Source organism: Hesperophylax consimilis, chromosome 7 (assembly GCF_061612785.1).
Source record: "Hesperophylax consimilis isolate HC1 chromosome 7, BYU_Hcon_1.0, whole genome shotgun sequence".
Taxonomy (NCBI): Eukaryota; Metazoa; Arthropoda; class Insecta; order Trichoptera; family Limnephilidae; genus Hesperophylax; species Hesperophylax consimilis.
The window spans coordinates 5,749,051-6,019,936 of NC_142842.1; the positions used below are offsets into that span (position 1 = coordinate 5,749,051).

Genomic DNA, 270,886 nt, shown 5'->3' on the forward strand with positions numbered 1-270,886 from the left:
CCAGTCCATCCTCTCTGCCTACCCCCGCGGACAAGGCGGGATGTTTAGTTAGTTGCAAAATTTATTGACACCACTAGCAGAAGTAGCTGATGACAAAGTACATATTATCATATAGGTCGCGCAATTAAGAGTTGATGTACACACTTCCGACAAGCTGTTTTATGCAAGCACTTGTGTAAGTACTGTGTTTGCATCAAAATTCACTACATTATATCTGGAATACAATGTGCTTATAGGACGTTTCCAAAATGTGTTATTATTTCAACTTAATAAGTCATCTTGTGTATTTTATACCTATTATCAAATTTTGTACATTTTCAACAAGGTTATTATTTTTGTGTTTTAAAACGAAGATGAAAAGTTTGTTGTTGTGAAAAAATTGTTTAACATTACTTCTTAGTATGTATGCAGTTTTATCAAAAAATCTAATTCTAATAAACAATTAATAAATCTGTGTCCACTCTACATAAGAGGTGAGGGAACTCTTAAAATATTTTTTGTTTATTCAAGCATTTTTTTTTTACAAAACATAATTTGAACTTGCTACACCAATAAAAAATATTTCTTTGCAAAAACATTATCCACAAGAAGTGATCTTTGTAAATATAATTATTTTATAACATTTTTTAAATGTAAGCCACAGTTATTAGCTTCTTAGCGTTGCCCTAATAATTGTATCGGAAAACAAAAATACATCTTTTGATATTTTCCATTGCAATTTTTAGTAGGTCATTCATATAATACAATTTTTTTTTTAATCTATCATTCAGGTTTTTCTTGGCATAAAAATTATTAACATTACAAAGAAAAAATTATTGGATTTCAAAATATACTGACCACAAAGCTTCAATAGGTACCTTTTTGTTTGAATATATGTACAATAATTAACCACTGAATAAATGAACCAATAGAAGTGTATTGTGGGAGTGTCCAAGTGTCTAAAGTAAGCTCAATTTTCCCATACTTCTGGTGAAATTGATTAAACATTTTCAAATACCTACTGAAATTCTTTCTTTAACAGTTAATCAAATACCTGTTTGAACCGAAGAGTTGAAAAGTTTTTAACCCCCCGCACCAGAGAGCAGTGGCGGCTCGTGACTTTTGGGTGTACTAGAGTGTTAATATTATAAAAAATGGCATTATTGATGTTGTTGTAGCTGAAAACGATTTTTTTTTTTGAAAATTCGATTTTTTGTATGAAGATTTTCAGTTTGGCCGTGCGCCGCACGGATTTCCTGTAAATCTTCAAACAAAAAATCAAATTTTCAAAAAAAACTAAAAAATCGTTTTCAGCTACAACATCAAAAATGCCATTTTTGAAATATTATCACTCATTAATATTATTAGTACAGCCGCCATTGCCAGAGAGGGATAGTAGACATCCCCCAAACGAGAGTTTTGTGCGATATTTAAGTTGTTTTTTTACATTACATACTCGATAATATAGCCAATCCCAGAAAAAGTATTTGGTAATAGATCGATAACATTAAAAAAATATCCTGTTAGTATTTTTTCAGATGTTAAATAATATTTATCCAATTCCTGAAATGAAAAATGAAATTTCTGTCCCTCCTCTTCAGGATTCCCATAAAAAAAAATTATCCCTTTAAAGTGAGTTTTACTGGAAAGGGCTGAAATAATATGTTTTTGAGTTACGCTCGAATCACTTTTACCATTTTGCATTACTTAACCCGTAAGCTGTTCAATTAATTCCGTCATAATTTCATAATGTACATACCACCACGCTGGATTATTTTTGTCGACAACTTAGTCAATTGATAAAAATGTTTTTTTACCTATTTCTGTAGAGGAATCTCCTGAAAGTCATCCAATATTCCATTGTGGATGTTTAAAAATACCTACTCACTTCACATGTTTAGTTTTTACACAATAAACTAACAAAACAACAATCCATACAATCAGTAGCTTGCGTGTTAATGATTTTCTCCTGGGCAAAGACGGGCAAAAATGACACTAATAACTGAGTTTTACTGGAAAGAGCAAAAGAAATATTAAGAGACACGATCATTCCGCGATATATGGGGGACACTAGTGACCCCCTTCAGGTGATATGTGGTATTTTTTACATTAAGGTACGAAAATGTTGAAAATAGAATTGATACTTGATAATTGATTAATCACACTTCTATTGAGCTATCTGTTCAGTGGTTGTAGTTGATACAATATATAATTAAGATTCGGAAGTCAAACACAACCTCACATTTAAATGTAATATAATTTGTTTTAAAATAGGTGTTGCCCACAGACATATGAATATATAGACTAGAAATTAAAGGTGAGGGGTAAAATCAACTGTTGAAGAACGAAGGGGGTAAAGCTGACTGTGATTCGTCAATAAATCAATCTGACAGTATATAGGCATCTCGCATTATAATATCACCATTTAGTTCTTAAAAGTAAAATCTGCTTTTGAATGAATAGACATTTTTACATGGGAGCTCAAATTACTCGCCACGTTATGAACAAATTTGCGAAGTCCAAATTCGGCAAAAAAAAAATTCTTCTATTTTCAGAGTCGAATATTTTGTTTACGTATTTAGTTAAGACACTTTTATAAGTGTTCATAATTTACTTCCCAGTAACAACAATGCGCACACTTGAGAATCGCTACATTCGACCAATGTTGGCTCGATGTGATAGTATATGTTTCTACAACTGATTCATATTATACGACGTGAATAAGCTTAAAATGATATTTACATATGGAATGTAATACGACAATTGGGTTTATTCTCTTTTTCGCGTCTATTTTTACAAGTTTTCATATCACAAGCCACTATTTTGCCGTGTTATTTCATAAAATGCCTCGACCATAGCTTGACGCTAGTTCGAACAAGAATGATGACGTCACATTCTCAAGATTCACGGGAAGCCATACGCGAGCCCAGCCGGCTCCAATGGAACTGGTATGGGGAGTGGGGAATAATACGCTTTTAATCACTTAGGGCAGGTCTACTAATATTCATATGTCTATGGTGTTGCCATTATTGTAATGAAATTTTGTTTATCCGTTTTATTAAATTTCTAGACTTTGTAGACCGACTACCTATTTGTTTTACTGCTTTAAATCATTTTGAAATACATAACAGAACACATTATTTAAGCATGTGCCTTTTTGTGGGTTATTACATTTCTGCAGTGACCTCCTTTTATGTCACAGTACACATTACCATAAAAATATTAATTTGTGGTATTGAAACTTTGGTGTCATTATAAATATTTTTTACAAAGTACAGTTTTTTTTAAGTATTTCAGTATTGTGATCAATCGATTTAAAACTATTTTGATGTGCTTAACAATTTATTACATACATTCATTTATGAAAAAATCTTATTTTGTGTTTGTGCAACTGTAAATTGTAAAATCAACACCAAAAAATAAACCGTAATAATTATTAAACTCATCAACACCAAACAACATTTAAAAGTACAAAAACTAGGGATTATTTTCTTTTATAATTTACAATATTACCATAGGAATAGTGAAACAATCATAATAATTTAAAAAATAATTATCTATGTTTCTTTATGTGCACAATTGGACAGGTGATATTCATGGACTGTAGGTAAAAAATATTTATTTTCTAACCCACTTTGAATTTTATTCTGTTCCCAAATATCCCAAAATTCCCAATTTATATGGGCCAGCCAAAATGCATCGCATCTTTGGGGAAAATGTCAAATGACATTACTAATCTATTCTTTGCACAGCGGCAACATTATGTTTAATGATAAAATTTTTAAACATCGCAAATATAATATTTAAAACAAAATTAAATTTTCTTACAGTTTACAGGCCCATTTAAATTGGGCATTATCAAAACTTTCCATCAAATTAGAAGCATTCAGTTTGTCTTCCCGCGTAACTTAAATAATAAGGAAATCACTCTGAAGACTGCTCTCTTACTGAAGGGAAAATTGCTTCTCTGGACTGTCCAGCTATCAAAATATTTTTCGCCCCCTCAAACATCAATATTATAGTATTTTCTTCAACCGTGACCTTTATCATAAAGCTTTCCTCAATGTATTATTGCATTTCAATCATTATATCCACCATATTAATTTCACCTAATTAATTACAAACATTTCTCATCTACATTGCAATTCGTCTTATAAAATTACTATTTCAAATAGTTGATTTTACTCTCCTCGCATCAATGTGTTCACACATTAGTATTACAAAAGACAGATTAAGTATAGAATAATATAATATTACGATTAGAATGTGGAATAAAACCTAGACTGGTGAGCCTTTTCACATAAAGAAAAAGCTACAAGAAAAGCATCTTTTCATGTTTTGTGAAACAGTTTTACTTCTTCTCTTTTATCACTAACCTTTCTATTGAAATATAGATTAAATTTGACAATTCATAGTTATTGCAAATATGTATACATGATATCATTTCGATTCCTAACGCCAGACTTTAAACTGATGTTCACCACCACTGAAAATTATACAACAGAGACGAGTTCAGAAACTATTGCAATGAATTTGGGGTACTGATTTAGATTAATTATATTAATTTGAGGAAAGTGTTCCATTTTTAAACAAAAGCAACAGAATTGATTTTGACAGATGAGGGGAAAATTGGAAAAAAGAGTTTTAAGAGGGTGTTTGATTGGAGATTAGAATAATGCATTATAGAAATTAATAATTGGAACAGTTACAATACTTATAAAGTGGTCTCTTAAATAAGTCCTAAGGAGAAGATGTTATAGGAATAAAAATTAATAATAACCCAGGTGGAAAAGCCATTAATTATATTCAAAATAACTTTCATCTGGTCGGTGAAACCGCAATGTGACAATTTCGCAACAATGAATTTCAAAATACGGTAAAATCGCTTTGGTGGAATACAAGTTACTTTGTGGTTGGAAGTTACAAGTGGTTTCGCAGTCAATGTTGTATGTTGAATTAATCGACGTAAGTTTGAATCAATGTAAATACAAATCTGTATAAGTAGGCGTGAAAAACTTAAGTACAAATCGACATGAGTATGAATTGATTGATGTAAACAAAAATCAAAGTAAGGATGAATCTGCGTTAGTACAAATTCAATATAAGTATGTATCGTCGCAAGTCCTGGAGGTGCATGTGTCGTCACAAGCGCCGCCGCCATTGGTACAACGATAAGAACAGAAAATCAAATCAAGTCCATACATTCAGAATCTCCAATCAATCAAACTCCGCATCAATTTTTAAAAAATTGTATTACGTCAAACACGGTAGTCTCTTTTATAGTGGTTCATTGAGTGGTCGTTGTCTCATTTGTAACAATTTTTTTCTTCAAAAGTTTCGCTATTTTAGAATATTGTTGTATTTAATGTTTTTACATGAAAATTGAAGCATATTTTGTGCCCCAAAATTTCTAAATTTCATTCTTAAAAACCCCACAAAACTGTTGTTATGTTTTCAAGCAAATCAAATAATACAGAACTATTAATTTGAGTGTTTTTAAATTCTCTGTGTAAATTCTTTTTTTATGATTTTTTACCAGAAATTTGTCCACATTTTTTAGCGATGTTTGTAGTAATTTGTTATTTTTTACTATTTATTCATTTCCCATTCCCATTTGTTTATACGTGGCCAGTAATATAAGACGAGGAAGGGTTTACGGTTGCCATGCCAACGGGACTTCCGCTTATTATTCGAGAAAAAAAAACATGCAACCGAACTGCTAATATCGTCAACTTGTGTTTGGATCATGAATAAACAGTAATATATAGACTATTATTTGACATTCTCATGCAAAATAAGATACTAAGTATCACACTATATTTGATTTGTTATTTTTTTTGCTTGAAAAAACATGTACCTTTTATATGTACATGAAGGCTATTGTGTTTGTTCAAATAAAAAAAAAAAAACCCTTTTGCATAATTATTTTGATGTTTTAAGAAATGTGAAACATTTGGACCACAATAAGTATGAAACAATATATAAAGACGTGTACGTCGAGGTATTCCCATTGACATTAATCGTCTCTCCTGAAAAAGTACAATGTTGTCACTGTCACATTGAAATTTTTAACAGCCCAGGGATGATAGTATACCTTCAATGATAACAAATCTGCAGCAGAAGGCAGATGCAACAGATCGCCACACATTACCATCCTGACACGTTAACTTAACACGTTACTGATTCCAAATACATGCACGCTCTTAGCACAGCACGTTATATAAAGTATACATGATCTAAGCGTCACTAACATATTGATATGACTACCACTACAGAATAATTTGAGCGAAATAGAAGTGAATACATTATCAATAGTGAGGAAATTCAAAAGCTGGGAGAATAAGATTACAAGGTATTATTATAATTAATTAATTTGGCACCATTTAGGGGGGACCGCTTGGGACCATTCCTTTGCAGCTTTAAAAATACATTTTATATTTATATGTATATTATTTCAAATTACTCGCCGTACTTCAAATCTGCTTTTATATATGTAGCTACTATTACACTTTTTTCTATAACTTCCTCATTGACCACGACACGTTATGAGATAAGTAAGGGCACAATTTGCAGACGTGGTGAGACAAAAATCAATGAAAATTTTTTTTTTTTTGTGAAATGGTCGAATGCAATAGTGTTTCTACTGGATATTTTATATAAATTTATTTTTAATAGTCAGAAGGAAAGAAGTGGAAAAAAGATTATTAAAATAATTTAATCATAATTCATAACAATAATAAAATATTTAATCAATTAGTGTGATGTTTCTGCAATAGAAGAAACTCATAATTATTTTTTAATTTACTTATTTGATATAAATATAGCTCTTTTTTACAGTGGGTATGAAATAGACTCGTTATAGAATATTTCGTTTTGTTTAACGTGATATGAATAGACTCGTACGATATAAACCGTCGGAGCGTCAATCTATCGGCGTACCTAGACTACGCCAAACACCTCAAAGCGACAATCTCTTGGCGTAGACTTTGGTGTACGTATCATGTAAAAAACAATGACATAGAAAATACCGGTCCAAAACGAATCTTTTGTTGCCCAAAATAAATTCAATTGCGAAACATCATTCACCTTTAGGTTTTTTTAAAGTTGATAAATGGTTGAGACTAATAAATGTGTGGTTCTTATACAAAGACATTTAATCATGCGTCGTATGTAATGTCACATTCTCACCTGATATCTCTTCTATGAGTCTTTATGGTTAATTTATAGAACGAAAGTTGAAATCCATCAAACGTTGGGTTCTATTTCGTAGAAAAGCCCGTTCTTAAAAATTTATTTCATGGATTTTGTGAAGCAGATCAATGATTAGATCAGATGTGAACCCAGCATTAGAAAAACAATTATTCAATAATTTTAAATCACGAAATAACATTAGAATATCTGCTGGTTAAATAAAATTGAGAGTATAATTCATACTTAAATATATATATAAAATCAGTACCATATGATAAGTTTGATAACACAACCATTAAAAATATATATTTTATATGTAGAAATTTCATTATTTTACATGCCGCTTACAAGAAAAAGTGCATTATATATTTTTTTCATCAAAATGTAGAAAGGTGATTGAATCTCTAAGAAAGAAGTGAAATTTCCTTAATTAGTTGTAGCGCACATTAATATAAATGCATCAGGTGCTTAGTGGCTGAATGCTTGCCTGCGAACCCTTGGTCAAGGGTTTAAATCCAATTAATGCAGTTTTATCATAGCACACTTAAGCTTATATCAAAAGCCATTATAAAGTGAGTTTTAGAATCTGAATTATGTTATTTTCATTTCTAAATATCTTAAATCTCTGATTTGTGTGAGTACATATTTTGTGTAATGAATCGATATAATAATAATATTCTTGTTAAAACAACATTGTTTAAATGTTTAATAATATATTATGATAAAAATAAAATTCTATCTCTTTCACTATGTAACAAAATAACATTTTTTGTTGGATATCTATAAAATTGATTGTCCCATAAAAAAATCATCTTAAAAACAATATTTTCATAACACATATATATTATTTAAATATATATTGTGATAGTTTCTCTCGCCAATGGGAATAATTTTTTTTTCCTTCAAATTTCGTTTTCTTCTCAATTAAACATTTATATTATTACGTTCTATCAGCTAGCCGCTGTCACATAATATGTCAAAAATAATTAACACATTTTTCAGTTTCCCAAATAAAAAATATTCAAACATTCCAAATGTGTATTACCTATTACCTATTTTACCAACCCGTGAGCCTAAAACAGTTTGTCAAAAATTGATATAGAAATATAATGCGACCGAATGAAATTGGTTCCACCGATTAAGTAATCCAACTACATATTAAATTATTTACACTGTACAGTGAAACCCACAAATAAGGTTCTCCACAAAAAGATTTGTTTATCGGTTTCTTGAAATTTCATACAATAGTTTTCTTATAATATAAAAAGTTTTTATGCAAAACTGCTACAAAATTTGATAGTTTACTTTTGACGCGAATTTATGGAGTCATTCTTCCATATTCTACAAATAATGACATTTGTATGCGCAATATATGTTCAACTGATGAAAAAATTACAAGACCATATAATCTATGGCCGAACATCTTTATTATGTCTTTATGTAACTCTGTTTATTGTATGTTTTCGTTGAATTCGCATTGAAGATATTATGAAAGATCTATACAAATGATTATTGGAAAAAAAAATATGGAAGATTTTCAAATTAATAATTCAATTAATTTTCAATAGATGTCTCTGTTGTAACTGTGATTTATCAATAGAGAGATATAAGTGACTAACTGTTTTACCATTGTAGAAACCATTTCCCGTTGTTTCAGTACATAATCAGATTTTCTCTGTTCAAGTTCGAACTACAGCTTGAGACTAGGGCGTCCTACTAGAATTGTTATATTGGACTTGGTTGAAATAAATAATAGTGATTAATAACATGTTATAATAGAATTTACCAAAATTTTTCAATCCCTTCAAAAACCTTATAAAAGAGTTTCACTGTATGTACCAATTTTGCTTCCATATCAATTTCGACAGGCTGTTTTATTTCTTCAAAGGGTAAATAAACGCAGGTAACCCTAAGGCACAATTCGTACCTATATTTTGTTTTAGGTCAAGAATGTACGTCTTCCTGAATCCATTCACATCAAAGTCACGTTGAAAATGTTAGTCATTTATTGACACCTTATAACTGCTGTGCTTGTACCAGCATCAAATTCAAGTCAATTACAATTAATTCATCAGTATAACTCAATTACTTGACAATAGATGCAGAAAAAGTATTTGAAATGATGTAATGTACCTCAAAAGTGAACTTTTCAGTTGTAAGCAGTAAAAGCCACGTAATGCTCTAAGAATGTACATTTTTTTGCTTATATCCAGTGCTATCTCCAGTGCACGTTTTGTAGCATTGCTCACTTGTTCGCATGCTTGTAGAGCTAAGTCACCTACAATATCATACAAGTAGGTAGTGAAAAAATGACAATAGTAATTTGTCTTTTTATCAGCACCGCAGGCAAATTGTTTATTTTAAATAAATGCCAATGCCTCTAATCATTTAGCTGAAAAACGTTTAACTTTGTTGCACTGCTGGTCAGGATTCCATTTCCTGTGCACCGAGACTGATGTAACATAGTTCTGACTGACTTAAGTCTCACACCAGAGTTATCTTGCATCAGAAAATTAAGCAGTAGACTTTCCATATATCGCATAGTAGATAAATGGTGTAAGGCTGCTTTGGATTAAGACACCTCTCATAACTGTGACATCAAAAATGCAGTGAGTAGACTGATGATGCCCTACGGAGTAGATCAATGATGCAATATAGTCAACACACCTTACAACTGAGACATCTAGCATCATACAAATAGTCAGTAGACTATTCATGATACTCGGATTAAACAGATAGTGTAACGTGGTTATGACTCAAGATAACTCAAAGCTAAGCTATTAGAAGAACGAAACTAAAGATATTAGAAGAACGAGATGTGCTATGCGCAGTTCGTACTGAGTGGAATTGTTTTGCCGAGTGTCGCCGGTTTTGTTCACCAATACTACTGCACACCTTCGCTTGCGCTAAGGTATCCGCACTAATACATAGAACAGATTTCTGTGCGTACACGTCCCGATACCGTTCAAAGTACCCTAATTAGGTAGTACTCCGGCTACGGTCCGGCGGCCAACATAGCATATCTCGTTCTTCTAATATCTTTGGAGTAGACCAATGATGTAATGTGTTCCTGGCTTAATACACCTCACAACTAAGTCAACTGTCAACAGAGGTGTAGTGATTAGACTGTTGATGCAGCAAAAAGTATTCTGTTGATACATCACTGAGCAGACCATTGATGAAATGTGGCCGTGGCTTAATACATCTCACAACTGAGACAACTGCCAACAGAAACTTAGGTAGTCATTAGACGGTCGATGCATCTTTGAGTAGACTATTGATGCAATGTGGTTCCACATAATTACATATCAAAACTGCCAATCAAAACACAGTCAGTAGACTGCTGATACAATGACAGAGTAGACTTTCGATGCACGCCAGAGTAGACTATTGATACACAACACTCCTGGGCTTAAAACACCTCATATCTGAGACAACCACCATAAGAAGTGTAGTCGGTAGACTGCTGATGCACCGAGAGTAGACTGTCGATGCACCCCAGAATAGACTATTGATGCACAACGGTCCTGGGCTGAAAGTGCCAACGGTAGAAGAGAGGCAGGTGGGGGTAGAGGTCACCGGGGAACACTGCTCCCCGGGACACAGGCTATGTCCGCCTTTGAACACTGGTCCTGAAATGTGACAAGATAATTAACAAAGGATTGTTATATGTAACTCCAGACTACGTAATCATTTTCTTGTAATGGCATCTCCTAGCAGAGGTTAGAGACAAACATTCTTAATCTCTAAATTCTTTTCGGGAGATAATTTACCCAGCCTGACACGGACTCATAAAAGTCATGCTATCTCATGTTGGATTATGGTGAGATATATGATTTAAACAGTGTTAGAAATAGAGAACATCACACTTTGAGTTTTGATTTAAAAGTTTACCATAGACAATTCCAAAACTTTTTAAATCTTTCTATAAAACAACATTTACCATTTGAAAAATATTTGTTTGCTAATTTTATAATATATATATATTTTGATGTAAAACTAAAAAAATGTAAAGTTTGACTAATTAAATATGTTTTTTTTAGTTTAATGTAAAGTGGTAATTACAGTTTACGTGATAAAAATCATCGGTAAGCGACTTTAAAAACTTTATCGATAAGTACTTAAGTTCAAAATTTTAATAGTAAAATCTGAATGACTCTTTCATCTGCGTTCAAAAACAGTATTTTATTTTGAAATACGTTCATAAACAGCAAATCTATTTGAAACTGAATGACGGGCGAGAATATTTGATGGTATGATATTATTTTGTCAAGACCTTGGCGTTCAAAGTACCAAAGTAAATACCTTGGTCACAACCTCAGAAATCCCTGAAAATACCATTGACTGAAATAAACTGAAAGACGGAAGAACTATTATTATTTTTTTTTTTGTACATACATATGAGTCGTGTAATTTCTATACCCGCTATATCAACTTTCATTAATTTGGAGAAAACCGCAAAAAACTGTCACATCTCTAGCGTACATAAGTAATTGCATTACAATTTTTTATATAATGAATTGGAGTAATAAAATTTCGAAAAGCATTTATTTTTCTATATATGTCTAGCAATAATTAAGTAATTTCGATAAATAAAATGGATAAAGCGGATTTTGATACTCACTTCGTGATTTTGAAAGTCAACTGAGCCGATATGGCGGGTTTAGAAACACACGCGTAGATTATTTTGACACACGAGCGTGGCGTCAGAGCGGCGGCCATGTTGTATTTTGGCAAAATAACTGCTTGTGATTGGTTGAATCCGATATAGCGGGTTTTGATAGTAACTTTCTGTATGATATAGCGGATTTGGTTTCTCACTCGCAGTTTTAACATGGTTTTTGGTCAGGATAAGGAGGGTTTTGAAACTCAATTTTAAGCTCCTCTTGTTGCTCGCAAAAATGTGAACAAGATGTCATACTCAGATCATTTTGTCAAAAAATCGGATATAGCGGGTATGGAAATTATAGGATTCATATATGTATTTTAAGTCAGAAAATAATTCCCTAATGGCCAATCTCATCTTTGGGGATGCTGTGTGGAGGATCTTTCAAGGAAAAGGAGAAGTGAAACTGTTGTAGGAGGGAGGAAACAGCAAATTATTCCAGTCGAGCTGTTGAACACAAGAACGGGTCGTAGAAGCGAATATTAACTGTAGACAAATGTTTTATACAGTTTAACTTTACTGTGGATGGATGTCCCATCTTGATTATGTGCAGAGATGTGCTTTATTTCAAATAAATCCATTTCAAATGGAAATGCAAAATGGGTATTTCCCATTTTGCATTTTAAATGCTTTTCTAAAAACCATTTTGCATTTTGCATTTTAAATGCTTTTCTCAATGCATTTTCCATTTTAAATGCTTTTTTGCAACATTCTTCCTACTATCTCCACTCATCTTTTTTTCATAAGCCCCAAATATCAGTCGGTCCTCAAACTCGCTATGAGAGATAATTTACATTTGTCAAGTTGCTCCCTGGTAGGAGCCCTGGCAATTGAGTGATACCATTACAAAAATACTCATTCAAATACTGAACGTGGGGCCATGAAGCTGTAATATTAAATGTTAGATAGCAGTTTCTATGTTTTTACGTTGGCAACATTAGTCCGCGCAAACTTTTTGTGGTTTTTTAATCTGTAGTCGTGGTGTTTTTGGATTTACCATCATGTAATATGTTTGTTCTACATTGATGTCCATTATTAAATGAAAAAATTCTATAATTATTTTAATTGTTTGACTTGAGAAACCATTTTGCATTTTCAATGCATTTTGAAAATAGGTATTTTGCATTTTGCATTTGAAATGCTTTTCTAAAAACCATTTTGCATTTTGCATTTTCAAATGGAAAAGTTTTGACCCATTTCCATTTTGCATTTCAAATGGTTTTGGGTACCCATTTTGCACATCTCTGCTGATGTGCTGCTGTTTTAACATATATATAATTGTACAAAGATCATCGTCAACCTCAACTAAGACGTAGCACAACAGACGTAGAAGAAGGTGGATTCTTAGATTAGGGGATGTTTGTGATACTTTATGAATTACATAATAATGGGTAAGTATCATCTTTGATGAAGCAAGCACTGGAAATGCATTTTGCATAGTTTTCAAAGCAAAGAACATGTATTAACAATAAATTTACAAAACATGCATTTATTAACTGGGAACTAAACTTGCATTACAATAATGTATAAACAAATTCTATAAATCAAAACGTAGTTATGCCAAATTAAAACTTCAAACAGCTGTCTATGCAAAATATGAACATTGTCAAGAAAATTTATAATATAAGCTTTGTACCTGCCTTCTAGTTAAACACGTAATAATTAAGTTCAAATTAATAATACATTATGTACTATTTTGTTTGTTAAGCCATTCACAATTTAAGCTTTTTTGGAAAATTAAACAATACATATTTTCAGTGGCGTTGCAAATTATTTAATTCTTATATTTTCAGTAGATATATATTACAATGAATTCATACCAACAGTTTTACAATAGCTGGCTTCCAGCCAGTTGATAGGGCTTCGATTATCGCCGTGGTCATTTTTTTATCAAAAATGTTTTATATATATTTTTTATTTTATATCCTGTGATTTTACAACTGTCTGCGCCATTTCATAATAAAAAGGGACCCAAAGTTAACATAATCTTTTAAATTAAATACACATGATTTTAACATTTAGGTTTCCCAGAGATTTATCCAATTTCAAGGTTAGCCCGCACTTTCCCTTACTCGCTTGATAATATAATGATCTGTAAAATGACTGGGATAAAAGATATGATGGATGATTGAAAAGGCTTACAGTATGAACAAGTACAATAACTTCACAGGGGAGTATCCATCCACTTAACGGAGGGGATGATCCATGCTTCACTAGAATGAGAAAACAACATGGCTGGTGAATAATTACTCAACAAACCAACAGCAAAAAATAAAATTAATTTACATATTATGGCTATCTATGGCATCCGGCATTCAATGGTATCAGCGGCAAAGCTAGATTGGTTACAAGTATATATACAGCCAGAACGACCAAAGTAATGTTAGGAACACCCGCAAACAACATCTTTCTGACACATGTGTGGAGCAGGTCAATTCTGCATAAATGTATAATACATAATTCTTGTCAACTTTCATCTATAGACTGTCAATTAGATTGACACATTTTTTCACGATAATTTTAGAACACGAAAACAACAATTTGTTCACCATCAGAAGTATATTGCTTGTGGGGTCCTAAAATCATGCTTTATCTGCTTTGAATATGCATATTAAAGCTGGATCGATCAATTATTTTACATGACCCGGGTCGCTCACGACCCGCTGGCAAAGTGATCGGGTCAAGAGTATCCATTCTTTGATCGGATACTTTTACATATGAAAAAAATGGCAGAGAGAAGAGAAGAGAGATCGATGAGACTTGAGTACCCGTCACCCGATCTTTGATCGGGTATTTCCGTTTGACGCAGGCAGGTAGTAGGTAAGTAATAACCTATTTTAGATTTTAGGTATCTACTAGCTCTATTTTTCTGTCGCGAGAACAGGATTTGAGATGCCCAGTCTACAAAATTCATACATCTATGGTCGCTCACCACACCGGCTCCCATCACAGGACACGGGTGCTGATAATCGAATTTATTTTTGAAAAATTAACCCTATCACTTATTATTGTTTTATCGCGTAGTTTTGTATATCGCTTGCAGAATTTTACGAAAACGTTTGCATATTCTGCTAACAGTCGAAAGGGTAGGTTCATATATTGCTTTGTAAATTTTACCATAACACGATCGGCACTCGGTTTGTGTGATATTTTTGTCCATATTGTATCTCCAATTTAACATCCACTCTTTTCCAGGCAATGTTAATAGAACTTCTTTAAATGTTCCTAATATTCAATTTACTGACACGGTGAACCCACACTTATTTGGACCTCCATCTTTAGGTTTTTTAGATTTCACTTGTGCAACAGGCTCAGGTATTTTATGCTAATATTTCTACATCCTCTGCCAAATCAAACCTTCCTCGCGCTTCTTATTCTTCCGGTCAAGCTTAGATGAATTAATAGAGTGAAGATAACGTTACTGAGACAAGGCGAGTGGTTTCAGTGAACTTGATTCCAGTTTACCAGAAGCGACCAACCCATTGATGTACAGCCATAGAAAAATAAGATAAGCCACGCATTAAAATATACAGAAATCGAGAAAAGAAATACACCAAATTAAGCAAAAAAAATCTTAAAAACAATACGATTTAATAAAAAGAATATCTGAAAACAACCCACACATGCAAGTCTTCACAAGGATTGGTCTTTGCCTTATAATCTCTTTTAACAAAATATGGTCTTAGAGAGGTGTTTATTAATGTCTTTCAGCGTGGCCCAGAAAAAAATAAAAATGGATTAAAAAGTTTGGTAGACCTTACAAAAAATTACTTTATAACTTGACTGTGATAACTAACATAATTTATTTATTTAATCATTTTTTTCTCATAAAAATCAACCTCACTAGGACTAGGCCTGTATTGAGGTTAACAATTTACATTTGAGTAAAGCAAACATAAGAGTAATCACAAACATAAAGTAATACTACATACAAACACAAAATATTTCAAAAATAAATAAAAATGATGTATTTGAATTTAACAAATAAATACCCATTAAACATTAAATAATTCACCATCCTCATGATAAAATGCATGTTTTCGATATGATTAATTAAACACTTGAAAAATCAGCCAAGCTCAACATACATACACATATTACATATAAACATCATTGACTTTTGGGAAGCATTTTCCTGAAAAAAGGGCGTTTTGTAACCAGTGAACCTACATTTTCACAGATATGTCATCTTCAGAATCATAAGGTCATATTGATCCAAAAAGCCTTTGTTTCATTCTAAGCATTATCTACAAAACACACAAAGATTACCACATCAAGTTACATGTATACCGCTGATAGCTCCATTGTAACCTTCCAAATGGAAAACTTATCTGCACAGTTTGTAATGTTGATATTTTAGACACAGGGATTTTCCAGTGCAAAAAAAATCGGTTGGTCATTTGTTAATTCGTCTTTTGGCCAATTCGTTCATTCACTAGTTCCTCTGCGTGTTTGTTTCGTTCTTTTTCTCTACTTTTTAATCTTTCATTTAATGGGGGGTCAGAGGGAGAAGACTAGGTTTGCGAGCCAATAAGTTGCCCTGTGGACGTAGGGTATAATTACTATCTATGGACCTATATCGAGACAGTCGCGGGTTCAAATCCTATCAGGCGAAAGATCAATTTATATTATTTCATAAATAACACGTTCCATAGTGGAAGATAATCTCAGTATCGCCCTGGTGTAAGACCACCATTCATAATTGAAACGTTGCTTGAAATGACTTTGACCATGTTTGGTGACAAGATCTGAATTGCCAGGTATGTCCCCACCTTCCTCTTCCCATCTCCTCTCCCTCTCCACTACCTTCAGCCTCACAACATAACCCAATTGGCGATGCCTTAGTCTCACTGGCCTCCAGATGGTTGGGAGCAGTTGGTTAATCTTGTCCCGTTTCACAACCTAAAATTCTTTTTAATTCGTTGTCCACAAGTTTGGTGGCATTCATACATCGCCAATTCTTTGTGGATCATGTGATAAATTGATGGAGGACCAGAGTATACAAGGCAGTGAGAACCCAGACTGTATCTCAGTGGGGTTATGCACGAGATGGGCATTTCGCCACTCGAGTTTCCACCTATTTCTGGAGTGAGAGCTAACCGGAGAAGCTACTCTCCTTCCATCCATCAATTCAATATTTTTCTACTTTCTGTGCTTTTGTATGTATTTTGTCTCTCCTCTGGCCTAAAAACCAATCAATCTGTTTTTAATCTTGTTTTGGGCAGGGACAGTCTGAAGGGTTTCCTTAACCGTCTGATTGCCAATCGTCGACTTTCGTCGATTCGTGTTTTAACGAAGATTGCCGATCGTCGATTTCCGTCAATTGCGTCAGTCGTGTTCTGATTCGCGCGTACGTCGAGTGTGGTGCTGCGGCGTTGGTAAATATTATTCTAATATTATCTTAATAGTTGTAAGATCGTAGTAAACCGTTTAAATTTCAGATTCATTTATTATTTTTTTTATTTTAGTTAATTGAAAAAATATAACGTCGAGGGCGTCCTCTGAAATGTCTGACAGCGGGAGCGACAATTTCCACTCCTCTAATTCAAGTTCGAGTAAGAGTAGCTCTGATGAGAGTGATATCAGTGATGTCATACCTGTGTTTCCCAACCGCAGGATGCGAATTTCCAGTAATTCTTCGGATCGTGACCAAGAAATGGAGAGTAACACCGGAAATTACTCATTTTCAAATGTACCTCCCGGAACCAATTTTTCTACCGAAAATTCTCATTTTTTCGAAACGCCTGGACTTCGGGATCCTCCTCCGCGTGATTCTAAACTAATATCATATTTTGATTTATCGAAATCCTTGAAAATTCAAAGAATTTATGGGGTTTTAAAAAGTATATAGTTTCATAAAAAATAATGTTTTTTTGGTGGCATTTTACAAGCAAATGTATGAATTTTTTGGCACTCAAACGGTTAAACACTAGCTTCGTTTTTAAAAAAAAAGTAGTCTTGACGTAAGAATGGGTAGAGGGACTCATCTGGTCACTCAAACGTTGAAAGTTCTTCTGCGTAGACAAGTTTGTGGGTCTATAACAGGTTACAATGGAGCATTTAGCGGCAGCACCGCATTAAGATTATTCAGACTACGAGCCGAACTGGCTTTGGATAGAGGGTACCTCCTGGGCCAGTGGTGCGGGGTCATGGGGGGACTGGGCAGGGGCGTGGAGGGGGCGGATACGGCCCGGTGGCGTGCCCACGCATTACCGCCCACCACCACTGCAGAGCCCACGCACTCAGCGGCTGCACGCACGTCCGCACGGGAGCCGGAGCGGGATGGCGGTGCGGAACCTGGAATGTTATGAATGTAAAATGATTAATAGGACCTACGATTAAATCAACAGCTAGCAGATTTTGATTTCGAATGATTCATCAATATTTATTTCGAATCGCCGATCATGCTCCAAAGTAATTTTTTTGCAACTGTAATCACCGATAGGTCACCGGGAACCGTTCTAATATCATCCGTGCTAGAATTTTTTGAGATGCGATTTTAACCTTCATGGTTTGACAAACTGTGTAGAGGACAAAATCAAAATCGCTTGCGCTAAAAACACTGATTTTATTTCATGAATGTTGCTTCTCTGGCTATCCAAAAATAATTTATATTTATTTATTTACTTTTTATTTATTTATTACAAAATAATACATTACAAAATAATAAGTTATAATGTATTATTCCCAGTGAGTTTACAAAACTCATTTCGGGAAATACAACATTATATTAAAGACAAGACAACATATATTTTGAAGTTCCAAAGAAAGAATGTGACAGTCATTAACAAAACTGCTGAGAAAACAGCTTTTAAGAGCTTTTGCCAATGTTTTTTTGTTCATTGCGGGAAATTTTAGATTACTAGGTAATGCGTTGTATTGCTTCTGTGCAATGTATTGTAAGGAGTTAATTCCAAATTTAGTCGTGTAAGTAGATGACGATAAGTGTATTTGATTTTGTGATCGTGTTTTGTGCTGGTGTATGTCGGAATTAAAGACTGGTTTAGTGTTGGTGTGTGAGGAGTGTTGAATTATTTGTAGAATGGCAGTTGTGATGTTATACTTTGGCAAAATCGTAAAAGGAAGTATTTGTGTCAGTGAGTATATATCTTTGACATGTGTATCCCATGGCAGATTATATATATTCCGTACGGCTCTATTTTGAATAACTTGTGTTTTTTTGGTAATGGTGCCCCAGATAATAACTAGATAACTCAGGTGGGAGTGGATCATAGCATAATATGTGGCACGCAGTAGAGATGTGGGGAGCACACCTTGGAGTTTTATCTGTGCATGTTAGAATTCGTTTTCGTTTAAAGGCGTCCCAAAAATGAATATATATTTGAATTTTTAAAGGAATATCAAGTTTATCGCAAACATATCAGCTCGGTTTTGGATAGACACCACCTCATTTCACTAGCTTGTCCCGAGGCGATGCAACGTCACGATGCTGAGTTTTTCTGAACAGCTCGAGCTGAGGCAATACCAGTACTGGTGCCGGGGTGAAATGTTGTGATAACTTTAAAGGTAATTATTTCTTTGAAAATACCTTTTGATTACAGTTTTTCGTGTAGGGTATATATTCAGGTCTGTGTAGAAATAATAGAACCGGTTAATACATTCCGTCTCCTTTCATTCCAAGAGGAATCGGCTATCAATAGAATTATGCACTATACCAAAACTAAGTATTGCAAGAAATTACCAGCTGCAGGATTTGGATTCATCTATTTTTACCTGTGTAGGAGAAGAGACCGGCGGGCGAGGAGCGTGGGCGGTAGCTGGACATGGAGGAGACGGTGGAGTCGCTGCGCACCATGCCGCCTCCGCCGCCCCCACCCACGGCCGGCATGGAGGGCGAAGGAGAGGGGGATCGCACCCCGCGGCGACCACGCGGCGAGGCGGGCGGGGTGGCGCGCGTGCTGGCACGCCGCAAGAGCCGTTTGCTCGAGTTGTTGCGACACACACCTGAAGTAGAATAAAATGAAATTTATTTATTTACATACAACTAAAAAGACTTTTACATACAATGAAAAATATTAAAATTAAATAAAAACTTAATAGAAATATAAAAAATAATATACTAGGTTTATATTAAGAGTTCGTTCATTTCAACTTTGTATTTCAGTTATCCGGAATTAAATATATTTATTTCAATTTGGAAGGAGGGTACGGATACTGCTTCCACGGGAACCATTTATTGTATAACCAACACCTCTGCCATAGGACTCTGAATTCCTGTCTTAAAAAAAATACATTTTAAGTCTCGCAGAATCATATTTTATGTGAAATATATGAAAACGCGTCAATCAACTGCCTCGCCTGGAGAGTCGAAAATTTACGTACCACCCATAAAAAACCTTAACAAATCCTCATGAAGGTCTAACCTTCCCAAATTGCAGCCACGTTCCTTTTGCGAATAAATTTTAACAAACCTGTATTATTTATTTAGAAAACGGCATATACATGATATTATTGACAGTCAATATAGAAGGATGAAAGAAAAGAAAGAAAAAAAAGATAAAAATTATTAAAAGATTTTATAAGTAAACAAGACTTTTTAAAAAAAGAGATAAGAATTAGTACAAAGTTAATGAAAGAAACAAAGAAAAAACCTTTTGTGCAGTGACCTCGTTAAAATATGCACTGCTAAAATGTTTAGTCCAGCTTTATACTTCAATAGAGGCATATTAAAAACATCAGCTAACATAGCATAAGAGTTACCAATGGCTTGTAATCTATTTATAACAGTATTGTACTCTGAAACCGTAGTATAATTGTGACAATAATACAAACTAGGGAACCTTGATCTAATGGTAGGAAAATAAAAGCATATCAACATTTATATATCAGGGCTATACGACTGATAATTTACAACTTGTAAATATATAAAAAAAATCAGCCAGCGTATGTTTGTGGATGCAAAACCCGAAAAGTAATCGACCGATAATGCTGAAAATTTCAAAGTTTGTTATTAATAAAACTGCTGAAGAAATAGCTTTTAAGAGCTTTTGCCAATGTTTTTTTGTTCGTTGCCGGAAGTTTTAGATTACTAGGTAATGCGTTATATTGCTTATGTGCAATGTATTGTAAGAAACCGTAGTATAATTGTGAAAGTTTTTGATAGAAAATTTCAAAGTTTGTTCTTATTAATGCCAGGAGTGTTTAGAGAATGCTTTGAATGGTAGAAGTAGTGGAGGACGACTGAGGAATACTTAACGCAATATCTCTGCACCGGAATGAGATACGGAGTCAAATTAAATTCAAAGTAATGTAGTTTTTTAACAGAAACGTTTTAGTATACAGTAGTGAATGGTGGAAGAAGTCGGAGACATCCGAGAAAGACATTAGCAATAGCGAAGCATTTTTCAATTCAATTCAATTCAATTCAATTACTTTATTCCTTTAAAAACATTACAAAATTACATTTTCTTTCGTTTTTAAGTACATTGCGGGGTCCACTTCTTTTATATAAAAATATTAGATCAAAAATAATTAAATCATCTATTTCCAACACTAAAATTATTACTCAACGCAGTATGCAAGAGAATGAGGTCTTTTTGGCCCAGAGTAAGTACGCTATTATTTTAAAAGACCTAAGTAATATTTTATGCGAACAGAGTATGTCGCTAACAACTCAATTGTTGGATATGTTTTTAGTTTAAGAACACTTGTCTGTGTGTTTACCCGTGGGACAGGTCTGCCCCAAGGCGCAGCGACCCTCGCAGATGTCCCTGGAGGAGAGCATGGCCTGGTAGCTGGCCAATGCCACCAGGCAGTCGCGGTCATCATTGTTCACCAGCAGCAGGGAGGGGTAGCGCTCCTTCAGTCGCCTCCTTTCCTGGAATCACAAAACCATATACAATACTAGGTGGACATTGTCACATCACATCAACACAATCCCAAATCCAAGCATAAATACAATCTATCACTGTCGACACAAAACATCGATGGTACAGTACTCCGTAAGGCTCTCGTAGGGCAATCCGGAGGTCGCGGGTTCAAATCCCAGCAAGCGCAAGTCAATTTTATTTGATTAATATGTGTTATTTCTCGATAATTTTTTAAAAATAATACCCATAAGGAATATTTGCAGCACGTTCCAGATTGGAAGATACTCATAATATCGTCCTGGTGTAGGACCACCACTGGTGTGGAGAAAAGTGTGGCACTATAGGTCAGCAGATTGGTTCGGTATGCGGGCCCATTTCAACGCTTTTCCGTGGTCAGCTGTTTGTTTTCGGACTTCGGACCCTTCAAGATGTGCCCAGGAGATTGGTGAAGTCATCAAATCGGCGATGGATGGCTTCATACAATCGACTACTAAAGAAACTGGTGTGGGCTCAAAGCCGTGGTTCAGTCGACAATGCTCCGAAGCAGTTCGACGAAAAAACGCGGCTTACCGAGCCTACAACACATCTCGAACGCCCGAAAGCAGATCAGCATAGGCAACAAATCGGCAAAGGAATGCAAGAGAATCATTAATAGGTCAAAATTCGAACACGACCTGCAGATCAGCAAAAAGCTGGCTGCCTGCCCGCATGGCAGCAGAGCATTCTGGTCGCTTGCGGGCTCAATAGGTCGGAATTTTTGCAAACCCAGTTTGCCACCTCTTACTAGACCTGACGGCTCACTAGCAAACACCGCCACCGAAAAGGCTAACTTATTAGGGAAAATGTTTGCGGAAAACTCGACCCTCGATGACGAAGGTGCTGTTCCGCCGTCGGTTCCTCACTGCGGCTTCTATATGAAAAAGCTGAGGATCCGGCATCGGGATGTACTCCACGTTATACGGGGGCTCGATGTTAACAAAGCTAGTGGACCTGATGGAATACCTGCCCTGGTATTGCAGAGGTGTGCTGCGGAAATAGTTCCAGTTTTGACAAAGCTCTTCAAAATGTCCCTGAAGTGTGGCACTGTGCCCTCTGGTTGAAAAAAAGCGGTCATTCACCCTATTCCCAAGAAAGGTGACCGCTCCAACCCGGCCAACTACCGCCCCATAGCGATCACATCAGTTCTGTCCAAAGTGATGGAACGTGTGATCAACGACAAACTGCTCACATACCTCGAGAAGAACAAAATTATCAACGACCGTCAATACGGATTCCGGCGGAACCGCTCGTGCAGTGATCTTCTCGCGTATGTGTCGCATGTTTGGGGGCGGTGCCTGGAACGTCACGGTGAGACCCAAACGGTCGCACTAGACATATCCAAGGCCTTTGACCGGGTCTGGCACCGAGGACTTGTCAACAAATTGCCTTCTTACGGACTTCCCGCATCCCTGTGTACGTGGATTGCTGACTTTTTAAGGGATAGGTCGATTCAGGCAGTTGCTGACGGTTTCACCTCTTCCTCACGCTTTATAAATCTTCGGTCGGTTCTGTCTCCGACTTTGTTTTTGTTGCACATCAATGACCTTTTGACATGTGCACCGATTCATTGTCACGCGGATGACAGTACAGGTCATGATAGCTTTTTGTTTGACAAGCCCCCAAAGGGCACACAAACTCCAACGGCTCGGAGGGCTTTGAAGCAGAGAATGGACGGTTATCTCGAGAGTATTTCCTCCTGGGGTAAAAATAATCTCGTCGAATTTAATGTTTCAAAGACCCAATCCTGTCTGATTACGTCTAAAAGGGATCCAAATGATAATCTAGTCTCCTTCAACGGAAGCAATCTTCCGAACAGGCCTTCCATTGATATGCTTGGTGTAACTATAAGTGACCAGCTCAGGTACGGGGGCTCCATCAAAGCCAGAGTAAAGTTGGCCTCTCAGAAGCTGGGCGTACTGTACAGGGCCCGCAGATACTTTAATAGTACACAACTGCTCACCCTGTACAAATCGCAAGTGCGCCCTACTGTAGAATTTGGCAGCCATCTCTGGTCTGGAGCCCCAAAATACCTGAAAAAAACCCTTGACTCTGTGCAGAAATGGGCGGTCCGTTTGATAGATTCCCCAATCTTAACAAACGGACTGCAATCTTTAGAGCACAGGCGTCAGGTAGGTATGCTGTCCTTGTTCTATCGGTATTACAATGGAAGATGCTCTGAGGAACTAGCGTCATTGATCCCTTCGGCACCGGTGCGTAGTCGGGATACACGCCAAACGCGCGCCCAACATTTGTACACAGTTGACACTTGTCACATGAGAACGGGTCGCTTCTACGATTCGTTCTTAAGTTCAACAGCTCGGCTGTGGAACGAACTGCCTGCCTCTGTGTTTCCTCCCTCCTACAACATGGGACTCTTCAAGACCCATGTTCACTCCTTCCTCTCCAAAAAAAGACCCTCCACACAGCATCCCCAAAGATGACATAGGCCCCGAGGGAAATTATTTTCTTCAGGGCCTCCTGTGTGGAGTAAATAAAAAAAAAAAAAAAAAAAAACCATTCAGTTTTGAAACATTGCTTGAAATGGTTTGGTGCCTAGATTTGAATAGCCAGATACTTCCCCACCTTCCTCCTCCCCATCTCCTTCCCCTCCCTACTACCTTGCCTTACAAAATACACCAATTGGGGATACCATAATCTCAGTGGCTCCAGACGGTTGGGATCAGTTTGGGACGCTTGTATTCACATAAAAAAACGACAAACCATCAACAATAACCAATATAAACTCCCGCTGTTTAGAGATCTAGAATCTGTAAAATCACTACTAAGACATAAAACGTGAGTTATAAGAGTATGCAAATACGAGCCGTCAAATATCAATACAATAATTTTTCAAGCAATAATTATTCGCCTGAAACACTCATCCACATTGAAAAATCTCCTGATAAAAGATACATGACGCCAACGGGACTCGAACCCGTGTCCCTTCGATTTCCGGTCCACAGCTCTGACCACTGAGCTATGGCGGCTTATCTCTTATCCGCGAAATAATTCAATATATACTAGTGTTTCATTCAACAATTACTGCTTGTTACATTTTTTCACCTGAAAACAACCAACTTTATTTTATATGAGAAAGGCATTGTAAGTGCTTACTCTCTCACTAGATGGCGTCGAGACAAATTGTCTACATTTTTAGGTGAAATACTTGAACTTGTCAAACATTAATTATTATATAATCCCTCTGTGCATAGACTGTAATTGCGCGGTGAGTGAGTGCGTGCGTACCTCGACTAGCTTGTAGGTCTCGAAGTCCTGGAGCTGCTTCTGGAAGCCGAGGTTAGGGTTGGCCACGGCCCTGCCGGCCCGGACCACCTTCAGAGCCTCCTTCCAGTTCAGGTTGGTCACGCTCATGATGTAAGCCACGGCCACGGTGACGCTGCGTGACATACCCGCCAGACTGGAAAAAAAACATAAACCAAAATTAGAATCATGGAAACAGAAGACACGGTATCCAAAGCTGGGTCCAGACATGTTCTTTTGTCCGTACCGTACCTCCGTTTCGTACCAGCGTCGCGATCCAAAAACTCTGGACGCATCATCTTTTGTCCGTACCGTACCTCCGTTTCGTATCCGCGTCGCGATCAAGAGCCCGTATCTCCGTAACGTCGCTGCGATCATCGCGTGTCCATTTCCTCCCACCATGTCGTCGACTGCGGAAGTGTTTGAGAATTTGACGATTGCTTGCGCGTCCTTCATTGTTATTCACAATAATATAACGAAAAAAAAACAAAAAAGGCGACGTTGGTGGGAGTTAGAATTGTTCAAAAACAGAGAAAGATGTAAGACGCCGCGAACACGTCCAGACTGGCGCAGACCCGTACCGTATCGCCTTTGAACGGGCCGAAAAACCGACTCGCGATGGATCGGAGCGTACCTCTATCCGTATCGAGATGCCGTACCACCGTACCGTACCGAACGGGCGTCCAAACTAGCGTTCTTGATCGCGACGCTGGTACGAAACGGAGGTACGGTACGGACAAAAGAACATGTCTGGACCGAGCTTAAAGTGGTATTTTTTTACGATCGGAAATATCTTTATAATGGTATAGTCTATATCCGGTATTAGACTACACCAAAACTAAAGCAGAAAACCACATTCAGGGGATTAATGCTTGCAACACCGTATCGCTTCTAAATACATAAACACCTTCACCACAATCTACTCATTTCGTGAATACAGCCTTGTTTTATACTGACGAAGGGCCATCTCCTTCTGAATAAGGTTTTCTATGGTTTCCCTTATTTCCAAAGGCAAATGAGGAGGCATTACTAAAAAAAAACCATAGTCACAGGCCAGCAGGTCACTACTAACACATTGCCGTAATTTCCTGGTGCTGGTGATGATGAAATATTTCTTTGGCTACCGAGAAAATAAGACTAGTAGAAAAGAGAGTAAATAGAGAAAAGAATCAGTATAGGCAGTATAGTATAGGCCTACTGATAGACAGAACGGTTGATCATATGATTTGAGATTTTCACGGTCAAAAGTATGACAGTGGCTTATTTCTGTGGTATAATGCTGGGTTGCGCTACCTCCTTCTTTATCCAACGTTACACACAACATTACAGTGATCATAATCAGGGCAAACGTGTAATCATCTGTTCACTGCCTGATGATGGACCCTGTAATGCTTTCCGAAACGTTGGCTAGTGCAACACGGCATAATACCCCAAAAATAAACCACTATAAATGGTTACCCTTTTAAAGCGCACTACTTGTTTCACTCCTTTACTCCTTTAATGTGAAAACTAATCTTATCATCAAGTGAGCTTGCACAGCAGGGATTAGTAACATGGTATATGTGGATGTTGATTTAGAATGGGTTATTTCTAAGAATTTGAACAATTCTGCAGATTTCATTTGCGAGTACTGGGAATGTCCCATTCAAGTTTTGTTATTATATCATTATAGGTCAGTTACTTGACAGTACTGCAATAATGACATAACTTAAAAAGAACTTTCACAAAACTTGGAAATTAACATATAACTTTAAAGAATTGTTCAAATTCTCTGAAAGAACCCGCCCTTAGTATTTATACAAATGAACAGTAATGAAATTTCAGCAGAAAACAAACATTAACTTTGAACAAAATCACATCAATAGTTGGAATAATAATAATGGTACAAAACAAAATCATCAATATTCAATAAATTTCAAATGAAACATAACGATGATCAAAAGTCGTCTGTGTCGGTTAACTTTGAAATTTGAAGAATTGTTCAAATTCTCTGAAACAACCCGTCCATAAGTTCTGTTATTATTTTAATTCGGTCAAGCAACTAGCCTATAATTATATAACAACAGAACTTGAATATGACTTTCACAGAACCCGAAAATGAACGTTGAAATTTGATGAATTGTTAAAATTTTGCGAAACAACCCATCCTTAGTAATTTTTGGTTCTAGCCCTCTTGCACGCCCTCTGTCTCTCTTACTTGCCTAACATCTTAAAACTCGGTGAAACACAGTTTTGTATTGAAAATTTAAGGCCCGATTAGTTACATTTTTAGATCACGAAACACAATCACATAGAATTTCTTGCGTTTTTTTTATTCCATGGGCGCAAAGAACGCCGTTCTAATTAAAGGAGAAACAAATATCCGTTAAATTCAGTATAATCAAATGATTCACTTCATGGAAATAAGAATCTAGTAAATGTTGGCGATTAACGGCTTTAACCGTGTTTAGTGACCAGATCAAAATAGCCAGGTACTTCCCAACCTTCCTATCCCCATCTCCATCGCTTTCTCTTCAGCCGCTTAACGTACCTCAATCGGGAAACCCATAGCCCCATTGGCTACGAGATGACCATAAGTAACATAAGAGATTAACTTATATGTCCCAGACAAGTATACTCGTGGAAGGTCCCATACCCTTTTTTATGCTCCAAAAGCGAGGACTTCTGCCTATCAGAACGCCCCAGTCAACAGAGCGACTGAACTGCTCAACGAGTCTGCATTGACCATCGACATTTTTAACGTAACCTACAGGCAGTTTAACAATTATCTTTTGACGTATGTCACAAAGTAGTGAAACTGACCTTTTTATGTGTTTTGCTATACTTTTTGTCTAATTTGTAATCTTCTCCATAATGTATTGGTGAATAACCGTTTTACGGAGAACATGAAAAATAAATAAATAAATAAATATTAACTTTGTATAATATGCATTTATATGTATATACATGCATATTATACTTATAGAAAGTAGAGAAAAGTCTATGTTTTGCAATGAAGTCGCAAAAGTAATATTTTCGGGCGCTTTCATTACTAACGCTGGCTAAACCTTACGAGATACATCAAAATAATTTTCCACGGAATTGAATATCTTGAAAAGGCCTACAGAAAAGTGAGCTGAAGTATATGTCTATCTCCTAAGTATAATTCCCAGCAACGCTGGTTATACGTCAGCTATTATTCATATAACAAAAATAAACAGTACAATATTCACAAAGTAATTCTTAGTTCTTATACAGATAAAAGAAATAATTATATTTATGTACGAGACATCATTTCATATTACATAAACTACACGTACTTTAATCCTTTCCGTAAAAAGGTGGTCATAAAAAATGGGAGATATTATATTTCCTACCGCAAAAGCGCCTGATTAATGCTTGTTGTAAAAACACGTTATTTCACTTTAGCAAACGGAACGCAAATTTAAAATGCTGCCTTAATAATTAGTAAAACTTTCTGCAAAATAAGAAGATATCTGTGCCTTGCTTCTGAATGACAGTCGTGATAAGAAAATATTATTTTCTATAAAAAATAATTGAATAACGAAGTTTTTTTATTATATTTGAATCAAGGTAGATTATTATCCTGTGGGAATAATAAAAAAAAAACTTTTAAGCAGACATAAATTCATTAGGTCTTTTTATGATTTCGGCTCGTGGAAACTACCCACCGTATCGCAAAAATGCGTATTTTGAAGTAAATAAGGATCTCCAGCGAAAAATATTATGGCATATTCATGTAGATCAATAAACGCTGATATAGTTTTATTATACAGGGTTTTCCAATAAGAGGTGTTATTTTGAATAGCCCGCTATTTCGGTATATGTTTGAAGCTGTCATTTTTTGACATTTGACAAGTACGCCATTAATAAAAATGGAACGATACACGCTTCAACAACGCATTGAAATTATTAAAATTCACTTGAGTGAATCAAATTCAAATCATCTTGAGTGATGAGGCCCATTTCCACCTCGGTGGCTTCGTCAACAAGCAAAATTGTAGCATCTGGGGCTCGGAAAACCCAAGAGTTATTGTTGAAAAGCCTCTATATCCTCAACGTGTGACTGTTTGGTGCGGTTTATGGTCTGGCGGAGTCATTGGACCATACTTTTTTCGAAAATGAGGCTGCAGCAACAGTTACGGTGAATGGATTGCGCTATTGAGAGATGATTAATGATTTTTTATGGCCGGAATTAGATGGTATTGATCTGGACAACATTTACTTTCAACAAGACGGTGCTACGTGCCACATAAGCAACGAAACCATTGATCTTTTACGGTTGAATATCAAAATAACACCTCTTATTGGAAAACCCTGTGTATTATTAAACGTAGAAATTATAAATCGTCATTTAAAGTTGAACAAAACACCATCACATTAAAACACGCCGTTTGGTTGGTACGACTGGGGCTGTTGATTCTGACACGTTCTGACATCACAAGCAGTCTACGTGAGTAATATATCTATTTTCTAAAACGTATTTTTCTTTTGTAGTAATGCAGGTTTTTAAACACCGGTAAATTGTTTATCAGGTGCGCTCATGGATGTATTTTTGCACTTTGGTTCAATACAATAACATTAGTGACTAGATGCTAACATTTTGGCTCTTTGAGACTGGTGACTGGTGATATCACACGTCATGTTCGTGGATTTGATGTGATTATGGGAGACCAGAAAAAGTAAAACTTTGAAAATTATTTTAACTATTAAAACTAACAATAACAGTAAAAAATATACTGTTATTTAAGTTATAAGTTCATTGTTGTTGATTAAAAGGGGACTGGAGTTCCTTCTTAAGAAATAGCATTATATTAAAATGATTTCGAAGGGTTTTGAACAAAATTGGAGATTCATGCGATTTTTAGGCTTCTTACCATATAACTTTTGTTTAGGTACGGTACAACTTTATTTAACATGTTTTAAAGAAGCCTCTGGTAATATTAACTTCCAATAAAGATGATCTATCAATAATCAAAACCCGAGAATCATATTTTCTAATAATGTTTAGTAATTGAGCATCCAATAACCTGAATATGTTATAATATTATTTACCAGTAAAATCGATTCTCCAATAGTATGAAACTCCAGTACCTACCTAACTGAACATACATACTTAAGTAAGTACATATGAACATCCAGTAATCTGAACTTCCACTAATTTGTACTTATAATAATCTAAACCTCTAGTAACGTTAACCCCCACTACCTGAACATATAGCAATCTAAATTTCCAGTACTCTGAACTTTCACTAATTGCAGTTACAATAATCTAAACCTCTAGTAATGTGAACCCCCACTACCTGAACATATAGTAATCTAATCTGCCAATACTCTGAACTTTCACTAATTGAAATTACAATAATCTAAACCTCTAGTAACGTGAACCCCCACTGAACCACGTGAACCCCAACCTGAACATATAGTAATCTAAACATCCAGTAATTTGAACTTCTACTAATCGAACTTACAATAATCTAAACCTCTAGTAACTTGAACCCCCAATACCTGAACACATAGTAATCTAAACATCCAGTAATTTGAACTTCCACTAATTGAACTTACAATAATCTAAACCTCTAGTAACGTGAATCCCCAATACCTGAACATATAGTAATCTAAACATCCAGTAATTTGAACTTCTACTAATCGAACTTACAATAATCTAAACCTCTAGTAACTTGAACCCCCAATACCTGAACATATAGTAATCTAAACATCCAGTAATTTGAACTTCCACTAATTGAACTTACAATAATCTAAACCTCTAGTAACGTGAATCCCCAATACCTGAACATATAGTAATCTAAACATCCAGTAATTTGAACTTCTACTAATCGAACTTATAATAATCTAAACCTCTAGTAACGTTAACCCCCACTACCTGAACATATAGCAATCTAAATTTCCAGTACTCTGAACTTTCACTAATTGCAGTTACAATAATCTAAACCTCTAGTAATGTGAACCCCCACTACCTGAACATATAGTAATCTAATCTGCCAATACTCTGAACTTTCACTAATTGAAATTACAATAATCTAAACCTCTAGTAACGTGAACCCCCACTGAACCACGTGAACCCCAACCTGAACATATAGTAATCTAAACATCCAGTAATTTGAACTTCTACTAATCGAACTTACAATAATCTAAACCTCTAGTAACTTGAACCCCCAATACCTGAACACATAGTAATCTAAACATCCAGTAATTTGAACTTCCACTAATTGAACTTACAATAATCTAAACCTCTAGTAACGTGAATCCCCAATACCTGAACATATAGTAATCTAAACATCCAGTAATTTGAACTTCTACTAATCGAACTTACAATAATCTAAACCTCTAGTAACTTGAACCCCCAATACCTGAACATATAGTAATCTAAACATCCAGTAATTTGAACTTCCACTAATTGAACTTACAATAATCTAAACCTCTAGTAACGTGAATCCCCAATACCTGAACATATAGTAATCTAAACATCCAGTAATTTGAACTTCTACTAATCGAACTTACAATAATCTAAACCTCTAGTAACTTGAACCCCCAATACCTGAACATATAGTAATCTAAACATCCAGTAATTTGAACTTCCACTAATTGAACTTACAATAATCTAAACCTCTAGTAACGTGAATCCCCAATACCTGAACATATAGTAATCTAAACATCCAGTAATTTGAACTTCCACTAATTGAACTTACAATAATCTAAACCTCTAGTAACGTGAATCCCCAATACCTGAACATATAGTAATCTAAACATCCAGTAATTTGAACTTCTACTAATCGAACTTACAATAATCTAAACCTCTAGTAACTTGAACCCCCAATACCTGAACACATTGTAATCTAAACATCCAGTAATTTGAACTACCACTAATTGAACTTACAATAATCTAAACCTCTAGTAACGTGAATCCCCACTACCTGAACATATAGTAATCTAAACATCCAGTAATCTGAACTTCCACTAATTGAACTTACAATAATAAAAACCTCCAGTAACGTGAACCCCCATTACCTGAACATATAGTAATCTGAACTTCCACTAATTGAACATCTATTAATATGAACTCCCAGTAACTGAACCTACAATAATTTGAACCTTCAGTAATCCGAGCCTCAAGTAATTTGGGTTTCCAGTACAGAAGCGGCGCTCAGTCGGGAAACGCGTACATATTCGTACACGCTTGACATTTTCCACAAGAGAACGGTTCATTTTTACGACTCGTTATTGATCACAACAATTAGGATTACATTTGTAGTTAATACCCACTACAACACGAGTCTCTTTAAGACTTAATAATTCCATCCTGTCCTGAAAATACCCCATCGCCAAAAAACATTCAAAGGTACTGATATATTCTCAACTTATTTTATTGAGATTTCCATTTTCCTACACGCACAAATATTTTTTTATATTCATGTTTTTCCCATGCCAACTCTCTGTAGGAAAACATCATTTAATATTCTGCATCAACTATAACAAAAAAATATTAACGTCCAAATGTACCACCAAACTTTTAAAGGGTTTTTGCCGGCCACCCGGTACGACATTAATAACATAAAGGGCGACTTTTTGTTAAATAAACTTAATTTCCAACCTTGACAGTAAATCATAACTGTATTTTCTACACTTTAGAGGATAGGATTATGGCATTAAGTATGAAAAAAGAGTACAAAGGCAGTGATTTCAAATAAATGTACTTTGTTCAAAGAGAGGGAATAGTTTTCAAATGTGAAAATTAATGCACGTGAAAAACAATGAAAACATTTCGATATTGGTTTGTATTTATACTGTTGGTCAATACATCATTTTGGATTTACGAAGATTGTACAAATAATAAATTGTAAACTACAATGAGGGATGGACAGTAAAATGAAAAGTGCTAAGTACTTGGCCAGACAATAGTCAAAATAGCATGGGTAAAAGACTCCAGAAGTTATATTCACTAAATATATTCTATTGTTTTGAAAATAACAGATAATTTAGTGATGACAACACACTAAAAACATCTTGATAGTGTAGCATTTTAATCGAGTTTGAAACAATCGACACGAAATCTTTCTTTTCAATTTTTTTAAATTGTAATTTTTTTAAATATGGGTCATACTTATACATACATATTTTACAAAATATATAATATTTTTAATGTCAAGAAGAACTCAACGATAAGGGAGCAACGATTCTTACTTTGATAGTATGTTATAGTAAATATGTTTTGTATTAAATATATATATATATATATATATATATATATATATATATATATATATATATATATATATATATATATATATTTTAATGTAACTAATTAACTTTTTTTTTAATTATGTGATACCTTTTTTATATGTGAGTCCGCACAACAATCCCAACTGCTTCCAACCATCTGGAGCCAGGTAGACTATGGCATCCCCAATAGGGTATGTTGTGGGGTGAAGGTGGGGGGTAAGGAGGAAGGTGGGGAAGAACCTGGCTATTTAGATCTGGTCACCAAACACCGGCAAAGGCATTGCAAGCAACGTTTCAATTCTGGTCTTACACCAGGGCGATACTGAGAGTATCTTCCACTGTGTCGCAAATATACTTTACATTTTTATTATTATTATTAATGGTAACTTATGTATTTGCGCAGGAATACGTCTTTTCGTACGAAATCGAGTTGAAAATATTTCCCGAGTAAAAATAAATGCCGCCGACGGGAGTAGAACCCGCACCTTCTAATGTCCGGTCAAGTGCTCTGGACCACTGAGCTACGTCGGCTTATTCCCAACCCGCCAAATAATACAATATGTACAAGTACTTCAATCGACAATTACTGCTTATTATTTTTTTTTCCTGTAAACAACCAAATTTATTCAATTCAATTCTCATCGGCGGCATTTATTTTTAGTAAATAATGCTAATAATAATTTGTTATCCTCTGTGCTATGCATAAAAACTTTGTCTTATAAACTTTATTTTATCATTAAAAAATAACATATCTACATGTTTTTGAGTTCCACTTCCAAACATAAATTATTTATCCCGTTTGTCACAAATTTATCAGACTAACAAAAACATAGTATGCCCAAACGATAAAGCTCCGTCCCACAATTAACAATACCTGCGAACGATACGCAATAATTTTATTTTAAACGAACGCACATTTCTAAATTCCAGTAAAATTTACAGATAAAAATTTGACCTTTTCACTCGACAGAATAAACAAAAGAATATTCTTTTTTTCGAAATTGGAAAGCTTTCCTGAATATTCTTTTTTAAATGGAAAGGCGCACAAAACAATTGAAGCTTTGCAGTTGGAAATTGAATTTTGTAACGATTTTTAATGAACAATTGAAGACAATGTTGAACGGTTTGCAAATCACAACTAACAACGTATTTATATGTGTGAATAAATTACAAAATAATAACGATAATATATTCGTATTGGGTCCGTCAAAGAATTTATATAATAATGCAAAAATCAGTCATTTTAAATACGTAGGATTACGAAAGATTTTTAAATATTTATATTGAGGGATCAGTAGGATTTATGCGTCCAGTTAGGAGTTCTACCGAGCCAAACCCTCTGATACGAGTATGAAAATATCTAGAGTTGGTGAATTATTTTCCCATTTGATCTGTTGTGAGTTAACGTGTTGTTCTTGCATTGTTTTGTATTTATTATGTTAATATAATGCACTTGCATAATGTGGATTGACATTTCATTATCATTTGTGGAAAAGTGTGTGGAAGGGCTTAGTTTTTCGTGTGGCGAAGATTTAACCCGGACATAAAGTCGGAAAAAATTTAAAAAATACATTATTCCCAATAATATTCATTTCAGGAAAGACAACAATACAATTAAAAAAATAAATTATTATTACATAAGAATACGAATTTAAAGGGGACTTCAATGAAGAGTGTAACTAACTAAATAAGTAACCATCACGCCGTTTCCCCGCCGGGGTAGGCAAATAGGACGGACCGCCAACATTACCAACGCTACTATAATTTATAGGATTTAACAAATCTTAATTCTATAAATGGAATCAATAACAATATCACTAGTACCCCCAAACTTGTTGCCCAGATCATGCATCCATGCGTACTCGTATATGCGACGTATTGTAAGGAGTTAATTCCCAATTTAGTCGTGTGAGTGGATGACGATAATTGATTTGATTTGATGCTGGTGTAAGTCGGGATTGAAGGCTGGTTTGGTGTTGGCGTATGAGCAATGTTGAATTATTTGTAGAGTGGCAGTTGGGATGTTATATTTTGGCAGAATCGTAATAGGAAGTATTTGTATCTGTGAATAAACATCTCAATAAAGTAGACAAATGTTTTCTCAAGTAGCAATTACTCTTTAAAGTCTGGTTTGCACGAAATGAGCACAGTTTTTTCTACCTGGAATATATTGGTAAATCCAAAGTTTTCAACTCCCAACTAAATCTCCATCATGAGCTATAGAGCTTTGAATTTACATTAAAATATTTATAAAAGGATGAGAAAAAAGAAGGAACCGTTTCAGTCTGGAATTTATGGAACCTTTAAAATTTCAAAAAGGATGAACACAAATTAAAAATTCATAATAATTTTAAAATAAGACAGCTTTCGAAAAAAAATGCGTCAGAATTTACTGACATGGTAAATGCACTAGCAAAAGTAGTAGATTTTTTATTATAGCGACTATTTAAACATTGTACATACAAAATATGATATTAAATAGATGCACAGTAAATTGTATTTCTTAGTCCTCCTCACTAGGGTCACCTGTGCTGAGGCGATATAAAGTTATTCATTTCTGTTTTATTAGTTTTCCATGTCGTTTTTAATGTTTTCGCAGTTTTTTCATTAAGGCGATGCCATACGTAGTAATGCAAAATCATGTGTTTTTGGTTTGAAAATTTGGTCGCCTAGAAATGTTTCAGATGCTTTAATTAAATACTGCGAGTAGAATACATCTTGGCCTTTGAAATAATCGAGTATTTTTAGATAAGTCTTTTTATAAGCCCAGAAAAAAATTATGTAAAGGCCTATGAAAACTGCTTTAAAGTTCAAAATATCCTACTTACGAACCCATTTTCGGTTATGATTTTATTGTATAATGTGGCAAATTAAGTTATTTATAAAATAATGGAAAAAAATTTTTTTATATTTATGCCTGAACATCCACAAAATAAAATAAAAGGCACTTTTTGGCCATGTTTTTTTCTTGCATAAATCAAAACAGGCGGATGGTGTTAAGAGGGAATTTAAACCTTATCGCCATCTACGTAAGGGTTGTTATTGATAGCGGCTCAATTAAAAATATTAAACGACGTATTGCACCGCCTTAAACTCTTGCAGCCAGATTTTTATTCTTGCTTTGTAATCAATCAAATTTTCTATTCGCTTTATATCAGGGGAAGGATGTAGTGGAGTTTCGCCGCAAAATTAATATAATTTCTTTGGGTTTTGTTTTTTCGAATATGGTTTTTTGACCTGGAATATTTTTTTTATGTCATTGTGATTTGACCTAGTTTGATGAATACGCGGTATTGTAGAGGATTCAGTATTTTTGAATAGTTTCAATAGTATATTTTTAGAATGAAAAAACTTACAGCCTCCGTGTTACTGTAGAAATTTCAACTATATAATTCATAAATATCCATACGTATCCATAAAAATCCATATAAATCCATATAAATCCATACAAATCCATATAAATCCCTACAAATCCATACAAATCCAAACAATTTCAAAAAAATCCATACAAATCCAAAGAAATCCATACAAATCCATTTTTCGGCCATAAATAAAAATAAATAGTCGAAGTCGAGTCGAGTCGAGTGGTTGAAGAAGAATGTACCAGTAATATAAAGGATGTCAGGATCTCACGTGTCCCGGTAAAACGAGACATCCTGGGTTCGATTCCTACTTCTGACGGTTATCTTTTTCCTGTGCTTTGTTCTTTTTCACGTTTCTTTTAGATTTATTAGCATTATCTTCTTTTTTAATGACAAAAAAATACATTTCATATCCAAATATAATCACGTAAACAAAACTTGACGGATACGAGCGGAACACCCGTTCGCAGTTAACGCTATCATCGTGAGAACGGGTCGTTTCTTCGACTCGTTTTTGCGTAGGTCAGCTTGCATGTGGATCGAGCTACCAGCATCCATTTTTCCACCTTCATAAAATCCGGGCATCTTCAAGACCCGCATTAATAAATCCTTTCCAACAGCCCATACCTTAACCCGCCTCACAACGTTGCCCAACCGGGTGCCGATGTAGTACTTTATAATGTACAGACAGGGGCGCTCTTGTGGAGTGTGAGCAAACCTCCCGCCTTCAGTGCCCCGCCCTTCGTTAAAGTGGGAAAATTGGTGGAAAAATTCGTATCATAAAATTTATAATCGCTGAATAAGGAGAGGTGGAAATAAAATGCCAGCATGCAGAACCCTTCCTGCCAATGGCGGATCGGGCGAACCCTATAATAAAAAATAATGAAGGGAATTTAAACTTCAATGGACAGAAAAAAACAATGAAGGTAATTTAAAATCCTTCGGACCGAAAAAATAATGAACGGAATTTAAAATTTTTATGAAAAATATTTTCGTGAAATCTTTTTGAATGTGGAGATATTTTTGACGGAGCCTGTGTGTCACGTTATCTGTCTGTAAATTTGTATTGTTATGTTACGGTCTCGGTTCAAAATGGTGGCCGTTTTTAGATAGGTATTATCGCCGAAGTAGCAGGTACGCACGATCAAAAAATCATTTCTTCATAATCAATTTTCATAACAAAATATATAAACACATTATCTGGTAAGACAGTACAGTTGTCAAAAACATAATTTTGCTAAATAGAAGTAAGTTATTACGAAAATACAATCAGGTAGCGCACGGCGATAATTTAGCGTTGGTACACAACCGGATTAATAGTTCATTAATGATTATTTTTTCAAATGTTTATTAATTAAGTATGTAGGTATTTAAGTACCTACTTACAAATCTTATTATTTCAGAGGAAATTGTGGTTTTGTTTAGTTATATAAGTCAGTGCTATGGCGTTCCGAATTGGGGTATAATGTGAGGTTGGAGGGAATAGGGAGGGGAATGATATTGGTAAGACGAAGAATGAGAAGTACCTTGCTGTTCAGATATGGTCACCAACACCTAAGCCTGAGCGAACACTTCGATTATGAATGATGACCAGGGCGATACTGAGAGTATCTACTACTAAAAGCTCAACTGTCATTAATCAACTTGAGAATTATCTTATTTCCATCATAAAAACAATGGTCGGAAAATCTTAGTTCAAGCGGGAAACAAGTGAATCTACATAACATTTGGACTTGATGTTGTGATATAACTTTTTTGATTTGAATTTTTTAGGGTTAATCCACTCCAAAGTTGAAATTTTGAAAAAAATTGGCCTCTAGGGGAATAATTTCTGTTGTTTGATGCTTTTTAAAATGCTTCCGGCTCCAAATTTTTTTTTAACCCTTTGTTGCCGAGAATATTAGAAAGGTAAAAAATTGGTCGCTAGGGGGTTAATTTCTACTGTTTAATGTTTTTTAAATTCTTCCAGCTCCAAAATTTTTTAACCCTTTAGTTGCCGAAAATATTCCAAAGGTAAGAAAAAATCAAAACGCTCAGATCGAAAAAAATAATCTTGTGTTGTCTATGTGATGTAGATTTACCAGTATCCCGCTTATACTACGAGTTTCTGGACACTGTGTATCTACTTAAATCTTAGTTTATACATGGGCCTTTCTGAGTAGATAGTAGACAAGGAGACAAAAATCAAAACCACAAGTGGGAACATTGTACAGTTTACAGACAAATAATTTTATAAAGCGCACGATTGAATGTATTTGTGCAGACCGATAGTGGTTCGAACTGGTTCGAACTAGAATATAATATATAAAGAACGATTAATAAATAGCTACACATTTGTTTAGAGGGCTACAATACAACCCCTCAGGTCTCTGACATATTTTGTCAGAAGGCCGGAGTGTTTCCGTTTTCCAATAAAATCCAAATAATTGGAGTATTTCTGAATGTACCCGAAAACTAAAAACTGTTTTAGAAAGGTGGTGAGATCCGCTTTAAAATTTTACTGTTCGAAATAGACATACATTTTTTGAAATATATTTTTTTTATGTAAACATAAAAAAATAAGTTTTAAAAACGGCTTAACCTTGCGTTTTTTCGTCTAAACATTGAACTAAAATAACAGAGAACGAAAAAATATACATCTTATTGGACAAATGTATTATAAAAATTACTGTCACCTCATTTTTTATTAGTTTCATGTAAAAATAATTAATTAAAAAATTACAGAAGTGTCATAAATATTTCTCAAGTTACGCATAACCTTGGTTGTACCGAGAGGCTTGCATTTTAATTATTTTATAGTTAACTTTTAGATTAGAATATAAATCGTGGTGTTTGCTCTTTCTAATATAGTTTAGATCACATTCTAACCAATATGAGCTTTTCCTAAAAACGAACAATTAGCCTAAAAAGATATTCAATCACTAGATGGCGCTATTTGTGTAAAAATGACCTATATAATTGTAAGGAAAATTGAAAATAAATAAACAGACCTCATTTTCATACGTCAGATGAAAGGGTATATATAGTTCAACTTTTGACAAACTGAAATAAATATTACAAATCTATAATTATCTTACCCAGTTCAAAAAAAAATCACAATCCTATCCGAAACATCCGTGCCATATGTCCCTGCTCAAATCCAATTTGTTCAGAATTTTCATTTTGTTTACGCGAACACTCCGAACTCTGCTGACGGGAAAAACAAACAACCCCAAACCCATTCTCCCCAACCATAGCTCCGACACTCGAACAGCGCGGGGTGTTTCGCAACAATATTTGTTTTACCGGGTTAAAGAAAACACTGGGACTGGGCTGAACAAAAGTTATTATTAGCCAGCAGGTAGACAATCTTCAATACATGGTTTTAATTTTAAAATATTTTATTTCATACATATATTCATCGTATTCCTTGCTCATACCGTGAAACTTTGGGGAGTGATTTTTCATGAAAAACTAATATACGATAAATTTCTCATTTTTTAAAATTTTAAAAACACCTACATATCATTTATCCGCGCTTAGTCAGCTGTTCTACAAATTACATTGATTTTTAATTTACACTATTTTATTTGTTTATCTTTTAAACGATAATTGAAACACGTTTCCAAATGAATAACCGATATTTCGATGCATTTACCTAACGACTCGCAAGTTCGAAATTCGACTAAATCGAGTTAATCGAGCAAAAAGTATATAAGTTAGTAATAGAGTTATATTATTATAAATAGTTAATAAGTAAATCGAGTTCGAACTTTAATTTTTTAGGTAAAATTTGAAAAAATCGGTCGCTACGGGGTTAATATCAGCTATTTATTGTATTTTAAAATAAATTGTTACGATCCCCCTCCAATATTTAAAAAAAAATTGAACCCAGGACCTCAGCCTAGCCGGAGCTTTGCTCTACCACTAAGTTTGATTTATTTATTCGACCCTACACCCTTCGGTCATATTTAAGTGTACCAATATTTTTTCAATGCATATTTTTGGCTCATATCTTTATGTATGATTGCAAGATTCTACCCGAATTAAATTGCAATGTAAATAGGGCCTTGAATAAAAAATATATCCACGACATCTCTTGACTTTTTTACAAATCTAGGACAAATATTCAACGAGTTTATAGAAAAATAATAATAAATAATACACTTGAAGTTAAAAATTTAAAATAAAAAATAAAAAATTATAAATCAGTTAATATTGAAAGGCAAGATAGAGGGTCGCAGAGGGCCTGGTAGGAGACAAATGTCTTGGCTGCGAAATATACGAGAGTGGACCGGCATTAGAAGTGTTGAGGAGCTATTCCGGGCAGCGCAAGCAAAGAGACATTTTCTAGAGTGATCGCCAACGTCGGAGGGACCTGATACGGCACATAAAGAAGAAGAAGAAGTTAAAAATAATTGTATTTATCACAAACATATTAAAAACGGCTTAAACTTACGGTTTTTCGTCTAAACATAGCTCACCTAGCTCTCTCATTAAAAATTTAGGCGTATTAGATCTATCAAAAAAATATATATATAAAGATGCAAAAGTCGGTCATTTTGAATACATGTAGGATAACGAAAGAATTTTTAAATATTTATGCTGAGGGATAAGTAGGATTTATAGGCCCAGTTAGGAGTTCTACCGAGCCGAACCCTCTGATATGAAAATATCTGGAGTCGGTGAATTATTTTCCCATTTGATCTCTGGTGAGTTGACGTGTTGTTCTTGTATTGTTTTGTATTTATTTTGCTTATATAATGCACTTGCATAATGTTGATTTACTAGATGATCATTTGTGGAAAAGTGTGTGGAAGGGTTTAGTTTTTCCTATGGGGGAGATTTAACCCGGACATAAAATCGGAAAAGAAAGATTTTATACATATTATACCGTGCTCAAAAAATTTAAATGCAGTAGTTGGAAAAGCGTGCCTCATAATAATAATAATATAAGCTTTTGTAAGTCCGTGAGTTGCTGTTTTCCAGGAAGTTTTTTGTTTGGCCAACAATGAGCTATCGGCCATTGTTCAATTTATTAGACACGCAGCAAAATGTAATATGAATTTACCAAGGTCACGGGAAAATGAAATATGCATTTACTCGAGGGTAACATTGAAAAAACGTATCATGTCGACATTGTGCAGTGTACGGAATATCGTGTTTCCACTGAACTTATTTTAAAAATCGAATAAATTTTAAAGAACATAGTTGCAGCTTGAACTCGATTTATTCGGTACTCTTTTACCCATGTACAAATTAAAAGCCTTTTGCGCACTGCGATGATAAAAAAAAACTTATTTCTAAAATAGCGCAGTTTTGAATTATATCATTTCCAAGTGCGCAAATGATTTTTTTTCGTATATAGAGGGTGTAACACAGTGAAATCTATAACTATAGAATATAGGATCGATAGGCGTACATAACTACCGATGATTTTATACCGATTTTACAAGCTCGTTCGCCGTGTTGACAGCCAGAGCGATATTGATAATGCAATAACTAATAAATCGATGTACGCTGGCAACACTGGTTCATCTGTCTATGGAATGATATTCGTAAACGTGAAACGGCTACCTAAAAAATAAAAATACTAATAAATTGACAATTTCGAATTGAACGATGAACTTTAATATACGTTGGTAATTCGCATGTATTTTAAGACACTAAACAAAGGGTTAATTGATTAATTAATTTATTTATTTATACTGGGTTTTTACAGATGTTCTCACTTACGTGAGAACTATCCAGTTACAAAAGCTCTGTTAATTTACAGACAAAAATCTACAAATCACATACATACAGGTAAAAATTCAATTAAACACAGGTTACGTACAATTAAAAAACCAAACAAATAATAATATAGAATTATACATAAGCTCAGTAAAATGACAAATAATACTAGGACAGACAAGAGACACGAGAGTTACAGTGATACATAATATAATTATCTAAACATATTGTTTAGCAGCAGCAGAACATTTTTTTTGAATCTGTATAGATTATCGACGAAAATATCTACTTCAGCACACTCAATCTTATTATACAGTCGACACATTTGGGTCAGGGGTTAATGAGGTATTTAGTCATAACTAACAACTTTAGTTTTTTCAAGCTTGAACTGAATCAATTCATCGCGTCTTGGATGAATTAATTAAGTGTATTTCTTTCAATTCTGAGAGCTTCGTTGGTTCACCTTCATTCATTAATAAGCTAGTTATTTTGCATAACGAACGACATTATCCAAAAATTTGTGCAAATTGACAGCTTATCCAACACTTTGAAGGCCGCGCTAAAAGTAGCGGCTTTTGTTTACCGACTGTAGGAATCATATTCTGATTGTGCATTGCAAATATCGCTAACTAACCATAAATGACGGGTTTCGTCAATATCGTATTGATACAGGGTTTTATCGATGTACCAAGTCGTAGTACGTTCTACTCATGCAGATTCACAGATTCATTTAATGTACGGGCGATTTTTCCCTTTTTTTTAATAATTAAAAAAAAAAAAATTCCACAGTAACCCTCGATATTCGAGTTATTAATGTTCAACTTGAAACATTTTCAAGTAGGCACTGCAGTCAGCAGTATCGTTACATTTATTTAAGGCTATAAATTGAATTATTATTACCAAACAATGGCAAATTTTAACTGGATATATACATGAACGAACTGAGAAAAAAATTGATAGAAATGTCTCGTGGGTGTAAGGTCGAAGCAAGGTCAATTTTCCCTTACAAATGGTGAAATTGAAAAAAACATTTTATTTTCATTTAAATTACTGTACTGAACTTTACTGAATTATCTCTAAATAGTATAAAATAAAGTCGCATTCCGTGTCTGCCTATGCGCTTAGTTCTTCGAAACTACGCAATGGATTTTGATGGGGTTTTCACTATCATTTAGAGAATTCTTTCCGGAAGGTTTATATATATTTATATATTACATATTCAATTTATAGAAAGTAGAGAAAAGTTGATGTTTATCTTAGAATCAAAACTTTACTCCAAATCATTCACAACCCCGAGCAACGCTGGGTACACGTCAGCTAGTCCATTCATAGTATATGAATTCTTATTTTAACATTCTTGACATTTGGGAAGTTAGGTGAACATAAAATTTGTAAGGTTAGTTAAAGAGTAATAAAATACTTGACTAAATTTCATTCAATGGCAACATTCCTCTTGTGATGCCATGCTGTGCTCCAACATATGCTCTGCGGTGAGGTATCTTGAACTAGTCGTAATGGTGACTTGGTATTGCAAGCTTGCCATAATATGTCAAATTTAGAAAACCTAAAATGAACCTAAAACCGTGAAATCTGGCTCGATTCATTGGTTTTAAACTGCAGTAAGCAGTGCTAACATGTTTCCTTTTTAATATTTTGAGGAATGATTGTTTATTAAGGCGATGCACTACGTCGTGTAATATTTTAAATTGAGCCGCTATCAATAACAACCCTTACGTAGATGGCGATAAGGTTTAAATTCCCGCAAAACACCATCACCTTGTTTTGATTTATGCAAGAAAAAAACGTGGCCAAAAAGTGCCTTTTATTTTATTTTGTGGATGTTCAGGCATAAATATTTAATTTTTTTCGATCATTTTATAAATAACTTAATTTTCCACATTATACAATAAAATCATAACCGAAAATGGGTTCGTAAGTAGGAGATTTTGAACTTTAAAGTAGTTTTCATAGGACTATACATTATTTTTTTCTGGTCTTATAAAAAGACTTATATAAAAATACTCGATTATTTCAAAGGCCAAGATGTATTCTACTCTCAGTATTTAATTAAAGCATCTGAAGCATTTCTAGGCCACCAAATTTTCAAACCAAAAATACATGATTTTGCATTACTACGTATTGCATCGCCTTAAACGTTGTTGGCTTGTCTGCGGTCTTTTAACTGGCGACATCAGCTTTCTTTCAAATCGGTACATAGGTCAAACACTTCTAGGAATTTTTCTAGTCAGTGAATGTACGTATTGTAATCTGATAGAAATGCGGCAGTTCGTGGTCAGATTATGGCTTTTTGTATTGACTGCCATAAAATCAATATGTATTTTATGATCGTCAATAAATGATGAACTGAATTGAATTCAAAGCGTGTTTTGTATGACATGACATTATTATAACCGCATAAAAACGTGATGTTTGGACAGGTGCCTATCATTTAAAATATTATATCATGACAGAGAATGCATTATTCATTGTTGTTTGTTTGAACAGCCTAAAGGTCAACATACTATTTGACTATGAGTAGAAAGTTACCGGTTTAATTATTATTTCATTGACGTAATTGACGTAAACATTGAGTGTATAATTGGCATTAAAATCCAAATATATTGTACCTCTGTTGTTCCACAACAGATATTATTACATTTATCGGTTGGTAAAAAAACAATAAACTAAATATATGAATGTTTTTAAGACACTTGTATAAGATAATACAACCTCTTACCACTCGTAAAAAAATAATACACGTACATACGGAAAGTCCTGGGAAAAAGAGGTCTATACCAAGTTCCGTAGTTCGTAAGATCATCATTATTAAATAAGGTTATAAACCCTTTCTGTTAACGTCGTAACAATGCTTTTAAGCCTCAAGGTTGTTCCGAGACCTGTGTCGCATTCGAGGCTATTTATTAAAGAGATGTTTACGTTAAGGGCATTAGCATAAAGGTAATTAGCAGTTAAAGTAATATAAACTGGGTTTTAACAGATAAATCCAGTAATTTGGAGGTTTTTAGCAGATAAATCCAGCAATTTAAGGGTTTTTTTTGTCAGTTAAAGCCAATAATACAATGATTTTAGCAGATAAATCCAGCAACATCACAAAAATCCAGCAATACAAAGATTTTTTATCACATAAAGCCAATATTGACGGCCGGCATAGTCCAGTGGTAACGCATTGGACTGCCATTCCGAAGGTCGCGGGTTCGAACCCGGCGTGCGCAAATAAATTTTATTTGATTGATTTGTGTTATTTCACAATTAATTAATTAAAATAATATATAGTATATTTGCGGCACGTTCCAAAGTGGAAGATACTACCAGTATCGCCCTGGTGTAAGACCACCATTCAGAATTGAAACGTTGCTCCAAATGGCTTTAGCCGTGTTTAGTGACTAGATCTGAATAGCCAGGTACTTCCCCACCTTCCTCTTTCCCTTCCCCACTTACCTTCAGCCTCACAACATCCCCCAATTGGGGATGCCATAGTCTCACTGGCTCCAGACGGGAGCAGTTGGGACTCTTGTGAGGTATTCACTATAAAAAATAAAAATAATAATAATAATGCAATGGTTTTTAGCAGATAAAGCCAGCAACATGACACAAAATGGTAAAATTAGTTAATACAATACTTTTTAGCAGATTAACCAAGCAGCAATGCGAGATTTTTTTCATAAAACAAGATAATAAAATGGGTTTTAGTAGATATTAGTAGAAATAGTCTTTTTTTATTTTATAAATTTTAAAATATTACAATTGTGCCCGTATTATGGCAGTCGTATATGATTTATATAAGATAATAAAATCATATTTTGTAGAACAAATAATAAAACATAAAGGAAAAGGACGTGTTATGGTAAAACAAAATTTTTAAAAAATACTTATGATTACAGAAAACATATTAGAAATAAAAATAAAGATTAAACTGAATGATAAAAATATATTAAATAATAAAATAGAAACAAAAAATAAAGTAAAAACTAATTAACAAAAGGACATTTTAAAGAAAATAGAAATAAAAAATATTATAAGCAAAATTAAAAAACATGCAAAATGATACCAATTTTTTTATTTCATTATTTTTAATATAGTAATATATGACTTATTCGCAATCAAGGTCAATAATGTAATAGTTTTTAACAGGTAAAATAGTACCAAAATTCACAAAAGTGTTTCAACTGCTCCCAACTGTTTGGAGGCAGTGAGACATAGCATCCCCGTATATTGTGAGGCTGAAGGTAGTGGGGAGGAGAAGGAGATGAAGAAGAGGAAGATGGGGATGTACTTGGCTAATCAAGCAACATTTCAATTCTGAATCAGACTGATGGCAACTGAGAGTTAGAGTGATATCTTCCACTCTGGAACGTATCACAAATATACTTTATATTATTTTAAAGGAGTAAATCATGAAATTACACAAATTGATCAAATAAAAATTACTTGCGCCCACCGGGTTTTGAACCCGCGACCTCCTGCTTGCTAGTCAAGAGCCTTACTCCTAGAACATGTAGGCCTTCAAAATTAGTTATTTATTTTCAAATAAGTAAGGCGCATTGATACACAGGCTAAAATATAACAGCTGGAAATCTAATTTTACTTTCGGGATGAAAAAGTCGTAGCCTGATTGATGATTAACGATCATTGATAATACTTTAGCCAGAAAAAATCTTCAGTATTAGGAGCGGACGAAAATTTCGGATTATAATCCACAAAAACTGGGGAGACTATAATTATATCTTGAAGTAGAGCGGTGTGAGTCGGGTTTCAACGATGCGAATGTCACCAAAGCGTGTGCTTAATTACTTTTCCTACGACGATTAGTATCAAACCTCTTTCTCATATGTTGGTAAGAACAGTAGGGTAGGAATTTCCATAAAACCTCACCACAGCTGGAGATTGCATAAATCTTCGGGCCCCCAAGGTGGCTATTTTATTAAGCTCCCGAATACCCAATTTGTACAGATTTATGACAAGTTTCTTGATAACTCTTAAGTTTAAAAAAAGGTTTTTTTTTTAAGATAGCATCTATAAATTTGTTACGTCAAAACGTTAATTTTATGAAAGTAAGCTCGGAAAAATATTCAAAAAACGCTTTTCTGTGTTATTTAATATGTTATAGGCATGAAAGAATTCACAGCGTATCTTTAAATACAACTGAAGCATTTGTTCAGAGATTTTTGCTCTATTTAAAGCGAGTCGTGTTTTATTAAATATTTTTTGTTAATTATTATCGTTTTTTTTAATATTAGCGCGCTCCCTCTAACATTCGTATTTACATATCTCTCTTTCAAACCATATTTGAACGCTTACTACGGGGCCTTAAGGCAACCCAAGACTCTAATTACGGCTCACATTTTAACCAATTCCAACGAATTCGCAACTTAATTTGTTTCGTTAAAATAATGTCCTAAAAACCGCTTCAAAAACATCTCTTAACTTAAACTAAAATTTTCTAGAATTACAAAATCAGCAAACCTACGAGTCTCCATTTTAAAATTATGTGTTACAAGAAAGCCTTCAGTCTCAGTCTTGGATAGAAAATTGTAAGTGCTAATTTAAGTACAGCCGCCCCAGAATACAAATGAAGTTTTTGCGCTGAAGTTTATCCAGCGTACTCATCGGGTACTTAGTCCGATGAGTACGTTGGATAAACGTACTAAGTTGATAATAGTGGAAATATAATAGCTATTTTATAAAAACCGGATAAAAAATAACTTACATTTCAGTAGCATACAATTTTTAAAGTACATTTTATTCATCTTTAAAATTTCAATATCTTCAGTATATATTAACTCTAGCGATTTTAGGCATATTATGCCAAATTTATATAACCTAAAAATATGAAATAAACGGTGAAATGTAGGTGGATTTATTCGATGTAAACCGCAGTAAGCAGTTTCATATGTTTCAATAAAAATATTTTGAGGAACGGTGTTAATTAAATAATATGGTAAATGTATACATATGACACCAATCGCTCGAGTGGATTACATATTATGCATTTTAACCCTAGATTCATAACCTTATCTAAGAGGAACATTATTCATAAACATTCGTCTCACAGACGACTAAATTTTAGTGACGAGTTTTGGGGTACTTGCAAATAAAATAAATAAATTAAGTATGGCACTCTTTAAAATGTTTAATCAGGTAACAAAAAAAATAATAAACGAGTTAAAATTAAATTTCATCGCTACATTCCACACACATGAGGCCGTGATGGTCCATGCACATATACTTTTTGCATTGCTTGCATTGGAACCTTGTCATATGCCGTTTTTGAAGTGAAACTTCTTTACGCGCGTCATGCAATTTCGAGGACCGGAGTAAAACCGACTCATGACCGAAACGAAAATGCGGGTACCCCCACCACCGATTAAAGTTCATTTGATCTAGTCAAAGTTTTGAAGTAACATATAAATGCTTCTTAGCTCATCCCGACAACTGGCGTTGGTGGTGTAATGGTCAGCATAGTTGCCTTCCAAGCAGTTGATCCGAGTTCGATTCTCGGCCATCGCACATTATTTTTTTGTTTTTAACGCCTTTTTCATTCAATATCTTATTTTTTAGTAGGTCAGAACATTTTTTAAAAGAAAATAATATTGCAAAATAATAAAAACACTTATCTCACTGTGATAAAACATTACTCCGCTAGAGCGCGCTTTGCGTTATTGTGTTGGATTAAAATTATTATCTAATCCGTATATTATGATAATTGTATTACATTTATTTAATTAATTTATTTATTTTGATAATATGTAATAATTTACAGAAAAAAAAATTAAAACTATCTCCCTCTGATAAAATATCCGTTCGCTAGAGCGCACTACGCGATCTTGTGTGGGATTCTATTTCTGTACATTGTACATTATTTTTAAAAATATATTATATTTTGGGTGTGATGTAGGTAACATTATAAAACATAACAAGCTCTCATATTTTCAGAACCTACATAATATAATCAATTTATGCGGCTTTGCTTACAGTTGGTGCTCAGCGTGGTTGGCTTTCAATCAGTTAAGCGAGGTTCGATTCTCGGCTGTGGCATTTTTGAAGTGAAACCTTGTTGAGGTGGGGGAGCCGCTCACGAACGTTCTCTCTCTTCTCTTCTTTCCTCTCTCTCAGACACCAGCGAACTGCGCCACGCCAAGCATCAGCTGAAACTAGAAGTTTCACTTCTGTCTTGCGTAGGCTTGACACACCCACTTTTTTTTATAATCACAATAACCACAAACCTTTTTTTGAGTACCACTTGGACCAGGTGTGGCAATGGTAGGCATTTCATCTAAAATTTCGGCGATTTTCCTTTTTAGGCATCTCTTCAAAGTTGGCATTTCGTGTCTTTTACGTAACCATGTCGTTATCACTGTCGGAATCTGTTGGGACCATTTCATCTAATTCCACATAATCTTCGACATCACTGATTTCTACATCCTTTTGCTGAATGGTAAAATCATCATAATCAGAATCAGATAAACGATTCAAATAGTCATCAATTTGCCGATCATCCATTCTAAAATAAAATAAAAAGATTTGATGTAAAATAGGTACACACAATAATACATTTTGAACGATAAAATAAGATGTAACTATAAATAATAACTCATATATAATAATATCATATACTTACTTTTACTCTGTATAACCAGAACTCATCAAAAACAATGTTTTCAAAATGACTTGCAGTCTCTTCAAAAGTTACACTATTCATAAACATTCGTCTCTCAGACGTTCAAAGGTCTATAACTTGTCCACAAGACTTCGCTGCGAGGCAAACGCACCCGCGTTACTAATGAACAAGCGATCTAGGAAGGTACTTGAGAGGTCATCATTCTATCTCTTTCACTCGAGACACTAGAAACAAATTTACGTGTTGCGCGGTCTGTGGGACGAATGGTTATGAATCTAGGGTTAATGGGCATAAAAGCCTAGTATTATGGCAGTCGAGAGGAAACAAATAAATCGTTATATGTAAAATGTATATTAACTTATTTTACAAGCAATAATTATTCGCCTGAAACACTCATCCACATTGAAAAATCTCCTGATAAAAGATACATGACGCCAACGGGACTCGAACCCGTGTCCCTTCGATTTCCAGTCGACAGCTCTGACCACTGAGCTATGGCGGCTTATCTCTTATCCGCGAAATAATTCAAAAATGTAACAAGCAGTAATTTTTGAATGAAACACTTGTATATATTGATAAATTAAATGATTAAAATAATTGTTACCCTTTGTGCTATGCATAAAAAATCTTGTCTTAAACATTAGTTTACCAAAAAATAATAATGTATATTAACTACATTAAAAACGAAATAAAAGCCGAAGTTGAAGAAATTATTATCACAAATGCCAATTGTTTAAAAATTAAAATCAGTAAAGAAAAAGCTATATTAGCAATCTATCGATCGCCCTCAACAAGAAACATCGACCCATTCCTTAAATCCGTAGACGAGGAACTCTGCCTTCTTAAAGAAACGAAAAACATATTTATTATTGGAGATGTAAATATAAATATTTTAGAAAATGGACACCCTAAGCGAATTCAATATCTGCAGATGCTAGCATCCCATGGACTGGAAAGCTTAATAAATGTTCCTACTCGAAAAGTGGACAACAGTGAAAGTTGCATAGACCATATAATGAGTAAAACAAAAGACATTACTCAAACTGTTGTATTTAATTCAACTATAACCGATCATTATACAACTATGCTTTCAATAAAAATAAACAAGTCAAATAAAATGAAGAAAAAACCATTAACAACAGAAAAAACAGAAATCAACTGGAATATCATTAAACATCATCTACAATGTACCGATTGGAAAAAAACTGCAAAGTATGAACAATACAAATGATGCATGGAATTATTTCATAGAACTTCTTCAGAATAATATACCATCTAATACCACAAAAATTACTAAGAAAATCTCACACAAAAATGTACATATTAAACCATGGATTACACAGAATGTTATAAACTGCATAAGGAAAAGAGACGAGTTACACAAGAAACTTAAAAAAATTCCATACGATATACACATGTTAAGATACTACAAAAGATACAGAAACATTTGCAAAAAAGTTATTATGTGTACAAAAGAAACCTACTATAAGAAAAAAATTGTAGATTGTAAACAAAATCCCAGGAAAATGTGGCAAATAATAAATGAAATAACCAGTTCTAAATCTGCCAACGTTACATCAATTGACGTGCTGAATATAAACAATGTTCCCAGGACATACGCTGATAATCCTGACCAAATACTTGAATACGTCAATAATTTTTTCATAAATATAGGATCAAATCTAGCAAAGCAAGTTACAAAATGTAATGAAGATGTACAAATAAACGAACCACCTGAGCAAGGAAATCAGCTCAATTTCAAACAAATTACAGCTGACGATATCAAAAACACAATTTCTTCTTTAAAATCAAATATTTCTTCGGGGGAGGACACAATCTCAACCAACGCAATAAAATATCTCTGTAAAGAACTTATCGAACCACTTACATACTTAGTCAACATGTCTATAACAAATAGCATATTCCCTACAGCCCTCAAAAAAGCGATTGTTATACCAATATTTAAACAAGGATGTAAAAATGACATAAACAATTACCGACCAATAAGCCTACTAAATGCATTTTCAAAAATATTGGAAAGAATACTAAAAAAACAACTCTTATCCTACTTAGAAGACAATAAAAAATTATCAAAAACTCAGTATGGATTTAGGGAGAACTTAAGTACTAGTGACGCCATAGAAAAAATTACCGATATGATCACTAAAAGTTTAGACAGTGGAGAAAAAACTTTGGCAATCTTCATAGACTTACAAAAGGCTTTTGACACAATAGATCACAAAATACTTTTTTCAAAACTTTCAAAAATTGGTATGTCATGTACAACACTAAACTTACTAAAAAGCTATATGACGGAGCGTACACAGAGCGTCCAAATTAACAAGAGAAAAAGCAAACCTCTCCTAATCAACCATGGAGTACCACAAGGAAGCGTACTAGGTCCGATATTATTTTTAATATACATTAATGATATCTGTTACCTAGAAACAAGAGGAAAAATCATTAGTTTTGCTGATGACACAGTAATTTTATTTAAAGAAAAAGATTGGATAAATACCTACAAAGAAGCTGAACACGGACTTGGTCTCCTGCAAAACTGGCTTGAAAGAAACTCCCTGACGCTTAATGTCAATAAAACAAAATATCTGACATTTTCTAAAACAGCCAGAGGGCAGCCGTCAGAGGACCTTAATCTCAAATTACATTCATGCCAAGGAATTTATCAAAAAAATCAAGGCTTATCATGCCTCTGTCCCACTATAGCACACTCCAAAAGCATCAAATATCTTGGAATTGAAATTGATGATAATCTCCGTTGGAACTCACATATAGATGTAATTACAAAAAAACTAACCAGGTACATATACTTCTTTAGAAACATTCGCAATATCCTCAATATAAACGATATTAAAAAAGTATACTATGCTTTGTGTCAATCACAAATAGAGTACGGAATAACGGGATGGGGGTCTGCCTTGAGCACTCACACAGAACGGCTCAATATAGCACAAAAAGGAGTATTAAAGACTATACTGAAAGTTCCGCTTAGAACTCCGACAGAAGAAATATTCAAAAACTTCAATGTTTACAATGTACAGAAACTATATTCAAAAAATATTTTATTTAAACTGAAAAAAAACATATCCGAATACTCCACTGCCCAACATAAATACACAACCAGGGCAAAAAGCAAAAATATCCTGATTACTCCCAATTTGAACACATCCTTTGGACAGAGAAATAATAAATTCCATGCTATAAAATTGTTCAATGCTCTACCAAATGAAACCAAAAAAATAAACGAAATGAGTATATTTAAAACAAAAGTCAAAACATGGCTTAGAGATCAAAGTAATAATCAACTTACAAACATTATGAAGACAATGTAAAGACAATTCAAAACTAAATACAAAAATTTAAGAAAAACTACAGGCCGCCTCAGAACAGGAAACCCTAGTGAGGAGGACTGTGAAAAAAAAAATACAAAAAATATACTTATATTATACTTTAAACCTACATAATGTACAAATTTTGCTATTGATATTAATAAAAAATAAAAAAACTCTTGACAGGCCAAGATGCCAAACAAAACGTCTGTAACCGAGTGGGTCTTCTGACGACCCCATGCATTTTTCTGTCTTATGGGCTTTTGAACTGTAGAAATTCCAATTATTCAGTCAACTATTAATTGTGACTTATGTATTTGCGCAGAAATACGTAAAATACTAAAATGACATGTGAAGTATTTAAGCTAATATAAGGAGGATAGTAATTTTGTGTACTACCTACTCTCCGATTTGCCTTCGAAATAGTTAAAAAAAATAAAAATTAATTTAAGAAAGAATAAAATTAGCTAGTAGGCAATGAGCTTTTATGAGCTTTTCTTAAATATTTCGTAATTTTCCTCTTTTCAGGTCTGTAACTTAAAAATAGCTAAATTACACTTATAATACTTCATTCGTGTGAGTTTATTTTATTGTAAAGAAAGTCTAAGGTTAATTTTTATTTTTATGTTACACCGCACAAGAGTGTAAAGACAGGAGAACTAGATGGCCACCCAGTTGGCAGCGTTGCGAGACCGGTTAAGGTAGGGGTTGTAGGAATGGATTTATCAGTGGATTATGTGAATGCCGGTAGCTCTTCATAACTTAAAAATATTTTAATTTTTAGCTTACTAACAAAAATATAAAATACAATAACGATGACTATCTTTAGAGCACTGGCTTCAGGTGGGAATACGGTCTTGTTACATCGATATTTCAATGGAAGATACTCCGAGAAACTTGCGTCCTTCGACACCGGCGCTAAGCGCGCGCCCAAAATTGTTCACGGTTAAAAAAAATTGTAATTTCTGCAAATCTTTCCGAGTTCAATAGCTCGGCTATGGAACGATTTGCTGACCTCCGTTTTCTCCCTCATCAAAAATACCTTCCACATAGCACCCCCAAAGCTGACATAGGCACTGAGGGAAATCATTTTCCCCAAGGCGCATCCTGTGTGGATTTAACGTATAAAATAAAAATACGAAAGCTTGAAGCGTAAAAAAAACCCTAGTTTAGAGAGCTTTATACTTCCCCTGATAATATTAGTAACCCTACCTTTTCTGGAATACTGCTAATGTAGCCCCATCTCCAGGCGGAAATTAGGCAGCTGAACGGCTATTATAAATAATACAAAGTTACTCGAAAGAGTTTATTTGTATGTTGACGTTCAATTTACCACAGTACGAAGACATTTATTGAACCAAGACGTAGACTAATGTAATTATTGAAGGAGCCTCCTGAGAGGATAATAACCTTGTTAACCCTTAACGAACCGTGGTAAAAACACCTTCGTCGTGCCGTCATGTAACACAGCGTTACACTACGAGTTTTTGAAATCAGGCAGAGGAACGCCTGTTATAAATAATACAAAGTTACTTGAAAGAGTTTATGTGTAGGTTGACGTTCATTTCACCACAGTACGAAGACATTTATTGTACCAAGACGTTGACTAATATAATTATTGAAGGAGCCTCCTGAAAGGATAATAATAATAACCTTGTTCCGGCCAAAATCGATATTTTCCACCCAAGTCTGTTAAAATTTAATTTATTTGAGTAATATAATAAGCCAGCTAAATAACATGCTAGGATATTTTTTTTATATTATATATTAAGGCTTTTATAATTTAAATAGCTGAAGCCCCGTTGAAACCGGCGTTGCCCGGGCTTCACGCAGAGTTTTTCCAAATCAGACCGTTTCCTCTTATTTCTAACGTGTGTGCAAAATTTTAGCAATTATCAAAGTTCTACGTTAGGGGGTGGGAAAAGGTGAAGGGGGTTGTTTTTTGAAATCTCATATAAATAGTCACTTTCCTCTTGTTTTGATGGTCTAGTGTGCAAAAATAAATCAATCTCGAAATAAAGCTGCGTAGATTTGTATAAAAGACAGTCTCCTAAACTTAATATATAAAAATCACGTATCACTGTGTTCATATACGCTAATCTCCGAAACCGCCCAACCGATTTCAATTAAATTTTGTGAATGTATATGGTTGGTTCCAACATGAAATATAGGATAGTTTTGAACGATTTTTGTTTCAATTTTCTCATCCAAAAATACATTTATTTATTTTATTTTTTTTATTTATTACAAGATAATACATTACAAAATGATAACAAAGTAATAATGTATTATCCCCAATGAGTTTATAAAACTCATTTCGGGAAAGACAACATTAGAAAGGACAAGGCAAATAAATAAAATACATTAAAATAAATACATTAAAATAAATACATTAAAATAAATAAACGCAGATGTTATTATGGAGTTCCAGAGAAAGATTGTGTTAGTCATTAATGAAACTGCTAAGGAAATAGCTTTTAAGAGCTTTTGTCAATGTTTTTTTGTTTGTTGCCGGAAGTTTTAAATTACTAGGTAATGCGTTATATTGTTTATGTGCAATGTATTGTAAGGAGTTATTTCCAAATTTGGTCGTGTAAGTAGATGACGATAAATGTATTTGATTTTGTGATCGTGTTTTGTGCTGTTGTATGTCAGAATTAAAGACTGGTTTAGGGGGTATTTCACTATCTCTGATTATGTTCTGACCAAGCACTAATCCGCGGAATAGTCATTTTTTCGTTTTCACTATATCTGAATAACGCTAACGCTCGGGTTAAAGTTAGATTTGACTAATCAGTGCTCGAACTTCACGTTAGGCGCTATTCCTCGAATCAAAGATGGCGTCAAAACATTCCGAGTTTAACAGCTGAGAAGTGAGTCGAATTTTGTAGAATGAATTTGAATGCTTGTATGATCCATCCTGAATTATTTGATTGTGTTCAAAATAAGAAACAATGTATTAATTCGACACGAATCTATCTAAAATGACCTGATAATCAACATAACATAACCAAACAAATGCACACTTCGCGGTGTGCGGACTGTGACGCATGACAGCCGTGGCAGTAGATGGAGTAACTGCAAACATTTTGCGATGTTGCCAGACTATTTCGAGTGTTATCTATCCGGAAGCTAGAAACAATGGTGAAACGGTCGCCGTTGAATAACGAAGTTATTCTGATCTTTAAATCCAGCCAACGGATAGCTAGTCAGATATTTAGCCCGACATAGTGAAATACCCCCTTAGTGTTGGTGTGTGAGGAGTGTTGAATTATTTGTAGAATGGCAGTTGTGATGTTATACTTTAGCAGGACTGTAAAAGGAAGTATACATACATACAACCACAAATGTTATCTTCCCTACATAGAAGACGGTCTGTGGCAGGACAACTTCTTATATTATAAAATGCATTCCAAATGGTTGAGTTAAATTCTAACTGGTTTTTAATCTTAGTATATAAAAAAATCAGCCTCCGTATGTTAGTACTCGCAAAACTCGTAACGTAATCGACCGATATCGCTGTAAATGTCAAAGTTTGTTGTTATTAGTGCCAGGAGTGTTTAGAGATATTTAAATGGTAGAAGAAGTCGAGGAAGACCGAGAAAGATATTAGCAATAGCGAAGCATTGCGGGGGATCCACTAGAATATGTATATATACCGTGTTTGTTGGTGGATGGTGGCCGTTTTAACCTGTCGAGCGCCATAGTAGCCGATATGTAGTATAAAAAAAGCATTTCTCTGCACAACGTAAGTACCTATTCTGGAAAAAATATTTGCTGTCGATTATATTCTTAAAAAAATATATATACACATTATCTGGTAAGACAATTCACAAAAACATCGTTTTGCAAAAAACAAGTTAGTTGTTAGAAAAATAGTATAAGCTGACGCAAGGCGAAAATGCATGTTGGTTTTGATTTATTGAATAAACGAAAATTAGAAGCATAGTTTTTGAACGCGAGTTCTACTGTTCACAGAACTGCTAGTTGTCATTTATTACTTTTTATTTATTTGGATATTTGACTACAAGTCATTATGATTTTAGTTATTTATTTATTTAATGAACAAACAGTCGTACATTAAAGTATAAACAATAATATTAAAATTATAAGTTCCACATACGAGACAGTACAAAAATAGAAAAATTATCAAAATTATAAGTTTGACACACAAAAAACAGTACACAAACAGAAAAAGGGAGGTTAAGTAGAAATAAACAAGAATGAACAAAAAATGAAACAGACAGGGATATACACATAAGCACAAATCCAATGTAGGAATTTACAAGAAGGTATTACTTACCCACTGATATTGGTAAAAAATAGATTCCAAATCCGATAGAATTTGTGTAGAAAAATGAAGAGAAAAAATTTAGATCAATAAAAGTACAAGAAGTTCAAAAAATGTTCGTAGTCTATTAATAAAATTTTACCGAAAAAATATGTGTAAATAGTTTTTAAATGATGTATCACCCAAAAATAGTAAATTTGTTTTATATGTTCGCAAAGTATCATAAAAAATTATTTGTAGCGATTTTTCATAGTGGGTATAAGTTCAGATTACGAGAGTAATTGGTGAGTTATTTGCTGAATTAGCGTTGTTTGTTTATATATGAAGAAGTGTAGTATGCCTGGTACGCCTCATTGGAACATTTAAACTAATGACGGATCGGAACTTCCTATTTTATTATTTAGCAGATTATGTAGAAACAATAAATCTGACAATGTACCTACGTGTTTTTTGTAAAGTTAACATATTATTTGTAGTTTTGTTGTATTCCTTGAGAAAATAGATTCCGTATACTTTCTACTAGATCTATGTGAACCCTATATTGAGGATATTTATTAAGCTTTGAAGAAACAGCCATACTAATAATAATAACATAGCATTTATATAGCGTAGTTTAGTATCATTTCACTTCAGGTGCGCTTTACTATAGCAAACTTAAAAACGATAATTTAGTATTAGTGGTCATGTTCTAAAAATTATTCCTACACTGTGCCTTACCCAATACAAATCTAATATTATAACACTAAATATACTGTTTATACAAAGTGATGACCAAACTAAGAATATCAATAACAGCAGGACAGGACAAAACAAGAACATTAAAACTTAAACATAATATAAAACAGGAGGCAGTTTGTGCTCAGAAATGAGAATCTTTTGAGCAGATATTTAAAAAAGTTACAATAAGGAGGCAACCGAAACCAAACAATTACCGGAAATTTGATAATATGGCTTATTATAAAATATTGAAAAGAAGTAAAAATTTATGAATGGTAAAATTTTTAAATAATTTTGATTTTAAACACCGTTTAAATTCAGCCAAATTCTGGAGATTAGTAAGAGATGAGGGAAGTCTATTCCAGATGAGCGGGCCTGTTACACTAAAAGAGCGATCATAGTAAACGGCTCGATTTGACCTAGAAAGTTCGATTAGACGATTACTAACATCGAGATCTGCTGACCTTAGAGTAATAGAGTAATGATTTAATAATAGCAATATCTGTTTCGGCTTATATCCTAAACGTGAATCAATATTCCGAAGATTATGGAAAAATAAATTTATTGTTCCAGCGTACGAGTAGCACAATAGTTGCTGAATAGCCCTCAAATTATAATATAAAATCGATATTCTTTTTTACATTGTTTTCTTTCCACCTTCAATAACATAATGAAATGTCAAGCCGTGTCCTATGGGAGACGTTATAATAATAATACTATGTATCCTGTAATCATAAAAAATGGAGGAAAAGAAATACTTAGAAATAAACGTCCATCACAAGGTAGTAATCATAAAAATGACAGTGGATTGAACGAAATGACACTTTATCGTAGACGAAAAATTTATTATTTAATGGCTCACTTGGAAAGATTGTGTTCTAACATTTCCAAGAAATAAAATATGAAATGCGTATGAAAAAAAAAATATTTTACACGGTGTCCGGAAACTCGTAGTTCAACGCGGAAACCGGTGAATCTACATATTTGGAGTCAATTTTGAGGAATAAAAATTGATCTTTCGTTTTCATGTACATCGTGTTCAAAGTTGGAACTTTTTGGGTCAAATTAAAAAATAATCGGTCGCTAGGGAGTTAATGTCAGCTGTTTAACGTCCCTTTAAATGCGTTGAAGCGTAGACCCTGCTCCAAAAGCTTTTGTTAATCCTTTGGTTGACAAAAAAAAACGATTTTTTTTGGGTTTTTATGTGTTAAAGATTCTCAAGTTTCTCGCTTGTACTACGAGTTTCCTGACACCGTATGTAATAGAGAAAGAAATAAAATTAAGTGAACTTGGAAGAATATTATTATAATTTTATCAAGGCTAAAATCTGTGATTATTTGAAGTGTCAATTAAATGTGGTAAATTAATTCAGTTGATTTTTTTCATGTTACTAGTTACTATCCAGCACAAGAGCTCCTAGAGTAAGTGTGACTATGGCGTCACCAGTTTGGGGGGTGTTTTTTATATGAATCCCTCAAAAGAGTCTCAACTACCCCCGGCTGTTTGGACCCTATGAGAACATGACATTTTGGGAAAATATACTTTGGCTGTACAAGATTTAGCTCATGTTTTGGTACATTCTCACCTCACACCTCACACCTAAACACCTCATTTCAGTATTCGAGTACCTCGTATAAACTTTTTTTGAAATCGTGTCCCATCCAACACTAGTAGGAAGTTGCAGTTAGAAGTGTTGAAATTTTATCGAGTATTAGAAGTTAGTTAAGTACAGCCAGTCTGGGTATTGGTAAATTAATTAAAGTGGCTTTATACAGGGTTTTCCCATAAGAGGTGTTATTTTGAATAGCCCGCTATTTCGGTAGATTTTACTTTTGGAGCTGTCATTTTTGACATTTGACAATTAAAAACTACGCCATTAATAAAAATGGAACGATACACGCTTCATCAACGCATTGAAATTATTAAAATTCACTGAATGAATCACATGCAGATCATCTGAGTGATGAGGCCCATTTCCACCTCGGTGACTTCGTCGACAAGCAAAATTGTCACATCTGGGGCTCGGAAAACCCAAGAGTTATTGTTGAAAAGCCTCTCTTTTCTCAACGTGTGACTGTTTAGTACGGTTTATGGTCCGGCGGAGTCATTGGACCTTACTTTTTCAAAAATGAGGCTGGAGCAACAGTTACGGTGAATGGATTGCGCTAACGAGAGATGATTAATGATTTTTTATGACCAGAATTGGATAGTATTGATCTGGACAACGTTTACTTTCAACAAGACGGCGCTACGTTCCACACAAGCAACGAAACCATTGATCTTTTACGATTGAATATCAAAATAACACCTCTTATTGGAAAACCCTGTAGATATTGTAATTAACATTAGTACGTCTAAGAAAATACATAAGCGTCGTAAATACACAGGCGTGTAATCACACTTATTTTTTCTTCTAGTCCATTAAAAATATCTCCGTGAATGACGTACTGAACTCTTCAAGAGCCTTAATTTAGTTTAGGTTCGGCTAATTAAAGATAATAACGTAGGTTTCAATTATTCTGGGTAAGGTTAAGTTAGTTTCTGTACATGTATCAGGCGAACAACAAAACGTCCATTAACCTCTAATGTGCGAAGAAATCCACCGTGGATTTTGCTATTGGCTCGCCACACTTGCCCCGATTATACGGTATTTTTAACTTTAAAAATGCTCCTAGCATACTAAAATGTAGTTTATTCGCTTGGCAAGGATAATGTAGCTTAACAGCTAATTAGCTCTAATTCTAGCTCGTCGTTTGAAATATGTGAAGAAGCGCGTCGCAAAATTCCATGTTGAATGTCATATTTTCGATTTTCTAAAGTAAGTACGTACTGTATTTATTTACAGGAAAGCCTCATATGTCTTATTTTTACTGTGAAGAACGTTTGTTTGGCTAGTAAATACGATAAAACTCAAGAATATTTTAGTATGTCTTCATTATATTATATTTTTCTACAATATTAGAGAGAGAAAAAATAAGTAGCTATCCTGGGAAACCACTTTATATGGTAAAACGGTACAATTTAAAAAAAAACTATGTTACGCAAATATCATTATATTACGAAAATAGTGTTATCCGGGGTACGGCGGGCGATTGAGATTTACCTTTGGATTCCCAAGGATTTTAAGATGATAATTCAAGGTGTCCGGGGGTAAAGTGCGGTAACTGAGGGTAGTGATTTCGCATGATTTTAGATATAAAAAAATTAAAAAATATTCGAAATTCACAAGGTTTTAAGGTAGTTTTAGGTTAAAAATTTGAATTGTTTGTATGGGAAAATAAATGTATTCTTCTATGGAAAAATACTTTTGAATGGGAAAGTAAACATTGGAATTTTTAAAAAAGTTAATTAGCTTTTTTACTTCTACCATCATGAAGAATCACCTCCAGAACTTCGCGCACTTTACCCCTGAACACCATATATTTTTATAAATAGCTGCGTAAAACATAAAGCTCCGTAGTAAGCGTACAAAAAGAATAAGAAGACGGTTTGAAAGGGAGATATGTAAATACGAATGTTAAATGATTCGCGTTCAAACTTCAAAAAAAATACGATAATAATGAATACGGGTAAGCGAAAATATTTAATACAACATTACCTATTGTTAAGCAGGTTTGACCTAGGGTACAAATAATAATTGTATAAACTTTGTTCGGTAGAACGCGCCAATCTAGGTTAAAATTAATCACCTAGAATGTTTATACTTAATGATCTCAGGTGTGAAGGTTCGCAACCAAGGTCGCGTGTCAGAATCCTGTTTTGTTCTTAGGGATGGTCTTACATAGTAAATAAAATAAAAAGCGGTGCATAGTATGTTATTACATGTATTGAGAAACATTTATAAAATTATACATTTTGGACTTACCCCAAGACCGACCTGTATCCGTAATCATAATCTACTCTACGAGAGCGAATCACTACGTCTCCTATTACTGAACACTGTGTCTTCTTATTGGCGAAGCGACGGAACGTCCCCCAGACTCCATCCAGCGGCTGACGTGACCCCGTGAAGCGTGGATCGGGCCTCCGAAAGGGGCAGGAATATATCTCCCGGCCACATCCACGATCTCCAGCTAATAACGCGGATGTATCCGGGTTCTGAGGATGCTGCAACTTAGGCCAGTAGCTTTCTCTCGGCCGCCGGCCACGTGCGGTCAGTATTCCCAAACATCACACGTCTAAAATAACGAGGCTCCCGCTTGACGGTTTTGCGTAAGCCGAATTTAGGATTGAATATAATTTCATCTCACGCCGGATGGGACAATTATTTACGGATTACCGCTGTCGGCTGATTACCGGATTACGATTGTCGCGTGGTTCGCTCGTACACCATTTCTTTCAAAGAAATCACCATTACCCACATCGGGAATGGTTGTTTAACAGGTTGCGGAAAAGAATCCCGTCGTGCCCGAAGCAAACTCGCATTTTACGGTACAAAAGAAAGAATGGAATCCATCCATACAACTAATTACTCCGAAATAAAAATCACCGTGACTGTCAGCTGTGCAGTTCACGATCCCACGCGTTGACTGCCCAGCTAAGAAGTGTTTTTTTCTTTTTTGTTTCCGCCCGGGTTCAGATGTTAAATTTTAAATTAAAATTCGAAATTTTACTAAAACTAATACCAGCGACAATCGCCCAGTTCCTAACTAGGTTAGAGAATCGGCGAGGATAAATGTGATGATGCAGAATAAATTAATGAATAAAATATTAAAACAGAAGGAGTCTAGCCCTGCATCATAACATTACCCCCCTCGCCACCAAATGTTTGCCCTCAAACATATAAAATTGTCTAAATAACCTAACCCTATTCTTTCCAGGTCGGTCCAAGGGTCTACTACAACAGAAGAACAAAGTTAACAATAAATATCAACAGTAGATAATAATCATCAATAGGAAGTATTCAAAGAACGAAAATTAAACCAATGTGAGAATAGCGAATGTGCGTGCCGCAACTCCGGTCGCACTTCATCGAACGTAAGGCAGGATGAACATGTTTGCGGTGCAGCCATTCTTACTTAAATAACTATAATATTGTAGGAACTAAACTTAAAAAACTTAATCTAAACATAACAACCAATGTTACGTGAACGGGATCCGCCAACACCCACAGCTTGAATATGCTGGGTGAAGACTAATTGACTTAGCGTCATGGACAACCGTTGACGTTACATTTATAAAAATTACATAATACCTGAGTGTCTATCACATTCATTTTACACAACCAAATGTAAAAATGCATCACTAACCCAAAATAGGGTTATAAGCCCGTCAGGCAACACTTTTTAGGGAGCATAGCAACCCTCACTTATCACTGACTCTACTTCTCCTTAGGAGATAAGAAAACACTTTGTCGATGTTTCTACCTAATCTACCTAACTAGGTCGTATGGGGGTATCCATAAGAGAACAGAGCAGTTAATGAAAATACACAATCTTAATTCAACAAGAGTGTTAAGCAGTCAACAACCATCGCATAAGAATGTAGCTAAAGTAATAGAGTATACAGCCATCAATATATAACGTGCAATCGTGTTAAGTGATATGCAACAATTATTAGTGCAGTGATCTATGTATACGTCCAACAGTAACGAAGTCGTAATCGATATTGTTATGAAACAACTTATGGTTTTCTCTGTAAACCGTTGTTCAACAAAGTTGATAATAGTAAGTCTCGCAGGACAATACCAACAAGTATGTAATACAAACTTATAATATTCATAATATGAATTCTATAACAATAGGAAAGGAACATCCCAGGTTACTTACATGATAGCAAGATTTAATACAAAAAAAAATACAAAAATTCATAAATTGAAACATTAATTGTAACAAGTAACACCAGTGTATTTACAGACATAACTGATGAGAAGTAAATGGATCAACAATAAATAAAATTAACGTTTATCGAGAAAAATTTGACTCAGAACATAAGGAAAGGTCTCAGTACATCTCCCCATGTTCTGGTCTTAAGGTTAAATATAAGAAAATATGATTCGAGGATCAACATATCAACGAAGTGGCTTAAAATGTGGAAGGATCGGTGGTGGGATATCGTTCCACATTATAAGTCAGAACCGTACTTATAAAGGAAAACAAGGAAGTTATGTCTCGTTTCATCAGCAATAAAGCGAACAGCTCCATTTTATCACTAGGAGATTAAATGTTCAGTGCACCGCTTGGTGCAGTCTTTAATATATTTTCAGGACCCATCAAGACATTTACTGTAAAACAATGACAAAAATATCCGTTTACATATTAATGATGAAACGAGAACAACCAGTGTTCAAGCACGTAATTTGTAGACAATGCTTCTTTGTTTTCACCATCATGAAACGAAAGAGACAGTGGGAATGTAACTCCTTACATTTCAAGATGTTATATCCTAACACATACTACATTTTAAGGTATATTAGCCAATTTCATTATACAAAATTCATAATATTTTTAAATGAGTGTTCATTTGTTCACTTAGAGTCTGTTGTGTACTTAAGTTTAAGTAAATAACTAAATTATTACTGAGTGAATGGCACGAACTTTTTGATACATATATTAGAATGAATGAGATTTTTTATATAATGAATGTGCTTGACTTTGTTTATGAGTGGCTCTTTTCATGAGCATAACGTACGACAATATAAAGGCGTGCATGTTTATAAGTGAGACTTGTTATATTTGAGAATAATAGCGTGATTTCCAATAAATCACTACAAATAGTATCGTGTGAAAGAGAACATACAACTCGATTTTAAATAGAGTTTATGAATTTTATGTGTTAAGTGTCGTGTTAGGGTTGATCATCAACCTCCAAGAACAACCCGAACCACTCACACATATATCTCACTACGAAATACTAACGTACGTACATAGATCAGAGGACAACAGGCCTTTCGCCTCCTGCAGGAAAAACCGTCCACAGGCAACGAATCCCCCGCCTTCCAACTGATGATGCAGTACAGTGTTCCGTACTTGAACCAGCAGCCCAAGTATAATGATCAGACAGCAAGCTTCTCTCGCCCTCTGTCTGTCATGTCTGGTGAACGTGATCGACTCCGGATCGATCCGTTGCGTTTGGGGTACAAACCCATCCTCACCATTCGGAACTCATGGACCTAATGGATGGCGAGTTGATACCAGGACCCAGTTGATCAGACCGAATATACCTCCATCAACTCCCTCCAATGATAACGTTACGTCATCGTCCATACCACAAAAAAAAAAATTGTGATTTTTTTTTTTTTTTCCTTAATTCTCCAAGTCTGACACGTCGCGTGTAAATTGTCCATTATTTCAAAAATTGATAGTAAATATCGAATTATTTCTTGTGTCACCGTTGACATTTACTTTATTGAACTTAATTTCAAAACAATTATCTAAATTGTTATTATGAATGATGATGATGATGATGCCCTTGATTTAGAAATAACAAGATGTTCTTTTCTTGTTTATAAGATAAAAACCTTGATAAATAAGGTAAAAAAAAATATATATATATTTTGTGGCAACCTTGAAAAAATTTGTGGCAACCTTGATAAAATATATGTGGCAACCTTGATAAAATATTTGTGGCAATTTTGAAAAAAATTGTGGCAACCTTGAAAAAATTTGTGGCAACCTTGATAAAATATTTATTTCTTTTGCCAGCCCTGGTTTTTCCGTACTATTATTATTTATTCTCGTATTAAATCCACACGAGAATAAAAAAAAGAATCACTTTTCAAAATGAAAACAATTACCTAATTAGAATATACATTTTTTATTTGAAATTATTTGCTATTAACCCATGCTATGAACTAATGGCAATGAACCGACTCCCGTTACTTCGATATGCGTTGTTATTTGTGTATAATAATATTCAGTTGTCAACTGCATTAATGAATAAACATGTTTCAATTTATTATTTAACGGCACCATAAAGGAGGAATGATCCCTAACATTCACACAATTCCTTAAAACAACGCACATAAGAAATTCATACAATCATGCGATAACAATTTCACTTTTGTCACTTTTACAGTTATCGGGTTAACATTTAACAAACAAGGTTAACATTTTAGGTTATGTATCAGAGCTCCAAGAGAACAAAATAACCCTAAACCATCCAAAAAAAAACATAATCCTGACACACGACTTACGCCGTATTTTTATTAAAAACGCGGGCAGCCAATTGTTAAGCAGGTTTGACCTAGGGTACAAATAATAATTGTATAAACTTTGTTCGGTAGAACGCGCCAATCTAGGTTAAAATTAATCACCTAGAATGTTTATACTTAATGATCTCAGGTGTGAAGGTTCGCAACCAAGGTCGCGTGTCAGAATCCTGTTTTGTTCTTAGGGATGGTCTTACATAGTAAATAAAATAAAAAGCGGTGCATAGTATGTTATTACATGTATTGAGAAACATTTATAAAATTATACATTTTGGACTTACCCCAAGACCGACCTGTATCCGTAATCATAATCTACTCTACGAGAGCGAATCACTACGTCTCCTATTACTGAACACTGTGTCTTCTTATTGGCGAAGCGACGGAACGTCCCCCAGACTCCATCCAGCGGCTGACGTGACCCCGTGAAGCGTGGATCGGGCCTCCGAAAGGGGCAGGAATATATCTCCCGGCCACATCCACGATCTCCAGCTAATAACGCGGATGTATCCGGGTTCTGAGGATGCTGCAACTTAGGCCAGTAGCTTTCTCTCGGCCGCCGGCCACGTGCGGTCAGTATTCCCAAACATCACACGTCCAAAATAACGAGGCTCCCGCTTGACGGTTTTGCGTAAGCCGAATTTAGGATTGAATATAATTTCATCTCACGCCGGATGGGACAATTATTTACGGATTACCGCTGTCGGCTGATTACCGGATTACGATTGTCGCGTGGTTCGCTCGTACACCATTTCTTTCAAAGAAATCACCATTACCCACATCGGGAATGGTTGTTTAACAGGTTGCGGAAAAGAATCCCGTCGTGCCCGAAGCAAACTCGCATTTTACGGTACAAAAGAAAGAATGGAATCCATCCATACAACTAATTACTCCGAAATAAAAATCACCGTGACTGTCAGCTGTGCAGTTCACGATCCCACGCGTTGACTGCCCAGCTAAGAAGTGTTTTTTTCTTTTTTGTTTCCGCCCGGGTTCAGATGTTAAATTTTAAATTAAAATTCGAAATTTTACTAAAACTAATACCAGCGACAATCGCCCAGTTCCTAACTAGGTTAGAGAATCGGCGAGGATAAATGTGATGATGCAGAATAAATTAATGAATAAAATATTAAAACAGAAGGAGTCTAGCCCTGCATCATAACACTATTTCCAAAATTGAGAGAAAAGTCTCTCGATAATTAATGTATTAAGTAGCATTTAAAGAAACACTGTGAACTTCTTCATACCTATAACATGTTAAATAACAGAACCAGACGTATTTTTTATAATTTTCGAAGCATACTTAGCGATTTTCTGTCGGTGGGATTTCATTTTAAGTACTTTTTCAACTCGGCAAATGTGTAAAGATTATCTTAAAAATAACGGTGACCGTATTACTCATCAAAAATAAAATACAACACTTATTTAAAAAGTGATATAAAGTCATAAAAAGAGATGAAACAAAAATTAATAGGTTATGTAAGACTTTTTATCACTTTTTAAAGGTGTGTTAAATTGTCGTTGTGCTGAGTTATCATGGAACCAAAAGAAGACTTTTTAGGGCTTAAAGATTTAAAATTTTCAAGGGAATTATTTTGTAATTCGAAAGAAAGAAATTTGGAATGCGGGTATGTTCTACTCGAGATATTTAATAAAAAGATTTGATTAAAATTTTAAAACCAAAGAACGATATTTTTTAGAATGCGAAGCAACCTATCGCTTCATCTGAAAAAAAAAACGATTCCTACTGAATGTATCTATAGTTTTGGGCTAGGTAGTATAAAGTGTACAGTGTGCGGAGTAGCACTCACCAGTGAATAAGGACGCAGCCCTCCCGCAACCGCGCCGAGTGGATGAAGTCGTTACACAGGGAGAAGTACTGCGACACGTTCTGGTCCGGAGAGTCGGATGCCATCACGCACAGGTAGTGCTTGTCCTGAAACAACGAAAATAATAAATACTTTATTTTAAGGTACTTGGCTGTATTTAATTGTACAATATTAGTACTTGTATTAAATTGGTGCAAAAGTCCACATTCGATTTCCCAGGGCAGTAGCTTTGTTTGAAAATACAAATAATTATTATAACACAATTATTCCGCGTTCTTGCGGATTATTATAGCGATCCACGGTTTTTCAACGTGTGTTTTGCTTCAGTTTACTTCATAAATGAAAGCATCTGCATAGGGTGATGACTTTTGCGCCACCATTTAAAAATAGTGGATACACAAAAGTGTCGTATATAAAAGTAGGTGAAAGAACACCATTCAGATCAAAATGTTAATTGGTATGGCAATAACCGTGTCTAGTAACTAAATCTGAATAGTCAGGTACCTATCTACTTCCCAACCTTCCCTTACACATCTCCTTTCTCTCCCCACTACATTCAACCTAATAACATATCTACCCCAATTAGGGGTTCACCATAGTGCTATTGGCTCCAGACAATTGGGAGAAGTTGGTTATGCGAAATTAAGATTAAAAATATTGTTTTAAATTAGATTCACAAAGTCTACGTATTACTTTGAAAAGCTTGAAAAGTTTTAATTGGTAGGTTATTTCAAGGACTTTACCATCCAGCTAACATGTATGTATTACCTGAATAAGAAGCTTTTAAAGTAAATAATTGAAATCGCTGGAAAAACTTTTCAAACAAATCCCGTCCAACAAACTAATCTAAACAAAACTCACGATTCAAATACAAAAACCATTAAAGATCGAGAAGAGCGCGTATCTAAACATCAGTATTCCAGAGATGTTGTTGTCTCTCGTAAAACTTTACTGTTTGACAACACTGACGACACTGTAGTAGTGCTGTATCAACATATAACTAGCGGTTGGAATTAAAAATAACATCTAGAAGTCAGCAACTCCCAACGAGGAACATTTGCGTCAACAGTTATTATTATAGCGACTATTTAAACATTCTACACACAAAATATGATAGAGAATATATGTATAGTAAATTGTAATTCTTAGTCCGAAATCTTCACTGGCTGAAGTGTCCTGAAAGGATCCAGTACAAGCTATGCTGGATGGTGTTTAAAGCTATCAACGAAATGGCGCCACCGTATATTACTGAGCTATGCATTCCGGAAAATACTGGTCTAAGGCAGTCAAGTCTTAGATCGGCGACATCATCTGCAATTGGAAGGTTGAAAGACCCTAAGCGAAATCCGAACACTAAGTTTGGTGATCGTGCATTTGGAGTATCCGGCCCTAAGGCTTGGAATAACTTCCTATGGAATTGAGATGTATAACCAGCCCAACAGAATTTAGATCCAAACTAAAAACTCACTTTTTCAGACACTCATTTCCATAAATCCGCCATTCTATCCAAATATTTATTTTTTTTATACTGTAATTGTTACATTATCTAGCGATTCCGTTCATTCAATTTTTCTATTGACTTGCTTACCAATGGACAATGGCCAATATCAGCGGGAACATAACAAGTCAATCGGTTTAATTGTTGGCAAATGAATCATCTAAATGCGTTTAAGATTGACGATTGATTTTATTCATTAATTTCACTCATTTAACATATATATCCAGCTAACAATAAAATACCCTAATATAATAGAACTTCCTTCTTCTTCTGGCGTTAGTAAGATTAGATTGTTAATATTAATTTTAGTTGTAAGTTGCTAAATATGTAAATACTCGTATATATGTCGCTACGTCGCTAGGATAGTAGTTATAGGCCTTAGTCGTAAGTCACTAGATATAAGTCTTAGAGATAAGTCAGTAGTTCTAGTATTAACTATTTAAGAAATATATTTTTACAGCGCCCTTGAGGTGATTTCTCACGAAAACAGCGCTATATAAATTAGCCAAATATTATTATTATTATTATTCTCACTAGGGGGACCTGTATTGAGGCGGACTAAAGTTATTCATTTCTATTTTATTTGTTTTCTATGTCGTTTTTATTGTTTTTTTCGGAAATTTTTCGTTAATCTCTTACAGCCAGATAGTTTTTTATTCTTGATTTGTAATCATTCAAATTTTCTATTCGCTTTAATTAATAAATTAACATATCAGCAACGGCGGGTAAACTGGAACGCTCGAATCAGCCGTTGGTGCTAGTGAGTCGGCGGTCATGCTGTCAGTCTTTGTCAATTTCTAAGCCGTGACGAAAGTTTTTTTACAAAAGTTTATTGACAATTGTAATTAAAAAGTCTCAATGTTATATTGTCCCTTTGTGGTCCTCGAGAACCTCTGGACATAGGTGAACAGTTGTAAAATAGTGGATTTTGCCTTAAAAATAGATAAATATACATTGATAAAAAAGCTCGTATTTGTAAAAAACATTTAGTTCTATCAGACAAAGTGATGCTTCTGGAATCTGTTAAAATTATAAAATAAAAAATAACACTACGAGCGGTTTCCATACATTTAAAGAGGAACAAATAATGTTTCATTTAGCCCAGCTCTCCATCTCAATTACACTAGCCTGACATCGTACATTTACATCCCATCTGAATTTTATAAACACAGTTTTTTATTAGAAATTTAAGCCCCGATTGTGCAAATATTCACACTCTTGTGCTATTATTTATTCTATGGATACGAGTACAGTATAATTTGAGCAAAATGATAATTTAACAGCAATGTAAATATAAACAAGCGCGAGTAAACTCACTTTCAAAACTTAACTTAAAACGCTACCTAACTTCCCAATTTTCTGCCTCGAAAAAACCGTTTGTAAATTGTAATTTCTATCGTGCGCCAGCAACATGAAATGAAACATTAAAACTTATTTCTCAAACTGTTCTGGTAAAAGTATATGTACACGCGTTGATAGGAAAATAATCTGAAATGAGGTTAAATCCTTTTTTCCAATTACTATAGCATTTCTATTTCTCAATTGCTTGACACTCCAACCACCAAATTTATCAACCGTTTTTTTTAAATGGCCATAAATACATCTTCTCAATCGTTTCACATAGCATTGTCATGTAAATGACCGCCAACCTCAATGGCGCCATCTGCTTCGAATTTTACAAATTACCTTCCAATACCTATGAATATTATTCAACAAAACGCAACGCAGTATGTGACTACCTATGTATTGCTTTAGCAGTCTTGGCGACAAATATATAATCTGGGTGAAATCGCGAACGATATTATGTATAATTCGGAAAGGTCTTTTGGATGTGTACATTCCTACTAGATGTCTTAGTGGATTTTCCGATCCAGTACGACCGATACGTAGAAAACATCAAGCAACTACACCGGTGGCAAGTAAAATAGTTATTGTCATTATAACAGATCCAAGTCCCAACAGTTAGCACTCCCGTAACTAATTGCTTACAAACTCTGATCCAGTAACTATAAAAATTGCCAACCAACCACTCTAATATGTATCAGATTACATCTATCTTGGACAAATAATATCACACAAAGATCAAACCACTAAATAAATCGAGCGAAGAGTAGCAAATGGATGGAAGAAATACTGGTCTTTGAAAGAAGTCTTGAAATCCAAGGAACTAAGTATGCAAATAAAAAGGAAAGTCTTCAACACGTGTATAATTCCAGTCATCACCTATGGATGCGAAACTTGGGCACTCACCAAACGTCACAGAAAAAAGTTGGAACGCTGCCAGAGAGCCATGGAGAGAAGTTTGACAGAAATAAAAAAACAGGACAGAGTGAGATGTAGCAAAATAAGGGAGATAACTAATGTTGTCGATATAGTTACCCGAATAGACCAACAAAAATGGAGATGGACAGGTCATATGATCCGAGACCCACAAGAGAAATGGTGTAAAAATGTCACTGACTGGTATCCCAGAGATGGCAAGAGAAGTAGAGGACGTCAACACATGAGATGACGACCGATAAGACGACTTAAAACTCACAGCTGGACATCAATGGAGAAGAGTAGCGCGTGACAGGTCCTAATGGAAATTGTTAGAGGAGGCCTATGCCAAGAGGAAAACTGAGCTTCGGGATATATTATAACAAACAAAACATTTCTTATATTAATATACTTTTGGGAATTGGTAGTGAGACAATGTAAGATATGGATGTTGTTGTTGTAGTGTTTATTAAGAGTCAGGATAATACATTTATTGAGTCAGTTGCCGTGACGAGGAGATGATGTAGGACAGATGTTGAATACTCCGGTTGCTGCGATGATGTGGTGGTCAAGCGCGGGTCAGTGAGTCGACGCCGGGCGCTGGTGACCGGGACTCGATGAAGGTCAGGCACTGGCGAAGAACGTAGGTCTTCAGGCACTCCAGTGCTGACGAGACTGCCAAAGGTGCGGTGGACCTTGTAGGCAGTTGAACGGGCGCGGTGTGACCAGTGAGGAAGCTGCGTGTCCTCGTGGTGGTCATGATGCGTGGAAGAAGCGCTGGTCAGAGACGCTGGGACCAGGGCGCTTGTAATCCGAGTAGCGCTTGCCAGGGACGACGATCCGGACAAGGCGCTAAGATGATGTCCCGATAGAGTCCATGATGGTACGGGCGAAGCCGGGTATGTGTCCTTTGCGGAGGGGCGCAGGGCCCCCCAGTTGTCACTCGTGAGATTAGTAAATCGTTGGCGGCAGATTGATGACTGACTGACTACTGACTTGAGGTGAAGAAGGATCGAAGCGTGACGTGGGGGGAACCGGCCATGGTGGCCGATTCCTCCATTACGCTGAGTCGGAGATCTCGAGTAGGATGATGTCGCGTGGAACTTGTTGACTGGAGTGATGTGGTATGAAGACCGATGATGACTGACTGATGTACTTAGGTCCTCCACCGCTTATATAGCTGCCGATTCCTTTGTTCTCGTCTGGCACGGGTTGGAGTAGCGTCTGGACTTCGAACCCGCAGAACTGCTGACTCGGTTTATTGTCTGGGCGTTTGCATCACCCTATATGCAAGTCAGCAGTCTACGTATGATGGTACCGATATTACTATTGAAGTCTCGAAAGAATAATTGCTGTCTCGGCTGTTTTAACACATGCCGTCTGGTTATGATTTTGATGACTCTAGGAGCGGTGACATAACCGCTACATACTTAACAGAAGTTCAGAATAAAAGGCTTTTTTTTTTTTAACTTTTTTTTTTTTTTTTTTTTTTTTTAAACTTCCGATTTAGTTGTCCGGGTTAAGTCTTCCCCAAAGGAAAAACTTAACCCTTCCACTCACTTTTCCACAAATGATCAGCTAGTCAATCAACACTATGTAAGTGCATTATATAAGTAAAATAAATACAAAACAATACAAGAACAACAACACGTCAAATCACCAGATATCAAATGGGAAAAAAAAATTCACCGTCTCCAGATATTTTCATATCAGAGGGTTCGGCTCGGTAGAACTTCTAACAGGGCCTATAAATCCTACTGATCCCTCAACATAAATATTTAAAAAATCTTTTGTTATCCTACATGTATTCAAAATGACCGACTTTTGCATCTTTATATATAAATTTTTTGATAGATCTAATACGCCTAAATTTTTAATTAGAGAGCTAGGTATAATGCCAGTAGCCGAAATAACGAATGGTAATATTTTTATAGTCTGAGAATGCCAAATTCTTTTTATTTCATTTCCTAAATATTATTTTTTAAACTTCCGATTTAGTTGTCCGGGTTAAGTCTTCCCCAAAGGAAAAACTTAACCCTTCCACTCACTTTTCCACAAATGATCAGCTAGTCAATCAACACTATGTAAGTGCATTATATAAGTAAAATAAATACAAAACAATACAAGAACAACAACACGTCAAATCACCAGATATCAAATGGGAAAAAAAATTCACCGTCTCCAGATATTTTCATATCAGAGGGTTCGGCTCGGTAGAACTTCTAACAGGGCCTATAAATCCTACTGATCCCTCAACATAAATATTTAAAAAATCTTTTGTTATCCTACATGTATTCAAAATGACCGACTTTTGCATCTTTATATATAAATTTTTTGATAGATCTAATACGCCTAAATTTTTAATTAGAGAGCTAGGTATAATGCCAGTAGCCGAAATAACGAATGGTAATATTTTTATAGTCTGAGAATGCCAAATTCTTTTTATTTCATTTCCTAAATCTGTGTATTTTCTTATTTTTTCACTAACAGATTTTTGAATTTGTTATTATTTTTTTTTTTTTTTTTTTTTTTTTTTAAACTTCCGATTTAGTTGTCCGGGTTAAGTCTTCCCCAAAGGAAAAACTTAACCCTTCCACTCACTTTTCCACAAATGATCAGCTAGTCAATCAACACTATGTAAGTGCATTATATAAGTAAAATAAATACAAAACAATACAAGAACAACAACACGTCAAATCACCAGATATCAAATGGGAAAAAAAAAAAATTCACCGTCTCCAGATATTTTCATATCAGAGGGTTCGGCTCGGTAGAACTTCTAACAGGGCCTATAAATCCTACTGATCCCTCAACATAAATATTTAAAAAATCTTTTGTTATCCTACATGTATTCAAAATGACCGACTTTTGCATCTTTATATATAAATTTTTTGATAGATCTAATACGCCTAAATTTTTAATTAGAGAGCTAGGTATAATGCCAGTAGCCGAAATAACGAATGGTAATATTTTTATAGTCTGAGAATGCCAAATTCTTTTTATTTCATTTCCTAAATCTGTGTATTTTCTTATTTTTTCACTAACAGATTTTTGAATATTACAGGAATTTGGAATAGCAACATCAATGATATAAGTTATTTTTTTAATTTTGTCATGTAAAACTATATCGGGTCTATTATGACTAATCGCTCGGTCTGTTAGTATAGTTTTATCATAATATATTTTATAAAATTCGTTTTCTAAAAATGAATTTGGTTCGTATTCATAATATGGTACTACATTACGGCAGTCAATCAAGTTATGTTTAATTACCAAATTTTGGTGAATTATTTTTAAAACTTGATTGTGCCTAAATGTATACTCGGACGGTGCTAATATAGAACATCCCGATATAATATGTTCTATAGTTTCTGGAAAAGCCAAACATTTTCTACACAAATCATCAATTTGATTTGTATCTTTGATTATATGCTTTCTATAATTTTTAGTATTAATGACTCTATCCTGAATTGCAAGCATAAATCCTTCTATTTCTGCGCTCAACTCTCCAATACTCAACCATTTGTTTGACTTAATTTTGTCAACATACGTTTGGTTGAGATAATTGAAGTGTTTTGCGTGTAAAATTTTATTTGACCAGGAATCTAATAATTCCTGGTTGGGATTTATAAAAATGTTGGCATTCTCATCGTATAAATTTAAAGGTGTAATATTTCTATCTGCCTTGCAAATTATTTTGTGCATTTCTGAGCTATGAGCTTTCCTATGGAAAAAAGTTCTTAGCATTTCTACCTGATTATGTTTCAAAGAAGTTATTTTGACTATACCTCTACCTCCTAAATTTCTAGGTAAATTAACTCGTTCTATAGCTGAATTTGGATGATGGCAATTAAACTTTGTTAGCGTAGTTCTAATTAATCTTTCTAAGTTATCTAAATCTGTATTAGACCATTTAATTATGCCAAATGAGTACGTTAATAGAGGTATTGCCCAAGTATTTATTGCTTTTACTAAATTTTTAGCAGATAGATTGCATTTTAAAATTTTCCTTATCCTAGTTTGAAATTTAATCCTAATATCATTTTTAATACTACTATGGTCTAATCTATTTGATTGTGGGTATCCTAAATACTTATAAACCTCATCCCTTTTCATACTAGTAATTTGGAAATTTCTAAATATACTCTCGTCCCCATCTACAATTTTGCCTTTCTCTATATGGATCGTTCTACATTTATCTAAACCAAATGTCATTTTGATATCATCTGAAAAGTTTTTAACTACCTCGATCATTTTCTCTAAATTTTGTTCAGAATTCGAAAATAATTTTATATCATCCATAAATAATAAATGCGAAATTGTACTACTCTCCCTTGTATTACCCTTAACTTTTATTCCAAACTTGCTTTTAATTAACATTTTAGATAGAGGATTCAATGCTAAGCAAAACCAAAGAGGACTCAATGAGTCTCCTTGAAAAATCCCTCTTTTAATTGAAATGCCCGGTATTACTATTTTCTTACCTTTTAAATTGATAAGTAAATTGGTATTCCAAAAGGACATAATGTTTTCCAAAAAGCTAATAATAATGGGGTTAATTTTATATATTTTTAATACTTTGATCAGCCACGAGTGCGGGACACTATCGAAAGCCTTTTGGTAGTCTATATAGCAAGTATGTAAATTACGTTTTCGAGTTTGAATCTGTTTTAGAATTACAGAATCGATAACTAATTGTTCTTTACATCCCATATGTTTTCTGCGACAACCTTTTTGTTGTTCAGATAAAATATTTTTTTCATCTAAATGAGTATATATTAAATCTGTTAAACAAGAGGTTAAAATTTTGTATATTGTCGGTAAACATGTAATGGGTCTGTACTGAGAAGGATTATTAATATTTTCGCTTTTGGGTAACATATAAGTAATACCCTTAGTTAGAAAATTTGGAAAATTTTGAGGTTGACTGACAAATTTTGAAAGATTTTTTGCCAAAAGAGGATGTAAAGTAGTCAGACGTTTGTACCAAAAATTATGTATCCAATCGCAACCCGTGGCTTTCCAATTATGAGTATTTTTAATAATTTTGGTTAACAATTCAACCGATATATTAGAAAAACTCATTTGTTCAATGCCTGAAAAATTGAGTTCTTCATTTTCTATCCATGGAGTTGACTCGTTATGTTTTATTATTATTATTATTATTATATTTATGATTTTTTAGTTTCACATCAAGCCCCTGCGTTCCCAATTTCTGCCGATGACATGTTTCTTTTTAACTCTAAAAGTTTTTAAATTACAAAAAAAATAGTTTTGAAGATATCTATACACTTGTTATGCCGAAACGTTAATTATATGAAATTCCCCTATAAAAAAAGATCGAAAAGTAAGCTCCGAAAATTATTAGTGACACGTTTTTTCTGTTATTTAATATATTATAGGTATATATTATAGGCAAAATAACAGTGTATTTTTAAGTGCAACTAAATCTTTTGTCGAGAGATTTCGGCTCTAGCGCGCGCTCCCTCTAACATCCGTATTTACTTATCTCCCTTTCAAATCATCTTTGAACACTTACTACGGGGCCTTAACGTCGGAGTTATTTTCAACGGTTATATTCAACAGTTTACTGGATTGACGTTTATTGGATTGTAATAAACGCCCAGTACTAGTTTGTACGAATTTACTTCGGGCAACAAGTAAAACGTCCATTACCAATAATAATAGTGATTGCTAAAATAATCACAAAGCGAAGTAAGTAAGTAACAATTGAAGAAATGAAAGAACGGATTAAAAAGGCTTCGAAGGAGAATATATTAAGTGAGACGAACAGAAGGCCACCTCGAATGTGTCTGGAAGTTAATGGGGTAGAAATTAAACTGTTTTCACAAGCAATATAATCACTTTCAGCTCGATAGACACAGTCAAAATGTTGCGTGAGTAAAATTTCAAATCTTTGAAGCGTTAATTAATATTAATTTTAGAATAATTATTTTTCAAATCCTTGCAGTCGAGATCGCAAGTTACTTCTTTGTGGTTCTGATTTTGAGAATTCATTACTTATTTTTAATCTTTATTTATACGTGCGATAGAAATATAGGCCAGTGCAATTAGCGCCAAAAAGGGGGTCGCGATCGAAGTAATTCCGGTAGTCCCAATTTTTTTATATGTTATATAAACTGATCCCCTGATGTAAAATCTGATTTTCCGACCTTGGCGCACCTGTGCTCGCGCCGCCATTTTGAAAAAACTGGCCGAAATCGGGCCAAAATCTAGTTTTTCCAAAATATGTCATTTCCAATGCAAATTTCGGCTAAAGCATTTTGACAAGTATAATAGAACATAAAATAACCTACAACTTTTGTAATTAAAAATTTCTTCTATCTCTAATAGGTACCGAGGTAGAAAGTCGTAAAGGTGCGTATATTTTTGAAAAAACAAGTTTTTTGAGCGACTAAGTTTGGTTTTTTATAAATACCTCGTTTCCGGTGGAATTTCATGAAAATTTTATTGATACCAATTATGTAGAACATAAAATTTCAAAAAAAGCTGTGCCGTTTTTATGTTTATATAGTTTTTTACCGATATAAAGAATAAACAAATCCAGGTAGGTACGCACAGAAAATCTATCACGGTTTATTATCACATTATTAGATTTTTTTTGCATTTTTAAATACAAACATCTATAAATTTATTATAGGGCACTTCGGTATGGGGGGGGCTACCCCCCACCCTTCTACTCCTCCCCTCTGGTTCCCTTCAGTTGCCGCGTGTCACGTCTTGAGCCTGGAGCGGAGCTTCACAGCGTCAGTGTCACAGCAGCGTTCAGTGCGAAATGATTCAGTGCAATCGAGTATGAAAGATTTACAAAAGAGGGCTACTTTACGATCCGACGGTCTCATAAATTTTGGTCAGGGATTTGGTCTGACATGACCATCGAACAAACTCTGATGAGATCGATGAAAACATCTGGAGGTTTGACCCAAGGACGGGGAATCACAGACAGTTCCATCCTTCGTTGGACTGCTGGATTCGTTTATCTGCATAACATTTGTGAGGGTATCGAGTCATTTTGTGGGATTGAATCAGGAATGTCAGAGCAACATGTAGAGATGAGGCCTGCAAGAATTAAGAGGGATGATCGAGACGTTCAAACTCTCATTGATTGGTTTGCTTGCCATGAACCATTTCCTAAAACAAACGTGATTATGTCTATTAGCAGTGGCACAATCGGGGATAGCAAAGTCACTTGTCACATGGCTGAAAAGATGGGGAAATTAGCTATGTCTAAAGTTATCAACAAGAACTTTGGAAACCTACACTTAAAACGTAATGATGCAATAGTTTCTCTTGCGGCGGTGACCAGCAGTGTCAAAAATCAGGGTGTGACTATGTCAATAGATCCATTAATGCTATTCCATCGTATGTGTATTGCCAAAAAGTCTGAAAATTAACTTAAATAATATTTTCAATATGAACTCTCTCCTGTACCATTGTCTCTTTTCTCAGAAGAAGGCATGCGCAAAAGAACGAAGTCTATATTTTATTCATCATTAAACCCTCTACCAAATAATACAGAACTGGGAAGCAGTAAAATACATGTAATTGATGGAGGATATTTACTGCACAAAGTTGTATGGGGCTCGTGCTCAACCTTTTTCAGTAATTTTCCAGCAATATGTCAGATATGTACAAAATCACTATGGATCCAATGCAGTAGTGGTATTCGATGGATACCCAGATTCTATGGAAAAGAAAAGCACTAAAGGGGTGGAAAGAGCACGGCGTGCCAGAGTTACAACTTCTGCTGAAGTTTTGTTTTTTGAAAGCATGCACCCGCAGGAAAAGTTTCTGGGAAATGAGAAGAACAAGTCTCGTTTTATTTCCCTACTCAGAACCTCATTTGCACGATCCCACATAACGACAGTACAAGCTGAAGAGGATGCTGACGTTCTCATAGTGAACACAGCAAATTCGTTGTCATCTCAACATGATGTAGTCATAATCGTTGGTCAGGATATTGATCTGCTGGTACTCCTCACAGCTCTCTCACCTCTCAACGTATATTACCAAAAAGTTCTAACGCGTTGTACTCGAAAAAATGTTTTAAACACATTGAAATAGTTGAAAACATTTTATTACTTCATGCCATAAGTGGTTGCGATACAACTGGAGCTCCGTTCGGTCAAGGCAAACACAAATTTTGTAATATTCTTCTCAAGAACCACTCAGTGAATGAACTTGTTCGTGTATTTCAAGACCCAAAAGCAAAGACAGAAACAATCACTTTGGCTGCCGAACAACTATTTGCACTTTTGTATGGCGGCAACGAGAAATCAAATTTGGAAAATTTAAGGTACATCATTTTCGTCAAAGGAGTAAAAAAGAACAAATTCAATTTATCCAGGCTACCACCCACCAAAGATGCAGTCCAGCAACACGCTTCAAGGACATCCTTGCAAGTGCAGACTTGGCTTGATCACGATAAAGATCCGACTGAATGGGGGTGGAAAAAGGATGCTGTTGGGTTACTTACTCCAGTAACAATGTTGAAGGAAGCTGCACCTCAGGCCTTGCTGAACTTCATATCATGTCAATGTAAAAAAGGTTGCGCTGGAAAGTGCACCTGCAGAAAGTCGGGTTTGAAATGTTCCCTACTCTGCATTCATTGCAATGGCAACTCCTGCGAAAATGCTGTAGAAGCCTTCGTTGATGACGATGACAGGAATATGATGACCCAGTCGCCACAAATTTGGGTGATAAGACAGACGAAGAAGCTATGCAGGGCCAGAAGTAAGAAACTATAGTCAAGGGCTCGTACTTCTGTCTAAACTGATCTACCATTAATGTTATTTTTTTGTTATGCTGACAACTTAACTAATAAAGAAAATAATGTCAATAAATGTTAATTTTACGAAAATACCAATTTTTTATCTTTTTTATGTACCTTATCATCTTAATTGTATTAATAATCTTAAATGTATGTTGTGATTACGTTGATAGGCATGTCAGACCAAGCTGCGAGCACAAATGTAGTGGCTTGGCCTATTTTAGTGGTCTTCCCATTGGGAATGTATGGCGACCGATATGCTGAAATAGTCTATCTACTATATTTATAGCTAGGTCTGACACAGGCATGACGATTGTTGTCAACGTATATGTTCTTAGAACAATAATTGTTAAAGAAAAATAAAATCAAGGAATGTCAAGTTTTAAACACCTAACCTCAGTTTCAATTTTTGGCCTGGTTTTGGTGGATTAGAGTTTGGATACGTAATAGAGATAAAAAATATAAATTATATACCTATTTCCTTAACGAAATTTTATTTTCTACAAAATTATTATTAATAAATTTTTCACAAAATTGTACTGGAAACGAGGTATTTATAAAAAACCAAACCTAGTCGCGCAAAAAACTTGTTTTTTCAAAAATATACGCAACTTTACGACTTTCTACCTCGGTACCTATTAGAGATAGAAGAAATTTTTAATTACAAAAGTTGTAGGTTATTTTATGTTATATTATACTTGTTAAAATATTTTAGCCAAAATTTGCATTAGAAATGAGATATTTGGGAAAAACTAGATTTTGGCCCGATTTCGGCCAGTTTTTTCAAAATGGCGGCGCGAGCACAGGTGCGCCAAGGTCGGAAAATCAGATTTTACATCAGGGGATCAGTTTATATAACATATAAAAAAATTGGGACTACCGGAATTACTTCGATCGCGAATCGCTAATTGCACTGGCCTAAAAGGCATTTATTTATTTTATTTTACATATATACTTGAATTACAATCCTTATTAGTCGGTTAGTTTATTAATCATAAGAATTTTGTGTTGAAAAACATAAACTAACTAAACGACTAACCATAACTCCTTTTTCCGTAGGTGTAAGCAGAGAGGACGAACCGTCAAACAACTCGGTCTTGACACACACTCCGTGCTTCGGTCACATTCATACATACCGTTCTGTTATTGATTCACTTGATGGTGCCATAATCTTGAACTTTAATTTAACTTGAATATTCACGTTCAAAGTGTTGACATCGGGCGTAAGGTCATTTAAGAGCAGGTTCATTTTTCCGGGCGGCAATGGTAGATTAGTTCTGCATCTCGAAATAAGGAAAGGTCCGTGAAATAATAGCTATAAAGGGCTGAAATCTTTGGATTACTGATGTGACCACTCAAGTAGTAGGTATTGTTTATTTATTTTTTAATAATCGTGTTCTAATATCAGTTTTGTCGCTAGTTGATAAAACCACACCACTACAGTATAAGTGTAGTAGTGTTGTCAAAAACTGGTATCCATTAATGGTGTCATTTATTTTTATTTTTATTTATTTATTTAACGCCCAGAGGGCTTTTACATGGTTGGTAGTATAATTTTAATTTGACATATACTTTGAAACATAAATAATAAGAATAAAATTACATTTGATAAAAGCTATGCAACAAGTCATAAAAACACAAGAAACAAAAACAGAAAATTACAGCTATTTGTTGGTTTACATGATGTGTTTAGGAGTATTGTTGAAATAAATGTTTTAAATGATCCACAAAACTTGTCAAGTTGGTATTGAATATGTCAACATCACCCAAGTAATGATTTCCCATGGTGTGAAGTCGTTGTATCGGAGAGTGGGCAATGTAGTTACGCTTATGTGTGCTGCTGTAGAATATTGTATATTGTCGTGTTGTTACTGTGGGTGTATGAATGTTTATAAGTTGCAGGAGTTCACAACAGTCGAATTTAGAGTTAAGTATTTTGAATAAGAACGTTAAATCGTTTATTTTACGTCTATCTTCTAATGTATGTATTTTTAGAGTATATAATAAGAAATTGTATTTTAAGTCTTCGGCAGGGATATTTAATTTAAAATTTATAAAACGTAGAAATTTTTTTTGTATTCGCTCAATGTTGTTAATGTGAATTTTATAAGATGGAGACCAAACTACTGAGTTATATTCAATTAGACTTCTTACTAGAGATACGTATAATATTTTAATGGCTTGTAAAGAATTAAAGTTTTTAGTTGTTCTTAATACGAAGCCTAGTGTTTTCATACCTTTGTTCACAATTTGATGGATATGATTGATGAAACTTAGTTTTTCGTCCAAAATAATTCTAAGATCTCTCATTTCCGTGACTCTTTCTAAAGCTATGTTATTGATGGAATATTCGAATAAAACAGGATTTTTGTTTACACAAGATTTGCCTTTATTTATGTAAGGGTGTGTTTAAACACGCGAGCCTTGCTGCCGAACTGACGAGCTGAACCACGACTTATGGGAAAATAACGAAGCAACCGCAAATGGCGCAAAACACCGCTCGCGGTTACTTCGTTCCTTTCCCGTAATTCGTGGCTCGACTCGCACGTCTATACACAGCATAAGGAAGTGGCGACAATACGTAGGTACTTCACTTAACTATTTTACTATTCTTATCTCTTTTTTTACCCACCTTCCTTTCCCATAGCACAATTATTTTAACATCAATTCTAGTAGATTGAATAAAAACTGATTTTAGGTATAACCATCAAAAACAGAAGAGAGAAAGAAAAATGGTTCCACGGTTCAAAAGATAAACAATAGAAAAATCTACAATAAGAATCATAAATAAAAGATAACACAGGAGATGTAAATAAGATAAAACAAAGTAAAATAACATACAAAAAACAAACACAGTACTCCTCCACAATAATATAAAACCTTCTGTACAGAAAAAATTCTTGAAAAGGTTCCTTGAAATTGTATAAGTACGTGCTAGAAGACATAAAGGAGAAACTCTAGGAGGCGTGTAAAGTGTCCTGCCGTGATATTTCTTCATAATATATTATTCCAATTTCCCAGAACAAAAAGTTTTTTGTTGATATTTGGAAGATAATCAGATTGCGTGAGCTGTTTTTTACGTGTGATGAAATAAAATGTCAATAAAATACCATATCTTAACTACTATAAAGCAGAAATATATTTGTTTGTCTGAAACAGAAAAACTTTCGAAGGATGAGCTTCTTGAAATAATACTAGTACAGTTTTTTCGGGCTGAAATTTCTAGGTTAAGGCGAAGCTTAATGCCAAAACACTATTTTGATTGATCTTTATAACGAATTGGTGTATATTATGAATACAAAAAAATATGCTTTAGATAAATTCAAGGTTTTCCTATCGTTTCGCTTGAGAATGCAAATAAAAAAATAAATTACTCAATAAAAAATACAAATGTAAACTACTAAAACAAATATTTTTTCGATACAAATGTATGAACGCATAAAGGAAAAATACAGTATTACAGCTAAGATTATCTGTGACAGTTTCACTTGATTAACTTTTTTGCTTTCTTATAAAATTATTTACAAAATAAATAAAAACCAGTTTTGTGCTTGAAATCGAACGTTAACGTCAAGCGATTTTCATGCCTTTTGCCTACAATATAAGGTATTTTTTATTTTTTATTCATTAACGCCCTATCGGGCACAAAGGAAATTAACAATTTATGTATGTAAGTGTAACATAATACATGGATAATAGCATAACTATATTTTAATGCCTATTACCTACAATATAAGGTATACCAAGAATGTACAAATTTTTGGCTTGTAGCTTCCTCTTAACTCAAAAATTTAAGTAGTAATAATAATAATAAATAATAATAATCTCTTTTTTTGCAATAAATTGATATCCTCAAGGAGGATTTCATTTCCGTACTAAAATTTAATTATTTGAATAATATGAAGTTGTCGAAAGAATTTTTATATTTTTGGAATAACTTAATGAGTAAAACCTAAAATTGTACTATTTCCAATTGAAGCACTATTATTTCAAACAAAAACAGAATAAAAAACGGTGTCATCTAGGAATTGAACCCAGGGCCTCAACCTGACCGGGGCTTAGAGCAAAACCCCGGCAAAACTGAAGTCCTAGGTTCAATACATTCCTAATCCTTCAAATCTTTTCTTTTTCATATTTTCATTTGAAAGTCGATAATATTGTCTTCAATGATTACATAATTATTATTATGTAGAGTTTTTAGTGCAGTTGTGAGGTTTCCGTTCAGTGTTAGTATGTTGTATTTTATCAGATCTCCACCATGTTTTGCATCCAGCTTTTTTATTAGAGTTTTAAATGCTTTTATATTGTGTTACGAATTAATATAAATTATTTCGTTGCAAAATTTTATTTGAAAATTACAACATTTTCAAATAAAATTTATTGAGAAAAAAGCTACAAATGAACTATTTCAACACATTTTGTCAAGTATTTTAATTATTTCTGTTTTAAGAATGTTTGTTGCAGAGTGATTTTATTTTTACGTAAAACATTACAATTTTATCGCATGAAAAAGGCCATTTGGATAATTCACTAAATAGATACACAGGTGTTGTGTGCGAGCCTGTGTATTTTATCTTGAAAATGTCTATAATTTTTTATAAAACAAAATTCCTTTTTTGAACAGAACCAATTTTATTTGTCTCTCTGGGGCCTAGATATTTGATAAAAAGGTTTTCTTCCAAATTGGTATCTATCACAATTCTATAAATTTTCTGATCAGTGGGAAAAGCGAACAAACTATCTCTGAAGGATTTTTTTTTTAAATCTATCAGTTTATTCTACAGCAAAGGTCCAAAAGGAATGGCTATATAAATCATCTTTTTAATCTGGGAAGTGTGCAATCATGAAAAAAGTCACGGCACTCCTCTGGATTTTGCAGATTGGGTGGAGCGATATATTACTGACAATGGGCGTGCATTTAAATATAAATATGCTTATAATTTATGACACGTCATGCACAAACTGAAAAACATGCTTGCCAAACCTAGGTATACATTATACACTCGCCGAAGAGTGTAAAACACATATATTTAAAGGGGAACTACAGCACGACCAGAGCCAATATAACTGTAGCAGGTAGTCAATACAACTGTAGTGTGGTGAAATCTTTTGAGGGCTTTTGAGGCAGAAACATATTTAAAGAAATTGCAATCAACTTTTAAAATCTGAATGATGACTTCACCATGGCGATGCTGAAAGAATCTTCCGCTCTTTTAATCGCAAGAATGGAGATGCAAGTATTTAACCCCTGGTGTATTCTTAGATTTCGTTTTTATATGTGTCTCCTTTAAGTCTCCCAACCTTTGGAGCCAGTGAGACTATGGCCAATAGAATATGTTAATAAATTGGAGTATGTTGTGGGGATGAAGGTGGTGGGGAGGGGAAGGATGTGGGGAAGAGGATAGTAGATAAAAACCTGACTATTCAGATCTGGACACTAAACACCGCCAAAGCCATTTCAAGCAAAGTTCCAATTCTGAATGGTGGTCTTACTCCAGCTTGCTAGTAGAGATCTTTACCCCTCGACCAAGGAGAATTTAAATAATCATCATATATTGGTGTACAACGGTTTTATGGAGAACATGAAGAAATTAATATTATATCTTACAGTAATAAAAAAGAGAGAGAACGACATTCATGAGTCCGTCTCAGTTCGTGTCGTTAAGTACACAAAATATATTCTGCTGCTATCGATGTACCGTGTGTCTAAGAGGCACAAAAATACCCAGTAGGTTAATAAACCTACCCATCATAAAAGTGGTTTTGTTCTCACAAGCCTCACAAAGCGCTTCGTGTAAACTATAAGACTACCTCAGGTGCTTTTAGATCGATACGAGCAATCAAAGTCCGCCCAGCCGTGTACTGACTGAGACCGGGGGTAGTGTGGGGCAATAGAGAGATAATGTTTACTGCCCTAAGAACTGCGCCCTTTATTCCCCGGTGGCACGAAACTTAAATCTGCCCAGTCTACCCCGTTAACCCAAGAAGACTAATCCCAGTCGTTTCGACTAACACATGTGTGCATTTAAAAAATATATTCATATTTATCAAAATGAAAATAGTTCCACTTCATGTGGTTTAATTTAAAGATACATTTAAAAAAATAATTTACGTAGTGTTTATTTCTTATATTTATTTCAAACATAACTTTTGTAACTTTCTATAAATAAGCTAAATCTATGTTTATTTTTTATTTACCTGGGAACTAAGACATACATTTGAATGCTTGTTTTCTTTGTTTTTGTTTTGATAATTTTTTTAGTAATAAGTTTTCTATTTCTGTCATATTGTATGTTGTGTGTGGAATTTTTATTGTAATGTAGTTTTATGCTGTTTCTATCTATCAAATCTTTGACTGTCTTCGGGGTTGAGTGGTTACGACCCTTGGCTATGAATCCGGAGGTGGTGGGTTTATGTCCCGGCTTGTTCAAGTAAATTTTATTTGTATATTTTGTGTTATTTCAAAATGTAGTTATTTAAAATAATAAATTTTATTTATTATTTAAAATGAATAAAATTATTTTATGCCTCCGATTTTTTTCGTCCGGGTTTAATCTTCCCCATAGGAAAAACTAAACCCTTCCACTCACTTTTCCACAAATATCTAGTCAATCAACACTATGCAAGTGCATTATATAAGCAAAATAAATACAAAACAATGCAAGAACAACACGTCAACTCACCAGAGATCAAATTGGAAAATAATTCACCGACTCCAGATATTTTCATATCAGAGGGTTCGGCTCGGTAGAACTTCTAACAGGGCCTATAAATCCTACTGATCCCTCAACATAAATATTTAAAAAATCTTTCGTTATCCTACATGTATTCAAAATGACCGACTTTTGCATCTTTATATATAATTTTTTTGATAGATCTAATACGACTAAATTTTTAATGAAAGAGCTAGGTATAATGCCAGTAGCCGAAATAACGAATGTTAATATTTTTATAGTCTGAGAATGCCAAATTATTTTTATTTCATTTCGAAAATCTGTGTAAAATTCTTATTTTATCATTAGCAGATTTTTTTATATTACAGGAATTTGGAATAGCGACATCAATGATGTAAGTTATTTTTTTTAATTTTGTCATGTAAAACTATGTCGGGTCTATTATGACTAATCGTTCGGTCTGTTAGTATAGTTTTATCATAATATATTTTATAAAATTTGTTTTCTAAAAATGAATTTGGTTCGTATTCATAATATGGTACTATAGTACGGCAGTCAATCAAGTTATGTTTAATTACCAAACTTTGGTGAATTATTTTTTAAACTTGATTGTGCCTAAATGTATACTCGGACGATGCTAATATAGAACATCAGAATATAAATTATATAAATAAATATAAATTATATAAATTATATATTATATAAATTACAAATTATAATTAATTTGATTTATTATTTAAAATTAATTATAATTATAAATACATATATTCCGTATCGCCCTATAGAGACGTCACCATTCAGAATCAAAACGTTTCTTGAAATGGCTTAAGCCGTGTTTGGTGACCATATCTAAATAGCCAGGTACTTCCTCACCTTCCTCATCCCATCTACTTGTTCTCCAACACTACCTTCAGCCTCCTATAAGTTGAGAACCTCAAGGTCGGGGTCCAGATTATTCCAACCACCTGCTAATTAAGATATTAGAGCCCCTGTCAATATATCACAAAAAAGACGGAGTTTTATTTAATCATAGAGTTCGTGAGAAACCAACAAACAAACACAAACTGGCATTATTACAAAATTGTTAAATAAATAGGTACTATAAACTAGAAACTTAACATGTTTTAATACTTTATACTTCATATAAATCTTCGTAAATAAAAAATTAATCTTGCGAGTGTTGATAGCAGTGTTAATCAAATTGAAAAATGATTGTCTTTACGTATAAAAATATGATCAATCTACTACGGTTAAAGAAATATGTTGTCGGGGTGAAATATACCGCTGCTGATACAAAAGATACGGACGTATAAATCACATCAAATTATATGGGAAACCTCGCAAAAAATTGGGGAAGTTTTTAGAGCTTTATTGGAGAAATAAAATATTATTTTGTAACGCGGTAGAATGTAATGAATCATCTTTTTCGAAAATTTTTATTTATTCCGTAAACCGGAGTGACGTTAACAAACTGTCCTGTTAAAAATGTTTTTTAAGGCAATTTCGTGGAAGAACGGTAATCCATGGCTTTGGGCCCAGGCATCAGATTGAAAATGTAGAGAAGTTTCAACATCGTGAGATCCTTTACTAATACTTTTACGGAGGCCGTGTCTTAAACGCACCCGTAGTTGTGTGAGTGTTCTTTCAAGGCACATCATTGGCTGGACGATACGTTTAGTTTGATTTAGTTTAATTGCACGTGTTCACTTTTCGACTAAAACTATAGGAAGTTCGCAAAGTTATATTAGATATTTAAAATTGATGCAATTATGACACACGGTGCTTAGGTTGCCAACATATCGCAGCATCACGTAATGTAAATTTGAAGATGGATGTTTAGGGCGACTATTTTGTATTACCACAGCCGTTCTTCATCTGGATGGCAATGGCTTTGCTCTTTGTTCGAAATTTAAATAAATTAATATTTTTTTGAGCGAGTTTAATATGAACGTTCCTATACTCGAGGATCTCATAATAGTGAAACTATTCTAAGTACCTAATACACGTACATTTAAAGTAACAATTTAATTATAAACTATCTGCTACTAACCAAATATAAAATACCTACTGCCACCATGGATGGAACCAAGGAGGATACTGATTTTTTACACATGACGGCAGAATAACCCCTTATCTAAAATATGCGAACATCTCGGCCACAGGTTTTCCTAGTGAGGTGTTAGCAAATCACTAATACTAACCTATTTACATACATACAGTTACTGATTATTAACATTTGGTTGTATTACTAGAACCTATTATCTATGTAAACTGTAATTATTTGTAAAATACATGGATGACAATAGAAATTTAAATATGTAGTTGATTGACGCTTCATTCTAGAGTGAAATATACGAGATAACCTTAATGAGGTTAGTTTAGGTTATGTTAGGTTAACATTCAGAAAGGAAACAGAAACTGAAATTATCGTGAATAATTTTTGGGTTATTTTTTCTTCGGACAGCGTTACAGTGCCCATCATCAAGTGTTAATTGTACGGAGGCAATTGAAATCCACACATACCCAATAAATATTAAGAGGAATGACTGCAACGCTGCAGAAAACCACATTAAGAGGATTAACGCTTGCAAAACGTTTCCACTTCTACATACTTAAACATACACTCACCAAAACCTAATAAACATCTGCCCTGATGATGGACACTGTAACGCTGTCCGAAACGTTGGCGTTGGCTAAAGAATGAGGAATCGCAACGCGACTTGAAAACACAAAAAACAATCGCGATAATACTTTTTTTTTGGACGTGAAAAATCTCAGTAATCAAAAGCTTATATTTATTGTAATTTATTAAAATCTCTTTTACAATGAATAAAATTGGTACTAACCGTTTTTGAAAAATAAATTAACAATAAAAAAAACTAATAAACATTAATTGAGTACAGTTATTTAAATTTAATTATGGGTAATTTTGCGTAAAAGAGGCCTCACTTCCTTAAATCCAATCACTGGAGAACAGCTTTTGTATTGCGCAGGTGAATCGCAATAAAAGTCACCGGGATTGTGTAAATTAGGCTGTCAGTGGTAGGCACCGTATTCAGTGATGGTATCACCACAGCCACAGGAAACGGATTTGCCGATCTGTCACGAACGTGGGGAACGTGGGGCTGTCGCCGGTTTTAATTTAAAACAGAACCTCTTAGACTTATGAATAAAACAAAATTCATCACATTTTCTTCTAATAGTATTATTGATAATCAGAAGTACAGAAAATATTATTTCTACGTTGTCACATTGTTTTTCAGTTTTGTGAAAAACAGTGCTTCCATTAACATTTCACAACATTTACAAGTAATAATATACATACGAGTATATTAATTAATTATGTACATTTATTATATTTGTTACGATGCGGCATCTTGTTAAAAAAATACTCATTCTAATATTGAATTCATTAAGGTTTGACTGAAACATGTCTATCTCTTAAGGAAGTTGGTTTCGTTCTCCCCAGTGACATGAGCATTGTTAGGTTGGTCCTGCCCACAGACATAGGAATTAATAGACGAGAAGATAATGGCGAGGGGTAAAATCAACTGTTGAAGAACGAAGGGAGTAAGGCTGACTGTGATTCGTCAATAAATCAATCTGACAGTAAATAGGCATCTCGCATTATAATATCACCATTTACTTCTTAAAAGTAAAATCTGCGTTTGAATGAATAGACATTTTTACATGGGAGCGCAAATTACTCGCCACGTTATGAACTAATTTGCGAAGTCCAAATTCGGCAAAGTAAGGCAGCTTCTATTTTCAGAGTCGTAGTTAGTTTCAGAGTATTTAGTTAAGACACTTTTACAAATGTCTCATAATTTACTTACCCCAGTAAACAACGATGAGCACACTTGAGAATCGCTACATTGTGATGTGATAGTATATGTTTCTAAAACTGATCCATATAATACGGTGTGAATAAGCTTAAAATAAAGTAAAATAATGCTTACTTATGGAATGTAATACGACAATTGGGTTTATTCTCTTTTTCACATCTATTTTTACAAGTTTTCATATCAAAAGTCAACATTTTCCCGTGTTATTTCGTAAAATGAACCGATGATGCCTCGACCATAGTTCGCACAAGAATGATGACGTCACGTTTTCAAATATCACTTGAGGCCATATGCGAGCCCAGCCGGCTCAATGGAACCGGTATGGGGAGTGGGGATAATACGCTTTTAATCACTTAGGGCAGGTCTACTAATATTCATATGTCTATGGTCCTGCCTCTTGAAAAAATAAAAAGCCTGTTCTGCCTAGCTCTGGTGAAGTTATCGGGGACATAAAAAGTACTGCGCTCCAGAACATCAGTATTGCAAATATGTCCGTTGAGCAGCTTATGTGCTACTAACACCATTGCAATTTGTTAGGTATATATTTATATTTATAAGCACGTTGGGTGCCAAAATATTACTCACGGAGAGAGACTGGGTATTGGAATTATATCTCATGTCGTGGACCTTATGTTGGCAGCTGTAATACTCGGTGTGAGCGGGACAACAAGGGTGTGTTTTAACACTAAAAGTTACATCTATTTAAGAGTAGCAAAAACAAATTAGCAAAAATATAAATACTATGACCGGTCGGTGGCCGAGTTGACATTGCATTTGGGTCCTACCCAGGCGTAGTGTGTTCAATTCCTCGGCTGGCTAAGTCCTCCATCACAACACAACCAACATTTTCAGCTTACTGTGGTGGTAGTAGGAGATTTTCAAATATTGTCAGGGTATTCGTAACCCGGGAATGTTTGTCTTTCTTTTTAAAATTAAAAAAAAAAATTATAAAATCTGAAGCCTTATGGAATGAAAGCAAATTAGGCTTAAGAATAAGGTTATGACCTGATATGAAGACGAACTGGTGTAGCGGTACGAAGCGTCGTACTGACATTGATATGCTATATTTAGATGAGACATAAAACTCAAAATGAAGTTCCACTTTTTTACCTCCAATTGACCTCCAACGACGCTCTAACTAAAACCACCGAATCTGGTCTACGCCCACTGCTTATCGCGTTCTATTAGAGGAACATGTACGACGAGATATTAGTACTCAGATAATTGTATAGATGTGTAATCATCGAATTGAAGACGAACTTTGTGTGGCGGAACGAAGGTTTGTGCTGGGGTCCGCGCATCTTCCATAAGTGAGGCATCCCATGCCTTCACCTATGCTGCTGACAGATTCTAAAGCAGCGGGCTAGAGCAGCTTAAATGCCCCCAGCCCCGCGGTTCCTGGTGACGTCCAACCAGCCGACAGTTGACCGACCGTAGCGACTTCTGTAGACCTCATGCCCCAGGGCATTGTCGTGAGGAACAGGTTTTCACAATAGCGCCGCGCGGCAAAGTTTCACTCGGGTTTTCCAAACCCAATACAAGAATATTTATCCAAATAAAATCCTCCATGCTCTGATGACGCAGATGATGGGCGCAGATGATGATCACAAAAGGACGAAGTAAAAAATAATGGCAAAGTGATTACGTCTTGACTCCTCCTCCTGCACAGATAGTCCACCTCACAGAGACCTTTAAAGCGTTTTATTTATTTATTTATTTATTTATTTTTCATGTTCTCCGTAAAACGGTTATTCACCAATACATTATGGAGAAGATTACAAATTAGACAAAAAGTATAGCAAAACACATAAAAAGGTCAGTTTCACTACTTTGTGACATACGTCAAAAGATAATTGTTAAACTGCCTGTAGGTTACGTTAAAAATGTCGATGGTCAATGCAGACTCGTTGAGCAGTTCAGTCGCTCTGTTGACTGGGGCGTTCTGATAGGCAGAAGTCCTCGCTTTTGGAGCATAAAAAAGGGTATGGGACCTTCCACGAGTATACTTGTCTGGGACATATAAGTTAATCTCTTTCAAAATAGGTGGATTATGTATAGTTCCAGAGATTATCTTAAAAAAATGTTTTCCTAAAAATATTTTTCGGCGGGCTTCTAATGTATTAAGATCGAGCATTCCTGCTAAGAATAAGGATGGATACAGGAAAGGGTAGTACATATATTCCCTCATATATAGGTAACGCATGAATCTCTTTTGTACTTTTTCTATTTCGAGAATATGGTTTTGCTCAGAAGGGGCCCAAATAATGGAGCTATATTCCAAGATACTGCGAACAAGTGCTTCATACGTTCTTCGGATTGCGATTCCGTTGGTAAATGATCTTGAATTACGAAGAACAAATCCAAGCATTTTGTTGGCACGGGAGACAATATCAGATATATGGGATTTGAAAGAGAGATTTGCTTCAAAAATTACGCCAAGGTCTCGAATCTCATTTTTACGTGTTAATTCATGTTTATTAATGTGGTAGGGGAACAGGAATGTATCTTTGGACCTTGTAAATGTAACGACACTGCATTTCTGAATACTGAAGGGTAAGTTGTTCAGTTCCGACCATTTGACAAGAGAATCAAGATCGTTCTGCAGAAGAATGGAATCGATGTAACTTTTGATTGCTTTGAAAAGTTTTATATCGTCAGCAAAAGGGAGATATTTTGAGTGGTTTATAGTGTTGCCAATGTCATTGATGAATAAGAGAAAGAGAAGGGGTCCTAGATTCGATCCCTGGGGAATCCCGGAGTTAGTTTTGTATTCGTGAGAGATATGGTGTCCGTAACTGACATACTGACGACGATTGCGTAAGTAGCTAGCCACAAAAGCGAGGAAATTCTGAGAGAATCCGATGTCACTTAATTTTTTTAATAAAATATCATGGTCGACTTTATCAAATTCTTTCTCGAAGTCTGTATAAATCACATCAACAGGTACAAAATTTTCAAATGAATTATTAATATAGGTAATGAGATTCATAAGATTCGTTGAAGGTGACAGTGTGGGACGAAATCCGTGCTGATTTTCGGTGAGTGCGTGTTTTGTTTGGTTATATATCTGTGAATAAATTATGGTTTCTAAAAGTTTTGCGGGTGCTGACAACACAGCTACAGGTCTGTAATTATCTATTTCTGACTTTTTTCCTTTTTTATGTATAGGCGTTACTTTCGTTAGTTTCCACATTTCCGGAAAGATATTTTTGCGAAGTGATAGGTTAAAAATATGTTTTAGAGGTTGAACAAAATAACTTGCATATCTTTTGAGGATTATAGGTGGAATACAGTCTGGGCCGACGGAGTATTTAGGTTTTAGCTTATGGAAAGCTGTAATAATATCGTCATCGTTAATTTCATGAATTTGTACAGGTAAAGAGTTAAATGACGATGAAGCTATAGAGGATATGTCAAGTTTGGGGATATTGTCGCTAAATACTGATTGAAAATAGTGTGCGAAACCTGCGGCGATCTCAGACGATCCATCATATTTATTGTCTTTGTAGTCCATGTGGTTAAGTTTGTCACAGCCGCGGCGTTTATCGTTAGTGTAAGACCAAAATCGAGTTGGGTCTGTTATTATACTGTTCTCGGCCTCACGTGTAAAGTCAGTGTAGGCCTGACCAATTAACCGTTTGATTGATTTTCGCAAAGTTTTAAAGTTAGCTAAGGCATGTTCGGATTTTGTTTTTTTCCAAAGATAGTGCATTTTAGTTTTTTCTCGTATGAGGTGAATGATTTCCCCATTAAACCATTTCGGATATTGTCTAACATCTTTGAGCATACGTGTAGATCTTTTCTTAAAACAAATGTTGAAAATATTATTGAGCTGTTCATAAAACATTTCGACAGATAGATTTACGTCAAGGCAATCGTAATGATTCCAGTGATGTTGTTCTAAGGCATTCTTAAGTGTGTTATCTGAGCTTTCGTGGAAAATCCAACCCATGTTTATGTCTGGAGGCAATGTGTTTGTTTGTATATGTGATTGAGTTGTGTAATCGAATGTGAATGAAAGTGAAGGGTGATGAATATCCTCTCTGACTAATGGGGAGTCATGGCGGCAGATAACAGCATTTTTAGAATTTACATTACTTAATACTAGGTCTAACATGTGTGCATTTATGTTATAAACAGTGTTGAATTGTGTTAAATTATAAAAAGAACAAAAGTAATCGAAAACGTCAATTGGGTTTTTCCCTGAGGGAAAGTTAAAATCACCGAAAATAATAATATTTTTTGATTGTAACTTTACACTTTCACTTATAGTTTTGTCGTAAAATAATTGATACTGTTCAGATGTTGTATTTGGAGGAAAATATACAACACATATATAAATGATGACATTTCTATGCGATACTTTCACCCACAAGTCTTCACCTTGGGTTTCTATGCAGTCCATTCTTTCCGCGTGTGAGTGGCTGTCAGCTCGGAGGGCTAGGAGAGTCCCTCCTCCTCGACTGCCTCTATCCTTCCTGTAGACGTGGTATAGGTTTTCGAATAGCTCCGACGAAAAGGTGCTTGAAGTTAGCCAAGTTTCGGTAAGAGCAATCAGAAGTGGTTTCTGGCACATTACGTTTGTCATGAAGTCGATAATTTTATTATTCAGACTTCGAACGTTCTGGTATACTCCACTAATGTCTATCTTTTTCGGACGTCGTATCGACCGTCCTAGTTTGGGGTCGTGGTCTCCGAAATGACCATTCGTTGAAGGCCACGTTTTCAGGCCAGATCGTGGGGTCCAGGAAAAAGTGGAAGTAATTTTCCGGTATGCCTATTTTGAAGGCAGCATAACGTTCATGCCTCGTAACCAGTTTTTCGACAGTGTAAATTAAATCCGGCTTCTTCTTTTTTAAGAATGAAGATATATTTTCTTCTGTGGTATTCGGGTGAAACATGAATACATGCAGATGTAGGTTTTTGGGAATAGTGACCAAGCTGTCGTCGATAGACCCTGTCCCTTTACAGATTGGCCGAGATCGTCGTCTACCGTTGACGAGGGCATCGCTATACGATGTTATTGGCTGGGTTGGCAGCTTGGGCACAACAGGCTGTATTGTACTCTGTGGTTGTGGAGGAGAAGACGCCGCTGCAGCAGATGTGGAAGCGGAATGTAGATCTTCCTCCGGTTTTCCTTTTTTAGCAGTGGATCTTGTGGTCATTTTGCGGGTAGTGAGCGGCCGGACGCCGCTAACGGGAAGGTGAGTCTGGCCGGCTAGAGCGGCTAAGGTAATAGCAGGAGCGGGGGCGGGGCCGGGGGGCCCGGGCGGTGGAGGTGTCCCAGACAGCTGCTTAGTGATATCGCCGTACGCTGAGCGCACACACACATTTAAGTCTGGCGCCGGCGCTAGTACCTGGGGAGTACCTGCAGTTACGTTGTACGGGTACTTGCATGAAGGGCACACAATTTTAGCACTACCGGCACTTAAAATTGAACGAGTCGTGGTCAGTTCGCTACCGAAACCCTCGATTTTGCCACTCAAAACATCGACCGTTTTAATCAGGGACTGAATGATATCACCAAACTCTTCCATTTTGTAAATAGACTAGAACGAACGATTAAAATGAATACTATCGAGAGCCGATGACAGAAGACGTGCGTCACGTGTTGCGTGCGTATTGACACTTTATACAGTTTATCGGTTTTTCTTTTTACAGTTTATCGGTTTAACGTTATTTCATGCTTTAAAAATTTCGTGTATAATTTTCGATAGCTCATTAGGTATATTCTGTTCTTAAAATCTACGTAAAAGCCCGGTTGGGCCTTAAATAAAACAAATAAAATAGTTTAAATAAATAACTCAAAGTTATCATCAATCTTTCTTCGAAGAAAATGGGCACGTAGGACAGCGTTGGCGCTTTGATTTATATTTAATGTCGCTTCAAAGCGAGTTGCAATCGCGTTCGCGTGAACTTCGCCTACGTAATACGCAGTGTCAATGCTCCACTTCACCCCGACTTCCTCCCTTTCCATTAACTTTCCCCATCCTTTCCTTAAGAAAATATAAATTATATTTTTCTTGTATTAATTTAACACGTGAGGCCCTAAGGAAAAGAATCATCCATTGTAATACCGGTAGAACAAGGACAGCATTCCCACCTGACGTCTGTGTTCTAAAGATTGAAATACCGGCAGAACCAGGACAGCATTCCCACCTGACGTCTGTGTTCTAAAGATTGAAATACCGGCAGAACAAGGACAGTATTCCCACCTGATGCCTGTGTTCTAAAGATTGAAATACCGGCAGAACAAGAACAGCATTCCCACCTGACGCATGTGTTCTAAAGATTGAAATACCGGTAGAACAAGGACAGAATTCCCAGCTGACGCCTGTGTTCTAAATATTGAAATACCGGTAGAACAAGGACAGCATTACCACCTGAGCCTGTGTTCTAAAAATTGAAATACCGGCAGAACCAGGACAGCATTCCCACCTGATGCCTGTGTTCTAAAGATTGAAATACCGGTAGAACAAGGACAGCATTCCCACCTGATGCCTGTGTTCTAAAGATTGAAATACCGGCAGCACAAGGACAGCATTCCCACCTGATGCCTGTGTTCTAAAGATTGAAATACCGGTAGAACAAGGACAGCATTCCCACCTGACGTCTGTGTTCTAAAGATTGAAATACCGGCAGAACCAGGACAGCATTCCCACCTGATGCCTGTGTTCTAAAGATTGAAATACCGACAGAACCAGGACAGCATTCCCACCTGATGCCTATGTTCTAGATATTGAAATACCGGCAGAACAAGGACAGTATTCCCAGCTGACGCACGTGTTCTAAAGATTGAAATACCGGTAGAACAAGGACAGAATTCCCAGCTGACGCCTGTGTTCTAAAAATTGAAATACCGGCAGAACCAGGACAGCATTCCCACCTGACGTCTGTGTTCTAAAGATTGAAATACCGGCAGAACAAGGACAGTATTCCCACCTGATGCCTGTGTTCTAAAGATTGAAATACCGGCAGAACAAGAACAGCATTCCCACCTGACGCATGTGTTCTAAAGATTGAAATACCGGTAGAACAAGGACAGAATTCCCAGCTGACGCCTGTGTTCTAAATATTGAAATACCGGTAGAACAAGGACAGCATTACCACCTGAGCCTGTGTTCTAAAAATTGAAATACCGGCAGAACCAGGACAGCATTCCCACCTGATGCCTGTGTTCTAAAGATTGAAATACCGGCAGCACAAGGACAGCATTCCCACCTGATGCCTGTGTTCTAAAGATTGAAATACCGGCAGAACAAGGACAGCATTACCACCTGACTCCTGTGTTCTAAAGATTGAAATACCGGCAGAACCAGGACAGCATTCCCACCTGATGCCTGTGTTCTAAAGATTGAAATACCGGTAGAACAAGGACAGCATTCCCACCTGACGTCTATGTTCTAAAGATTGAAATACCGGCAGAACCAGGACAGCATTCCCACCTGATGCCTGTGTTCTAAAGATTGAAATACCGACAGAACCAGGACAGCATTCCCACCTGATGCCTATGTTCTAGATATTGAAATACCGGCAGAACAAGGACAGTATTCCCAGCTGACGCACGTGTTCTAAAGATTGAAATACCGGTAGAACAAGGACAGAATTCCCAGCTGACGCCTGTGTTCTAAATATTGAAATACCGGTAGAACAAGGACAGCATTACCACCTGACGCCTCTATTCTAAAAATTGAAATACCGGCAGAACCAGGACAGCATTCCCACCTGATGCCTGTGTTCTAAAGATTGAAATACCGGCAGAACAAGGACAGCATTACCACCTGACGCATGTGTTCTAAAGATTATAATACCGGTAGAACAAGGACAGCATTCCCAGCTGACGCACGTTTTCTAAAGATAGAAATACCGGTAGAACAAGGACAGCATTACCACCTGACGCATGTGTTCTAAAGATTAAAATACCGGTAGAACAAGGACAGCATTCCTAGCTGACGCACGTGTTCTAAAGATTGAAATACCGGCAGCACAAGGACAGCATTCCCACCTGATGCCTGTGTTCTAAAGATTGAAATACCGGCAGAACAAGGACAGCATTCCCACCTGATGCCTGTGTTCTAAAGATTGAAATACCGGCAGCACAAGGACAGCATTCCCACCTGATGCCTGTGTTCTAAAGATTGAAATACCGGCAGCACAAGGACAGCATTCCCACCTGATGCCTGTGTTCTAAAGATTGAAATACCGGCAGAACAAGGACAGCATTACCACCTGACTCCTGTGTTCTAAAGATTGAAATACCGGCAGAACCAGGACAGCATTCCCACCTGATGCCTGTGTTCTAAAGATTGAAATACCGGCAGAACAAGGACAGCATTCCCACCTGACGTCTGTGTTCTAAAGATTGAAATACCGGCAGAACCAGGACAGCATTTCCACCTGATGCCTGTGTTCTAAAGATTGAAATACCGGCAGAACAAGGACAGCATTACCACCTAACGCCTGTGTTCTAAAGATTGAAATACCGACAGAACCAGGACAGCATTCCCACCTGATGCCTATGTTCTAGATATTGAAATACCGGCAGAACAAGGACAGTATTCCCAGCTGACGCACGTGTTCTAAAGATTGAAATACCGGTAGAACAAGGACAGAATTCCCAGCTGACGCCTGTGTTCTAAAGATTGAAATACCGGCAGAACCAGGACAGCATTCCCACCTGATGCCTGTGTTCTAAAATTGAAATACCGGCAGAACAAGGACAGCATTACCACCTGACGCATGTGTTCTAAAGATTATAATACCGGTAGAACAAGGACAGCATTCCCAGCTGACGCACGTTTTCTAAAGATTGAAATACCGGTAGAACAAGGACAGCATTACCACCTGACGCATGTGTTCTAAAGATTAAAATACCGGTAGAACAAGGACAGCATTCCTAGCTGACGCACGTGTTCTAAAGATTGAAATACCGGCAGAAAAAGGACAGCATTACCACCTGACGCATGTGTTCTAAAGATTGAAATACCGGTAGAACAAGGACAGCATTCCCAGCTTACGCACGTGTTCTAAAGATTGAAATACCGGCAGAACAAGGACAGCATTACCACCTGACGCATGTGTTCTAAAGATTATAATACCGGTAGAACAAGGACAGCATTCCCAGCTGACGCACGTTTTCTAAAGATTGAAATACCAGTAGAACAAGGACAGCATTACCACCTGACGCATGTGTTCTAAAGATTAAAATACCGGTAGAACAAGGACAGCATTCCCAGCTGACGCACGTGTTCTAAAGATTGAAATACCGGTAGAACAAGGACAGCATTACCACCTGACGCATGTGTTCTAAAGATTATAATACCGGTAGAACAAGGACAGCATTCCCAGCTGACGCACGTTTTCTAAAGATTGAAATACCGGTAAAACAAGGACAGCATTACCACCTGACGCATGTGTTCTAAAGATTAAAATACCGGTAGAACAAGGACAGCATTCCCAGCTGACGCACGTGTTCTAAAGATTGAAATACCGGTAGAACAAGGACAGCATTACCACCTGACGCATGTGTTCTAAAGATTAAAATACCGGTAGAACAAGGACAGCATTCCCAGCTGACGCACGTGTTCTAAAGATTGAAATACCGGCAGAACAAGGACAGCATTACCACCTAACGCATGTGTTCTAAAGATTGAAATACCGGTAGAACAAGGACAGCATTCCCACCTGACGCACGTGTTCTAAAGATTGAAATACCGGCAGAACAAGGACAGCATTACCACCTGACGCATGTGTTCTAAAGATTGAAATACCGGTAGAACAAGGACAGCATTCCCACCTGACAAATGTGTTCTAAATATTGAAATACCGGCAGAACAAGGACAGCATTACCACCTGACGCATGTGTTCTAAAGATTGAAATACCGGTAGAACAAGGACAGCATTACCACCTGACGCATGTGTTCTAAAGATTGAAATACCGGTAGAACAAGGACAGCATTCCCACCTGACTAATGTGTTCTAAATATTGAAATACCGGCAGAACAAGGACAACATTCCCACCTGACGCCTGTGTTCTAAAGATTGAAATACCGGCAGAACAAGGACAGCATTCCCACCTGACGCCTGTGTTCTAAAGATTGAAATACCGGCAGAACAAGGACAGCATTCCCACCTGACGCCTGTGTTCTAAAGATTTAAATACCAGCAGAACAAGGACAGTATTCCTACCTGACGCCTGTGTTCTAAAGATTGAAATACCGGCAGAAAAAGGACAACATTCCCACCTGACGCCTGTGTTCTAAAGATTGAAATACCGGCAGAACAAGGACAGCATTCCCACCTGACGCCTGTGTTCTAAAGATTTAAATACCGGTAGAAAAAGGACAGCATTCCCGCCCGACGCATGTGTTCTAAAGATTGAAATACCAGTGAAACAAGGACAGCATTCCCAGCTGACGCACGTGTTCTAAAGATTGAATTACCGGTCGAACGAGGACAGCATTCCCACCTGACGCCTGTGTTCTAAAGATTGAAATACCGGCAGAAAAAGGACAACGTTTTAAATACCGGTAGAAAAAGGACAGCATTCCCGCCCGACGCATGTGTTCTAAAGATTGAAATACCAGTGAAACAAGGACAGCATTCCCAGCTGACGCACGTGTTCTAAAGATTGAATTACCGGTCGAACGAGGACAGCATTCCCACCTGACGCCTGTGTTCTAAAGATTGAAATACCGGCAGAAAAAGGACAACATTCCCACCTGACGCCTGTGTTCTAAAGATTGAAATACCGGCAGAACAAGGACAGCATTCCCACCTGACGCCTGTGTTCTAAAGATTTAAATACCGGTAGAAAAAGGACAGCATTCCCGCCCGACGCATGTGTTCTAAAGATTGAAATACCAGTGAAACAAGGACAGCATTCCCAGCTGACGCACGTGTTCTAAAGATTGAATTACCGGTCGAACGAGGACAGTATTCCCACCTGACGCCTGTGTTCTAAAAATTGCAATCTGTTTGTTAAAACGGGAGAATCTATCAAACAAATCGGATTGAGTGCAATTAAGTAAAAAATATTGATTGAGTGCAATTACGTGTTACATTGTGTGAAGTTGATTGAAAAGGAAGAAATTATATTTGACACGTCAAAATTTAATTTGATGGAAATCGAGTTTGTACGAGTTTTCTGACTTGTAGTTTTCAAATAATATGTGAGTGTCGTGAGTTGAGTCCCTCCCACGAGAGGTCGATAGAGAGTCCAGCTGGAGAGGTCAAAAGGTCTACCTCAACCAGTTTATCCCGATCCGACAGGGCACGCAGTAGGTGCACACATGAGCCGCAAAATCCTAGGCCAACCTCAACCCGTGAACCCGGGCACCCCTGTGAAGTCACCAAACGTAGCGTACCACTTGGGATGACCCATGGCGGGGGTGTTGGTTATCCGACAAATGGTTCCCGCCACCCAAAATGTTTACTGTTATATTGTTGATATTCATTAAATAAATATATGTACAGTACCTACATGCGTACCATTGAAACCATTTTACAATGAATAACCATGAATCAGTATAAATCGGAACTCAATCACTCGTGGAAAGAATCTAAAGTCAGTTCTGTTACGATAATAAAATTCTTACTTTCCGCCTTCCATTATTGATGGGCTTTCAACTACTTTTAGAAGAATTTAAGAAAACGAAAAGATTCAGTTTTTATATAAAATTATGTTGGAAACTGTACCGAAAATTGAATTTGAAGGATTGAATACTTTGTTTTTGTAATATCTTTCATTGTTTTTAACAATAACAATGAAGTCATTTCCTAATATCGATTTGATTTTATGCAAATTCGTGACCGCGAAATTATGCAAATAATATTTTGTAAAATAAATAATTTACCTCCCCAACGTGTAATGTTTCCAGGAAAAATATTGATTTCCGGAACGGGGTGATTAGTTAGCAGGTACTTAATAATAATAACGATTTTCTATAACTCTGAAGGTTATGATGGTTGCCTTGGGATAATATCGAAAGCAAAATGAATATGTACAAGCTTTATAAAAGCATTAAACATTTTGCATATCACAATATAATGGAATACAGTTATAGTACATTTCATATGCTTCCGTATATTTTAATAATATAATAAATGCACAATAATATTCATCAATACATCAAAAACGCGTAAACACATCATTTCAGGTTCTTCTAGTGAGGTGTTCACGAACACTATAATATTTAAATCGTAGTAAAATTTTCCATTTTCTTTTCCAAAGTTCTCTCAACCGCTTGTGCGAATGTCGATTATATAACATTTACTATAGTGGCAAGATTCTGGACATATTTAGTGATCGCCCCGACAATTTCAAAAAATATCTTGAAACTTTTGTTTTAACTCTATTTTTTTATGTTTTACACATTTAGGGCCAGTTTTTTTGTACAATTTGAACAATTCATCAAATGTAATGTTAATTTTCAAGTTTCGTGAAAGTTCTGTTATTGTATAATTATGGGCAAGTTGTTTTAAAGAACTGAAATAATAACAGACCTTGTAGAGAAATTTGATGATTTGTTCAAATTCTGTGAAACAACCTGCCCATACTGTGTTATGTTTACATATTGTTTTTCACCGACGGTGTATTCAATCATTATAATTTATTTTTTGTTAACCTTTCGTCTGTTGTGTACATTAATAAACTAAAATGAAATAATATTGTACACAATCTAGGTAGGTAATAACTGAAATAATTGACCGTAAAATAAATAAAAACAGTTGTTGTGCAATATTGAAACATCATATACAATAGTTAATTTGTTATTTGTTAGTTTTAATGGCAGGATCTGAATTGCAGGGCACTTCCCAGCCTTTTGTTAATGCATCATTTTCCGACACATTGATCAATCTTTCATCTAATATCTTACTTCTTTTAAAAAAAAACTAACAGTTTAAAAAGTCAATAATTAGATATTAATTTGAAAAATTCTTTTAACTAATTATGTGTGCTGAAAATAAAACGGTATTTTTTTCCAGAAATACAACATGAACTCATCCCAACATAACACAAACAGACACGTATGTAGTATATGGAGATGGTTGGCTACTGGTGATTTTGAAGCTGAAAACATGCAATTTTAGAAGGGTTTTTAGGTAAAAATGTTTTCCCTAACGAGAAAACACAAGGCCTCTAAGTCTATATAGCAAGGTAACATTTTAAACACCCATATGAGGTGAAAATTGTGAGGTGCAATGACGCCGTTCTATTTGTATAAAGTAAAAAAAAAGTCCAGTTATAAAGTAAACAATGTCATCAAATTTACTTTTCCTATTTAGAAACAGGGTTACTCAAATAAATGGACTGGTCCACTGTTCATCCGTATCTTTCCCGCGCAGCCAGCACCACTTTCACTCGAGCGCTAAATTTCTCCTTGAGAATAAAGTACGAACGTAGCAGAATTGCAGCCGATACGTCGTATACGTTCTACAGTATAGGGTGTCCAAAACAAATCGCACCCACCGTAGAGCCTACTACGGTAAGAATGTTGGATGTAGACGTTACGGGTTATTCCGGAGGGCTAAGCAAACTTTTGTAAAAGAGCTACTAATGTACCCCATCTTATTCAATCTATCTACGTATTAACTGGACATCATTCATCAAAATTTCTGCAATAAAAAAAAATAAAAATGTGGTTTACAGTAATACAGTAAATGGTGGAAGTCGTGCACGATTAGGCAGCTCGGAGAAGACGTGGCACGATCAAATGAAACAAAAACTTATTAAAAGTTCTTTAGAATAATATTTTTTTCTATCTTAAAAATAGAAACAGTTTTCATGTAAGCCAGAATACAAAATTATTGTTCGAGGAACGAACAAGGGTTGGGATAGCCGTATTTTAGAGGGCTATTCCACACAGATAAAGCATGGATATAGCCTATGGCTTATAACAGGCGAATGCGATAACACAATTTGTAAGGTTAATTCACAGTCAGCTTACCGGGTGGCGAACGAAGCCTGCATCTCGAGAATCATCTTTCAGCACTGGAACGGTGATCGTCGTACGGTAAGCACTCGTTATGTTGAATTGGATTGCGATAATTGCGATAAAATACGTTTAAGGGATTATTCCGATAAATGACCGGCGATAGTACACACATTGGTTTTGACAAGATGAACGTTTCGACGCGATCGTTCTGCTCACGGCACTCCGTGATTATAGCTGACGTGTGTGCTTTCAAACTGTACAGTTCAAAATCTGACCCTACTATTGGTCAGCACACGGCATCTCAAAATCAAATCGGCGTGACGGAACAATTATAGTGATTTGTTTTTGGGGTATTATGCCGTGTTGCGCTACCTCCTTCTTTAGCCAACGTTTCGGACAGCATTGCAGTGTCCATCATCAGGGCAGATGTGTAATCTATGATCTACGATGATGGACACTGCAATGCTGTCCGAAACGTTGGCTAAAGAAGGAGGTAGCGCAACACGGCGTAATACCCCAAAAACAAATCACTATAATACTTTTGGCCGTGAAAATCTCAAATCATACCTAGAATACGCAACCTCAAAACTTTACTCCAAGCCATTCATAACCCCGAGCAGGTGACCGGATAAATCATCAAAATGATAATTCATCACATCTTTAAAAAGTTATATAAAGTCATGGAAAGTGATGAAACAAAAACTTTATTAACTGGGTTAAGTGGGTTAGGTTAGGTTAGGTTTAAATTTTATTTTTTTCATCGTTTTTAATGACTTTATATCACTTTTTAAAGGTGTGTTGAAAAGTCACTGTGTTGAGTTATCATGAAACCCCCCGAGCAAACCATAAATAACAGTTTAATTATATTCAGTAAATTTAAATAATTCCCATAAGAAACTAGAAAATCATCTAAAAAAAATTTACAAAATATTTATTGTTTAATTTGCACAGTGAAATAGATGTTACCGACCCCTGTAGAAAGGGGTGGTTGGTTGGTTCGGGAGAATATCGATCAGGGGGCGTCGGGAGACCCCGGGGCGCCGGCCTACGAGGCAGTAGCTGGAACAGCGGATAAGACTGACGGGATATCACGCTCAAATACTCGCATTTATTCACAATGCGGAATCGTGTAAATGATTGCCATCACAGAGAACCGTTTAGCGGAAGACATTTGTTAAGCTGCAATTTTTCTATTTTGTGGACGGCAAAGAAAATTCACCGGAAATTATTATCATAGCACAAAATTTTATTATCTAATAGAAGTTCTTGTTTGAAGTTGAATTTAACACGTGTAGGCTAAATGGAAAATACTATAGGTAACCAACAATACAACAATGTAATTCAGAACACTTTCAATTAGTTTAAAATTAAATGAAAAAAAAAAATATTGTAAAATGTATTGAAATGCTTTGAAAAAAACCCTAATCGATAGGCATATAATTTCATTTATTAAAACGTTAGCATTACTAAAGACATGTTGTTTCGCAGAATTTGAACAATTCTACAAAGTTGATTTTCAAGTTCTGTGAAGGTTCTATTCAAGGTTTTTTTAAATTTATTTAATATAGATATACCTAAGTGGGTACAGTAGTGTTACATAAATTACAATCGGCAAAATATATATTGATATTAGCAATCTCACCAAATAAACTGGTTCTTATGCTTGGTGAGCGAGTTACACTAATTGTAAGGAAAATAGAATAACATTATGCAATAGATATATATAATAGGAACAATTGAAACTTTTGGATCATCTATATGTGTACTGTGTAGGTGTACATAAATAGGATTCTATTACATTCTAAATATTGAGCAATTAAGAGTAATTAGAAACATCTAAATAAAGTAGAAATGAATATAGACTGATAATAAATACATATAAAGAAAGGGAAAAACAGGCAAATTATTTAGATAATTATTCCTGACAAGTATAACTTCAGTTTTAGTTTCAGTTTGTTGATATCTTTTAATTTCTTTATTTCAATCGGAAGGTTGTTGAAATACTTTATTCATAAATAGATATAATTGTTTTGCATTAGTTTGGTATTAAATTTTGATGCTGTATTGATATCTTTTTGATAGGCGGGTTTCAAAGTTTTTGATTATCTGTGTAATTTTGGATAATTGCATTTTTCTTGAAGATATCCTCTACTTGAGGCACCTGAAATCTGCGAATAGGGTTTTTTTAGAATTACTTTAATGATTGGCTTCTAATCATTAAGTTCTGTTAATATTTCAGTTTTGTGAAACAACTGGCCAGTAATGATATAAGAACAGAACTCGAATAGAACCTTAACAGAGCGTGAAAATCAACTTTGAAATTTGATACATTGTTCTAATTCTGGGTAACAACCCGTCCTTAGAATTTTGATAAAAGCCTGCTAACACATGCAATATTTCAATTTCTAATAAAATATATTATGTCACAGTGTCGCACGGCATTAAATAAAGCCGAAAAACGCACTTGAGCCGCTCCCAACTAGAAAATAAATGATTAAGCAATCAAAAGGGAAAAATAAGGTGCAAGGAATCAATTGTGACTATATTAGTGTATTCGGACCTTTCTATCAATGTACAAATATTTATTAATTTACTTGCGAGAGGCTCAAGACAACTATTTGTTTATACTGACAAGCATGACAATTGGAGTTGAAAATCGGATTTACAGACGAAATTTTGACAGGTAGGTACCTAAATAATTTACTACTTGAGTATTTAATCGTTATTAAAAAATCATCCCGTAAAAACAATGTTTTTTTTTACTATAATATATCTATTTGTATTAGTAAATGTATTTAAAAATATATTAATCATTAATTGTTTGGTTTGATTGTGGATTAAATCCACCTAAGCCAAATTCTAATTGGACAGTCCCAAAATTTATTTCATATATTAACTGCTGTAAATTTTTATTTTTGTAAATATAATATCATCCAATTTCAGAAGAAAGCTTGTTTGTGCGCGTGTGTGTTCATGAGTGCCAACATGTTGATAAGAATGCATAGTCATCGACAACGAGCCTATCTGCCGAGTTTCAGCTCGATCGGATGTCGGGAAGTGGTTGAATTTCTACTTTTAGATTTCACTTCATTCGTGCAAGAAAAAAAATCGAATTTCAAAAAGATGTTATTAAAAAAAAAAAAAATATTTTTTGTTCTCTGAAAATACTAAACGATAAATTATTTGTGTCATTTAAACAAAAATCAAGGATCAACAAAAAATGGCCAGGAGAAAACGAAGTGTGACCCATACTCTCAAACATCACTCCAAAGATATTAGAAGAACACAATATCTTTGCATCACTCATTTTTCAGTCTGATTTGTTCTGAGCAAATTTGTTTTCTGCTAAGAGGAAAATAATACACAGCTAAATAAATACCCTAAATATAAAACAAAAAACATGTTTTCTACGTTTAAATTAATTAAAAACGTAATAATATGAACACAGCTTGTTCTGTCTGAAATATTTATGTTAATGCAAAATTAGCTCCACACAGGAGGCCTTGAGAAAAATAAGTACCCTCATCTTTGGAGATGCTGTGTGGAGGGTATTTTTAGGAAGGATAGTTCTGGGAAGGAAAAGGTATGAGGGGTGGGTAGGAATCTGGGGGTCAGTGGGTCCAGGAGTGACGGACGTATGAATCCAACCCTCCCACTGGGGTGCAAGGCGACGGATCGAGAGAGTCGGCTGGAGAGGTCAAAAGATCTCCCTCAACCAGTCTATCCCGATCCGACCAGTTACGCAGTAGGTGTACGTATTCGCCGCAAAGACCTAGACAAACCTCAACCCATGAACCCGGGCACCCTATTAAGTCACCAAACGTAGCGAACCATTTGGGGTGACCTATGACATAGGCAGTGGTACCCATATCCACCTCCCAAATTGAAAAGTTTGATGTCATTTCGATCAAGGAATAGAGTCTTGAAATAGGTATGTAAAAACATCAAAAAAAGATGTAAAATTTTACAAATATTCAACAAGAAAAGTATTTTGATTGATTTTTGGAATAATAAGCCGTTTTGCGCTTCTTCCTCCTTTAGCCAAAGTTTTAGACAGCCTTGCAGTGACCATCTTCAGGGCAGATGTACGTTTAAAATTAGAGTGAAACCGGAAAAGAAAGCTGATAACATATTTAAAAAAATTAAACAGATTACCATTATGCAAGCAAACAAAAGAAAAGAAAAAGTGTTAAAACTCGGACAAATCCGGGTGGTAAAATGGAACTAGTAGAGCATACAGTTAATACATCTGCAAATGTAGCTTAAAGCTTATAAGACAAAGAGATGTTTGAAAGTTTCGCGCTTTCGTTCAATAAAGTACAAGGGCAATTAATTTAAAAACCATTTGAAGGTTGCAAGAGGCAATGTAATAAAACAACGAAACAACCCGCACAAATGAAAATGGTTCTGGGGAGTTCCACAAGGTTATTTCACGTCCCATCTTGGTCTATCGGTTCCATAATGCATCGCTGCACCGTTGGCCGAGATTCGAAACCTTCGATCAAAGTTGAAAATAGAAAAATAGATTTAGGGCGAACCGTTTCCCAAGCGAGTCTTGTCTGTTTATTTTTGCAAAGATTTTTAGCGCAACTGTTAAATGTTTTCGGGGTCAGAGCTTTTGATTACACGCTCAATAAAATTTATCTGCATCGTAAAAACTTTATGAATTTCAATGTGGATTGGTTCGGAAAACTTTATTGGGTTAAGGTGTTTTGATCTGATTCAAGTTAAGATTATAGCGCTATGGGTACTAGCTGAAGCCTCCGGCATTATCCAGATTTCGAGAATTTTTCGAAATCAGACTTAGACAGTGACCTTCCTCTTGTTTTGAAGGTGAAGCGTGCAAATTTCCACCAACCTCAGAATAAAAAACTGTAAATTTGTACAAAAATCAAACGTACGCTGCCCGCCCGCTGTCCACCACAGACATCCTTCTTTATGTATTAGAAGAAAAAGACTAGCTGATGTCCCCGGCATTGCCTAAGCTTTACACAGAATTTTTTTTTGAAAGTCTAGTCGTAAACTGGATTGTGCAAATATTCATCAACCTCGGAATAAAAATATAATTTTTTATAAAAATCAAGTATGAGCCTCCCGTCCACTGTTCGCCACAGACATTCCTTCTGTACATATTATTATTTATCATTATGAAGTTTAATTTGTAGAACTCCATTTTAATTTTAGGTTTATATTTTATATATTAAATAATATTATTATTCAATATACCAAAAAAACAATTTGTTTATTAACACTTTCTGTTGTGTAATTATTATCACGCGTGACATCTGTTTCGCTTTATGAAGGCATCATTAACTGTCAAACTGTTAGAACTTGTTTATAAATAAACAAATATTTTTTTGTAAATTGAATAATAATATTATTAAAAGAAAAACTTGGAAAATACATTATTTCGTACTAACAATCATGCATGCAGGGAAATTAAAGGGTCTAGAATCGTTTTAAAAATACATTTTTACAAAAAATATGGCCGTTGTTCCCGATCCTACTGATCAACAGTTGAGCTGAAATTTCGGCTCAACACTGCTCAAACAACTACATTCGAAAGGTGACGACTGAGCGATCAATCAATTTAAGGAAGTTAAATTACTGGATTAAGCCTGCTTCAGCAAATGACTAGTGACAAGACACGGTGATATATACGTCAAGTATATAAAATATCGGTTTATGTATTACAGTATTTAAAAAAATACATGCATTGTTAATAAATACAATAATTAATTCGTCAATATTAATTAAACATTGAAAGTTTTTACTTTGATGTCATTTTGTTGTCTATGAAAGTGGGCAGGGCCACTTAAGATAATCCGTAAAGATGTTTGGAAACGGGCGAATCGAACGTTACTGAACAAATCACTAGGCTGATCGTAGCCTCATAATGATCGTTCGAAAAGTTGGGAACAACGGCCGATAGAGTCCTGACGTATGCGGCTGAGGAGGTTAAACAATTAGTTTCCTCAATCAGCTGTTGTGAAAGGGTGGGTCCCCTCAAATGATTAATTCGAGCCTCCAAGTTAGTCAGGAAATGTTTAGATGTTTATAATTAGGCATTTATGAAAATAAATTATAATTAAAACACGGAAATGAACAGAGCTACAATTACAGTTTTTTGTGGTTTAATTGTTAGACTGAATCTTAACAGATGGTCAATTAGAATAAAACAAACCTCATAAAAGCCAGTATAAACAAAACAACCTTCCAATGAGGATCTGATTATGTTATAATTATTGTCAAAATAAAATTAAACAATAACCGGACACTAAACATAAACATAAACGGTTCCCCATCAAAGAAGCATTCAAATATTATAACAAAACCAATATCATTACACTAAACTACAAGGAATAATAACAGCATTGACCGGATAGAAGCCAACTGTTCAAATGTGTTGGGTTCCCACCGTGGCGGTACGGGTTCAATCATCTACTAAAGTACTCCAATATGGCACAAGCAACAGTATCCACTTAACAATGATGGTTCGATCCTCAGGAAAACCAATTCTGTTTGTTTTTTAAGTTTTAAAATAATTTTAATAATTTTTTTAAGAGACAGCCCTTTGGCAGGAGGGTTCAATCCTCAGTTAAACAAAAAATATTTGTTTTAATTTATTTTTTTTTATGCTTCCGATTTTGTTGTCCGGGTTAAATCTTCCCCATAGGAAAAACTAAACCCTTCCACTCACTTTTCCACAAATGATCAGCTAGTCAATCAACACTATGTAAGTGCATTATATAAGTAAAATAAATACAAAACAATACAAGAACAACAACACGTCAACTCACCAGATATCAAATGGGAAAAAAATTCACCGTCTCCAGATATTTTCATATCAGAGGGTTCGGCTCGGTAGAACTTCTAACAGGGCCTATAAATCCTACTGATCCCTCAACATAAATATTTAAAAAATCTTTTGTTATCCTACATGTATTCAAAATGACCGACTTTTGCATCTTTATATATAAATTTTTTGATAGATCTAATACGCCTAAATTTTTAATTAGAGAGCTAGGTATAATGCCAGTAGCCGAAATAACGAATGGTAATATTTTTATAGTCTGAGAATGCCAAATTCTTTTTATTTCATTTCCTAAATCTGTGTATTTTCTTATTTTTTCGCTAACAGATTTTTGAATATTACAGGAATTTGGTATAGCGACATCAATTATATAAGTTATTTTTTTAATTTTGTCATGTAAAACTATATCGGGTCTATTATGACTAATCGCTCGGTCTGTTAGTATAGTTTTTTATCATAATATATTTTATAAAATTCGTTTTCTAAAAATGAATTTAGTTCGTATTCATAATATGGTACTACATTACGGCAGTCAATCAAGTTATGTTTAATTACCAAATTTTGGTGAATTATTTTAAAAACTTGATTGTGCCTAAATGTATATTCGGACGGTGCTAATATAGAACATCCCGATATAATATGTTCTATAGTTTCCGGAAAAGCCAAACATTTTCTACACAAATCATCAATTTGATTTGTATCTTTGATTATATGCTTTCTATAATTTTTAGTATTAATGACTCTATCCTGAATGGCAAGCATAAATCCTTCTATTTCTGCGCTCAACTCTCCAATACTCAACCATTTGTTTGACGAAACTTTGTCAACATACGTTTGGTTGAGATAATTGAAGTGTTTTGCGTGTAAAATTTTATTTGACCAGGAATCTAATAATTCCTGGTTGGGATTTATAAAAATGGTGGCATTCTCATCATATAAATTTAAAGGTGTAATATTTATATCTGCCTTGCAAATTATTTTGTGCATTTCTGAGCTATGAGCTTTCCTATGGAAAAAAGTTCTTAGCATTTCTACCTGATTATGTTTCAAAGAAGTTTTTTTTTTTTTTTGCTTGTATTAAAATACTTTGTTTTTAATATTATATTATAATTTTACTGGTCTTCCATTAAAAGCCTTAGCTTGTGGATGGAAGAAGAGTTAACATTTCACATATTATGCACAAATAAAGTCACGTGTACAGTTAATACAATGCAGTTAATACAGTTAATACATTTCATATAATTATAATTACTATTTACTATAATCATGTATTTCAATATATATGTATGTGTAGGTAATATAGACACATGGCAATCAGACCCGTTAACTAAAATATGTAAACATATATGTATTCAGTAAGAAGAAAAACAAGTAAGATTTTTAGTGTGACATTCTCTAAAATACTTTTTGATGGAGTTCAACAATTGAATTTTGTTCCTAATGCTTCTGATTTCTATTGGTAGGTTATTGAAAAAGAATTTTCCTTGGTGAGTATAATGGTGTTGTGCAAAAGAAGTGTTTAATTTGGGGCACACAAATACATGTTTAAGTCTAGTACGATTTTCAGTTATGAATGCTTATTTATCTTTTTCTTTTATAATTTGTATAATTGAATTTTTTATAAATAAGTTTTTAAATGTTGGAACTTTAAATTCTTCGAATATGCTGTCAGTTGGGAAGTCTGGAGGTTTTTTTAGTATAATTTTTATTATTAGTTTTTGAACAATTTCTATGGGGGTCAGATTAGTTTTGTAAGCTGCTCCCCAACTGATAATGGCATACTGAAGAATAGACTGTACTAATGCGTAGTATATTGAGTATAGGTTTTTCGTTGATAAAAAGTTTCGTATCTGATATTATTAATACTCTAGCGTCTGGACGGTGTAGGCCCTCTCATTGGTCAAATTTAAATTGTCTGTTTCAGTTAAATTCCGCTAACTTGAAAATTAAGGCACGATTTGAAAATGACACGATGCTCATATAATTTTTGGATAATATCGAAGAAAATATGTTTTAGAAAGTTGACAATCCATTGGATTCATTACATTACAGTAAAAATTATCCACAATTACGTATTAAAATTTGACGTTTATCATTATTCACGCCATATTCACGCGAAAGACAGATTGTCCAGTGTTGCCAGCGTATATGGATTTCCAATCATTGTAAAAAACTTTTATAGCCAGTTAGTGTCAAGCAATGTATGTTAATGTGAGATATATTATAATTATAAATAATAAATATAATTAAAAATCCACCATTACCACCATTTAAAGCCGGCTGCAAAAATAACCAGCTCCACTCGATACTTTACGTAATTAATTATTTTTTGATATTACAACACCGACCCCATGCGCTGTCATGTTTAATATCTAGGTAATTTCATAATTATTGACGTGCTAACCTAGAAATTTGTTTTAAAAAGTTCCTGTGAGTCACTAAGAATACATATTTTGTTTTCAGATTATTATTTCAATTTAATAACTATGGCTAAAAGGAATGTGGACAATATTTTACCAGAATTGGCCGAATTTCGGAATGTTCGAATGAGAGAGGGACGTTTACCGAGCGATCGAAGTGCCAGAAGACGAATAGAATATATGACTGATAATCAAATTGAACACAATAATTCCAGAAGGCGGTTTTCCACAGCAAATAGATGTAATGTATTCTTGAAGTGTGCTTTAATCAATAATCCAAATTATGTGCTTCCAGAACAGAATTATTTCGGCGTCATGTCAAAAGTATGTACAATCGAGCATTGCAAGGCGCTTCATTTTGAAGTTGAAAAAGGTAAACTGTTACATTCTTGCTGTCATAATGGAAAAATAATACCACAAATTTTAGCTTATCCTCCAGCACTTAACGCATTATTGACAGGAGATTGTAGTCAATCTAAAAACTTTAGGAATTTTATTCGTCAATATAACAGTGCTAATGGATTTGCCTCATTTGGAGCGCAAATAGCTAATATCCCAGGTAATGGTCCATATTGTTTAAAAATTTCTGGTGAGGTTTATCATTTGACTTCCAGAAGTATACATGTTGAAGGTGAAATACCTTCCTATGCTCAGCTTTATGTATATGATCCTGATGAGGCTGTTAGAGTGCGTATGAGTCATCCATCTAATGCCGATTGCTATCAAAATATAATGCAAATAATTGATAGCGAAATACGCCAAATAAGCCCTTATGCTCATCAGTATAAGAAACTAAAAGAAGCTGTCGAGGAAGAAGAATTACGCATTGCGGCTGACGGTGGGCAGGTGAGAGATATACGTCTATTATTTACACGTTCATCAGCTGATGACCAACGGAGGTACAATGCTCCAACCAGTTCTCACGATATCGCCATGGTATATGTAGCAGACAGAGACGGGAATTTACCATCGGGTATAGATATCGCTGTTTATCCTAAAAATGTTGAAGGACTTCAAAGGGTGGCAACTTTATCAAAGCATTTAGATCCTATGGTTTTCCCACTACTATTTCCATCAGGTGAATGTGGTTGGACCCCAGGCTTTCAGCATCATGCTGATTTCTGTACTGCTCAACGTCATACTGTAACTGCCATGCAGTTTTATGCAAGTAAATTAGCAGTGCGAAGAAACATATTTAATCCAATCCATTATGCGGGTAAACTTTTTCAACAGTATTTAATTCATGCTTACATTATTTATGAATCTGGTCGCCTAGATTACATAAGGAAAAACCAACGACAACTCAGAGTGGAATGCTACCAAGGTTTGCAAGACCATGTAAGAAATTTAGCCACTGATAGAGGAGTACGTGCAGGTAATATAGTCATTCTTCCATCTTCATTTACTGGTGGACCACGCCATATGAATAAACTTTATCAAGATTCAATGGCAATGGTACGTAAATTTGGTCGTCCTGATCTATTCATAACGTTTACATGCAATCCCAAATGGCCAGAAATACAAACCGAATTGGAACATTATCAATCGGCCGCGGACAGGCCTGATATAGTAGCCAAGGTTTTCCATCTAAAAGTCAAGGAATTTATTCATGATATGACTGAGAAACATGTTTTTGGAAAGGTAATTTGTTGGGTTTATACAATTGAACAGCAAAAAAGAGGACTCCCTCATCTACATGGCGTGTTTACACTTTGCAGCCAAGATAAGTTGTATACAGCTTCTGATATTGATAATGCCGTATCTGCAGAACTACCCCATCCGAAGAATTCGGCTTTGTACCATATTATTTTAAAAAATAACATTCATGGACCATGTGGCGTACTTAATCCAAGGTCAGTCTGCATGGTAAACGGTAAGTGCTCTAAAAAATTCCCCAAATCATTTAAAGATTCTACTGAAAATAATTCCGCAGGCTACCCAGAGTACAGGAGACGTGATAATTTTTCTGAAAATCACGTTGTTCGGGATATACGTATCGACAATCGATTTGTTGTTCCATATAATGCATACCTTAGCAAAAAATATGATGCTCATATTAATGTTGAAATTTGTTCCTCAGTGGCCAGTATTAAATATATTCATAAATATATATCTAAAGGTTTTGATTGTGCTAGAATCGAAATAAGACAAGAAGCTGGAAATTTGGAGAGTGCGGTTATTCAATATGATGAAATTAAGCAATATATCAATTGTCGATATGTAAGTGCCCCTGAAGCTGTCTGGAAAATTATGGAAAATCCTATACATGATCAATCTCACTCAATTTTACTTCTGGCTTTACATTTACCCGACAGCCAATCTGTGTATTTTGTAGAGGGGCGGGAGGAACAGGCTCTCAGGGAAGCATCTACAAGGAACACCTCTTTAACAGCGTGGTTCCAATTGAATCTTCAAGATATTGAGGGACGCTCTATTCTGTATCAAGATGTACCAAATAATTATGTCTTTTCAGCTGGTAAAAAGTGGACGAGACGACAGCGGGGAGGTGGCAAAATCATTGGACGAATACCTTCAATTTCTCCTAGAAATATAGAACTGTATCATTTACGGCTGATTCTTATAAAGGTGGCTGGAGCTACATCCTTTGAATCTTTGCGAACTGTTGATGGTAATTTACTAGCTACTTTTCGTGATGCGGCGCGTGAACTGAAGCTCATTGATGACATAGGAGAATGGACGCAGAGCATGACGGAGGCTTCATTGTATTTGATGCCTAAAACTCTTCGACATCTATTTGTTTTAATTTTAATACAATGTATCCCTTCGGACCCGTTGCAGCTGTGGAATGATTTCAACAAATGTATGTCTGAAGATTTTTTTCATCATGGTGTTGCTGAAGAAACAGCTATTAATCTTTGTCTTTTAAACATACAGGATATGCTTATGAAGGAGAATTCATCTTGCAGAATGCAGGGCTTACCTGAACCTGATGAAAGTTGCAGTTTTGGACAAGTGACTGATTTTAATGTAATTTCTGAAAACACTTTAGGTGAATTGATGGCTGCCAAACTCAATGACGAACAACTTCAAGCATATAATTCTATTTTGAATAAGTTTTTTTCAGATGAAAATGATGACAATAAATGTTTCTTCATTGATGGCCCAGGAGGAACAGGGAAAACATACCTTTACGAAACTTTAATTCACACTCTAAGAGGAAAAGGTAAAAAAGTTTTATCAGTCGCTTGGACAGGCATTGCAGCTATCTTGCTTCCAGGTGGGGTAACGTGTCATACTGCTTTTAATTTACCCCTCAGTTTACAGGACAATACAACATGTAAGGTCACATCAAAGAACCGGAAAATTATAACAGAAGCAGATATTATAATATGGGATGAAGCACCAATGGCTCCAGGTGTAGCTTTAGAAGTAATTGAGCGTACTATACGTGATATCATGGGAAGTGATTCTGTCTTTGGTAACAAAGTTATTGTTTTGGGCGGAGACTTTCGTCAGATCCTTCCAGTGTGTCGACGTGCTTCACGAGGACAATTAATTGCCGCTTGCATAAAAAGCAGCATACTTTGGTACCATTTCAAAACTTTTCAATTAAAAACAAATGTCAGAGCTTTAGAAAGTGAAAACATATTTTCTAAATGGCTTTTGGACTTGGGAGATGGAAAACTTCCTCCCGTAGAAGGAACATTAGAGTCCTCTGTGCTTATTCCCAATGTAAATATTTGCCAAGATATTATTCAATGTATATATGGTAAGACACATACCACTGCTGATGCCTTAGTGATGAGTCAACGTACCATTTTGTGCCCCAAAAATAGTCATGTTTGTGCAATCAATGAGGATGTACTTCAACGATTAGAAGGACAAATGAAGACTTTTCATTCTGTTGATACCATCATTAATGAAGAAGGAAATTTAGATTATAACGAGCAGGCTAACTTTCCTGTTGAATATTTAAATTCTATAAACCCAAATGGCTTCCCACCACACATATTAAATCTTAAAATTGGTGCCATCATTATGTTACTTAGAAATTTATCTGTTGGTGATGGCCTTTGCAATGGAACAAGAATGGTTATTAAAAATTTCAGCTGTAACTTAATTCAAGCCGAAATCATTACGGGGAACAGAAAAGGTACAGTACATTTCATTCCTAGAATTTACTTAAACACTTTGTCTGATGTTACAATACAATTCAATATGTGCAGGAAACAGTTTCCAGTTAAATTAGCTTATGCAATGACCATTAATAAATCTCAAGGACAAACTTTTGAACGGGTTGGACTGTTACTTCCTGAACCAGTATTTTCTCATGGACAGTTGTACGTTGCCTGTTCCAGAGTACGAACGCAGTCATCGTTATTTATACAGATTATTGACGGTTCCAGACAAGGGCAAATTCTGACTGATTGGTATACGGACAATATTGTTTATAAAGAGATTTTTTCCTAATGAAAGTATATAATATTAAGTTGTAAATTGTAAAAAATAAAAGTATAATAAATTGTAGGTACTTGCTTACAATAGTTTGGTTTTTCAGGTCAATTTATCCCACATGTAAGGTTTTTCTGCCTAAGAATTTTTTCTTTGAAAAATTTTTAAGAGAGTTTTGTTGTATGAGTATTTACTTTGACAATCTTTTGGTAAGAACGTAATACTATTTCACCCAAATATGTAGATTTTTAGGAATTATCCCAATAAAATAATCCTTTATATTTAAAAAAAAAATTATTTACTTTGACAATCTTTTGGTAAGAGTTTATTATTTCAGCAAAGTTATATTTAATATTGTAATATGTTGATATTTTTTATTTCCGAATTACATATATTATATATATATATATATATATATATATATATATATATATATATATATTTTTTTTTTTTTTTTTTTTTTTTTTTTTCAATTTAACTTCGATTTAAAAATGAAATCATTTCGGTGGTATGGGAGAGGAAACATTTTTCTCATTGACGAGATTTATGTTGGGGTGAAGGGTGTTCCTCTCATTGTCCGCGCTCGGATTGATCTAATATCTACTTATTAAATGTAACTGTTGTTAGTAAACTGGGCGAAGCCCAACTAAGTGCCGCCCGCAGGGCCTAGCAGCAAAAACCCGCGGAGCGGGTTTTTAACTGCTAGTCCGTAAGAATATATGAATTAACTTCCTAACTCTTTTTATTGTATGGTCGATGTGATCTTTCCATTTTAGGTTTTTATCTATGATTATTCCAAGATATGTAATTTTATCCGCTATTTTCAGAAGTGAACATTTTTGTTGGCAGTGATTAGTATCGTGTTGTGCGAGAGAATGATTATGTAAGAATATTTGAAGATTTGGAGGTACAATGTTAGTGTTAATTTCGAAAGGAATGACATATGTTTTATCACTATTTAACGACAAGAGGTTATTGTCAAACCATATTTTTAGATTATTTATGTCTTCTGTAGCTTTTAGATTAATTTTTTCCCAAGTTTTTTCTTTTATTATAAGGACTGTATCATCAGCGTAAGAGATAATTTGGCCATGCAATGGTTGAATAAATATGTCGTTTACATACAAAATGAACAATATTGGTCCAAGCACGGTGCCCTGTGGGATACCAAAATTTGATGTTTCTTGGTCGCTAGTTTGGTCATTTATTTTAACAAATTGTGCACGATTGTTCAAATAACTTTCTATCCATTGGACGGCTTTATCATTGATGTTATTTAATTTCAGTTTTTTGATAAGCTTTGCGTGTGAGATACTATCGAATGCTTTTCTTAGGTCTATGAATATTCCTGCGCATTTATTTCCTTCATCAAGTGCAGAGTATATAAATGATGTTACATTTGCTATTGCATCTTGTGTGCTTTTTGTTTTTAAGAATCCGAATTGATTGGAATGTAATATTTTATTGTTTTCTAGAAAATCAACAACCCTTTTTTTCACAATCTTTTCAAATATTTTTGCTATATTCGATGTTAGTGATATCGGTCGATAATTTGAAACATTTTGCGGGTCGCCGGTTTTAAAGATAGGGGATATTATAGATTTTTTATAATTTGTTGGGAATATGCCTTTAGTCAGACTGAGATTGATAAGGTGGTTTAGTGGTTTCAGTAGATACATTTTCATTTCTTTAAGAATTTTCACAGAAATGTGGTCAAAACCTGGAGAGGATCCGTCTTTCATGCTTTCTATTACAAGTTGTATTTCAGTTTCGGTAGTTTTTTTAAAAGTGGATAGTGTATTTTGTTTTTGGGTATTAGTTGTTATAGTTTTTGGTGTGTGTACAGATTTAGTGATTTTATCAGCGAGATTGTTTCCTACTTTAGAGAAGTAAGAATTAAAAATGTTTGCTGTTAGTTTTGGGTCTTTGGATACATCTATGATATTATTTTCATGTTTTAAATATTTTATAGAATTATTTTTTTTCTTATTTTCAATTGCATAATTTACCGTTTTCCAAATAACTTTTAGATTGTTTTCTGAAGTAGAGATTATTTTTTTAAAGTAGTCGTCTTTACTTTTTTTTAATTAAAGCTGTTAATTTATTTCTATATTTTTTGAGAACTATCTTAGCATTTTCATCGCGTGGATTTTTAATTGTATTTTTATATAGCCTTTCTTTTTCTCTGATAGATTTTATTAGGCCACAAGTGATCCAAGGTTTTATACGTCTGAATTTTGAAATCGTGTATAATGAGACCTCTGTTGTGGAGGTTTCAATATGATCCATAATTTGTTTTTCAAACATATTTGAGCATTGTTCGACATCGTTAGATTGTAGTATCGTACACCAAGTTTCTGCTTTCAATTTTTTCTCTAAAGTGGCAATATTTGTGGTTTTTTTAATAGTAATTGGAGCCATAATTTGTGATTTTATTTCATTATCATACAATAATAAGCAAGTGTGGTGGTCAGTAATATTCGATTGCCAAATCATTGTTTTGATTTTATATAGGTTTTGTAATTTTATGTTTATCCAAATATGATCTAAGCAAGACGATTTTTGTCCGTGCATTTCTCTAGTATTTTTGTTTGTGCATGATTTAAAATCTAATTCAGTCATACAATTTAGGAACTCATTTTTGAAAATATTTTCTGATTTTTCGTTAATGTTAATATTAAAATCACCCGCGATAAAACAGGTTTTATTTTTAAGCGGTAGTAATATATTTTTCAGTTGAGTTATAAAATGTGAAATATTTCATTCGTGTGTTCTGTAAATGGCAATTATGTGATAAGTATATTTATCGAGTTTAATTTCGATTTGAATACAGTTAGTCAGTAATATTGGGTGTTCTAAAGTCGTGACAATACTGAATTTGGTGTGAACGAATATTGCGATTCCACTATTTTTATTGATATTTATTTTAGTTGGGATGTATGTATAGTTAGGAAGTTGAAAGGCTGGTGACTCATCATTTGTAAATGTCTCTGTTAATATTTTACAGTCTGGTTGTAATATTAGATTATTGATTTTAATAATAAATTCATCAAAATTTTGAAACATACTACGAATATTTTGGTGTAATATGAATAAACCGTTAAATTTGTGTGGGAAAAATTCATTACATGTCTCTGTGCTTGCACATTCGTATTCATGGATTTTGTAGAAATTTTCTATTTGGCTAGCTATAAAATCATCCATTTAAAATTAATTTTAATTCATTTAGAGCAATTGATAGCACATACATCCATAAGCTTGCCAAAACTATGAAGAATTAAATTAAAAGAATTACGCTCCGTTATTATAATTATATCGGTATCGTGTCTATTAGTGAATAAAGTGTACTTATATCTGTTGCGAATGTATAACATGAGCATATAAATAATACATAACATAAGCATATAAATAATATAAAAGATAAGCATAAAGAGAAAATAAAACATGAGCTTAAAGTGATTAAAAAACATAAGCATATAAAGAAAATAAAACATAAGCATATAAAGTATACCAGTGATATATGGATTTGGTTGTTGCGGATATTTAACATAAGCGTGAAAAGTATGCATAACATTGGCATAAGTATACAGAGTATGCATATAGTTGTTGCGAGTATATATCACGAGCATATAAAGCATAAGCATATAAAGCATATAAAATATAAGTATATAGAGAAAATAAAACATAAGCATAAGCATGTAAAGTACATAGGTGTTATAGGGATTTAGTTGTTGTAAGTATTTTACATAATTATAGCAGGCATATAGTGTAACTATGAATTGAAGATACATAGTACAAGATTTATATTGGTTAATGCTAAAACTGAATGTAGTGTTTGGGTAAAGAGATAAAAGAAAACTAGAGAAATACAAATTAAATAATTTAAATTCCCCTGTAACCATATACCTGTGCCCTTCTGTTTCATATAATAGGTTGAGATTAATAGTTAAAATATTGATGTTAATGAATTTTGAGTAAAGTAAAAAATATTTTATAAACATAAATACAATAGTTACAGTTCTTTTACAAGTTATTGGGTGTGTGAGATAAGATGTGTTTGTTTTTGTCATTGATAATAATGACTGGTGTTCCAATATCTCTACGGACGTACACTTGCCCTCCACGGGTCCAGGCGAATTTATATAAGTTTTCCCGTGTAGCCTTACGTGCAAGGAACCATAAGTGTTTCGCACGAAACGTCAGGTGTTCTGAGACGTATATGTGAGAGCGAGGTCCTGCAATTCCGACGAGGGTGGTGTTGAGTTTTTCCTCTCTATTGTTAGCTTGTTTGTTGAACTTTTTTATGTCTGACAGGAAAACATCACGGTCAATACTGGTTTTAAATGATATGATTATGGGCCTACATTGGTCTTTAGGTATTTTTTGGGAGATGCGGTAAGCTGCGTCAATCTTGTTCATTTCCACGTTTGAATTAGTAGTTTTTTGGATGTTGAATATGAGGTTATTTAAATTTTCCCCATTATTTTCCGGGATCCCCCTGATTTCAGCGTTTTTAGACCTATTTAGCCTGTCTATTTGCTCCATTTGGTTTTCTAATACTTCAATTCTTGCTTCGAGGCCGGTGTTCTTTTTCTCAAGCTTGTTACTAGTGTCCTCAAGCTCGTGGACGCGAAGAAGAATGTCCTCATATTGCTTGCTCATCCCCGCTAAAGTGGCAAGAATTTGCGTGTTTTGTTCGAGTAGTTTGGCGAGTAGTTCACTATCAATAAGTGAACTGCCACTGGGTTTGACAGTCGGTGTGACACAAATGCATTGTTTATATTTTATGAGGGCACGCCGCTCCTTAGAGAGGCGACGGTAGGTAGGTAGGTAGTTATTTTGACTATACCTCTACCTCCTAAATTTCTAGGTAAATTAACTCGTTCTATAGCTGAATTTGGATGATGGCAATTAAACTTTGTTAGCGTAGTTCTAATTAATCTTTCTAAGTTATCTAAATCTGTATTAGACCATTTAATTATGCCAAATGAGTACGTTAATAGAGGTATTGCCCAAGTATTTATTGCTTTTACTAAATTTTTAGCCGATAGATTTATTAATATAATTAGATGTATTATTTGTAGTAAAAAAACGGGTTGTATGGTTTTTTCTTCAGCTTCCCGGCTACACGGAAAAAAATGATTTTGTTAAAAAAGTGATGGCATGCCAATTTCCTGATAAAATATTAGTCATTCAGAATATATCGAGAACTCGTGTTCCTTTCCTAATAAATATCATGACGGAATGTGACAATATCAGTATGTCAAAATCAATATCAGTATTTGTATAAACACGTGTTCCGTCGCGTTGTCCTTATAAAACTGATATTTTGTTAGGAACTCGTTAAAGGCCTGCAGTCCCGTTTTAACAGGAAAACGAATAATTTGACCAAAATTAACAACCATAAATTAACAGTATATTATATCAGTAAGTATTCTCCGCGTAACAAAAACAAAATTAGTATAAAATTAAATTAGTTTCTTATCCATCCAATTCACCACTATACAAGAAAGGGTCGCTTTTAAATGATTTACCAGTAATAACTATTTTAAAATAATAATATTTAAATAAAAACATGAACATTACACGCTGCCAAGTAAGAATAGTGAAATATTATGTTTAAATTAATGGACCTAAAATTTGAATGAATTAGATTTTAATTTTAATTTAAATACAGCCAAAAAATGTATGAAAACAAAATAACATTTTAACTAACATTCCAAATCGAATGTGAATATTGATTATTTTGTCGGTTGTAAGGACCATTCCATTTTATATTGAATAGAGTACAAGTCCCATGTATTTGCTAAACACTCCCATCGCTATGTCTTTAATGTTTACCCCGGCCACTGGTTCATGTTACAGTACTGCAGTGTGCAGTATGTTTGCATAGACTATTTAAAAATGTAAAAACGTAATGTAAAAAGTATATTATACTTGCGGCACGTTCCAGAGTATGAATGGGATACTCTCAGTATCGCCCTGGTTTTAAGACCACTATTAAGAATTGGAACGTCTCTTGGAATGGCTTTGGCCGTGTTTGGTGACCAGAGCTGAATAGCCTGTTACTACCCCACCTCCCTCTTCCATATCTCATTCCCTTTCCCACTACCTTTAGCCTCACAACATATCCCAATTGGGGATTCCATAGTCTCACTGGCCCCAAACGGTTGGGAGCAGTTGGGACTCTTGTGCGTTATCCACATAAACAAAAGAGTACTGAAATCTTTCCGAGACAACGCCGCGTAGCAAAGCCAGTTAATATGTAATATTTTTTTATAGAATGTTACACACCGTCAGCTTTTCCTAACTGTAAAGTTGTAGCCTCTAGAATGCATAGAGGTCAGATTGCCAACGAAGCTAGAAAATTAATTAGTAATATATTTTTAGAACTACATGTTCATAAAGTCGTTGATTACTAAACACTCTGTACAGAATACATAAGCTGTTGGGTTTTATCAGCAATCATTTCACATGAGTGGAGTACTAACAAAAGCTGTTAGAAATAATAACGAAGGCAAAGTGAGAAGGATTCGGGGCGATAATCACACATTTCCAAAGCTTTATAAATATTCAGAATGGGAATTTTATGTAAATTAATATTGTTTATTCTGCGGGCGCTGGTGTAGCTAGGTGGCTACTTTATTTGGGTACCAACTTAATGTGGTGCCATTAAGTGGGAAAGGTTATCATAAAAGTACAATGATCAACAGTGCTTACAATTCACTTTATTATCACTGCCTCGGTAGACCCTTGTTGGTCTTCCGAAAAAGGCCGATTCAAGCTATATCAAGTCTTCTCAAGTAAAGTCATGTCAAGTCTAGTCAAGTCTAGTTAAGTCATGCCAAGTCATCTGATGTCATGTCAATTCAGATCAAGTCGTGTCATGTCAAGTCAAGTTATGTCGAGTAAAGTCACGTATGCCACTGTTAAACCATGTCATGTCAAGCCACGTAAAGTCGTGTATAGTCATGTCATGTCATTTCATGACAAGTCAATTCAAATCAAGTCATGCCATGTTAAGTCATGTCATTTCAAGCCATATCAAGACACGACAAGTCATGTCATGTCGTTTCAAGACATGTAGAGTGATGTCAAGACATGCAAAGTTATGTCCAGTCATCCATCTTCTGGAGTGAGAGTTAACTGGAGGAGCGATCCAGAAGGGTTTCCGGGACTTGAGGCAGCAAGCAGGGTGAGAGACGACAGCATCGTGCAAAGGTTTTGCGCTACTTTGCACCGACTTCTTGTATTCCCTCGGTGTTGGAATTTCTCCCCTAATATTTGGCGGGGTTATAGTTGCAAGTACGGGGATCCAAGCGAGAGGAGTAGATTTTAGATTCCCGCTGATGTTCCGCATTGTAGCATAAAGCTGAATGTCGACCATCGAAGTTTGGGCATTCTTAGCCTATACTGGAACTTATTATTTAGCTTCCGGGCCCTGTTTAGTTCCAGCTCTAATTTATTGACTAATTTGCCCACTTCTTCCAAATTCAAGCTCATGTCCAAAATATCGGAGATGGAGGTGATGGTAAATATTTGTTTCCATCGAACTGAACAGAGATTTTGGCATTTGCCTGCGAATTACTAAGATGGAAAGCTGTCGCGACTGTTTTCGACCCATTATATATTTAATAATTCATCGGTGATCTGTCAAGCAATATGTATTGTATGCGCATTGACCAGTTTATTATTTTATATCTCATTAATACATCTCCCGGCGTTATTAACCTTATAATGTCCTATTAACAATCTACTGGATGGAATATCAATAAAGTAAAATGGAATGGCGTGTCGCAACTGACAAATAACTGTTGGAAGTACATTTATTATTCACCGTGTCAAGAGAAGGTCAAATAAAGTTTAATCTAACCGGTCAAAGGTGACTACGACTCACAAGAAGTATGGGATGCTGTCTCGGTAGGTACTGAACTAGCTGACTAACCGTCACGCCAATTCTCTAGAGATAGAGAGAGATGATGCAACACCAAGCAACTCTGTGTATTTCTTAGTGCTTTATTTATATTAATATACTTCATGGGAAAATCGGTCCACTTTTTTTATGTTTTAAGCCACCCACATAGACACATCATTCTTTTGTTCATTTTGAAGAGCATTGTGCATTTGTAACTACAAAGAAAAACAAAGAGGCTTTCCAAAAGCATTGTTCCACAAATCGCCAGACAGACTCACAACCCCCGCAAAGCCCTCTGCGACCTCCACCCGTGATATAAAAGAAGCCTCCCAAGTCCCAAGGCGGGTAAAGAAAACTACTTGTGCCGGCTCTAAACACAAAAGGAACCGGATGCGGGGAATAGGAAATAACACAACTCTCACACACACATACAGTGTGACATCCGGTGAATATTTAAAATGACGTACATGATATTCCAAATGAAATAAGAGCTTCCCCAATGTTTTCGCCCTGGCGGAGAAAAATAGAGAGGAATTAATCATTTCTGACATTTATGTAGGTACAAATGGAATTTAGGTAGTCGTTTTTATTTATTTAACAATGGTCTTTCCGCAAGCAGTAAATTTAACATTAGGAGCGCAACGAGAATGATGCATGCCCCTGGGCATTCTGGGAAAGCTAGTAGCGAGCTTACACCGGTTTCTTTCAATTTATTATAAGCCAATAACTTTGCATCACGGAACCTCTTTTGACGGAATTTTGCAATACCGGAAAATATTCGTTAACCACAATGGAGAAAGGACTTAGAAAGTGAATGCCGATAAAATTGCTTGATTTAATAAATAAATAAATCCAAATTACAATTCAGTTCACACGCGATGCTGTGATTACGATGCAACATAATATTAAAATCCCGCGTTTCTACCGACATAATATAAAAATGTACATTTTATTTTTTTTAAATAACACTACTCAGATGTCGAGTTGAAAATACATTTACCTTTTAAAATAAACACCATTTAGATGTTGAGTTGAAAATACATGTTATCTTTTAAGATAAACACTATTTAGATGTCGAATCGAAAATGCATGTTATTTTTTATGATAATCACTATTCAGATGTCGAGTTGAAAATACGTGTTATCTTTTTAAGATAATCACTATTCAGATGTCGAGTTGAAAATACATATTATCTTTTAAGATAGACACTATTTAGATGTCGAGTTGAAAATAATGTTATTTTAAAGAAAATCACTATTCAGATGTCGAGTTGAAAATACATATTATCTTTTAAGATAGACACTATTTAGATGTCGAGTTGAAAATACATGTTATTTTTTAAGATAATCACTATTCAGATGTCAGGTTGATAATACATGTTATTTTTAAGTTAATCACTATTCAGATGTCGAGTTGAAAATGCATGTTATTTTTTAAGATAACAGAAAAAGTTATGAGGTTATGTAATAAAATTCCCTTGATAGTAAAAATCGCAAAGTATTTAAGCCCATGTTTTAAATATTATATATTATATATATTATGCTACGTTAAACCGATAGGACGAAAATTTAATTTGCTACCGACCAAATGCGACATACCTACCATGTCTTGAAAATTTCAACTACGTACCTCCTTAGTTAGTGTGATAAATTAATGGGGCTGTTTTAATTAGTTTCAAAAGCTTTATACAAGAGGTCGTCCTTATCTAACAGAGCCTACATTTTCGATTTAGATCAAGAAAGTTAACCTTGAAGTTTTAGACATCTAGACCGTATTCAAAATAAGTTTACCTTGGAGCTGCTTCGTAGTAAAACGACTACATATATTATTAAATCTCTACTCATGAAGTTATTAATAATAATAATAATACCCTAAAAATAAATCACTTTAATACTTTTGGCCGTGAGAATCTCAAATCATCTAATTAAACAAATGTTTATGTTAACGAAACTGAATGAAATTAAAACACTGTGTACGCAAATATACATTATACGAAGAAAACAATATACATTTACAAATATCTCGCAAACCATTATCGAGATATTATCTACAGTATTATTGCGACAACTCCAACATGGAATCACAATTGCATACTCCCGTTCGCCGTTTACAAAATTTGTGTAACGATTATAACGAATTTATTGACATTGATGGTGCTGCCACACTCAAAGCTCACATCAACAGATAATATAAAGCACAATAGCGCTCGCCATACAATCCCATACAGACCCGACACACGTAAAAAGATAACGCGCTATAAGTGTGGTTCTGAACTTCGCTAACCGAATTTATTTTACGTATCCGCTCCCGAAGCGATATTTGAAAACTTATGCGTCCCCCTCTCCGCCGTAAAAAGGAGAGGGGGTCATTTTAATTACGGAGCTACCAACTAAGTTCCGTGTTCCCTTAGTAAAGTTGTCACTTTGACAGATGAAATTATGTTCCTCGGCCGCTCTCGAATTCAACTGACCCCCTCTCCTACCATAGGAAGAAATATTTGATAGCGTCGTGTGTCGGTAGAAAAGATGATGCGCTGTACATTAACTTTTGATGTGAGCTTTGAGTGTGGCAGCACCATTAACCTATCAATCACTGAATATAAACACCCTTAATAGAATTCATTTCGGCAAACAGAACAATAAAACAAGTTGAACAAACTACCTAGCTCTGCTTCGACTTACTTCATGTATTTATTGTGTTACTGATATTATTGTGCATTAGATATTTTTTTTGTCTTAAAAATAAAATAAACATGTAAAAGTTCTAATTAAATAATTAACCATCATGCCGGTTTACTACAAGGGTAGGCAGAGAGAACGGACGGCCAAACAACTCCGTCTTCATAAATGTGGCGATTCGCAAAGAAAAAAGGATGATTCTAGCTTAGTGAATAAGATTAAGAAAAAGAAGCTTAAACGGTTTGAGCGTCTAAATAAATGAACGAAGAAATTAGTGTAAAGAGAATATATTTGAATTGTTGAAGAAGTCGAGGACGCTCGAGGAAAACATGCAACGATCAAGTGAACCAAATACTTGAGTCGGGTCATGCCAAGGGTCAGATTAACAGAAGGGTATGTATTAGACGATGTATGAATGTGAATGAAGCAAGGAGTGTGCATATACAATAAACATTAAAATATGCGTTGTTTAGACGTGGGTTCTAACTAAGAAGAATGAGCGAGCACTGGATGTTTTTGAAAGGAAAATTTTGAGGAGCATTTCGGACCGGTTCTAGAAAATGGATTTTGGCGCAGACGTTATAACAATAAGCTCTATACTCTGTTTAAGGAGCTAAACGTCACAAAGTTCATAAAACTGGGAAGACTTCGGTGGCTAGGTCATGTGGAGAGAATGACCGAGCATCAAGAACCAAAGTCCCTGCTGAGCTCAAGACCGATAGGGAGAAGGAGCCTGGGAAGGCCAAGGTTAAGATGGAGCGACAACGTCCTCAAAGATTTGTCTGCCTTGGAGCTTCGAAACTGGAGAGAGCTGGCGCGGGACCGAGATGAGTGGAGGAAGACTCTTGAGGAGGCCAACACCTACCAGGGGTTGTAGAGCCAAAAGTGATGATGATGATGTTTAGTGTATATTAGAGTATTTCCCGAAAACCTGCTACAATTTCGAAAAACCTTGATTCTCTCGTGAAAAATTAATATACCTCCTACACTAAAACTCCATTTTCTGTATTAGACTTTTATATATTTTTCACCTGATCATTTAAAGCAAAAGTTCGCCCGGGTTGAGAATATAGTCTCAACTTTCACCTCCTTTCAGCACCCCCCTCCCACCCTCCCTACGGGAATAAATTCATTTATTTATCCCGGAGGAGCCCGTTACGCGCGATGTTTACCTTCCCGAGATAAGTAAAAGGATCATATAGGATAGGGGAAGGTCGGGTATTTTCTTTCAGATTGCTTAGTAAATTTTAAAGGAGAGATTCTGATTCAATATGTCCGTTTTATTGAAGTTTCTTGTTACCATTAGGTATACACATTCATATACACGCACACAGTGGCGTGCAGAGTTTTTAATCAGAGTAGGTAGTAGGAAAAACAGCGAATTAATTGACATTAATTTACCATATTATTGCTACAGACGTGGCAAGTTTTCGGTAGGAATAGCTCTCGCTAATAATGTTTCACTAAAAACCTACAGGCTTAGCCGATGTTTTGTTAGAATTACGAATATAACTGCTCCATTTATTCATATTAGAAGCAAAATACTGAATATATATAAAATTTCCATATCCCTTTCATGCGCAAGTGCATGAAAGAAAGCCAATATGACCTTTTTTGTATCGTTAATAAAAATGTACTAATTTATAAAATTACCAACATATATGGCACTGATTGCTACATTTGTACGGAAAGGTACGGCCTTTTTGACACTAACATAAACGACTCACTCTTTGAATTTGCTTTGCTCACAATTCAACATTTTGTGTAGAATACGGTCCATATTTGAATATGTCATTAAACTTTTCGTTATTTTGCGAATTTAGTTCCTGCTTTGACAAGTTGTAGTAGGGCGGTCGTAGAGGAGCGGCGCTGGTAGTTGGAAAATCGCACGTATTTTGGTATAGTGTAGATTGATTGCTTGCAATAATTTAACAAATTTTAATATAATTTATATTAATATGTGATTAATGAAGGGTAGGTAGTGCTTATGTGGAAATCACGTCTCTGCACATAACCACGTACACTCCTTGTATCTATGAAATAATATCCAACAACTATCCGACTACTCTTAGTCGGAGTCCTTTCACAATACCACAATTCAATACCAGGAAGGAAAATTGCTGTTTACCTGAATTAAATTTTATTTAATTTATTTTTATTTTTATCATTTAGTGAATCTATTTTTTTCACAATAATTTCCATACGTTCAAAGTGTCTAAATTAAAAATCACAATAGCTTTTCTTCGCCGTCAAGAGACAAGCCACTCGTGTTTGGTGACGGAATTTAAGCTCAGATACAGTAATAATAATAACCAAGAAAATAAATAAGAATAACCAAGAAAATAAATAAGAATAACGCAAGCTTTATCACAATCCCGCGTAATCACGCAGTCCTTAAGAAAATTGCGATACGGTTGAAATTATCATTATTAAAAAAGCTAAAAAACATTTTTTTAATTTTATTTTGTGAAATTCAAGCAAAAATATTGAAATATTTTCCGACCATTTTCTTAAGACTTAAATTTAAAAAAAATAGTGTTTAAAGAGAGGAGATTTTTATCAATCCAAATTTACTTTATTAGCACATGAATATCAGTATTTCCTAGGTTATTTACAGTATTCCGGTCAGTACCTTCAATTATTATTACAGTAGCGTTAACCTAGATATGTTTCCGTTTAGCCTTTGTATGTCATTTACATACATGACAAACAGTACATGTCCCAGGACTGTACCTTGAGGTATGCCGAAAATACTTATTTTTGGCTGACCTAACCACGCATTTAAATATTTTTTCTAATGACTTATGCATAAGCCTAGCTAATTTTTCAATTGCATCCCGCGTGCTTCTACCTTCCATAAAACCGAAATGATTTTCACGAATACATAGATTACTATTTTCGACAGAAATAAAATTACTTTGGTTCTGTAAATATTTTGCTGTTTTACTTATCATTGATATTAATAATCATTTACGACATAAACTACAAAATTTAAGATGTCACAGTCTGTGTTAAGATTCAGATTAGTGGAGTTATCTTGAAAGAATGAAAAATTGTACAAATTTATTTTACTAACCACGTTGAGATATTATGCTCTCAAATAAGGAGTAAGACGGCCTCCATTAGAGATAAAAGATCCCAATGTACATAAAAAGTAACATTTGTACTTTAAGCAAATCAGTTCATTTTGGACTACCCTATACATAAAAATTCAACATTGCAAGACACCACAAAGCTTTCAAAATAATGAAACATCGTGCCCCCTTTATTTGTGTACTTTTCTTCTTCCATCGTTCCTAGTTTGAACATCTGCCGCCGAGGAAGCCGAAAGTTCAAAACAACCTAATCGCGTTCCATTTCGTTCTAAATCTAATTTTGACACGCGGCCAAAAGTAAATAACGGTTTGTTTTCACGAAAAAGCACATTTCGTAATCCGAAGTCAACACCACTGCGAAAGGCTTTATAGCAAAAATTACGAGGACGTCCTCATTACGGTCGGTGAGATAAATCGACTGCTCTGAGCTAAAATGGGATCAACCAAATTAGCAAAAATATGCTCAGAAGGGTTTTTTAGACTTGTCTTTTCTAATAAGATTATTTGTTACATGTTTACAATTTGTTAGAAGAGTCTCCATACAGAATCTCCAAAATTGACAAAGGACCTGAGGGAAGTTATTTTCCTCCTTTTTGCCTCATGTGTAATATACCTAGCGACTAGTTTACCCGGATAACGATTTTTTGTGATATTTTTTATACATCGTAAACTAAATTTCTTCTAGAATACCCCAGTATGGTCCAAGTAAAATTAAACAAAAATTGTGAAATCACTAACATATTTTGTTCAAAACAGGGGCGAATTAGAGATCTAAGGGATGGTGGGCATGTCATTTATTTGGGTCTTGCAGTAAAATGAGTAAGCAATTAAAGTAAGAAAAATGAATACATTATTACAATTTACACAACGATGGAGTAGGGCAGATCGGAGATGTTAAAATGTTCAATAATAAGTCAACTATGTCGCCGTTCTATTTGTATAAAGAACATTAACTTTATTTCAGTAAATTTAAATGATTCACCACTTCATGGAATATAAGAATCTAGAAAATTAAAAAAAGGTCAACTATGTATATTATTATCCTCAGGTTTCTAGAATGAATAGAGCTGTGTTAAAACTGGGATGAAGCAAAACCTCCTAGATCACAAGGCCGGGACACAGAATCAAATCAGCCTCCTATATTTTACGAGAACCTTAAAAAAAAAATTAAATGAACAAAAACATTTTAAGATGTTTTAATAAATAATAATAAATTGAAAAAAAATTAAAACGAATTTTTTTGTAAAATCCCATACAAGTTAGGAGGTTGCTTTGAATGAGTGTCCAGGCCAGGTGATCTAGGAGGTTTTGGATGAAGCCGGAATTATCTTCATAACTACCAGCAATAATATAAATATGCCATTTATATCAGTTTTTTTTTTAACATTAAGAGGAACGACTGCGAGGCCTTTTTCATACAAAACTTAAATTAGGACTTGAGTCGAAAATACTCAACTAAACTGTATGATTATTTTTTTAATAAAAAATTATAACAGATATCTAGTTAGGATATGACGTGCTATTTTATTTATTTATGTTTTAAATTATGATATTTAGGGCATTAAATAACTCAATTTATGAATTTTTAAATGAGTTAATTTTAATTTTTGAAAAGTAATATTGATCTACTGTGATAAATTAATGAAAATAAATAAAACATCGTTAAAAGGCTTTATGAATTATTACGTATTTATATACGCCAAATTTGTGTTCCAACAGAAATCAATCGTTTGTAATTTAAATTTAAGCAAGTCAAAATGCTTTTTTTGAACATCATTTTTTAAATTTTTTTCAATAACAATAACTTTGCATACGATTTGCCAAAGTTGTTTCTAAAATCATGAAATGTTGAATTCTTTTACGGCCTACATTTTATAATTTAAAATAATAATAAATAAAGTAAATATCTGTACTAAATATTTTCTAAGGATTTTTTTTTTTTTAAATCCGTTTCGTTGAGAATTTTAACCACAAATCCGAATTTAAGTTTCGTTTCGTTACAAATATACTGGAATCCATTGTTTGTAGCATGTAATTATATAAATATGTATATGAGAGTGTTTTAAGTATGCTGTGTGCCTTTAAAAAATTGAAAAATGACAGAGGCCTCTTAAATCATATTATTCTGAATGATTGTACTTACAAAGGAACTGACGTACCGGGAGCTTTCGCAAAGTATTTCCAATCTGTCTATAATCCAGAAAAAGCTGATTTTGATTATTACGTACCAGGACAGATTGGATTGACAAAAGCCCAAAACATATTTATTTATTTTTTATTTTTTTTTCTTTTTTTTTTTTGTTTTTTTTTTTGTTTGTTACAATATAAGATAAAATATTTCAGGACCCCTCTTCCATAGAAGCATTAGCTTGTGGCTGGAAGAGGAGTGTACATTGTTTTATTGCAATAAGTAAGTAATTAAAAATTAAATGATTTTAAACTTATTTAAATGAAGTGAGTTATTTTTCATGAAGTGAGTTATTCTAAAGATTAATTCAATTGGAAACATTTTTATTTTTTGTGAGTTTGTCTTTAAAAAAACGTTAATAACATGGATTTCAGTTTAGCAATAAGAAAATTGAAACCAAAAACATCGTTTGGCCCTGATTTCATTCCACCCTTCGTCATTAAGGGTTGTTCTGAACCACTGTCTAATCCACTTCTACATATATTTAATCTTACGATTAAAAACGGAATTTTTCCTAAACTGTGGAAGCTGTCAAAAGTTACCCCTCTACATAAAGATGGTGACAAGTGTCAGGCAACCAACTACCGTCCTATAGCGATTCTTTCCGCACCTGCCAAGTTATTCGAAATAATTATGCATAAATATGTATATGCCAAGGTTGAACCATTCTTGATCGAACAACAACAGGATTTCGACGTGGCCGATCAACCACTACAAACTTGATGGCATATACTGATTACGTGGCGAGAGCGCTCGATAATAATGAGCAAGTTGACACGTCATACCATGACTTTGCGAAAGCTTTCGATAAGGTTGATCACTTAGTGCTCTTAAGTAGGCTTGAAGAAATTGGTTTTTCCGAAAACTTAATAAAACTCTTTGCTAACTATTTAAAAGAAAGGGAACAATTCGTTTCCTATGGTGGTTTTAACTCTAACGCGTATCCTACAAACTCTGGTGTGCCGCAGGGTTCCAATTTAGGACCCTTATTGTTTCTAATTTTTATAAATAATATTCGGGGGAAAATCAAATTCGTCCGTTTTTTACTTTTTGCAGATGATATTAAACTGTTCTTAAGAATAAGATCATTAGAAGACTGTAAAAAGGTCCAGAAAGATATAAATGCAATTATTGACTGGAGTATTGACAGCAAACTCGGTTTCAACTTCCAAAAATGCTCAGTTATGTGTTCTACGAGGTCACAAAAGATCGTATATTTTAATTACAAAATGAAAGATACATCACTGAAGCATACGGTGACTTATAAGGACTTAGGAATTGTGTATGACGCTCGCTTAACATTTCACGCTCACATTGAAAAGATCTATAAATCAGCTACAAGAATGTTAGGTTTTGTCATACACAATTCAAAGGAACTGACAAACCTTGCAGTCATTAGGCTGCTTTACTTTAGCTTAGTGCGTAGCATTCTCGAGAGTGGATCTCAGGTATGGGGGCCAGAGGACACTGTCTACGTACTAATGGTCGAGAAAATACAAAAAAAAATTACGATACCTCTATATGAGATAGTTTGGTTTTTACCCATGGCTGTTTCCAACAGCATTTATCTCGGGAATGCTGAATATCTGCAGCCTCAGTTCTAGACGGGACGTCGCATTATTGTTGATGGCTTACAAGCCTCTGAATGGTTTACTATCAATTCCAGACATTCTGTCAAAAATAGGACTTTATGTCCCGGATAATAAGAGGCCGCCAACACAGGCTTTTAATTCTTCCCAGGTCCAGAACTAACTTACCAATGGTGATGCCCCTGGGAAGACTCACTAGGTTAATTAACTCCCTTCCAGCTAACTTGGATATTTTCCATATGTCCTACAACGACTTTAAGGGCGAAATATTGTATTTGTTTTAACTGTATACTTATGTATAATTTTTTTTTTCCATATTTTGTTTACCGCTTTTGCATATGTTTTAACTGTATACTTATGTATTAAATTTTCTTCCATAATTTGTTTACCGCTTTTGCAATGTATTGGTTTTTGTACTGTTTTTGCAAATAAATAAATAAAATTAAAAATTAAAATTAATAAAGTGTGTGTATGCTTATGAGTATGTTATCTATATATTATTTTATATTTTATATTCCTAAAAGCAATACAAATTACCTTGAAAATGTATTTATAAGAAGGAGCTGTAGCACATTTAATAGATTATGCCCAAAAATCGATGTGTTTAACACGAACCTAGCTAAATTCACAGCATCCGTAAAAAAGTGATACTGCATCTTATTTAACCAAAAAACTTAATATTTCATTGATTTTTTTTTTAAATATTTCAATTGATTAATAAATTTTTGATAATTGATGTACTTTATCAGAATTGTTTCTATTAGGTATGTTGTTATGTATTTTTCTGTTATTGTTTGTTTTGTCGTTATTTGATTGGTCAGTGACATAACTACTCTGATCACTGTCATATATGCATGCACTGTCATATAAGACTGTTTAAAACGCTAATAAATAAAATAAAATAAAATCTGCAGTGGCGGCTCGTCTACGGAGGTCTTTTGGTCAATGACATCCCAAAATATGCAGCAATAGTATTATTATAAAAAATCATTAATTAGTGACAATATAGTACTACCGACTTCAGAATAGGTGGGTACCGGCAATTAATTACATACATTGGCGTTTTTATAATATGTATTAAGGATTAGCAATATGTATTAACATTTCGTATTCATTTTTTTCGTTGAACTTCCATTTCTGGACCCCTGGAGACGCCTCTGGTTGACTGTCTTATATCTATATTCCTATGGATTATATGTATTTGTATTGTAGTCCCTTAAAATGTTAGTCTTCTGTATCTATTTGATTCTGGCTTTTCGTAATATGTGTCTCGTAATGTAATTAATATTGTGAACATGACCTGCTGACAATCTGCTTTGGCAGTTTACCGGGTTTTTATATTGAAGAATATTTTTTAAGTAAGAAAAAGGTCGTGCAGCCGTTCCTCTTGACGCCTTTTACATAGAAAAGCTTAAATCAAAATACAAACTATAATATTTCATTATTATTTTTTTGGTAAACTAATGTTTATGACAAGATTTTTTATGCATAGCACAAAGGGTAACAATTATTTTTACAAGCAATAATTACTAGCCTGAAACACTCATCCACATTGAAAAATCTCCTGATAGAAGATACATGACGCCAACGGGACATGAACCCGTGTCCTTTCGTCCCGTTGGCGTCATGTATCTTTTATCAGGAGATTTTTCAATGTGGATGAGTGTTTCAGGCTAATAATTATTGCTTATAAAAATAATTATAATATTTCGCTTTATTCCAACTTAACCTTTAACACAGATAGATCTCTCAAATAAAATAAAAAGCCCGAATAGCGTCCAGAAGCAAGAAATACTAAGCAATGTTTATTGTAAATAGTATTTCTTCGTTATTTTAACGGGATGACAGATACGCGGATTTGTTTAACTGGCAGAACAATTATCCTGATGGAAACAGGATCTGGAATAAAAATCTGACTTCTACAACCAGCCTCGTTCTCGACAAATCTTTGAACTGAATCCAATGCAAAATGTTCAGTATAAAAATAAAACGATTTGCATTTTTCTCTTTAACTTTTTGGTTGTTTATTTTTTTAAATTGCAAACTTATGCATTTATTCACATTTTCAAATCAATAATTTTTAGATTTGTTTCTGCTCTAAAAAAAATGCATTTTTAATAGTGGAGGTTTTGCATTTCAATTATTATTATTTGTGACTGGGGGTGCCCGGATTCATGGGGTAAGATTTGTCTAGGTCTTGGCAGTGGATGTGTTTGCCCACCTACAACGTGTCGGGTTGGATCGGGAGGGACTCTTCGAGGGAGATCTTTTGACCTCTCCAGCCGGACTCTCTCTCGACCCATCGCCTTGCACCGCAGTGGGAGGAATGGATTCATACGTCGGTCACTCCTGGACAAATCGACCTCCAGATTCCTACCCACCCCTGATACCTTTTTTTCCCTCCCAGAACTTCTTCTCCTTCCTTTCCTTAAAAAGCCCCTTCACACAGCATCAAGGCTTCCTGTGTTAGCTAATGTGAAAAAAACTAAGCTTAGTGGTGTTTTTCAACCTGAACATACGTTAGAGTATTGGTTTTGCTTTATTGATTTTGGCGCTTTTAAACCTCAACAAAATTGAAAAAGAAGCGGTTTTGCATTTGACCACCTTTATCAGTGTTTTTTGAAAGGTTTAGAGCCGTTTTTGCTTCGGTTTGAAGATTGTATGGTGTAGTGTGTAGGAGAGAGATGAAGTTTACTAATTTGATTTCTGTACTTAGAAAAAATAAATAAAAAATAAAAAAAAAATTGTTTAGTGGTTTAGAATTTTTTTTAATATATACTCTTTAAATTTTTTTAATCTTTGTAATTAAGTTTTAAGTTTTGTATATAAATACTGTAATTGTTTTACATGTTTGCTTATGTGAATGTGCAAATGTGATTGCTGAAGACACATTAGTCTAGGGATATTTAATTGTTTTTTTTTTTGTAATCCATAATTGATGTTTTTATAAATATCCTGTTTGTGTCTCGAATAAATAAAATAAAATCAAACATTGGGTCAAAATTAACAAAGTGTGGATAGTGGCGGTTTTGCTATACCCCTCAATTATTACTATTATAATACTGGTTGTGGGTCTGCCTATGAGTGATTGCAACTCGATTAAATGAGCTCCGATTTGTTTTGAATTTAGTTTTCATTTTTAAAATTGCAACTATTTTTTTCAATAATTAAAGTTATTTTTATTAAAATTATTAAAGTACCTACCTAAAAATTAATACATTTAGCTGAGTATTTTTTCTTGATCATTCTGCAGCAATTGTCCTTGTTTTGATGTGTTCTTTTACATAAACTTTCAGCTTCACAAATCCTACAATTCTAGTTTCATCCCGTGATTCTAGTTTCACAGTAATTGTTTAAAAATGTAACGACCATACGACTCAGGTCTAGTATGAAAGAGACAGCACGAGAGAGCGAGAAATAATAATAATATATTACCAATCACAATTATATTAGTGTTACCGATTGTCCAATGTCTCTTCTTCATCACCTGTTACTCGAGATATACATTGTTTTAAATACATTTTAGTGTTACCGATTGTCCAATGTCTCTTCTTCATCACCTGTTTGTTACTCGAGATATATATTGTGTTAAATACATTTTAGTGTTACCGATTGTCCAATGTCTCTTCTTCATCACCTGTTACTCGAGATATACATTGTGTTAAATACATTTTAGTGTTACCGATTGTCCAATGTCTCTTCTTCATCACCTGTTTGTTACTCGAGATATACATTGTGTTAAATACATTTTAGTGTTACCGATTGTCTAATGTCTCTTCTTAATCACCTGTTACTCGAGATATACATTGTGTTAAATACATTTTCACAATCTCAGTGGTTCAGTGGTTACTATCTTCGGCTACGAAATTCACAGGTCGCGGGTTCAAATCCCGATGTGCGCAAATAAATTATTCATTTTTATTAATTTAAAATAAGATGTATAATGTATATTATGTAACTTATCTGGGGCACGTTCCAAGGTATATTATACTTTATATGTATATAAATACTTTATGTATCGCCCTGGTGAAGGTCGCCATGTAGAATTGAAACGTTACTTGAAAAGGCTTTAGTCATGTTTGGTGACAAGATCTGAATAGCCAGGAACTTTCCCATCTTCCTGTTTCCCATCTCATTCTACTCACAACTACCTTCAGCCTCACAACATACACCAAATTGAGAAAGCAATAGTCTCACTGGCTCCAGACGGTTGGGAGCAGTTGGGACTCCTGTGCGGTATTCACATAATAGGTAGTATAGGATGGGAAAAATAAATAGGAAATGGGGATACGAAAGGACTGAATGTGGATAAAAATTAACCATTAAGGTTTGCAGAGAAAATAAACTTTTTTTAATTTAGTTTAACTCTTGAGCGTATCACATACCTAGATATATTTTTAGTTTCCAAGTTTTAGCAACCCATCTAAAGAAATAATGACACAGCCCATAATCAGAATACATCTTAACTATAAAGCAAAAAAAAATATATCTGTGTGATATTTGAAGCAGTAAAAACTCTCCAACGGTGAGCTCTTGCGTCATGAAATTTGCACAGCATGTTTGCCTGAAATAAATGTAATATGTTTTTGCCATTCGTTTGGCTCATTATTTTATCAGATTTTTTTATGTGAACAGCGCACAAGAGTCCCAACTGCTATCAAACGTCAGGAGCCAGTGAGTTAAGGCATCCCCAATTGCGGTATGTTGTGAGGGTGAAGGTAGTGGGAGGTGAAGGAGTTGGAGAAGAGGAAGGAGGAGAAGTGCCTGGCTATTCAAACCTGGTCACCTAACACGGCTAAAGCCATTTCAAGCAACGTTTCAATACTGGATTATGGTTTTACACCCGGGCGATACTGAGAAGGCTGCAAATATACCTCATATTATTTTAAAAGATTTAATGGTGAAATCAAAATCAAATATTAATAAAACCAAATTAATTTCCGCACGCCGGGATTTGAACACGCGACCTGAGGATTGCTAGTCGATAGCCTTATCCCTCGACCACGGAGGCCGTCAGTATGTTCATTTAGAGAATGCCGAAAATTAATAATTAATTCAGTTATTTCAATCAGTATTCATTCGCGGTATTGCATGCCGAATTACTTTATTGTTTGTTGATATTATTCAATTAGATGAAAAAGAAGTGCGTTCAACTCTCAGCCGAAACCGTGTAAATAAAAAATGCACCTTTTGTTATCCTTAACAAGAACACATTATAAATTAGATTCAGACGTCCGATACCAAAAGACGCGGGAAAAGAAGACGGAGCGGGGGGAGTCTGTCTACCCCAACAGAATACGTGACGAGATTACGGCCCTTGTTGGGGTAAGGAATCCCCCCTCTCACCGCGGCAGGGTTACGTAAGGCGGCGTTGGGAAAGGTAGGGAACATGGGAGGGAAATGGTACGGGAATTAAACCCCCGAAAGGAAAAGGGGAGGGGTTAGTGGGGAGTAACCGACGGAACAATACCGCTTTTACTTTTTGAAATATCCAATGAAGCAACACTTTCGCTCGTATGACTGCGTATTGAGTGTTTTGGCGCTGACGTCATGCCCTGTTTTCGTATGTGATAATATTAGGTCAGCGTATTTTAAGCATGTTTACCCAATTATGATTACATTTTTTTGGAGTGTGAATGATGATTTAAGTATTTATAATTCATCCATTAATTTGGGTAATTCCGAACGGCAAGCGTATTGTTTTTCATTTAATTTTGTATTAATACTTGCGTTTTTTTATCAAAATGCGTGGCTTTTTCTCAAATTAAAGTCATCCTAAATTGATGTATAGTAAACAATTTTAAAAAATTATGTATTTTAGTTTAAATTATTTATTCATCAGTTTTTTAGTTTTTTTCTCAGGTGTTCGCTATTACCCAACCCTCCCCTATAAATACAATTGTTGCAATGTACAATTATACAATGTCCTTCTAAATGGAAATAAAAATACCGTGGACAAAACAGTTTTAAAAACAACACCAAAATATGGCTAAGTAATATGAAGTCAAGGAAATTAAAAGAATTGTGAAGCAACACCAACACAACCTACAGTCAACAAATATATATATTTAAAAAAATTAGGAAATCAACGAACATGAAGATGAGGGAATCAAAAAATATGAAGATGAAGAAATCAACAAATATGAAAAATGTAAATGAATAATTTCTCGCTCCCACCTACCACGACATCCTTATCTACGATCGGAGGTCATCGTAGATCTCCTATTGGACATGCAGCTCACAGTTTATGAATCAGTGGATCTCCCTCACGCTACGTACCGAATTATTGTTATAAGATGAGGTTGACGAAATTGAAGATGAGGAAATCATGATGTAACACCAACACAATCACCTACAGTTCACCTCAAAACAGGAATCCCTCGTGAGGAGGACTGTGAATAAACTAGTACACTATGTATATTAAAAGTCATTCATAAAAATGCAATTTGCCTTAAATAGTACATGTGCGTGTGGACATTTCAAAAAATGGAACTGATAAAAATAACAAATTACAAAAAAAATCTTTTGGAATGCAGACAAGCGATAAAGTAGGTATCTATAATAAATTTTTGGAGACAATTATTTTTATCCTATATTTGAAAAGTATCATACTTTGTGTGACAGGTAAAAACATGCTTTTTGACTGAGCCACATCAACGCGAGGCGGGGTACAGCTAGTTTAGAAAAATAAATAATACAGTACATTATAACGTAAACACTACTTCACCGGAGGTGAATTAAATTAAATCATAATTGACAAAAAATATCATTATTATCACTAAGTATCCGTATTCAAATAGTGAAGCTACAATATATAATATTTAATAATATTTAGCTAATTTATATAGCGCCGTTTTCGTGAGAAATCACCTCAAGGGCGCTGAATATATTATGTAATACAATGTTTCAATTCCATCAACACTGAAACAACAACAATGAAACTTTAAATACAAACAAAACATGAGTTTCATTGGTTCAATCTCCACGAATAAAATGTGGACATTGTGAACTGGTTCCGTGACCCGTGGCGTCATAATCAATAGATTCAGTCATGCCAACCAAACAGGTGTGATGGTCAATCAACGAAAGTTTTTTATTTGTTTTATTATAATATATTAGGTGTGATGGTGTTTTAATCAATTTTATATGAAGATTTATAAATTCTACGTATAATGATATTTGATGGAAATTGTACATTCAGAAACAACGTTTTTTGATTTATATAAATATATATTTTTAAAGAGGTAAAAATTTTCAATGGAGTTCCTAATGAATTAAATAAAAATATAGCAATCAAGATTAAATTGCTAAATTAATTATTCCGCTCGCTTTTTGATCGTTTGACAAGGGTTTTTCAAGCGTTAGAATCAAATAAAAACTTGCTAATCGGAACCCATACTTTAATTTGATAAAAATGGTTCAGACAAAAAAATGTTAAAAAATAAACTCAGAGAGAATTTTTTAAAGCAAATTTTAACCCCTCAGGGCATATTATGTAACTCGCCTTTTTGGATTATACTTTTTAGTAATGAATTCAATTAAATATTGGTTTCAATTATTACGTATTGATTGTTAAAGATTGGCTGATTCTGTTGTAGGAGATGAAAAAGTATTACGCAAATTGAAATGTACATTGGATTATTTTGTAAAAGCTATAATTAAACGTACTGCTTTCATTTTTCGGTGCATGAATTAATCAATTCCAATTAACATTTAGTTTTCAAAATTGAAACTGATAAGTTTAAAATATATCAGACAAGCAATAAGGAAAGTACAAAATTTATTTTATTAATCAATATTTATCATATGTGAAACATGTATTTCTTTTTCGAAGGGTAAATTTCTCCTTTTGAATGGCAATCATTTTGAAACAAATATTATTTTTAATAAATACTTTCAGCTTCACAAATCGTACATAATCGTGAGTATTATAATATTAACCACGCAAAACGTGATTTTTCATGGGTCTGCGCTAGTTTTTTTTATAACATGAATATCGTATATAGTCATTAATTTATTTATTCATTCACTTTTTTGTTTTTTTTTATATTAACTCCACACAGGAGGCACTGAAGAAAATAATTTCCCTCAGGGCCTATGTCATCTTTGGGGATGCTGTGTGGAGGGTCGTTTTGTGGATAGGAAGGAGTGAACATGGGTCTTGAAGAGTCCCATGTTGTAGGAGGGAGGAAACACAGAGGCCGGCAGTTCGTTCCACAGCCGAGCTGTTGAACTTAAGAACGAATCGTAGAAGCGACTCGTTCTCATGTGACAAGTGTCAACTGTGTGCAAATGTTGGGCGCGCGTTTGGCGTGTATCCCGACTATCACTAAAAAAAAACAAAATCTGAAATCAAATTAGTAGATTTTTTTTTTAAACTTTTCGCTTTACTTTTGCGCAGTACGAGAATTCAACCCCAGTCAAATCATAACCAATGCATACTGCGATGCTACTGAGGCCTATAATAACCTAAATCAAGTGCCTTTAGATTAACCCCGCACAGGAGGCCTTCAATAATTAAAGAAAATATTTTTTTAATAAAGTAAGAACAGGAAGTTCTGGGAAGGAAAAATGTATGCGGGTTGGATAGGAATCTAGGGATTAGTATGTCCAGGAGTGATGGACGTATGAATTAATTCCTCCCACTGCGGCGCAAGGCGATAAGTCGAGAGACCGAAGTCAAAGGGTGTCCTTAAACCAGCCTCTCCCGATCCGGCACGCCACGCAGCTGGTGGGCAGGGGCATCCTAAATACACCTCACCAGATGAACCCGGGCACCCCTGCTAAATCGACAAACGTAGCGAACCACTTGGGGTGACTTGTGACAGAGGTGTTGGTTATCCAATACATGGTTCCCGGGGCGGCGGTACCCGAACCCGCATCCCGAATTGAACATTACATATCCTCACGATAAAATGCATTTCGATAGATACATAATATTAATGCGAGAATAGATAAGTACCCAAAAGTAATCTGAAATACAGGGTTTTCCAATAAGAGGTGTTATTTTGAATAGCCCGCTATTTCGGTAGATATTACTTTTGAAGCTGTCATTTTTTAACATTTGACAAGTAGAAACTACGCCATTAATAAAAATGGAACGATACACGCTTCAACAACGCATTGATGTGATTAAAATTCACTTGAGTGAATCAAATGCAAATCATCTTGAGTGATGAAGCCCATTTCCACCTCGGTGGCTTCGTCAACAAGCAAAATTGTCGCATCTGGGGCTCGGAAAACCAAAAAGTTATGGTTAAAAAGCCTCTCTTTCCTCAACGTGTGACTTTTTGGTGCGGTTTATGGTCCGGCGGAGTCATTGGACCTTACTTTTTTGAAAATGAGGCTGGAGCAACAGTTACGGTGAATGGATTACGCTATCGAGAGATGATTAATGATTTTTTATGGCCGGAATTGGATGATATTGATCTGAACAACGTTTACTTTCAACAAGACGGCGATACGTGCCACACAAGCAACGAAACCATTGATCTTTTACGATTGAATATCAAAATAACACCTCTTATTGGAAAACCCTGTATTTGAAAAACAGCTACAACAGGGTGGACATGCTGGGTTTTTCTGGTTTACCGGGTGAGTATTTTCACACGCTTATCGACTGTCAATGTGAATTTATCGTCGGGTCAAATGAACACGTAATTCATCCTGCAGCGCCGCTTAACGGTCGGAAATAGTCCTAAATCGGTTCAAATAAAATCAGATATTTCCAATATATGGGAATGGTTCTGAAACTCCAACGATTATAATATACACGAGTAGTATAATAACCGCAAAACTCTAATGCGCTTTGAAAGCGTGAAATCACCGCCGGTTTGTCTCCCCTGGAAAGTTGCCAAATATGGCGTATAAAGAGATGGATTCTCACTCAAGTTAGTAAAGCATCCATTTGTAAACAAGTGTTGATAAATAACGCAAATATACCGAAAAATAGGACTTGGTTAAATGGTTAATATGCGCATTTTATTTAACTCTTCGGATTAATTGGTTCGGTTTCATCATAGAAATCGTTGTGTCTCCTTTACCTTCATGGTGAGAAATGTGATCTAAAAGGTGTTAGAAAGAGAAAACACCACGCTTTATATTAAATTGTACAAGTTAACTACAGAAGAATTAAAATGTGCACCAAAGGTTCCAAACGTAATGTCAAAAAATAATTTGAAACTTCGTGAATTTTTTATTAATCATTTTTGTATGAAAAGACAAAAAAGTGAGACAATAGCGTTTTTAATACCTTTAACTAGTAAAAAGCGTGTGTTTTTATGTATTTTTTTGGTTGTCAGCAATTTTAGTTACAAAAAAACCTACAGTGAGCCGTTTAAAAAAAAATTGTTGGCGATCAAAATTTCAATATAAATTATGTTTTTATTTATAATAATAAAATTTGCAAGTGCATTTTATCACCTTTCTAAAACGGATTTTATATTTCGGATAAGTCAGAAATATTCAATTTATTTACATTTTATTGCAAAGCGAAAACACTCCAACCTTAAAATATGATAGAGGCCTGAGGAGTTAAAAAATCTGAAATAAATACCCGGGCCCTAGAGGTAAGGTTAGTGCAATCTCGCACATTCCACAAAAAGGATACATTGGATTTAAAAATACGAGACACAATTGATACCATTTTTAAAATAACTACCGAGTATATGAATATAATATAAAAATTAATTTAAATTGAGAGGCGGTGGCATTTTAGTTATGAGAGTCCATACTAGTAGTGACATCATCATTGTTTGAAATCGCATAAAATTTAATACGATTTGCAATCATAAAGCTGAAGTTGTGAGTGGGACATTTCACACAATTTCGACAATTTTCTCACATTAATCTAAAAAATTGTTACAAAAATATCGGATTCAAACAATAGTGCTAAATGTAAGAAGTAAACATATTTTCTAGGCTACACGTTGTCCATAAAATTCGTTAGTTTTAAATACTGATCTATTTAAATTTCGATTTTGTTTTCTTGAATCAATGAATGAATTAATAAATTAACGAATGAAATGAATCTTGGAAGTGGTAATTAACCCATTTCCCGACATCCGATCGAGCTGAAACTCAGCAGATAGACTCGTTGTCGATGACAATGCGTTGTGGTGGTTTATGGTGGCACTCACAAACACAAACACACACATTTCTCTGAAATTGGATGACATTATAAAATTTTACAGCAGTTAATATACGAAATATATTTCCGCATCATCCAATTAGGATTTGGCCTAAGTGATAGCGCGGTTCACTCATTTTAGTCAGTCCCTGGGGAGGAAGAATCAATCCTAAATCAATACATAAATTAATAAAAATAAATTTACCATGGCAAAAATTTTATATTTTACGTCTTAATTTTTTACAGATTATGGTTCTGAAATCGTACAAAATTTCTTAAAATCTGGATACGAACGCGAAAATATAAACCTCTCTGTGTTAGTCCATAACCATTACCATAAATAATAGAAATAACTTTATATTTCACCATATTCTAATTGGCCTGTGCAGTATGTCCATTCCATAATGTGTATTTCCTGGAAGCAGCAATGCTAATTTGATTCAATCTACTTGAAGACCAACCGTGCAAGGACCGCTTTAGAAGAATGCAATTTGCAATTACACCAAACAAATCCAGTTAGGTGATGTTGAACTTTACCCCAATTAGTCAAAAATATTCAACGGGCCACGGGATTGGAGGAGTGGAGGGTAGAAGTGATGGTTGGTCGGAGGGTAGGAGTGTTGGATGGAGGGTAAGAGTGTCGGTTAGATAGAGGGTAGGAGTGTTCGCGGCCTGTTTCAAAACAGGAGTCATTAGAGAGATTTGCCCAACCCCAGCTCGACGACACGATACCTTTGTATTTTAAATGCAAAAGGATCGACTGTGGGTACATTTTCCAACGAGATTTCAGGGTAACGATGAATTAGTTTTATACACATGGTAAATAGGGAAAAAAACAAATACTTTGAAATGGACACATCTACAACACATATTAATTTGTTAGAATGAAATATCAAAAAGTTAAGTTGCCATGTTTTCTCAATTCTTCTGTGTTGCGTGGAAAATCTGGACATGTCTTCTGGGCACGTGATTAGTGCGAGTTCAGTATCGCTAGATTGTTACGAGCTGCAGTTTGCAGAGTGAAAGTTACCCTGATGATAATCAACCTCTGATAGGAGAGTGCATCAGAAGATCAATGCTTTCATTATATCAGTCTAAGAATGAACGACGGTGAACTTAATAAAAGGCCAATAGCATAAGATTTGTAGATTTTAGGTGTACCGTGTTCCGCTTCCTCTTTATTGATTCAATTCCTTGTTCAAGCTCAAAAAATATAGATGAGGTGTCACAATTGATTCTCACCTGCTCGGGTTCAGGGGTTCGGGCTCATTAAAACTTCTCCATTAGAGAGAATTACAGAAGATAGGTGGAAACTTGAGTGGCAATCGGCCGATATGAAAAATGGCCTTCTCGTGCACGACCCCATTGAGAGACAGCCTGGATTCTCACTGCCTTGTAAACTCTGGTCCTCCAACAATAGGATAAGGTCCTACCACAGCCGCTGTGCCCACATAATCTTAAACAGTCGACGATGTGTAAATACGGTGCGGTGCAGACCACCGAACATATGGGCAACGAAAGCCCGCTGCATTCACTCCACAGCGGGATTGATCAGGTCCACAGCGCTCTGTGGACCTGATCAATCCCGCCTGAGGCCATAGACTGGGTCGACGACCTGATGTTCCCCTTGACGCCCCCACCATGCGAAAGAAGAAGGGAGAAGAAGAAAGTTGTAAGGAAAGTTTGCAAAATCGTGCCTAACACAGCTAAATCAACAGCTATTGAGAGCTACTCCGGAACTAAATGCAAAGGTTCTATATTTTATTTAAATGTGCAAAAAAACTGTTTTAATTATTTTTCAGAGCTAGGGAGCTAGCCGTTCTGCCTGGCAAGCCGGAAAATACATTTCATTATAAATTAATACAAAAAGGCTCGGCAGCAATCCTAATGTATTCAAACCTGCCTCAAGGAAAACTAATTTACAAGAAAGCTTTTAAAAGAAATTATGGAATCAAAGCAGACTTTATTACTTAACGATGTTATTCGTCACTTAATCATTTGTTTCGATCTGCTGTAAATGGCTGTAATACTTCAAAAGTAATAAGACATGCGAATAAAATATTATGATTAGAGTTGTATCAAATGATACAGCGTGTCCGCATGTCTTATACAGCGTGTCCTCGTGTTGTTCTCGTATCACATGAAACAGTTTATACCATAATCATACTAATAATAACATAGCATTTATATAGCGCAGTTTAGTATCATTTCACTTCAAGTACGTTTTAGTATAATAATTATCCTAATTAGGAATATTGCACTGAGAAAACTTATCTAAAGTATTGCAAATTTATTAAAAATCTGGTCAAATTATTCGTAATCCTGTTAAAAACGGGACTGCAGGCCTTTAACGAATGAATCGACAGGTTTATTAACAAACTACCGGTAAAACACAAATGTGTTATGGGGATGTCGGAACACGTGTTCTTCTAATATTAATTAGTAAATTTTAATATTAATTATATCATTTTAATAATTGAAATCCTTAACTGTAAATAAATATTCCATTAAATAAAGAATAACAATTAAAATATATTTAAATATCCAGAACAGAAAACAAAGGGTTATTAGTTACCATAAAATTCATAATTTAAGCAATGAAAATTAGGAAAATTACCAAGATATCCAAAATCGATTCGGGTGGAGAATTATTTCTAAAAACTTCCTTCTAAAAACACCTTGAAAAGCCTCAGCAGAATTTTCGGTTACTACCGTCGGACCCACCCCCCTGTCATAAAATCGATTGTTTTATGAACAAGGTAAGCCCACTCTATAGATTCAAGAATCGCGTGGTTCTCATCTGTCACTACCTTCATAATACTTTTTTTAACATTCTTTCATAAATATTGAAAATCCATCCTATCGAATCACGTTCTCGTTCGTCATTCTCCGTCATAATATTGATTGTTTAATAAAATTGTGTATTCGCATTTCTTATTTCTCTCGACTTAGTCCGTTCATATAGATTATTTAATAAATCTTGGGATTCCATTCTATAGATTCACGTTTTGTAACGTTTCCTCCGTAAAAACGTTGAATGTTTCATAAAACCTTAAATTCCATCTTGTAGTTGGTCGGGGATCGGCCGACTGCGGCTAGTGAGCCGTATGCGACTCTTTGTTTAGACGTTTGCGGCTCTTCCGACATCAACACAAATAATTTATCCTCCACTCAACCAATGTTATGAGATGGAACTGCCGAACGAACTTTGACTAGAACAGCATCAGTGTTGCCAACTCAGCTCTTTTAGAGCTACGTATTTTAAAGTTATTCTAGCTCTTTATTTTATACAGAACTCTGAACTTTACTTATTCAACGAAATCATTATTTAAAAGTTATTAACTATTTATTGAATGTAGCTATCACTTTATGTGGTTATATTTATTAGAAACAACGTAATTTGTTTGAATAACAACAAAAAAATATTAACGAGTTCCGAAACCGTTCAGCGTTAATAAGAAAAATTCCGGTTTAAATAAATTGTATAACGTAAATAAAGGGTATTTGTAAACCCCCATGATAAGAACAAATTCTGAAGAACCGGTTCGGGGAATTTAGCGCATCTGACCTTCAAAACAAGAGGATATGTCTAACTAAAAATTATTAAAAGCACCATCCCCTTTTTCTTAAACAAGAATTTTCTTCACATCTGATTTCGAAACACTATGCATAAAGTCCGGGCAAAGATGGGGACTTCTATTTATTATTGTAAATTAATACATCGTGAAATAACACAAATTAATTGCGACCTCTGAGGCTTTCATGTGCATTGGTATCCGATAAATAGCCTTTAAGAACTGTTAAGGGTGTGAAAAGGCACCATATTTAATTTCAGGGTTGAAAATACAGGTTTAAGGCGAATCACTACGAAGTAATACAAAATCATGTAATTTTGGTTTGAAAATTTGATTGCTTAAAAATATTTAAGATGCCTTAATTAAATACTGCAAGTAGAATACATCTTGGTATTTGAAATAATGAAGAAGTCTTTTTATAAGTAAAGAATCAGGCATTAAATTGAAAATCTCCTACTTACTAACCTGTTATGGTTTTATTGTATAATGTGGTAAAATAATTTGTTTAGAAAATGATCGTAAAACATTTGAATATTTGTACTGAACTTCGTAAAATAAAATAAAACCCACTTTTTGGCGATGTTTTTTTTCTTGCAAAAATCAAGGTGCTAAGCGGGAATTTAAACCTTATCGCCATCTACATAAGGAGTGTTTCTGTTGGCGGTCCGATTCCAAATGTTACACGACGTGGTGCATCGCCCTAAGGGTACGCAACCTGAAAATATTTAAGGTGTCCTACATGGCTCTGCATCATAACACTCTGAAATAATTGCGATAATATTTCAGCAAAGGGGTTTGTTTATTACATAGAAAGTGTTACCATTAATAATTGTATCTACCCGCGAAACGTAATGAACCAACGGCACGAAACCTTCTAAGAGTCGTGAGAATCCTGTGGCTTATAAATATAAACAGGCATACATTTTAGAGTGGAATCTGAATTTGAGATCTATGCAGATGAACTTTGGCAAAGCGAGTGCCCTTGGAACTTGTTGGTTTTCAAGTGACATTTTAATTTGAATATTAAATCCAATAAGTTTTAGAATATATTATTAATTACGAAAAAAATACATCTAAATTAAACAATAAAAACTTACCTTTAAAATTTACATGTTAAAAAACCTAGAGAATAATTCGGGAGAAATTAAACGTAACGGACATACTCGTAATCTACGGGTTCAAAATAACGTTATGCTTTAAAATATTAAGACGAATTATTAATTTGCGCCCGTACATACGCAAAATTAATATGAATAAATAGCTTGGTCTGTATAAAACTCAATTCTTTCAAGAAAGGCATCCTTTTTTTTAAATTTTTTATTGTAATATAAGGAATATAGATACATAAATATTTAACAATATTACATTTTAGATCATCATTGGTTATGTATACCTTATCAGAAAAGAGGAGTGCTCATGCCTGAAGGGAGCCACGATTCTTACATAAGTTTTATATTAAATATCCCTGTCGAAGACTTAAAATACAATTTCTTATTAAGTACTCTAAAATACATACATTAGAAGATGACGTAAAATAAACGATTTAACGTTCTTATTCAAAATACTTAACTCTAAATTCGACTGTTGTGAACTCCTGCAACTTATAAACATAAATACACCCACAGTAACAACACGACAAAATACAATATTCTACAGCAGCACACATAACTACATTGCCCACTCTCCGATACAACCACTTCACACCATGGGAAATCATTACTTGGGTGATGTTGACATATTCAATACCAACTTGGCAAGTTTTGTGGATCATTTAAAACATTTATTTCAACAATATTCCTAAACACATCATGTAAACCTACAAATAGCTGTAATTTTCTGTTTTTGTTTCTTGTGTTTGTATGACTTGTTGCATAGCTTTTAACGAATGTAATTTTATTCTTATTTTTTATGTTTCAAAGTATCTGTCAAATTAAAATTATACTACCAACCATGTAAAAGCCCTCTGTGCGTTAAATAAATAAATAAACCAATAAAATAAATAAACAAATAAATAATATTTTTGTAAAGGATATATATTTTTCAATGTAATGTTTAAAAAAAATTATTTCATTTATTTGTTCTGATTGTTTGACAATACAGCGCAGTTCAGAAGGGAGATTATTGTAGTTTTTTTATGGCTTGGTAAATATAATGGTTTTTCATTTGTGTTGTTTTAACATATACAATATTGTATCGGCGATTCGATCCAATTTTGTATTATAGATTATAACGTACGTTTTGTTTAACCTTAAACACAAAAACACTTACCTCTTGAACCAATAATTAATATTAAATGAAAAAAATATCTAGTAAAGCCAGTAATGCCAGCAATTGGAAAATGAAAACAGTCAATTTTATTTGCTACATATTTTGTTCAAATATACTTACGTACGGTACGCAAGGGTTAAAACTTGTTTCGAAAAAGCACATCAAATTATTTTCTCACACACTACTATTTTTTTCAAAGGACTTACAATCATATAACGCATGTTTTTATCGATACCAAAATTTAAAAATAATATTTGAAAAGCTCGAGAAACAAAATTTGATTATGGTTTGCGTATTGCGGCGGGGGAGTATTTCGTCAAACAACGAACTCAAAAGAAATAATAATCTTTCTGAAGAAATGTTTTCCAATTTGGTTGAATCGGGACAGGCCGCGAGTTGAATGACAAATCGTTTGGTGTTCTTTATTCAAGTTTACGTCTTTTTTTCGCTACTGCAAAGCAGTTTTTTTTCCGCCAATGAAGGCCGCGACCGTTTTCACAGTTAATCTACAGGGTGTCCGGGGTAAAGCAAGTGGTTCCAACCCATCACATTGACCCTAGCTGTCCAATTTCTATGTTATTGTGTATGGGGGTAAAGTGCGCTAACTTCGGGGGGTAATCCCACATGATTGTAGAGGTAAAAAAAATAAAAATAAATATTTCCTTGTCACAAGCAGCTCGGATGAAATCTTTATGAAAATATGTGTGATGGACATTAGGCAACTTTATGCCAAAAACATACTAGCATACATCTTCAAACACAACTACTTTTGACAATATCCAAACTGCTCTTGATACTAGAACCAAAGGACATAATCTCTTACTAATTAATCCATTTCGCTAAAACAACTTTTGGCCAGAGAAATTTTAGATATTTTTCAACAAGGCTATATAATGCTCTCCCACTAGCCATTGGACTGAACACAATTTTTTTGAAATGTAAAACAGACACCAAGTCTTTGATTATCAGCCAAGACAGATCCAAGACCAATTTATTATTTATTATTATTATTTATCATTTTCACATTGTCATTTAATGTAATTGTAGTGGTACGCAACTACTTCATTCGAACGAAATTCTAGAAGTCTCGATTTTTCCAAACAAGCTTCTTGGATGTTCTTTTATTTATTTGTTTGGAAAATTCTACATAGCAACCAAATTGTTCCAGAAGCTTCTTCACCTTTTAAAATCGACAGCATGAAGAAGTCAGTCAGTCATCAATCTGCCATCAGTTAACAAGGTGCTCAACGAGTGATAATCCGCGCACCTCACCTGCGCGAAGGACATTCTTCCCGGCTCTCATCATGGACTCCATCGGGACATCATCATAGCGCTTTGGCTCAGATCGCCGTTCCTGGCCAACGCTACGTGGATTACAGCGCCCTGGTTCCAGCGTCTCTGACCAGCGCTTCATCCACTCACCATGACCACCACGAGGACACGCAGCATCCTCACTGGTCTGCTCAACTCCCGCTCAACCGCCTACTCAAGGTCCACCGCACCTTCGGCATTCTCGTCAGCACTGGAGTACTGATTGCCAAGATCGCCAGTGCCTGACAGACAACGAGTCCGGTCACCAGCGCCCGGCGTCGACTCACAGACCCGCGCTTGACCAGCCATCACAGCCAGCATCCGGAGAATACAACATCAGTCCTACGCCCACTCTCATCACGGCCCTGACTCACAAAATAAACACTCTGACCTTCATAACATCTTTCATTCCGTGCCTCCTCACTAGATCACCAAATAATGAAATATTATATGTATCAAATAATAATTATTATGTAAACACTAATTTATGTATCCAATACGCCTGTTTCGACACAGGTATATCCTAGTGAGACAGACATCGAAAAACACATGTAAAAAAACTTTATATTGATAATAAAAATAATAATTTTAAAAAATTAAAAATAAAATTACCTACCCGCGATACCCGTTTAAATGCTCTATATTTTGTTACCAAATCTGCCAATAATTACTTCGTAAACTCCCCAATTCAAAGGCTTCATACACTTGGAAACAAATGTAGTTCAATCGATGTCTATCGTTTCCAATCGGTTTCCAAATTTAAAACCAATATATTAGAACTCTTTTAATAAAACTATAAACATCTAGCTATTGAACCTATTATCGAATTATTTCCTCAAGATTTACACAATTATAGGTGTAGTCTTCTTGAAATTACTACAACTGCATTATTTTTCACATGTAATTAATGTAATCATTTAGTAACAATGTTATTTTTATTTATTTATCAATTTACGAACTGGCTGGCTTATGGAGCCCGCTAGTTCGTGAAAAGATAATTAAATGAATGAATAAATATATACACTACCTTTTATGTGTCGCATACATATTATGTTAATACAACTACTACCTAGTATTACTAAACTTAACATTTTTATAAACAATTTTCATCTTTATACCTTAGAAGTAGGCGTATTCTTGTTTTCTTACAACATGCTTATACCTACAAACTATCATGTTTCCATTTGCTTTTTGCTTGCTTTTATATATCAAATGGTGAAGGTTATATTATTGCTTTTACTATTCAATACTTATAATCTTCACAATATTTTTTTTATATAAACTATTTAAAATATGTATAAAATGGCAGACCGAACGCCCTCGATTGAACAGGCCACTATAACCAGTCAAACGCTCTATATTTTGTTAACAATACATATTCTTATTTTTGTTCAAGAGGTTTATACCTACAAATAATTGTTGTATGCATTTACTATTTACTTGCTGTTATAATATGTCAAATGGATATGGTTAAATGTATTATTACTGTTACTATTGTGAACTTACAATTTTCAGAATATTTTTTTTAAGAACTATGTATGTAAAAGCCTAATGGGCGTATAAATAAATAATTAAATAAAATTATCTTTTTACTTCTAAAATCATAAAGAATAACTCAAAAACTACTGGACGGATTTCGCTAAAAAAAAATCAATGTTTGTTCTTATTAGTGTCTGGAGTGTTTAGAGAGTGTTTATAATGGTAGAAGAAGACGGGTAAGCCCGAGGAAGACTTACGGCCGTTGTTCCCAACATTTCGAACGATCAATCTCAGGGTCCGATCAGCCAAGTGATTTATTCAGTAACGTTCGATTCGCCTGTTTCCAAACATCTTTACTGTTGATTATCTTAAGTGGCCATGCCCACTTTCATAGACAATAAAATGACATCAAAGTTAAAACTTTCAATGCTAAATTAACATTGACGAATTAATTATTGTATTTCTTATTAATGCATATATTTTTTTAAGTACTGTAACACGTAAACCGATATTTAATATTTAAGCGTATGAAATATGTTAAAAATAAAGTATTAGCTTGACTTTAATGCCACCGTGCCTTGGCCTCGCAAATATGTTTCACTCTGTTGACACTTTTTATAAGTAGTCATTTACTGAGGCAAGCTTAATCCAGTAGTTTGGCTTCCTTAAATTGGTTGATCACTCATTTGTCACTTTTCCGTTGGAAAGAGCATAGTTGTGCGTTTGAGCAGTGTTGAGCCAAAATTTCGGCTCAGCAGTTGATCAGTAGGATTGGGAAGAACGGCCGTTAAGCATTATCTCTGGCACCGGAATGAGGTACCGAGTAGAATTAAATTCGACATAATTAAATTTTTCAACAGTAACAGTAAAAGAAGTCAGAGACGTTCGTAAACATTTTCAATTCTTTACAATAATATTATTTCCATCTGAAAAATGTACTCAGTTTTTCGGTACACTAGAATTAGTAAACTCAAAACCTCACTCCAAACCATGCACAAATCATAAAACCGAGCAACCCCGGGTACACAACAGCTAGTGGTATATAATTTAGAAAGAATAACGTGTTGGTTTACCTATTAATGTAGGTTTTGGAGTCATGTGTTGATGTCTATGTCTTTTTTAGTAATTGTGTTGTTTGTTGATTTAGTTGGTTTTTTGATAATGTATTGATAGAGTTTTAACGTAGTTGCTGTAAATGTTCAGTAAAACGAAATTATTTATCCATACCTTCCAAAATGAAACTAATTAATGTTCCCAAAACCATGTAGATTTGAAATCTGGCTATCATTAAATGAACTAGTTTTCAGGAACGCGATATGAATTTCCGAAGCACTGGTCCGCTTATTAAAAACACCAACAATAATAACTTCTGATAAAGTCGTCTTGGGAACACGTACAAACATAAAAGCTCTTTGTTACCCAAAAATCGTTAAATTGTACCCACTACGCTCACTGAGAGGGCGAAAGAAAAGGGACCCGCGCCAACTAACAACAGTGTTTATATTTTTACAATGATATAACTCTCGCAAGAATGGTAAGCGTAAATAAAATTAACCACGTATCACCAAGAGGTATAGGATATTCACAGAGGAATATAGAACTCCTGTGATAAATATTATGACTTAAAAAATATATTCATATGGATCGATAAACGCTAATTCTGAATATATAAGTTTTATTATATAATATTATACGTACAATGTATAAATCGTCATTTAAAAACGATTAAAACACCATCACATTAAAACACACCGTTCGGTAGATACGACTGAAACTGTTGATTCTGACATCAATACCACGAGTGATTTTTTTTATTTTTTTTATTTAGGAAGCATACAGTCGTACAGTAAAAAATTATAACAATAAACATTCATATGTTCTAGACCAATTAAGTTCCATTGAGTTAAATGTTGATTTAGTATTTTTTACCTACACAACATATTAAATGGCAAAAAAATAAACATAATATAGAAATACATAAAATTAAAAACAAAAAGAAAAATACAACTTTTCGCATAGCTATACTATTCACTACGGGTGATAATAATATAATTTTCACAACAAAAAAATCGAATAAAATAAAAGTATTTTAATTTATTAATTTATTAAGCTGAATTTTATATGATATCAAGTTATGGTTGAAAATGTCTACATCTCTAGAGGCATTGTGAGTTTTACAGATACGTACTATTACAGAGTTTTGCGCTATTTGGATTTACAATGTGGTATTCTAAATGAATCGTTCGATCTGGTGTTTTGCTTGGGGCAACGAAATGCAACCCTTTCTAACAGATATGATGAATCAACAAGGCAGTTCACGATTTTGTGTAAGAATAATGCATCAGAGATTTTTCTGCGTTTATATAAAGTGACAGGGACAAATCGATGGTCACTAAAACGATTCATAAATTTGTTCTGAATATTTTCAATGCGATCAATATATGTTTGATATTGAGGATTCCAAATTACTGATATATCTATGTTCTACAATATATTTTTCTTTGGTAGTAATGCAGGTTTTTAAACACCGGTAAATTGTTTAACTGGTGCGGTCATGGATGTATTTGTGCACTTTGGTTCAATACAATAACATTAGTGACGAGATGCTAATATTTTATCTAGTGTTCTTCAATGTTAAAAGCGGGTGAACTTAAGTATAAAAACGTCTCGACGCTCATATAAAATACAGCGTCGGTTGAAAAAAAAGCTCATTTTTTAGACTGGTGACGTCATAAGTCACGTTCGTAGATTTGGTGCGATTTTGGATAACCTGAAAAGTTTTAACTTAGAAAATTATTTTAACTTTTTTTTTCTGGAAATAAAAATCTTGTTAGTGAAAGGAAAAAAAAAAAAAAATACATTCATTTATATTAGAATTATATACTGGTATATGAACTACAATATACCAGTATATAATTATAAAAGGTCATAATAAATAAAAATAAAGAGGGTCGCGGTCGCGGCTTCAAATTACGGCGTGCGCAAGAAAATTTTATTTACGTTCAAAATATATGTTACTTCATGATTAAATCATTTAAGATAATCAGGGGAACTTTTATGTGGACTTTGCGGGGATATTTTATGATGGTTTTTGTTTTATATAATTCTATTTTCTATTAATTAATTTCTTAACCCGATGAGGAAATCTTTAACTGGCTGTACTTTTGATGTCATGTAAAATTCAATAATTAATTTCATAAAGATCAATAATAAATAAATAATATGGCTATACCGCTGGAAGGTCCATTGCAATCTCTCTCTCTCTCTCTCTCTCTCTCTCTCTCTCTCTCTCTCTCTCTCTCTCTCTCTCTCTCTCTCTCCCTCACAGCGGCAGCACCATACGTTTGTTCACTGACCCAAGACTACCATACATAATGCAAGCAATAAATTACGTTCAGGCATGTATTTATTGCCCGTAGAAAAAGCCTCCAGGTGATATTTCTTGTTAAGCACGGTGACCCAAGGAATGACCTTACTTCTTATCGCAGAGGATCTTATAACGCCACCATTTCGGTTTACGATCTGAAAGCCTATTTATAGGTTAGGTTATATGACAATGAAATCTTATGCCGGGTGCTAGGTCATTCTCATTGACGACTGAGCTATGGCGGCTTATCTCTTATCCGCGAAATAATTCAAAATATACTAGTGTTTCATTCAACAATTACTGCTTGTTACATTTTCGAGTCCCGTTGGCGTCATGTATATTTTATCAGGAGATTTTTCAATGTGAATTAGTGTTTCAGGCAAATAATTATTGCTTGTAAAATAATTGTTACCCTTTGTGCTATGCATAAAAAATCATCTCTTAAACATTAGTTTACCAAAAAAATAATAATTAATATTTGACAAGTTCTAGTATTTCACCTAAAATTGTAGACAATTTGTCTCGACGCCATCTAGTGAGAGAGTTAGCACTTACAATGCCTTTCTCATATAAAATAAAGTTGGTTGTTTTCAGGTGAAAAAATGTAACAAGCAGTAATTGTTGAATGAAACACTAGTATATATTGAATTATTTCGCGGATAAGAGATAAGCCGCCATAGCTCAGTGGTCAGAGCTGTCGACCGGAAATTGAAGGGACACGGGTTCGAGTCCCGTTGGCGTCATGTATCTTTTATCAGGAGATTTTGTGGATGAGTGTTTCAGGCGAATAATTATTGCTTATAAAATAATTGTTACCCTTTGTGCTATGCATAAAAAATCTTGTCTTAAACATTAGTTTACCAAAAAAATAATAATCCTGTTTACCACTGTACGCTTGTAATTCGATTATCACTGTATTTTAAAAGCCATTTTATGGCGTTTGAATAAATAAATAAATAAAACAATGTTATGCGATATTGGAAAAAGTTACTTTAACCCTCGGATTGTACTTCTTTTTGCACCTCCTTCCTTATATTTTTCATTCCTACACATACTATCACACAATACCAACAAACATCATTCATTTCGTATTCGTTTTAAATTTGTTTATAGTCCACAATTCATATTCACCTGAAGTTGTAATTCGGAAGCGGTTTCGGATGCAAAACCTACAAATATCAATATATTCACAGGGAGACAAAAAATTTATAAAACATTGCAACCAAACACAGACTGATGAAGTGAGACAACCTGTTTGATATCCAAGTTATGTAAGTATAATCAAAACAATCTCTCGTAGCTTATATATATACATTGTAAAATGTTAAGAAATACAAAAAATTGTGGCACACATCCTTAGTAGTGCAATAATATTAGATTATATTAAATACGGAAAATAAATAAATTTATGATGGGTTGTTTCGGAGAATTTGAAAAATTCTTGAAATGTTCATTTTTGGATTCTGTGAAAGTCTCATTCAAGTTATGTTATAATATCATTATAGGCTAGCTGCTTGACAAAACTGAAATGATAACAGAACTTGAAAAATCTTTCACAGAACTTGAAAATTAACTTTGAAATTTGAAGAACTGTTCAAATTCTCCGAAACAACCCGTCCTTAGATTCTTTTTTGTGAAAACTTCAAAAAATAAATCACCTTTCCATTGAGTCCTGTTTTTGTTGACAGGTACTGTAAACGTCTCTTTGCAATTAGCATCAAGTTTTCTTCAATGAATCAGGAAAACAATTCATTATGGGATTCCCGAGTCACGCTGATTACCCCCAGAAAGAATTATCAGATTAATATTTGCTTTCGTCAAATCAATTTGATATCCCGAGGTGAATTCTTCCACCCGAGTTATTATTTTTAAGTGCTTTTCCATTACGACCCTTAGCAAGATATCGAAGGCCGCATTTTTGTTTGCAAGCTTAAAATATTACCTCCAGAAATTATTAATGAGAAATTCTTTCAAAGTGCTCTCACGTTTTTTGTGACTAAAAAATGTGGAACCTAAAAATTATCACCCGGTGTCGGTATTTTCCTGAAACTAGCTTTTATCTGTGGAAATTCAAAGAAATTTTACATCAAAATTACATATTTCTATCATTTTTATTAGTAATAATGACTCTACAACAATTTTTATTTTGCGCTTTGTCGGGCAGTGGAGAAGAGTGAATTTAACCCTTTCAGCACCGCACTTTTGTTTCCCCACATAGACCATTTTATGCTTGATAAAACTTTAGATAATTATGTTAAAAAAAAAAAGTTTTAGATTAAGGACGGGTTGTTTCGGAAAATTTGAACAATTCATCAAATTTCAAAGTTAATTTTCAGGTTCTGTGAAAGATTTTTTCAAGTTCTGTTTTTATTTCAGTTCTGTCAAGCAACTACCCTATGCTGATATAATAACAGAACTTGAATAGGACTTTCACAGAACCCGGAAATCAACATTGAAATTTGATGAATTGTTCAAATCCTCCGAAACAACCCGTCCTTAGAGTTTTTATAATTTGATGTTTGTACTTTTTATTAGTCAGAAAAAAAAACCTATCACACAAACAATTGCTTAAATGCTTAAAAAATAATAATCCACAGTGTAACATGCAATAATATATGGATAACCTAAACAACCTAGAAATAGGAATGTATCCCAGTCCTGGTAAAACAGCCGAAACGGAATTTGTCATTATGTTTACGGTATTCTTTGGTGGAATAAGAATTGCAACCTAGCAAGAAAAATAGACGCAGTGATGAATACCCTTCACAAGCATGGACCTAACAACCATGGATAGAGCATTAATGTTATTTTGTATGAGCGCATTGAAGCCAAATTGTATGACAAACTTTGGAAATATTTGTATGCAAAGTGGTATATAATGAACTATTTTATTTTTATGTTTATATTGCTGGTGCAATTATAATGTTTTTTGGGGTATTTGATGAGAAAGAAAACATATATGTGCATTTCGACGACCGGTCGGTGGCTGAGTTGACATCGTATTTGGGTCCCACCCAGGCGTAGTATGTTCATTTCCTCGGCTGGCTAAGTCCTCTATCACAACACAAGCAACATTTTCCGCTTACTGTGGTGGTAGTAGGATATTTTCAAATATTGTCAGATATTCGTAACCGGGAATGTTTGCCTTTCTTTAAAAAAAAAATATCATTAAAAAATTTAAGTAGGTAGGTTCAGTCCAGGGCTTATTAGGTCAATGTTCCTAAGCAATAAGCAAAAAATTGTTTCTCAAAATTAAGAGATATTTATTTTTTCTTCATGTTCCTGAGAAAGAACTCTGGTGTTGAAAGTGTTAATCAAAAAAAACATTTTTTTATGAAGATTTACAACAATCTTGTGAGGTGCTCCAAATGCCCAACAATTATATTTTCGACAATAACAAATAATTTTCTATTCTACAAACCTTAGAATCTAATTTTCTAATTAAATCTGCCCACTCCTCCATCATTTTTTATACTGATTTGCAGGGAAATGAGTACAAACCAACTTCCAGCAAGGCAGCGTGATCGTTCCACTTTCGGTGATTTATCAATAAATGAATCTGATAGTATACAGGCAACTCACATTGTAATATCACCATTCGGTCCTCGAAAATAAAATCAGCTTACGAATTACTATTTTCTAATAGTAATAAAGTTATTATCGTTCATCACCGAGAAGATGTGCACATTTTGTATAAGTTGTATATTTAATCGCTTACCGGGTTATAATCAATTACCGTTAACGAGGGTCACTAATAATGTTCATCGGGTGCTTATGAAGTTCGATCGCCTCTGTGATTGGGAGGACTCGACAGATTTTATGCCTTCTTAGAACATAGACCCGACCAGTACTAACTAGGAAAAGTTATCACGGATTTATCCCACCCCAAAAACAACCCGAAAATAAACTTATATTTTAATGAATGAATTAAATTTTAAAATATTAATCAAATTTTAAAATATTAATCAAATTATAAAATATTAATCAAATTTTAAAATACTAATCAAATTTTAAAATATTAAGCACATTTTTAAATTTTAATGAACAAATAAATTTTAATGAATTTATTAAATTTTACAAAATAAAATTTGATAAATTAATTAAATTTGGATAAACTAATTTAATTTATTAATTCATCTAAGAAAAGAAATAAGCATTTCGAATAGAGAATTATTATTTCATAAAATGATTTTGATAGCTACTTTTTCGCTTATAAGCAGTTTGAATAAGTAGTTTAAATTTTAAAATTTATTATAAAAAGTTTATTGAAATCGAATGATGTTACGCATTACGCGGTAATATTTCACATTACTAACTAACTTACACATGTCACCAAAAGTCGAAATTACTTTTTTTAAAGTATATTTTATTTAGTTGTAAAATTTAGCATTTTAGCATCTAGTGAACTCCTATTCTAAAACTACTATAAAAATATTCCATTACCTACGTACTAATATTTGGACATTGAGACATAACCCAAATAATAAAACTATGTTTAATATGTCCATTCACGACCAAATTATTCATAGGAAATGCGCTCATAAATCCAATGTAATGCATGAATTTCCTTTTCAATTTCCCCTACATCTGGCGCACACATAGGACATTCTGTGTACATATTACAAAGTGCCTATGGATGTGTGTGATATAATTTCTAAGCTACCCACTTTTATAAAAGCTTCACTTCTTTCGACAAATTTGTTAGGAAAACGGCAAATTAAATAATTAATATGAGCGATGAGTCAATTTCCTTAGAAGCAAACGACACGTAATTTGATAGACTATCCTTGTTCAACAAGTGGAATGCAATCCTAAGAACACAGATGACAGATGGAATAGTTATTTACGTGCTACCGATATTATAATGCAGTGTGCTTAGAAGAACTATCACCCATTGATAAATTTAACGGTAAACATTACTTGTGAATGCAATTATGCACATAAAAGCTCGGCTGTAGAATACAGCACTCTTCAAGACCAAGGATAACACCACACTATCCTTAAAAAGACTCTTCGACAGCATTCCTAAAGATGGCAACTTCCAGGCCTTCTGAATACCTACACAAAACATACAACTTCTTAGAAATAGCCCCTAAGATTACTAACTTAATTAATTTCTAATCTTAGTTAGGTTAGGTCAAGTTTTCGTAGATAATGTTGGGAAGTAAGAGCTTTATAGATGCACGCACAGATGGCAGTTCATAGAGCTTGCGGGGAAGTCCGCAAGATGGAGCCAGTGGCCAGTAGTCGCCAGGGCCAGTGGGAAGGCTCTCAGAGAATCTTACTGTTTCAGATTCCAATTAGCAAGCTTCTAGTTAGGTCAACTATCGAGTCACCATTATAATACGTGGAGTATTAATAAATCCCTGACTAATATAAAAGAACCATTTGATTATTAAACTCCTTCCAAGACGAGTTGGAGTCCTGTTTGTGCGAACACAACAGTTAGGTTAGGCTATGGTAGGTAGAATAGATTAATTTTGATTAGGTTAGGCAAGATTAGCTGCGAGTCTTATCATATCCATATGTATGTATATAACAAAAGAAAATTATTCAGTGGTTTTATTCCAAATAAACTGCTAGCCATATCAAATTTTTCTCAACCTTTAGTTGAGATAAAAAAAATATTAATATTCGTCACAACTTTGAGATATTTCAGACGTCAAACTTTCCAGTCGACATGATAAATGGCTTGGGATGAAAAGTCCTGGCATCTTATTCCATAAAGTATTAGTTTATCCTTTGCGAAATCTTTCCCTGACTGTCGGGTATCTGAAATTCCGTTGAAAAAAACTTGAAGTTTTCGTAAGCCGCAAAATATAACCCTTTTCGGATTACCGATAACCCGTAAATACGCATTATCCCCTTATGAAGTTCATGAGATTTTGCGATGTCTGCGATATGTTATAAACATATTAGTATTAAATCAGACTAGTATTGGACAATTCGACAAAATTCAACCTTTTAAAATAAAATAATATTGTGTTTCAAATTAAAAGCCTGGACTCCGACGTTCAGAAGATGTATAGAAGGTGACCAAAGGCAATTTTGATCAAAACAAAAGTCTTTCTCTATGGATTATACTATTATGTGCGTACCAGCAACATTGGCGCAAACAACTAAAGGCCATTGATGTGCAACAAAAACAAAGTCGGTGACAAAACAGATTCCTGTGGGATGCTAGCATGTATTTATATATCTTCATAGAATGAGGGGAGGAGGTAAAACCATCAGAAACCGCCTGAATCAACCTCTCCCACAAAAAGTCGGAAATCCATGTGCAACAATTCATTGGTGACCCCAAGAGATCAATGACATGGAACAAAAATACAGTTGGCGACAGAGCAGATCCCTGTGGGACACCAAAATTTATTATATATCTACATAGAATGAGAGTAAGTTGTGAAACCATCTAAATCAACCTCTACCATCACCTTTGGAACACAAGATCCTTTTTGAGGGAAATCAAAAATGAACTCTAAAGTGTTGCAAGTGCAAGCGATTCTGTTCAAAAATGTATGAATTTTCTCACGGCATACAGCTTCAAATCGCCTCTAAAAAAATTCCAGCTAGGGCAAAATTCCATTGCCAGCAGCACATGAACGGTTTGTCACTGGTGCACGAACAGTTTTCCAGAGGTTAAAAAGTTGGCAATCCATGTACTACTAATCATTGAAATCGAATAACATAAAAATCGAAGCTATCGAAAAGAATTTAAGCGCATCGACTAAGAAATTTAATAATTTGAATAGATTATTTTTAGAATCGACATCTTTCGATTCGGTCAAAAACAGTTGAAAAATAGTTTTGAGGAAAATGGTATAAAACAAACCTTACGAACATGCAACGTAAAACACAAAGTTTTTTAAACATCATAAATCGTCGTAAAACACTAAAAATTATCGATAAATATGCTTAAAGATGTCTACATTCACATAGGTTCGACTCAAATCCCAAAGATCAATTATTAAGGACGGTTTGTTTTGAAATGGACAACTCATCAAATTTCAAATACCTTATTAAAAACGTGGTTAATCGTCGTAAAACACTGAAAATTATTGAAAAATATGCTTATACATGGCATTTAGTCAAGAAAAGAAAATCAAAATTCTAATATATTATGAACTAGGCTATTAAATTTTAGCACATCTGTTTAGAACACGTTTTCCTATATATAATGAAAGTACTAACGTTGTATCTACTTATAACTTAGAATCCAATGCTTGCTCAAATTATACACCCTCCTGGAGCCAAAAGCATAATCGGTTTGCCTACCTTGGAAAACATGTTAAATCGTTGTAAAACGTGAAAAATGAATAACTGCATATTTTGCATTACACCGTGTCTCTGCCAAAACCGATCACATAAGTGAGCCGAAAAATTAAGGCCGCAGAAGGAAATCTTCAAAGTTTTCTGAGAAACCTGTTCCTCCACTATTTTTTCTGCCAGAACAGAGAAAAATAAGAAGAGCTTGAACATACACTATTATACTATCGTCTTATATTCCAAAAAGCACAAACGAGATGTATTGTTGGACTTTAATTTATCTAGAGATAGAATAGAATAAGAATTTCACTCTAGAGAAAATTAATATTTCATTGTGCACACGAAGGTCATTAATCATTATTTCCAAAACACGTGCCAAGATCTCATCTCTCGCACCACGAATTCATTAATTTTGTTTATACGAAGTAGGTAAGGCGACGCTTTTGAATTTAAGCGTGAAACTATTTGAAATTTTTTATTTTTTATATTGCCATTTACAAGCGCAAATTTCAACACTGCGCTTGTTGAGGTTCAGTTCATTCCTGCGTTTGTGGGCTTGTATTATTATCTACTATCTGTACCCCGCCACGCGCTTCTGTGGCTCAGTCTGTCTGTGCAGATAGAGAAACAATAGCGCGTGTTGCTTTTACGTCCAACGGATTGCGCAGTATTAAAAAAAGCATGTTTTTACCTGTCGCAGGTGACATCTGTACAATAAAGGTATATAAAAACACACGCAAATTCGAATGCAACATTGTGCCGAAATTTCAAAGCAATCGGATAAGTTTCTGAGATTTAAGATTTTGAAAAAACGAACATTAAGGACGGGTTGTTTCGGAGAACTTGAACAATTCTTCAAATTTCAAAGTTAATTTTCAAGTTCTGTGAAAGATATTTTTAAGTTCTGTTTTTATTTCAGTTCTGTCAAGCAACTAGCTTATAATGATATAATAACAGAATTTGAATAGGACTTTCACAAAACCCGTAAATGAACGTTGAAATTTGATGAATTGTTCATATTCTCCGAAACAACCCGTCCTTAATTTTTTATATATTTATAGGTTATTCAAAATTAATTAAAGAGTAGTGAGCGTCTGCTCCTGTAGGCATGTAGATTTTAGAAGCGTTAAAGTGGGCGTGGCGCAATAAAGTTTAAAAACACTGATCTAAAGCTATGCAAATACCTACATGTTTCGTGATCCAAAAGTCTGCGACATTCTCCCTTTAATTTTAAATACAGAACATACAGATCATCATGAAATTTTAATGTCGATCAAATGGGATGGCGATAAACGATGTTAGGCAAGTGTAAGAGAGATAGAACGTGCTAAATGGGGTAGAAGCAATAAGGTACTAAGTCGTGATTGGTGACATGTTTTCATTCAAATCTGCATGATAGGAAGTGTCTGGTTAAAGTGGACTGTAAATAGAAATAGAATTTTCATTCGATCGGGTTAAAATCACTGGGAAAACGAGGATTGATGTAAGGAAGCATTGCTTTATGATGTCGGTTTCTTTTAATCCTGTTAATTTATTGAAATCGCTTGGATGACTTAAAATTTATAGGTGCACACCTCATATAATTAAAAATAATGTCATATTTTCACAATACGATTGTGTTTAATTTAACCACACGACAATGTTGAACTTTAGGATACAATTTATACCATTTTAACACATTAGGTTTTAAATATTTTTACCAACAAGTCCTAACGTCTTGGTGAATTTTCTTGGAATTTCGGGATGCTCCCTAGGTAACTTAAAGTTGCCGTTAAAATAAATACTGTTTTAGAAACTGGATAAAATTATCTTTGAAATATTTGCATTTGGAAAAAAACATTGATGTTTTAATATTTTTTAATATCAAACATGAAAATGTTAACAAAAAAACTTACCAGAACATTTTGACTCGGAACGTCCATAATTTTGAAAGAATTCGATATTTATAAAACATATTCCTTTTGCGTAGGTAATAAGTAATAAAACTGTCACTTCACTTTTTATACCGTTTATAAAATAAAAATAAAATTTTACTTTCAACTGTCAATGAAAAAATTTCGAAATTCGTAACCATGCACTTTGACTTTTTTTTCAATTATATCCATGAAATAATGTATAAATATTTGATACAAACTGTGAAGAATAATTATTTATCTTTCCAACGAAGAACATATCACATATATCTGACGCCCCAGTCAGATCCTTCGGAGGCTATAATCGAATATTATGTTTGTGGCTAGTAATGTCCTTCCGAAGCCTGAAGAGTTAACGGCCTTTTCACGAGAATAATATTTAAAATAAGACAATATGCACTATTAACAATGACAATATTACGAAAGAAAAACAAATAACATGTGTATGTTTAAATGGCAATGGAATATCACTGGCGTATGTTTCCTTTCTTCCGTTCTCCTTTTAAAGAAGGAGGAATAAAGGAATTGATAATTTGAACGGCACATTGGGATATAGCATAGTCACAAAACTTTTTCAATACTTAACAGTGAGTAAAATCTATTCAGTGCCTTTAACAATATAAAATTTCCCATTAAGACGAGACAATACCCTAAAATAAAGTCGGAATCTGAACAACGTAAATAACGACGTGAAAAAGCCATGCAAAAAAATTATGCGACGCTCGGCCCTTGTGTATTGGACAGACCTAAGGTTGAATTTGCTCTAACAAATCTCTACAATAAAGTGGGAATCTTAATAACATAAGTGATAAAGTCGTGTGAAAACAATATTCGACGTGCGGCCCGGCGTAACGCACAGACTTACGGTCGAATTTTCCCTGAATTTATCTTTCGGTCGGGTTTATTTTAATTATTTCTGATGAACGTATTACTAAATTCTCAGATTTTACAAGGTGAATCCCTCGGGAAATTACTAATTCATGGTTTAGAAAAATAAAATCTGGTGCTTACCCTAATTTTATGGGTGAAAAACTTTTAAAACGTTTTAATGTTAAGGTAACTTTTTTATTCATCTTGATTATAAATAACTAACATCCGTAGGGATCGGTTTAATAAAATATATATTATCAGTACCAATTCGTGGGAATTAATTAAAATGTGAACCTCGAGAAAACCTCCGTTATTAGAGTCTTGTGTCGCCTTAAGATCTTTTCCAATACGATACATTTACTTGGTAATTCGTTTACACGAGCCGCACGCCACTGGTGGTGGGTTACGTATAATTGGGCAGTGATAGATCGCTCTAATCAAATTATTTTCTACACGAATGAACAAACATAAATTTATCACATTTTATTTATCCGACGTAAATCGTTAAGACGAAAGATTTGTTAGTCGAAATGGCCCCACAAATAGTCATCCAATTAAATTATTCATATTTTGATTGCCCTGCAATAAAACTAAAAGGTATTATTTGCGCGAGCATCCGATTCGCGACGTTTAATAAGCACTTACCTGTCCAAGGTAACTACGGAAATAAAATATTCATTCACGTAGATTTTACTACCCGTAAACCCCCCTAGGGATCTCAACCGATCGACAACAGAGCTGGTCAAATAATGCATTCCAAATTCAAAGTAGATGTACATATAAAACAAAGAACATTCCGATAGCACACACCACACACGGACAAAGACACTTTAAATACTACGCAACCAAACTTTTTAACAGTATGCCCATTACTTTCAATCAATTAATGACTACAAATTTTCTCAAAAAACATATCGTAGCCTGGATAAAAAATCAAGATATTCACTCTATTCAAAAGATTATAATTCCAAACCAAACATAACCAAAATATAATAAGTAAAATAAAATATTATAAACGTTCTTCAAGAATTATCCAAAAATACATACACTCACATATAAATGTGTGTTTTCTAGTTTCAATATATGTCTGTGAAAAATAAAAAACCTAACTTTCTACTTCAACACATAAATACCTGTCACACTTAATCACAAACACGTTAACACCTTAGCACTGGTTCTCCAAGTGAGGTGTTCACGTAACATACAATATCACACACACACAGTTTTACCTATATCAACCTATGTTCTTTATTTTTTATATCTTTTTTCTGTACTTTTTTTCTCTGTACCACAATATAAACCGCTGTAATCATTTTTAAAATGTGTATTCAAGAATAGACATATAAATAAATATACTGAAAAATTGAAAAATGATATGAAGAAATTATTCTGAATAAACTTTCGTTTCTAAAATACGTGTAAAATTACGGGTATTCAAATTTGGCCCTAGAAGGGGTGGTAGGGGGAGGGTTGAGATATCCGGGAGAGTTCTGTAACCATACATTCCTCGGGGTATTGAATTCTAACTATCATATTTAGGATGTATGACAATCAATACATAATATTCACGTACATATTGTGGAGGAGAAGGGGTGGTTAGGGTTTGAAGGGAGGTTGCGTTATTAAGTCGAAAAAATGAATCAACTTTCACAAAATGATGTGAACTAAATAAAAATAGTTAACATAAATACTAACAAAGTGAAACTTTAATAACATGTGGTGAGGGAACACAGTTCAGATAAACACTTTCCATAACATCATTGGATCTATCCGTACGACGCGTGTACAACGAAACGTTGATTAAAATGGACTTGGCCGTGTTTAGCGACTAGATTTGAATAGCCAGGATCTACCCAGCCTTCCTCTTCCATATATACCTCCCTTCCCTTTTCCCTCCACCTACAATATACTCCAATTAGAGATGCTATAATCCCAACGAACCCCGAACAGTGGGAAGAAGTGCTGGGACGCTTGTGCGGGATATTCACATAAAAAATAAATAACTAAAAAGAAATCTCAACAGAAAATAATACATTTCTGAAAGCATGAATAGTCCCCAGACGACGCTACCATAAATTCAAGTGTGTATTTAATCGGTATTGGGGTTGGTGAACTCCCGTTCAAACTTTCCAACCGAATTAATGGTAAATTATAATCGTTTCGGAACACATTATATCAACTTAAACATTTGTGGAATATTTAGCAGGCAGGTTGGGAAAACAACTCAACCGATTAAAATATTTTGTGGCCAATAAAAATACAGCCAGGAGGTAAATTTATAAAAAATTTAAGTATCGGGAAAATGTTTGTAGTTTGTTTTAAAGCAATTATAAGAAATGGTTATAATTTTTCAGAAATTTATTCAAATTATAATTGTACTAGCTGACGTGTACTTGGCGTTGCTTGACTTTTCTCTACTTTCAATAAATATAATATTCATGTATTATTTCTTCCGGAAGAAATTCTCTAAATGATAGTTAAAACCCTATCAAACTCTGTTGCATAGTTTAGAAGAACTAAGCGCACAAGCAGACAGACGCGGATAGTGACTTTGTTTCATATTATATAGAGATACCAATGTATTTTACTAAAAATTTTATCAGGAAACGGCCTGTAATCCCGTTTTTAGTTCATTTTAATCGGGGATGATACCGAACGTTCCAGCCTATTTCCGAACATTCCACAACATTCCAGAATGTTCCGGGATGTTCTCGAATACTCTTGAATGTTCTGGACTGTTCTAGAAATTTATAGAGGGCGAAACTTCCAGCCCTTATATCTTCAAAAGCACACCCTTTAGGGTAAAAATAGGAACCTTATTTGTGGATGGGAGATAGAGGGCTACCACACCATATAAATCCCTTGATCGTACCGGGACCCGTTTCTGAGTGTTAGCGGCACGCACATTGTACACTTACTTTTATTATATATATAGATTATGTGTGTTAACTAAATAATTATTTTTTAGTACCTACATATAATAACAATGCCTACTGGTTTGGTAATAATTCAAATAACTATATCCTATAATATTCCTTTACGAATCTAATAGGCCAGTGCAATTAGCGCCAAAAAGGGGGTCGCGATCGAAGTAATTCCGGTAGTCCCAATTTTTTTATATGTTATATAAACTGATCCCCTGATGTAAAATCTGAGTTTCCGACCTTGGCGCACCTGTGCTCGCGCCGCCATTTTGAAAAAACTGGTCGAAATCGGGCCAAAATCTAGTTTTTCCCAAATATCTCATTTCCAATGCAAATTTCGGCTAAAGTATCTGAACAAGTATAATAGAACATAAAATAACCTACAACTTTTGTTTAAACAAAATTCTTCTATCTCTAATAGGTACCGAGGTAGAAAGTCGTAAAGATGCGTATATTTTTGAAAAAACGAGTTTTTTGCGCGACTAGGTTTGGTTTTTTATAAATACCTCGTTTCCAGTACAAATTTATGAAAAATTTATTGATAATAATTTTGTAGAAAATAAAATTTCGTTAAAGAAATAGGTATATAATTTATATTTTTTATCTCTATTACGTATCCAAACTCTAATCCACCAAAACCAGGCCAAAAATTGAAACAGAGGTTAGGTGTTTTAAACTTGGCATTCCTTGATTTTATTTATCTTTAACAATTATTGTTCTAAGAACATATACGTTGACAACAATCGTCATGCCTGTGTCAGACCTAGCTATAAATATAGTAGATAGACTATTTCAGCATATCGGTCGCCATACATTCCCAATGGGAAGACCACTAAAATAGGCCAAGCCACTACATTTGTGCTCGCAGCTTGGTCTGACATGCCTATCAACGTAATCACAATATACATTTAAGATTATTAATACAATTAAGATGATAAGGTACATAAAAAAGATAAAAAATTGGTATTTTCGTAAAATTAACATTTATTGACATTCTTTTCTTTATTAGTTAAGTTGTCAGCATAACAAAAAATAAAATTAATGGTAGATCAGTTTAGACAGAAGTACGAGCCCTTGACTATAGTTTCGTACTTCTGGCCCTGAATAGCTTCTTCATCTGTCTTATCACCCAAATTTGTCTCGACTGGGTCATCATATTCCTCGTCATCGTCATCAACGAAGGCTTCTACAGCATTCTCGCAGGAGTTGCCATTGCAATGAATGCAGAGTAGGGAACATTTCAAACCCGACTTTCTGCAGGTGCACTTTCCAACGCAACCTTTTTTACATTGACATGATATGAAGTTCAGCAAGGCCTGAGGTGCAGCTTCCTTCAACATTGTTACTGGAGTAAGTAACCCAACAGCATCCTTTTTCAACCCCCATTCAGTCGGATCCTTATCGTGACCAAGCCAAGTCTGCACTTGCAAGTATGTTCTTGAAGCGTGTTGCTGGACTGCATCTTTAATGGGTAGTCCCACCCACCATCCCTCCCATTGCATGAAACGTTCCACATCCGTCTAAAGTGTCTATATTAAAATCTGCATTATCAAATACGAATTGCACAAAAGCATTATCTTGAATAGGAATTTTCGGATGCAGAATGGCAGACTGTTCAAGTCGAGTTGCCTCTTTGTAAGAACATGAAAATCCAAGGGCTGAAAGCGCATCAATGAGTTTTTTTGAGCCAAATTTTTTGTACATATATGCACCTACACTAGTTAGGAGTGATGAAACGAAAGATCGTGGCCGTGCTGCGGAAATCAGGGCGTGCGATAAGGCAACACATTTCCTTTTCCATCCTTCTGCCTTTCCATGTTTTTTTTGCCTATCACTCTCTCATAAAACTCTGATACTGTATGTGGAATCACCGAGTTCACATCTTGAAGAAATTCATCTGATGGGCTGTAATTTTCCAATGTGTACACTTGTGATCGAATATCTTCTCTAATAATATCTGCAGCAGCTCTTACAATCCGACGACGTTCCTCCACGGGGTTGGAGCTCCTGTCTTGATACCAATGGTTAGTAATTATTTTGTAGCCAGTGTTTTTGAAGCACACTACTGGTGTATTTTCCCCCTCTCAACAAAGAAGATGTCGTCACCGCAGTGGCTCTCAAGTCTCGCTCTGACAGTTTTTATACAAGGCTGAAAGACTCCCTTTATTTTACCCATTAACTGTTCCTGTGTAAACTGACATTCGTCTGAATTGTTGGAAAGAAAATTATAAATGTCTTCCATGGCTCTATCAACATCTTCATTAGAGGGCGGGCCAGGTTTCATTTCAGAAGGAGGTGCGCGGAATAACTTTTTGTAACAAGACGCATGATATCTTGCATCTTGCGCCACCAAGTCAGAGCCTTCAGGCACTAGAGCAATTCGTTCAATCACTTTCTGGGCCCACTCATCACCCCGTTCTCTAGCTGCTCTGATAATCGTCTTATCTACATACAGCTGCTCTACATTATGCACAGGATTACGTCTTGACGCAGGTGACAACTTATTCTGCATTTGAAGATGTTCTTCAGTAATTTTTTCACCACAAATAAAACATTTAATAAATGTTAATTATACGAAAATACAATTTTTTTTTATCTTTTTTATGTACCTTATCATCTTAATTGTATTAATAATTTTAAATGTATATTGTGATTACGTTGATAGGCATGTCAGACCAAGCTGCGAGCACAAATGTAGTGGCTTGGCCTATTTTAGTGGTCTTCCCATTGGGAATGTATGGCGACCGATATGCTGAAATAGTCTATCTACTATATGTATAGCTAGGTCTGACACAGGCATGACGATTGTTGTCAACGTATATGTTCATATAACAATAATTGTTAAAGAAAAATAAAATCAAGGAATGCCAAGTTTAAAACACCTAACCTCTTTTCAATTTTTGGTCTGGTTTTGGTGGATTAGAGTTTGGATACTTAATAGAGATAAAAAATATAAATTATATGCCTATTTCTTTAACGAAATTTTATTTTCTACAAAATTATTATCAATAAATTTTTCACAAAATTGTACTGGAAACGAGGTATTTATAAAAAACCAAACCTACTCGCGCAAAAAACTTGTTTTTTCAAAAATATACGCACCTTTACGACTTTCTACCTCGGTACCTATTAGAGATAGGAGAAATTTGATATCACAAAAGTTGTAGGTTATTTTATGTTCTATTATACTTGTTTAGATATTTTAGCCGAAATTTGCATTAGAAATGAGATATTTGGGAAAAACTAGATTTTGGCCCGATTTCGGCCAATTTTTTCAAAATGGCGGCGCGAGCACAGGTGCGCCAAGGTTGGAAACTCAGATTTTACATCAGGAGATCAGTTTATATAACATATAAAAAAAATTGGGACTACCGGAATTACTTCGATCGCGAATCGCTAATTGCACTGGCCTATAAAGACATGGAGAATTCACATTTCTTTCCCGCAACTACAAAACACTGCAGGTGTAATTATGTAAATTACCTTATTCACTCATAAGAAAAATGCACGTTTATTCCGTCTAATTCTATAATAACTATCTTCTCCACCAGTATAAGAAAAAGGCACGTTTCTTCCGTCTAATTCTATAATAAGACATAGATCTTCTCCACCAGTATAAGAAAGAGGCACGTTTCTTCCGTCTAATTCTATAATAAGACATAGATCTTCTCCACCAGTATAAGAAAGAGGCAAGTTTCTTTCGTCTAATTCTATAATAAGACATAGATCTTCTCCACCAGTATAAGAAAAAGGCACGTTTATTCCGTCTAATTCTATAATAACTATCTTCTCCACCAGTATAAGAAAAAGGCACGTTTCTTCCGTCTAATTCTATAATAAGACATAGATCTTCTCCACCAGTATAAGAAAAAGGCACGTTTCTTCCATGTGATTCAGAAAAAATACACTGTTTTCCTCTGTTATTCTTGTGACCATAAAACATCGCACGTTTTTCGTATAGCTATGAAAAAAATTACGTTCTTCCATAAAACTATAGGAAAAATTGTCCATTTACTTGTCAAGGATTTTATTACATTTTTTTTGTCATAAAAAAATACTAAAAGGAGAATAATATATTTCAAGAAAAGTGATTTTTTTTTAAATCAACTCATGAAAAATAAAAGTTTTTTACTGTTACATTTTTTTATATTTTCGACCTATTTTCGCCAAATCTAGGGCCGCCTATCAGCCAACTTCAAAAAAAATAAATACATGTTTTGGTTTGACTGAGGATTGAACCTTCTCCTTAGGTAATGGAGTCAACTACGCTAACAACTGCGCCAAATATCGATTGGGTAGGACCGACATTTTATTTTATATATTAACTGCTGTAATGTCATCCAATTTCAGAGAAATACATATATGTCCGCACGTGTATGCATGATTTCCACTAAAAGATGATAAAATGCATTGTCATCAACAACGAGTCTATTTGCTGAGTTTCAGCTCGATCGGATGACGGGAAGTGGGTTAATTTCCGCTTCCAATATTCCATTCCATTCATATATTAAATACATTCATTCAAATATTTAAAAATACACAGTTGTTCTCTGTAATAATAAAATACGCTGGCGTTACTGGGGGTTATCCTTAGGAGATAGACTTATATCACTGTGGATTTTTCTGGAGGCCTTTTTAAGATACACAATTCAGTAGTACATTATTTTGATATATCTCATAAGGTTTAGCCAGCGTTAGCAATGTAAGCCGCCCGAAAATATATTTTTACGTCTTGATCATAAAACATCGACTTTTCCCTACTTCCTATAAATATAATATGCGTGTATCATATATGTAAACCTTTTGGAAGAAATTATCTAAATAATACTGAAAACCCTATCAAAATCCGTTGCAAAGTTTAGAAGAACTAAGCGCACAAACAGACAGACGCGGTTAGCGACTTTATTTTATAGTATTTAGAGTTGCACAATTCTTCCAAGTGTGGCGTACAAAAATAGCACGTTTCTTCATTATAACTATGAAAGATTATGTTCTCACATAGAACTATAGGAAGAAACGTGCATAGGATTTTATTTCATCACTTCTTGATCGCAAAAAAATATTACGACGTAAGAGAATAAAATATTTCCTCGCAGCAAGTAATTTTATTACTACATTATGATTATATACCAACACTTGAACTTGCATACTCGGTTCAATTTAAATCAGGTGATAACTACCGTATTTACATCGTTTTCTTCATATTTATTATAATATAATAAGACATATTTTTTATTATAACATCAAAAAATATGATCAGAGAATAAGTAAATTCAGATACATATTCGGTTGAGTAGGGAAAAGTCGTAAATTCCGGGAGAAATCCATGGGAAATGAGTTTTAGATTTATACGCAGTATTAAGTCAATAATCCGGTTGAATTATACCAAAATATGGAATAAGAATTCATGGCAATGTGAGACGCGTAAGAATATTTTATACTAAAAATAAGAAAAATATATATTTTTATTGCGAACAGTAATATACTACAAAACATTTTATATACCTAAATAATATATCTACCTACGAAGGTTACACACAGTAAAAGAACAAAAAATGGTAAATGAATACAGAAATTACAATTATAGATTTTTTTTTACATTTTTACAAGAATATGCATAATAGATATAATATAATATATATATATATGTATAATAGATATTGATTATATTCGTAGTCCTCCTCACTGGGAGATCCTGTGTTGAGAGGGACTAGGTTTTGGAAGTTTTCAAGACTTCTATGGTTTGGCTTCATGTTTTGGGTAAGGTTTTCCAGAAAATTCTTCGACGATGTTTTAAATATGATAGTAAGTTCTTTATCCGGTAGTTCCTTAAGCCAAGATTATGTCCTTAATGTAGTTATGTTTTGTTTGGTACTAGGTGGAAGTTTGTTATATACCTTCACTGTAAAAAATCAGAGCTTCTTTGTCCAAAGGTAGAGTTACACTTTGGTATAATTAGTATCTCTGTTTGTTTTCATATCGTTCTTACGGTGTTGTATGGTTATGATGACATAATAATTATTTCTAAGTTTATTTTTCGGTATGGAAAACTAGCAGTATGGCCGGTATGCTATACATGCCGATATGCTTCTGTCTTTTCAATCCCGACCGACGATTCTATGAAGTTTCCGTCGAAAATAACAAGTAGATAATTAATTCAATTATTAACTAATTAAGTTTTACTTCTACCGTCAGACATCTAAAAATTAGTAAAATAATTATCCTGCTGGAAAGGTTTTATTACCTAGGGTAATATTTATTCTTAAACAAGCTGAGTTTACAAGTTTGAACTTTACACAGAGGTTTTTAAAATCAGATGCACACAGCAATATTCCTATTTTTTTAATGTCAAGTGTGCAAAATTTCACAGAGAAGTATCGTAATTCTGATTTAAGTGTTGAAAAAGAGTATGGGGTGGTTTTTTGAAATCTCATATAGACAGTAAGGACGGGTTGTTTCGGAGAATTTGAACAATTCTTCAAATTTCAAAGTTAATTTTCAGGTTCTGTGAAAGATTTTTTCAAGATCTGTTTTTATTTTAGTTCTCTCAAGCAACTACCCTATGCTGATATAATAACAGAACTTGAATAGGACTTTCACAGAACCCGGAAATCAACATTGAAATTTGATGAATTGTTCAAATCCTCCGAAACAACCCGTCCTAACAGTCCTCTTATTTTGAAAGTCAAGTGTGCAAATTTTCATCAATCTCGGAATAATCTCTCTAGAGTTTTATAAAAATCAAATCCAGACATTCTTTATATATATAAGAGTGTTTATTTTGCACACATTTAGTTTAAAACAAAGGCCACTGTATATATCTGATTTCGAAACACACAGAGCCAGGGCAACGCCGGGGACTTCAGCTAGTCTTTACATAAATAGGTAGATGTTACCACACGAGAATACGATTAAAGATCACTCAAATGAGATACGACTACATGAATGGTACAACAGCTTTGAGTGCATTTTTTTAGCGACTTTCGATACCAATCAAAAAGAAGGAAACAAAACACTTTAAATGAAAGGAAGACAATTATTAGAAGAAATTGCAAGTTATCAGATGAATTTTTAAAAAGAGTCGCTTACGGAATGTAATCTCCTGGCTGCGTCGTGAATAGCCAGGATGTGCGTGATCCTGAATCGGTCCAGCTGAGCGGGGTCCTTGGAGTCTCGATAGTTTCCCACGTACAGACCTGGCAGGACCTGAGAACAACAAAACATAATATCTTATTTTAATACACTATCATCCAAGTCTTGTAGAATATTCCGTCTAGGCCACAATAAGAAATCAATATCAATCACCGTACATTAATAAAACCCGAAACTTTCCATATTCCTTTCCAAAGAACTAACTTTACCTTCCCCAAACCTCTTGTGCGAATGTTTTGACTATGTAACATCCGCTGTAGTGGCCAATTTCTGGAAATATATAGTCTATTGTTTTTTTTTTGTTGTTTTACATACTAGCAGCCTCACTAATAATCGTGTTTTAAATTTTACACAACTAAAAAAAAACATTTATGCATCGTACTTCGTTTTTTTATGTTAACCGTCTCTCTGTCTTGTCTGTATTGCCAATTTATTAAAATCTCGTTAAAAACGTGACAGCATGCCATTCCTAATAAATTATTAGTACTTTCATAATATATCGGAACACGCGCCTATACAGCTGAGTTTATCTTGTTATTATATAATGACTGATATTAGAATTTTAATGAACACGTGTTCCGACATCGTCATAACACATTCGTGTTTTACTGATAGTTTATTAGGAAATCTGTCCATTCATTCGTTAAAAGCCGGCAGTCTCGTTTTTAACAGGAATACGAATAATTTTAAGATACTTAGCAATATGAGGTTCATTCACATGCGATTGAAAGAATCCAAAATAAATTATTAAGATATGTAAATTTTAAAATGGGCATTCCAAGAGAAAACCTAAATTACGATAACGTACTTTATTCATTAAGTTTAATAAAAGTATCTGATCGCAGAATTATTTCCGATTTAACCTGTTTGTATAAAATCATTAATTCAATGTTTGATACCCCTGATTTATTATATGTAATCTCTTTTCATACTCCAAGCAGGTCGGTTACAAGACAGTACCTACCATATTATTGTAGCAATTCGATATCAACGTCCCAATATCACACTCCTATGCGACGGATTCAACAGCTAGGAAACAAATACTTCGATGTCGTTGATATGTTTCTACGGTTTGCAAGAATATAACTTGATATGTAATGATTATAATAACACTCTGGATATAGTTTTATGTAATGCCAAGGATCTTGTAAAGTGTGTTGAGAAATGTCATGACCCTATTACAAACGAGGATAAGCACCACCCTGCTTTGTCTATAAGTATTAGTGAGGCTCACTCAGGTGTTTCAAGTTCATGTCTAAACCCAAGTCCAATAGAAGTTCCCTCCTATCACGGAGCTAGAACCATAAACGCATGGAGATTCAACAAAGGAAATTTCCACTTATTATATGAATTGCTTTCTAAATGCTCATGGCAACCGGTCTGCCAAAGTTCAACAGACATAAATGCATTATGTACAAATTTTTACAATTCAATTTACAATATATTCGACAAGTGTATACCCATTTCCACACCTCGCACTACGACACACAGAGTATATCCTAAGTGGTACACAAATAGTATCATTTCAAATATTAAAATTAAACATATTTTTCATAAGCAATGGAAAAAAACACGTCACAACTTGGACTATGCTAATTTTTCAGCCTATCGCTCCATCGTAAAACATGAAATCAGTGAAGCTTTTAAAAATCATTTAACTTCAATGGAAGAAAAATTATCTATCGATCCCAAACAGTTTTGGAAGTACATTAAGGATCTAAAAAAATCCAACAACTCATTTAAGTCTATGATTCTTGACGGAGAGGAATTGACTACTGATGATAAAATCGCTAATAGTTTTGCAACCTTTTTTTCATCTGTTTACAAAAATGTCCAACCAACTCTCAATATTGACTCTACCCTTCACACTGTACAGATTGGGCCCTCATTCGACCTGGTCAGTATTTCAGAAAAAGATGTTAAGGAGGCACTCTCAAATTTAAAGAAACCTCACTCCATCGGTCCTGACAATATTCCAACATTTATACTAAAGGGTTGTTCCGACCTTTTAATACCACCATTATGTCATCTCTTCAATGTATGCCTAAAAAACGGGATTCTCCCAGACATCTGGAGATTAACTAAAATAACCCCTATCTACAAGAAGGGAGACAAACGCGATATCCGGAATTATCGACCAGTTGCCGTTCTATGTTCCATCATGAAAATATTCGAGAAAATCCTACATAAATATATACTTAATCACGTTAATCCAATTCTTGATGACCGTCAATATGGTTTTAGACCCCAGATGTCAGTAACATCAAACCTCTTATGCATCTCAGATTTCTTATCACAAACTCTCGACAATCGGGGACAGGTGGATGTTGCTTATTTCGACCTGGAAAAAGCATTCGACAAGGTTGACATCGACATTCTTCTAAATAAGCTAGCTTCATTTGGTTTTTCCAAAAGACTACTCTGTTTTTTTGCTTCATATTTTCGAAATCGTAGACAGTTTGTTTATTATAATGGTTCCAGTTCTTTGGAATTCATAGTTTTTTCTGGAGTTCCTCAGGGGTCCATCCTTGGACCACTTCTGTTTCTGATTTTTATTAACGATATTGGTTCAGTCATCACACATTCGCTGTATTTACTATTTGCAGATGACTTGAAACTATATCGCTCAATAAAAAATCATCTTGACTGTATTCTCCTTCAATGTGATATTGACTGCGTCTCAAACTGGGCCAAAAGAAATGGCTTGAACTTCAGTACACCCAAGTGCAATATCGTCTCGTATACAAGATCAAAGAAACCGCATGTATTTGTAGGGGGCAACCCTACCTTTCTGTGACAACCCTGGAGGTCTTGCACACGGCCCCAACCACCACGTGACTGCGACGACAGCGCCGCCAGGAGGAGAGAACGCGCAGCGTACCACGCCGCCAGAAGCCACGTACCCGTCCCGCGGTCAACAGTTTACTTAACTTAACTTGGCGCTCAGAGCTTCTCCTGAGACGTAAATAAATCGATCGATAATCATTTGTGTTTTCCTTCAAATACCCTCTGATTCCTTCTCCCGACGATCCCGCTATAGACATTCAATCCCACATTGGTGACCTTCCGACAGTGAACACGCGATCTAGTGAAGTGTAATCATCTGAACTTTCCTCCTGGCGCATTCCCGAGTGCCAAAGAGACGATCACTGCGTCAGGAGTATCAGACGAACATTTACATCAGTTGTTTATTGATTAAGTGAGTGATTTTGTGCAGCAAAAAGATGACGCAACAAGGCGGCAGCGTGCCGCCTGAGCCGACATATCCCCTCACCCCCGCACCGACCGCCACGGCCGCATCTAAACCCACGCCCGCACCTACCGCCGCGCCGGAAGTGGATCGCGTGGCGGTTCGCATCCCGCCTTTTTGCCCAACGGATCCGGAACTGTGGTTCGCGATGGTAGAGCGCAGTTTCGAGGCGGCAAGGGTGACTGTAGATGCCTCCAAGTTCGGTTTCGTCCTGGGAGCCCTAGATCCAGCTTACGCCCAGGAAGTGCGAGACATAATAGTGGCACCACCGGATGTCGGAGCCTACGCTTTGCTCAAGAGTGAGCTCATTAAACGCCTCAGTGTCACGCAAGAACAGAAGACGAGGAGACTCCTGGAGCACGAGGAACGAGGAGATCGAAGGCCGTCCCAGTTCCTCCGGCACCTGCGCACCCTCGCCGGCAATACAGTGTCTGACGAAGTATTGAGGACTTTGAAGGTTACACCCGCCCTGTCCCACCCCGGTATAGGTGACTTATGGTCACCCCTTCGGAGTTCTCGCATGAATCTAATTTTTGAATAAACGGCTCTACAAAGTATATAAATGAAGCTAGACCTTCAATGTCCCCGCATACGGTGTTAGGAAGCGGTATGCGAGCGCTTACAGGTATTAATCCAAGGACAACACAGAACAATGAGCATCAAACAATCAAGTAACAAGTGTCAGGCAAATAGTTGGTGGAGGGAACCCACACTCCAGTACCTGTAAGCACAAAAAAGAACAAAGTGAAATAATAGAGTGACGGGGGAGTTTCGCCGAGCCACGTCTGGCAGTCCTGTTGAGAGATTGGTGGTGGTTGGGGTGACTGGTGCAGGTCAGGACTTCCACACCCCTTAGCCGACCACCCGGTGGTGCCCTGAAGATAAGTATGGGAAAAAGAGGGATAAACCCTAAAGAACCTAGGGGAAAGAAGCGTCAGGAGGTCGGAGGCAGGGTGGAGGTTACCCCAATCCGCACAGTCACCCCTCTGACCACCAACGCTCCTCAGGGGTGGCGCAGGTGATTGGCGGAGTCCCCCGGTAAAAAAAAAGGAAATAAAAGAAGCTCCAGCAAGGTATGCGGGGACGAGGCCCGTTGTCCAACCCCTATTGGGGAGAAGTAAACAATACAAGACAAACAACGGAGTTCAGTTCTAGCCTGTAAACTCGTTGCCGTTACTGAAAAAAGAAAAAAAAATACATATAAAAGAAGAGAAAAGAAAAGAGAAAAGGAAAACAATAAACAATCCAAAAGTGCCAAAAAAAACAAAGTTGAAAGTGTAAAAATAAAATCTGCATAGTCTGTAAAGAGGACAGCATGTGAAGTATAAGATAACAAAAAAGTAAAACATAAGAAAAGAAAACTGAAAATAAGAAGAAAAATAAGAGACAAGTTATTTAAAAGAAATGTAAGCGAAAGAAAAATCATCTGCAGCAGCTGGTACAGTAAGGAAAGAAAAATAATAAAAATAAGAAGAACAGAATAGCATAAACAATAATCGGAGATTTGTAAAAGAATTAGTCATGGAGCAGGAGCAATACACCAGGGGTTCTCAGTTATCACGCTAGTCAGCGACTCTAAGCTCAGACCATCTCTCAACCCAGATCCTAGTAAACTTCCTCAGACATTCGAAATTAACTCTGTTAGAAACAAGATCGGTGTTCCACACCGGTCTAATGGGGACATTCAGACCGTCTATCATTTCGTCTCTGGCATCCTTCAAGATCTCACAGTGCCACAGAATGTGCTCGGCCGACTGGTAAGTATTGCCACAAGCGCAATTGGGATGGGTAGACAGGGCAAGGCTGTGAAGCCTCCCCCTGAATTCCCCATGTCCTGAGAGGAGCTGCGTCATGTGATGGTCCAGTTTGAGGAAGGCCCCTTCCATTCTGAGTTTAACTGATGGGAAGAAGGAAAAGGTCCATCTTCCCATGCTCGACCTATCCCAACGGACCTGCCACTCTTTAAGCGAAAGGTCCCTCATCGTCCGAAGCAGTCCAGGGAGAGTTCCCGGTCCACCTGGTGTCAGAACGACACCAAGATGGGTTGCCGGGGATCCTCTGGAAAGTCTCTGCTTGGTTAAGACTTCCCTAATCTCCAGATCGATTGGCAAAATGCCGGCCAAAACTGGCAAAGCGTCCGAAGCAACAGTACGGTATGCGCCAGATAGTGCCAGCAAAGAAGTTCGCTGGCCCCTAGTAAGAGCGAGGAGTATAAGGCAGTTATCCAGGCGGTGCTCCCAAACAGAGGCAGCATACGAAACTTGCGCAACGTATACGCCCCTGTACAGAGCACGTAGTGCCGGACTGCGTAGTCCCCATTCAGCGGTGGAGAGTCTCCTCAGCTTTAGGAACAGCGCCTGAGCCTTGCTTGAAACATCTTTAACATGAGCCAGAAATGAGGACGATCGATCGAGTGTTACACCTAGGTACTTGACCGTGTCTGCAAATTTGATGTTGGTGTCTCCCATCCGGATGGTAGGGTTTCTTGTTCTACTGAGAGAGCCCTTCATCAGGAGACCTTTTGTCTTGTGGGGAGCGAAGGTCATCTTATTCCTCTCCCCCCATTTAAGGAGGGTGTTCAAACCATCACCAGCCTTTTCTTCAATTTCCTTTCTGCTGTTCCCCGAGACAAGATACATTTTATCATCCGCGTAGTCGATCATGATACATCCTTCAGGCAAGGGTAACCTAGAGGAGTCGTCAAAGTCAATATTCCAAAATTCAGGTCCCAGAACGGAGCCCTGGGGACAGCCCATATTTACTTCGCGTTCTATAGTAAAATCACCATGGGATATCGAGACAGTTCGTCCCGATAGGTAGTTGTCAACCGATTTAAACAGGCGTTTTGGACAATTCCTACTTTTAACCTTTGTGCGTATCATGTCCCACCACGCGAAGTCGAAGGCACCAGTTATATCTAAGAAGATTGCTACAACATACCTCTTTGTGCAGACCTTCACCCAGTTAAGCGCAAACGAAATGGCGTGCACAGTGGATTTACCCGGGACGAAACCAAATTGAAGTTCACTGGGCGGTGATAGTGTACTGCGAAGACGCTGCCGAATAAGTAATTCCAGGATCTTACCGAGGACTGGGAGCAAGGTTATCGGGCGATAAGCCTTTACATCGGTGAGTGGTTTGCCGTTCCCTTTAGGTATAATCCTGAGCACGCCCCTCTTCCATTCAGAAGGGAAAATTCCTCTTCTCAGGCACGATTCCATCACTTGAAAGAGCTCCTCTTTAGCGTGGACCCAGACATGCTTCACTATTTCGCCGTTGAGTCTGTCATGCCCTGGTGCCTTCTTTGGACCCAAACCCTTAATTATAGCACCTATTTCAGCTCTAGTGACGGGAGTGATTCTATCCTCTTGGGCGAGGTCTCTAGGTGGAAGCCGTGCTAGATTTCTAATCTGTTTTTGGTGGTCACTTTCCCCAATTACTGACTCTACAGGGACTAACTTGCCCAAAAGTGTGTTGAGAGTAGAGGCCACGTCCACAGTCTCAGCGTCCCTCCCATCAATATTCCCAATTAAACTTGACAAAAACCGATCCGATCCCTTGCCGGATTTTTCAATTGCGCTGTGGATTTCCCACGGGTTGGCGTTGCCCACATCTTTAACCCAATTATGCCAGGCAGCTCGTTTCGCAAGGAGAACCGCATGTTTGAAAGTTGCCCTGGATCTCCTGAGAGCGGCCTGAAGGGCAGCTGTCTCCTCCTCCGTACAGCTTCCCCTCCTGGACAGTCCCAAGGCCCTATAGGCTCCTTTGTAGGCCCCCTTTAGCGAAGTCAGCTCAGGTGACCACCACGGCGTTCTAATTTTCGTCTTTGGGTTTGATCTGCCCAGAGAAGAATCAGCCGCAGATACAACGGCAGAATTGAAAAAGTTCCCCAAATTGTCCGGATCATTAGCTGCTACGTGATGAAAATCCCTTAATGTATCTCGTAGCGCCTCCCCAAAGTTATCCCAATTCGCCCTGGAGGTGTTGAAATTCCAGGAGGATCTCGGAGTTTCAGTTTTCTTAACACCTATTGTAAATGTGATTAATCTATGATCCGAAACTATTGCGCATTCATGGACTCTCCATTTAGATATCCTGGCCGCAACTGATCCAGAGCAAAGAGTTAGATCAATGTTGCTCTCTCCTAGTGTGTTTGAAAAGGTAAAGAACGAACTCTGTTCGTTAACGATACAAAGGCCTTGCGCAGCAATCAGGTCTTCGACGGCGTCAGTCCGTGATCGTACTGAATGGGTTTTATTATTGTCAAACCAAAGAGGAGAGCGAGCGTTAAAGTCCCCTCCGATAACTACGTTACGACCTTTAAGCGCGTTTAGGGCGCGCGTCAGACTCAGGATATGTGGTCCTACCGGGTTCCCCCATTTAAAATAGACTGAGATCAGATAGATCTCAGTATCAGCAAACTTAATACATACACAGGTTTGGTACTCATTAGACAGCCCAGCCAGAAGGAGGGGGCTGATCAATGATGTATTGACCAGAACACCCGCCCCTGGGGATGAGCCGACTTCGAGTACCGCTCCCGGAAATTCAATTGGTGTCTTACCTTCCCGGGTGTACTGCTCCTGAATAAGCAAAATGTCAATGTTGAGGTCAGACATGACCCGCTGAGCGTCCAGGGTGGCCAATCGGGATCGCTGCAAGTTAATCTGACCTAGGGAGAGTAAATTATGCGGAGCCATAATCGGTCATACGGACTTGGGCGTTTATGGCGGCCAGGTGGGCAGGACAGTCCCTGTCTCCCGTTGGATGGTCGGCACTCTTCTTAAATCGGGTGCAGGTAGCGCAGACAGCGGGGAGTGCCTTCCTGGGGCAATCCTCATGATTGTGTCCCACAGCGGCGCAGTGGCGACAGGTTTCTTTCTCCTGGGAGCAGGACTTACTAATATGACCATACTGTTGACACTTGAAGCATCTGGTCGCACCTGTATAATCGCGAGTGCGGCAGGCGTTCCACCCAAGGAAGCACATTCCGCTGTCTAGTAACACCTTACGGGCAGCTGGATGACATGTCACCACCATGTTCATGGTAGGAGTGTCGCGCTTGCCAAACAGCGAGACTCGCCGCATAGTCCGAAGGTGATCTTCCAAAGACAATGTGGTCTGGCCAGATAAATTATTGGAGAAAATCTCAGTGAATAATTCCTGATCTGCGGATTGATCGCCCTTTGGCACGTTGTAAATCACTATTTTTGGAAGACGGCCCAAGGGATTGATCATCTTCAGGCCATTTGCAGTAAGTCTCGCTTCGGCTTTCTTTATATTCTCCAGATCCTTGGAGTCCTTGGCTTGAAAGGCCATTCCCGCTCCTTTGATTTTCCTAGATCGGACTATTTGGAAATCATCCTTCTTGGGGTTAAGGATTTTCTCCAACGCTTTCTGAGTTTGCTCCGAGGTTTTTCCCTCAGGAGCCTCAGGGTAAACCAAAATTGTAAGTGGCTTTTTAGGAATCGGACGCTCGAACCCATTAATAACTATTTTTTTAGATGCAGGCAGGGACGAAGCAGCCCTGGCGTAGGATAAGGTTTCCTTCGGAAAGGGAGCAGTGGTTGTCGACGGGCGAGTCAGGAGTGCTTGATCCAGTTTTGATGCCATAGCAGATTGGGCATTAAGCATCTCATCTATGGTGGAGCTTCGCGTAGTAAGAGTGTTTAACTCAAGCATTAGTCGGGTGATATCCGACATGAGGTCATCGAGAGTTGTGTTCAGGATACTTTTGTCGGCCTTGTTGAGTTTATTTGTTCCGTCCATCAGGATGCAGCGAATTTTTTGGCATTTAGCCAGAGCAGGGATGGCTTTGTGCTCCTGGTTGTCGGGAGAGTCACTATATCTAACCCTTTTTTTGTTTTCAGCGTTGGGTGACGCGGCAACGGTGATGGAGACCATTTCGTGTGATTCTGGTATAGGTGCAGAACGGTTAGTATCTTCATGGTCTGAAGAGTCAGCAAAATCCGACTCACCAGGCGTGGAGGCATCTTGGTCTTTGGACGTTGTTTTCCTTTTTGGTCTCCTTTTGCCTTTGGAGGGACCTGCAGGAGCTCTGGCGCCCAAAATATCCGCCTGAAGGCTAATCATACGGGCTAAAAGAGCACTTTCCCGCGTACTGGATGGTCCGGCACGTCTGCCAGTGGCACCACCGGTTTCGCCAGGCGAAACTACGTCGGAATCCATTTTTCCCAAAAAAATGGGGAAAATGAAAAATTTACCCCACTTTTTGAAAATTTCCCCAAAAATGGGGAAAAAAAATGCGGAAAATTTTTAACCTAAACTGTTGTCAAATTTCAAAAAAAGTTAAAATTGACAAAGTTACGCGTTTACCCAATGAATTTTAACAATTACCCAATTTTTAGTAATTAATTTTATATCTTTTCAGTAGTCCTCCCCAATGTATTTAATAAAACTGCAAAAATTTAATGTTTTCAAAATCCACTTATTAGTCCTCCACTGTGAATGGATTATCTAAATAAATAAAAAAATGTTCAAACGGATATGGCACTTCCCTGAGATTTAAAAATTTTGGACTTAACCATATTAATTTTCAAAAAAAGTTGCAAAATTAACCGTTGTTGCCAAATGAAGGGTCAGTCCTCCAAGCAGTTCGCACAAGTTCTTTCGTCACTTCACAGAAATTATCGTAGAATATTCTAGAGAATTGACCACGTGTTGGACTTTAAAACGGTTATAAAACCAAAAGTATGGCACTTACAAAAAAACCGCGACGATCACTCGACGCAGAAAGAAATTCTGCGTCTGATACAGTATGTGTCGTCGAGATTCACTGCGAAATACGGCCGTAAGTAGTATTTCAATGAGGAACACCGCGGTATAAATTTGAAATCACTATAAAAAACTCAAAGTAGTGTCAATTTCACCGGAACTTTTTGTTAAACGATGCGGAAGTAAACTTTCTACCCTGTATCGATAATGGATACCGGGGAAGTGGTGAGAACCACCAATATGGCGGATTGTTAAATTTAAACACTTATATGCTATCAAACACTAGGAAAAAAGAACAACACAGGAAAAAAAATATTACAGGCGGAAAGCCCGTAAAAAAATACACCTGGTGGCGCTAAAAGGTTTGTAAGAATTTTGACCGGAACTGATATAGAGAATATTAATTGCGGAGCAAAATTGTAACACGTTCTAACCGCGGAGGCTAGAACTGAACTGATGAGGACTATGAGGACTCTGTGGATGGGCCGACTACCTCACAGCACACGGGTGGTCCTCGCCACACAACAGGACACCCCGCTGGATAAAATGGCTAACCTCGCCGATGCCATCGACGACCTTGCGACAATGCCCTCTGCCAGCGAAGTTTTCTCTCCAAGAGCGATCACGGAGGCAAATTTAATGGATGCGATTGCCGAACTGCGCGGGAAAATCGCCGCCCTCGAAGTCAGGGATCGTCAACCCAGGGATATGAGCCCAGTTCGCCGCGATAACCGCTCTAGGTCACGACTTTTCCATAGCCGCAGTCGTGCCAGGGGTACGCAACCATCGGACGTATGCTGGTACCATGCAACGTTTGAAGCTAATGCCCAACGGTGCCGGGAGCCCTGTAAATACGCACAGGGAAACGCCCAGGGCTACAACTGATGGCGACCAGTACCTGCAGCCCACCGAAATTAAGTCGCCTTTTCGTCACAGACCGGGTAACACGCACACAATTCCTCGTGGACACGGGCGCGGACCTGTGCGTATACCCACGGACCTTAGTACGAGGACGACCTCCTAAACAATCTTACGAGCTGGCAGCCGCGAACGGAAGCACCATCGCCACTTACGGAAACCTGACACTTACCCTCAATTTGGGGCTTAGACGTGACTTCACCTGGAGTTTCGTCATCGCTGATGTCTCCAAGCCTATCATCGGTGTGGACTTCTTGGCAAAATTCAACTTGCTGGTTGACGTCCGCAACGGAAAACTACTCGATCAAGTGACGAACCTGACCACGACAGGGACCAGGAGCAACGACAACACTCCTTCCATAAAGATAGTTACAGGTACGTCACCCTACCACATTCTGTTGCAACGATTTCCTGACCTGACGCGCCCGGACGGTACCAGGAGGGATGTTCGACACGAGACTAGGCACCACATCAGAACCACTCCAGGACCTCCAGTAAGCGAACGACCACGCCGCCTTGCCCCCGACAGGTTGAAGCTGGCCAAAAAAGAGTTTGAGACAATGGTATACCTTGGAATAGCTCGTCCTTCTGAGAGTTGTTGGGCATCGCCTCTACACATGGTACCCAAGAAAGACGACCAATGGCGACCGTGCGGAGATTATCGGAGCCTGAACGCCAGGACTATTCCAGACCGCTACCCTGTTCGCCACATTCAGGATTTTGCTCAGTCGTTGAGCGGCACTCTAATATTCTCCACCATCGACCTCGTGAGAGCGTACAACCAAATTCCAGTGGCACAGGAAGATATCCCGAAAACGGCCATATCCACACCGTTTGGCCTGTTTGAGTTCCCCATGATGTCCTTCGGCCTCCGCAACGCAGCCCAAACCTTCCAACGTTTCATCGACGAAGTCACGCGTGGACTCGACTTCTGCTACGCCTACATTGATGACATCCTCATAGCCTCATCATCAGAAGAGGAACACATGGCACACCTCGAAGTATTATTCCAACGCTTACAGGAATACGGTGTTGTCATCAACGTCGCAAAATGCCACTTCGGTGTACACGAGGTCAAGTTCCTGGGGTACTTGGTGTCCAGCAAGGGTACCACACCCCTTCCCGAGAAGGTGGAAGCGATCAGGAGCTACAACCGACCCCAAACAATCAAAGATCTTCGACGCTTTCTGGGAGCACTAAATTTCTACAGGAGATTTCTGCCCCACGCTGCAGAGGACCAGTCACCACTCAACGACTTCCTACAAGGGAACCTAAAAAGCAAACAACCCGTTCCCTGGACACCGAAGACCATAGAAGCTTTTGACAAATGCAAAGAAGCCCTTGCTCAGGCAACTTTAATCGCCCACCCAAAGTGCGAAGCTCCTCTATCCATCATTAGCGACGCTTCTGACACCACAGCTGGAGCCGCACTTCAGCAGCGCGTCAACGGAAACTGGGAGCCACTTGGATTTTTCTCGAAGAAATTCAGCCCAGCCGAACGAAAATATGGAGCGTACGACAGAGAACTTCTTGCCATATACCTTGCCGTCAAACACTTCAAGCACATGGTAGAAGGCAGGATGTTTACGATCTTTACGGATCACAAACCAATCACTTTTGCCTTCCAGCAGAAAGCTGAAAAATGCTCGCCAAGGCAATTCCGACATCTGGACTACATCAGCCAGTTTACAACCGACATACGTCACGTGGCAGGCAAGGATAACATCGTCGCAGATGCCCTCTCCAGAGTCGAAGCAATCGATACTCCTCTGGACTACGCAGCGCTGGCAGCGGACCAAGTTAACGACGCAGAATTAGAGAATTGCCTTCAGGAAGGATCCAACCTGCAGCTCAAGAAGGTGCGCATCCCCGGTACCGATGCAGATCTCTACTGTGACGTCTCCACAACAACAGTCAGACCCTTTGTCACGAAAAAGTTTCGACCGGCAGCATTCAATGCGGTTCATCAACTGGCTCACCCAGGCATCAGGGCAACGACCAAACTCATGACTCAACGTTATGTCTGGCCAGCCATCAAAGCCGACACCACGAATTGGGCACGTAACTGTCTCCAGTGCCAGCGGAGCAAGGTGTCGAGACACGTATCAGCACCTCTTGGAGATTTCCCCACAACCGCATCCAGATTCGAGCATGTCCACGTGGACATCGTCATCATGCCCATGTCAGAGGGATGTCGATATTGTCTGACATGCGTAGACAGATTCACCAGGTGGCCGGAGGCATTCCCCATCAAGGACCAAGAGGCAGAGACAGTAGCACGCGCATTTTACGAAGGATGGATAACCAGATTTGGCACACCACTCCGCATCACGACCGACCAAGGCAGACAGTTTGAGTCGAAGCTGTTCAGGCAATTAAATTACTTGGCAGGAACGACCCAAATACGCACTACCGCGTACCACCCGGCAGCAAACGGTATGGTGGAGCGATTACACCGCCAGCTGAAGGCAGCGATCAAATGCCATCAGAGTAACCGCTGGACACAAGTACTTCCAACTGTCTTAATGGGCATCAGAGCAGCCTGGAGAGACGATCTCGCGACCTCGTCAGCCGAACTGGTATATGGTAAACCACTTCGCCTACCAGGAGAATTTCTGGTTGCACGTCCATCATCAGCACCCGAAGTCGACACCGGCAACTTTCTCAAGGAACTGAGACAGCATTTCGACGATTTAAGGCCAGTAGAAGGCACTCGCCATGGTGAAAAGCGACAATTCATCTTTAAGGACCTACCAACAGCAACTCACGTCTTCCTGAGAGACGACACGGTAAAAAGTCCACTCCAACTACCGTACAGTGGTCCGCACGAAGTCATTCGCCGCAGTGAACGCACGTATACGATTCGTGTTAAAGGCAGAGAAGTCACCGTGACTATCGACCGACTAAAACCAGCCTACATTACCTCCGAACCGACAGAAATGGCAGCAACAACGACAAACACAACAAACACCACACCCAACACCTTTGAGAAAACTGATCAAACTCACACCACAACACGCTCAGGCCGACGTGTGCGATTCCCGGATCGACTCGACAAGTGACAAGATTTTTTTTTGGGATAATTTTATTTGTTATTTTTTCTTACAGATCACTAACCAACGATTGGTTACCCCTGTATTGAAATTATTATCAACAACACGGGTACAAGCCACATTCCGATAAGCGCTGACGCCAGGAATTTCAAAACATTCTCTAGAACAATGGACGGCATGACATCATGCTGATAACGGCTTACATAAACAAAACATTCATAGCGCATTTCGCAGAATCCCTTCATATACACGAGTATAACGAAAAGCAGATTTAGCAAAAATCGCTTCTGCCGACAAATTCGCTGAGTAGGTACCTTAGGCTGTACTATATAGTTTGCATTAGTCAAACAATCTTCAGTTCGAAAATAACCAACAATGGGTTCACAACAGACCAAGGAAGAGATCTTTGTCACCCAAGATGGGAATACGACCGTACAGCACTTCTCGCTTTCTACACTCGTCATACTCTGCATCTTGGTAACCGCCGGCATAGTATACCTCACGTGGAGATGGTGCCGCAATAGGATTAGAAGACAAATCCTGAAAGAAGGCGCACCAAACAACCCGATTCAACAATAACCGTGTCTGATCGACTTCAACGCCCTACTTCGAAGGTATCGCAGCTGCGTCTTCAATCTTCAATCTTCAATCTTCAATCTCAAGCCGACTCAGCTACTGGGGGCGGAGTACTGTAGGGGGCAACCCTACCTTTCTGTGACAACCCTGGAGGTCTTGCACACGGCCCCAACCACCACGTGACTGCGACGACAGCGCCGCCAGGAGGAGAGAACGCGCAGCGTACCACGCCGCCAGAAGCCACGTACCCGTCCCGCGGTCAACAGTTTACTTAACTTAACTTGGCGCTCAGAGCTTCTCCTGAGACGTAAATAAATCGATCGATAATCATTTGTGTTTTCCTTCAAATACCCTCTGATTCCTTCTCCCGACGATCCCGCTATAGACATTCAATCCCACATATTTGAATATACAATCAATGAAATTATTCTCCAACACCTAAACCAAATCAAAGACCTAGGAGTTATTTACGACAGCAAACTAACTTTTCACCAACACATCGATGATTTAATAAGCAGAGCATACAGGCTTCTCAGCTTCGTAATTAGAAACTCATATCCGTTTCGTAACACAAAAACACTGACGTTATTATATAACACACTAGTCCTAAGTGTACTTGAATCAAACTCGATCATCTGGGCTCCACATGAATTAACATACACTTTACGCATTGAAAGAGTCCATAAAAATTTTTTAAGGTTTTTATTCTCGCGGCTCTATGGACGTTACCCTTGGCTTTACCCATCGATTTATACAGGGTGTCCGGAAACTCGTAGTACAAGCGGGAAACTGGTGAATCTACATCACATTTGGAGTCGATTTCGTAGTATTTTTTTTTTATTTGAGCTTTCGTTATCGAGTAAATCGAGTTAGAAGTTGATTTTTTTTTTTTTTTTTTTAATCAAATTCTTATAAATTATTACTTAAGATCAAAGTACCCAACTAATTAAAACTATTTGAAAGTAAAACAAATGAAGAAACTCGGATTTGAAGCATTATTTTGAAATCACCCTTCATTTAACCCGGTGTAATCATAAAATATTTCTGCTCTGCAGGGTTAAAACATCTGTTATTCAACCCTAAACACCAGAAAAAACTTTAACCCTAAAATAGCCGAAAAATATATATTTTTTGGTTTTTTTTTTTTTTTTTTTGAAAATGCTCAAATCAAAAAACTTTATGTTTTTTTGGGTTCCCCATGTGGTGTAGATTCTCCAGTTTCCCGCTTGTACTACGAGTTTCCGGACACCGTGTATATTAGGCATGACCAATTACCACTCCCTAGAGACACGTAGAGGTATTGCTTTGCTTAAATATTTTTTCCAACTAATAAACGGTCACTTATCTAATAATGAGATACTGGCCCAATTAAATTTTTTTGTACCAGAGTCTCACTCTCGAGGACGTCATCACAATCTTCTATATAGTAGAGCAAGCCGCACTAATTTATTAATGAACTCACCTGTAGGGAGAGCTACGTACTTTTTGAATGCGGTAGATAAAAAATTAGATTTTTTTTTTGTGTCCTATAGCGCATTTGCGAGATTTTTGGCATTGCATATACACTGCATAAATGGTACAATTATAACGTCTTAGGCTTTATTACCTGTAATTGTTATAAATAAATGTACAAATTATATATAAATAAATAAAAAATAAATAAATATATTTAGTATATCAATTTCAATATTTTTATTTTAAAAAGAAAGACAAACATTCCCGGGTTACGAATAACCTGACAATATTTGGAAAATCTCCTACTACCACTACAGTAAGCATACCCTATTGAAGTTTTTTCTATCAAGTAGTGGAATATTTTAATAAAGGTATTTAATTTGATTTGACTAACATATGATAATTTTGTCAACTGAAACAGAAAAATATTTTGGATTTTCGATGTTTTGTGCCTGCATGCTGTGTAGATCAAGTTCAGTGATATTTTGACTTTATATTTATTTTTCTGCAATTGTTTTAAATAGTCGTTTCCTGCACTATTTTCATGTATAATTTCGTAATTTTTTTTATATATATGTATGTAAAAGCCTTAATAGGCGTAAAATAAATATTTTATATCAGTAAGTTTTCTCCGTGCAACATAAACAATACAAAATCCTACGCTTCCGTCTGCGAAACATCTACCAGAGGCAGACGCTCGTCTTTTTCCAAGTGCATAAAGGGCGTGATTTATTAGTAGGTCACTAGCGTTTGTTGGTTGCTCGCCACGCCACAATCGCTTCCTGCACCGCGCTTCATTCCGGAAGACGCGACGCTGGGGAACGGTCTTTTGTTTTTGGTCGGACCATAGAAATATATATTTCCACATGATAAATCTTTATTCAAATTATTTAATTAAACCAAATATCGTTCGTTCACCTTTCAAGTGACCTAGTATTTTTTTTAAAGATTAATTTAACTTGTCAAAGGTTCGAGTTCCCGTAAAACTACGCAAGACAGAACACCTGTCGGGGATCGAATAATTGAATCCAGCGTAATACAACCCTTCAAAAAAGTAGAAAAAAGTGGGGTAAGAAATCAATATGCTCAAAATGAAATTAATACGCGTAAAAGTATAAACAGATTAAAGCTTTTATCAGAGGGTGGAGTTGTTATTTTAAATACACCCTCTTTAAAGAAACGTATTTAAATGTAATTCGAAAAAAAAACACAAAACTGTATTTTGTTATTATATACATGAGAAAATGCGTTTGCTAAAAAATATGTGTTTGAAAACACACAATTAGAATTCCTGATTGAAAAACTAATTAACTATATCAGGAATAGACCATTTTGAATGCGTTCAATTAACAAGGTGTTTCCGGATATCCAGGGGGCCTACTCTGTATCTTTCGGGTTAACAAACCAGTAAGTTCGTGGTTTAACCTTTGCTTGTCGGTGCTGTCAACTGAGTGAACATCGTCTCTAATTAATAAAATATCTCTATAAATATACTAAACATAGAGTTTTGAGTATTCCTCCGCAATAAATGTATGTATTGAATTAAGTTATTACAATATATAAATATTTACCGAGTTGTTAGCAACGGAGGACGATAAATTTTTGAACACCGTAACGGAAGGGTTAATACGGGTTTGTGACGTGGCTAAACCGGCGGCAGGAAAGTTTGAAAGATACAGAGTAGGCCTCCAGTTTGTTAATCGTGTACTTTAAATAAGGCATGTATATCAAATGGTTCCATGATAACGCAACAAAATGAAAATTCAACACACCTTTAAAAAGTGATTTAAATTCATTAAAAGTGATGAAATAACTATAAAATGTAATACTTACCTACATAATCTATTTTACCTAGTTTTTATCACTTTTTTTATGAATTTGTGTTAAATTGTCATTTCGATGACTTATCCAGGACGAAGCGTGAAATTAACAGTTTTAAACGTTTTTATATAATGCAATAAAAAGAAAGCCCAGTAACATGAATGTCTTTAAAACTAGTAACCTATTATACATTTATTTTGGAATAATTGTATTATTTCCAGTTGAAAATCAGCCCTTAGAAATTTCCTTAGGCTGAAAGCAAGATAAATATATATCAAAGCGAATGACGCTACCTCCCCCTATTAAAAAATATAATAACGTTGTAGATTATTTTAAGTGGGTACCTATCATGAACGCTAGCAACTAATTACTGCTGTACTTAACGAAAAGAGCTTTAAATTTTCCACGAAAGCCGAAACAAAAACTTTTTAAATAAATAAAAAGCAAGCAATGGGTAATTAAGTTTGAAGCGTCGAAAGTTCAGAGTCATTATTTGAAGGCAAGTTCTTCGCGAGCATCTGGTATATATTCTGAATGTGGCGTTCTACTTGCACGTTTCCCGCCCACAGGAGTGTCTGTGAGGGGTTGGTAAATATAATATCATGTAATCCTGCCAAGGCTGGTTACTTTATATCGTTATGATATTCTAAATCATAGCAGACAACACTCCCGGGAGACCAGCTGCTGGAGAAACTGGATTAAAGCCTGGCTAAGACAAGGCAAGTTGGTCTGAAACTCAACAATTATATATGACATAGAACGCAAGGCATGTTTAAATTAATCCTCAAAAAACAAAACAAGAAAATAAAACAATTTTTACTATCTCGCTTATTTTTCAAATTAATTCACTGGTTAGAACCGTCCATCATTCGTTCTCGAGTAAATAATGCAGTCAAATTTTTCTACCTAACTTATTTCATTATGTATCTATCGTTTACTGCTGAATAATAAACTTTAATATCTCTTTCATACTAAAATGTAGTCGTTATCTGCGTCTGTCTGTTAGTGCGCTTATTTCTTCTAAACTACGCAACGGATTTTGATAAGATTTTCACTATCATTTAGAGAATTTCTTTCGGAAGTGTTACATATATAATACATGCATATTATATTTATATAAGGTAAAGAAAAGCTGAGCAACGCCGGGTACCCGTCAGTTAGTAAATATGTTGGTAGATGGTTATGTGTTGAGATAGAGCAATAAGTATAAGGGGGATAATGCGAAATGTTATTACTTCAGAGAAAAATGGACTGCGAAATTCGTTTATCTATTTGAATTTAAATTTTGTTTTTTTTGAATAGTGAATGACTGAAATGGAATCATGGAAGCGTAAATTTACCCACTTACCAACATCCGAACGAGCTGAAACTCGGCAGATACACTAGCTGTCGATTATAATGCATTTTATCATTTTTTGGTGGCACTCACACATACACACGCGCGGATATACATTTCTCCGGAATAAGTTGACATAAAAATTTACATCAGTTAATATAAGAAATAAATCTTGATTCCATCCAATTAGGATTTGACTTAAGCGATAGCGCGGCTCACTCATTTTAGTCAGTGCCTGGGGAGAAAAGATCAATCCTCAAAGTCAAACTATTTTTTTTTAAACATAAAAAAATAAACTTTTATTAGAAATTAATTAAATCCCCCCGACATAATTTGGTCAAAAAAAATTTACCCCTTATTAAAAGAAATAATTCAAAACATAAGTTTTTTGGGTCTCTAGTAGTATGTAGATTCCCAGTTTGCCGCTTGCAGTTTCCGGACATCATGTATAATAAAATTACGTCTAACCACAGATTGGCTGTAATGTTGAAAATTTCAAAACGCCTGTAATAAACAATAAAATTCAATGAAAAAAAATTATATTAATTGGTTATATAAGTTCACGAAATATGTGTCAAGTGTCTGGTACTGAATACTTTTTTACATATATGTAATAATGTTCACACGTATCTTTAAAGCGTCACACCTCATATATAATATTCATAAATTATGCTCAACCTAAATCCAGGTCCCGCTATCACCAACACAACCTTATATCTCTCTAACTACACTGACCTCGTTAGTAACTGGCGGAGAGCCTTATTATGGAAGATCCCCTTACTAACTAGATACCAGGAGCCACCCACATGAACATGCCAGCGGTGCTATAACTGTGGTACGTGACAGATGGGTGTCTAATGCAAACAACCGTATCGATTTAAAAATGGTGGTTCCTGATCGAAGACAGTCAATTGCTTTATTTAAAAATGCATAAACTAGAACTTTGCACATTGCATGGAATCAGTCTTAAAATACAGTAATTTTCTGACAGCCATCAAAGCAATAAGCCATCAAACCGCCTACATTTTCTACTAGAGCCATTCTACTGGATTGTATCTGGGATTGTGAATGATTTGGAGTAAGGTTTTGAGATTGCGAATTCTAGTGTTCCTAAAAACTGGATGTTGTGGAAATAATATTATACTAAAGAATTTAAAAAAAAAATTGTGTCACTTGATTGTGCCATCTCTTCCTCGGAGATCCCCGACTTCCACCATTCACTACTGTATACCACATTGTTAGGTACTATTAAAAAATATATATTATATCGACTTCAGTGCAGAGATAATGCGGCAAGTCTTCCTCGGGCATCCCAGACTACTTCTACCATTCAAAGCACTCTCTAAACACTCCTGACACTAATAAGAACAAACTTTGAAATTTTCATCAAAATCCGTCCAGTAGTTTTTGAGTCTATGAGGGAAAAATCAACATTCATTTATTTAAATATATGCAGATGAAACCATAACTTTATTTTGCACCACTTATTTTATTTTGAATAAATAACCGGTTTCGCTTTAGTCAAGATTCATCGGGATTAGGTATATTAAAACTAAGGTTATTCAAACTAATTGGTTTGTTTCATATATCGACCACTTAGAATAAGAAGGTTCTATCCGACATAGCTATCTAATGCAATAATGATCTCCGAAGTATTCATCCCTAGAGCCGCCTGAGAATACTGTGTTAAATGGAACATTGTTATTCCAAGGGGTCGGTATTACATCAAACCCACAAAGTGAAGTCTACGAGAAAATATGTATTTTCAATATATAAAAAATTAAACACGTATACACCACTTTTAATCAATAATAATATACATAATAAATTATTATAAGCAATAATTAGTCGCCTGTAATATCAATATAAATTGAAAATATCTCCCGAGTAAAAATAAATGCCGACGACGGGGATTGGACTCTGGACCACTGAGCCACGTCGGCTTATTTCCAACACACCAAATAATTCAATATTTACTAGTACTTCAATCAACAATTACTGCTTATTATATATTTTTTTATTGCTTATAATAATTTATTATCCTTTGTGCTATGCATAAAAACCTTGTCTTTTAAACATTTGTTTATCATTAAAAAAAATAATAATATTTGACAAGTCAAAATATTTCACCAACAAATGTAGATATAATATGTCTCGACGCCATCTAGAGGAAAATTTAGCACTAACCGATCCTTTCCTACAAAAATAAAGTTGGTTTTTTTGCAGGTTCATTTATTGAAGATATTTATGTTCAATTTGTCGATTCTTAAACTGCTTTCAACTTTGTTCTGTGATCATATCTTAATATTATTGTTTTTTTTCTCACACAACCACAGTTGAATAAAAACATTATTATCGTAATTATCAAAAACACATTTAAATTATTTGTAAGCCGGAAGTTCCTATCGACCAAAAACAAAAATTGCCCCGAACCTGTATTACATTTCAAATAATTAAAATGTTGCCGACCACTGTATTCTGTTACCAAGCGAGATCACAGGTGGGTACCAAAGAAAAGTACAAATAGCATTACCAAACTACCCATTTCGAATACATAATATTCCAAGGATTTTCAGAAAAAACCTGGACATATTCGCAGGTTTCAAAGTCGTCAGGATCAAGAATTTTACGGTGTATTACATTATTAGTTAACACGCTCGACTAGTGATGGGTAAATTCTCGAGAATTAATTTTGGGGAAAAATTCCGGGAATTTTCATCTAAAGAGTTAAATTCCCAGACTAACAAATGAGGTTGTCACCTAAAGCCAAATTACATATTATTATTTTTAAATTTATCTTATTAATTAGAGCATGATGAGGATAAAATTTTAAGAATTTTTGGAAAATACAGATAAAATAGTACCGAAAATACAAGACGACAAAATGTTGGTATTTGAGGCCTGCCGATAAGCGAGTAACGTCACGATACATACAATGACTGGCTCGGCAGTACTGAAACGCTGCCACTCGAATTATGTAATGTACTGAATTGTTTCTCGAGTGACGTCAGAAGAAATAAAATTGTACACGTTTTTCCCAAGTTTACTTTGAAAGCTCATAACCTCGTCATTTTTAAAGATATCGAAAAACTAATTTTACTTAAATTTATTACATTTTAATTAAAAAATAATCAACAACCTTATTAAGAATAACTCTATTAGTAAAATAAATAAATTCCCGACTTGGGGAATTTATATTAAGAAGGAGAATATTCGCATTCCCGAGAATATTTCAGGATGCACATCACTATGCTTGTCACACCATCTTGTCATAGGATTACTGATATTCGGTGCTGATACGACATTTATTAATATTACATATCAACCTTTAATAGGTAAGGGATAATCCACATTTGCAATATTTTACGTGAGAAGATATATCATAGCATGAAAAAAAAGTTCAATCTATAACACAGATAATTTTTTTGACTGAAGCAGAAAAAACTCTCAAAGGGCAATTAATCTCTGGCGTCATGAAATTCGCACGACTGTTTCTGAAACTATTTTCAGATCGCAATATCAGGACTCACCATTACTTATTACCAAAGATATTAGAAGAACGAGATATGCTATGTTGGCCGCCGGACCGTAGCCGGAGTACTACCTAATTAGGGTACTTTGAACGGTATCGGGACGTGTACGCACAGAAATCTGTTCTATGTATTAGTGCGGATACCTTAGCGCAAGCGAAGGTGTGCAGTAGTATTGGTGAACAAAACCGGCGACACTCGGCAAAACAATTCCACTCAGTACGAACTGCTCATAGCACATCTCGTTCTTCTAATATCTTTGCTTATTACCATCAATCAGGAGCTATGGATACGCCATACCGTTTATTTCATATTTTTCGATTATTCAGATAAAATAAATATTTTCATTATTTAAAATGATATACATATAAACATTAAATAATAAAAAATAAATAAATATAAAAGATTCCACAAAACCAAGAACGTCGATTGAATTCGAGTAGTTGTGATAGCATATTTTGAGAGGCGGTTATGAGTATCGCCGCCCCGAGACCCATTTATTGGATAGCCAACACCTCTGCCATGTGTCAGTGGTTTGCTACGTTTGGTGACTTAGCAGAGGTTCCCGGGTTTATGGTGTGAGGCTTGTCCGAGTTTTGACCGCGGACTGCGTGGCAGGTCGGATTGGGAGAGATTGTTTGAGATAAACATTTTGACCTCTCCAATAGGACTCTCTCGAAACATCGCCTTGCGCCGTAGCGGGAGGGATGGATTCATATGTCTGTTACTCCTGGACAGAATGACCCCCCAGAATCCTACCCACCCCTCCTTCCTTTTTTCTTTCCAGAACTTCCTCTCCTTCCTTTCCTAAAAAGACCCTCCACACAGCATCTACAAATATGATATAGGCCCTGAGGGCAATTATTTTCCTCGGGCCTCCTATGCGGAGTTAATACAACATCTAATAATTAGCGTAGACCTTTTAAAAATCACGAAATAGCCTGAATTCTTGACAAATCAGTTAAAATTTTGAAAGCGACCAAAAATAATTTTCTGTTAAAAATATTATAGGTAGGTACTTTATAGATTGTCTGAATTCTTTACATAATCAGTTAAAATTATGAAAATTACACAATTTTTAAAATCAAAGCAAAAGAGTCTGAAAATTATGCAAGATAAGTATTTTTGATTTTGTGAAACATTATAGTGCCTTATTTTTCATTATTGATCGTAAAATGTATACTTTAACCCTCTTTTAGATAACCATAAGGGGTACAACCAAATAACCCCTCACATATTACTAATATTTTTGGTAATATAGAACAAAAATATTTGAATTCTCGAATAATTATGATAATCCAGTGACCTCACGCGTGAACGCATGTTTAGTTATAATTTATTTTACATTTGATTACGGCATTTTGAATATAAATCGTGCATTCAAAGATCAATTATTTTGTATTTAGATTCTACATTCAAGCGAACGCATTTAATCGAAGATCAAAACCATAAATCGCAAAAAAATTCAGCTCTGATCTCTGAAACAATAACACTAATACATTCTCTATCGACTTCTGTTTATTTCCGCTAAATACATTACTATCTACATGCAGTCGGTTCGTTAAGATGAAATTATACACGGACGAAAATACAAATGGGGGAAATTACACACGTTAAAAAAACCTAACCTAACTTTGTTTTTTTTTCCAATGTGAAATTTATTTAGCACACATTTATACAGACACTCTAATATTTTGATTTATGCAAGAAAAAAACATGGCCAAAAATGCCTTTTATTTTATTTTGTGGATGTTCAAGCATAAATATTTAATTTTTTTCCGATCATTTTATAAATAACTTAATTTGCCACATTATACAATAAAATCATAACCGAAAATGGGTTCGTAAGTAGGAAATTTTCAACTTTAAAGCCGTTTTCATAGGCCTATACATTATTTTTTTCTGGGCTTATAAAAAGACTTATATAAAAAATACTCGATTAATTTAAAGTTCAAGATGTATTCTACTCGCAGTATTTAATTAAAGCATCTGAAACATTTCTAGGCGACCAAATTTTCAAACCAAAAACACATGATTTTGAATTACTACGTAGTGCATCGCCTTAAACCTATTAGAAAAACAGATTATTTTTTGACGTGTGTAATTTCAGAAGTTGTTATGCAGGTGTGATTTCGTCCGTGTGTAATTCTGGCAGCGATATACATGAAATTTACGGAATCTTGTATAGAGGAACGTTAAGTTGATTAGGCTAGTGATTTTCAAAGTGGGGTAACAGAATTTTATTTATTGATATCTCACGACCCGCGAGGGGTTGATAAATATAAATAATATTAGAAAAAAATCTTTATCAATCAAGCAGACAATGGATATAATTTTACAGAAGAATTAGTTCGAACTAACTGAAAGAAAAATTGTACCAATGTAACCTTTAGTACCAAAGTACACCTTTTGTAATTTTTATATTACAATAAATAATTTTTGATTTGATTTGATTTGAATACAAATTAATGCGACGGGTGCGCTTGTTTCTCTTAGGCTAATTTATCTCACCTTGGCTCTGTGTTCGAGACTTGAGACACAGAGTATGGGGTCATTTTCCAAATTTAGTATGTTTCTATATTTTGTTTTTATCGCAACCATGGACGAATAGTCCGAGTGCAGCATGATATTTACGAGAAGTGCACACCATTTAACACATACAAAGGCTAGTGGATCGCATAGAGATGAATTTCATTTGCTTACTAAAGGGGGTTCGCGCCTTTAAAAAGTTTCAAAAACGCTGTAATAGACTATTGAACAGAGTGTGACAAAATCTCTCTAACATCTCCTCCGCAGCTAGCTCAGAATAATACTTAAATATATTGCTGTTTTATACTTACCTCTTCAGCCGTATACTCGGCCTTCTCACCAATTCGGGTTGCTTGGGCGGGGACTAGGGAGGTGAATTTAATTAATAACATCTATTAATTATGTATGAGTCTCTATTATAATTGGGTTTATCAAGTGTCAATACTAAATCTAAATTATACTTAGATCTACTTACATCTATAACTTAACTAGTTGTCATATGGTTCGGATTACTTCTCCACTATTCACATTGTCATTGTTCACGGTTACTACACTGTTTTCACTGAGTTGGTTCTGTTCGTTGGCCTTAGTAAGGCCGAAGTCCTAGGTGGCAGCCTCTGCCGTTCTGCAGCTCAGGCCCTCCCGGCCGCGTCTGATCTCCGCACTTTCTTCGTCTCCCGCCCAACATTACGTCGCCGGGCGGAGGATAACACTTGAAAATCACTTTCTCTGACTCGACTGTAACTTCTTCATCCGCCGCCCAGCATCACACCGCTGGGCGGGGAGCGCGTACTTCACCACCACTCCTGTCTCGGTCTCCTCTCTCTCCCCTCTCGATCTTGACTGTCTTTCTTTCTTGAGCTCGTAGGACCTGTCGCCCTACCCCGCACTTCTCACTTCTTTCTTTACAACCCCCGTCTGTCAACACTTTCTTTGTATTTGGGCGCACACTGCGGGACATACTCAGTTTAACGTTCATATTTATTTGTGACGAAATTTGATTCGTCACAATACCCCCTTCGTTACAAAAGAAAATTATGGTTTCCTACAAACATAATTTTCTATTTCCCTTTTCCCATATGACAACCTTCTTATCTCTAAACATGGTATATCTAAAATTATAAAAAATTCAATATTCTAAATTTAACATTTCTTACCATTACTTATCCTCATCATTTTTTTTTCTTTTTCATCATATCTCATTTTCAACGACAATCTTTTTCGCTACACGCTCTTTCAAACCAACAACAAAACTCAAGTCAAAACATTTAGCCTATCAATATAAAATAACATGAAAACAATAAAAGTGACAATAAAACACATTAAAATCAACGATGAATACTAACACCTCGACTAACATAAACACTTTTTTTTTAACCAAGCGATCTAATCCTCTCCAGACACTTGAGGATATAAACCTTTCAATTTTTTGTTTACAAATTTCTTCCCAAGCATGTGACCAAAAACTAATGACAAGATTTTAAATGACAACATGAAATGACAACATTATTAATGACAATATTATTAATGACAACATAAAATTTTCAAAGTATCAGGATAGGGAAGGAGTTGGGAATTCATACCTACCACTTCAGTTTAATCTCCCCTCAGTTCTGCTGGCATGTCTGAAGTATAATAGAATTCCATACTTACATACGCATAACTCCTTATCAATACACGTTGATCACTCAAACCTAAACCTTAGTTGTACTTTGCAAAAGAGGCCGTTACTAATCTTTATTCACTCCTCATTTACCTAAATCTATTAACGCCTACATCGTCGATAACAAAAACAAGAAATCTGGTGTACATACAAAGTACATCTGAAATGAAATGAATGATAAAAAACTAAACAATATATGGTAACAGAGTTGTAGTGTATCTCCCGACGTGATACACAATGGAAAATTGAGCGCCAGATAGTTTCTATTACACGGAGAAACCACCAAAACCGGATACTTTGTCTCTCATTCAACCGCTTTTAAGATGCAACCTCAACATGTCACATTTTATCATTCCTGCTGGCTAATGCTTCAATGCATCATCCCATTTTATTTAAATTTTTCGCACTTTTACATATTTTACGGTCTTTTATCACGCGCGCAGAATTCTTTTCAGATATCGAGACTTTTAGGTACACACATACTAATTTCAACGAACGCGCGTATTTGTTCCACTCAAATCATGGAACGTTCAGTGCTCGCTTTTGTTTTCGCATTTTCGCTTGTGGACGCACTTCTACCAATACCGGTCTTTTATCACGCATGCAGACTATTCAGATATGGAGACATTTAGGTACTCTCATAGTAATTTCATCAAACATGCATATTTGTACCACTCAAATCGTGGAACGTTCAGTGCTCCTTTACGTTTCCGTTCGCATTTCACATTTTTTAACTTGTGAACGCACCTCTACCAACACCGGTCTTTTATCACGCACGCAGATTACTTTTTAGATATGGAGACATTTAGGTACTCTCATACTAAGTTCATCAAACGTAAGTATTTGTACCTCACAAATCGTGTCGGTGGTAAGTGCTCCAATTCGTAACTATCGCAGTTCGTCATCACATTCGCACGCGCCCTTTTATTTTCTCATCTGCGCAGACTACTATCCGAAACATTGCGAGACTTTAGATACAAGATAATGTACGGTTTCGCCGAACGAAGATATTTGTTTTTCTCAAATCGCGTTAAGTGAATGCGCCTAACCTTTTCTCTCCCCTCTCTATCGGTCGCCTTCCGCCATCAATTTTTAATTATCGGAATTTTACCGAACACATAAAATTGATCGAAATTGTGGTATGAAAATGAATTTCTCCGAATGACATATAGAAAATACATTGTTATTCTTATGCCGTTCACACACAGCAAATCTATATTTGCTGACTCAGCTCACCACAATCTTTAATTTGATGACCTTTGTCAACGGGACAAATAATATATGATCCTTACTCGGGGTCAAACACCTCTGCCTAAAACGCAACAAAAAATAAACTCCAATGGGTACCCTAAAATCACTATCATTAATACATTTTAACAAAAACAAATTAGCCACTTGACATCTCCCGATTTACTTGTTTTATAAAAAATATAACATTCCTGAAAATATCTATCGGTGATGGGAGGATTAACGATCTCCAGGTACCTACAGTCCCAAATGTGTCAAAACGCCGAGTTTGTTTGATAATGATTTAACTGCCCCCCGACAAAAAATAGCACTTGACATGCATCTGACTTCATCACAGTACATTTGTTTACACTATACAAAAAACGAAACACCCAAGCAACGGTAACTCGAGACAAAACATGACATGAGCGAGAAAAATAACACAAAATTCAATATAAATTAGAACATGCAAATATTTACCTTTGTTCAGGGATGGGTTTTAGGAATGTCAATAACATTAGTGATAGATATAATAAAATATCTAAAACCGCTTCACATTGGGCGCCATTGTGACAAAATCTCTCTAACATCTCCTCCGCAGCTAGCTCAGAATAATACTTAAATATATTGCTGTTTTATACTTACCTCTTCAGCCGTATACTCGGCCTTCTCACCAATTCGGGTTGCTTGGGCGGGGACTAGGGAGGTGAATTTAATTAATAACATCTATTAATTATGTATGAGTCTCTATTATAATTGGGTTTATCAAGTGTCAATACTAAATCTAAATTATACTTAGATCTACTTACATCTATAACTTAACTAGTTGTCATATGGTTCGGATTACTTCTCCACTATTCACATTGTCATTGTTCACGGTTACTACACTGTTTTCACTGAGTTGGTTCTGTTCGTTGGCCTTAGTAAGGCCGAAGTCCTAGGTGGCAGCCTCTGCCGTTCTGCAGCTCAGGCCCTCCCGGCCGCGTCTGATCTCCGCACTTTCTTCGTCTCCCGCCCAACATTACGTCGCCGGGCGGAGGATAACACTTGAAAATCACTTTCTCTGACTCGACTGTAACTTCTTCATCCGCCGCCCAGCATCACACCGCTGGGCGGGGAGCGCGTACTTCACCACCACTCCTGTCTCGGTCTCCTCTCTCTCCCCTCTCGATCTTGACTGTCTTTCTTTCTTGAGCTCGTAGGACCTGTCGCCCTACCCCGCACTTCTCACTTCTTTCTTTACAACCCCCGTCTGTCAACACTTTCTTTGTATTTGGGCGCACACTGCGGGACATACTCAGTTTAACGTTCATATTTATTTGTGACGAAATTTGATTCGTCACAAGAGTTCTATCCAATAGTCTATAGGGAAAACTTTAAGTTGGTCACCGCGGGCAACAGTTGCACAGGCTGTGCGAGGAGAAACTGGTAGAGCAATGATAGCAAAGCGCCAAGTAGGGACGCCTGAAGGCAAATTGTAAAAGCAATGAGTCGAGTGGATTCTCTTATTTTGCATTATGATACCACGTAGGTAAAAGTATGGACACACAGGAAGAACGTACGCAACGTGTGTATTATACGTTCCCAGGCCAACGTTCACACTTGCCCTACGCACGCTATATTCAATTCATTACATTATAAATCGCTTCATTTTCTTTCATTTGTTGACCGCATAATGGAAATCTTTAACAATGGTTTAAAAATGTTGGGATTTATAACCAGGTTAACTAGAAATTTCAACAATATTAAGTGAATTAAACTGTTATATTTTGCCTTTGTTATAAGTCAACTTGAGTACAATTCTCCCGTCTGAAACCCACATTACAATATTCGTGTACAAGATATTGAAAGAACACAAAAAATTTTAAATGGTTATTCCAGCAATTTTGTTGAACTACAATACTCTTTTAAATGCAATAAATATGCTTAATATGTGGGAAAGAAGGATTTTCACTGACTTAGTATTTCTATATAAAATTCTAAATTATGCATTTGATAGTCCAAAATTTTTTTATTTTTTTTATTAAGAAAATTTTTGATACATATACAATTCAGGTACATACATAGTAATATAGAATGAAAGAGTAACAAAAAAATCACACAAAGGCGAAGCCTGAGCGTGGGTATCATAGTGTAAGGATAAAACAGTGGTGTTTAAAATATATTTTTTTTAAACTTGTAAAAGGTATCTAGAGATCAATGTGATTGGTTTTTTTTACACACACACACACACACACACACACATACATGCATGTATATTTCGTATACACTCACATAGATGCATGTATATTTCTTTGATTTACAGAAATTTATCTTTAATTTACAGAAAGACATGTGGTATTTTGGTTATTTAGAAACAGATAGCTTAAATTATAGAAAAAAGTTACTCGCTTCGAAATAATTTCTTATCCAACTTTTAACATTTTTCTTATATAAGTTCAGGTTTTGACACATGTTGATGGAATTGGGTAAAGAATTGAACAATTTTGGGGCAATATAGTTGATGTGCCTTTGCTTGCATTGATATGTGCCAAATTGCTTGCATTGATACTAAGTCGGGATTTATTTCTATTCAGAATTTTTGGTACTAACTACTATATTTATTCCTCATTGCCCAGAATACTTATGTTACCGAGGCAGTTTAGTTATGTATAATAATTTTTATGTACTGCATTAATATATAATTTTTACTACGAAAAACCCCATAAAAAGGGCGTTAACAGAGTAAATCAAAGTCAATTTAACAACAGATGTCAGTAAACGCAAAAGCAAATATAACCTCCTTCAAATCACCAACGCCATCTTGTTTTCACACTTACCACGGCATTCTAGACAGCGCAGATCACAGTGTTGCGTGTGACAAGTGTAAATCTTAAGAATCTATTTTCTTAGAAAATGTATGAATTGTAAGTGCTGTCCATGCGTTGCGTACAATGCGCAGGTGAGCCCAGTGTATTCTTACCTCTATATATTTATTGTTACCATGGTAACCATGGAATTACAAAGCTAATTTTGTAAATTGAATAATAGAATTCCGTGTACCAGTATTCAGGGTAATTTGTAACGCTATGAAAGATGTTCCCTTATCTGCGAAAGTAACTAAGAACATATTTCACTCTGTAGCGAGGTGTTAATATACTATTATTATTCTGTGCCTATATAAAAAAATTGCACAAATGAAATACGTTTTTACGGCCTGCGCCATTTTTTTTTCAATCCGCAACCTCTGGTTCTGGTTCGCATCACTCTGCGATAACATCTACAACACATAAATAATAACCTATAAATCCACAGCAACAACCACAAAAACCACAATAACAATAACAACAACAAAAACAACAACAACCACACAGACAGGGCTACACATGTGTGAAGCTTTTGCGAGGCTATACAAATTTAATTCACATCCAGTATTATAATTATGTCTGTACTGTGGATTCCATTTTAAAAGATTGTCATAAAATCCCATTGAATAAAGAATAAAGAGAAGAAGTTCCCTAATAATACAAAAAGAGAAAACAAATAAATTACTTATTAGCATCGCATAGTTGCACTCTTCTCTTGCCATCGCGCATCGCCTATGTTATTTTTTTTAAATCTACATATCAAATTCCAATTGTTTGTTCAGTATTACGTGTCGACGCCATTGTTGATAGTCCATTTTTGTTGGCTATTATGAAATATTAGCTTAAAAACAATGAAAAAGTTTATTTATCAAACATTAAGATGCCGCATAAGTGGACAGCAAACGAATATAACAGCTTTTAGAATAAAAAACGACAAAAATATCATTTCCAGTAAGTGAAATTTTATGGAAGCATTCCTGTGAAAAAAAAATCAATTTATTTGATGGTTTAGACATGTTTTAGCGTATGATATTTAAGTATGTTGTTAGTTAATATTGTACTCACCGAGAAACCTATTTGTGACAATAAAACCAACCAAATTTATATTTCATTGATTTAACATGCAACCGTCATATTTCCATTGCACAATGAGAATACAGAGGCTCAGCGAAAATGCGGCGCGGCCCGGGGCTTAAATATTTGGCTTAACAATTTATTTTTTATTACATCAACGATAATATTTATTATAACACCTTTATATTTATTTACATTCGTAGAAATATTAATTAAGCACAATTCAGTGATTTATCATATACCGGCTATTAATATTTAAGACCTTGGCTAAACAAAGGAAATTATTTTCTTTTCTTTGTTACACTTTGAGAATGGAATATCACGAAATCACTATTTTAACTGTTGGTGAAAGTTTCAACCCAAGTTGCGATATGATTTGTTTTGTTTAGTAAATTTATTCAAAGCTATGTGACCTGAGGGTTGGTAATAAACCAAAAACTTGTCTGTGAAACATTTTGAAGAACGTATCGTCAACAGAAAATTTAATGTACTCGATGGATGAAGCAATTCCCACAGCATTATATGTCGGTATAATTATGTTTATTAGGTTGTGAAGTAAAAAATAAATAAAAAATTCAAAGTATAAAAAAAATATGTATCCACGTTTAGAAAATGTATTATTATTATGATTTCCTTCTAAGCTTGCCAGAAAAAAAATGTTGCATATAAGATTTGTAACAAGGTGTGCGTGCATCACTTTACTTACATCGCATCTATGGTCTTGGTGTGTGGGACCTTTAAGTACCTACACATTGTCATTTTGCTATTGGTCAAATTGAGAGCCCTGGAATTCTGACTTGTAAAGTTGCCAAACCTGAGGGAGGGAGAATCTGTGATTCACATTGGAAGCAGTCGCTATTTCTTTGATCACCAGCTCAGAGCAACCGGCATTCCTCTTGGCTGAGGTTCGACGAAAACATTCGCCACTCCTGTGTGAGCATCAGCTTTGCATATGGAGCATTGACCATTGGATCGATGGAATCGGATGGCATCTGCCAGTCCTCATTGGTTAAGAGGGACCCTTTTGGAGACCAGCAGCGTGAGGCTGTTTTGCATTGGACTACAAGATTATTTTTTAGATAAATTATAAACTGGGAGTTGCTGTGAAGAACCGGAATCTACTACTTCGCATCAAGAACGAACTGGTATCACACCTTCTTATTATTTACCTTATCATTTTACGTATGCAAGCCCCTTGCCAGACAGATTATATAGTAGGATGCTAATTAATTTCTTTTTTATTATGTCTTTTTTGTGGTAATACATTTTAAGTATTCTTAAATATTTTTTTATTTGTAGACAATAAACCCATCCTTACTTTTATTTGTTGCCACTTATCCCACGGTAACAAATATTATACTTAAATACAGTATTATACAAACAAAAATGAGTTTTATTCAAATGGAATGGGTGTATGATAGGTAGGAAATAATTGTTGTTTCCCCCAAATGTTAATAAAATGTCAAGCCACTGAATAGTAACCATGGAAACGGTCTAGCGTTGCCGCCATCTTGGGAGCCATTTTTGTGCTACCATTTGGACAGATATTTTATTGGTATGCCAAGTACTCTCATAGGGTATTTTCTTTAGTCATTGTAAAATCCAATACATAACTCCAATACTTCATTTGTTGAGCTACCAACAAAAATAAACAAGTTTTTCTAAATTTATGTTTCTATAAAATTTAAAAATAAATAAAATATTTTCCCAAATCCAGTCAACCGACCAAGTATAATATTGTTTGACGATTAATTTATTCGAAATTAGGAATTTGCGTGCATATGACTTTGTTTCAAAGGCCATTATTAAAAATGGAACAATCTTTCAGATAAAGGAAATTATAGCTAGTGAATGTTAACGACAGAATTAAAATCAAATTATTTTTGAACACCGTGCATAAACGATAGAAAATATACACGATAATTCATTTCGCAATTATACAGGGTGTATCGGCAAGTACCCGACAAACTTTAACCAGCTATTCCTCAGCACATTTGGAGTAAAAAATGTTATGGGCGCTTTGCTGTCCGGTAACATTTTTTCCATTAAAAACAAAAAATAAATAAAAAAATCCACACTCCGTCACTGTCCTTTGCATTGTTTCTCATGTACAACAGTTGTTATTAGCAAGTGCGTCAAAAAGTGTCCTCGTTCTTTCATACACACTAAATAATAATAGTTAAAAATGAGACGAATGGTGCCGTGCCATTTCGTTGTGATTGTAAAAGAGCGCCAACGTAGGTACGTACGTACATTATTCAACGAAACTCGAACAAAATATTGCTAGATGGGTTTTCAAACTTTGATAAAGGATAAAACATTGGTGACATGTGGTGAAAATATGAATAATACATTTTTTATTAAAAAAAAATGTTTCCGGACAGCAAAGTGCCCATAACATTTTTTACTCCAAATGAGCTAAGGAATAGCTGGTTAAAGTTTGTCGGGTACGTGCCGATACACCCTGTATACAGGGTGTCCGGAAACTCGTAGTACAAGCGGGAAACTGGTGAATCTACATCACATTTGGAGTCGATTTTGTGGTATATTTTTTTTTATTTGAGCTTTCGTTATCGAGTAAATCGAGTTTGAAGTTGATTTTTTTTTTTTTTTAATAAAATTCTTATAAATTATTACTGAAGATCAAAGTACCCAACTTATCAAAACTATTTGAAAGTAAAACAAATGAAGAAACTCGGATTTGAAGCATTATTTTGAAATCACCCTTCATTTAACCCGGTGTAATCATAAAATATTTCTGCTCTGCAGGGTTAAAACATCTGTTATTCAACCCTAAACACCAGAAAAAACTTTAACCCTAAAATAGCCGAAAAATATTTGTTTTTGGTTTTTTTTTTTTTTGAAAATGCTCAAATCAAAAAACTTTATGTTTTTTTGGGTTCCCCATGTGGTGTAGATTCTCCAGTTTCCCGCTTGTACTACGAGTTTCCGGACACCGTGTATATGTCTATACAATCAGTGGTATAAAGTTCGATTCTGAAAGTAATTTTAATTCAATTAATATCCTTCATTCGAACTCCATTCGAAATATAAAAAAGGCAACTGACGTAGATTTAACATCACTAAATACAAATGAACGAATCCTTAAAATCGGTGCGATCGATTCAACTACATCACTAGTGAAGTGCAGGACAAACAACGAGACACATAAAATATCAATAAAAGCAATCTAACGTCATTCATGCAAGCTCCATTACGAACATAGACATTACAAAAGAATAGATATTCCCAAACGTAAAATCTAGGTATCATTTCGACGAGCTGAAGGCAAACCGCGTGACTATCTTTTTGGCACCGGGAGGGTTAGAAAATGAGGGTTGACACTGCGCAGAATAGTAAATTTCGATGAAGTAACGGTTTGCGGCGCAGTTCACTTTGGGACAGTTCTGCGCAGGGTCTGAATGTTAGTTTTTAACCGAACCGTCTACAAATCGGGTTGCGTAGCATTTGTAATAGTATCTAACTAGACACTTTTTTTTGTATTATTGATATTTTTTTTATACATACGTGGATAGTTACATAAAATATTGAAAACTGTATAAAAAATATTGTAATAAATCTACGTAATTCAAAAAAAATCCCACGTAGGTGAAGCCTGAGTGTGGGTATTATAAGTATTTTTATTTTATTTTCATGGTTTAAGTGGAGATACAATGTCAAATATAAATTTAAATTATTTTAATATAGTTACTGTAGAGATGCAATACAAGAAACTAAAGCATGAAATATGTAAGAGTTTTAAAATAACACAAAAATAAGGTAAATACTAGTTTTTAAAGAAGACATCTTAAAAAGTAAATTAGCAGACAAAGCATTACAAACAATACTCTAACAAAACATTCGATTATACGAAAAATTCCGAACTTTTGTTAACCCAATTTGGGATTTACAGTTTTTTTGTGCAGCTAGCAATTTACGCGCTTTTTTATTTATTTATTGTTTCTTTACCTTTTATCTTTTTTACGTTAGAATTTTTAACCTCACCAGGAAAAGCCTGGGTTGAGGTTAATAATTTTATAAAATAATAAAATTAAAAATAGCACAAAGATTATTTATTTATTTATTTGTTTAACGCCCAGAGGGCTTTTACATATGGGTGATACAATTTTAATAACAGACAGTTTTGAAACATGAGAAAGAAATAATAAAAATAAAAATACATTTAATTACAAAATTAAAAACAACAAGAACATAAATTAAAAAAATACCGCTATTTGACGATAGTGATTCGTTTTTGGGGTATTATGCCGTGTTGCGCTCTGGAGTAATTAGATTACACATCTGCCCTAATGATGGACACTTCAATGCTGTCCGAAACGTTGGCTAAAGAAGGAGATAGCGCAACACGGCATAATACCCCAAAAACAAATCTCTATAATACTTTTGGCCGTGAAAATTTCAAATCATACCTTACAAATGCAGTTTAACAGCCCACTATTTTATCGATATAATGTGTAGTTGAAATGTTTTCCGCTGTTATCGCTGCAGTGGCGGTCCTTGAAAGGGGCAATTGTTCCTTTTAGCGTAAGGTCAATCATTGTAACGGTTAATATCGATCAAACATGGCCTGGGAATGCAAGATGTTCAAGGCCATATGGATAACTTGTGTTATTATTTACGGTATATTATAATTTGCAAGTCATTTGATAAAGTATTCATGTCACAATATGGCGTACAAAGGATATGATTAATGAAAACGAACGAATATAATAATGTACCTATCAACTAACTACCGATCGTAGGTGATAGGTATAATCCAACTACTACGTAAAGGGGAGAACTAAAAAATCGTTAACGTTTTATTTTTCTGTCTCTTTTTTGGTAATATTTTTTTCTGTATGTTCAGCCATTATGGTCACTGAACTACAGTAGTGATGGGAATGAAGTATCCACTATGAAATAATCGAAATAAATTGAGATATATAATAGATCATGGCACTGTACACTTGTACAGCATACAGTCGGAGGTGATACTTCTAGATAATAAGGTTTTTTACGTAATAATTCTAAAGCATGACAGAAAAAAGCTTATCAGTGTATGTACTTCACAAAAAATGTTTAAAATAAGAAACTGTCACACACGTTATGACGTGTACAATACCTACACAACACATTGATAACGCATCATCCCTAAAAAAATGCCTGAAGTACAGGGTTTTTCAATAAGAGGTGTTATTTTAAATAGCCCGCTATTTCGGTAGATGTTACTTTTGAAGCTGTCATTTTTTGCTATTTGACAAGTAGAAACTACGCCATCAATAAAAATGGAACGATACACGCATCAACCACGCATTGAAATTATTAAAATTCACTTGAGTGAATCAAATGCAAATCATCTTGAGTGATGAGGCCCATTTACACCTCGGTGGCTTCGTCAACAAGCAAAATTGTCGCATTTGGGGCTCGGAAAACTCAAGAGTTATTGTTGAAAAGCCTCTCTATCCTCAACGTGTGACTGTTTGGTGCGGTTTATGGTCCAGCGGAGTCATTGGACCTTACTTTTTCGAAAATGAGGCTGGAGCAACAGTTACGGTGAATGGATTGCGCTATCGAGAGATGATTAATGATTTTTATGGCCGGAATTGGATGGTATTGATCTGGACAACGTTTACTTTCAACAAGACGGCGCTACGTGCCACACAAGCAACGAAACCATTGATCTTTTACGATTGAATATCAAAATAACACCTCTTATTGGAAAACCCTGTAGTAGACGAAAAAACTTGTTGAAAGATTTCGGAAATTTCATTACTGATTTCCTAATTTATTATTAGTACACATAACACTGTTTAGCAAGGGAAGCATTTTCAAGTATTATTTTGACATTAAAAGTTTTTAAAATCAATTCCGTGTGAAAAACAAAAACAAAACGCGTGGAAAACTTCAATAACTCTATGTTTGCTTGATTTAAGGAGGAAGGACGAAAATTTGTGCCAGTATCGCTCTGACTTTCGTGGTGGCTTGAGGCCGCGAACTGCTCACGAACAAGTGAACCCACGATTTTCGGTTATGACAAGCAGTGACTTTTGAATGTGATAAGAGTGCTAAAATTTGATGTCTAGTAAAAAACCATTTTTCCAAAAATTCGATTTTTTGTATGAAGATTTTCAGGAAATATCAGTTTGACCGTGCGCCGCGCGGATGCACTGAAAAACTTCATAAAAAACCGAATTTTCGAAACAAAAAAAAGAAGACAAAAAAAACATGTTTTCAGCTACAATAACATCAATAATGCCAGGTATGATTTGACATTTTCACGGCCAAAATATTATAGTGATTGGTTTTTGGAGTATTATGTGGTTTTCCGCTACCTCCTTCCATCATCAGGGCAATTGTGTATTTTTTTACAAATTTTAACAAATTACACATCTGCCCTGATGATGGACACTGCAATGCTGTCAGAAACGTTGGCTAAAGAAGGAGGTAGCGCAACACGGCATAATACCCCAAAAACAAATCACTATAAATCAATAATGCCAAATTTGTAAAATTAGCACTCTAGTACACCCAAAAGTCACGAGCCGCCATCCATAAACGGGACTAAAAATCCGATCCGAGTGAACTATATGTTGAAATGGTGTGAAGAGGAGTGTATAGTGTATAGTATATGTATAGTATATGTTTCGACTGTACACGATTGATGTTTTCAGGAAAGTAGCGCGGCAGAAAGTAGCTGAGAAAAGAAAATTATTGTTGCTATCGCAATACTTAAGCAAGGTTACCGAAATTCATCGTTTATAAAGTGAAATTTTAAACACTTATATAAATACATATCTCTAAAACTTTCAACGACTCAATTATAAACATGTAACTTTCAGAGAATGATATGGGATTTCTAAGTAAACTGTTTTTAAATTCAACGACGTGCCAATTTAACGTTGTATTTTTTTTTAATCTGGGAAATAATAATATTTATGCATTGATCTAGGGGTGATGCATTAATGACCTTACTTAACATTAACGTATGACCAGACTCAACTACTTTTAGAAACTTTATTCCAAGAAGATGTAAACATGAACACTCACATTATACTAAATTGGCTAACAGTAAAACAGATGCTGACCTTGAACGCGATGATATTTATACATAAAATAATAAACAACTTACTACTAAAATACTTACAACAAATGCATTACAGACAACAAATTATTAAATGTATTTATTACTCGCCTGAAATATTTATACAAATTGAAAATATCTCCCGAGTAAAAATAAATGCCGCCGACGGGAATTGAACCCGTACCTTCTGATGTCCAGATAGGTGCTCTGGACCACTGAGATACGACGGCTTATTCCCAACCCGCCAAATAATTCAATTTGTACAAGTACTTCAATCGACAATTACTGTTTTTTATATTTTTCGCCTGTAAATAACCAGAGTTATTTTTGTAGGAAAAGCTTTGTTAGTGGTGCTGAATTTCCCACTAGATGTCGTCGAGATATATTATATATACATTTGTTGGTGAAATATGTTGACTTGTCAAATATTATTATTTTTTAATGCTAAACTAATGTTTATTTGCTATCCTTTGTGCTGTGCATAAAAACCTTATCTCATTATTAAAAAAATTGCATTACAGACAAACGGAGAAAAATGAGTTTGGCTTTTTTATAAAGATACTGTTAAAATCTGTCTACATTACCATTTCCTAGTAAAATATTAGTCATTCAGAATACATCTGAACACGTGTTCAACGCAAGTAATAATCAGAATAAACATAATGGACCAGATCAATTATTATTTTGAAAAACACGTGTTCCGACTTTCTCGTAACATATTCGTGGTTTACTAATAGTTTGTTATGGAATTTGTCAAATCGTTCGTTTTAGGCCTCTAGTCCCGTTTTTAACAGGAAATGAATAATTTTACCAGATTTTAAATAAATGAACAATATTAATTACTTTAAATTGAATTAGGCTACTAAAACAAGGCAAATACACAAAATAATTAACCATACAAAGGAATGCAATATTGTAATGCACTGCAGAAAACTATAAAGTCCACACCAATTGGTAAATTCAAGCTGCATTGTAGGAGCCATAATAATCAAAAGAAAATGTTATAATGTATGTATTTATTTAATAATAAATTAGACATTTGTAAACTTGGATGTAGAAATGGTTAGTATAAAATTAATAAAAAATCAATTACTAGTTGAAGATTGAAAGTTCTGTTTGTAAGTTCATATCGCATTTTAACAAAATAGTTCAATTTTATTCTCATTGAAAAACGATGAAAACTCACGTATACAGTATTTAAACGATAATAAATAAATTATAATTACAAAAATACATAACTACGTACAAATATAGTAAATTTTACATGAAAAGAGAATACACTTAGGCATTTACATATCAAATAATTATAAATTATAATGTTTTCTTATTTCTAATTTGTCCTTGAAGAAGAAGATAATACAACAAATCTAAACGAAACATGAAACAGAACAAGACATAGAAAAATAAAAATAACGGTCTCAACTGGGAATCGAACCCAGGATCTCTTTCTTACCGGGACAACGTCTCTAACCACTCCGGTCCTAATTATTGTACATCATTGTTTTAGATCTCGTATTTCAAATTCAGAATAAACAATATTATCTTCAACTAGTTTTTACCCATATTTTTGGCTACTATCTTTTTGAATTATTACAAAGTTCTAAAGAATTTATTTGTAACCTGTTTAGTGTCTTGGATAAACATATCCGACTTTTATATATATGGGATACCTATTGACTTTTCTGAAAGTCTAAATGAATATTACTAAATGAAATACCTAGAACAAAACAATATTCTGTCCGAAAATCAATATGGCTTCAGAAGTAAATTAAGCACCGAAGATGCAATATTCGATCTGACAAAAAATTTATACACATCTGTTGATCAAAATAAAAAAAGTCTAGCTATATTTTTAGACTTTAGAAAAGCGTTTGATACTGTAAATCACAATCTACTCATAAACAAAATTAATCAAATAGGTTTCAAAAAAGATGCACTAAAAATTCTCACTCACTATCTCAAAGACAGATTACAAAAAACAAAAATAGGGAACTTTTATAGCACAGAAACAGTGATAAAAAATGGAGTACCACAGGGGACTGTGCTTGGCCCAATTCTGTTTCTAATATATATTAATGATTTATGTAATATTGTAATCCCTGGTAAAACTGTATCTTACGCTGATGATACAGCAATAATAGTAAATGGAAAATCCTGGCCTGAAACTTTTTAAATGCAACAAAATGTATTTCATATGTCTTATCATGGCTAACTTGTAATAGACTTTTCTTAAACTATAGTAAAACATTTTACCTAACTTTTTATAAAAACAGTAAAAACAAACCTCCCAATAACCTTAAACTTAGATTACATAATGCTAACTGTAATAAAGTAACATGCACCTTGTTATGAAACGAACTTTCTTAAAATTAAAACATTCAACCCCGTAATATTTTCTTAAAATCAAGTACTTTGTATTTTTAAATTCTTTCATATGGTAACCCCTTGGGGGCGTTGACCATTATCGGGAGAGGCGGGGATAACGAGCGGTCCTCAGCTCGGTTGGAAGAGACACCGGTCTCTTTGGATTCCAGCGCTGTTTGCGAGAGGTTGTTACGTGCTCCACTTTGAATTCGAGACTTGCTTTGCTAAAACAGTGTTTGTCAATTAATTACTAGTACATTTCGATTCATTCTTTCTACAGTGTTTGTCAATTCATTACTAGTATATTTCGATTCATTTTTTCTACTGCCTGCTCCCTGGACGTCTACAAAACTACAAAAACTGCGGTATCGTTCCTTTATTTTTTTATTAATTTCTGTTTCTGCTTTCTGCCCACTAATTTAACATCATTCTTTTAACCGTCCACAAAGAGATTTAAGCTTTTCCTACACGTAGATTCCTGTGCTGTAATTATATAGTCTTTTTGAAGGCATTTAAAGGCACCACAATAATAGTGTTTTATTTCCAAGATACCCTTTGTTCTACCCACTTCTAGAAGGTGTATGTTCTCTCTTAATACCAACGAACTGAAAACACGGTACCTGCTCGAGCTAGCCAGGTATTCTTGAAGATATGATACATTTCTATACGCGGTTCGATTCCGTGGAAACGCATTATCTAACACTGGCGCCCAACGTGGGGCTTTATTTGAGAGAATCGCTTTCCTGTTGTAACTTTTTATTGTTGTCGTGATGTGCATATATGTGTGTAAATAATTGTTTTTCCTACATCTAGGTACCCCTGTGTTTAAAGGCCACGTGTTTTCCGTAATAACCGCCATTTTATATAAACGTTCGCGAACTGGTGTTTAAATTCAACGCGTGTTTTGCATTCTTCGCCATTTTTTACTCATTGCGTCAGTGTTTTTAAAGGCCACGTGTGTTCCGTAATAACCGCCATTTAATAAACGTTCGTGAACTGGTTTTTAAATTCGACACGTGTTTTGCATTCTTCGCCATTTTTTTAGTCATAGCGTCAATGTGTTTAAAGCCCACATGTGGTTGGCAGTCACCATTTTGTAAACGCTTGCGCCGTTTCGTTTAGCCCACACGTGTTCGGCACGCATCGCCATAGAATCATAGTGTCCTTTAAAAAAAAAATAAGAAGAGTTTCGACAAATACTTAAATCTTGCGACAGTTTGCGTTCAAAATAAAATAAAATAAATTTCGTGTGTTTTCCTAACAATTTATAATTTCCTTCCTACACTTCTGTGTATATTTTGTCGCGGATTTATTCGAGTAATATAAAGTTAGGTTATAGAATAAACTCAAAGCGTAATAATACAGATACCTACTTGTGCGGTTATATTCGTGTAATATTTAAAGACAAAAGATTTTAAAGGTTTCTTTCTCATTTCAATATTGCTAAATTGGGTTTTGGAAGTATAATTACTTCCCAGAAATACGTCCAAGGTGGGCCGGTAGCTTTTTGTGATACCTGGGAAAAACCTAAAATACGTTAGTAACAGATTTTATAGGTCGTGTTCATTTTAATATTGCAAAATTGGGTTTTGGTAAAAATAATTACTTCCCAGAAATACGTCTTGAGCCGGTAGCCTTTTATTATAACTAGAAAAACCGCGGACAATAATAAAGGGAAAGGGCGTACCTGGAATCTATTCACTACTTAGTTTTGACTCAATAGTACACAAGTAATTTTAAGAAATCAAGTCGGCTAATTTAAATAAAATTAATAAAATGGACGCCTTAATTCGCTTTAAGGAAGGCATTATCGTCCACGTTGATTCTTCAAGCGTTCCGCAACTAAAGAGGGCATTGAGAAAACGTGGTATTGTCGGGAGTAAAGATTTGCCAGCTTTACAAAAACAAGCCCGCCAGTTTAACAAGGCTTTCGTTCGGCGAATAAAACCCGCAAACGACAAGGTTGATCCTATGCCGGGCGCTGATACGGAAGTCCGGGAACGGCCAGTAGAGATTAGGTATATTTTGAAGGAAACAAAGGTGACGAATTTCGCTTCATGGAACCTTAAATTTAACGGAACGACAGATGTCCGAGAATTCGTAAGCCGGGTGGAGTTATTAGCCATATCCCGGGGTGTTAATTCTGAGGAAGTTGCTAAATGTTTCAACGAACTTTTAACGGGAATGGCGCTGCTATGGTTTCTCTCCTTACCGAGAGAGAGTTTATCCTGGTCCGATCTTAAAAAGCTCCTTCTCAGCAAATTTGAACCGCCTAATTCTAAATGGGAACGTAAACTCGAAGTTTACGTATCCAAACAAGCGCATGGGAAGACGGCTAGAGATTTTTTTATCGAAACGCGTCATAAAAATCACATGTTAGAATCGCCCATGTCGGAAGAGGAGCTGGTGGAAACTCTCAAACGTGGCCTCCTCCCCCAATACGCTAGTATGTTGACCATGCATAGCAGTAGCTCTATCGAAGATTTAGAAACCGCGTGCACGATATTCGAGAGCTACCAGAAACAAGCATCGCGCCCGCCCCGTGAGGCGAGATCGGGAGGAAATAGTTACCTCAATAGCGTGGCTTCATCAAGCCCTGCAGCTCTACCGGCAGACCCCGGGAAAAATAGCTCAGACAGCGGTTTTCGCAATACTCGCGAACAATATAAACATATGAGGGCGGGCGGTGGCCGCCGTTACGAAAATAAGCGTAATAACATATCCGACCATCCGTCACCTCAGTCAAGTTTTCTCCCCGCGGGAATAGATTTAACCCGACCACCGCCCAGAATACCGAATTCAAAAAACTAATTTCCAGCCACTCAAATAGCCCCCTTCCACGACAAGGTGACGCTGGCCGTGGACGTATTGAGTGGCTAGATGACCAAAAATTCTTAGAAGAAACGGCACATCTTATGGAAATTGAATGCATTGAAGCCGTAGACGGTCGCCCTTACGCGCAGTTTACTATAAATAATGTGCCCTTTACGGGATTATTAGACTCGGGGGCAAATGTTAGTTGCCTAGGAGGAAATTCGTACGCGTCATTCATTAGTATGGGAGTACCAATGAAACCGTATAGGTCTCCGGTGATCACGGCTGATGCAAGTCACCAAACCGTGTTAGGTGTGTTATCTCTGCCCGTCACCTGCAGTGGATACACCGCTACTATAGATTTTTTAGTCATACCGTCATTATCACCTAAATTTATCCTTGGTACCGATTTTTGGAGATCCTTCAACGTGGCCCCGAAGATCATCACTCCGACGGCGAGAAGAGTTCTTTTATCGCCTCCGAAAATAGACGAGATCAGAACCCTTATCCCGGTTGAAAATCTTACTGCCTCGCAGGCCGATAGCTTACAAAATATCACGAATAAATTTCAAGATATCTCCTTTGAAAAATGCGGCCTCGGGCTGACTCACCTTGTCGAACATAGCATTGAAACCACGGGACCGCCAATCAAACAAAGGTACTATCCTCTTTCACCGATCAGGCAGCAGCAATTGGAGCGAGAATTAGACGAAATGTTAGCACTAGGCGTCGTGCGTCCGAGTCGTAGCCCCTGGACGAACCCTACTCTGATTGTGACCAAAAAGAACGGCTCGGCCCGCTTTTGCCTCGACAGCCGCAAGCTCAACTCGGTGACCAAGGCTGACGCTTATCCTCTGCCATTCATTCACCGCATTTTAGACCGATTGAGAAATGCGCGGTACATCTCCTCAGTAGATTTAAGTAAGGCTTTTTGGCAGATACCGTTGGCTAAAGCCTCGTGCGAAAAGACAGCGTTCGTGATACCAAACCGCGGAATGTTTGAATTTACCCGCCTACCCTTCGGGTTGCGTAACGCGCCGGCCGAGCTTCAGAGATTAGCCGACAAAATTTTTGGACCCGAGTTAGACGAGCAACTTTTTTGCTACTTGGACGACCTTATAATAGTGAGCGATACCTTTGAAAAGCATATAGCCACTCTCCACTTGGTGCAGGAACGATTAAAGTCGGCCGGGTTAACGATAAATTACGAAAAATCTGAATTTTGTAAGTCTCGCCTCTGCTACTTAGGGTTTGTCATAGACAACGCAGGGCTCCGCACCGACCCAGCCAAAGTAGAAGCAATAGAGAATTTTCCCCGTCCTGTAAATTCCAAGCAAATCAAATCATTCATTGGGTTGGCTGGATATTACCGGCGCTTCATAAAAGGTTTCTCTGACATAGCCGAACCACTGACTAAACTCACCGGTTGTAGAAAAGGCATAAGCAACTTTAAGTGGTCCGATGAAGCCGAGCGGGCCTTTGTAACTCTCAAAGCCGCCTTAGTATCAGCACCGGTGCTAAACTGTCCGGATTTCAATCTCGATTTCTGTGTACACACAGACGCTTCAAATGTAGGCATTGGGGGAGTACTTACGCAAAAATTTTCCGATGGCGAACACCCCGTTGCATATTTTTCTCGTTGCTTAAATAAAAATGAACGAAACTATGGTGTCACGGAAAAAGAACTTTTGGCGGTACTGGAGTCGGTACGTTATTTCCGCGGATACATAGAAGGCGGAAAATTTACTATAATAACGGACCACTCGAGCTTAAAATGGTTACACTCTCTAGATAACCCTTCTGGGAGACTGGCCCGCTGGGCCACACGTCTTTCGCAATACTCTTTCGATATTGTTCACCGACGAGGAGCACTTAACGTGGTACCGGACGTTCTTTCCCGCGTAGAACACGGCAAAATATCAGCTGTCAGCACGCCACCGGCTACCTCCGATACCTGGTACCTAAGCACTTATAACAACTGCCTAGAATCCCCGCAGAAATACGCGAACTACACTATCCGCGAAGGGCAGCTATTTCGACACTGCCCTGCCGCGCTCTCTATACGGGAGGATTATTCGTGGAAACTCGTTGTACCATCCGAACAGCGGCAAGCTCTAATAGTAGAAAATCACAATTCTGATAAAGCTATTCACCCCGGCATATATCGCACTTATAAAAGGCTTAGCCTAAGACACTTTTGGCCGGGACTGTATCGCCAGGTGAGCGCATATATATCGAAGTGCGGGATATGCAAAGCATACAAGCATAGCACGTCCGCCCCTCTGGGACATATGAGCACCCAGAAACGTGTGGACAGACCTCTACAGGTGTTATCCGTGGATTTGATAGGCCCTTTTCCGAAAAGTTTCGCCGGGAATATGCATATTCTTAGTGTCGTAGATACGTTCACCAAATTTTGTTGGATATTTCCGTTAAAAGTCGCCAAGGCCACAGTTATAATCAAACTTTTAGAAACACGTATTTTTTTACTGCATGGTGTGCCTCGTACCGTGATATTAGATAACGGGAAAGTATTTATTTCACGAATATTTAAGAACTTTTTGAGTAGTTACGGAGTGCCCGACATATTTTACAACAGCTATTATACCCCGATGAATAACGTTGTGGAACGGTATAACCAAACGATTGGCACGGCCCTGGCCATAGTGGTAGAGAAAAATCAACGGACATGGTGTAAACATCTGGATAAAATTCAGGCGGCTTTAAATAATTCCGTAAATCTAACCACTGGATACACGCCATTTTTCTTGGATCATGGCTATGAGCAGGTACCCCTTGGTGGCCTTCATAAAACTCCATTCCCCAGAACCACGCTAACAACGAACGAATACGCCGACCGGCTAGAAGAACTATCCGCCGTTTACGGCGATGTCGGTGACGCTTTGTTCCTGGCGTATCAAAAGAGCTCCGAAAGATACAATCTTAGAAAAAAACGCGTGACGTATTCCGTCGGTGATACGGTTTGGAGGAAAAATTTCGCTCAGTCAAATTCCGCTGCTTACTTTTCTACCAAACTCGCCCCGCGCTTTGTGAAGACTAAGGTGATTAAAAAGGTTTCCGACGTCATATATGTGTTGGCAGATGAGTCAGGAAAAATCTTGGGTAGATACCATGTAAAAGATATGGTTAAATTAGGTAGCTCCGCGGAAAACCAGACCGATTCTCCTATACCCTAACTGTGACCCCTTAGGAATTTAAAAACAACAATTGGCAACCTACCCCAATTGGATTCTTGGAAAAATCTGTTTGAAATCTGGTTAATGCGATGAATATTGGAAAGCCAGTTTTGTTGACTGCCCGGATGGGAAAATATTCTATTTTAAAGGGAAAATATTCTATTTTAAAATTCGCAAGGAAAGATAAATAAGGTACAAGTACTCATTGAACATGCACATCCACACAATACACGGCACTGTCTTTGAGGGGGCCCCTTCGAAGGCAGTGTATACAGACTCTAACATTACAGTCACTCCGGAGTAATTAACCGGAGGCGGCTAAATACACGACACTATCTTTGAACATTCCTACACGCAGTACGACATTCACAAAGTGTCTGATTCGTACCCAGTTCCTACTTGCTATTAATTTGGTGCAAACTTGACCAACTTTATTAAAACACTGAAAAAATTATAAAATAATTATTTGTGACTTCGATCCTATGGTTGCTTGTTATCCATAAACAAGATGGCGCCCATATCGGTATATATATTATTATGTAATAAATTCTAACCCATTATAATCCATCGTATACGAAAACTTCAAAGTGCAATGACTTGCGACAAAATATTTTTAATTTGTTTTCTTGTTCTTGTGTTGTTCATTTTGGGAGGTTTTTTTGTATGGATGCAATGATTTTGCACACAAATAAATAAGGTCCACAGCACTAAGTATTTGAAAGATACGTCTTGTATTATACCTATGTCAGCAATTCTTACAAGATTTCTGGCGATATGTAGGTCACTAAAGGAGGACGATTTTGATTTTACTCGTATGTTGTGCTATCTTCAAAAAGCTATCTGGACCATTAAAAGGTAGATATGCTGATTAAAAAAAAAAAAACTAAAACGTTGAAGCCGATTGCACCGAAACAAATCCGTACCATTAAAAGGTGGATATTGATTTTCGTGTGTGTTTTTCAACTTATATTGTTTGTTTTGTGTTATTTCTTTTCAACTTGTCTTCAAAAAGCTATCTGGACCATTAAAAGGTAGATATGCTGATTAAAAAAAAAAAAAAAAAAAAAAAACCACTAAATGGTAGACGCCGATTGCACCGAAACAAATCCGTACCATTAAAAGGTGGATATTGATTCTCGTGTGTGTTTTTCAATGTATATTGTTCATTTTGTTTTTATTTCTTTTCAGCAATGACCATACGGAAGCATATTCGAACCGTTAAAAGGTGGATACTGATTCTCGTGTGTGTTTTTCAGCATATATTGATTATTTAGTGCTAATTAATGATTTTAGTATGTTTTTTGCCTTATGTATAAAATATAAACATATGTGTGTGCGTCACGATATACAATGGGAAGTTCTGCCTGTATACTGCTCCCCTGTGCAACTATATTTACTATTCAATATTAGTTTCTCACTCCTTATGTGAACGCGATTTTTTATTTTTTATTTATTTTTTTGGTTCATTGCCCACTGCTTATTTGCATTTTTTTAATATTTTCTTATGTTTCGCTTTCATGTTAACGCTTCTCCTTGAATCGTTCCCGCCGGGGATCGAGACATCTACGCCATGACGAACGAGTTTACGCTACTGCTTGCGGCCCTTTGCAGAGAGAGCCGATGCCATCACTTGAGAGCCGATGCCATCACTTGAGAGCCGATGCCATCACTTGAGAGCCGATGCCATCACTTGCTGCTGTTGCTCTTACGATTGTCCCCATCACTTGCTGCTGTTGCTCTTACGATTATCACCATCACTTGCTGCTGTTGCTCTTACGATTATGTGCACCGTATTACCAAAAAAAAAATGTATATATATATAAATAATAATTTGAAATAATAATATGTAAATTTTGGGCGTAGGTTTTTAATGCTGAATCTCTATGTGGATGACTCCTTTGTAGCTTTGGTCAAAGGGATTTTAAGCGATTTAGAGTCAAAAACTTTCATTCCCACGGCAGTTTTTTCGTTGTGTTTTCGGGGAAGTGTTATGAAACGAACTTTCTTAAAATTAAAACATTCAACCCCGTAATATTTTCTTAAAATCAAGTACTTTGTATTTTTAAATTCTTTCATATGGTAACCCCTTGGGGGCGTTGACCATTATCGGGAGAGGCGGGGACAACGAGCGGTCCTCAGCTCGGTTGGAAGAGACACCGGTCTCTTTGGATTCCAGCGCTGTTTGCGAGAGGTTGTTACGTGCTCCACTTTGAATTCGAGACTTGCTTTGCTAAAACAGTGTTTGTCAATTAATTACTAGTACATTTCGATTCATTCTTTCTACAGTGTTTGTCAATTCATTACTAGTATATTTCGATTCATTTTTTCTACTGCCTGCTCCCTGGACGTCTACAAAACTACAAAAACTGCGGTATCGTTCCTTTATTTTTTATTAATTTCTGTCTCTGCTTTCTGCCCACTAATTTAACATCATTCTTTTAACCGTCCACAAAGAGATTTAAGCTTTTCCTACACGTAGATTCCTGTGCTGTAATTATATAGTCTTTTTGAAGGCATTTAAAGGCACCACAATAATAGTGTTTTATTTCCAAGATACCCTTTGTTCTACCCACTTCTAGAAGGTGTATGTTCTCTCTTAATACCAACGAACTGAAAACACGGTACCTGCTCGAGCTAGCCAGGTATTCTTGAAGATATGATACATTTCTATACGCGGTTCGATTCCGTGGAAACGCATTATCTAACAACCTCTTGCTTTGAAATTGTAAAAATTGAAAAGATCAAATATTTGGGTATATATATTGACACAAATTTAAACTGGCAACCACAAATTAATAAGACCGTTTCTAAATTAAGATATCTGACGTACATATTTTATAGACTTAAGGAAGTACTCAATGTTGACAAATTGAAAATGATTTATTTTTCTCTGGTGCAATCCTCAATTATGTACGGTATATTAGGATGGGGTGGCGCACTAGATACATTTATAAAACCACTACAAATAGTACAAAATCATATTATCAAGGTTATATATAATAAAAAGAGGACATTTTCGACTGATCAATTATTTATTTATTTATACTGGGTTTTTACAGATGATCACACTTACCTGAGAACAATCCACTTATAAAAACTCAGTTATTGTACAATTACAAAAATCTACAATTAAATAAAGATACAAAAAATTAAATACAGATACATACAATTAAATACAGATACATACAATTAGAAAACAAAAACATCAAAAAATAAAAATAAAATACACAATCATATACAAGCTCGCTCAAGTAACACATTACATTATACATTATTACAAGTGGTAAGAGGCATAAGAAATACGAGAGGTATGCATAGAGAGAAAATTGACACAATGAATTAGCTAATATTTTTTAATAGCGCCAGAACTTTTTTTCAATTGTACAAGGAATCTCAACTATTCAATCTCCGTAAACTATTTTTACTTCAAAGCCTGAAATATGTCATGAAAAACCAAAACAAATTTCAAAAATATGAACCCAAAATGAACTTTAGAAGAAACCATGTATTTTATACCCCACAAACCAATACCAAACTAATGCAAACTCACAGTAGCTTTATTGGACCTCGCACTTTTAATCTACTACCAAAAAAAATTCAAGGAACAACTAAACTAGCGCAATACCAAAAAGAATTAAAGTTGTGGCTGTACAATGCAAATGTTGAAGCATTATTCATTTAATTTTTACTTTTTTCTATTTTGTTTCTGTATAGTTATTATTATTTTATTTTGTGTTCTTTTAATTCATATATATTATCTTACAATCTTTATTTTTAATTTGATTTATTTTTAATTTGATTTATTTTTAATATGCACCTCTTGCACAATCTTTTAGACTAACTTTAATTATAATCCTACCGTTTTTCTTTATTATGCTTACTGTTTTATTTTTATTTTTACTGTTATATATTTTTAGGTACAAAAATCGAATGTATTAACTTATATTACCCACGCACAGGCTGCGCCTTAGTGGGTTCCCTTTCCTATTATTATAAAACTTGTAATGTGAAATATGTAAATTGGGAAAAAAAAAATTAAAATATATAGGTATATATAATAATAATATTTTTTCAGTACAAGCAATTCAACTACCTCCCGATAACAGTGCAGTTGTAGAGTTATATGAAATTAGCAATTTATTTTATTGATTTTAATTTTTTTTAAATAATTTAAAACTATGTGGAAAAAAACGTGCACATTCAGCATTTAAAGTTAAGAAAAATCGATATAAATTTATATTTTTCCTGTCCATTTTGAAATCAAATTAGGAAGTCAAAGATTTGAATCTGCTATATTTTGTTCCAAAATCGGTGTTGCCACAGCATTTAATTTTTAAATGTTCCATTTATTAAATTTCTATAATATTTTTTTATTTCAAGTACGTTCCTAAGTATACTTCTCTACGGGGTAGACGACATGGTAAAGAGGTTATAGATTCGGCCACTGGTTACGTAAGGGTGAGGTGAATCTGTTAGCGTGTTGGTTGCAATAAAGCGGGTGCATCGGGCTGACATTGGGGGCATCGGGCCAAGGACGAATGCAATATCTATTATATTAAGGCGAAGCTTGATTAATTTTGATTTATTTTTTATAACGAATTAGTTTACATTATGAATACCAAAAAATATGCTTTAAATAAATTGAAGGTTTTCCTATCATTTCGCTTGAGTAGAATACAAATAAAATTAAAAAATTACTCAATAAAAAAAATTAATGTTAACTACTAAAAAAAAAAAAAAAATTATAGAAATGTATGAACGCATAAAGGAAACAATTTTTAAAAAATAAAGTATTATAGCTAAGATTATCTGTGACAGTTTCACTTGATTAACTATTTTACTTTCTTATAAAATTATTTACAAAATAAATAAAAACCAGTTTTGTGCTGGAAATCGAACGTTTCTAGACTCCGTTTGTCAATTGATTTTAATGCCTATTACCTATAATATAAGGTACACCAAGAATATACACATTTTTGGCTTGTAGCTTCCTCTTAAGCTGTGGTAAGTATTTTTGTCTAACAGTATTATATTATATTGTATACCTCTAATAATGCATTGCCAAAATGATTTTTTGAATGTTTTTAATCCTGTAAAATATATGTGACAACGATATACCGTATATGTATGATGTATGAACATTATAACTATTCCCATCTATGCACTCTCACCACCGATTTTATTAACACTTTAACAGCAGCATCAGATTTATTTATTTATTTATTTTTGTTTATTGCAGAAACAAACAGTACATAATTACATAGATGACAATAGTTACAAAATTATAAAAGTTAGTACAATAATTGGTACCAATGACATGTCGCTGACATATATGCATATGAGGTATATTATACATTTTACGGTTAAGTTACATTTTAAGTTAAGTTAAATTAGTGTGCTGGGGAAGGAGAGATGTGTGTGTGAGTGTTTGTGTATGTGTGTACGTGTGCATGTGTGTCTGTGTGTGGTTGTATGTGTTATGTGGGCGAATTTAGTGTGCTAAAAAAGTTTTTCTTAAATAGAGGGAGAGAATTTATTAGTTTTATTTAGAGTTATTTATATTATATACTAGCTGTACCCTGCCACGCATTGATGTGGGTCAGTCTGTCTGTGCAGATAGAGAAACAAGAGCGCGTGTTGCTTTCGCGTCCAACAGATGGCGCTGTGTCGAAAATTCTAAGGAATCGGTGAATAACTTTCTGAGATTTAAGATTTTTAACAAACGAAAGATAAAAGATAGAATAGTCGTATCATAAAAACAAACAATTTTTGTTTAATTTCTGATAACGTCACTTACTGCGGCAAAAATCTAAACCTAGATTTAAAAAAAATAATTCTAGGGTCGTGGATGTTAAGGTTAAACGCAACGCTCGTTGTATTCTACGTGTTCACAGATGGCGTTAATTAATTAATTTTGTTTAAATACGCTTTTGCAAGGTATTGCTTTACAATATTAAGACAAATCATTAGTTTGCGCCCGTATATACGCAATGTGAATATGAATCAATAGTTTTGTTCGTTTAAAGACTTAATTCTTTCGAGAAAGGCACACAAATACAATATTTTACCGATGATTCAATCCAATATTGTATTTGTATGCCTTTCTCGATAGAATTGAGTTTTTATATGGACAAAACTATTTATTCATAATCATATTGCGTATATGAGGGCGCAAACAAATAATTTGTCTTAATACTGTAAAGCAATACCTTGCAAAAGCGTATTTAAACAAAATTAATTAATTAACGCCATCTGTGAACACGTAGAATACAACGAGCGTTGCGTTTAACCTTAAGAAAATATAATATTAGGTAAATATACAGAAAGGAGGTACAAGTTTAATACTAAAAAAGGTTCTTTATGTATTTTTTTTTATTAAACCCAAATTAAGAACCTATTTTAGGTTTTTGGGTTCGGGTTATAAGAGATTTAAAACTAACCTGCTTGATAAAGACCACGCTATAAGCCCACTATATGTTCTCGTGACTTGGCCTATTTCAGCATATCGCGCGCCATACATTCCCATTAGTAGTGCATGGCGAGCGATATGCTGAAATAGACCAAGCTATTATGGCGCAATGTGTCGCCTACCTAAAACTTTCACATGAATAACAATGGCCATCAAGTGAACAATCAATTTAAATTTTAGCGAAATGTAATAAAATGCATTATTTTCTATTTTCGGTTACTGAAATAATTGTTTTTCATTCTTATCTAACTGACACAAGTGTTTTCATTAAAATGTGCACATTTAACACTATCCCACTTTTTACTATGGTATCACCATGAGACTGATACCACAATTTAGGTACGCGTACGTAAAAAAAACAAACTCTTACACAAAAAAAATATTGCCCAAAAATATTGTTTATAAACATTTTATGAGCGTGTGGGGTAATATTGATTTATCATGCATAATATATGTCTGTGAAGCCGTCAGAATAGAAGTCATGGTTCAATGATTGACATTGTGATTGTTTGTTTGAAGAGTTTTATTATCAAAATTAAAAGTAAAATGTGTGGCTTACCTTATTCATACCATTCCCCATTGTGGTTTATTTAGTAACTTTCCTTGTTAGAGATAATTTAATGAAAACACAGTACGACGACATCAACAATAATATAAAAACTAAAAACACAATATAAACTGGTCGAAAAGGTCCCCGGTTAGCCGTTATCAAACTATTACAACAAAACAAAACAAAAAACAACACGTAACACTGCAAAAGTCAAACACGACACTAATTTCATCGTAATTCAAAAGATACGTAACCGTTTTGCCTCAGTTTTCTTATTATTATTTATGTAAATTAAACCAAATTATCACATCAATATTATTGTTCTCTTTGACAGGCCGACAAGGCCACAGACAAAGAGTTACATCGTTTTTTTTAATCGGAGCTAATCAACATAAAATATTACTGTCCATCTCGGTTAAAAATCGAATGTCATTTTTAAAGCATCTTTGGTGGGGTTTTTTCAATTAAAATAGCTGCAGTGGCATTTATTTATCACGGGGGCAACACTCGCCGAGATCGAGGGATTTGAAAATCGAATATGCGGCTTGAAAACGTTTCGTATTGTGATATTTTGACAGTCGGAAATATTTTGGTTTTGACGGTGAAAGAAGAAACGCTTGACGAGGAGAATAAAGGCATCTGCGAGCGAGCGCGGCGGCGACCGGGCCGGCACTGGCCGCTTCCAGCTACGGCTACGGGCTACGGGCTACGGGGTATGTATACATAAACGCTACGGGTACCTACTTAGAAATCTACAACCTACCTTCTAACTACGAAACGTACGTAGGTACTACGAAAGTAGGAACCATTTCTACGTATATTATATATTTGAGAGCGCATTTTCGGAAGTCTTGCCTAAAACTTGCTGTAACTAAACAGAGGTGTTATTTAATACCATGTAAGGGAAGGTGTGGAATTTCCTTGCCATTTTTTGCGAGATTGTTGTGTATTTATGTGTTAATTCAGCTGGAAAGCACTCATTTTATGCCCTTTTCATGGTAAAGAATAAAATGTTTGGTTATATTCCTTCTTGATATATTCAGGTCCGAAAGAATAGAAAACATACTTTCAAAAATTTATTTTTTAATTAAAAGATTAACCTAAGTTTAAAACCATCTGGTTTCGGATACTGTTTAGGTATTTTTTTAAATTTCCTTAATTATTGTGTTCCTGCAAGCGCTTACAAATAATATAAAACACGAACATCCATGTAGTTTGTACCCATGAACAAAAGATATTCGCTAAGTACGAGATCTGTACAGATTCCTCCAGGGACGGCCCTATGCTGGCGCAATTGGAGCAGTCTGCTCCGGGCGCCGATTTATCAAGGCGCCAAAGCACTGATAATAACAGTCCTAACCTTTAGTCCCTTGAGATTATTTTCCATAAAAGGCGCCGTATGGCATATGGTATCTCCTTGATTCCTCCATTCCATTTTAACAAAAATAATTTAAATATATTTTTATATCTAAATTTATAAAACATGCCAAATTAATAAAAATAATTAAACTTTTTTATTGTTGGACAATAAAATTTATTTGTTGTTAAAATCTACTTTGCTTTTTAAAAAAGTCACAAAACATTTTATCTACATTTTATTGAAGCAATAGAACTTATTACGACGTCGTATTTTAGAGAGGGGTTATAGAAAATATTTACTGTGGAAACATATATTTTATCACATAATAACTTTATACGTAAAACCTAAAATTTTAATATTCAATCATTGAAAACAATATCAGCGATTCTCACACGAAAATTTAAAACAGAACAATCAGAAAAAGATACGGTCGCACCTAGGAATTGAACCTAGGACCGGTAACTACCACTAAACTAATTCATATTTAACTGTACCATACTTCGACTAGGAACTTATACATTTGAAAATGACCGAAGGAAATAGGGTCGGATTAACTTAGTGTTTGAGCAGCCCCTGTCATGGATAAGTTCCTAGGTTCAATTCATAGATGTTACCATATCTTTTTCTGATTTTTCTGTTTCAAATATTCGTTTGAGAATCGCTACACTATAAAAAAAATCATTTTTTCCAACTGTAAACTGTCGTGTTTTATTTCATGGCATTCATTATTAGTTAACCTCAAACTAAAAAGTGCATTTTGGTGAATTCCCACCAAAACGGCATTATAATAATAAATAACTTATAAATTACTGAAAATATAAACAAAAATTATTAAGATATTTTCATACCCATTTGTAATTTGTTGCAAAAATAATATAATGTATCTTTGTCATTTGTAATTATTGGTGTCTTTTCATAGTGAATTCAACATTGATGGTAGGTAAGTATTACAATTAGATAGACGACCTATTTAATGTTATCACTCGACCGTTATGCATTTCGTCTGTCTGTAAATTTATTTGTACGTTCCGTTTCCGTTTCAAGATGCTGACCGGTTTAATGGTTCATTAAAGATTCTTTTTTGAAATGTGAAATCGTCGTGTTTATTTGGACTTTCTTTTTAACACTTTACCTACCTGCCTGAAGAATTATCACTGAGGTGGTGACGTTTCGTTGAACGAAATAAGTAATTAATTTTTTTTTTTTTTACATAAAATATTTGGTTTATAATTAAGTGGAGAGGTATTTAAGTGACTAACTTATACATTTTACGATTTTAAGAGGAAATTTAGTACAGGATTTATTAACTAAGAGAAAAACAGAAAATTTCTTTTTGGACAATCCACAACTGTTTTTTTTTCACGGCTAAAAGCATTACCGAGATTATTTTGGGTTATTATGCCGTGTTGCGCTTTTTCCTCAGATGATTATTTTGTCCTGATGATGGACGCTGTAACGCTGTCCGAAACGTTGGCTAATGAAGGTGGAAGCGCAACACGGCATAACCCAAAAATGAATCTCGAAAATGCATTGTAATGTATTATTTCCTATGATCTGTCTTTTGGAGTATACTTACTGCGAGAGAGAAAGAGTATTATTTTTAATTGAAATATTTTTACTATTCAAATTACCTAAATCATAAAATTTGGCGGTATTTTTTCTTTGAAAGTGTGACAACTTCATGCCCTGGGTTCAGGGGTCGATAACAAGGGGGGAGGGGTACTCTGGGCCGCCACACTGCGCAAGTACTGCGTCACAATATCCAACTATACATGGCTGGCTATCTATGGTGCGCTATATTATTGTAGAGATAAAGGAACTAGCGAACTAGTTAGATACCACTCAGTGTTGCCAGCTCAGTAAAAGTTCAGACAAAAAATAGCGAAATTCTGTCATAATTAAATTTATTGTAACATATTAAAAATGTTTTGAAAATATTTTCACGATAGATTTTTGCTGACCAAGTGCCAAAAATTATGATGGTAAGATTTTTTTTTCACTTTTGTGCATGGTGTCCGGAAACTATTGGTACAATTTGGGAAACTGGTAAATCAATACCACATTTGCAGTCGATTTTGTGGTATAACTTTTTTTTTTATTTGAGCTTTCGTTTTCGGATAAATCGAGTCCAAAGTTGCAATTAATTTAGGTCAAATTTGAAAAAAATCGGTCGCTATTCAATTGTTTATTGTATTTTGAAAAGAGTCGAAGCCACAAAGCCGAACTAGAAGTGCCTCTATAGATGGCATTGGTCGGTTTATTTATGGGTCGAAGCGTAGAGCGTTGTCGAAAAAAATTTAAAATCAAATATCTTTGATCGAAAAAATATTTTTTTTTGGTTCTCTATGTCAGTGTTCCGCAAAGTGTGCTCCGCGGCACACTGGTGTGCCGTGGCCATTTGTAAGTGTGCCGCGAGTCCCGCGTCACTTCTCACAAAGTGCTCTGTAAATCGGTCTTTACTTTTCTGTGCGGCGCGGCGGCCGGAGGTGGCGTGGGTGGGACTCGATCGCTGCGAAGTGGCCGTGTGCTACGCCGCTACGCTACATTATCACGTGTGCTACACTACATAAGTGGGTTGCTATTGCTACATTATCACGTGATTGCGCACGAGCTATCGGGGTGCATGCGCGTGACAACATAACATTACGAATTACGACGGCAACGTTGCGCCCGCTTGTTTAGTAGTCATTCGTTAATGCTAGTGTTTGGTTGTGTCGTCGCAAACTTAATTGACTTTTTTAATTGCAAAAAAATATCCCATATTACGTGTATATAATGGATAAATTCGTTAAACGTACCGCAAGTTTGTCAAGTGAAACTAATGATTCCCAAGAAGAAGCAGAGTCAACAAAGAAAAAAAACTAAGCTTTTTGATCGGAAATACGATGAGAGCTATGTGCGTTATGGCTTTATATATTGCGGTGACGAATCGTGCCCAATCCCAAAATGTCTTGTTTGTGGAGAAACTTTGGCTAATAATTCGATGGTGCCCAGTAAATTTTCACGACATTTAACAACTAAACACCCATCGGTGTCTCACAAAGATAAAGCCTTCCTTCAACGTATGAAAGACCAGTCTAAGAAACAGGTAACTCTCATGAGTTCGTCTTTCAATACATCAAGCAAAGCGCAAAAAGCAAGCTACGTGATCGCTAATATGCTGGTTAAATCGAAGAAACCTCATTCTCTGATGATGTTGGGGATTCTCTGGGATGTTTTTTTAAATTATGATGACATGCAGCTTTTGTAGTTTAACCTCAAAGTTCGCCGTTATTCGTAATAAGCCTAGTCAATCCTATCCAAAATTTACCTTGTTTTTTTTTCTTTGGTGTACCGTTAAAATTTCTTGATTAGTTAGGTGTACCGTGAACATAAAAAGTTTGCGGAACACTGCTCTATGTGATGTAGATTTATCAGTTCCACACCACCAGTTCTACCACTAGTTTCCGGACGCCGTGTTTAATACTTTGAGAAATTAACATACAAAGAATAACATTAGCCTAAATTCCATTTGGAAAGTAATAGGTATAATAACTTACTGTATGGTAGGCGACACATTACGCTACACGCATCATGGCTTGGCCTATTTCAGTATATTGCTCGCCATACACTTCCCATGGGAATGTATGGCGACCGATACGCTGAAATATGCCAAGTCACGAAAATATAGCGTGGTCTGTCACAGGCCTTATAATTCGAGAATTATTGCATAAATTGCGCATTAAATCTTTTAAATAGGCAAATAACACAGCACTTTTTTTTTATTACCCAAGTTTCGTAGCTTGGTAGCTAATTTATTGGGACTATTGTGCTGTATTCACTTTTTATGAATAAGATTCTTATATTATGTACTATATCACTTTTGTAGGCATAAGATTCTAGCAAGAAAAAATTGACAAATTTACAATATTATTTATTAATTAACAATATAAAAATATAAATCAGTTTGCTTTTCTGGAATCATGAAAGATGTTGTTTGGTATTTTTATTGCTACTTTCTTGTTTAATCTTCCCTCTAATGACCATCACTAGACCAAGTAGAACCAGGCTTGTTCCAACCCACCATAGTAGAGAAGTCACCTCTCCGAACACCAAGACTCCCAAAATAACCTGAAAGAGAAAGGAAATTTAATTTAAGAATAAAGGGAACAAAATTTATAAGTACCTACGTACTACATTAAATCAAACTCCAGTAAAATATTAGCAGTATTTACTTGTATTGGCTTCCGACTCCCAGATTCCTACCCACCCCTCATACCTTTTTCCTTTCCAGAAATTCCTCTCTTTCTTTTCAATAAAAATACCCCCCTCATGATATCCGCAAATTATTTTCCTTAGTGCCTCTTGTATGGAGCAACCGCCATCTTTATTGATACAGGCCGTGCTGTAGAAAATGCAGTTACACTTGCACCGGGTTTAGCATGGTTTAGTACTAAACGGTGGTGGAACAAATGTAAAAAAAATCATAAGCCCTATTATTGATATGGAAGTGAAGTGTACTTACTGAGAGGAGGTAGTTTGTGGCCGAAGAGGTGACGGTGGGGCCAATTGAAGTAGCGGATAAACTCAGGGCCTTAGAGTAATAAGTCCACATGATAGCATTCATAATCACCATTGATATTATGCAAAGGGCACTTACATAAATATTTATCTAAAAATAAATTAAATATTCATTTGTTACTATTAACGGAAATAATAATGCTTCAACAAAAGTAGGCAAATATCCAGAATTACTGGACACAGTTAATACATACAATTTTTTTTAAAACACTTTGCATCAGTTTAATAACAATGAGAAACGTCTATTCCAATCACCGGAAATGAAAAATAATGCATTTAGTGTAAAAATTAATATTGATTTGGCGGCTATTATTATTGAGGTGACAGTTTTAAGGTTAGTTTTCTCTTTTTGTATTTAAACCAAACTAAGAATCTAAAACATGTTCTCAATTTGGGTTTAAAAAAGAAAAACTAGTCTATAAAAACATATTTTCATACTATTATGTCAAAACACGGCTTGAACAAAAGACGTCAAATTATCCGTATTATGAACGAAATTATCGTTTCTCATTATTGCAACTAAGTAAAAAAAAACATCTTATGGAATGTCAATATTTTTTGCGTACACACACCGGTTGTGAATAAAATGTAAACATAACCTACAATCCGCCAAACTTACAGAAACATCTCCAGAGAGTTTACCAAAAAACCCTGCCCCAGCGGCACAACTGCCAGCTACAAAGGCATAATAATTTTGTTTAATCATGTATTATGTTTTATTTATGCACAGTTTTCTTGGTTTTGTATTTTTTGATAACGATACTTGAAGCTTGACAGTTTGACGTTTGTATGACAGCCCACTCCCGATATTGCCATTCCAAAAAAATATTACCCGATAAAAAATGTTTTCGAATCAACAATGAACCCTTTCGGTGACCAGATAACTAAAAAAAAACATTTTCATGACGTGATTTTTCAACACATACATATTCATCGAATGATAATTAAACACGGTAATAAATATGAACGGTTATGATTCAAAACGATCGTAACTAAGAATAGTGATTTTTAAGAACATGACATATTCAGCACAATTTTCCAGTTGTTCTACGCGAGTGGTACCAACTATCAATATGCAAAACAATACCAAGGCAACTATCACGACTGTCACCGATATGGAGAATGGTTTATTTATGATTTATGCAGACATGGTGGTATATTTATGCAGACATGCGTCCGACCACGTCCGACTAAAGCCTTTTCCCCAAAATGTGTTCGTCAGTCAATTTATTTGCTTGTTTTATGTTACGCGTAATAAAATGCTAAAATTAAAAATTTCCCAAATGTAGTCAGATTCCCTTTATAGTCATTATGAAGTTATTCTAATAAAATTAAGTATTATTTTTGCAAATTTTGATAAAATAATATTATTCTTACAATTTTTGTTATTTGTTTTGGGGGTGTTATGCCGTGTTGCACTAACTCCTTCTTTAGCCAAAGTTTCGGACAACGTTACAGTGTCCATCATCAGGGCAGATGTGGACACTGTAACGCTGTCCGAAACGTTGGCTAAGGAAGGAGTTAGTACAACACGGCATAACACCCCAAAAACAAATAACAAAAATACTTTTGGCGGTGAAAATCTTAAATCATATTCTTACAATGATTTTATTCCGGTCATTTGTCTAGCAGTGCTGTGTAGAGATTATTACTATAAACCTATTGACAATTAGTGTACGCGTCGCACGAGTTTTTGAGGTTATGTGCACTGAGCAAGCGTAATAATGATGAAATTTTCACATGTGGCAAACGCTTTGTGAATGTACATAATTAGAATAAAAAATATGAATAGTTATAAAAAGAACACACCTAAAAAAACTTAAGTTTTATTAGGTGTGTTGCAAATTCTGAATACCTACAGTGTTTGGCACCTCCCATGTATGGCGGTGCGGGTTTTTATATTAAAATGTAAAAATTTATGTTTATATTAGACGTGGAACTATTTAAGTTAAATAAATATGTTTTATGCCAAGGGACTTGTTGCGAAGATTGAAGATGTGTTTGGTGTGAAAATTAAAGAATGTGATATTTTATAATATATTTATTCTGTTGCCGGGATGTAAGTTGTGAATAAATTTTAACAATATTTTATATATCACATAAGTAATTAAACAAAGACACAGCACGGATTATTTAAGTAATCACGGCGGGAGTAAGTTATTTTGATTAGCGCATTAAATATAAGTAAGTAGTAGACTGACTGAGTACCTTCCCGCTGTCGCTTACATAAAGTGCGAATGCATCGAGAATCATCCAGCGGGTAGGTAGATGGGCAGTACCTACGGTGTTCGCTAGTAGGTTCCAATTCGATTCAAGCTGTATCTAAGAACGTTCCCGAACATCCTAGTTGCTACCGGTACAAATGTTGCTGCCCATAACGCTGAAGATTCTAGTGGTCGTTCCATGGCTGTAGGAATAGCGCGGTAGTTTCAAGTACCGTCCGGCTTGACCTCTAGGCAACGGCCGAAGGGTCCGGTAGTTTCTATGACAGCCTAGGTACCTTAGCGCTTGGCACCGTGTTCTTAGTAGTACCTGACACCGTCCAGCTCAAGTAGTGGCGTACCACTGCAGACTGATAGTGTAAGTAAATATATATTTTTATATAACATTACACACCTATAAGTGCTTTTACATGCATATTATGGATAAATTAATGTACAAATAAACATTTTGAACAGTGTCTTGAATTTTGATTTTTTTAAAGCTTCCTCTACAGCAGAGGTTCCCAAACTTTTTTGCCCCGTAGACCACTTGCCAAATAGTTTTGTTTTCCGTAGACCCCCTGCCTGCCGAATATTGAATTTTCCTAAAACTATTAACGTCCCATGCGATAATCATTTATTTTTTTCGTAAAAAAATTCCCTTCCCTTGCCTGCCCTACAACCGGGTGGCGATATAGTTCCTCTGTTTTTGCATTGTGCAGACAGGGGCGCCCTTGTGAGGTATTACACCAAATGAAAATGGAGCAGGATAAGCAACGGGAATTTCTTTCTGTAGCTGGCCCTACAGAACTGCCCCTTAAGTTTTTGTTAGCACTTATTCCGTTCAGTTCTTCTTGTCATATGATATCCGATTCTTCGACATTCCATTTCCACAGTCCAAATGTCCTCAAACTTAGATTTGAAGTCTGTGTGAAGTACATCTAAATGTTAAACGTCATTATTACCCTGGACGTTTTTCAAAAACAAGTTGGGGAACGTTCTGGTTCAATATATTAATTCTGACGAGAAAAGGGACGTAGACTATATTTATATACCTCAATAAACAACTTTACGATATATAAACATACAAATATCAAATAAGTAATTTCTCTATTCTTATTATTATTACTTAAACTGTGTTATTTGTGTTAGGTGTATTGTGTCATTTACGGAACTAAATATTGAGTTGAGGTAAATGGGGGTCCGCTCGTATGTACCCCCATTTGAATCTCGTGGACCCCCAAATTTTTTTTTCGCTGACATAGACCCCCAGCAAGCCGAAATCGACCCCTGGGGGTCTATATAGACCACTTTGGGAACCTCTGCTCTACAGCATTTTTGTCGCCAAGGGCCATTTCTAATTTGGCTGGGACCGGACTGAGTAGTTTATTATGTCCGTCACTGATAATTGGATTTAGATAATGTTTGTGGTTTTCCTGCAGTGTGCGTTAGCATTTTAGCCGTAAGCCTATTTTTGAGAGTACAGTTAGGAAATTGTGCACACTCGTATGAAAAATGTGTTCAAATGTTGGGCGACTAGTCCCCGGTGTCGAAGGGATCAATTACGCTAATTCCTCAGATCAGCTTCCATTGAAATACCGATAGAACAGGGACAGCATTCCCAGTTTTGTTAAGTTAGGGGAATTTATGAAATGGAACTTGCGTTTCTGCATAGAGTCGAAAGGTTTAGGAAAGTATTTTGAGCTTCAGACCAGAGGTGGCTGCCAAATTCAACAGTGAGGCCCGCTTGCGAATTGTACATTGTGTACTGTTAAAGTAAATGCGGGCCCTGCACAGAACACCCGGCTTCTAGACGGGACGCTAACTTGACTGGCTTCGATGGAGCCCCCGTGCCTGGGCTGGTCACTTAAAGTTACACCAAGCATATCAATGTAAAGCTTGTTTGTTTCCGTTGGAGGAAACTAGATTATCATATCTACATCCTGTATTATATAAGTGGAAAGGATAATGGAGATAAGTCAATTAATTGGCATTATTATAATGAATTTATTTATTTATATTATTTATGCCCAAATGAGCTTTTACATTATTATGTATAGTAAAATTATTAACATACATTTTTTAACTATTGAAATACCACTGATATAGGTACTGTACCATAGTATTCTGCTGTCATAAGCAAAAAGGCAGCTGGAATTTTGCAAAGGTCCCATTCTGATATGGGAGACCTTTCATCTATTATGTATATACATATAATAAAAAGAAAAAAAATGTTAAATATCAGAATGTGACTTTTGCCAATTCCCAGCTGCCTTTTTGCTCATGACGGTAGTATGGCAGAGTAGTGATATGTTACATATTTACATCAAGAAAAAGTAAATTTACAGAATATTATACAAAAGTAAAGCAGCCATGAAAAATAATTGCAAGAATATAATAACACATACATTTTATATTGTGGTCCATATAATAATGTTGAAAAATAATTGTGAAATACATATTGAGCACAGGCAAACAAACATGGCTGAGAAGGCGAACCTGGAGATGCAGGTTTAAATATACTAGATAGGGAAAACGGGTCATCGATGCAAGGTTACGTTTGCCACCAAAAGAGGGTATTTTTGAGGACATGAAACATCATTGGAGAGGTCATACTGCCATAATTGTATCTTCAAAAAAACAAGATATGGATGCTACGATTCGAAATGTTTTATCCATTTTAATTTTTTAATTATAAACGCCCTGATGGCATTTTACATTGTTTCATATTTTACATGATTTAATGCATGATACAGAGGCAGTACGAGTTTTTTGATGTTTAGCTAACAAAAAAAAAAAAAAATGAACATAGTTCATGGTAGTTATAAAGTAGCATTTAAATTATCTCTACAAAACAAAGTCGCTATCCGCGTCTGTCTGTTTATGCGCTTAGTTCTTCTCAACTTCCAATTGGAAAGAGAGGTTGTCTCCCCGCAACCTCTTCGATGTGGGTGGAGGGCGAATTAGGAGAGAACTTCACTGTAGGTGTACCGGACGGCGTACAGGGTACAGCTCCCAGCGGCCCTCATTTCGGAATGGTCAGATATGCGAGCGGGATGCAGGTTTTGAAACTTACGTAGAGCTTCGATACCTCGGGTCCCGCTCGCCCCCGCATCGCTTCCCCGCACCATGGGTACCCGGGCCGGCCAAGGGATCGACCGGGACCAATCAGCGTGCCCCTAAGCAACGCTGTACGGCACAATATTTTGAATTTACGATGTATGGAAATGTTTAGATTAAGTTTGAGAGAGTTCGGTCGTAGATATTACGAAATAAAAACATAGATAAAACGGCCGGACTCTCCTTAGCATAATTAGTTGATAAAAATGTGTATTAATTTAGAAATAAGAAAATTAAATAAGATTTCCCCTGAATATGTTGGCCCTGAATGAATTCATGTAAAATTGCTTGATAAATAAAAATGCCGGAGAGGAGTGGTTAGGATCTATTAAAAGAGCATAAAGAGTAGAGTAGTTCTATAGGTTGTGACCTCAGCTAAATAAATTGGGTATAATAAAGCCCGCATATCATCAATGGCCCGCGAATGAAGGCAGCGCGTTGACCCCGCCCTCCCGAAAGTCGGGAGAGGCGGATTGCACAATAGATACGGCACGCCAGCCTTCAGCAGGCACTCTCCGCCTTCGACCGCCACCAGCTATTCTACTCCTGCTCTTCCTGACTGCTTCTCTCTGGATCTCAACTTGGATCTTCTTTGACCTGGCTTCCCGTCTCTGCCTGCCTCTTCCCGACCGAGGATAAAGCAGATTCCGGCCCCAAACTGAGTAAGAATAAAGCAGATTCCTGTACCGACCGGAGCAAGGATAAAAGCAGATTCCTGTACCGACCCGATCAAGGGTAAAGCAGATTTCTACACCGGACGTAGCGGCTACCTATGGACTGACCGGCCTCCTATCATACAGTCTGTGTAAAACACCTAGTTGGTTGATTACAAGGTATCGTGCAGACTTTCTAGTAAATATGATGAAACAAGAAATTAAGGCAGTTGGTGCAACTCCGAGGAATGTTATTGAAATGAAAAAATTTATCCGGGTGGATATATTGCAACACTTACCAAAGAAAGCATCACTTGTACGGAACCTTTTAACAGTTAAATGTACAATTTACATCCCAAATCCAGTTACAACTGCTTTTGATATTCTGACCTTATTTTACATGATACGGGTGCTGATGACCCAGAAAAAATAGTGGTAATCGAAAATAATTTTATGGTCGTAGAGTTGCACAAGGATATTTACAGAGACGGAACGTTTGATAAAGCACCCAGCATGTTTTATGAGCTCTATACATGGCATGCTAAGATTGGAAATTCATATACACCATGCCACTCTCGTTGAACCACTCTCCCCCCCTACAAAAAAAACGTTCTGCCTCCCCCTCCAGCATCATATCCCACAAGCCTCACCCTCCCACTACTCCTCCCCAACACCCTGCCACCCCCCCACTCCGCTACCCTCCCCCTAGACCTAGTTGGTCGATTACAGTAGGTATCGTGCAAACTATCTAGTAAATTTGATGAAACAAGAAATTAAGGCAGTTCGTGCAACTCCGAGGAATGTTATTGAAATGAAAAAATTTATCCAGAGTGAGTGAGGATATATTGCAACACTTACCAAAGCAAGCATCACTTGTACGGAACCTTTTAATAGATAAATGTACAATTTACATCCCAAATCCAGTTACAACTGCTTTTGATATCCCGGAGAAGTATTCTGACCTTATTTTACATGATACGGGTGCTGATGATTGGAAATTCATATACACCATGCCACTCTCGTTGAACCACTCTCCCCCCCTACTAAAAAAACCTTCTGCCTCCCCCTCCAGCATCATATCCCACAAGCCTCACCCTCCCACTACTCCTCCCCAACACCCTGCCACCCACCCTACCACTCCGCTACCCCCCCCTAGACCTAGTTGGTCGATTACAGTAGGTATCGTGCAAACTATCTAGTAAATTTGATGAAACAAGAAATTAAGGCAGTTCGTGCAACATTAAAACATTACCATAATCAAGTGACAGTTGTGTTTCACTCTGCTCCCTAAATTAATTAAAAAATACTATGTTATAGTGAACATTTTGCACAAACGTCGCTTTCTGTTTGCTTGGAAGAAATTTAACAAATTTAAAAGTAACGAATTTGAGTGGATTTAGTGATATTACATTGCAGAAATCGATTTTGAAGTAAATAGTCATCACAGTGATAATATTGTTGCCATCAATTTACCCACTATGAGTTCTACCTGCAACCAATGTAACAAAGCAGTACAGACGTCTGACTGTATGAGGTGTATAAGTTGTAAAAACCAAATGCATCTCAGCTGTGCCAAAATTACGTCTGCAAATTTTAAGAAGATGTCGGGGGAGAACAGGGATTCGTGGACGTGCACTAAATGCAAAACAGGACAATCACCGCTCTCCACCAATCTCAACCCTGTCGACTCTTCAATTCTTCTTAGCGAAATCAAGAAACTCTCCCCCAGCTCCACTCAATGAATTCGAAACTATCTTCCTTTGAACAGACAATCATCGTTCATAATAATAGCACAATCGAAGACTACACGAACAAAATTTTGGTTTTAGAAGAAAAACTAAAAAAAAATGGATAAGCTTGAAGCCGAAGTAATCGAATTAAAAAAATTCGTAACTTATCTGGACAAAACAAACAACGAAAGAGAACAGCAGCTGCTCCTCAATAATATTGAAATCTTTGGTCTCCCCGAAAATAAGGATGAAAACCTAGCAGACAGTCTAATAAAAATCGCATCTAACGTTGGACAAATCATTAAAGAAGAGGACATTGAATTCATTAGTCGAGCCAAACCTCGCCAACATTCTCAAGACGGAATAGCAGCAGCTCCCCGTGACGCCCGCCCTCCAAACGTGGTGGCTAAATTCATCTCCAAAAGGAAGAAGGACGAACTACTTGCGGCCATTAAAAAGAAGAAGGGGGTCGACTGCAAGAGCGTAGGTGTTGCAGGAGGTAAAATTTTTATAAATGATCACCTCACCAGAAAAAACAAATTGATACTAAGATCAGCAAAAGAATTTAAAAATATAAATAAATATGATTTTTTATGGGTAAGAAACTCAAAAATTTATATAAGAAAGAATGTTACCTCTCCTGCTATCCTCGTCTCTGGTCAAACCGTATTGAACAACTTAACTCAATGATTTCTTCTAAACTTGATTTTAATTTGATTTTATTTAATTTTTGCTTTCAACTTATACCACTTTTGTACTCAACTCTAATTCTATATACACACTACTCAACTTACTCAAAACACTACAACATAATACACTCACATCTGCACAAATCGAAAATCATGCTCACCCCAGTGGACTTTTGGCTGTTGAGTGAACATAATAATATGATTAAATCAAATAAAACACTTTGTTTATTGACCACGACTTTTTTATTATTACATCTACCGGTTTCGCTACGGTCGAAAAACTTGTGAAACACTTGAAACACAAAACTTGTGAAAAACTAAAAAAACTTGTGCCTCGTAAATAATATTCACAATAACATACCTGCTAATACAAATCACCAGTTCTTTGATCGAGTGCAGAACCTGTCGTCTACACAACTTGTTCCAGATGAACTGGCTCTTCTATCGAAAGGCCTAAAATATAATTTAAACTATAACAAAACCAGCTTCAACGATGCAGTTGAAAATGTTGCCGTCGACATAGAGACCGCCTTGCATAACAGACCAAACCCGTTCTTTTATAAAAGTGCTGATTTATTAAAAAATCTAATATCGAAATTTAAGACATTTTTACACGCCCTGGTGTAAGACCACCATTCAGAATTGAAACGTTGCTCCAAATGGCTTTAGCCGTGTTTAGTGACTAGATCTGAATAGCCAGGTACTTCCCCACCTTCCTCTTTCCCTTCCCCACTTACCTTCAGCCTCACAACATCCCCCAATTGGGGATGCCATAGTCTCACTGGCTCCAGACGGGAGCAGTTGGGACTCTTGTGAGGTATTCACTATAAAAAAAAATAAAAAAAAACCCATGCCTAATCCAGAAACACGCCACTTGTTAAACATTCGTTAAAAGTTAGAGAAAGACCAATTAATTTTAACTAAAGCCGATAAAGGAAATACTGTTATTATTATGAATAAATGTGATTATCACTCAAAAATGGGTGATTTCATTAATAATGGTAATGTGGAGATCCTATCACAAGATCCAACAAATAAATTCCTCAATAATGTTAAAATCATGTAAAACCCCAATCTTTATAGATAACTCACATAACCAAGTAAAATTTTTGACAAAAAACCCTAAAGTCCCCAAGTTATATGGAGTTCTAAAAATCCATAAAGCTAACACCCCTATTAGACCTGTGGTTTCTTCCTGTGAGTCACCAAATTTTAAATTAGCATCATTTACCAAAACATACTATTAAAAATTCATTAGAACTAATTAACGACTTAAAAGACCTAATTATTCCTAGTAACAGTAAACTCATTTCTTTTGATGTAGTGAACTTGTTCCCTAATATCCCAACAACAGAATGTAAATCTTTAATTAGTAAATTACTGAATAATTCTAAATTGCCATGTGACTTTAGTAATGACCTCTCTCGTTTGTTTAATGTCTGTGTAAACCAAAATTATTTTAAATTTAATAACATCATCTATAATCAGACTACCGGATTGGCGATGGGTTCTCCAACTTCACCCTTGATCGCTGACATATTTATGGATAATTTAGAAAATAAAATTTTTTCTTGTAAATCTCCTCTCCTAAAAAATGTGCTAATATGGAAAAGATATGTTGATGACATATTTTGTATTTGGACAGGTACGGATCGACAGTTAAATATCTTCCTTCAGCTTTTAAATTCTTTCCATACCCAAATTCAGTTTACCCTAGAAGTAGGTGTCAATGCTTCTCTAAATTTTCTAGACCTCACGCTCACTCTGATAAATAATAGAATTGAATTTAACATATACCGAAAACCGACCTACACTGACATAACTATCCACAATACTTCCAATCATCCCATCTCCCATAAACATGCAGCGTTCCATTCAATGATCCATAGGTTAATTTCCGTCCCTTTATCTACCAATACAATTTCACAAATGAGTTAGCAATAATAAAACAAATAGCATCAAATAATGGCTATGATTCGGCCTTAATTGATAAAATTCTTAATAAAAAACAAAAACATATTTCCACAAACAAATTTCTATATAGCAGTATTCCGTCAATTAATATCAACACCCCTATTTACCATTGGCGTAGGATTTTATTTATAAATAATTTTTCAAATCAAAGCGTTAAGAACCTTCCTTTAGATATTAAACCTGCCTTTTATACAAACAATACCCTAGGAAATTTTTTGATTAATACTAAGGACAATGATGACATACTAAGCCATTCGGGTATTTATAAACTCAACTGTAGTGATTGTCCCGCCTTTTACATAGGTAAAACATCGCGCAATGTAAACACCAGAGTGAAGGAACATGTACGGTGTTTAAATGGTAAAGGTTTTTCGGAACTCGCCAACCATTTAATATCAGCAGACCATAGATTTAATAAAATAACAGGTACTAGCCTCTTACATAAAAATAGTATAGGCATTAGGTTAGACAATTTAGAATCACTAGAAATCAGGAAATCTATAAACAGTAACTTGTCAGACCATTTATTAAATACACAAATTAACTTATCTAATCAAAAAAACACATTCTATAGTCCTATATTTAACTTGTTTCCCACAATCCATTCCACTCCTTAATAATATGTTTATGTTTTTTCTTATGTCTTTAAAATGTATTATTATATGTATAATTCATGTAAAATTGCTTTTTTGTTTTTTGTATTTTGTTATTATATATATCTTTGATTCACTATGCCTATGTAATATTTGACTCCTCCCACTTTTATAATGTGTTATATTCTGTCTCCCTCTGCTTTCTTATAAATATGCCTGACCTCTGTCTTAGTTTTTAGTTATATTTCACATCCTGCGAAGCTCGACCGTAGCGAAACCGGTAGATGTAATAATAAAAAATTCGTGGTTAATAAACAAAGTGTTTTATTTGATTTAATATATAATGTCTAACCACAAAGTGATTGCTTCCTATGAAAAAATAATGTATTTTTTTTTTTTTTTTACATATTATTCTATTTACTTCGAATCAAAATTGGATAGTAGTTTCTCTTTTACATGATGCATAACAACATTATAATTTTTTATCAAAACGCACGTGGCCTCCGATCCAAGACTAAAGAATTCTATCAAAACGTCCTGATCAACGAATTCGACATAATATTAATTAGCGAGACGTGGTTAGTTGACAGCATATCCGATGATGAGCTGTTTGATTGCCGGTATAACGTATATAGAAATGACAGAGATACTAATCGAACGGGTAAAACTAAAGGGGGTGGCGTTGTTATAGGTATAAAAAAAGACTTTAAAGTTCGATCTCAAAAGTCATGGACATCGGAAGCCGAGGATATATGGATCTCACTATTACTAAGACATTCAAAACATTGCATTTCAAATATTCATATTTGTTGCTCTTACTTACCAGGAGTTAGTCCTAAGTTGTCTAATGCACAGCGTTTCTCTATTATCAATAGTCATACAACTACCATATCTGACTTAACTACTGAATTTCCAAATGACATTTTTCTAGTAATAGGCGATTATAATATGCCAAATGTTAGCTGGAACTCTACGTATCAGCCACGTAGTATTGACCTCTGTACCTCTACCCTCCTTAGCTGCCTTTCGTTTTCCAATTTAACACAGTATAACGAAATTTATAATACTCACGGACGAATTTTAGATCTCGGGCTTTGTAACACTGCAGTCATTGTCTCCGCGGCTGACTCGTAGTAATCGAAGATGCACATCATAAATCTATTATAGTTGAACTAAATATTCCTCTCCCTGCTACCACCCTAAAACCCCAGATAGTCAAAATGTTCAATAAAGTTAACTACGAGGTAGTTAATGATGCTCTCAGAAACAGTGATTGGTCCTCTGTCGTTAATGCACAGGACGTAGATGCTGCAGTGCATTATTTGTATGGTATTATTGATGCCCTGATAGATGATCTGGTTCCAAATAAAGTAATCAAATCAACCAAATTCCCAACATGGTATTCGGCGGCTTTAATTAACATAACTAAAGAAAAATTAAAGTTTTTTCGTGCCTGGAAACGGTACAAGAATCCTCTAGATTACCTATCTTTCTCAATACTTCGCAAAAGACAAAAGAAAATTTCTAGTCATACTCATAACGCCTACATTGCTCGATTGGAATCAGATATACAAAATAATGTTAAAAAAATATGGAATTATGTTAAGACGCAAAGAAAATCTCCCACTATACCAGAACATATGACCTATCATTCGACAACGGCACACGATAGCAAAGAAGTTACAGACTTATTCGCTGATTACTTCTCAACGGTCTTTAGAAATGAATTTCCAACACTCAATGTTAATAATAATAGACTGAGAGGTCACAGTCTTTTTCATAACGATCACAGGAATGGGTAGTTTTAGTACATATTCAAAGTATGGCGTCTCCGCATATGAAACAAGTTGGTCTGCCTGCTCTAAGTGGTTGCAACTATGAGTTATAGAGCTCACAAGAGGCTTCATTGTTTCGAAAAAAAAACGATCAGAGGAATGGGTAGTTTTAGTGCATATTCAAAGAATGGCGTCTCCGCATATGAAAAAAGTTGGTCTGCCTGCTCTAAGTGGTTGCAACTATGAGTTATAGAGCTTACAAGAGGCTTCATTGTTTCGAAAAAAAAACGATCAGAGGAATGGGTAGTTTTAGTACATATTCAAAGTATGGCGTCTCCGCATATGAAAAAAGTTGGTCTGCCTGCTCTAAGTGGTTGCAACTATGAGTTATAGAGCTTACAAGATTAGGCTACATTGTTGCGGAAAAAAAAACGATCACAGAAATGGGTAGTTTTAGTGCATATTCAAAGTATGGCGTCTCCGCATATGAAAAAAGTTGGTCTGCCTGCTCTAAGCGGTTGCAACTATGAGTTATAGAGCTTACAAGAGGCTTAATTGTTTCGAAAAAAACGATCAGAGGAATGGGTAGTTTTAGTACATATTCAAAGTATGGCGTCTCCGCATATGAAAAAAGTTGGTCTGTCTGCTCTAAGTGGTTGCAACTATGAGTTATAGAGCTTACAAGAGGCTTCATTGTTTCGAAAAAAAACGATCGCAGGAATGGGTAGTTTTAGTACATATTCAAAGTATGGCGTCTCCGCATATGAAACAAGTTGGTCTGCCTGCTCTAAGTGGTTGCAACTATGAGTTATAGAGCTTACAAGATTAGGCTACATTGTTGCGAAAAAAAAAAACGATCACAGAAATGGGTAGTTTTAGTACATATTCAAAGTATGGCGTCTCCGCATATGAAAAAAGTTGGTCTGCCTGCTCTAAGTGGTTGCAACTTCGAGTTATAAAGCTTACAAAATTAGGCTACATTGTTGCGAAAAAAAACGATCAGAGAAATGGTCAGTTTTAAGTAAATCTGAAAAATTCCCCGCAGTTTGGGGAATTCCCGCAAATCGGGAACCCTGCTTGACACACACATTGCCCCCTCCACCGCCCGCGTCCGGCCCGGCGGCCCGCGTCCCGCGTCAGTGTGCGCAGTACAATCGTTGTGAGAGGGTGTGCTTTCGCTTGTTTTGGTGCATTTTTTAATACTATTACCCGTTACTCCCACTTTTACAATAATGTCGAACATAAATACTACATGCCTGTTTTGTGAATGTAAGATGGACGAAAAAGTGCTGCCTTTTAATAAAAACAGTTTAGAAAAGTGTCGTGATATATTAACAGTTCGTATTAACCGTAATTTGAAACATGCTCATATCAAAATACCAAATGATTGTGACAGTACTGCCGTATATCATCTATCGTGCTATAAAAAATTTACCGCAGTGAAAAAAACAATAATATCTACTCCTGAGACCAACAGTTTAATACTTCTGCCAGTCGAGACTTCAGATAATCAAGCGGAGACATTGTCATCACCTTCACCAAGTACGTCTAGTTGCAAAGCTATATGCTTATTCTGCGATCACCAGCGTAAACAATCACATAAAAAATTTGAAAAGATGCACTGTTTGCAATCAAATGAAACCCGCGAAAAGATACTGATGAAATCGTTAGCATCTAACGAAGTCAATTTACAACATAAAATTTCACAGACAAGTGTTCCATTATTTTATCACACTAATTGTTTGAAAGATTTTTTTAGAAGAACTGAAAAAATATCCGACTGTCAGTCCAATGAAAAAGACGGTGTGTGGCACGTTATACGCGAGAGCCATAAAAATGCCTTACAAAAATTGTATGAATTCATAAACGACATAATTCATGGCAATAATATTCATTTAATGTCCAATCTTCACGAATATTATGAATCTTCTCTGCAGTCAAATAGCACTGAAAATAATATTACATGTTCGAGATTAGAACAGAAAATTCGAGCCTCATTTGATCGAAGCGTTTTAACTATAGAAGAAATAAATGGACGTAAGTTAGTTTTCAGAACGGGTTTGCCAATTGATTTCGTGATGTCGAAACAGAAAGAATTAGTGAAAAGAGATATTCTCACGTCTGCTGCTAATATATTGAGAAAAGAGATTCTTTCCCTGCCTAAAACTCCCCTACCAACCACTTGTTCAGTGCAGGAATTACTCCAAGGCGAGTGTAATATACCCGATGCTCTTAAAAAATTCAACTTGGAGCTCCTTGGCATCGGTTCGCGCACAAAAAAAAAGTTGTCTGAGACTTGCTTAAAGAAAGCTGAATCGATAAGCCAGGATCAAATTTACGCTGTGACAAATGGACATGTTAAGCCTTCTAAACAATTAGCTCTGGGAATGGCTAATAAAAGTCTAACTAACAGCAGAAAAGTTGTGAACATTTTGAACAAATATGGTCAGATACCTAGCTACACTTTATTAGAAGAATTAGAAACTGAAATTACCTATGCCTCCATCGATGAATCTATAACAACATTCATTCCGTCTGGGATAATTCCATGTCCTCAGTTAAATACTGGAGTAGCTTTCGATAATTTTGACCGTTACGTAGACACACCTTCTGGAAAAAATACATTGCATGACACAGTAGGAATTATTTTTCAAAATGAAGAACAGTACTCCATACGAAATCAACCTATTGACTTGTCAATGAAACCATCTAAAGGCAAAAGAAGAAGGGCATTCGACGTGATTGACATTAATATAGATCATCCCATTAAAAAACCAAGAATGAGTGACAGTATGATTTTACTTGATAGTGACTTACGTAAAACAACTGAATCTGTCAAAATAAATGCAAAGAATAGAGATTTATTATGGGTTTTGTGTCATGCTGCTGAAATCGAGAATACTCCTATGTGGGTAGGATTTAATAACCTCACTATGAATGATCAAACCAGTAAACAGAAAATAGCTTATTTGAACCCAATAAACATGTCTCCCACTAACACTTCCGTTGTTAAAACAACAATGCAACAAGCAAAAAGTATAGCCGAAGAGTGTGGTCAGGAATATATATGTGTTACATATGATCTTGCAATTGCAAAAGTGGCATTACAAATACAATCCACAGAACGGCCAAATTTTGACAATCTTTTTATTTTTCTTGGCACATTTCATATCATCCTGGCCTATTTCAAAGCTATAGGAAAATTTATAGATGATTGTGGTTTGACGCATATGCTAATCGAAGCTGATTTGCTAGCCAATGGGTCTCTTAATGGATTCATGTCTGGTACGCATTACAATCGATGCAAGAGACTTCACCCTATTATTTCACTGGCCTTACAATTAATCCATTTTAAATTCTTTTTAAAAGAGGAAAATCTACAATTGTCACCAGATTTGGTAGAAGAACTGCAAGAAATAAAAAATAGACGAATGGACAGTTCTGGAAACATCTTGGTCGATGTTGACAATTTCTTTTTATCAGAAATCATCTCTAAATACAGAATTTTTCGAGAAAAAACTCAAAACGGAGAACACGGCAAAACGGCACAATTTTACATGCAATATATAAATCTGATCGAGTATTACTTTCTTTTGAGCCGATCGATACGAGAAAACAATTTTGAGCTTTACAAATATGTACTTCCAAAAATTAACAATATATTTTTCATACTAAATCATCCAAATTATGCGCGATGGCTCACAAAGCACCATGACGACATATTAACAGTCCAAGACACTCACCCAGGCCTCGAGCTTCATTTAAAACGTCATGGCTTGGGTATCAAGCGCACTGACAAAGCGTTTTCTAGACAACCCGTTGATTTAACACTAGAACAAACCATAAACGCCGATGCTGCTAAGCGATTGTCTGGTGTTAGCCATTTTACTAATTCCTTGTCAGGCCGACAGCGTTGGGCAAAAAGCCATGCACTGAGATCCACCATTATAACTCATGTTTTAGAAGAAACTAATATTACCAGGGTACAAGACGTTACCTCTGATCTGCAGACAGCCAACATTTCCAAAAACAAAAAGGCAGTGAAGAAACTTGTCGATACTGTAGAATCTTATGGCAATCCATTTGATTATCAAGACGATAAAGACGAACTGTACAATATTGTCACTGGGAATTCAGTAACGAATGAAACCGCAGACTTTCTGCTCAATATAGAGGCTACAGGAGAAAATCAGAGAAAAGAATTTATATCTCAATGTAATGAAAATCCCGACCGTTTCGAGAAACCAATAAAACGCAATGAAATCAGGAATTTCTGTTCAGATAAATCAAAAAAGCCATGTAAAGCAGCACAAAAACTGCAAGTTATAAAAGCAGAACGAAACGTCTTCGGTCGTCTTTTAGGAATTTCCCTTAATCAGAAACTAGATTTGCCAAAAGTTTTGGAATATCCATTATCTTCATCGTCACCTTCAATGAGTCATTTAGATGGTTCCTTGATGAAGACTAACAAGGCTGCACTCATGAAAATATTGGAAAAAACAGCCAATGCCAATACGCCACAAAAAATTGATGTTGTGATTGTAGATGGATTCTATATTCTCCATTTAATACCAGTGCATGTGAAAACATTTGGTGAAATGTCGCTATACATTTTGAAAAAATGTATGAGCTACAAAGCAAACCGTATCGATGTAATATTTGATTCTTATTTATCACCCTCAATCAAAGATTTTGAACGTGAAATGAGAGCTGGGCACAAAGCTACCCCCAAAACACAGTATAAAATAACATCGCCAAAACAAATCAGACCAAGAAATTTCGTCAAAGAATTAAGAATTACACAATTCAAAGAAGAACTCGTGCATTTTTTCATAAAACATTGGAGTTCCGAGGAGGCTAGTCTAGTCATTTCTGGAAGCACGGTTAATCTCAATTTTGAAAATAATTGTTATTCGTATGAATATCAAAGCGACGGCAAAAAGGTTGTGCAAAACGATAACCCTAATTTGATGTGTGGGCACCACGAAGAAACCGATATAAAAATAATATACCACATATACAGTATTCAAGAACCATCTAATATTTTGATTAAAACTTCTGACACTGATGTAATCGTCATTTTACTGGGAAATTTGGACAAATTCGAAAAGCATGAAATATTTATTGAATCCGGCACTCTTGCCAAACGACGTATTGTAAATGTTAACAAAATTTATCTCAATATTGGTGCTACATTGGCAAAGAGTTTGCCAGCGTTTCATGCTTTGACAGGGTGTGATTATACCCCTGCATTTTATAGAAAGGGCAAACAAAAACCTTACAATATCCTAAGTAAAAACACAGTTTATCAAGAGGCTCTAATAGAGCTAAGTTCTAATGCTCCATTGACAAATGAAATCAAATGCAAAATTGAACAATTCATATGTGAGTTCTGTGGTGTGAAGAGTAAATCTGTAAACGAGGCCCGCCATAAGATTTTCCTCAAAAAATTTAAGCCCAATAAAGAGAATGAAAAATTTAACAAAACTCTTATGAATTTTGATGCTGCTTTTTTGCCACCGTCTGAAATCGAACTAGTTCAACAGATACTTAGAGCTAAATACGTATCAAATATCTGGATAAATTCAACCAAAAATCCTCCAAGCTATCTATTGCCAATTGAACATGGGTGGAAAGAAGAACACGGCAAATATGTCCCTATCTGGTATGCAGGGAACCGACTACCAGATAAAGTATCTGATGTTACTGTAACGGAGTCAGAAAATGACAATATTTCTGGTGATGTCAGTGGTAAGTTTTATACGATTGCGGATGTATAGGTAAAAATCGTTAGGAAACGAAAAGTTTGCATGTATTTGTTTCTTATTAATGGCATATTACGTATCTAAACCATAAATCTCATTAAGCTATACATACAAGAGTTCGTTTCCTTCTGTTTTTTATATATACATATGTATAATAATTTTCATATCATCAAAATCGTCATTTTTTCTATCAAACTTTACAGTTATTTTATCACATTACAGACTCCTCGTCTACGTGCCTAAGCAGCGAAGAAGAAGATTCCGAAGATGACGAAATCTAAGTTAAATCTATCCAAGTTAAAAAAGGAATCTTGAATATTGAAATTGAATATTTTAAGTTTTTTATGAATGTTTCTACCTTAATATCAAAATCTAATTCCATTATTCCATTCCAATTTTGTGCTCTGAGTTGTAATCTTAGTTCTTCTTCGTCATATTTTGCATAGTTCCGATAAGCTTTGGTGTTTATAAAATGTTTTTTCGTATTTCGATTTTGCTCTATAATTTGAATTATGGAGTGATCTGTGATTCTGGGTGCATCTAATAGATTTACCTGTAGTTCAAATACATTTGTTATCACCAGATCAATTAATGTACTTGATGTTAGAGTTACTCTAGTGGGATCTTTTACCAGTTGTTTCATCCCATTGAATTCAATGATTAAGTTTTTAAGTTTTTTGTATAGATGTCTGCATTTTTATTCATGTTTATATTGAAATCTCCTACTATAATATTAGGTTGTCTTATTTTATGTTTTCTGAACACCATTTTTCGAAGTACGTTAAGAAATCCCTCAAACTCGAATTAGGTAAACGGTATACGATACCGTAGACCCCTTTTTTTAAGCTATTTTTTACTTTTATCGCCAAAATCCATGATGTTTTGATGTGACTAATGAAAAAGCTCATAAAAATATTAAAAGAATATTAGAAGTAAGTAAATATTTAACTCTTTAAGCCTTAGTAATATTCTACAAAATGATTAATCTGTGATTTTACCCAAAGATGTTTAAATTATGGAAGTTGAATTAATAAAAATTGGATTTGTTCGATTTAATTTTTTTATTTTATTGATTACTGTTATTTTTTTTCTTTGAAATACAACCACTGAGAGCAGGCAGACCAACTCGTTTCACCTGTGGAGACACCATACTTCGAATAGGTACTAAAACTGACCATTTCTGTTATCGTTTTTTTCGCAACAATGCAATGACTTGCGCGCATCATAACTCTGAAATGCAACCACTGAGAGCCGCCAGACCAACTTGTTTCATCTGCGGAGAGGCCATACTTTGAATATATACTAAAACTGACAATTTCTCTGATCGTTTTTTTTTTTCGAAACAATGTAGCCTAATCTTGTAAGCTTTATAACTCGAAGTTGCAACCACTTAGAGCAGGCAAACCAACTTGTTTCATATGCGGAGACGCCATACTTTGAATATGTACTAAAATTACCCATTCCTCTGATCGTTTTTTTTTCGAAACAATGAAGCCTCTTGTAAGCTCTATAACTCATAGTTGCAACCACTTAGAGCAGGCAGACCAACTTTTTTCATATGCGGAGACACCGTACTTTGAATATGTACTAAAACTACCCATTTCTGTGATCTTTTTTTTTTAGCAACAATGTAGCCTAATCTTGTAAGCTCTATAACTCATAGTTGCAACCACTTAGAGCAGGCAGACCAACTTTTTTCATATGCGGAGACGCCATACTTTGAATATGTACTAAAACTACCCATTCCTCTGATCGTTTTTTTTTTCGAAACAATGAAGCCTCTTGTAAGCTCTATAACTCATAGTTGCAACCACTTAGAGCAGGCAGACCAACTTTTTTCATATGCGGAGACGCCATACTTTGAATATGTACTAAAACTACCCATTCCTCTGATCGTTTTTTTTTCGAAACAATAAAGCCTCTTGTAAGCTCTATAACTCATAGTTGCAACCACTTAGAGCAGGCAGACCAACGTTTTTCATATGCGGAGATGCCATACTTTGAATATGTACTAAAACTACCCATTCCTCTGATCGTTTTTTTTTCGAAACAATAAAGCCTCTTGTAAGCTCTATAACTCATAGTTGCAACCACTTAGAGCAGGCAGACCAACGTTTTTCATATGCGGAGATGCCATACTTTGAATATGTACTAAAACTACCCATTCCTCTGATCGTTTTTTTTTCGAAACAATAAAGCCTCTTGTAAGCTCTATAACTCATAGTTGCAACCACTTAGAGCAGGCAGACCAACGTTTTTCATATGCGGAGATGCCATACTTTGAATATGTACTAAAACTACCCATTCCTCTGATCGTTATGAAAAAGACCGTGACCTCTTAGACTATAAGGAAGATCCTCTGAACAACACATTAATATCCTCAATTAAAATAAATGAAGAAATCACCTTGAAATACCTTTCAAGCATAGATATTAAAAAAGGACCAGGAATTGATAGGCTACCCGGAGTTTTTATACGCAACTGTAGTAAGTATATCTGTCTTCCGGTTTGCGCCATCTATAAAAAATCATTGACAGAAGGAACGTTTCCCCTCAAGTGGAAATCAGCAGTTATCACACCCATCTATAAAACCGGTGATAAGCATGACGTTAAAAACTGCCGTCCAATTTCCCAACTTCCTATTGTAAGCAAAGTTCTAGAAAAAATTGTCTTTGATCAATTATACTCGGCTATTTCCACAATAATTACACCAAATCAGTACGGATTCATCAGAGGTCGGTCTACGACATCCAACCTGGCCCTTTTCATTAACTTCTTGCATAGCAAGATGGATGACAAAGAGCAGGTTGATACTATGTATACAGACTTTTCTAAGGCTTTCGATTGCGTAATAGACTCAATTCTTTTGAAAAATCTTGTCTTATTTGGTATACACGGTGACCTATTTAGATGGATCAAATCTTACATTAGTAACCGTAATCAAGTAATCTTAATCAACGGCGTTTTCTCAAAATCTATCGAGGTAAAATCTGGTGTCCCCCAAGGGTCCCACCTAGGTCCGCTAATGTTCAACATTTATATAAATGACATTGGATCATGTTTTCAAAATTCCAAATATGTACTTTATGCCGATGACATGAAAATATTCAAAGTTATTCGTTCTCTTTCTGACTGCGAAGCGTTACAGAGTGACCTAGATAGGCTTTGCAAGTATTGTAAAGTTAACTGTCTAGATATAAACGTTTCTAAATGTCACACTATGACATTCACCAGAAATAAACTCGTAATTAAGTACTCATATTCACTCAACAATGAACCTGTCATCTCTAAAACGGAATGTAAAGACCTCGGTGTTTACCTTGATAGCAAACTTATATTTAATAAGCACATTGACTCAATCGTTAATAGGTCGTATAAAATGCTTGGTTTCGTGCTACGTGTAAGTAAAATATTCAGTAATTCGCGTACAATTGTAATGTTATATTTCGCATTAGTCAGAAGTACACTGGAATATGCATCGCCTATTTGGAATCCGCAATATAAACTTTACATAGATAGTATAGAACGAATCCAAAACAAATTTATAAAATATATTACCCACAGATTCAACAATAATTTTGAGTGTACATTTGAAACTTTGCAGCGAAGACGAGCAGTAGCTGACTCAATATTTATACACAGAATTTTAAACAATGAGATTGACTGTTCTGAACTTTTGTCCCTTATTAACTTTAACATACCTTTGAGACGTACACGACATACAGTGCTATTCCACACGCTAAATTATAAAACAAATGCAGCATCTAATTCGACAATTAACCGAGCTCTTCATACTCTAAATAATATTTGTATTAACTCTAACATTGACATTTTTTCGGATTCACTGCCCAAATTCAAACGTGGGATCATGTCAATAATTTAAAGAATTCAATGCGCATACATACAAACACACACATACACAAACACACACATTACACACGTCACACACACACCTATAAACTACACAAGTCACCTGGTAATTAAGGAATAAACATACCACTTAGCAGACATTACAAGGAAACATATCATAGGTACACAACATGAAGTATCTTATTCCTGTATATTGTTTCATCTCTGTAAATTATGTACTGTTTATTTCAATAATATTAAATAAAATAAAATAAAAAACTCTGAGGAATGTTATTGAAATGAAAAAATTTATCCGGAGTGAGTGAGGATATATTGCAACACTTACCAAAGCAAGCATCACTTGTACAGAACCTTTTAATAGATAAATGTACAATTTACATCCCAAATCCAGTTACAACTGCTTTTGATATCCCGGAGAAGTATTCTGACCTTATTTTACATGATACGGGTGCTGATGATTGGAAATTCATATACACCATGCCACTCTCGTTGAACCACCCTCCCCCCCTACAAAAAAAACCTTCTGCCTCCCCCTCCAGCATCATATCCCACAAGCCTCACCCTCCCACTACTCCTCCCCAACACCCTGCCACCCCCCCTACCACTCCGCTACCCTCCCCCTAGACCTAGTTGGTCGATTACAGTAGGTATCGTGCAAACTATCTAGTAAATTTGATGAAACAAGAAATTAAGGCAGTTGGTGCAACTCTGAGGAATGTTATTGAAATGAAAAAATTTATCGGGAGTGAGTGAGGATATATTGCAACACTTACCAAAGAAAGCATCACTTGTACGGAACCTTTTAACAGATAAATGTACAATTTATATCCCAAATCCAGTTACAACTGCTTTTGATATTCTGACCTTATTTTATATGATATGGGTGCTGATGACCCAGAAAAAATAGTGGTAATCGAAAATAATTGTATGGTCGTAGAGTTGCACAAGGATATTTACGGAGACGGAACGTTTGATAAAGCACCCAGCATGTTTTATGAGCTCTATACATGGCATGCTAAGATTGGAAATTCATATACACCATGCCACTCTCCTCCCCTACAAAAAAACGTCCTGCCTCCCCCTCCAGCATCATATCCCACAAGCCTCCCCCTCCCAGACACCCTGCCACACCCCCTACCACTCCGCTACCCCCCCCTCAAGCTCCCCCATCCCCCCTAACACCCGCCATGTTATCGTATCGACTCAAAAAATCCCCACGCAGAACCTTTCGGTTGGCCAATGTCACCGATGCCAAGCCTTTGGCCACTCCTCTTCCTGCTGTAATGCTACTCCTCGTTGCGTCAAATGCGGCGAACAACACCCAACCAGCTCATGCATAAAAACCCCCGATACCCCAGCAAAATGTGCACTCTGCACCGGCCCCCACCCGGCCAACTACCGAGGCTGCCCCGATTGCCCCATCCCCCGATTCTCAAACAGATTCCGCTTCGTAAGCCCCTCCAACTTACGCCCCCTCATGCAATCACCGATTTCTATGCCCAACCCCTGGCCCCGCCCTTCCTTTACCAACTTCCAACACTCCTCAGCTCCATCTACGACCAATAAAATCACTAAACAAAACTAACAACCACTAAAATCATTCGCAATGTCTCGACAAACCAGAAAACCGTCTAACCTCCAAGCTGCATACTGGAATGCAGACGGCAAAATTAAAGATTTCCGAGGGGAAATCCTTCAATTCCTGATAAATTTCAACCACGACATTCTCCTCATTAATGAAGCCTGGCTAAAACCCAACGTAAAAATAAATTTCTCAAATTATATAACTTACCGCACCGATCGCACCCACACCTCTGGCGGAGGCACCGCAATCATCGTTAAATATTCCATCGACCACTGTTTTATAAATAGTCCCACATCCGAAAATATTGAAACCACCGGTATCGTCATCCACACTTTAAATAATGGTCCAATTGAACTCATCTCAGCTTATAGTCCCCCCCCAAAAGAAAACAAACTGCCCGGACCTTGACTAACTCCTAGTAGTCCCTTAAGCTGCTGCCACACGCAAAGCTCACATCAACAGATAATATAAAGCACAATAGCGCTCGCCATACAATCCCATACAGACCCGACACACGTAAAAAGATAACGCGCTATAAGTGTGGTTCTGAACTTCGCTAACCGAATTTATTTTACGTAACCGCTCCCGACGCGATATTTGAAAAGTTATGCGTCCCCCTCTCCGCCGTAAAAAGGAGAGGGGGTCATTTTAATTACGGAGCTACCAACTAAGTTCTGTGTTCACTTTGACAGCCATGACATAAGCAGCCTAATAATGCATTTCTTATTTATTATGTTAGCTCATATCGTCATGTGTGCTAGTAAATTTAGAAACATAAAAGACGTGCTCAAGCTGTCAGTAAGTAAAGTTGTCACTTTGACAGATGAAATTATGTTCCTCGGCCGCTCTCGAATTCAACTGACCCCCTCTCCTACCATAGGAAGAAATATTTGATAGCGTCGTGTGTCGGTAGAAAAGATGATGCGCTGTACATTAACTTTTGATGTGAGCTTTGCGTGTGGCAGCAGCTTTACCCACAATAATAGCCGACGACCTTAATGCTAAACACGGATCGTGGCATAGCCTCAAGACAAACCCAAAGGGATTATTCCTTTTCAACTACGTCGCCGAAAAATTCTTCACCGTAAACGCCCCCGACATCCCCACTTTATTCTCCAAAAACGAGAACAACGATCCCGACGTCATCGACATAATCATTATGAAAAATTTCCCTCTCCTCTACACCCTTCAAAGCGCAAAAAAAACTATCCTCAGACCACGATCCAGTCCTTTTGTTTCTCTCCGTCGACTCTCTACCTTCAGTACCATCTCATAGATCCACTCGTAAACAAATTCAATGGCAAAAACTCCCCAAACTCCTCAATAAACAAAGAAGAAAACCTAAATTTAGCCACCAATATTTTTACAAACGAAATGTCGAAATCACGAATGATAAACTCCGCCCCGACTTACCCGCAGACTTAAAAGAACTTATTAGAGAAAAAAAACTACGCCCGAAAAGAATGGCAAAGATTCTCAGACCCGATCGATCGCATTCGCATGAACCGCCTCGCACACCAGGTCAAAGTAGAACTTCAAAAATACAGAGACAAAGAATGGCACGACTTTATCTCCACTCTTGACGACGACCAAACAGCCTTCTGGAAACTTTCAAAGTCGCTCAGAAAACCCCCCCACCAGAAAATGCCCCCTCACGGGCCCAAAAGCCACTGTATACTCCTCCAGTGTCAAAGCTGAGACTTGACAGTTCAGTTTTCACCTCCAAGGTGACAACACATTCAAATTTTGCTCCGCAAACAGCAATCCTAAATCGTCAAATTTCTTCGTGGTTTATGCCGCGTTCGACCCAGTGTTAAAGTGTTCGTGCCCCATCTATATAGTGCAAACAAACATAACAGACCGCGCGGCGGCCGTGCCACAAACCAGTTGTACAACATTTAAAAGTGCAATTTTCAAGTGTATTATTGTTACATGTATTATTATTATTAAAGTGAAAGAAACAATCAGACAAAGTGCTAATTTCACGTATTATTGTTACATGTATTATTGTTACATAAAAAGTGCAACCCAGACAAAGTGCATTATTGTTACATAAAAAGTGCAACCCAGACAAAGTGCATTATTGTTACATAAAAAGTGCAACCCAGACAAAGTGCATTATTGTTACATGTATTATTGTTACATGTATTATTGTAATTGTAATAAGTGAAATAAACAATAAGTGAAAAAAAATGGAACAAACAATGGCCGGTCTGAGGAACCTCAACCCATCCAGAGAGGCCCTCATCGAATAACTAAAATCAATACCATACACAAAAGGTAAAAATGCTTCGCAACAAGACCCCCGCTCCACCGCCAAATCAACAATCTATGAAAACTCCGCAGACGACTTCGACATCGGGGACGTAGCTTCCCTCTTCCCGTCCCAGGCTGCGCCCGTCCTCACCCAAGATGACTACGAACAGGACCCAAACTATCAGGACCCAACGATCACGCCCTACGGGAAAACAAGTAACAACAAAAGGAGGAAGGAAAACTCTCCTCGCCCCACCTCACCGATCGCATCCACTTCATATAACCGCTTCGAAGTCCTCGCGCCCCCAGCCTCAACGACAAGCGACACGATCTCGACAGCAGGTTCAAAGACCACAGACTCGGACCCCACCGCCGCCCCGAAAACTTTCAAGGTGTAAATTCCACCAATAATCATCCGGACAACGACAAACTGGAACTCGATGCGCCAGAAACTACAGGCAGCCGGGGTTAAAGTAGCTAATTCAAAGGCAATCCCGACAGGCTACGTCCTCAACACGGAAGACTCTGCCAGCTTCCGTACAGCCACCCGTCTCCTCGATGAATTCCAAGTGCCCTTCCACACTTTTCAACTGTACGAGGACAAGACAACAAAAGCAGTCCTGCGCGGGATACCTCCATCTACCTCCAACGAAGAAATAAAAGAGCTAGAAGAGCTAAACCTCCCCGTAATCAGTGTCACCCGCATGCGCTCAGGACCAAACCGATTTGCGGCCCCCCTGGTTCCCGTCCAGCTAAACCACGGCGAAGCCGGACGAAAAATTGGAATACCTCAACCCTAAAACCGCCCCCACCCAGTGCCACCGCTGCCAGCTTTTCGGGCACTCCGCGATGGGCTGTCACCTGCCCCCCGCTGCGTAAAGTGCCCCGACAACCACCTCTCAGCCACCTGCTCCCACAAGCGGGAGGACGGAGACGCCACATGTACTAACTGCGGCGGACCCCACCCCGCCAACTACCAGGGCTGCCTAAAGCGCTCCGCACCTTCCACCCGCCACGCTCGCCGACCTGAGGTAAACCCACAAGTCACCTTTACATCCAACCCCACAAACCCCTCCATCTCCTACGCCCAGTCCATGAACCATCCCGCACCCACAACTACCCCCCCCCCCCCCCCCTCAACGCAGTGCCTTAAAAGGCCGCAAAAACAAAAAAGCCCCCGGCCCGGACGAAATCACAAACTTCGCTCTTAAAGCCCTCCCCCGCAAAGGCATCCTAGCCATAGTCAACCTTATCAATACAGCTTTCAGACTGCGCTATTTCCCCAAAAGTTGGAAACTTGGAAAGTTGGAAACGCGCACGTCATAGTACTCCCCAAACCGGGCAAAGATCCACTTTTCTGCGAAAACCACCGTCCAATCAGCCTCCTCTCCAACATTGGGAAAATTTACGAAAAAATCCTCCTCACTAGGCTCATCAAGCACATTAACGAAAAATCCACACTACCCGACGAACAGCACGGGTTCAGAGCCCAGCGCTCAACCCTCCACCAACTACTACGGGTCACCAAGCAAGTCATCGGTGGCTTCAACTCCAACAGATCTACAGGCGCCATTTTCCTGGATATTTCCAAAGCCTTCGATAAAGTATGGATAAAAGGCCTACTTTTCAAACTCCACCAAACAGACATAGACCCCCAACTGCTTGGTGTATTAAAATCATTTCTTCGGCACCGCACTTTTCAAGTGCGATATCGCGATGCAATCTCATCCCCACGTTTCATGACAGCAGGAGTACCCCAAGGCTCCCTGCTGTCCCCTACCCTCTTCAACATTTACACTCATGATATCCCCCTCCCAGACAATCCCAACTTTAAAGCAATGCTCTACGCCGACGACTCAACCCTCATGGTAACCCACGGTTTGCCCAGGATGGTTACACATCGCCTTCAGAAAGACGTAAACAGACTCCAAGAGTGGTACGACCGCTGGCGCATAGACGTCAATCCCTCATAGAGCGTAGCCGTCTACTTCTCCAGAAGTAAACGAACTACCGCTCAGCGAGGGGCCATCACGATGTACGCCCAAGTCATACCATGGCAAAAAACCGCCAAATATCTTGGAGTCACACTAGACAGGAGATTAACTTGGTCACCACACATCAAAAACACTCTAACAGTACTACACAAAAACAAAAACCTCACTATCCAACAAACTCCTCATCTACAAATCCTAAATCCGCCCCATCATTACCTACGCTAGCCCTATATGGACCAGCGGAAACACAAAGCGACTAGAGCAATTCCAGAATGCCTCACTCAGACGGTACACCAAAAGCCCTTGGTTCGTACGAAACAGCATCATTAGTAAAGGCTCGAACATCCCCCCACTCCGCAAACACATGGTGGATTTAGCCATACCATTCTATAAAAAATAAATTCTCACCCGAACCCTAGCATCTCGTGCCTAGGTAAACCTAGCCCCTACGAGAACCCTGCCTACCCTCTCGCAGTATCCATCACCTACCCACCCTAATGCTGGCTCTAAAGAACATTCAAGTACAACCGATACAAAAAACATAGTATTCGATTAGTAAAATCTTAAACTAATACCGACAAAAACTCAGTCAAAAAAATATAGTATAAAATACAAAAAAGCATAGTATTTTAAAGCCCCCAAGTTGTCAAGGCAGCCCAAGCATTAGGGCAGAAAAAAAACCATCCCCCAGGTGACTTACCCTCAAGTCGCGAGACATAGTCCTTGATTGGACTGAACCTCGCATAAATGAAACAATACGATACTACTAGGCAGTTAGTGCAACTCCGAGGAATGTTATTGAAATGAAAAAATTTATCCGGAGTGAGTGAGGATATATTGCAACACTTACCAAAGAAAGCATCACTTGTACGGAACCTTTTAACAGATAAATGTACAATTTACATCCCAAATCCAGTTACAACTGCTTTTGATATTCTGACCTTATTTTACATGATATGGGTGCTGATGACCCAGAAAAAATAGTGGTAATCGAAAATAATTGTATGGTCGTAGAGTTGCACAAGGATATTTACGGAGACGGAACATTTGATAAAGCACCCAGCATGTTTTATGAGCTCTATACATGGCATGCTAAGATTTGAAATTCATATATACCATGCCACTCTCATTGAACCACTCTTCCCCCCCTACGAAAAAACGTCCTGCCTCCCCCTCCAGCATCATATCCCACAAGCCTCCCCCTCCCACTACTCCTCCCCAACACTCTGCCATCCACCCTACCACTCCGCTACCCCCCCCTAGACCTAGTTGGTCGATTACAGTAGGTATCGTGCAAACTATCTAGTAAATATGATGAAACAAGAAATTAAGACAAAAAAAGGCTTGGAAATACTCATTTCCCACTGTAAATTGTCTCTCTTGCGCTCTCCGAGCCCACCGACTCGCTCTGTCGAGCCAATACAGTCCCTTAAATACTGTACAGTCCAACCATCCTGGCGACACACACCACTGACCACCTGCGCTCCCTGACCACGTTGAGGCTGACCACTCTGCCCTACGACCTACCCGTGCCCCGCCCTAACCTGCCGAAACCTTCCTGAACTGCATCACTACCCACTGACATCGACATGGAAATATACCTCCTGGAACTGGAGAAGCTGGATCCTCCAATTGAGGCTCTCCAGACATTCATCAATAACATGCAAAGAACGGTCACAAAAACCCCCCAACGAAAGGTGACCTTCTACCCGGATGGGGTAAACCCCTCGGCCACCACCTACCTCTCAGGCACCCCACGAAAAACCCCGCCCATCGCCACCCAACCGCCCACCACCTCCGCCTCCACCTCCACCGCCTCCACCTCCGCCGACCACAGCCTGGCAAGCCGCACTGCATTACCTTCATCACCATCCAAGGACTTCCCGCCCCTTTGGACCACACCGAATAATCCAATTAAAACAAAACCGCCCACGCCTCCTCAGACCCTCGCTACCACCAACCGCTTCCAGACCCTGGCCCCGCCCTCCTCAGATGACACCAACTCTGACACAATCACCACTGACGGAGCAGACACAGACCTAACAACCACCACCACCACCCCGAAGTCCCATTAAAATCCCGCCCATCATCATAAAGTCAGATTCAAACTGGAACACACTGAGAAAGAAGCTGGAGATCGCCGGTGTGCGTATATCCCACGCCAAAGCTATCCCGATGGGCGTGGTGGTCCACACCGCCGACTCCTCCAGCTTCAGACTATCCACAAAAATACTAGACGAAACAAAAACTGACTTCCACACCTTCGAGCTGCACGAGGACAAGACCACTAAGGCAGTTCTGAGGGGAATCCCTACCCAGATCTCAGAGGAGGAGATTCTCCTCGAACTCCAGGACCTTGGTCTCCCGGCCATCACCGTCTCCAGGATGAGGTCGGGACCCTCATCCTCAAATTCCAAATTCCTCAACCACAAAGCAGCCCCTACTCAATGCCATCGCTGTCAACTGTTCGGCCACTCCGCCAAAGGCTGCCATCTCCCCCCCCGCTACGTCAAATGCGCGGGGCCACACTTCACCGCCACCTGTCTCAAGCAGAGAGAGGACGGCCCGGCTACCTGCGCCAACTGCGCCGGCCCTCACCCGGCCAACTTCAAAGACTGTCCGAAACACCCTGCACCCTCCACATCCATGCCCCG

General features: G+C 35.8%; 2 protein-coding genes across 3 annotated transcripts; both read right to left on the reverse strand.

The window, feature by feature from the left end:
• Positions 1-5,884: 5,884 nt before the first annotated feature.
• On the reverse strand, positions 5,885-234,729 carry LOC149422208 (dual specificity protein phosphatase 22-B). 2 transcript variants are annotated; one of them, XM_089633660.1, is made up of 9 exons: positions 234,117-234,729; positions 179,557-179,673; positions 68,233-68,357; positions 24,952-25,123; positions 21,521-21,674; positions 19,571-19,801; positions 17,962-18,133; positions 13,979-14,049; positions 5,885-10,802 (listed from the first exon to the last, which is right to left on the reverse strand). In XM_089633660.1, the coding sequence occupies exons 1-8, from the start codon at positions 234,135-234,137 to the stop codon at positions 14,001-14,003; spliced, it is 1,041 nt and encodes a 346-aa protein (XP_089489786.1). In that variant the 5' UTR covers positions 234,138-234,729; the 3' UTR covers positions 5,885-10,802; positions 13,979-14,000. The 2 variants fall into 2 exon arrangements, with proteins under 2 accessions (XP_089489786.1, XP_089489787.1); XM_089633661.1 differs by lacking the exon at positions 13,979-14,049.
• A 4,688-nt stretch (positions 234,730-239,417) lies between these two features.
• On the reverse strand, positions 239,418-240,852 carry LOC149422209 (transmembrane protein 42). Its single transcript, XM_089633663.1, has 3 exons — positions 240,647-240,852; positions 239,972-240,118; positions 239,418-239,577 (listed from the first exon to the last, which is right to left on the reverse strand). Exons 1-3 carry the CDS (start codon positions 240,731-240,733, stop codon positions 239,428-239,430), a joined length of 384 nt encoding a protein of 127 aa, XP_089489789.1. The 5' UTR covers positions 240,734-240,852; the 3' UTR covers positions 239,418-239,427.
• Between the last annotated feature and the right edge of the window lie 30,034 nt (positions 240,853-270,886).

Bases quoted from the DNA above. Each gene is read 5' to 3' on its own strand.
- LOC149422208 (XM_089633660.1), bottom strand. From the start codon at position 234,137: ATGGGGAATGGTATGAATAAG. The intron at 68,358-179,556 runs GTAAGCGACTCT...TCGTTGTTTCAG, and splicing joins CAGCCAGGAGATTACATTCC to GACAAGCACTACCTGTGCGT. The intron at 18,134-19,570 runs GTAAAAATAGAT...ATAACATTCCAG, and splicing joins CGGTCTCTTCTCCTACACAG to GTTCCGCACCGCCATCCCGC.
- LOC149422209 (XM_089633663.1), bottom strand. From the start codon at position 240,733: ATGATTAAACAAAATTATTATGCCTTTGTAGCTGGCAGTTGTGCCGCT. The intron at 240,119-240,646 runs GTAAGTTTGGCG...ATTTATTTTTAG, and splicing joins AACTCTCTGGAGATGTTTCT to ATAAATATTTATGTAAGTGC. The intron at 239,578-239,971 runs GTAAGTACACTT...TTTCTCTTTCAG, and splicing joins CCACAAACTACCTCCTCTCA to GTTATTTTGGGAGTCTTGGT.